At 36.4% G+C, this 256,981-nt stretch overlaps 4 protein-coding genes and 1 long non-coding RNA gene across 20 annotated transcripts; 3 read left to right on the forward strand and 2 right to left on the reverse strand.

Annotated features, from left to right (window-relative positions):
• Nucleotides 1-24,011: 24,011 nt before the first annotated feature.
• On the forward strand, nucleotides 24,012-44,157 carry CCNC (cyclin C). 2 transcript variants are annotated; one of them, XM_020998297.2, is made up of 12 exons: nucleotides 24,012-24,302; nucleotides 27,288-27,394; nucleotides 29,499-29,583; nucleotides 29,809-29,878; nucleotides 31,301-31,352; nucleotides 33,347-33,402; nucleotides 34,467-34,502; nucleotides 35,200-35,291; nucleotides 36,116-36,183; nucleotides 39,453-39,532; nucleotides 40,477-40,595; nucleotides 42,899-44,157. In XM_020998297.2, the coding sequence occupies exons 1-12, from the start codon at nucleotides 24,271-24,273 to the stop codon at nucleotides 42,951-42,953; spliced, it is 852 nt and encodes a 283-aa protein (XP_020853956.1). In that variant the 5' UTR covers nucleotides 24,012-24,270; the 3' UTR covers nucleotides 42,954-44,157. The 2 variants fall into 2 exon arrangements, with proteins under 2 accessions (XP_020853956.1, XP_020853952.1); XM_020998293.2 differs by lacking the exon at nucleotides 27,288-27,394 and having other exon boundaries at nucleotides 24,014-24,302.
• A 630-nt stretch (nucleotides 44,158-44,787) lies between these two features.
• Nucleotides 44,788-71,423, reverse strand: LOC110216490 (thiosulfate sulfurtransferase like domain containing 3). Of its 3 annotated transcripts, none has more exons than XR_002326790.2 (5): nucleotides 71,138-71,423; nucleotides 65,179-65,352; nucleotides 64,670-64,829; nucleotides 64,236-64,359; nucleotides 44,788-48,725 (listed from the first exon to the last, which is right to left on the reverse strand). XR_002326790.2 is itself a non-coding variant. In XM_020998330.2 (4 exons), the coding sequence occupies exons 1-4, from the start codon at nucleotides 71,265-71,267 to the stop codon at nucleotides 64,293-64,295; spliced, it is 531 nt and encodes a 176-aa protein (XP_020853989.1). In that variant the 5' UTR covers nucleotides 71,268-71,423; the 3' UTR covers nucleotides 63,697-64,292. The 3 variants fall into 3 exon arrangements, 1 of the variants encoding a protein (XP_020853989.1); XR_002326789.2 differs by lacking the exon at nucleotides 44,788-48,725 and adding an exon at nucleotides 52,553-59,519; XM_020998330.2 differs by lacking the exon at nucleotides 44,788-48,725 and having other exon boundaries at nucleotides 63,697-64,359.
• A 21,104-nt stretch (nucleotides 71,424-92,527) lies between these two features.
• USP45 (ubiquitin specific peptidase 45) lies at nucleotides 92,528-181,287 on the forward strand. 7 transcript variants are annotated; one of them, XR_013486972.1, is made up of 19 exons: nucleotides 92,528-92,613; nucleotides 105,951-106,060; nucleotides 106,436-106,605; nucleotides 107,395-107,498; nucleotides 108,256-108,356; nucleotides 125,885-126,033; nucleotides 126,678-126,773; nucleotides 129,196-129,326; nucleotides 152,107-152,194; nucleotides 158,381-158,462; nucleotides 160,251-160,342; nucleotides 161,932-161,988; nucleotides 162,264-162,407; nucleotides 166,544-167,234; nucleotides 170,306-170,403; nucleotides 172,388-172,474; nucleotides 173,332-173,485; nucleotides 175,161-178,671; nucleotides 180,637-181,287. XR_013486972.1 is itself a non-coding variant. In XM_020998301.2 (19 exons), the coding sequence occupies exons 2-19, from the start codon at nucleotides 105,961-105,963 to the stop codon at nucleotides 180,640-180,642; spliced, it is 2,433 nt and encodes an 810-aa protein (XP_020853960.1). In that variant the 5' UTR covers nucleotides 92,528-92,613; nucleotides 105,951-105,960; the 3' UTR covers nucleotides 180,643-181,287. The 7 variants fall into 7 exon arrangements, 5 of the variants coding, with proteins under 5 accessions (XP_020853960.1, XP_020853957.1, XP_020853958.1 ...); XM_020998301.2 differs by having other exon boundaries at nucleotides 175,161-175,243; XM_020998298.2 differs by lacking the exon at nucleotides 180,637-181,287 and having other exon boundaries at nucleotides 175,161-179,739.
• On the reverse strand, nucleotides 165,975-181,333 carry LOC110216477 (uncharacterized). The gene is made up of 3 exons (XR_013486973.1): nucleotides 181,257-181,333; nucleotides 167,457-167,566; nucleotides 165,975-166,033 (listed from the first exon to the last, which is right to left on the reverse strand). It is a non-coding gene; the product is annotated as an uncharacterized LOC110216477 (long non-coding RNA).
• Nucleotides 181,334-201,354: 20,021 nt separating this feature from the next.
• On the forward strand, nucleotides 201,355-239,921 carry PNISR (PNN interacting serine and arginine rich protein). Of its 7 annotated transcripts, none has more exons than XM_020998307.2 (13): nucleotides 201,359-202,127; nucleotides 216,708-216,786; nucleotides 218,585-218,695; nucleotides 225,182-225,370; nucleotides 226,993-227,216; nucleotides 229,002-229,170; nucleotides 232,444-232,634; nucleotides 234,208-234,345; nucleotides 234,944-235,043; nucleotides 235,715-235,768; nucleotides 236,927-237,097; nucleotides 238,245-239,334; nucleotides 239,579-239,921. In XM_020998307.2, the coding sequence occupies exons 3-13, from the start codon at nucleotides 218,608-218,610 to the stop codon at nucleotides 239,607-239,609; spliced, it is 2,445 nt and encodes an 814-aa protein (XP_020853966.1). In that variant the 5' UTR covers nucleotides 201,359-202,127; nucleotides 216,708-216,786; nucleotides 218,585-218,607; the 3' UTR covers nucleotides 239,610-239,921. The 7 variants fall into 7 exon arrangements, with proteins under 7 accessions (XP_020853968.1, XP_020853966.1, XP_020853963.1 ...); XM_020998304.2 differs by having other exon boundaries at nucleotides 201,360-202,127; nucleotides 218,581-218,695; XM_020998306.2 differs by lacking the exon at nucleotides 201,359-202,127 and adding an exon at nucleotides 202,617-202,635 and having other exon boundaries at nucleotides 218,581-218,695.
• Nucleotides 239,922-256,981: the final 17,060 nt, after the last annotated feature.

The following is a 256,981-nucleotide window of genomic DNA, read 5'->3' on the forward strand; positions in this document are numbered from 1 at the left end:
TTGGTCTGAGGATATGGTATGGCTAGGAGGTGGGTATAGATGTGTTCATAATGTAACTGTAAGAGTATGCCTCTGTATGGAAGACCCTTAGAAAGAAAATTCTTGTCAAAATACACTGCAAAATCCTTTCATGCTCAATGAAATCCATAAGAGAGTAATGAGAAGTCTATGGTAGAAGAATATGAAATGTCAGATAACTGATATTTATATATTTACTGTATGTATATGCATGAAGTATGGCACAATCCTCAAGACCACCCACAAGCAAGACCAATCCTGTCCCAACCAATAGTAATGGCAAAACTTCCTGAATTATAAAAGTAGAGCTGCCATCTCACCTTCTTATCAAAAGGGGAAGACACTTGCCTCAGGCCTTGGATGTTGGTGTCTAGTTTAGAGATATAACCTACAAAGGCCTGAGACATATACAGCTTTCTCAGATAAGTGAAGAATGTGAATCTTTGTGGTTATTCCTAAATAAGAAGAAATGTGCATAATCAAACAAAATAAGTCCCATATTGATCATGTAAAAATATATGTCTTATTCTGTATCATGAGTCTATCACCTTTCAGTCAGGCAGTGAATTAATATTCTTCATTGTCTGTCCTCTGGAATCACAGTTGGTCATTGTTCTGCTCAGAGTTTTTAAGTCTCAAAGTTGTTTGTTTTTACAATGTTGCTTTATTGTATAAATCATTCTCCCAGTTCTGTTTACTTCACAGTACATCAGTTCATACAAGTCTTCTCCAGTTTCTTTGAACCTGTCCTTTTTGTCATGTATGATGATATGACAACATTCCATTATGTTCATATATTATCTTTTTCAACCATTTTCCACTCTATGGGCACCCCACCTTAGTTTCCAGTTTTTTGTCACCACAAAAAGAGATACTTATAAATTTTTTGTGCATGAATCCTTTTCCTCTTTCTTTGATCTCTTTGGGGTATAGTCCTAGTAGAGAGGCATTGCTTCCTAATTGCCTAGGTACTATGAATTAGATTCTTGCCCTTCCTACTCCCCAAAAAAGAGATTAGAAATAAGATTCCTATTCCCTACTTCATCCTCTCAAACTTGTCCAAAAGCCTCCTCCTCCTAATATTACCATTTGACACTTTTTTTTCCGTGTCAGAATAAAGCAAAATAGACATCCTCTCTAATACAAAACCTTAAGTGTTAAACTATTGGATGATAGCTTCCTATTTGTTCTAGATCAAGTATAAATATCTCTGTTTGGTATTTAAAGCATTTTACAACCTGGTTCAGACTTGCTTTCTGACCTTAGCATATAATACTCCCTTTTAGAAACTCTATGGTCCAGACAAACTGACATTGTTGTTCACATAAAGCATACAGCACTCCAGCTCCAGTCCCTATGCCTCTGGACAGGCTGTCCCCTGGGCAAGTCACTTATTTAACACTGTTTGCTTCAGTTAAGTTGGATTGCACATGTATAACCTGTATCAGATGGCTTACCATCTCACAAAGAGAGAAGGAAAGGAAGGAAGGGATAGAATTTGGAACTCAAAACTTAAAAAAACTGGGGGGAAAATAAAATATTACTTTAAAAAAGAAAATTTTTTTAAAAGAGTGCAGAGAAGGATGAGTAGTCATCAAGGCTGTTGAAACCATATAATCAGAGGAATAGCTACATTCAGGCTGGAGAAGAGAAGCCAAAGTCAAGATATGGATACTCTTCAAGTATCAGAAGGCCAACACTTAGAGAACAAATCCAGGACATGGAGAAACAACAGAACTCTGCCCACAAACAATAGTCAATGCTAGTACCACAATTGGGCTTAGTACAGTATTGATGATACTAGGGTGACAGGGCACTGAAGATAACTTATCTGCTTCACCATTTTTTAAAATGTATAGCTTCCTAGATTTCCTATTTTTAAAAACTCTAATTTTATATGAGGAATAAGAAATACTAATTTTTGACTTTAGAATTTTGGGCCAGGTAAATCCAAAGGACAATTGAACTTTTAACTTTGTTCAGTGGCCACACATCATGATTATTAAAGTACCTAGAAGTAGGCAAATTAAATTACATTTCTCTTCTAGAAACAGGAAAAAACAATTTCTATGTTAAGATGAAAGCTGAGCAGTAATTAGAGTATTGTACAATAAAAACACTCTCTCTCATCTCCTCCCATGCCACTCCTCTTTGTAACCTATGATGAATAATATTCAAATATTCTTTCATTATTAAAATGGAAGGTATGAGAGAGGACACCGGGGAAAAAACTTAAATAAATTTCTGATTCTGGAAAACAAAAGAAGCCCCCCAAAAGAACACTTGAACCAAGTGTTATCATGTTTTATTAAAAGTTTCTGGGCAAGCACACTTAAATTTTTGAAATTCTAGTTGATGGTATTGGAGAAGAATTTTCTTTTCATAGAATAGGGAGAGATTCTTTCCTTTATTTACTTTGCAGTCGTTACATTTGCACAGACAAATTTCTGACGTCCAGAGTATAAAGGGACAGTATGGGCAGAATGGGCAAATCAGAGTTAAGAAAATGAAGTCATTTATTTAAGATTCTATACACTTAAGATAATGCTTGGCATTTTCCATTTAGGCAGACTAAAGACTCTCCATTCATTCTTACTTTCAGTGGCATGGCCCTTTGACTGGGAGGGTCTACATAAATTGTTATTTAAAAAAATAGTATTTCATTTTCCCCAATTACATGTGAAGACAGTTAGCAACTTCCATTTTTCATAAGATTGAGTTCCAGATTTTTCTCCCTCTTCTCTCCCCCCAAGACAGCAAGCAATCTGATATAGGTCATACTGTGCAATCATGTTAAAACTACTTCCACATTAGTCATGTTGTGAAAGAAGAATCAGAACAAAAGGAAAAAAACACAAGAATGAAAAATCAAAAAACGAAAATAGCATGTTTCAATCTGCATTCAGACTCCATAGTTCTTTCTCTAGATGTGGCTAGAATATTCCATCACGACTCTTGGAATTGTCTTGGATCATTGTATTGCTGAGAAGAGCTAAGACTATCAAAGCTGATCATCGCACAATGTTGTTACTATGTACAATGTTCTCCTCATTCTGCTTACTTCACTCAGTTCATGTAAGTCTTTCCAGGTCTTTCTGTAATCTGCCTTTTCATCATTTCTTTTTTTTTTTAATGTTTTATTTTACACTTACATACAAAATGGGAAAAGAAAAGAAAAAACATTGCCATGTACATAGCAGACCACAAGAGAAGATTCAATATAAAACAATAAATTTCCATTTCAAGAAAACCTATATGATAAATGCTACACATTGTTTTCAAAGGTGCACAGCTTTTCTTTGCTTCCTTGTTGGTTTTCCTTTGTTCTCTGCTGTGCACTTTTTGTTTTATTTTTTCCTATCCTTCCTCCCCCCACACCTACCCTAAAGAAGGCTATAATTAAGCATGGATATATATACATATGCATAGATATCTGTAAACATACACATATATGTAAGACCATACTATGCTTATTTCCTCCTATCATCTGTTTCTCTGAAGATGGATAGCATCTTCCTTCATAAATCCAAGTCTTTCTATGTTTTTCTAAATCAATCAGCTCACCATTTCCTACACCATGGCAATATTCCTTTCTGGATTCATATAGCATTTTCCTTCATATGATCTTTGAGGTTAATTTGGTTATTTATAATAAAATGACTCGGTTACTCTAAGTTGTTCTTAAAACAATACTGTTGTTACTGTATACAATGTTCTCTTGGTTCTGCTCATTTCACTTCTTTATTTCATGGAGAGATCCATGCTTTTCTAAAATTCTTGAGCTCATCATTTCTTGTAGCAGAGTAATATTCCATCATGAACATATACCACAATTTGTTTAGCCATTCCTCAACTGACAGGCATCCCCACAATTTCCAGCTCTTTGCCACCACACAGAGAGCTGCTATAAATATTTTAGAATATTTAGAATATTCTTTTCTATTTTCCCTAATCATCTTGGGGAACAGACCTAATAATGGAATTGATAGGTCAAAGAATACAGACAATCTAATAACTCTTTAAGCATAATTCCAAATCTCTCTCCAAAATGGTTGGATCAGTTCATAGATCCACCAACAATGAATCAAGGTCCCAATTTTTCCATATCCCCTCCAACATTTGTCACTTTCACTTTCTACCAATTTAGCCACTCTGATAGGTGTAAAATGATAGCTCAAGGTTGTTTTAATTTGCATTTCTCTAATCAATAATGATTTAGAGCATTTTTTCATACACCTATAAATTGCTTTGATTTCTTCATTGGAAAACTTTTGACCATTTATCAATTGAGGAATGACTCATTCTTATAGATTTGACCAACTTCTTTGTATATGTGAGATATGAGACCTTTATCTAAGGAACTACCTATAAAATTTTTACCCAGTTTTTGGCTTTCCTTCTGATCTTGGCTACATTTGTTTTATTTGTACAAAACCTTTTTAGTTTAATGTAATCAAAATTACCCATTTTACATATCACAACATTCTCTATCTCTTGTTTGTTCATAAATTGTTCACCTCTCTGTAAGTGATAGGTAATATATTCCATGTTCTACAAATTTTCTTTTAATATCTTCCTTCATATCTAGGTCATGTATCAATTTTGATCCTAACTTAGTAAATGGTGTAAGATATTGGTCTATGTCCAATTTCTGTCAGACTACTTTCCAGCTTTTCCAACAACTTTTACCAAATAATGAATTCTTATGCCAAAGACTTAAGTCTTTACACCTGTCAAACACTGGGTATCTATATTCATTTGCTGTTGTAGATTGTATGTCTACTCTTTTCCACTGATCTACCTTTCTACTTCTTAACCAGTACCAGATAGTTTAGCTAATGACTACCTTATAACATAGTTTAAGATATGGTACTGCTAAACCCCCTTCTTTTACATTTTTTTCCATTATACTCTTGACCTTTTGTTCTTCCAAATGAATTTTGTTATTATTTTTTCTAGCTCTGTAAAATAATTTTTTGGTAATTTAATTGGAATGGCATTGAATACATGGATTAACTTTGTTAAATTGTCATTTTTATTACAAAGGCCCTACCTAGCCATGAACAATTAATATTTCTCCATATATTTAGATCTGATTTTATTTGTATGCAAAGTTTTTTTATCATTTTGTTCACACACACACACACACACACGCACACACATATATATATATATCCTGGTTTTATTTCCTTAGGTATATTCCCAGGTGTTTTATATTATCCAGAGTTATTATAAATGGGGTACCTCTAGTTATCTCTTCCTGTAGGATCCTGTTGGTAATATACAGGAATGCTAATGATTTATGTGGGTTTATCTTATATCCTGCTACTTTGCTGAAATTATTAATTATTTCAATTAACTTTTTAGTTGAGTCTTTAGGATTTTCCAAGTATATCATCATACCATCTGCTAAAAGAATAGTTTTATTATCTCATTTTCTATTCTGATTCCTTCTATTTCTTTTTCTTCTCTTATTGCTATTACTAATATTTCCAATACAATATTGAATAATATTGGTGACAGTGAGCATCCTTATTTCACACCTAATCTTATTATTAGAAATAATGCTTGCTAATGGTTTTTTAGGTAAAAGTTTCTTACCAATTTAATGAAAAGTCAATTTATGCCTATACTTTCAAGTGTTTTTAATAAAATTAGTTTTGTACTTTGTCAAACACTTTTTCTGCATCTATTCATATTATCCTGATTTTTGTTACTTTTATTATTGATATAATCATGTATGCTAATAGTTTTCCTCATAAACCATCCTTACATTCCTGGTGTAAATCCTGCTTGGTCATAATGTATAAACTTTGTAATATATTGTTGTAATCTTTTAGCTAGTATTTTATTTAGGATTTTTGCATCCATATTCATTGATGAAATTGACCTATGATTTTCTTTCTCTGTTTTTGTTTTTCCTAGTTTAGGTATCAGTATCATATTTGTTTCATTAATGGAGTTTGGTAGGACCCCTTCTTTGTCTATTATTCCAAATAATTTATTTAATATTGGAACTAGTTGGTCTTTAAATGTGTGATAAAATTCACTTGTAAATCCATCTGGTCCTGATGGTTTTTTCTTGGGAAGCTCATTTATGGCCTGTTCAATTTTTTTTTTCTGAAATGGGTCTATTTAGATATTCTATTTCCTCTTCTGCTGATCTGGGCAGTTAGTATTTTTGTAAACATTCTTCCATTTCACTTAAGTTGTTGAATTTATTGCATATAATTGGACAAAATAAATCCTTATAATGCTTTGATTTCATATTCTTTATTGGTATATCCACCCTTTTCATTTTTGATACTAGTAATCTTTTTAAAAATGATATTAACCAATGGTTTATCTATTTTATTGATTTTTTCATAATACCAACTCCTAGTTTTATTTATTAACTCAATAGTTTTCTTACACTCAATTTTATTAACTTCACCTTCAATTTTTAGTATTTCCAAATTAGTGTTTAATTGGGAATTTTTAATTTATTCTTTTTCTAGTTCTTTTAATAGCATACCCAGTTCATTGGTCTACTTTTTCACATTTTTATTGATATAAGCACTTAGATATATAAATTTTCCTCTCATCACTGCTTTTGCTGTGTCCTATAGGTTTTGATATGTTGTTTCATTATTGTCATTTTCTTTAATAAAATTATTGATTGTTTCTATTATTTGTTCTTTAACCCATACATCTTTAAGATTAAGTTGTCTAGTCTCCAATTAGTTTTTTTTCTTCATTTCCATATTCTCTTATTAAATGTAATTTTTATTGCATTATGGTCTGTAAAAGAAGCATTTAATATTTCTACTTTTTGCTATAAAATTTTTGTGCCCTAATATATGGTCAATTTTTGTAAAGGTGCCATGTACCACTGAGAAAAAAAAGTGTATTCCATTCTATTTCCATTCAGTTCTCTCCAGATATCTATCACAACTAGTTTATCCAAAATTCTATTCATTTCTTTAACTTCTTTCTTATTTTTTTGTTAGATTTGTCTAGTTCTGAGAAGATAAGATTAAAGTCCCCCACTCTTATAGTACTATCTATTTCCACCTATAATTCATTCAACTTTTCTTTTAAAAATTTAGATGCTATGGTATTTGGCACATATAAGTTTAGTATTGATATTGCTTCATTATCTATGGTACCTTTTATTATAATGTTGTTTCCCTGCTTATCTCTTTTAATTAAATCTATTTTAACTTTGATTTTGTCTGATATCATGATTGCTACCCCTGCTTTTTTTGCATTGGCTGAGGTATAATACATTCTCCTTCAGCCCTTTATTTTTACTCTGTGTATATCTCTCATATTTAAATGTGTTTCTTATAAGCAGCATATTGTTAGATTCTGATTTTTAATCCATTCTGCTGTTTCCATTTTATGGGTGAATTCATCCCAGTAACATTCAAAGTTATAATTACTATTTGTGCATTTCCCTCCATCCTATTTTTCCTCACTATTGTCCTTCTCAGCCTCTCTTTTTACCCAACCTCTCCTCTAATTTACTTCTAACCACTCACCACTTTTCTGCTTTTTGTTATAAAAATTTTTGTGCCCTAATATATGGTCAATTTTTGTAAAGGTACCATGTACCACTTAGAAAATGGTGTATTCCTTTCTATTTCCATTCAATTCTCTCCATATATCTATCATAACTAGTTTATCTAAAATTCTATTCATTCCCTTAACTTTTCCTTATTTATTTTTTGGTTAGATTTATCTAGTTCTGAGAGGATAAGGTTAAAGTTACCCAATATTATAGTACTACTCTCCCTAATCCACGCCCTTTTAAACAATCTCCCCTATTGGGGCAGCTAGATGGCACAGTAGATAGAGCTCCGGCCTTGGAGTCAAGAGGACCTAAATTCAAATTTGACTTCAGACACTTGACATTTACTAGCTGTGTGACCCTCGGCAAATCACTTAACTCCATTGCCTAGCCAAAAAGAAAAAAGAAAAAAAGAAAAACAATCTCCCTTATCCTCTCCCCTTACCATCCTTTTCTTTGTTCTACCCACTCATCTAAGGATCCCTCCCTTTTCTTCTTCCCCCACCCTCCTAAATCTTTTATCTACACACCCTTCTGTAACACCTCTTATGCTTTTCCTTTGCTCTCTTATTTCTTTGCAAATTTAGAAGACTTTTATACCTTTCTAGATGTATATGTTGTCCCCTCTTTAAATCAGATATGATGAAAGTAGGGTTCCAGCACTACCAACCCTCCACCCTCATCCGATTCTTCTGTATCAGTTCTTCTACTCTCATTTGTATGAAATAATTGTTCTTTTTACCTTTTCCTACACAATTTTGCTTTTTATAATCACCACATCATACTCAGCTCTTCCCCAATTTCTTTCAAATTATCCAATTACTAATGAGAATCTTAAGCATACAGTTATTATTTCCACATATAAAAAGTAAACAGTTTGTCCTTATTGAATCCCTTATAATTGGTTTTTGATGTTTACCTTATATTTCTCCTGGATCTTGTATGTCAAATTTTCTATTAAATTCTGGTCTTTTTGCAACAAAATCCTAAAAGTCTGTCAATTCATTGAATATCTATTTTTTTTCATTCAGGATTATATTTACCTTTGCTGGGTAAGTTATTTTTTTTGGCCACAATCCCAGTTCTTTTGTTCTTCAATATTTAGTGTTCCAAGACCTGTGGTCTTTTATTGTAGCAGCTGTTATGTCTTATGTAATTCTAATTGTGGCTCTGCTGCATTTGAATTGTTTTTTTTTCTCTTGTTGTTCATAATATTTTCTCCTTAACCTGGGGGTTTTGGAATTTGGCTATGATATTCCTGCAGGTTTTCATCCTGGGATCTCTTTCAGGTGGTGATTGTTGGCTTTTTTCTATTTCTGCTTTTCCCTCTTGTTCTGAAACTTCAGGGCAAATTTCTTTATTTCTTGTATTTTTGTATTTGTATTTTGTATTTTCTTGCATTTCTTTTATGTTTCTTGTATTATTGTATCAAGATCCTTTTTTTTTTTTTGTAGCTTTCGGGTAGTCTGATTATTCTTATGTTTTCTCTTCCTGATCTGTTCTCCATATCAGTTGTTTTTCTTATGAGATATTTCACATTCTCTTCTATTTTTTTCATTCTTTTTATTTTTTTTTAATTTCTTGGTATCTTATAATGTTATTCACTTCCCCTTACCCAATTCTAGTTTTCAAGAAGTTGTTTTCTTCCTTAAGATTCTAGGTCTCCTTTTCCAGTTGGTTGGCTTTCTTTTCAGAATCTTCTTGATTTTCTTGAATTGTTCTTATATTTTTTCTAATTTTTCCTCAATCTCTCTTATTTGATTTTTAAAGTCCTTTTTAAATTTTTCGAAGACTCTTTTTGGGCAGGTGACCATTTAGCATTGTTCTTTGGGGTAGCAGAGGCTTTTTTTGCTTCAGTATCCTCCTCTGAAAATGAACCCCAGTCTTCTCTATTCCTGTAGTAGCTGTGTATGCTTGGGTTCTTTCTCCTTTGCTTATTCTTTTTTTTATTATTTTTAGCAGCTTGTTATTATAATCACTTCTTGTCCTGGGGTGAGGGGGATGGTGCCTCTTGCCTCAGGTCCTTCTTACTGTTATTTTTTGAGCTTTGTCCTGGTCCCAACCTCATCAATCCTTTCCCTCTCCAAGCCACAGCTAGGGCCCCCAGGTACATTATGCTGGAAATGCTCTTGCTCCCAAAGGACCCTCCAGTGGCTGTAACCTTCAATTCTCCTCTCTGGCTTGGAATTGAAATGAAGAATTCAGCTCCCCCATAAGTGCCCGCAGCCAACAATGTCCCCACCCCATTGTGTGTGCTGGTTCCTTCTCACTTTCGGCTGCAGTCCTGGATGAGTCTCACCAGCATAGCTGGGCCTGGCATCCCTCAGCAGCAGAGGGTCCTTCAATCTTCCCCTGCTCAGATGTCTGACCCCCCACACTGTCTGTAAGGTGAGAATTCCTGTAGCTGAGACTGAGGCTACCTCCCAACCTAGCTGCCCCCAGGGCTTGTCCTTTGTTGTTTCAACAGATACAGCCTGGAGGTATTTGCACTTCACTCAGGCTGAACCTCTGTCCCTGAGGTCTTTCCTCAGGTCTTCTCCAGTTGTTCTAGGAGGACCACTGCTCTGCTCCAACTCTTACATATTTTTTTTCCATTTATTTATTTATTGGCTAGGCAATGGGGTTAAGTGACTTGCCCAGGGGTCACTCAGCTGGTGTTACGTGTCTCAGGCCAGATTTGAACTTAGGTCCTCCTGAATCCAGGGCTGGTGCTATATCCACTGGGCCACCTAGCTGCCCCTCTTATTTGTTTTTGATACTCTACATTCACCCTGATGTGCTATTTTGTCTTGTTTGTGGAGGAAATCTGGAGAGCTTGGAATTATCTTACCTATTCTGTCATCCTCCCAGAATCCTTGACTCACTCATCATTTCTTATAGCACAATAGTATTCCATTACTTCATATACCACAACTTGTTCAGCCATTCCCCAATTTATGGGTAGCCTTTCAGTTTCGAATTCTTTGCCACCACAAAAATACCTGCTATAAATATTTTTGTACATGTAAGAGCTTTTCCCTTTTTTATGATCTCTTTGAAATACAGATCTAGTAGTGGTATTGCTGGATCAAAGGGTAATGCAGTTTCATAGCCCTTTGGGCATAATTCCAAATTGTTCTCCAGAATGGTTGGGTCAGTTCACAACTCCACCAACAATGCATTAGTGTCATTGGGGAAGAATTTAAAAGAGAAGGGGTGTTTATGTATTTTATGCAAAAGAATTACAATAAAGAACAACCCAAAGGGCAAAGGAAAGATGCTTGGAGGCTATAACTTATTGCTAGGTATAAAGTATTTAAACAAAAGAAGTACTGAGAAACCACATCACTAAGGATAGATTTGCTTGATGGGGAAAGAATCTGGGCTAGTCATATCGAAAAGGAAAAACAGCAAAGGAGGAGGGAAAGGAGGTCCTCTAGTTTACTAGATGGGAGATGGCTAGAAAAACTGGGAAGAAATTCTGCCAACTGAGAAAGTATACCAATGCCAGAGCTCCTCAGCTTCCATTATGAGTCCCCATCTAGCTGAGTACAAGAATTGTTCAATTTAGTCAAGTAAGTGTATGTATCCAGTGCATTGACTCAGCTCTAAGATTTAGACCACTCAAATCCAGTCATCTGGAATGTTAGTTTTAGAAGCAAGTCATTTGTTTAAAAAAAAAAGCATTAGTAGTTTTTGTTGATTTTTTTTGTCTTTGTTAAAAAATTGAAGAAGGGAAAGATATACTAGGAAATTAGAATAATGCAAAGACAAATGGTATCTATAACAATTTTTAAAGGAAAAAAAAACATCGATGCTGAATACTGAGACAGAAGGTGAACACCTTTGCAGGGGATGGCCCCGGTGCATCTCAGAGGTATTTGACTGGGTTAGGGAGGGGAAGCTTCAATAACAAGAAGTGTACTCTTCCCTCCCTAAATCCCCATTTTTTGGCTAAGACTTCCACTCTATGCTAAGGGTCTGTTTTCAGTTTTGACAAAAATCAGTGGAAAGGAAGTTCCTGGTAGTCTTTTTAAATTCCAGGGACCCTGAAGTTATCTCCATTACGCACCAAAAACAAACAAACAAACAAAAACCAAACCCTAAAAGCAGGAAGACCTACATAGGATTTTATTAAAATTCTTTTTTATGATTATCAGAAGGCTCAATCAACCAACCAGTATTTGTTAAGTACTAATTAAATAGCAGGCTCTGAGCTAGGCGACAGTCAGAAAAAAGTGAAATAGTCCCTGCTTTCAAGGAGTTTACAATCTGTGATAATGATAACAAAAACAAAATGATAAGTATTGTGTTCATATTTACTTCCTTGATCTGTACTTTCTACATCCAGCATACAGGAATAAACAAAGTTTCCATTCATTCTCATCATCTTCACACCCCTCCTCCATTTTACTACTCTAAATAGAATTTCATATTACTTCGTTGAGTGAAATATTTTTAAAGGAGACTTTAAAAGGGACAGACCATAAATTAAGACATTGAGGTTTATGTGAACAAATCTTACATTTCCCTGACAGTTTCCAGTTTCCTTCTCTGAGCCAGGCATAATTTCTGCTAGTTTTATAAATTACCATGCACAGCACTGGTATTTTTAATGCACCTCCTTAAAGAGAAAAATGCAGGGAAAAATCTATTTCATATATTAAATAATTCAGGATGAACCTGAAATAAAAGTGTGAAAAGTGCATTTTTGGGGGCAGCTAGGTGGTGCAGTGGATAGAGCACCAGCCCTGCAATCAGGACCACCTGAGTTCAAATCTGGCCTCAGACACCTAATGCTTACTAGCTGTGTGACTCTGGGCAAGTCACTTAACCCCAATTGCCTCACCAAAAAAAAAAAGGCATTTTTCTGTTTGGATATACAGCTGTAAATAGAATTGGAAAATCCTGGGATAGTATATGTTTGGGAATAGCCATGTGAGCAACTTAAAACTGGAATAAAATGTTTTCTAGCTATGAATACTAGAGTTATATTTGCACAGAATAATGTGTTGACTTCCCATAAATTTTCTGGGCAATGTAGGGAAGGTTATTTTCTAATCTAAGGCACAAGCCATCTAGCAGAAAATTTCAATTTATGAATCTGACAAAACACAGTTTTACCTATAGTAAAACTTCTTAGTTTTTAAGTTGCTCCATATTCTCCATGAACATTCCTCCAAGTAGTAAAGACCTGGTCCTAAGAAAGAGATGAATAACAAAGGGGAAGCTGTCATAACAACTTTATCAAATCTTTAATTTATTACTTTACAGAGCTCACAGAAATGATAAAAGATTCTAGAGATAAAATGCAACAATCACCATTTTGACAGTTTCTAATATTGATTTCTAATGTCATGTTTTTAAATATTGATCTCACTGTAGCTCGTTGTAACACTACTCAATCATCCAGCCTTTATCTTTCTCTAATCCTCTGTGAGACATCGCACTGGCAGAGGTGTGCTAAATCAGGACAAAAGAGAAAAACCAGAGGATCAAAGTCTAGTCGTGAAGTTTTATGATTATTCCAATGAGTTTTTAGCAATACAGTAAGGCACATTGTTTCTCCTTTGGTTGCCCGCTACTGGATGGCAGCACACCTTGAAATAAATCACAGTTGATGGGACAAGTGAACAACTCAAATAATCTTAGCAGTAATACACCAGTCTTTGAACCCTTATCTGTCTCCCCTCTGAGTTTGCTGCTGAGCATTCCAGTATCCCTGTTGTAGTGGCTTAATGCTAATAAAATGATCATCACAATTCATCATATTGCTTTAATTAGGGACTATTGGTTAAAGTCACAGAAAGCATTGGGTTTTGGAAATTCACTGATTGTGGTGTCAACTTTTTCTGTGGGGTGGGAAGGTTGGAAATTTTCTTGTTTATTGCCATTCTTGGCAGAATCTTGTAAACAGATTATGGCTCTTCAAATACATTTTATCTTCTTTGTCGTTTGAGTGAGGTCTGGATTTGTAGGTAAGTCACTTCACCCTTGAGCTTCAGTTTCCTCGTGTTAAATAAAAGGTTTGGATTAGATAGCCTTTTGGGGTTCCAGCTCTAAATATTAAGTAAGAGAACTTCCTGCAATTCAACATGAGAGTCATTTCCTTGCTGACTCCATCAGTTATGTCTTTCTACTGTAACCTAGTTCTGAGCAGATTTGGTAAAGACATATTCCTTGGAATCTTGTAATACATAGGGTTCAAGAATGAGCATCTACCTCTATAAATAGAGACCATGGCAAAGAGTGCTCTTCCATCCCCCAAAAGTTGCCTTGGAAGTTTCTGTAGTCTTAGATGAGCATTTCTATAGCCAAAGAATACATAACAATTGCCAGGAACTACAGAATAAGCATTTGCTAATAATGAATATAAAATAGCTGTGTTTTCCTAATTTTAGTTATTTCTTTCTGACTTACAAGGAGTTTAAGTCAGCCTTATGAGGTAGACAAGGACCAAATAAGCTGGCTATGTTACCTATGGAGAAATGGAAGCCTGAATTGAGTTTGTGACTTCTCCTTTGTCCCACAAGAAGAGAATGGCAGAATTTAGCTTTCTTGAAAGTATCCTATGGTAAATAGCTCTCTTGAAAGTATTATATGGTAAATCATACAATCATAGATCTAAGAACTGGAAGTTTTCCAGAGATTATCTGGCAGATAAAATATTATTATCTCCATCTTGCCAAAGAAATTAAAAAGACTTTTTAAGGGCAAAGGATAAGTGACACAGTCAGGGCTAGATCCCAAGTTGCCTGCCTCCCAGGACAGTACACTCAATAGTACATGGCACAGAAGGGTCTTCCCCAATAATCGGGTTCCTTGGGAGGCACAGCACATCAGACTCTAGCATGACTGCCCACAGAGGAGTCCCACCAGATCCAGGCCTCTGAGACAGTCAGCTATAGCAGGCCTGTTGATCAGGAAGTCACCTGAAGCCTGAAGCCTGGAGTGGGGAATGAAGGGGAAGATGGCTGAGTGGAAAGGATGCCTGGCGTGCAAGTTATGGGGAAGCTCCTGGTGCAGTCTCCACACAGCTGTTCCTGGTCCCTAGGGTGGGAGGAAGCAAATCTGAATGTTCTTCTCTGTACTAAATCCCAATGTGGGAGCCCACCAATGCATGCACATGAGTGTGTGCACACACATAACATTCCCTCTTCATACAGGATAGCTTCCATGGAAGTTATACATTCTAATACATAAGCACAGGCAGAGATACAACTAAACCCAAAAGATTATATACACAGACACAGCTCCACAAGCAATCCCCTCTTATTCCAGATAGTCCTTAGATACTAGGAATAGAAATGGGTTCTGGCTCCCTCGTTTTTATGGACTCAGTCTGTATTCCTGGGGACTATTCCCAAATGAATTTTACCATAAAGGGAATTGTAAAACAACAACCAGTACCTCTTCAATCCTATCCTTAACATATGGAAACATGATTGCAACAAAACATGACTGAAGACCAGAGAAGAGAGAGGAAGAAAAACAAGTGAGGAGAAAGAAGGGAGAGGAAGAAAAAAAGAAGGGAAAGAGGAAAGAGGCTTCTATCAGGCTGGAAACTGATATTATTTCAATAGAACTCATTGTCTCTTTTAAATATCCAGTTTTCAGAGAACCAATTATGAAGACATTAAGCAGGTTTGGCTTACATAATCAATCAATAAACATTAAGAAAGCACTTAATTATTTCCAGGAACTAAGCTAAGCATCAGGGAGACAAAGAAAAAGGAAAAACAGTCCCTGCTACCAAGGAGATTACATTCTAATGGGGGAGATAACATATGTAAACGGGCATATACAAAATACATACACTGTAGGTAAAAGTAACTTTGGAGGAAAATATACTAGCAGTTTTGGGAACCAGGACAGTCCTGCTTAGAAGAGGTTGAATTGAATTGAGTTGAATTTTTAAGGAAGCCAGGGATTCTCAGAGATGGAGGGAGGGAGAGTATTCCAGTCATGGGGAACAGCCAGTCCAAAGGCCCGAGAAAGTAGATAGAACAATTAGGTTGGTCCGCAGAGTGAGTATAGGGGAAAAATATGTTGAAAGACTAGAAAGATAAGGAAGTGCCAGGTTGTGAAGAGCTTTAAATGCCAAACAGAGGAATCTTTGTTTGATCCTGGAGGTAACAAGGACCCATTTAAATTTATTGAGAAGGGGGAGTGACATGATCAGACCTACACCATAGAAAAATCACTTTGGCAGCTATGTGGATAGTGGAGGATAGTGGAGTAGGGAGATACTTGAGGCAGCAAGTCTAATTAGTTAAGAAGTGGTAAGGGCTTGTAGTAGGGTAGTAGTTATCAGAACAGAAAGAAAGGGACATCTGCGAGAAATATTATAGAGAAAGAAATTACTTTACTAATAGAAATATTCATAAAGAAAAGGCAAGGTTCTTTCTATTCTATGTTGCAAGGAAAATTGAAGCATGTCTCTATGGGATTGAGAAGGCTGAAAAAGCCTTCAGAAACAATCTAAGAAAAGCTGAATTCTCTGTGGGGAATTCCTGCATCCTGTGGACAGTAACTCTCAAACTCTTTGAAGTGATAGAGCCCTTGATCTTATTTTTTTCAAAACTTTGTTGATATCTTTTGGTTTCACGTTACCTACATTTCCCAATGTATACCTCCTCCCAGAAAGCCATCTCTTATAACAAAGGATAAAAAAGAAAGGGAAGAAAGCAATTCAGCAAAACTAATATATCAAAAAGTCTGATACCATATACAGTTTGCCACACCCAAGCTCCCTAAACTCTGCAAAGAAGCAGTGGGAAATGTCTTCTCATACGTCTTCTTTGGAGTCAAAACTGGTTATTACAGCAATAGCATTAATATGCTCCTTGTTCAGTCATTTTTTTCAGTCATGTCTAACTCCCCATTTGGGATTTTCTTAGCAAAGATACTGGAGTGGTTTGCCATTTCCTTCTCCAGCTCATTTTAAGATGAGCAACTGAGGCAAACAGGGTTAAGTGACTTGCCCAGGGTCATACAGCTAGTAAGTTTCGGAGGCCAGGTTTAAACTCACAAAGATGAATCTTGCTGATTCCAGGCTCAGCTCTATTCACTGGACCACCTAAGTGTAGGATTTTTAAATTTGCAAAGTGCTTTACATGTTACCTCTTTTTCTCATGATCTTTATAACCCTTTAGGTTAGGTGCTATTATTATCCCCATTTTCAGATGAAGAAACTGAAGCTGAGAGGTTCACATAGCTGGTAAGTGTCTAAGGCAGGATTTGAATCCAGGTCTTCATGACTCCAGCTCCACTGGTTTATCCATTATACCACTTAGCTGCTTTTCAATTGCAGGCTAGTTTCATTTTTGTTGTTTTCACTTATATTGTTACAGTCTTTCTATGCATCATTTTTGTTATTTTGTTTACTTTATTTTTTATCAGTTCATGTCTTCCCATGCATCTCTATATTTATCATATTAATCATTTTATAGCACAGTAATATTCTATTACATTCAAATACCACAGCTTATTTAGCCATTCTCTAATTGATGGGAATCTATTTGTGTTCAGTTCTTTGCTAATACAAAAAGTGACACTAAATATCTTGGAGCCTTTTTTGTTCTCATTGACCTACCTCTTTGGGTTGTATGCCTAACAAAAGAATCTCTAGGTCAAAGGGTATGAACATTTTAGTCAGTTTCTTAGTGTGATTCCAAATTGCTTTTCAGAATGACTGGACTTCACAACTCCATCAACAGTGTATTAATGATTTAGGGCATTCTTTACTAGCATTTATTAAGCACCTACCACGTGCCAGGCCACTATGTTAAGCACTAGGGATGCAAATAAAGGCAAAAAAAAAAAGTCTCTGCTCTCAAGAAGCTTACAATCTAAGGTGGTAGACAGCAAAGAAACAACTATGTACAAACAAGATATATACAGGATGAATTGAGAGCAGTCTCAGAGATAAGACATTAAGATTAAGGAGGACTGAGAAGGGCTTCTTGCAGAAGGTAAGACTTTAGCTGAGACTTGAAGGAAGCCAAAGAAGCTAGAAGGCAGAGACAAAGAGGAAGAACATTCCAGGCATGGGGGACAGCCAGTGAAAATGTTTGAAAATGTTATGTTTGAGGAAAAAGGAAGGAGGTCAAAGTTATTGAATTGATGAGTACTTGGTGGTGAGAAAGATAGGAAGGGGAGCAGCTAGGTGGAGCAGTGGATAGAGCTCTTAGAGTCAGGAGGACCTGAGTTCAAATCCGGCTTCAGACACTTGACACTTACTAGGCTGTGTGACCCTGGGCAAGTCACTTAACCCTGATTCACACACACACACACACACACACACACACACACACACACACACACACACACACAAAGATAGGAAGGGGCAAGGTTACAAAGGGCTTTAAAATCCAAATAGAGCATTTTATGTTTGATCCTAGTGGTATCAGTTTATTAAAAGAGAGGTGACATGGCCAGACTGGTGCTTAAGGAAGATTAACCAAACAACTGATACATTAAAGTGTGAGGAGACTTGAGGAAGGAAGACCAATGACTAAGTTATTGCAGTAGTCTAGACATGAGATGACAAGGGCCTATAACCAGGGTGTTTGCAGTGTCAGAGCAGAGAAAGGGGCATATATAAGAGATGTCACAAGGGTAGAAACAACAAATTTTGACAACTAATTGGATGTGATTCAAAGAGAGAGAAAGAGAGAGAGAGTAGATGACACCTATGTTTTGAGCCTGGGTGACTGCATGTTCTCAACATTAATAAGGAAGTCAGGGGCAGCTAAGTACAGTAGCTAGAGGACTGGAGTTGAAATCAGGAAGACTCATCTTCCTGGGTTAAAATATGGCCTCAGACACTTACTAGCTGTGTGACCCTGGGCAAATCACTTAACCCTGTTTTGCCTCAGATCCTTATCTGTAAAATGAACTGGAGAAGCTGAACAAGCTATGGTATATGAATGTAAAGGAATACTATGTGCAATAAGAAATGACGAACAGGCAAATTTCAGAAAATCCTGGAAAGACTTGTACAAACTGATGCAAAGTGAAATGAGCAGAATCAGGAAAACATTGTACACAGTACCAGCAACATTGTGTGATGATTAACTATGAATGATTCAGCTCTTCTCAGCAACACAATGATTCTAGACAAGTACAAAGGACTCGCTAAGAAAAATGCTATCCATATCCAGATAAAGAACTGATGGACTCTGAATGCAAATTGAGGCATTATTTTTTCACTTACTTTATTCTTTCTCAAGATTTTTTCCTTTTGATCTGTTTCTTCTTTCACAACTGTGACTAATACAGAAATATTTTTTATACGATGGCACATGTATAAACTATACCGAACTGTCTACCATTTTCATAAGAAGTGAGGGGAAAGAGGGAGGGAAGGAGAAAAATTTGGAACTCAAAATCTTGTAAAAATGAATACTAAAAATTTTCTTGACATGTAACTGGGGGAAAAATACTATTAAACTTTTTTTTAAAATAAGCTGGAGAAAGAAATGGCAAACCACTCCAGTATCTTTGCCACCCAAATGAGGTCACAAAGAGTCAGACATGATTGAAATGACTGTACTACTATAAAAACATTTTTTAAAGGAAGTTAGGAATAGGTGAGAGTTTGAGGAGAAAGATAATGAATTCAGTTTTGATCAAGCCAAGTTTAAATGTCTATAGCACATCCAGTTCAAGATATATATAAAACAGTTATTAAGAGATGCAAGACTAGAGGTGAACAGAGAGGTTAGAGCTAAATATTAGATCTGAGAATCATTAGCATTTGTTGTGTCCAATTCTTGGAGATCCCATGGTAAACGGATTGCCTGGCTGAATTGAAGTCCCAGTTCAGATTAGGTAGCATAACCCTAGAGTGGACCAAGTCAGCAAGGGGCCCCAATTTCATCATGGTGTCTGATTTTCTGTAGCTTCCTTCAGCAGCCCCCGAGTAGGAACAAAGGCGGTAGATTGTGAGAATAATCTTACCCTGGGGTTTGTCAGGGCAAGATTTTAGATAGGATAACAGGTGTGAGATTCAAGAGGATAGTATAGAGTTGAACTGGTTGGCCAAGGGGTCAAGATAGGGAAAGGAACAGAATGTTGCCAGTGCAGGGGTGATGGCCTGGAAAAGAACTGAGGGGGTAGAGGGATTTGAGGTTGCAGTATTCACAAAGAACAGGGTTTAGAGTTGTAAGTCGTTGGGATGACTATTGGAATGACTATAAATAATTTCAGAGTTCATACACATTACTTATGGATGATGGCAAAATCAAGATTATGACCATCTCTGTGTATAGTGGGAGTAGGGGTATAGAGGAGTAGGTCATGGGAAATGAGTAGGTTGAAGAGCAGGTTTTGAAGGAGTATCAATATGTATGTTGAAGTCTCCTAGTTTGAGCTCAGAAGTTGGGGAACAGAAAGACTGTGAACCGAACAGAACTCATTAAAGAAGTAAGGAGAAGGTCCTGGAGATCTTTAGACAATAGCTATTAGAATCTTGATTGTGTGATAATCATGGTTTGAATGAATCTCAAAGGAGGCAAGGTTATCAAGTGATGGTGGTAGAGGGAGAAGCTGGAAGTGACAGCGGGAAAGAAGAAGTAATCCAAACTCCCCAATTATAACTAGTGAATCAGGGAGTATAAGTAAAAACTTCAGTTAGTGCTAGAGAAGGTAGCCAGGGAAGTTGTGTCATCAGGAAGAAGCCAGGTCTCATCAACTACAACAAGATACAAACAAGAAAAGAATAGGTTTAAGATGAAATCTAATTGGTTACCCATGAAGCAGGCATTCCAGAGATTACAATAAAAGGGTTGGGAAACTTTAGAGTAAGAGGTTTGGGGTATAGGGAAAGTTTGAGGGGGATGTGAATAAGGTAGTGGGTCAGTGGGGGATGAAGAATGATGTTTATACAATGATAACTTGAGATTCAGAATCACTGGGATGGAGTAAGTATGACAGGGTAAAAGTAAGCTATCATTTTAGGTTACCATTGTTCACAGGGGGTCAGACTCAGGTACAATTGTCCCAGAGCATCAAGTAGCTGTGTGGGACTGAAAAGGGAACACGGTAAGGAAGGGCATTAAGGATGGCAAGGCAAGGCAAGGCCTCTGGAGTTGTAAGTAGTCGGAGGTGCCTGGAGCAATAGCTTTTTCTTTTTAGAATTGTTGTCCCATCACTTGACCACTTAATTGGCTTCTGGCCTTAAACCTTTTGTTAGTTTTCTACATTTCTTGACTATTTAGACCCTTATTAGAAATATGTGATATAAAAATGAATTCTTTACTTTAAATAAAATTTCAATGGAACACTTGCTGTAAAATCTTTTAAGATAATTTAATGCCTCTTGGCTGATTGTTTAAAATATATTTAAGATTCATTTTATTATCAATCTAATAACAGCATAAAACAACTCAGTGAAAAGAATGTAATTGTCCACTATCAGTAAATGTTTTAAAACTGAGGAGTAGGGGTAGAAATCAGATAAAGTAGTTTACCTTGTAAGATATTCAATAATCTTAATTTTTTTAAATTTATATAGACCAGTATTTGGGAAAGTTGCTTTGATTCATTATATTTTCACTTTAAAAATCTGAGTTTAGTTCTCAAATTGTAAATTTGCCAGAACCACAGAACTACTTTTAAAACTTTTGATACCATAACATACACTGTGATTGAGGATCACTAGACATATCCCTAAACTGGAGATAGCTTACTCATGTTTTTTTTTTCTATATTTGGGATTTGGTACTCAAACTAAGTGCCTGGATAACAGTTTCATCTTCAGAATCTTGCTTATTTCTTCACATTTCCTAATTTTATTCAATAATTTCTAACAGCCAACCGAACAAAAAAATTATATAGTGGCATTATTTTATTATTTACATTCATTTTGCTGAGACAGCCCAACAACTAATTAATTGATTGTGCACCCAACAAACATTACTGAGCAACTTCAGAGATGTGCTCAATGAACCAGAGGGTTTATGTTGTGAAGTATACAGTAAAGTTGAAGTCAAGTCAGTCAATAAGCATTATTAGGATGAATAGGCATGGTGGGATCATATCCTGAAGAATATCAGCACCAATGATAGAATAAGATCTTCTACCTTCATTAAACATTTCTGAAGGGGAAACAAAAGATACATTTAAAATCCAGTATTTCCCAAGAAGCCAATCAGAACCTTCAAAGTTAAGAATCTGAGATTCCAAAATGTGTTCAGCTTGTAATAACTGCAGATATTCTGCTTGTCAAATGTCCTTTCAGTGCTTAATAACTAAATGAGAAGGAATTAAAAGGAATGATCACGTGCTCAATGGTCAATTAGACATTCATGGCAGTCTATCAAGATTAGGAGGTGAGAATTGTGAGGTCTTAGGCAAAACTGGGAGAAATAGGAGCAATGTGATCTTGATTCTTCATCTTTTCCCTTTTTAATCAAATTTAATTAAACAAATATTTATTAAGTGCTTAGGGTTGTAAGACACTATAATAGGCAATGGGGAACAAAGTACTCAAAGAGGTGTCAAATAACTTACAATCCAATAATAGGGGCCATTTTAGATCAAGAATAAGCCAACTTTTTATCAAGTGATGGATTTCTTTTATTGTTGTTCAGTCATGACCCCATTTAGGATTTTCTTGGCAAAGATACTAGAGTGGTTTGCCATTTCCTTCTCTAGCTCATTTTACAGATGAGGAAACTAAGGGTTAAAGTGACTTGCCCAGGGTCACACAGCTAGTAAGTCTCTGAGGCTAGAGGTGAATTCAGGTCTTCCTAACTTCAGGCTTTATCCACCATACCACCTAGCTGCCCAACAGATTTCTACTAAGCCTCAATGATTCTACACAAAAGCTTTCTTTGGAACTCACAGAAAAACAGAAAAGTTTGTTATCTGTCATCATAATTCTTTCTGAGTCACAGACAAGTAGGACAGCTTACATGTTGAACTCATTATATATGAAACATATTTATATTTTATAAATGTTATTATATAAAAGAAAAGCAAACTGCATATAAGAAATCCACAGTTTCATATATAATTCTCTTCTCTTACACTATGATTAGGGAAATGTTCATTTTATTTGGTGTCTGTTAAGTTTAGAAGAAAACATTTTTTTCCTTTGGGAAAATTTTGGTCTCCCTGTCTCAGGTTTCTCATCACTCTGTTCTAGTCTCTGCTGCTCAGATGCTGAAATCAATTTCCTAAAGCACAGGTCTGACCACCTCACCCTCTCCTACCTACTCAATAAACCCTAATGACTTCTAATTGCCTCCAAGTTCTGTGGAACTGAGTTTAGGAAATGCTCCTATAGGGACCTCTGCCCTCCCTTCACCTATCAGAAGGTATTCTCTGAACAATATGGACCTATCAAGAGAGTGTAGGTCCTTGTGTCAAAAAAAAGCTGAGGCATAATATAGTATTAAATTATGTCACTGATAGCAGGAATGTAGGATGTCAGATACTGAAGACATTAAAAAGGCTTCCTACTAAAGAACAGCATTAAAAAAAAAAGACAATCTGTTGACTTTAATTGAATTAAGAACAATAAGCCTGGCACTGATAGGCTGACACATTTTAAAAGTAGCAGAGAGAATTCAAAAGACACCATGTGTGTTTCTTCCTCTGTCCAACTACTTTGGAAACTGAAGAAGTAAAATCAGAAAGTCATTGTATTAATTCAAAATTACATTTTGTTGTCTCAAAAATCATAAGTCTAAGAACTTATGTTTAACCAAACACAGACTGTCCCTCTCCAGTGCAATTATAACTAAAACGATTATCAGGGGCATTTCATTCATGGCTTTCTCCAAACTTGCCAGTGACATTGTATTTACCAAATCCAATATTTTGGGGTGTTTCTGGGGTGAGGGTAGGAATGTTCTATTACATGACCTCCAAGGTCCCTTCCAAGTTTAAATCCATTAACTGTCCTAATAACAAGCATGGAAGGGGGATTGGGGTGGAAGAGGATAAGAGTCGTTATGCTATCTTTCTCTTTTTTTTTTTTTTTGGCTAGGCAATGGGGTTAAGTGATTTGCTCAGGGTCACACACTGGATTTGAACTCAGGGCCAATGCTCTATCCACTGCGTCACCTAGCTGCCCCCACGCTATCTTGCTCTTGTGTGCCACTATGTACAAGGACGCCCTCCCTTTCCCCTACTCTGGCCCTGTGAAATGCTGTTTCAAAGCAGCAGGTCCACGGCACCCAAACCCTCCTTCGCTTCGCTCCGCATGTCTCCACTGCTCATGCCTTTGGTACCGCTCCACATGCACGTCAAGGAGGTGAGCAACGCGCAAGCGCACACGCGAAAGTGAGCGCAAGGGCGGGGAAGGAGGTGAAAGAGAGACCCAGTATGGGGACGCCTGCGCAGTGGCTGCTAGCTTCCCCGGCTCCAGATCGGCGGTCCCTTGCAAGCTTCCCGCGAGACCTGCCCTCACGGCTCGGCCCACGAGAGCTCCGGCACCTTCTCCGCCGGCCCCGCCCCCTCCTCTCTCCCTCTTTGGCTCTCGCTCCAGTGTCGCCCGGCCGGACCGGAACTTGTGTCTGTGGGAACGGCTTTGTGCGGCGGTGTGTTGCCGGGCGGCCCCGAGGAGGACGGGTGCTCTCGGCTTCCTTTCGCTCCCGCCGCCGCCGCCGCCGCGGAGCCGAGCGGAGCGGGGCCGGCTGGCCGAGCGCTGGCGGGGTCTATGGTCGCTCGGTCGCCTGGTGCTCTTCACCTCGGGGAAGCCGCTCTCCATGGCAGGGAACTTCTGGCAGAGTTCCCACTAGTAAGTGGACCCCTTTTCCCCATCCCCTGACGGGCTCTGTTCCGCGCCGGGAACGGGCCTGCGACTCCTCCCGCCCGCCGGACCCCCAGCCTTGTCCGCGTTCCTCGGGGCAGGGGCTGGAGCGGGAGGGGGGCACTTCGGGGCAGAGCTTTCCTTCGTCCTGTGCCTTTCTGCTTGCACCCCCTGGCCCTGGATGAGGACGGGCGGAGGTGGCTGCACCCAGACCGGGGGGGGGCGGGGTGAACGTGTGGGGGCAGGAAAGGTGAAGGAGCGGCGGGGAGGGCGGGCGGAGGAGGAGTCCGGCCCAGGGTGGGGGGGCGGAGGGTTCAGCGATCAGCGCAGGTCTTGTTGGGGAGAGGGGAGGAGTGATGGGACCGTCAGATGGGGTGCGTGGCCCAGCCGGCCGAGGGATTCCTCCTCGGGATTGAAGCGCGGCCTTTTGTCATCCGTCTGCCCTCCCGAGGAATACTAAGTGGTCTTGAGGAGGGTCTGCTTGTTCCTGCTCTCTCAGTAGTTCCTTCATGAAAACTATTACCGAGACAACTGCTTCCTGCGACACCTACATCGCCTGCACTTTTGTGCTGTGATCTTTTGTCTCCCTAGATGCCGGGGGGCATCTTTGCGTAGCCCTTTGCTATTTACAAAGGGATTTACATATATTATCTCTTGTGTCCCACAACGGGCCTGGGAGGGGAGAAGAATTGCTTCTTCTAATGGGCCGGTATTGAGAGGCCGCTTAGTGCAGAGGATAAGAGGGCAAGCTTTGAAATCTGGAAGACCTGGGTTCAGGTCCTGCCTTTGGGCAAACTAGCTGTGTGAAAAATAGTTTCTCAGTGACCCCAGGCAATTTTCAAAGCTTACAAAATAATAGCATATCTTTGGAGGGAGTTTCCACACCAGGAGTTCCATAGATGATTATTTCATGTTGATTAATCACACACGCAGTCCCCACCTAAGTGGCTAGAATTATCCCTTTAGATAGATGAGGGTGCTTCAGCTAAGACTTTAAGTAACTTGCCTAAGGCCGAATATCCAGGATATGACAGCAAGAATTTAAAAACCAGCTCTTATATATGGTTAAGTATCCTTTTCTCAAGGATCTCTGTAATTATGGTGTTCTAGGCAGACCGGCCCATCTGTATATATATACTTTTACATAAACATATACACACATATACCAGCCTATATACATTTAGACATTTATATATGGATACATTCCTTACTGTTTGTTTCTTCTGCCCTTTTTGTCAGTGATGAAAAGAATACAATTATAATCAAGTAGATAATTATGAGAAAGGGAATGGGAGAAGCAATTTTTCCTTCTCTGTAAGTTAGAAAACCGAATTTGGATGGACAAAAATTATCTAAGTCTCCAAAAATATGACTATATCTCACTAGTTTTTAATGTTAGAGTTGATGTACTTATTCATCACTTTAACTTCAATCACAGAGAGCATTACTCACAGCTCTTCCCTCTAGTTTGGCCCCTGAATCATAAAAAATTGAACTGGAATTTTGGAAAACTTGTTTGCAAAAAAATATGTTTTTCTTTTTCACATAAAGCCATTCTGTGTCAGTGAACGTACTACAGAATCTCTGAGTCTGATTAAGTAACTTTGAAATTGCATCATCTTTTGTTCACTGAAATATTTTCCTAAGGAATGAATAAACATTTTCAAGGTTATAGGTTGTAGAGAAGTGAGGTCTTCTAGATAGACTTAGGCTTTTTTGTTTGTTTTTCCTTAGATCAACTTTGAAGAGCTAGTTGGTACAGTCTACAATAAAGCAATGTCAGTCGCCAGAGAAAAGCAGTCCTCTTGCAAATATTAGTAGTGTATGAAAGACATGAAGGAATAAGTTGGTTTTTTGTTTGTCTTTTAATGGAAAGTTACTGCTTGTCTCAAACGCAGAGCTTGCAAAGTTGTTGGGGCAGCTAGGTGGCACAGTGGATAGAGTGCAGGGACTAGAGTCAGGAAAGCCTCAGATGCTAGCTGTATGACCCTGGGCAAGTCACTTAACCCTGTTTGCCTCAGTTTTCTCATCTATAAAATGAGCTGGAGAAGAAAATGGCAAACCACTCTAGTACCTTTGCCAAGAAAACCTCAGAGGGGTCCCAGAGAGTCAGATGGGACTGAACAAAAGACATGAAGGAATAAGTGGTAGATTTTTTTTAATGGAAAATGACTACTAATTTCAGATGCAGAACTTGCAAAGTAGCTATTAAAAAATAGTGGTGCTGTATTTGACAAGTTAACAAAAGAAAAATAGTTTAGATGTTTATATTTCTATGAGCTATATTTCATAATGAAAATAAATCAAGCAGAATATACAGTGTTGTAAATTCTTTTAAAATGTGTTAAAGGTTTGTTACATATCAAGCTACAACTCTTAAGGCATTGTCAGTTTCATTTATATATATAGTTGTAATCATATCCCTCCCAGAAGCCCAGCTTTTTGATTGAAAGACAGTGTGGTAGATTTGAAGTCAGAGGTCTTGAATTCAAATCCAGGTTCCACTACTTGTTACTTGTGTGGTCTTGTATAAGTCACTTAATATGGGTGGTCTCAGTTTCCTCATTTATAATATGAGAAGATTGGACATAATAACTTCTGAGGTTCCTTTCAGCTGCTATGATGAGTGCTAAAAAAAAAACTTTTTTTCCATCAGTATGATGAGAATCTTTAAAAGGGGATGAGGGTTGGAGGATTGGGAACAGGATTTAATCATACTAGAATTAAACATAAGTTAGCTGAGGAAATAGGGTAAGGTGAAGATTAGCAAGAATAGATAACATTTGCCATATTGATCAGAATGTTTTGAAATGTCTGAATTTTAAAACATTTGAGAAAAATATTTTCTCCCAAGAATGCTTCTTCCACACAAAGTGTGCTTCAGAAAATACTGGCAGCCTGTTTAACTTCAAAATGTTATTTTGACTGCCTTAGTAGATGTTCAGTAGCACATTGTAGTGTCTTATTTTTTAGTTTACAATGGATTTTGGATAAACAAGATCTGTTGAAGGAACGCCAGAAGGACTTAAAGTTTCTCTCAGAAGAAGAGTATTGGAAACTGCAGATATTTTTTACAAATGGTAAAGAATTATTTTATTTTCAGTTTTGTCTAAATAATAAAGCTGATCATATCTGAATTAATATTTCCTTACATAACCATTTCAAGCCATACTTACAATTTTTATTTATGTTTTTATAACATATGTTTATGGTACTTTTCTTAGTTTTAAAGTTTTCTAAATTGAGATTTGTTTGGTTTTGTAACCAGTACTTCAAAGATAATTTCTAAGGTATAAACCTTGTGGGGCAGTTCTAACCTGTGGGTGTCTGTTAGAGGAATCTTGTCTGTCATATTTGTAGTATACCTAGACTCCTAAACATAGACAGCAAAGTGGAGTTGTTCCTATGTGAAAGCTTTCCAAAAGAGTTTAAATACATTAAAACTAATGCTATGTTGTGCCTGTGTAGTATATGCTAAAAGTCTGCTGGGTTGATTTGAAAGCTTTTAAAAAGAATTGCCACATAATATCAAAAGATTTGTCTCCACGATCCTTAGCTGTGGCATTTCACGTACAATACTAGATGGGGAGCTTTAATTTTATCTCTACAATGCAAAATATAAGTCTTTGGTGTTCTGTGGTCAGTACCTGTAATTGTCGTGATCCAACCAAAGCTGCTACCTTCTTATCCTTTACTGATTACAAGAAAAGAGACAACTGGTGACCTTTAGAATAGATAAACTAGATAATCTCAGCTTTGGCTCTCTACTTTCCTCTTAACTGCTATAATGAAGGATGTGAGTAAGTCAAGAGCCATATTTGAGCTCTAGATTTGCTATTTCAAAGGTACCAATTCTAACTGCAAATTACCTCTAATCCTTTTTTTCTTTAAAAAAAAAAAGGTAAGGGATGAGGAAAACTGCAAACGTGGGCCAAAAAAAAAAAAAGGAGTTAACAAAAAAAAAAGGAGTGTCAGAAAGGATTCTGGCCTGGTTCTTAGACTCTTGACTGCTTCCACTTTGCCTACCTACTTCTTGCCTCTGAGTTTTCATGCAGAACACCTCTGGGGCTTTATACCAGTCGGTACCTCTTAACACAGTCACAGGTAATGCAAGTGAATGTAAAACACTGTTTGGGGACTCAGACAAGGTAGGTCAGTCATTTGGGCTGGCCTTACTAGCAAGCTTCCTCTTCTAGAATAGCAGTACATCTCAGATTCTTTAATCTTTCCAGAATATATAATGTCACTTGCATTTTTTTTACTTGCTTTTTCCTTGTTTCCCCCCTTCCCCCCAGGGCAGTTGGGGTTAAGTGACTTGCCCAGGGCACACAGCTAGTAAGTAAGTGTCAGGTGTTTGAGGCCGCATTTGAACTCAGGTCCTCTGACTCCAGGACTGGTTCCCTGTCTACTGCACCACCTAGCTGCCCCTCTTTATCTTCTTGACTAATGCATAAATACACATATGTACATAAATGTGTCTATTACTTAGAGGCTTCATAAGAGCTACCAGGGTGTTTTGTTGACTAGCTGAAAAATACAATTTCTAGAACACCACTATGTGAGTTTTTTAAAAAACAAATATCACATAATTATTTTCATTGATTTTAACTTAAAACGATTTCTTCACAGTGGTTTCTTCTGTTTTTCTTATAATGTAGAGGTTGCAGTGAAGTCAGGAGACCTGGGTTCAAATTCTGGATCCAACCCTTAGGTATATGACTTGGGCAAATCACTAACCCTCTCTAAGACTCAGTTTACTTATCTGTAAAATGAGGATAACAGTGTTTACACACCTCCCTCACAGTTCTAAGAAGTACCTTATAAACTTTGAAGTTAAATAAAGTTGTTATTTATTATATTTAGAATTGTGAATGCAATTTGAAAACATTAAATTCCCCCAAAACTCTGTAAGTTGTTTTCATTGTAAAAGATAAGCAAGCCAACGTATTTTGAGGATGATTGATTTGCCTAGTTTATATAAGTTGTTGAGTTTAATATAGAACTTTTATGTACTACTGTGATCACTATTACTCTACTTTGGTGTAAGCAGAGCTCTCTAGGAAGCATAAGCATTCTCTTTGTACTGAAAATGATTATAGCTATGACAAAACCTCTTTTGTCATTTTTTAAATGTGCTTTGTCATTACCATGTTATAATTGTTTTTTTTTAATTTTTTCTTAAAGTTATTCAAGCATTAGGTGAGCATCTTAAATTAAGACAGCAAGTTATTGCCACTGCTACAGTCTATTTCAAAAGGTTCTATGCCAGGTAGGACTATTTATTTTGTTTCTGTGGTGATAGAACTTTTTTTTTTACAAAGATTAATAAGGATTTTTTTAATCATTAGTATCTAATGCTATTGAACTTTAATATAAAATAATTTTACATTTCTGAAATAAGTCCCTTGGTTTTTTTTTTCCTAGCATAGTCTGGTTAGTTTTATAGTACTTGTGCTTTTCTATGAATAATGTATCTCTCTGATTGACATTTTAGATATTCCTTGAAAAGTATAGATCCTGTATTAATGGCACCTACATGCGTATTTTTGGCATCCAAAGTAGAGGTAGGAATATTTTAATTTTATGTTAGTAAATCATTTTAAATATAACAAAATATTCTGAGTTTTGTAGCTTTTTGGATGGGTTTGCTAATTTAGGGAGAAGCTGTGTGAAATATATCTCTTATTTACTTTGTAGTCCTTTGACATAGTTATTTAGTGAAAAAGAAAAGACATTATTTGCCAGGTCTTCAGAACTTACTAACATGGAACTTTACTTCCAACATGTGAAAGACCATGATGGAATTTTTTTCATAACTCTGTACTATATCATACTATCACTTGAGGATTTTCATTTATATTTATCAAACATCTTTTGTTATATGACTTTTTTGTGACCATTTGTATTATTTTATATTGATAATTCAGCTATAATTATAGTATTTTAGATTTAATCATAGAAGTCTTTATGGATGTATATTCATATTACAGTGAGTATGACAGAAAGATTAAGTTGGTCCTTTTTTCTACTCCTTCTTCAGATAATTGCTTGAAATGTAGGACTACTATGTCCAGTTTCTGATACTTGTGTACTCTTCTGTGAATTAGAATGATCATATCTTTCTATCTTGTCCTGTTCTGCTAGAGTCAAGTATACTGGCCATTATATTCAGTAAATTATCTAAGAAGTGTACTGTGTGGTCACTGTGTGATTATTAGAGCTTCACGATGTTCATTTGAGAAAAGAGTGTGATGATATATGTAGTATGGATTGATGAAGTAGCATTGAGGTATTTAGGCTGTAGTTGAATCTGGATTATATATTTAGTTTGATTCTTAAATCATTTAAAGAATATGACACTTTAATATAAAATGCATTTTATACAGCATCAAAAAGAAATGGGAATCAAAATCTACCCAGTGACAGCTCTGGAAATGGAACCTGGCTTAACTTGGACAAGGCACTTTTATATGTTTATCTGTTCGAAGAGGATAATGACTGTAAAAATCATTTGAGATTGAATATATAAAATACTCTTTAAAGTCTTATTAAATAATACTTAAGTAACTTGATCCCATTTCAATTGTATAGGAGACATATTTAATATTTATTTCAACCAAGAAAAGATAAATTGTTTTCATAGAAATTGAGGTAGATTAGCCTTGCTGTTTGTTAAAACAACATTGCAATGATTTGTAAAAAAAAAAAAAGCATGGTTTTCATCCTAATTTGTATCTTTAATTATTATTAAATATTGTATAGTTTTTCTTTGTATTATATTTAACTCACTGTGAGTACAGATGTGAATGCCATGTGAATGTTCATGATAACCACTTCAAAGCCTAAAATAGGAAAAATAAATAAGAATAGTATATTTACATCTGGTAGGAAAATGAAAAAATAGTCTGTATCAGACCTCTAAAATACTCATGTACTGATCACTTTGACTAAGTACATGGTCTCCTTAACTCTTTTTTTTCTTAAAGGAATTTGGAGTAGTTTCAAATACAAGGTTGATTTCTGCTGCTACTTCTGTATGTAAGTACAAAAAAAAATCTGCCAAGAAGCTACTTCTCAAGAAAGACTTAGAGGATCTAATCATTCTTCATTTTATGGGGCACTGTCACACATTAAGGTTTGGAGATATTAATGAGTTACTGTAAGTCTCCTGCATTTACAAAGAAGTATTTTTGGTTTTAGCTATTCATAACTTTTAAAAATTTAGTGGATTTTTTTTTAACTCTTTAGGGTTGTATCAGTGACAATACTTTGGGTAGAAGTGGATGAGATAAAAAATGAGTCAGAATTTTAGGTTCAGCAAAAATCAATTCAGAGAAACTGTATTTAACTGAAATGAATTTTATTATCTCCTATTGTCTAACCAGGTTGCATTTTTCTTTAAGGATACAGTATACTATTTTTACTTACTAATTATTTTGCCTATAACTTTTTGGTCAGCGGTCAAATGGTCTGCTGCTTTGCTCTCCACAGGGAGAAACAAAAAGGATCCTTTTTTGAAGCCCCACTAGTCAGATTTTAGGATCATTTCTTTACCTTCAAAATCTGTTTAAGAAAGAGTTTTGTTTGATTTAACCTCCAAAAAACATTATCCTGAGTGACATTAATAGAGGTAATAGTAACCATCTTGATGGACATAACAGTCCCTCTTTCCTCTACCTGAGTCAGACCGCGTCTAATGTATCCTGGGCACATTTTAGAAAGAACAGTGACATGGAGTTTGTCCTGAGGAAGGCAGCCAGGATAGTAATGGGACTATTTACTAAGTCATCTGAGAATCATTTTAAGAAACTGATGGTGTTTAGCCTACAGAAGGCTTAAAAGGGAGTTTATAGCACCTACTTCTAAGGGTTGCTGTGAGAATCAAATGAAATATTTGTAAAGCATGTAGCACAGTGCCTGCAGCACACATGATAGGTACTACATAAATGGTAGCTGTTATATATATATAATAATGTAATTATTATTATCAGATACTGTAGAAGAAAGCTTAGATTTGTTCTGCCTGTCTCTGACGGGCAGAACTAGGACCAGTGGATGGAAGTTATAAGACTGATTTTTATTTCATCATTAGGCAGATGATGAGCTACTTAGTTTAGCAGCAGAATTGTCAGACGATTGCTTGGCTCTTCAACATGTGTTTCATATGTTATCAAAGCATTGAATGATCATCTGGAAAAATCCTATTTTAAAAATATTAATGTAGAGCACTTTGGCTATGAAATCAGTAATGTTCGTATTTCTAATACCAAAAACTGAAGTTATAAAATTTTTGAGTAGCATTATTGAAGAAGATTGGGGGATTTTATAATAAGATATTATATTTACAAGGAGAAATACTACTTTTACTTTATAACTTAATGGCAAAATGATATAGTGTGCATTTCCCAGTCTCATTTCCCATACCCAAACAAGGGGTCTGAATCTCTAATGTTGAGGATTTTGCCCAAAAGAAATATTCAGTAATGATTGATGACCAATAGGAAGGTTATAGTTATCAGTAAATATATAAAAATTCAGAATATTTTTATTCATTCTGATAAGTCATCGGATACTCAAATTTTAGAATTCTAGAGCTCAAAGATCATCTAGTTTGATTCCACTATTTCACAAATGAAAGAACTGTGACCCAGAGAGTTTAAGCCATTTGCCTAAGATCCATTACAATAATTATATGAAATAATCTCAATTTACCATGAATTTCAAGCAGAATGTTACATGAGGAAGCTCTGTAAAAGTTGCTACCATGATCCAAAAAGAGAATATCATAAATTTGAAGGAAATGATCACTTGGAGTCTAAATTAAGTCTCTGAATTTTGTGAAGTCTATATTATTTATGAATTTGCATGAAATAGAAATTGAGTTTAATTCTCCTCCCAGGCATATGGTAGACTGGACCATTTAGCTCTTTTTGCTCTGAAATGCCTCTCCACATTCCACATTAAAGAACTTTTGGTTCAATATTTATTTAATACTATCCCAGTTTAAGTTGGTGTTTGTTTGTTTTCTGCAGTAAAAACTAGATTTTCATATGCCTTTCCAAAGGAATTCCCTTATAGGATGAACCATGTAAGTATACTATATAAAATAAGACCACATATCAGAATCATATTGAAACCACTAGTATTGGAATAACTTATCTTTCTCATAGAAAGAACAATTATAAGAAGTGTAAAACTATAGAAATTAAAATTATAGAAGTCTGAGTTTAAGCTGGAGAGTTTCTACATATAAAAAAATTTCATGACAGTAGTTAGCTTTGTGAATACTTTCATAATTTTTTTCTATATCCATTGTCTTAATACAGTGGATTACTATGAATTTGTCTTTCTAGCCATCTTTTTAGCTCTTGAGCAAGATTTCATGCATCTGTAGATTTCATGTGCCTCTTCATGGCATGGATCTGAGCCTAAGTTCTTTAAAGTTATGTAATTAGAGTATAAGCTCTTGCATGTCCTGCTGAGCTTGAAAAGTTTTTGAGTACACACCTACCAATGGAATGTGTATCTGTTACCAAAAGTAAACCTAGCTAAATTTGAAGATACATATCACCACAAAATTAGTAGCCATCAGGTGATAGATTTTTTTGGCTGCAGCAACTCATAAAGATTGTCTTCCCTGGATGTGTAAAGGGCTGTGATTTGCATTAGTGGAGGAAATGCCTATACTGATGAAATCATGGATGTTTGGGGGTTAAGTTATTACCTGGTTCCTTTTCATTTCATTTTTAGTATTTCCTTTTACAGTTTTGTAGTGTAACATTTGAAATATTGCTAATTGTTGATTCATAATAATGAGTTAGCTTAAAGACTGTAGCATTTCAGGATACCCTGAGCACACATGTTATTGGAAATATCTGAATTCCTGCATATAACATATTTTTAAAGTATAAAACCAAAATACCTATAGGACAGACATATTTCATAAGAAAGCATTTCATGAAGACTGAAATAACTTTCTGAGCATAATCAGAAAGGTCATATTAAAGTAATATTTTATTTCTTCTCATTTTCTTTCAGTATCATGCAATAAAATACAATATGTCCATTTGCTCTTACTAAAGATGAAGTAGACATGTTTTATCTAATTTATAATCTTGTGAAAATTTGATAAAATCCTATTTTTTTAAACAGATATTAGAATGTGAATTCTACCTTTTAGAACTAATGGTAAGTGCTTATATTTTTCCCCTAGTAACAAAAGAATTGAAAGTTAAGTTTTAAAAACCAAAGTGTTAGGGAATCTGAATTTTAAGAAGTACATGCAGGCGACTTTTTATAAAGCCCCCAAACGATTTGTGATAGCAAAGGTAGTTATGAGTGGCCTGCTAGCACCGAAATCCACAACATCTCTGGAGACTACAAAATGCTCTCGATTTGTATTTTTTAGATGAGCTAGGAAAACTTTTTGTACTATTGTCATTGATAGTAAAAGAATGAAAAGCAAACCAGTGAAGACATTAAACCACTGAAATTATTTGCACAATTTTGGGTATGTGTGTGGTGTCATTTAAAGATAGATTATGTCTTGGCAGAATTCTGTTCCTCCAGTTGGGAATTGTGGCTTAATAGGCTAATAAGAGGTTTTAGTGTGTTGCAGATGTGACACTTTGAGTCTCTAAGGGAATGGATGCTGACTGACTGCCAACCGATTTACCAAGGTATATTCCAGAGAGAGTACTACCTTCACTATTTAAGCAGAGCTTAGGGCTGACATACTCTTTATTTTTAGACTAAAAGGGAAGCAAACATGACTTAGAGGAATCCCAAATTCATTTTTAAAAATTTAGGATTCAAGTGGGTTTTAGTATGTTTCTGTGTTGTAATAAATCTGACTATACATACACATTTTTCAAACTGTTTCTAGGATTGTTGCTTGATAGTGTATCATCCTTATAGACCTTTGCTCCAGTATGTGCAGGACATGGGCCAAGAAGACATGTTGCTTCCCCTTGCATGGTAATTAGAACAGAAGTTCAATAGTGTAACATATGATTAGATAGGAAGGTTAACAACTTATATGAAGATTTCATGTTTTGTTTGTTTTTTTTACGAAGCTAGCAAAATATTCTTATATGGGTGAAATTCATAAGTACTTGTTTAATTACAATATATTATAGCTGTTGAGTTGAACTTCACTAGTATTTAAATAGTATACATACTAAAAAGAGAAATCATTTTAATTACTTAATGTTAATATGTTAATTGTTCTTATTAAATATGTAACTACCTTTTCACACTATAAAACAAAAATTGCCTGTAAGATAATCAGAACATTTTTAGAGTTATATTCAAAACATATTCAAGTTTGTTCCTGTTAAATATATAACTACCTTTTCAACACTATAAAATGAAAATTGCCTGTAAGATAATCAGAACATTTTTAGAGTTATATCCAAAACATATTCAAGTATACTGTGTAATAATTATTTGTAAATATCCATTTTATTTCATGTTTTTGAAAATTTGAAAACTACACGTGTGTGTGTGTGTGTAGATACACACACACACACATATATAGTAGGTTTTTCAATTCTTTTTTTTATTAAAAAAAAAACCTTTTACCAGGACCTAAATTCAGTCACTATAAAAGCACCGCTGAAGTGACTTTTTGTTTACTTATCTCTATAGCTCCAATGTCCATCTTCTGTCTGAAGCTTCATTTAGACAAGACACTTAGTTTTGTATAGGAAAATGAAAATAAAGTCCTCCTTGAAAGGAAATGTACAAACCATATGTTGTGTTTCTCTTTTCAGTAATAACTATGATTTATGTTTGTATAGGAGGATAGTCAATGATACCTACAGAACAGATCTTTGCCTGCTGTATCCTCCTTTTATGATAGCTTTAGGTATGTAAGAGTAGACCTAAGTTTATTGCTTTATTTTGTGGTGAACCCATTTATATGACAAATTTCACATATTGAAATGTAAATCATTCATCCTTATGATTACTCACTCATGTTTACCTTTTAATGTTTCTCTTTATTCCCATGTTTGCATTTTAGAGTTTCTATTCAGTCTGCTCAGTTTCTTTTCATCAGGAATGCTTGAAAGACGTCTATTTCATTTAAGATCAGTTTTTTCTGCTATACTCAAGTTTTTTGCCTTTTGGAATATTGTGCTTTTCACTTCTTTATAGTGGTAGCTACTGAATCATATGTGGTTTTGGCTGTGAACTCTTCTGTTTGCTTGCAAAAAAACTTTTTAGACCTAGAATCTTTGGGTTTCTGGCTGTGGTATTCCTGGGAGTCTGTATTGTGTCAGAAGGTGATCAGTAAGTCTATTTGCAATTTGCCCTCTAATTCTAAGATATTTGAGGAGTTTTCTTTTGTGATTTCTTAAAATGTGTCGTCTAGGTGTTTTTTTGTTCATTTCATTTTTTGTCATGACTTTCAGGGAGTCTTGTTATTAAATTCTCTCTCTTTGATCTGTTTTGCAGGCCAGTTTTTTTTAATTTTTTTCACTCTTTTGACTTTATTTTAATATTTCTTGTTGTCTCATGGAATCATTAAGATTTCTTCATTGTTCCTTCTAGGAATTATGGTTGATCTTGTGGCCAACCTGTGTTTTTGTTTGAGACTTTAATCTCCTCTTCTGAGTTTGAGTCTTGGGCATCCCTGGCATCATAATAGTTCTTTTTCTTTATCTTTGCCCATTAAGCTAGTACAGTCAGCCATTGTTGCTGATTTAATGGAACATCAGGGGGCTGAATCTGTGATCCTGGATACTCTGGGAGACTTTGTGGTGCCTGCCTGGGCCTGAAGCTAAGTCCAAGATCAGCTGTGGCCAACCCATACTGTAGGCCTAGCTCAGAGCTCTGGGTACTGAGTCCATGATCTGGCCCACCCCTGTCCAGCAGTTCCTGCCTGTTCACTTGCTTGTAGGTTGAATTTGTGATCTGAGGCTGGAAAGATGACCCCTTGGAATTTCTCCTTTGATTTTTAAGGACTGAACAGTTTGGTGTTCTTAGATTGTTGCTGGAGTAGTTGCAGAGGGAGCTGGACTATATTGCTTCCTCTTAGTTTGTCATCTTGGCTCAGTCTTCTGTGAATTTTTTAAAAAATATTTCAATGACTCTCTTTTTAATAACCCATCACTGTCTTCCTCTCTCCAATCTCACCTTCCTCAAAAAATGGGGAGGGTGGGGCCAAGGAGAAAAACATAACACTTGTTACAAAACAAATTCCCACCTTGGCTTTGTCCAAATATGTATGTTTCATTCTACATCTTGAGTTCATCATGTCTTCAGAAAGTGGGCAGCGTGCTTTGTCATCACTCCTCTTAAATCGTGGTTAGTCATTGCATTGATCAGAGTTCTTTGTTTTTCTTTACAATGTTGTAATTATATAAACTTTTCTCCTGATTCTGCTCACTTCACTCTGTATCATTTCATACAAGTCTAATCTATGTTTCTTTGTAACTGTCCCTTCATTTCTTAGAATGCAATAAAATTCAGTTATATTTATATACCATGGCGTGTTTAGTCATTCCCTGGTTGACAAGTGTCTCCTTATTTTTCAGTTCCTTGCTACGACAAAAAGAGTTGCTATAAATTTTTTTTGATTAAGTCCTTTTTTTAAAAAAATCTTTGATCTCTTTAGGAAAATATAAGCCTAGTAATAGTATCACTGGGTCAAAGAGTATGCACAAGTTAACTTTTGAAGCATAATTCCAAATTGGTTTCCAGGGTGGTGGGACCATTTCACAGCTTGAGGAATAATACATTAGTGTGTCTGGTTCCCCTTCAACAATTGGTTGGGGTTTTTTTATCCATTAAGTTTTAAACCTTTGATCAAAGTTGATACCTTTCACAGGACAAGCTCCTTAAGCCAAATATGGTTCAAGATAACATTGTTCCATTTAGTGAACTACTCCCCAAATTTGAGCTGAGGAATGTCTTCCTATTCTCAACCATTCTAGCCTTTCTTCCCTTTCCTTTGTTCATCTGTACATTAAACAATGAATGAATCAACTTGTTACCTAGGTCTCTGTCTCCCTTGATTATGGCTTCCGGAGGTAATTGGTGGTGCAGTGAAGGGAGAGCATTGGGTGTTGAGTCTGTCTAGACCTAAGTTCAGATCCCAGCCTCAAGTCACTTACTAGCTATGTGATGCTAGGCAAGTCACTTAATCTCTGTTTGCCTTAGTTTCCTCATCTGTAAATAGGGATAATCATAGTACCTACCTCCCCAAATTGTTATGAGGATCAAATATGAGATATTTGTTTAAAAAAAAAACCAGTATAGTACCAAATGATTATTCCCTTCCCTTTTACTGTGTTTATTTTGTGGTTAGATTTATCTAGTTCAGAGAGGGGGAGGTTAAGGTATAGTTTTGCTGTCTATTTCTTCCTGTAACTTGATGCCGTACGACTTGGTGCATATATGTTTGTCCTTTCTTTTTACTCTGGCAGGCATCTGGGCCCCACCAGACCAGGGATTTGTTCTTTAAGGTGCTGAGATCAGAGCATCAAGATTTAGCCATAACTATAACCAGCCCTAGACAAAATTATGAAGTCAGTAAAGTTTGTCTTTGAGTCCTCCTATCTCCACTTAGGCTAACTTTAATTTTATTTGTTACAACACTGAACTCTTCATGCATAGTTAGTGTTTATGATGCTTATGTAGAAAGGTTTTTTGTTTTGTTTTGTTTTGCTGTTTTTTTACAACTTAGAAGAAATTAAAAGGAACGGTTTTTGCTGATTACTACATCCAAAACAGGTTGCAAGATTAATTTCCTGAGTACTAGACTAAAACCATTCCTTAGGCAAGTCAGCCTCTGAGTACAATAATAACTGACTGCCAACTGTACTACATTGCTCTGGGATGGCGAGGTTCCTTATATCCCATTTCATTTTTCAGTCTTCCTCTTGTGACAGAGACACCATGGATAGTGTCATGGACAGAGTGATGAAGAGCAAGAGTTTGCTACTCTTTTGCTACTCCCTTAGGTCTGTTTATATCTGTTTAGAAGGGGAGATAGGACTCATATTTGTTCATTTATTTTAGAGAGATATTATTAGAAAGTATAAGTGAAAATAACCTCATCTGTATTTGTAAGACCATGTGTTTTTGTGTGTGCAGTTTTTATAAAAAACCTTTCCCCCCCCTCTTTTCCAGCTTGCCTACATGTAGCCTGTGTTGTACAACAGAAAGATGCTCGACAGTGGTTTGCAGAGCTTTCTGTTGATATGGAGAAGGTATTCTTTAGTGTTCCCTCCCCTGTTTGCTGACTTGAGCTTTTTAAGATTAATGTTTTATTTGCTTAACATATTGAGCCATTATCTTTTTGAAATTGCTTCAGTAAGAATATTACTAATTAAAAGCTTTAGCACACATCAAAAAATTGTTGATTCTGTAATGTAGTTATTGCCCTTTTTGGTTGAGGGCTAATTGGTGGGGTACTAGTATTTCTGGTTGGAGACTATTTTGCCTTGTATCTATTCATATTCTGTGTGTACACATAAATATATATATATATATATATACACACATACATACATATATATACACATACATACATATATATACACACATATACATATATTCTTGAATATTTTATATTTATGCATGAATGAATGATACTTCCCAAATAACTGCTATATTTAAATTGTATCCTGTTCCCCTTTTAGACCTACTCCATTAGAAATTTCGATAGGAAGCAAAACCTAAGGAATTTATAAGGCTGTGTTAAGGATTAGAATCGTTCAAGCAAGAATGACAACTAATGTAAAGCTTCAGGTTGATGAACTTTGAGAGTGATTAAGAAATAAAGTTAGAGCCTGCTTGGTTATTTCTCTGTTTTCCATTTAAGTGGTTTGAGATTAGAAGGACTACAGTAAAAAAAAGTACAGTGCCTTTTCTGTAGATTTAGTACTTAAATAGATGGAGGTGGCAAGAAATAAATGCTGTAGTATATTCTTGGAGGAAAGGAGTAACCTGTCAACAGTACGATTAAAAGAACCCTTTCAAGTGTATTAAGGTTTGCTGACCATCATTCTAACATTTCATCTCAGTAAGAGGTATATTGCATTTTTTACTATGTTCTGACAAAGGCACAGGTTGTGTGTTCTATGTTCTCTTTACACAATATAAATATATGCTGTAGCTACTGAGTAATCTATCTTGGAATTTTTTTTTCCAGATTTTGGAAATAATCAGGGTTATTTTAAAATTGTATGAACAATGGAAGAATTTTGATGAAAGAAAAGAGATGGCAACAATCCTTAGTAAGATGCCTAAACCAAAACCACCTCCAAACAGGTATGTTGTGGAATTTAATTGCTGGTTTCATTTTATATGATCTGTTACACACGACATTATAATTAAATTATACTGAACAGTTGTGTTTTTTTTTTTATTTTAAAATTTTCCCCATACAAGTGACTAGTAAGAATTGCTTTTTTTAAAAAATCATTCGATTTATATTTATCAAATATACTAATAATTTTCTTATCTTTAAATCTCACTATAGATAGGATAGTGATATTGTAGATGACCTTCAAGATATGGCTATCCAGTATATATCATTTTGAATTTAACAGGAACTTAAAATCTAGCAGTTAATATGATCTACCTAAATTTTAGATTTGAAGAATTTGTTAGTAGTCTATGATATATTGGATCTATACCATCTTGTCCCTACACATCCTAGCCAAAACAGATTTGCTGTTGTTCTCTTCATATGCTTTCCAGTATCATGCCTTTGCTCATTTTCCTATGCCTGGAATGCAATTCTACCTATCTCTCTTGAATTCCAATCCAGCCTTTCAAGCCCAATTGAAAAATAACCTTCTTTGGGAAGCTTTCTGAATTTTGTGTCAGTTATGATCTGCACCTTGTATTTCACATAACAATTTGCTTACATAATTCTAATGTACTTATGTATTATTTTATACTATAATTATATGTATGTGTAGCATGTCCTCTGCTGAGAATATATATTACATGAAGTCAGCAACCAGTCTTGTGTCTGCTTTGCACAGTGCTACCTAGTAGGTGCTTAAAAACTAAATTGAATTGTAAATATCCTGCTATGCTAGGAAAAAATAACTTTAAAGACAAGGGCACCACTTTTTTCCACATCACTTAATGCATTTCTGAATTTGAGATAATGATAGTCTTGGATACACATGCCTGATACTTTTTTGGAGTGACAGTAACCTTACTGGCATACCATTCTAAAAGTCACAGGGCTACAGAGAGTTTTTCAAAGCCTAACCTGCTTCAAATGTTATTAAATTACAAGTCTTAGTTGAATACAAATATTTTCCCCCTGCTTTTGAAACATAATGTGACCAAATTAGTTTTGCCAAAAACATTGTTCATCCTTAAGAGTATCCCTTGCTATCTAGTAAATCCAAGTGATTTATCTGAAACTGAGGACAGACTACCTCCCTAAAACTGTGATGGTTTGACTTAGCCTGTAATTAAAGACATATCATTTTCAAAGGCATAAATCGTAAAGAACCTCCACCTGTGGCCATGCCAGGAAATGACTGGGCAGATAATCCTGCAGTTAGAGATTCCTAATAACAATGCATCATTAATGTGATGATGAAATAAAAATGATCAGTTAAATGGAATCTTGAAGATGACTTGGCTAGGTGTGTTTGAAGTATTTCTGGCTGTCCACCAAATAAAACAGATTCAATAAAGCATTGTCATTCCTTACAAAAGGCTTGGAGTACATTACAAATGGTGTTGTAGGTCAGTTGGTGTAGTCCCAGGAAAAAAGACTGTGTAAATAAGGAACCAATACAGAATAGGTAAGGTCAAACAGCAGAAGAAAAGTAAAGAAATTACATATTCTTTGTGTCAGTTAACCAGAAACCAATTAAATGATATCTTTTTATATTACATGACAGTTTTGCAAGTCCTTACTGTTAATCTCAAATATGAATGTTAAAAATTTTAGGAAGGGTTAAATCATACAGCTGTCTAAAACAGAAGTCATCAAATAGCTACCGATTAGGTTCATTGATTACAAAAATTATTTGATATTCCACCAATAATAGGGCCTTTTAATCATCAAGATGGTGATGAGCAAGATAAGGCAGTTACAACTTCTGCCACAGTTTCTGATATTTGCAATGTTTTGTTTTGACTTTTGGGGGAAAAAATGTTGAATTTTCAGTATGTTCTTTTTCTTGTAATTTATAAAAATTTTACCTCATTATTAAATATGATTTGATTATGTCTCCAGACTGATACATTTGTCTGTAGAAACTCATGTCTTGTTTTTTGTAATGGTAGTTTGTGGGTAAAGATTTGATACACAGAAATGAACTTTAAAGAAAACTTTTTCCAGAGAGATCTATTCCACATTTGATGGATACCTAACATGGTGAAATAAAAAATTAATTTTCATTTCTTGATCTGACCATAATTTGTATTGTAGATAAAAACCTGAGACCAAAAATTGGCTGCCTGAATTTTAAATAATTCTGCATAAAATTGTCTTATAGGGTTATAGCAACAATAGTTTTTAAAAAAACTAATAAATGGATTTATCAAGCTGTTTTACTTCTAATTTTTTTAATGTCTGTTTCTCTCTACTTGAACAGTGAAGGAGAACAGGGTCCAAATGGAAGTCAGAATTCTAGCTACAGCCAGTCTTAAAACATTCCGAAGACCTTCAGAGTGGACTATTTGGAATAAGATGATGTGTTTTTGCTGTGCTAAAGAAATGAACAGGTTTCAATAATGTCTTCAGTGGAACACAAATGAGAATGAATAGCTTGTTTCTGTCAAGCATTTTGGGAATTGTTTTTATTTTTGCAAAATAGTTTAAATAGCTTTCTTTCAAGTTTTTCGTTCACTTTGGCTCTAGAAAAAATTAAGACCCTTTTGAATGCAGACATTTTTGTAAGTTAAAGTGCAAACAGGTAGCTACAAATAGATATTTCAAATTGAATAGCTGTTTCGAGAGGGTATCCTTGTTTGCCTTTAGATGAAAATTACAGTTAATAAATGGGGGATTAAGGGAGGGAAAGCTTAAAGTAACCAGGAAACATGGTGTAATTTAAGAATCTTTTTAGTCTTTAAAAGAAGGTTGTACATCAACTATTCAATACCTGAGAATTTTCTTCTTAAATTATTTAAAACAATTCTTAAAGAATGAAATCCATTAAATCCTGATTTTGCTAGTTTCATTGACGTTTTCAGGGAAAAAATTAAGTACCTATACATATAAGACATACTTTATTCAGTAGTTTCTTGCCATGGGAAATAGTTGCCCAGCTTTGCAGAAAGGTGCAATATGTACAGTGTACTTTCACAATTTTTAATGTTATGTGATTTCCTTAACCATTTTGAATGCTGGGAAAAGTTTTTTTTAAATCTATATGTAAATTATTTGCAAGTAATAATGTAATCAGGTATTTTGGAAATAATAGTTGAGAAAACCTACCATAATCTGGACAAAATTTATAAAAGTTCATTTTATCTTTATGTGGGAAGTTAATTCATTTTATCTAAAAAGGCATCTACTTTTAGGTTTTGTTTTTTGTTTTTCACTGAGGATTTAAATTACTTACAATAGGTTTTCCTGAGCCAGGAACACAATCAGGTTTCAAGTCAGTTTGATACTGGCCTTTATTAATTCTAAGCTAAGTGTAAGACTTCAGAGAAAGTGTTGTCAGTGAGACTACTGACTATGGAACTCAATAATAATTTTCTTCAGACTTGAAGGAGGGTGGTATATAGGACGTTAATGTACAACTTAAGGATTTTAACATTTTATAAACAGTTTATGGTCAATGGATTATAAAATTAAATGTTGACTTCCTAGTATAAATTTGCAACAATAAAAGCAAGTCCTTCAGCTGCTTTGTGAGTGTTGAATTTTATATTCTTTGTAGATCTACCTGTGTTCCTTCCTTTTAGATTTATTAAATTATTGTTATTGTTGTTGTTTAGTTATATCTGACTCTTCATGACACCATGGACCATAGCACAACAGACCCTACTATCCTCCACTATCTCTTGAAGTCTGTCCAAGTTCTTGTTTGTTGTTTCCATGACACTTATCAATCCATCTTGTCCTCTGCTGTCCCCTTTTCCTTTCAATCTTTCCCAACACTGGGGTCTTTGCCAATGAGTCCCATTTTCTCATTATGTGGCTAAAGTATTTAAGCTTTATTAATAATTATTAAATTATGGTCTCATATTAACAGAACAGGAAATAGAGGACTTAACTCTGCCTTAGAGAAAGCCATAAATAAACTCCCAGAGGGAAAAAGACCCACAAGCAAATCTTTTAATAACAATTCCTGTCCTAAATTGTTTGAAAAAATAGGAAATGAAAAGGTCCTACCAAATTCCTTCTGTTACACAGATATGGTCTTGATACCTAAACTAACAGAGAAAGAAAATTATAAACCAATATCCCTAATGAATATTGATGCAAAGATTTAAAATAAAATATGACAAGATTATGATAACATCACAAAGATTAAATTATGACCAGGCTGAATTTATACCAGAACACAGAGTTGATTCATTATTAGAAAAACTAAGCATAATTGACCATATTAATAACCACAAAAGCCATTATTATATCAATAGATGCAGAAAAAACTTTTGACAAGATATAACACCCAGTCCTGTTAAAAAAAAACATTAGAAAGCATAGGAATAAACATCTTTTCTCAAGGTGATAAGTATTATCTATTTAAAACAAAGAGCTAGCATTATCTGTAATAGGGATAAAGTGGAGGCCTTTCAAGTAAGATAAAGGGGAAAGCAAGAATGCACATTATCACTATCGTTATTCAATATGCTAGAAATGCTAGCTGTAGTAATAAATTGCGGGAATAAATATAAGCAAAGGAAACAATCACTTTCTGCAAATAATACAATTTATTTAAAGAATCCTAGGGAGTCAACTAAAAGAACTAATTGAAACAATTCAGGTTGCAGGGTATAAAAAAACATCCACACAAATAATCCGTTTCAGTTACCAAAAAAATCTAGCAGGAAGAGATAGAAACTCCATTTAAAGTAACCATAGATGGTATAAAATGCTTGGGAGTCTGCTTGATCAGACACACAAACTATATAAATTACAATACGCCCTAAATAATTGGAGAGAGATTAATTGCTCATAGGTAGGCTAAGCCAATATAATACCACCCAAATTTGCTTATTCAGTGCTATGCCAATCAAACTACCAAAGCTCTTAGAACAAAAACAGTTTATTCACCTGGAAGAACAGAAGGTCAATATCAAGGGAATAAATAAAAATTGAAAAAAAAGGGAGACTTAATAGTACCATATCTGCACTACAAAGCCATAATCATTGGTACTGGGTAAGAGAGTGAAGTTTATCAGTGGAAGAAATTAGTTGCACAATATACAGAAGCAAATAAGCACAGTGCCTAGAATGTGATAAAGATCCCAGCTATTGGGTCAAGAACCCTTTATTCAATAAAACCTTGGGATATTTAGAAAGCTGTCTCGCAGAAACTTGGTATTAACCAGCATCTCACATATACAAAGACAAACGCCAAATGGGAATGTACCTTAGACATAAAAGAGGGACGACATAAACAAATTGGAGAAGCATGGAAGAAAATTACCTGTTAGATCTAAGGATGGGATGAGTTCATGACCAAACAAAAGAAAGGTTGATAGTAGGTAAAATAGGCAATTTTGATATATAAAGTTTGTGTACAAGTAAAATAATTCAGCTAAAATTGGAAGAGAAGCAGGAAATGGGGGAGGGGAAAATTTTGCACCAAGTTTCTCTGATTAAGGTCTTATTTCTAAGATGTGTATGGAATGGATTCAAATCTATAAGGATAAGAGCTATTCCCTAATCAATAAATGGCTAGAGGATGTGACTAGGCAGTTTTCAGAAGAAGAAATACAATCTATGAATAACTGTATATTTTTAAAAATACTCTAAATTACTAATGATTAGAGAAATGCAGATTAACTCAGAGGTACACTACCTAACTCAAAAGACTGGCAAAGTTGACAAAGAAAATGATAAATGTAGGAAGAGCTAGAAATAAATTGATTTATTAATACACTATTGGTGGAACTGGTCCAGCCATTCTGGAAAGCAAAATTAAATTGTGCTTACCCTTTAACTCAGCAATATTGTTACTAGATCTATAGCCTAAAGAGGTCAAAAAAGAAAAGGATGCACATACAAAAATATATTAATGTTTTTGTGATGGCAAAAAAAAAAGGGAAACATTTCCCATTAATTGGGGAGTGGCTGAACAAGTTAAGGTATATAAAAATGATGTAATCCTACTATGCTGTAAGAAATGAAGATGAAAATGGTTTCAGAGAAACCAAGGAAGACTTGTATGAACTGATATAAAGTGAAGTGAGCAGAATCAGAAGAATAATTTCTACAGCAACAACAGTATTATAAGGACAAGAACTTTGAAAGACTTGGAAATTCTGATCATGACAATGACCAACCACAATTCCAGACAACTCATGATAAGGTAGGGACTCAAAATACAGATTGAGGCTTTTTTTCCCCCAGAAGGTGGGGTGGCATCGTCAGTGCAGGAATTTATTTTGCTTGACTGTATGTGTTTATAATTGTTTTTTTAGGCGGGGGGGCAGGAACAGGAGCGGATAGTTGGGAGAGAGAGAATTTGGACTTGAAAGTAAAACTGAATTTTTTTTAAAAAGTTTTAAATCAAATTACAGTCATACACAGTACACCAAAGTGATAGTTATTTCAGATAGCTTTTTTAATCTTCACTTCCTTGTGAAGGAAACTTCAGACAAGGCAGTTTTAGAAAAAGCCTCAAATAAAGGCAATGGGCATATTAACTTGTGGGACAGGTAGACTACAGTACTACCAGCTATACATATTTGAAGTCTTGTCATGCAGAAGGATTAAATTAGCTCCATATGGCAATACTCTGACTAGACTAAGAAGACCAGGGGTGAGTAATGGGGGGAAGAAGGATAAGGAAAGCAGATTTTGACAGTATAAGGAATAACATCCTAATAAGCGGGGCCATCCAAAGATGAATTAGCCAGCCTTGGGAAATCACAAGCTCCAACACTAGAGATATGCAAGCAAATAATGAATACAAGAATATTGTATATGGGATTCATGCTACCAGTAGGAATTGGACTAGCTGGATCTCTAAAATCCCTTTCAAATTGTGAAATACTGTGATTCCATGAATTTTTTTTCTGATGTTTAAAAACAATCCAGAATATTGACTAATGATAAAATAGTCACAATACAGTAGTGCAAATGTACTTAGATATTTTTAAGCACAAATTTCCATGTGTATAATGCCTTATTAACAATCATTTATTTACACCAGAAACTTTTCAGCATACAAAAAGCCTGTGATAAAATTCCAATTTCTCATTTATTAAGTAATCTTTTTACTCACATATAAAAGAACAGAACACTAAATTTCTTTTTTCTGTTCATTCAACAAAGGTCAAGAGCTCTGTTCCAGGCATTATGCTAAGTGCTAAGCATACAAAACCAAAATATTTTTCTGTCTTCAAGAGACATATTCTATTGGAGGGAAACTAGACATATGTAAATAAATACAAAACAAAATAAAACAAATAATAATAAATAATAAAATAATATGGAGAGGCAGGAATACTTCTAACAGTGGGGGTGGTACACTTGATTCAAGTTTGAAGAAAGTCTGGGACTCCCAAACTGCCGGAGTGGATGCATTCTAGGAATGGGAGACAGCAAGAAGAAAGAATGTTGTATATAGGCAACACCAAGTGTGTGAAGGAGAGTAACATGCAGTAAGCCTGGAAAGAGCCTGGAGCCAGGCTGTGAAAGGTTTTTAAATGCCGAACAAGAGTTTTTATTATCCTAAAGAAACTGGGGAGGCATGGGAGTTTCTAGAGGAGGGGAGTGACATGGCCACACCTGATATCAGTTTGGTTACTAAAGAGAGACTGGAGGCAAGGAGACCAATTAGGAAACTATTACAGTAGCCTAGGCCAGAAGGATTAGAGGTCTAACAAGTGATGTTGTAGTGAGAATAGAGAGGAGGGGACAAATGTGGCATGTAGAACCAACATAATCTGGCAACCGGATATTTATGGGGGTGGGGGGTCAGGGAAGGAGAGTGAAGAATTGAAAAGGACTGCATGTTCTCAAACCTTGGTCACTAGTATAATGGTGCCTTTGACGGAAATGTTGGAATTAGGAAGAATGATTGGTCCGTTTTAAACAGAAGCTGTTGGTAGGATGTGCAATTGTAAAAATCCAACAGATAATTAAGAAAGATTAATTTTTCATTTATCTTTACAAATCTCACAAATCTGTTGGTCTTACCTCTTATCCATTCTTTCTGTGATGCTGTCAACTTTCTATGTACAGACGAATTATTAAAAAGATTGCATTTCTTCAGAGTCAAAGAAGTCTCACTAAAGACATAAGAATTAAAACACTATAATAAACAGTAAATAGTACTAAATATATAGTGCAAAATTGCTGAGACTGTCACTTGCTTTGCTAAAGGCATATATCCTGTTTTGAACCAATCAGATGCAAAAAATAAGATTCTAAGAAATGAAAAAATGCAATCATTTCCCCCCCTAGATTTGATCATATGCAATCTGCTGCAACAAGTCCCTTTCAGCTTTATCTCATAGGGATGTAAGAAATCAAAATAAGGTTGGTTTATTATAGTGGGAAAATTTTGTAAATAATAAATATAGTGACTGTACCTATTTTTTTCTGGCACCCCATTCCCTATTCTCCCATTTAATCAGCCTCAACTCTCATTATCTATATCTCCACAATACCTCACCATCCCAGAGGAGTATGAACACCTTAGGAATTCATCATCATCCAAAATGTTTTACCTGCATGATCTTCATTCGAGCACTAGCCCTGAAGACAGGAGAACCGAGGTCAAATCTGGCTTCAGACATTTACTAGCTGTGTGACCCTGGGCAAGTCACTTACCCCTGTTTGCCTCAGTTTCCTCATCAGTAAAATGAACTGGAGAAGGGAATGGCAAACCATTCCAGTACCTTGGCTAAGAAAACCCCAAATGGGATCGTGGAGAATCAGATACAACTGAAAAGACTCAACAACAAACTTCACCTCCATCTTCCTTCTAGATGGCACACTGGATAGAGAGCACTAGGTCTGGAGTTAGGAAAATGTGAGTTCAAATCTGGCCTCAAACATTTACCAGTTGTGTGACCCTGGACAAGTCACCTAACCTCTTTATGATTCAGTTTCCTCAACTGTAAAATGGGGATAATACCACCACCTACCTCTCAAGGTTCCTGTGTGGATCAAATAAAATATTTGTAAGGCACTTAACATGGTACCTAACAAAAAGTAGGTGCTTAATAAATGCCTGTTTTCTTCTTTCCTTCCTTTTTTCTTTTCTTCTTTCCTTCCCCAGGTCCCTCATATTAGCTCTCCCTCATAACTGGAAAGCATGTCATACTCATTTCCATCTCTTAGAATGCTGCTTCTTTCAAGATTCAGGTGTTATCTCCTATGCAAATCCTTTCCTCAAACAACAAACCTATATTAAACACATTAAATGTCAAGCATTGTGCTAAATACTGGGGGATACAAAGAGCAAAAACAGCTTAACTTCTACTGGAGGAAACAGTATATATAAATCAGAGCATGCAAGATAAAGAATATCTGGAAGGTAACCTCAGAGGGGATGGCAGTAGAAGTTAGGGAGGCCAGGAAAAGCCTCCTTGAGGAGATAGCACTGAAATTGTCTTAACAGAAGCCAGAGATTTGAAGAGTCAGAGTTGAAACAGGGGGAACATGAGTAACAGCCAGGCATGGAGTCTGAAGATGAAGAGTTATGTTCAAGAATAGAGTACATAGAGGAGAGTAGAATGGGAAAAGATTGGAAAGGTAGGAGAGGCCAGATTTTGAAGAGTTTTAAATGCCAAAATATTATATTTGATCCTGGAAGTAACAGGGAGCCTTGGTCAGATCTACATTTTTAGGAAGAAAATTTTGGTAGATGAATAGGATGGATTGGAAGAAGACATTGGAGTAAGGAAGACCAATTATAAGCCTATTGCAATAACCCAGGAAAGAGATGATTTTGGCTTTATGCGTTGATACATGGGGTCATATGCAAGAGATATCATGGAGAAAAAAATTGCATATATAGAGTGAACAAAAGAGAGTTGAGAATGGCATTAAGGTTTTGAACTTAGATGATGGTAATGCCCTTGATTGTAACAGAAGTCAGAAAAGAGGAAAGTTGGGGGTGAAGGGGAGTATGCTGAGTTCTGTTTTAGACATAGTGAATTTAAGATCACAATAGGATGTCACATTCAAAATGCCAGGTAGACATTTGGTGATATGGAACTAGAGACCACAAGAGAGACAAAGGCTGAATATATAGATCTGGAAATCATCTGCATAGAGATAGTAATTAAACATATGGGAAATTATAAGATCAAGTGAGTGTATAGAGAGATAAGAGAAAAGAGAATCAAAGGCAGAGGCTTGGGGGACTCCCACAGTGAGTGAGCATGATATGAATGAATATTCCACAAAGGAGACTTGAGGAGTGGTCAGATAGGGAGGATGAGAACCAAAGGAGGGCAATTATGAAAACCTAGAGAGAAAGTACCCAGGAGGAGAAGGTGCTCCACATCAAAGGCTGCAGAAAGGTCCAGAAGGATGAGGGCTGAGAAGAGGCTATTAAGATTTAGCAACTAAAACATCATGAATAATTTTGGATAGAATGGTATTGGTTGAACAAGAAGGTCAGAAATCATACTGCAGAGAGTTTAGAAGCAAGTGAGAAAACAGAAAAAGTGGAGCAACCAATTATATATGCCTTTTGAAATTAAAATTTTTTTTCAATCAGCAAAAAGCCTCCTCTCCCTCCCTCCCCTGAGCAACTCTTCCTCAACCACCTCCCAATTGAGAATGAAAAACAAAACCTGTCATAAATATGTGTAATCAATAAAATTTCTGCATTGGCCATGTTCAAAAGAAAATAGCTATCAATATAATTATGTGTGTGCATGTGTGTGTCTCATTCTGTACTCTGAACCTTTCACCTCTCTATCAGAAATTGGGTAACATGCTTCATCAATAGTCTTCTGAAATCATGGGTGGTCATTATACTGATCAGAATTCCTAATTCTTTTAGAGTTGTGTACTTTTTGCCATATTTTTTATCATTGTATAAGTTGTTCTCTTGATTCTGTCCATTCCATTGTGCAACAGTTCAAACAAATCTCAGGTTTCTCTGAAGCATCCCCTTCATAATGTCTTACATTAAAATAGTATTCCATCACATTTACATATCATAACTTCTTTAGCTATTCCCTAATTTATAGACACTCCCTCAGATTCCCATTGTTTGTCACCTCATAGAGCTATAAGTATTTTCCCTCCAACTCCCTCTTTCTTCCTCTCTCTTTTCTGTCTAATGAAGCTCCCTTTATGACCTCTGATGATGATAAAATTCAGAGGAGACATATGTATCATCTCCTCATATTAGAGTATAAGTTGTTTATCCTAGTTTTGTCCCTCACAATTGTACATTTTTGTTAATCTTTTTTGGCTTTTCTTTTCTACTGCATTAGAAGTTTGAAGTTTCTATGCCATTCTGATTTTTTCATCAAGAACGCTTGTAAATCCTTTATTTCATTAAACATCCATTTTTCTCCTGTAACATTGTGCTCAGTTTTGAGGGGTAAGTTACTCTTGCCTATAAGCCTGTGTCTTTTCCCTTTTGGAATATTGTGTTCCAAGCTTTCCAGTCTTTCAAAGTGGTGACTGCTAAATATTTTATTATCTTTTTCATTGGTATTTGAAATTTTTTCCCCCTTAGGGAATCAGGGTTAAGTGACTTGCCTAGGGTCACACAGCTAGCAATTGTCAAGTGTCTGAGGCCGGATTTGAACTCAGGTCTTCCTGACTCCAAGGCAGGAACTCTATCCACTGCACCATATAGCTGCCTTTTGAAATCTTTTCTTTTTTCCTTTTTTTTTTTTGTCCCAGAAGCTCTGAATTCTAGCTATAATATTCCTGGGAGTTTTCATTCTGAGGTGTTTTTTTTTTCAGGTAACTGGTGGATTTTTTTTTAATTCCTACTTTTCTCTTTGGTTCTAAAAGATTGTTGTGCACAACTAGTTCACTTGGCTATAGAGCCTACCTAGGGCCTAGTATTTCCCAATCACCTGATGAATCAAGACCAGCTTGATTTTCTATCTCGAATGCGCATTGATGAGGCGGGAGGCAGGATGGAAGCAACTCTTTATTTTTAGCAAAGCACTTACTTATATAGTAAAATAACAGGAACTCTTTCTCAAGTTACAATGATGTATAGCCCATGCTGTGCTCAAGGACAGTGCATGCACGTCCTGTGCACTTATCTGACTCCAATCCCAGAATAGACTGCTAATGACCATACAATAACTAGGGGAGTTAAAGATTGTTAAAGATCCATACAATGGAGCACCGAACCAGGCGACCTTTGCTCAAAGATCAGCACCAGAGAGGGGCCTTCACCCATCAGTGAGACCTCTTGAACAGCCTGTGGCCCTCTACATCCGTATAGATCCCTAACAAAAGATCTAGGCAATTATCTTCCATGATTTCTTAAAATATGTTGCCTACGTAATTGTTTTGGTAATGGCTTTCAGGTAGCCCAATGATTTCTGTGTTTTCTCCTCAATATGTTTTCCATGTCAGATGTTTTTGCTATGAAATACCTTGCACTCTCTTTTTTTTTTCAGTCTTTTGACTTTGTTTTATATTTCTTGTTGCCTCATAGACTCATTGGCTTCTGTATGTTCCAATCTAATTTTCAGGGAGTTTGTTTCTTGGGCAAGTTTTTGTACTTCTTGTACCAAGCTGTTAATTCTCTAATTCTTTCTTCCATAGCTCTAATTTCTTTCCCAATTTTTGCTTTTAGCACTTCCATTTATAACCCCTAGATGCTTAAAAAACATTCTTGCTTTATCTATTTTTGGAATTCTAGTTGAATTTGTGGCCACAGTGTTCTTCTCTGAGGCTTTTCTTGTAGAAGTTTTAGAGTCATTATCTTCTGGGTTTGTACCTTGAGTATCCTTGTTACATAACTTCTTATGGTGGAATTTTTTTCTTTGGTCACTCTTCCAGTCTTCTTCCTAATTTCAGAATTGATGTTAGGACTAGGTTCTATGAACTTCTAAAGGAAAAGTCTGGGCTAGTCCTGTTGCTTCTTTCTTGGAATATTGAGTGTCATTTTATTCTAGGATCTCAGGGACAGCTCCAACTGGAGACCTGCAAGTTATTGGTGCTCCCAAAATCATCTTATCCATGAAAAAAATCTGATTGCTACCCCTCCTGGTCTGAGCTCTACAAGTTCCTGGCCTAGGTTTTTGCATAAGAAATAGTAAATTGCTACTGGATTCATCCCCTATCAGCCAGATGGGAAGCTCTCCTGGTCCAGTGACAAAACTATAGGTTTGCCTGGACTGAAGTCTTCTGTAGTCTTCAGACTGTGCTAGAAGATAGAACTGGGGCCCTGCTCTCCTCCTGGGATTTCAGCTACATCTCCGCTGCTTGCTTCAGAACTTGCTCCTCTTACTACACTGCCTATGGCCATCAACTGGTCCCTATCCTGGGTTAATGGTCCCTTCCCCTGGATCTCTGACATGGCATTGAGTAGCAGGTGATAAAGATGCCAATTGGATGTAATTTGTATTGCATTATGGTTTTTTAAAAAAGATGCATTTAATATTTCTGCCTTTCTGCATTGGTGTATGAGGATTTTATGCCCTAATACTTGGTCAATTTTTGTGAACATTCCATGCACTGTCAAGAAATTGGTATACTTCTTTCTATTCCTATTCCATATTCACCAGAGGTCTATCATATCTAACTTTTCTAAAATTCTATTTATCTCCTTAATTTCTTCCTTGTTTATCTTATTTGATTTATCTAGGTCTGAGAGGAGTAAACTGAGGTTCCCCTTAATATAGTTTTACTGTCTATTTTTTCCTGTAACACATTGAACTTTTCCTTCAAGAATTTAGGTGCTATGCCATTTGGTGTATATTGTTAATACTGTTATTACTTCATCATCAGTACTTTTAAGCTAAATAGTTTCCCTGAGCATCTCCTTTAACTAGGTCTTTTTGATTTTGCTTTGTCTGAGATCATGACTGCTATACTTTTTTACTTCAACTGAAACATAATAGATTCTGCTCTATTATTTTAACTCAGTGTGCATCTTTCTCTTTCAAGTGTGTGTCTTGTAAATAACATATTGTTTGATTCTGGTTTCTAATCTATTCTATATTCTTTTATTTTATGGGTGAATTTATCCTATTCACAGTTATGACTGTGAAATGAGTATTTTGCTCCACCCAATTCTCTCATAGTTATCCTTCTCTTTGTTACTTCTCACCAAGAATGTTTTGTTTTTGATCACTGCCTTCCCTAATGTAGCCTTCCCCCTCATTCCGCCCCCCAAATTCTTTTCCAGCCTACCTTCCTGTTTTGTAACATGAATTTCTGTACCCAACTGTGTGTGACTATAGTCTTCCCTCCTTGAACCAGTTGAGATGAGATGTGTTGCCCACTCCCACCCTTATCTTCCCCTCCATTGTATAAACTCCTCCTTGTGTGCTCCATTTATGAGGTAATTTTCCCTGTTTTCCTCTTCTTTTCCTAGTCCTCCAGTGTAGTTCTCACCTCTCCATTCTTCTTTTGAGATCATTCCAACATAATAAATTCATACTTATGCCCTCTAAGTGTACTCCCTCTAACAGCCCTAGTGATGATAAAATTCTGAGGTGTTACCTTCATCATCTTCCCATATCAGGATGTAAAGTTTAAGCTTGTTTTATATCTTATGATTTCTCACTTGTATTTACTTTTTTATGCTTCTCTTGAGTCTTGTGTTTGAATGCCAAATTTTATATTTATCTCTGGGCTTTTCATTAGGAATGATTTAAAGTTCTCTATTTCGTTAAATAAACATTTCCCCCACTGTAGGATTACACTCAGTTTTGTTGAATATCCTCTTCTTGGTTATAATCCTAGGTCCTTTGCCTTCTGGAATATCATATTCTAAACCCTATGCTCCTTTAAAGTTATAGCTTCTAAACCTTGCGATCCTGACTGCAGCTCCACGGTATTTGAATTATTTCTTTCTGACTGCTTGCAATATTTTCTCCTTTGCCTAGTAGTTCTGGATTTTAGCTATAATGTTTCTGAGAATTTTCATTTTTTAAAAAAAATTTCCATATTAGTAATGTCGTGAAAGAAGAAACAGGACAAAAAGAAAAAAACAAAGTGAAAATACTATGCTTTGATCTGCATTCAGACTCCATCAGTTCTTCAGTTAGATATGGACAGCATTCTCCATCATAAGTCTTTTGGAATTGTCTTGGATCATTGTATTGCTGAGAACTAAGTCAATCATAGTTGATCATTACACAATGTTACTGTTAGAGTGTACAATGTTCTTCTGGTTCTGCTCACTTCATTCAGCATCAGGTCATGTAAGGCTTTCCAGGTTTTTCTCAAATCCACTAGTTTATCATTTCTTATAGCACAATATATTCCATTACATTCATATACCACAACTTGTTTAGCTATTCCCCAATTGATGAACATCCCCTCAATTTCCAATTCTTTGCCACCACAAAAAGAACTGCTGTAAATATTTTTATACATGTGGGTCCTTTTCCCTTTTTTATGATCTCTTTGGTGTATAAACCTAGTAGTGGTATTGCTGGATCAAAGGATATGCCCTTTGGGCATAGTTCCCAAATGCTCTCCAAAATGGTCGGATCAGTTCACAACTCCAACAGTGCATTAATGTCCCAATTTTTCTCCATCCCCTCCAACATTTATCATTTCCCTTAGCCAATCTGATAAGTGTGAGGTGGTACCTCAGAGTTGTTTTAATTTGCATTGCTTTAAACAATAGTAATTTAAAGCATTTCTTCATACAACTAATAGTTTTAATTTTTTCATCTGAAAACTGCCTTGGATCATTTATCAATTGGGGAATGACTCATATTCTTATAAATTGGATATTCAGTCTTTTAATGTAGAAGCTGCTAAATCTTTTGTTATCCTGACTGCAGCTCCACAGTATTTAATCCCCCCCCCCAACTGCTTATATTTCTTGACCCAGGAGCTTCAAAACTTAGCTATACTGTTCCTATGAGTTTTCATCTTGGGGTCTAGTGAGGCGTTTCTATTTCTATTTTACCCTCTAGTTCTAAAACTTCAGGGCAATTTTCCTTAATAATTTCATAAAAGTATATAACGTCTAGCCTCTTTTTTGATCATAACTTTTAGTTAGTCTACCAATTCTTATATTATCTCTTTTCAATCTGTTTTCCAGGTCAGTTGTTTTTAATGAGATTTTTTACATTTTTTTTCATTCTTTTGATTTTATTATTTCTTGGTGTATTATGAAGTCAATGGCTTCCCCTTGCCCAATTCTAATTTTTAATTTCTTCTGTCAATTTTTGGATCTCTTTTTCCAATTGGTTGGCTTTCTTTTCATAATTTTCTTAATAACATTTTTTTCTAATTTTTCTTCAACTTCTCTTATTTGATTTTTAAAGTCCTTTTTAAGCTCTTCCAAGACTCTTTTTAGGCTTATGACCAATTTACATTTTTCTTTGAAGTTGAAGTAGCTGTTTTGACTTCACTGTCTTTCTGAGTTTAAACCTAGATCTTCTCTATCACCACAGTAGCTATCTATGGTCAGGTTCTTTCTCTTTTGCTTGTTCATTTTTAAAAGCAGCTTATTTCTTGGCTGTTAACTTTATGTTAGAGTGGGGCTCTAGTCATGAGGTATGGAAGATAATGTCTCAAGCTTCAGGATTTTTGTGCTATTGTCTTCTGAGCTTTACCTGGGGGCCTGACCTCAGGTACTCCTCTCCATCCCTGAGCCACAACCAGGGCCCCCAGCAATGCTATCACCACAAATGGTCTTAACTCCCTGAAACCCCTCCTATGGCTACAAGCTTCAGCTCACCCCTCTGCCCTAGAACCCAAACCAGAGACTCCACTCTCCTGGGAGTGACCACAGCCAGCAACTCTCCAGTACAGGGGAGAAGGGACTGGTGCCCCTCCCCTTGTGACCACACTCACCAGCATGTTCTGGCTTCTCCTCACACAGCTATAGCCTGGGACCACATCTGGTTAGCACATCAGAGCCCTGTCACTGGAGGGCCCTGCAATCTTCCCCTCATCAGTCCTCTCTCTTCCCCACCCCAACACTGTCCCTGGGTAAAAGTTTCTGAAGCAGAAGCTGCCCTTGAGGTTTGTTTGTGGATTCAACGGGATCTGCACTTCAATCAACCCAAACCAAACCAAACCTGGAGGGTCAGGTCTTTCCATTGTCATTCTCTACGGAATTTGTGTTTTGATCTTCCATGTCTCCCTAGTAACTTTCTATGATCACGTTCTTTTGTTGTTGTTGTTGCTTGCTAATTTTTCCATCCTATTTCTTGACTTTTAACTTTATGTTGAAGTTGGGCTCTGTTCTCTGGGTGGAGGGGGAACTAACCAAAGCTTAAGATTTTTTGTTCTGTTGTTTTCAGAGCTAGTTCAATGGGGTCTGTAAGTTTTCAGTTCTTCTGAAGTGCTTTGATCTAAAGAGAGGTGTGGTCACTGCTCTCTTGGCCTATACTCTGGTCTGTGAGTAACAACAAAAGCATTGTCTTCTGCCCTGGAACTATGACTAGAGTCCCCACTCTCTGGCAGCTGGAAGCTCAGCATTCAGTCTGGCATTCTTTATCATTTGCTGTAGGGAAAGATGTGAAGGATCTAAAGCAAAACTGCTAACTCTTACTCTGTCATCTTGACTCTGCCTCCCAAAGAGGCCAAATGGCATTTGTTCCCACCTTGCCCAATGAGGCACACATTTGGACAGACTCCTTCCCCAATGTCCATAGACCTCTGCATTTCTCTCTATGCCAGCCTGGGCTCACGATTTGTTCTTGGATTTCCCAAACAGGATTTAGTCTGGTGCATTTTCTAGAGCCATCTGGAGGAATTTTAAAGGGGAAGCTCTGCTGTGGTCCTTGTTACTCTATCATCTTGGTTCTGCCTCCTGTCTATACCTTTTTCAAACAATTTAGCTAAGGAGAAGAGAGATATAGGACAACAGCTGTGGGCATGGTTAAGATCTAGGAAAAGTTTTTTAAGGATGGAGGAGATTAGAGTGTGTTTAGGCAGCAGAAGATGAAGTAGATAGGGAAAGATCAAAGATTAGATAGAGTGGGGAATCCACTAGAGGCAATCTACTAGAGAAGACAGAAGGGGACAGGATCAAGAATACTTGAAGAGGGGTTGGCCCTGGCAAGCAGAAGAGCCACATATGATTCTGAGACTGGAGTGAAGAAGGAGATACTGTGGGTTAACGTCTAAGGAATGTGAGATGAGAAGGTGAGAAGGAGCTCTTGGTGAATGGCCTCAATTTGGGGGGGGGAGGGGAAGGGGGTAAAGCATAAGGTGTGGACCTCAGCAGAGAGGCTAAAGGAAATGGCATAGGAGGCTTGAGAAGAAACGAACAGGTCTAGAACAGCTCCTGTTATAAATGAGATAGAAAATCAATTAGAGAATAGTGTGATTACCTTGCTATAGTGAGCACCCAGTTAAGACTAGCTAGCTTAATTTTATAATAGACTCAATCAACAACGTTTCATGATGCCTTCAATTCCATTTAATAGTACATGAGTAGAATAGTACATGGGTAGGTAGACTTAGGAAATAATCCAGGGCTGAAGTTTGGAAAAGAAGGATTGGTGATATGACAAGACAGCACAGGATTCAAGCGTAAAGGATAGTAGAGAGTTGAACTGTTTCACCAACAGATCAAGATTTGCAAAGGTGGAGAGTATAGTCAGAGCAGGATGAAAGCCTGATAAAGTATCAAGAAGTTTGGGGATTTGAAGTCACAGTGAAGACAAAGAATAGGTTTAGGAGAAATGAGGCACAGAGATGGAAAGTTAAAAGATTATGATCAAATAGAGGAAATTCAAAGTTCTTGAAGACAGAAGTGGAATATTTGTGAATGATGGTAATATGAAGGATACAAAATCATATCTGTGAGGCTGAAATGGAGTAGGTCATGGAAGTTGAATAGACTGAGGAACCAAGAAATTAGGGAAGTTGAGGAGACATCAAGTGTTAGATGATAAATTTTGAGCGAATCCATCTCAAAGGAGAAGCTGCTGAGTGAGATTCTGGAAATAAGAGGAAAATGTGAAAATTTCAATAAGGAACATGGAATATTACAACTCCACCACCTCTACCAAGGAATAAAGTTAAGGTGCAACCAGTAATGGAAAAGGATGCAGTGTAGAGGGAGCCAGAACTCAGTGAATGCCAAAACACAAAAGGAATTTTAAAAAATAAGAAGTTTAGATGAAAGCAAAATTATTAATTATGGATCAGGAAGACCTGAATGGAACATTCAGTAGTTAAGCTTGAGGGAGATAGACAGATGAAGTTGGGGAGAGAAGTTTGTTCTTTGACAGCTGTGGGTTTAGTATCACTGGGATAAGGAGGTAGAGGACAGCAGGCTAATGAAGATGGGCGCAAGCAAAGGAACAATGAAGTCAGCAGTGTACACAGACTATTAGAAGATTCAAGGTCAATGACTTGTATTGGCACAACACTTAACTTGCCCCACCTGCCCTGCTGCTGTGAATTGAAGTGAGCCTGATGGTGATTCACCCTAGATTCCTAGAACAATTGGGAAACTTCTTAAATAAGGAGCTGAGAAGTGTTTTGTTGCAGTCCAGAATTCCCTCACACCAGGTCCTACCACACTTTTTCAAAAAGGGAGATAGTTTGATCCCTCCCAGAGCTATTTATGCTTTCCTCCCTACTCAACTACCTTATAACATCTGTGTACATATTGTTTAACACTGCCTCCTACTTTACAGAGAAATATATAGTCTGTGAGCTCCTTTAACTCTTCTTTTCCACATCTCAAAAATCTCTGTATTTTCATTTACCCTGTTTAGTTCAACTTTCAGAGGATGAGAAAGCACTTCTTACCAAGGCAAATCTTTTTTATTTTCCCCTTGATACCATCTCTTATTTTCCCCCAGAGCGTATTCTACTGATCATTCACTCTTCTAAATCAGTTCTTTCTTTGTGGCCTACAAACATGCTTGGGTCTCTTCAATCCTTAAAAAATTTTAACTTGGTCTAACTTTCCTTTATCTCTTTTTCTTTTCACTGCTAAATTCCTAAGAAAGCGGTCTATGCTTGGTGCCTTCTCACCAACCTACTCACTCTCTGAACCCTCAAAATCTAGCTTCTGTCCTCACCATTCTATTAAAACTACTCTTTGAAAAGGTAACAAATGGTAATTAGTAAATTTCCTACCAGAAAAACTGGTGACCTTTTCAATCATCCTTGCTCTTTGCAAGCTTTTGACAATAATGTTGACTATCTCCTCTTCCTGATTATTCTTTTCTCCTTTGCCTTTCATGATATTGCCCCCTAGTTTCTGACAGCTCTCCCCAGTCTCTTTTGCTGTGTCACCATCTATCTCCCACCACCTAAATTTTAATTTCCCCAAAACCTCTTGTCTTAGGTCCTCTTTTCTTCTCTCCACACTCTCCCCCCGGGTGATGTCATTCATCTTCATGCTTCAGTTATCTCTGCAAAGATGACTCAAATCAAACCTGAATCCCTCTCCTGAACTCCAGTTCTGCTGTATCTCCAACTACCTTTACTTGGCTATGCTACTAACATCTTAAAATTCAACTCAGTGAATCTACAGCAACCCATACACCTCTAAACCTCCCTATTTCTGTCATTATGCCACCATTTCCCAGATCTGAAACCCATGTCATCTCTGACTTTTCTCTCTTACAAATACCATATCTAGTCAAGTATCAAGTTCTGTCAATTCTACTATATTTCCCACATCCATTCCTTTCTCTCTATTCCCACTGCCACTGCCTTGGTTCGAACCCACATCATCACGCACCTGGGCTACTGTAAATTTACAGATTATCTTCCTGTCTTGGGACTCCCCCTTGTAATTCATTCTTCATGCAGCTGCCCAAAATATACAGTATTAGTTTCCCGCTCAAAAACTTTCAGTAGCTCTTTATTACCTAACACAAAATTAGAATTCCTTAGCCTTGCTCCAACCTACTATCCAGGCTAATTCATATTAGCTCAGGAACTCAATATATCAGCCAAAATGGACTATTAGATATTCTCCCAACCTGACAGACCCTCTTCCAAGCTGTACCCTACATACACCTCTAAGGGACTCCCTCCTCATTTCTGTCATTCATAATACTTCTCTCCCTTCAAAGTTTAACTCCTCAACGTAGGCTTCTCTCATTTCCTCAGCTGACAGTTTTCTATCCTTATTCAAATGTTTCTAAAGTACATTGTCTGGGCATCTCTTTTGCTTCTATCACTTCCTGCCTTCTATTATACCTATCTGTACCTGCAAAATACACTCTAATAGACTAGAATTTTCTCAGGAGAGGAGATTTCCCATCTGGCTGATCTCCTGGACTTTATTAATGTCTATCTCCCTTAATTCATCTTCCTGCAAGTTTGAATCAACTCTGACCCTTCCTTCCTTCGCACTGGAGAGAAAAGAGTGGAGTACCTCCCAATCCTTTCTTTAAGGAAGGGGCCTAGTGCAGCCGTCTCATCAATTCCTACCCAGCTCCACTAGGTCTTTATCATTTCCTCACCCTTCCCAATCTTCAGTTTATTTTTATGTGTCTTCTCCAATTAGATTGTGAATTCCTTGCGGGCAGGAACTATGTTTTGCCTTTCTTTGTGTGCCCATTGCTTAGTATGTAGTGCCTGGCACATAGCAGGCACTTAATAAAGGTTGATTGGCTGACTGACTGGATTGATGATTGTTTTTTGCATCTTCAGCACTGGAGCAGTGCCTCATATATAACAAGGGCTTAATAAATACATGTTGAACTGAATTCAAATTTTTCAAAAATTCAAAAACAAAATTTGATTCTCAATAATCTCTCTATTAAATAAAGAAGTCATAGATGTTTCATCCAAGTATATAGATGCTCACTGTAAGGCAGCCACTGGGGGTTAATTCCCTTCTTCTTCCATCTCCAGTCCTCTCACAATGACTACCCCATCCTGAACCCTTTCCTCATCAGTGCAACCTTGGGCTTACTACTGCCAACAGTAATTGAAGGGGCACTGGTGCCCAAGGGACACTGGCCCCACAGACCTTTTATACCCCCATGCAGCAATAGCAGCAGCAACAGCACAACCACTCGGGCCAGTGTTGAGCCTACAAGACTGGGTACTGGAGCAAGGCCCAAGTAAAGACAGCTGAGCTATGGCCTATAGAGGCTGCTACTAAACAGCTGGCTGAGGGAAGGGTTGAAGAAGCCCAAGGAGGTCTTGGGAGAGGAAGGAAGTATAAAAAACATATCTGGCTTTTTGGGCTTAGCCTCTCTGGAAGCAGGTTGTTTCTACTCTAAATAAAACCTCCTACCCTTTTCTGTAATCTTCCATACCTGAAAACTTTCATTCCCTATGCCCAGACAGCTAAAGCCTCGATGACCAATCCCTAGTATCTCCCAATCTGTGATGTCAGAGATGGTAACCCAACCAAGCAATACAAAGAAAGAACCTGCCCCCTTCAAATAAAACCCATGGCCCTCTCTGCATGGCCCACTCTGCAATCTCTATGGTTAAGGTCCTGATATGGAGTACAGTTTGGCATACTACTCCCATGTGTCCTTCCCTTGATGCCCCTGACCCCCTGTTCCCAGCCCAAGGTAATAGTAATAGTGGCTAGCATTTACATAGCACTTTAAAATTTGTAAAACACTTTACAAATATCATCTCAATTTATCCTCATAACAACCCTAGAAAGTAGTTGCAATTATTATTATCCCCATTTTACAGATGAGGAAACTGAGGCAAACAGAGGTCAACTTAACTGCCTATGGGAAGACAGTTTGCAAGTATCTAAGGCTGGATTGAATTCAGGGCTTCCTGACTCCAAATCCAGAATCTATCCACTGTACCACCCAGCTGCTTTTAAGCCTTCTTTTGCATGAGATTTAAAAAAAAATATGCAGAAATAAAGGCTTTCAGCTTTAAGCATTTACTAGCCAGGGGTGGGGAACCTATAGCCTCAAAGCCACATGTAGTCTTCTAGGTCCTTGGGTGTGGCCTTTTGACTTTTTTACAGAATAAATCTTTTTATTCAGGGGATTTGTTCTGTGAAATTTAGATTTAGTCAAAGAGCCACCCTTGAGGACACAGAAGGCCACAGGTGGTCTGGAGGCCACAGATTCTCCACCCCTGTAACTAGTCTGTCTGATTCTTTGGGAGAAAACTCATGAAGTCTCCAGATAACTGCAATGAGTGAGACATGTCCAAATTAGGTCTCTTTGCCACACAGAGATTATACAGAGGTTTATTACTCTTAATAATTTATCACAAAATTCAGTGCAAAATTCCATGGATATGAAACAGTTGCTTTCAATATTTTAAATTTCCATTTCAGAATAACTGATTCATTATATTAACCTTTTCTCTGTATGTTGCTCTTTTGACAAATGACCTTAAAGCTGAAGTAGAAAGTTTACTTCTTTATTAATTCTCTTTTTTTCCTCTTCAAAAAGTTCAAATTCAGTTTTGAAAAGGACAATATTTGCTATAAGTTCTTAAAATGTACAAGTAGACTAGTTTTACTACTACACATCTGTAATTCATTATGTCTTTCATACATTATCTCAGCTGATCTTCATAACAACCCTAAAAAATTAAATATTATTATACCCATTTTATAGACCAAGGTGTTGGATCAGAGAAGGTAAAGTGAGTTCTCCCAAGTTACACAACTATAACTAGAAGACCCAAATCTTTTGACTACTATGCCTTTTTTTTTAACTATATTCTGTTGCCTCTATAACATAATTTACCTTAAAAATAAATAGTTTTCAAAACAGTTAATTGGGATTTCAAAATTCATTGTCATGTCATTTTTTCTTCTCTGGATATTCATAGCTTTCCCACTCTTTCCAACCTCCAGGATAGTGCCGAGCACTGAAAATAGACATGAAACAATTAGTACTATCAATATTGTTATTAAAAAATAATACCAGTGAGAGAGAAATGACATATAACTATTTACCACTTACCTTTTACATCACAAAGAGTAATAGGCTTTTAACTTGTGGTAAATTATACTTATATGATGAAATGATAACTGAATAAATTAAAAAGTAAATCTTTACCCATAATACGTTGCTAAAATAATTAATTATAGGAAAGCTAAAAAGTATGTAAATCTCAGTTGAAAATGACTTCATCAGAAAATCTGAATTGAGTCAGCTCTGCTGCATTATCTGCTTACCTTTTGTAACCTAATGATAAGGCAGTATTTAGAGCTTTCTTGCTTCTCACTCCTCCTAGACAAGAAAACACCAGGGTGTCAGACTTAGAAGGCATATCTTGATTGTACTTCTTTTTAAAGTCCTCTGAATCCATTTGTAGAGCTTGATCTATTTCACCCACTGAAAGAAAACATTTAAAAATTCAAAATGAGTTATACGGATAATTGTGAAATGTGAAAATGTCATACAGAATGTCTGCAAGGTCTTAGTGCAGTTTAAAGGTTAAAAACTGCACTAAGGGGGGCAGCTAGGTGGCACAGTGGATAAGAGCACCAGCCCTGAAGTCAGGAGGACCTAAGTTCAAATCCGGCCTCAGACCAAACATGACACTTACTAGCTGTGTGACCCTGGGCAAGTCACTTAACCCCCATTGCCTGAAAAACAACAACAAAAAAAAACTGCACTAAGACTTTTAGAACACCCTGGTATTAAGTATATTATAATTAATTTTAAGGAAGGCAACACTTACATGGTATATTGAGAAACCCTGGAATTTTTCCATATTCTAGAATTTCCCATGGCTCCCTAACATCAATCAACAAATTGGATTTGGAATGTAGCAAATTTTTCAGTTCTTTGTAGGTGACACTCTGAGAAGCAGCAGTACAGAAATTATGGTGGACTTCTTCTGATGATCTCAACGCTAAAAAAAATTCCCAAAATGCAAGTTATTCCAGAATCTTAGGCACTGTGGTAATGATATCATTAAAAGGAGAATCTGACTATAAGAAAAGAATCAATGGCTTTTCAGCTAACTAAAGGGAAAGGGATTCCTTATAATATATGGTGTAAAGTAAAATATTCATCTATAAAAAGTCTTTGGTTGGGATGCATCTCAGACCAGTAACTTTTTAAGTTTAGGGTACTCTAACTGAAGGAATTGTTTGAATTGAGGCAGATCAGAAACTTGTCCTTAATTTATAATCTTAGGACCAGGAACTCCAGTTCAGACCTGGTTCATTTGCTAATGGACTTTGGAGCAGAGTCACACTCAAAGAATGCGGGAGGCAAACGGCCAGTGGATTTGGTGCCCCCGAATAGCACCCTAGCACAAGTATTCTCCCAGAAAGAAGGGCCTCTGTGTTTGATGCAGATTTGCCGACTACGCATTAGAAGTGCTTTGGAATCAAACAGCATCATAGAATAAGTGAACTACTCCTTCCCGAGGAGCTGAAATTATTTCTCTTACACATCTCAACCTGTTCTTGTTTCCATAAATAAGAGGCCAACACATTAGCATATTAAAATCATCCCTCTTTAAAAAAAAAAAGAAGAAGAAGAAGAAGAAAAGTGTGGGGCTGACTAGTGGCATTGTTATTTTTGTGCCTTGTATTTCCAGAATAAAGTCGGATTATGTTGGAAAAAAAATATCTGTGATCTTAGAAATCTGCCCAAGGTCAACTTGCCCATGGTCACAAAGCCAATATATAACAGAGACAGGACTTGTCCCCAACTTTTCCTGGCTTTGAGGGCAACCCTTTATTCATTACACCATGCTGCCTCTATAATAAAAATGGTAAGGTAAATTTTAATTGGGTATTGATATAATAAGTAATCCCATCCAGAATGGGCTCATTTTCCCCTTGAACATAACTTTGGTTCTTAATATTGCTATTATGAGTCTAGTGGAATATTAAAACTATGAAATGATGAAAATTAAAATGGTAAACATAATCACCACTTTCAAAAGGCGAAATTTTCTATCTCCTTAAAATTAGACCTCTAGGGGCAGCTAGGAGGCGCAGTGGATAGGGCACCAGCCCTGAAGTCAGGAGGACCTGAGTTCAAATTCGGCTTCAGACCAAACACTTGACACACACTAATTGTGTGACCCCAGGCAAGTGACTTAACCCCAATTGCCCAAAAGTGAATGAATGAATAAATAGACCTCTAAATCCATAGGACAGTTCCTCAAACACTTATTCCAGTTTTCTTCTAAACAAACCACAGGACTAAATCTTTACACCTTATTTTAAAGTATAGTAGGAGAAATCCTAATCCCACACCCATGTAAATTAGGCTGGTTTTTCCTTTAAAAGTACTGAAACTTTTCATAAGAGTTGATTGGCTCAAGGGACTAAAGGTTTAATCTGTTGATATCACTTCCTGGTGGCTTGAATACAAAAACATCCATGAGGGACTCTAGCCTCACTCTAAGACTTGGCTGGAAGACCACCATCAGAAACTCAACAGGCAGGGGAGTTTCAGTCAACTGAATCATCCCGAAGTGTCTCTGACATATATCCTTGTTGAATATCTTTCCCTAGGAGCATCTCATTTCATTTCCAATATGGACACTAAACTACAAAGGGACTGGCTGGAGTAAGGTGAGTCAGAACAAGTGAGTTTTAGGCACAAAGATTATCCCTATTTATCACTGCCACAGCACTTAAATTCCAAAGCCTCTGATCCCTATCTGTAAAATGGGGGTAATAACACCTACATATACAATTCTCAAAGAGCTGTCCGGCTCAAACTAAATAATGTTATGATGTGCAGATCCAGGGAAATAAATGTATATGAAGCACTTTGTAAAACTTAAAGTGCTACATAAATATGAAATGCTATTATTACCTCATGAAGAAATATTAAGAAACTTTTTGCAGCCTTCATTTAGGCTCTCAGCAGGCTTTGAGTCCAGAAAGGAAATGTCTTGAGCCTCATCAGTAAACCTAGAGACTGATCCCTGGTTGAGGTGGGCTCTTTAAAGCCTAGTATCATTAACAGTCATGTGAGAATCAGTAGGCAGAAATGTTCTTTTGAGGGGCTGCTAGGTGGCGAAGTGGATAGAGCACCAGCGCTGAAGTCAGGAGTACCTGAGTTCAAATCTGGTCTCAGACCAAACACTTGACACTTACTCGCTGTGTGACCCTGGGCAAGTCACTTAACCCCAATTGTCTAAAAAGAAAAAGAAAAAAAAAAGAAATGTTCTTTTGACAGAAAGAAGCTATCATTTCAAATAATATAAAATAGGGCTATGCTCCCTTCCTTTTAACTTATATTTAAATATAACTAGCAACTGCCATCAGATGAATTGGATACATACCCTCTAAGCCTCAAGCAGGAAGATAAGCTGAAGACTAAGTTTTATTATCTAGAACTAAGAGCAAGTTCTTTAAAAACAGCTAAATTTAGTTTCCCACCCACTAATGAAATCACTGATCCAAGAAAAAAACAAAACAAATAAAAAAATATGTTTGTTGGTTAATTATTGTCAGCAGCAGTAACTTAGGACTAAAATGTACCTCTATTTCATTTGGTCCTCTCAACAACCTGTGTGTTATGGAGAGTGGCTATCATTATTTCTAAGTTCCCTTTTTTAATCTATGGTTCTATTTTTAAATTATGCTTCCTCTCTCCCCCCTCCCCTTTCAATACTAGAAAGTGGCTAGTTCAATGCAAGGAAAGTTTTAGAAGTCATTCTGGGTAAAGTGAGTCTTGGAAACAACTAAGATTTAAAACTATTATGATCTTCTAGTAATGTCATTTGTTATCAAAGAGTCCTGCTGTCATGTATAGCACTGAAAGGCTGATTGGTCTCTTGTGGAAAGGAATTCCTAATCTTAAATGTTTTACCTTTCCATAAGGTAGGCTCTTGTGACTAAAAAAGAAAGCCCACTATGCAAATGCCCCCTCTAGGTCAGTATGACTTGATCCTCCAATATTCTTATTATTTGATGACTGAGGAGGTAAGGTTAGGGAATAGAACAGAAAAGCATTAACTGCTTATTATGTGCCAAGCACTAGGTAAACAAATATAAAAACAAGATAGCTCATATTCAAACGGGAAGAGACAACACACAAAGAAGGGCTCATTTCATGTTCAGTTCATAGCAGAAAGGCCTGATAGTACTAGGTTCTAGTGGGGAAAGTATCAGGACAGATGACAAGGCCCCAGGATACTACTTCCAGATGAATCAGGAGATCTAGGAGTCAGCACCCAGCTGATAGTGGACATCCTATACGTGGAGAGAATTGGGCAATGAGGCAACAAACGTTGGATTATAATCTCCTAACATGTGCTTTTAGTTGTAGAATTATGTTCATGATTCAATTCAAGGTTATAACCTCTATGATGTTCTGGGAAAATATCTGTCTTACAGGCAGAGTGATTTGAAAAATTAAAAGATGTGATACTGGCTCTGGTCTCTGTGAGCCAAAGTGAAATACAAGAATCTAGTGAAGTTTTCTAAAATCAAGACCCCCACCTTAGTGTATATTTATTTTCTATAGGAAGATTCATTTTAATTAAAATTATTCCATAATTTCTTATGAATCATGTGGCTATAAAGAACCAGCCATGCTGAATCTGCACTTGCCATACAGTTCATCATTTTAAAAAAACATATGAAATTAAAACAAAAATATATTTCATAAGTTTCAAAGTTCAAGTAGAAGCTAACATTCTCCTCATATTATTTTTTTCATAACACAACACTGATTGTGCTTTGATCTGTATACTCTACCTGAACAAATCAATGGGACTCACAGAGCTTAAGTATTCACATTTGCTGATGTTTGCTGCCTAGCATTAATGTTAGTTGAAAGAAGATTGGTCTCTTTTTAAAAACAGAATAATGTTGAAAATTCATTTGTGTAATTTCAATATAATAGCTAATATTTATATAGCACTCACTATGGCACTGTGCTAAGTGCTTTACAAAGGTTCTCATTTGATCTTCACAGCAACCCCAGAAGACAGGTGTTACTAATTATCCCCATTTTGCAGATGAGGAAACTGAAGCTGGCCCAGGTTAAGTGACTTGCCCAGAATCACACAGCTAGTAAAATCTGAGACAGAATTAGAGCCCAGCCCTCTAACCACTGTGCCCCTAGCTGCCAATATTATAACGAGAACTAATTAAGCATCTAAAAAGCTTTAGGAGCAATTAGTAGGATAGTATTTTCTTTTCAGAATAGATGTGATACTTCATTGATATAAGGAACTCTAATGATGAAGAATGCCCTGTCTTTGCAAATCAGCATCTGCTCTGCAACTTACAGTCATGGAACTAATGCATGTCAGAGATAAGCCATGAATCCAGGACCCACCCAATTCCTAGGTCAGTTCTTGATCCACTATGCCATGCTGCTTCCAGGATAGCATATATGGAATAGTTAATCAATCAACAAGTACCTATTAATCACCTACTTACGTGCTAAGCACTGTGCTTCCTGGAGGAAGAACAGAGTTCAAATCCAACCTCAGATATTTGCTGGCTATGTGACCCCGGGGAAGTATATCTAAAATAAATAAATACCAGATAATTTGGGGAGGGAGGGGCAATCAGGAAAGACTTCACTTAAAGAGGGTGGCCCTGACCTGAGTTTTAGAGGGAATGATGAATTCTAAAAGGCAGAGATAAAGTTTCAAATTCTAGGCCTAGGAGATGGGATTCTCCAGCAGTTAATCATTTTGACAAAAACCAGTTCAGACTCAACTTGTCCTTTCAGTATAGCTTGATTTATTCACCAAAGCCCTTATAACAACAAAAAAATCTCCTTCCTCTTTCTCCCCAAATAAACTCTTCTTTCCTCTCCACCCCAATCTTAAACATTGATATTTGGCAAGTGAAAACATGAAAAATTGCTTTCCCAAAGCACATACCCAAGAAAATTCTGCCTAGTTAGGCAGGTAAAATTTAAAAGATTCTGGCATGCAATCAAACACTGCACTGGTACAGAAAAATACAGGATCTGGGTTTGGAGAATCCAGGTTCCTATCCCAAATCTGCTGCTTACTACTTACATGAACTGGGATACTTCACATTAATTTCTCTGTTTCCTCATCTGTAAAATGAAAGAGGCTGGTCTATATAGTCTTTCTAGCTCTAAATCTATAATCCAATAACCAATAATTACAGACCCATAAGATCATGAGAGACTGGTATACCAGTGCTTCTGGCAACATTGGAAAAAGGATACTCAAGTGTCACTGTATTTACATCCGGTAGTCCAAGTCAACCAAAAATTCAACGAAGAAAAGATAGGACTCGACCTGGAGCCAGGTTATCTTAAACTGGGGAGATAGAAAGTACCTAAAACAGAGCCCCCCAGCTCTGCCGATGGCATGCTCAAATGTAACTTAGTCAAAAAAGGGAGTCAGTTTGCTATGAGTTGAGGCCAAGGCCATGACCAATGGCGAAGGTAATTTCTTCGGCGCCCAGAATTTACTCTGTATGCACTAACGACAAGCTGAGGCCTCCAGTATTTTATTTATCCTTTTCCACTCTCCTCCATGCGCATCCCTGGAGAGACCCCCGATCCCGGGGATTCCGCCCACTTGGCTAGAGACACAAAGAAAGTTCAGGGTCTCTTCCTGTTTTCGAAGCCAACCTCACCGCCTCGCCAGGGTCTCGACTTTGTGGGTCCACCCTCTCGTCCTCAGCTTTTACCGTCCCGAATAGGCGCATGAAGCGTGTACTCACCCTTCCAGGCGGCCGCTGATCTGGGGGCTGTCCCTTGCCCCAGAAAACAGCGAGCAGAGGCTCCCCAAACTCTCGAGCCCCAGGCAGCCCTGACCGCGCTCCTCAACTGCAGCAGCGCTCTCGGGGACATGGCTATGGCCCGTCTCCTCCGCGCGGCTCACACCGTCCACCCCCGCGCGCTCTCCCGGCTCTGCCTGGTCTCCTCGGCCCAGAGTATCTCTAAACCGAGCAGCTTCAGCAGGCATGCTCAGCTGACCTACCCGGCTCAGCTCACGCTTTAAGAGGCGGTGCCACGGCCCCATCCCCACCCTCTCTCTCCACTCAGCGCTTACCGCCCAGGGCCCCGCCCAGGCTCCGCCCGGGGGCGAGGCTGGGTGTCTTCCTAGTTATTTCATTTTACTGATGCTTGGTTTTGTTTTGTTTTGTTTTTTTAATAGTATAGATTCCTTGAGCTAGAGCCGAAAGCATCCTCAGAGGCCATCTAATCCAAATTTCCTGTTTACAGATCAGGAAACTGAGGCCCAAGGTAGTTGAGTGATTTGCCCTAGGTAATACAAATGGGAAGCAAAAAAGGTGGGATTCAAACCCAGGTCCTCAGACTCCAAAATCAGTGTTATTTTATTTGTTATTTTATACTTGCATAAATCAATTGACAGGAACATTTCCATATGCAAAGAACAACAGGAAAGAGATTGTACATATGAAACTACAAATTCTCCATTGGATCATTTTTTTTGCATAGGGTTGTTGATAGTTCACTTTCTCCACTTGAACACTGCCTGTATCTATCCTTTGACCATTTATCAACTGGGGAATGGCTTTTGTTCTTATGTATTTGAATCAATTTTCTACATTTATATTAAGGCTATAACAACTTTACCAGAGAAGGTTTAACTGTTTCACTTCTAATTTTGTCTGTATTAATTTGATTTGTGCATAAACTTTTCCATTTTATTTATTCAAAACTGTCCATTTTGTTTCCTGTGATCTTTTCTAACTTCTATTTGGTCAAGAACTCTTTTTCCTGTCCATAGTTGTGAAAAGTATCTCTCTGCGCTTAAATTTGTATGACTCTTTATATCCAGCCATATGTATCCATTGGGAGTTTACTGTGTTGCATGATGTGAGATGTTCTAAACCTATTTTCTATCGGACTGCTTTCCAATTTTCCCGGCATTTTTTTAAATAATGAGTCCTTACCACCTATATTTAGGGTCCTTGGTTGTTTGGTTTTTTAACATTCTGCTGCTGTACCTCTTTTTGTAGTGGCAAAGAACTAGAAACTTAAGGGAGTGCCTGTCAACTGGGGAATAGTTAAACAAATAATGGTATATGGATGTAATAAAACACTATTGTGGTCTAAGAAATGATGAAGGGGACTGTTTCAGAGAAACTTGGGGAAACTTGCATGAATTGATGGGATGTGAAGTGACTATAACCAGGAAAACAACAGCTGCAATGCTTCCAATACGTATTATTCCAAGCAAACTTCAGGTTTCTGTCAAGGTAAAATGTCATATTTATTGCAATATCTTCTGGTACAGTAGTAGTTTGGGACTGGTCCACATTAGCCTCATTCCCTACTGCCATGGCTTCTACCCCTGAGGTCTAGTGTTCAGACTGGACCAACTTTCTGAAGGCTTTGCCAACCCGGAAGCCTGTGAGAAAACTGGCAGAGGCTGAGCAGCTACTCAAGGCCATGGATGCTGCCACTATTTATGTATTTCTTAACCATTTAACATATACAAAACTATGCTACCATTTTATAGAAAGGTCCCTATCTTTTTTTGTGTGTGTCGCTGATGAAGTTTCAATCATTTTGTCCTGACTCTATTTTCCCCATAAGCTGTGGGTTTTGTTGCCTGATTTTTGCATAGCACAGTGCTTTTCATTATAGGAGAACTGCCTATTTGTTAGAAAGTTTGTATTGATAGAAGGGTTTTGTCAGAGGTGGGAGGGAGGGAAAATAAATTTTTATTAATTGAAAAAAATTAAATAAAAACCATTGCTGCTATGTTCATTTGCTTCTGTATCTTGTGTACCTAATCTATTCTCCTGATCAACTTTTTTAAAAATTTTTTTAAGAAGGACCAAATAGTTTTGATAATTACTGCTTTGTAGTATAATTGGAAACCTGGTACCATAGGGCCAATTTCCTTCCCTCTTTTTTTTCTTTTTTTGATTATTTTCAAGGGTGTGCTGAAGCTAGTTCCAATAGGCTTGTGAGAGCCAAATGTTAAATATTCAGTATGAGCACATATGCCTCAGAAATCAGTAAAACTAGAAATCAGGGCTCGATTTGTTGTTTTCTTGATTGTCTAGCCTTACAAAAGTGATGGCAAAGCTATTAATAATGCACATTAAGCTCAAAACTGTATGTTAAGATTTTTTTTTTCAGAAAGCCAGCTGTCAAACATTTACCAGCATACCCCTGCTTATTTTCTCTCCCATTCCCCACCCAGTAGCAAATAAAAACAAATTTCTTATAACAGGTATGCATAGTCAAGCAAAACAAATTCCCTCAATAGCTGTATACAAAATTATATATTTCTTATTGTGTATCCTTAATCTATCACCTTCACTTCTCTGTAATAAATAGCATTATTGTGTTCCAGAATCATTAATGGTCATTGTACTGATCTAGTTCATACAGCTTTCAAAGTTATTTGTTTTTATAGTTTTGTTATTGTATAAATTGTTCTGGTTATGCTCATTCGATTCCCCATCAGTTTATAAAAGTCTTCATAATTGTTAGTTTTTATAATGATATTATAGTATAAATTGTTTTTGTTGTATTCACTTCACTCTGTATCAGTCCATTCTACATCTCTTTGAGATCATCTATTTTTTCATTTCTTATAGCACTATTAGTATTCCATCACATTCACATATCAAGGGGCAGCTAGGTGGTGCAGTGGGTAGAGCAACGGCCCTGGATTCAGGAGGACCTGAGTTCAAATCTGACCTCAGACACATAACACTTACTAGCTGTGTGACCCTGGGCAAGTCACTCAACCCCATTGCCTAGCAAAAACAAAACAAACAAAAAACATTCACATATCAATCAAGACTTATTTAGCCATTCCTCTTAGCCATAAAAAAACAACTCCAAACTTCTACTAACTAGAGAAATGCAAATTAAAGCAATTCTGGGATTCTCCCTCATACCTATCAGTGTAGCAAAGATGACAAAAAATGAAAATTACAGTGTTGGAGAGACTGTGGGAAAACTGGTATGTTGATGCACTATTGGTGCACCTGTGGATGGGTAAAATCATTCTGGAAAACAATGTGGAATGCTACATAAAAAGTAACTAAATAGAGGGTGTTCTTTGACCCACCATAGCTATACCACTGCTAGTTCTATATCCAAAAGGAATCCAAGAAAGAGGAAAAGTCTTTTATGTACAAAAATATTTATAGCCACTCTTTTTGTAATGGCAAAAAATTGAAAACTATTCATATGTGCATATATACACATACATACAAGGGTATCTAAAAGTCTTACTGCAGTTTTAAGTTTTAATAGCTTGAGAGCTTAAAATGGCACTAAAACTTTTGGGATACCCTGCATAACATATATACATTATGTATGTGTGTGTAAACATGTGTATGTGTAAGTATATATACACATATCTATTTTTTTTCTGCTTCTTGGGGAGGCAATTGGGGTTAAGTGACTTGCCTACGGTCACACAGCTAGTAAGTGTCAAGTATCTGAGGCTGGATTTGAACTCAGGTCCTCCTGACTCCAAGGCCAGAGCTCTATCCACTGTGCCACCTAGCTGTCCCTACACATATCTATTAAGTCTTTATGTCTGTTCTGTGTTTGCCTACTTGGTCTAGAAAAGAAACAAAAATTTCGTCAACACTTGGATTACCTTTATGATAAACCTGTCAGAAGCTTTTAATCTACAAGCTGGCACATCAACTGGTAGAAATGCTCACAAAATTTCCATTTTGTAAACTTACCCAGAATTAAGTTCTATGATGAAACCTGTGGTAGTCAATAACAGATAATAGGTCTTATAGATTAGGCCAGTGGTGTCAAATAGAAACACAGCCACTAATCTATACCGAATGATCCTCGTGGACCACATATTGACTTATTTTTAAAATGTAATGTTATCTGTGTTTTATTGTATTTTTTTAAAAAACATTGTTAAATATTTCCAATACATTTTAATCAGGTTCAGGTCAAGGGTCATGTGTTTGACACCTCTGGTCTAGTCCATGATAGTAACAGCAACTTACATTCGTGTGTACTTTAAGGTTTACAAAGCACATTCCTTACAACAATTCTCTAAAGTAGATAGGGTTTTCAAAATTGTATTATTATGTTTCAAAGTTTGTATTATTATACCTATATTTCAGATGAGGCAACTAAATTTCAGAAAAGTGAATCAATTTTACCAGGAGCACACAGTTAGAAATTGTCAGAGCCAGGATTCAAATCTATATGGACTCTAATCTTGAAGGACCATGTTCTTTCTATTTATACCATATCCCCTATTAAATTATCTCATATTTGTGTAGTGCTGAGAGATTTAAGAAATAAGCAAGGCTCCTGGAAGGATGACAAAAATAATTCGTCTTGGAAAATAGATTGCTATGAATTTAGGAGGAATGTTTGTTCCTTATCCCATAATAAGTAACTTTTATAAAGTTTACTATTTCTTTGCTTATCTTAAAATTCTTCCTAACCTAGTTCCCAAATTTGCTGAAGAATTGCTTTGTGAGTTGGTGTCAACAGAAACACGTTAAATAGCTTTTATTTAACTACATTTCCACAGCAATAATTTTTTAAATTAATATTTTTTTCCACAATTTCTGTATTGTATCATCAATCATGCATTTTATTTACTAGTTTTATGTCCAGTTAAACATTTAAAAAATTAAAGAATTTATTAATTACCTGGAGCTTGGCTGCACTCTGTAATTCATCTCAGTTTGCTTTAACTTTGCTCTCAGCTTTCATCACATGCTTTGGGATCTTTTATTTTCAAATGATATCACTCAGCTCCATCCATGGGTTATGCACTTACTCCTGGGTAAAATGTATACAAATAATAGTAACACTAGTTACCTACAATTCAGGCTTAGAGCTCCAGTTTCTAATATTTTGATTCTGAAAATGAGATGAAATCCAAAGACTAATTTTATTGCAAGATTGGTTAAAGAATGTAAAATACTCACTTGCTTTGATTGAGGAAATTTAGCCCCGCAAAAAAAGGGAGGGGCGGGGCTAAATTAATGAAAGAATTAAAAAACCAAAACCAAAACCACATCTCTATCACATTAATCTCATAAGAAATTAACAAAACATTTTCTAATCAGTAACTACTGAATTGTAAATGCTTTTCTAATTATGTTAGTATTATGGAGTTGTTTAACTGAAGGAGAAAAACTAACACCTCCCAGTCTCTGATCCTCACCCTCCTGTGGTTTGGACAAAGATCTCTCAGCTTCTTCCCAGAGAGATACCCATAGGAGTGACTCCCTTAGTCAACACTTCCATGCTGACCCTGGGTCGGGGATGGGATGTTTTCCTTGAACCTGCCTTAAAACAACAAAAGGAAAGGAGTTGTCCTAGTCCATAGCTCCGAGAGAACCGATGCCGATGGTCTACGTAGCTCTAAGGGAATGGATGCCAATTCTTTAACCTCCACCCACCAGATTACTACGACCCAATTTTGTACCTGGGTTCCATTTTGGTCCAGATTATTTTAATCTTTTCTCTGCTTTGGGTGAGTTATATTATCTATCAATCAAAATCTCTGGCTCGTCTTGAGTCTCCAGTTGGTAACTCCAGCAATTGGAAAGAGAATCTCCTTCTCCCTCTTTTTGTTGCAGGGTAACTTTAGCCTCCATCTCCACCATTTGTTTTTTTTAATCCTACCCTGCTCCCATGAACACACACAAGCATACACACATAGACACAGCCTTAGAGAAACTGGTTTGTTTTTTAGAACACATAGCCAAGACTGACTTTTTTTTTTAAGAGAAAAGGAATGGGGTTTAAGTTCAGTGAGAGTGCTTAATTGAAGACACAGAAAAGCAAATAGAAGCAGCCATCATTATCCCTTGGCTTCTGGTGATCTCTCATTGCTTAGCTATAGTCTTTTCCCTTTGTAACATAGTAGCTTTGACTCCTATTGCCTAAAAGCCAGGCTTGTTATATTTCATCCCTCCTCCCAGGATTCTCTGGTACCCCCACCAATTGTGTCTCCCTAATTTTAGATGTCTAAGCATCCCAATTCCATTTAGCCATTTAACAGATTTGCTTTTATAAAGGAATATTTTCATTAGCAAAATACAAACATATTCCCCCCTATTTCTTACATATTCCATGCTCCTGTAATTTTCTCCTTTTATTTCACTCAAACACCAAGTGTATGGAGGAGGGACACAATGATCTCCACAATATAGGCGGTAAGGCAAAACTTAGAGTGTCTTGGTCTCCCTTCACTTCTCACTTTCTGCCACCTGCACCAGGGGATTTGCTGAAGCTGCTCAGGCAATGATTTCTTTTTCTAGTTTCAGAGTGATCAGGATTCTATTGAGATCCCTGGGTTAAAGGATCCAAGGTATAGTTGGGCTGCTGAGGTTATTGCAGTTGTGGCCACAGATGGTGCTCTCTGTTTTGTCCCCATCCACAAAAAAACCCCTTACTTGTTACTTCCATCCCAGATAACTATAATCCTAGATCACTTCTGTCCCTTTCGGATAAGCTCCTTAAAAAGACCATCTCCAGTGGTGCCTCCTCTTTCTCTCTTCTCACTCTCTTACTATCCAGTTTCCAACTTATTCCACCAAAACTGCTCTCTCCAAAGTTATTAAAAATCTCTTAATTGCCAAATCCAATGGCCTTTTCTTAGCTCTTGTTCTTCTCTCTTAATTTATCTCTTTAACACTGTTAATCACTCACTTTTCTCTTTTCTCTAGATTTCCTTTCTCCTGGTTCTACTCCTACTCACTTGACTGCTTCTTCTGTGTCTCCTTTGATGGATCCTCATCCAGATCATGCCTTCTAACTATAGGTGCCTCACAGGGTTCTGTCCAGGGCCCTCTTCTCTTCACCCTCTATATTACTTCACTTAATGATGTCATCAGTTCCCATGGATTTAATTATCATCTCTATGCTGATGACTTTTCAAATCTACCTATCCTGTCCTAACCTTTGCTGACCTCCAATTTTACATCAACTGCCTTTCTGATATCTTGAACTGGATGTCCAACAGACATCTTAAATTCAATATGTCCGAAACAGAACTTATCTTTCTCCCTAAAACCTCCCCCCTTTTCCTTTCCCTGTTACTGTCATGGGCAACAACACCTTCCCAGGGATAGGGAACCTGTAGCCTCAAGGCCACATATGACTCTCTATGTCCTCAAGTGGGGCCCTTTGACTGAACTCAAACTTCACAGAACAAATCCCCTTAATAAAAGGATTTGTTCTGTAAAACTTGGACTCAGTCAAAAGGCTACACTCAAGAACCTAGGACACATGTGGCCTTGAAGCTGCAGGTTCCCCACCCCTGTCAGGCTTGTAACCTGTAATCCTTGACTCTTCACTAACTCTCACCTTCAATATCCAATCTGTTGGCAAGGCTTGTTGATTTCACCTTTGCAATAGCTTTCAAATATGTCCCCTTCCGGTACAGGGCCTCATCACCTCCCACCTGGACTACCGCAACAAGCCTGCTGCTAGGTCTGTCTGCATAAAGTCTCTTCCTACTCCAAACTATCCTCATTTCAGTCACCAAAGTGATTTTCCTAAAGTGTAGGTCTGACCAAATCACCTCCACCCCCACCCCACTTTAATAAATTCCTGTGGCCTCTTTTTTCTCCAGGATCAAGTATAAAATGCTGTGGCATTCAAAGCTCTTTATAACCTAGTCTTCTCCTACTTTTCCAATTTTCTTACAGTTTACTCCTCACCAAGTACTCTTTGATCCAGTGGCATTGGCCCACTTGCCTTTCATGAACAAGGCACTCTATCTCTCTTTGCTTCGGGCATTTTCTATGGCCCCATGCCTGGAATGCTTTCCCTCTCCATCTCTGCCTACTAGCTCCCTTGATTTTCTTCCCAAATAGAAGTCACAAATACAATCTCATCTTCTATAGCCTTTCCCAACCCCTCTAAATTCTAGTACCTGCCCTTTTTTAATTACTTCCTATTTATAATACATATAGCTCGTTTGTACATATTTGTTTTCTTGTTGTCTCCTCCATTAGGTTGTGAGCTCCTTGATGCACAGGGATTGTCTTTTGCTTCTTTTTCTTTCTCCAGAGCTTAGCACGGTGCCTGGCACATAACAGGTACTTAATAAATGTTTATTGAATAACTGATTTCTTTTCTTCAATCCCACAAATAGCCAGTTTGTCCTCTTTATACCAAGTGAGTCCTTTGCTATAATAGCTGTACTTCTGACTCTCTATCAAAGTCTTTGCTTTCTGATGCACCTTCTCTGCACCCAGACATATAATTCCCTGGGAAATTGACTCCTGGGAATTTCTTCATGAGCAATGTTCTCTAGGTCCTAAACATCATGAAAATGAAGTCCTAGGGACTTCTCATTAGTCATACAAACTATAACACCAACAGAAAATAATTCAGAACTAGAATTCCTGTAAGAAGTTGAACTTGTTAAGAAAAACACAACTATTTTCAATAAAGTATTCAAAACAACATGCTATTAACTACATAGATACCTCTTTGCAAAACAACTCAAATATAGTGATTCAGGTTGGAGTGAAGTCAATAAATATTCTATAGAAGGTTAAAAATCTAACAGAAGAATTCATAAAATGTACTACTCTAATCCTTAAACCTATCACAGTCCTCTGCAGTTGTGAAATTCTCAGACTCTCATTTAATATTGGGTGATCTGGGGCTCATGGAGAGTTCTTCAATGCATCAAAGTCTAGAAAAGGATTTAGGAGAAAGTTCCTACAAATTTTAGAGTCAACAGGACATCAAGACAATGTAGCTTAACTGCAGAAGTTTATTTTATTTATTTACTTATTTATTTATTTGTTTGTTTGTTTTTAGGCAATTGGGGTTAAGTGACTTACGCAGGGTCACACAGCTAGTAAGTGTCAAGTGTTTAGTCTGAGGCTGGGTTTGAACTCAGGTCCTCCTGACTTCAGGGCCGGTGCTCTATCCACTGCGCCACCTAGCTGCCCCCAGAAGTTTATTTTTAAAGACATTGGATGGAGTGTTTAAGATTTACTGGAAGTATCCATGAACATTTAAATAGCTGATAAAATTCATAACTGATAGATGAATGTATGCATCACAGTCTTATTTAAACCTGGCAAAAAAACCCCACAAAAAACAATCTCAAAGTAACAGCTGACACATAGCATTCTATAGATGTTTTAGAGCTAACAACTATTTGATTTTATTGACCTTTTTTTTAATCCTAATCTTTCTTGACCTCTCTGTAGCATCTGTCAGTATTGATCACCTTCTTCTAGATACTCTCTCCTCTCTAAGTTTTTGTAACTCTGCTCTCTTAATTCTCCTGTTATCTGTCCAATCACTCTTTCTTTCTTTTTTCTTTTCTTTTCTTTTTCCAATCACCCTTTCTTGATCTCCTTTGTTGATTCTTCATTCTGTTACACCCTTTAACCCAAGGCTCTGCCCTGGGCCCCCATTTCCTTTTTACTCAATACTACTTATTTGATGAACTCATCAGCTCCCATTGGTTCAATTATCATGGCTATGCAGATGATTCCTGGATTTATAGATAGCCCTAGTGACTTAGGCCTAGTCTCTTTGCTGAGCTACAGTCACACATCTCCAACTATTTCTTGGACATCTCAACCTGTCTTGCAGGCATCTCAAACTTGACATGTCCAAAACAAAACCTATTATCTTTCCCTCCAAACATTCCACCTTTCTAAACTTCCTTGTTGCTGTTAAGGGCACCACTCCCCTCACGGTCAACCCAAGCCCAAAACCTCAGTGTCAATCTCAAGTGCTCCCTCTCACTTGGTCTACATTGCCAAAATTTACCCTTTATAACATCTCTTGTATATCTCCCCTTCTTTTCAGTCATACAGGCACAGCCTTAGTTTAGGCGCTCATAATGTCAAACCTAAACTACTGCAATAGCCTTCAGACTGCTCTCTCTCTCTCTCTCCTCTCTCTCTCTCTCTCTCTCTCTCTCGCTCTCTCTCTCTCTCTCTCTCTCTCTCTCTCTCTCTTCTCGCTCTCTCTCTCTCTCTCTTGTTTCTCTCCACTCAAATACATCCTCCACTCATGTGCCAAGGTGATTTTTCTAAAGAGTAGGTTTGACTATGTCTGCCTCTTGCTCAACGAGCGTTGGTCATTCCCTATTACCAGCAGGATCAAATATGAACTCTTCTGTTCAGTGCTTAAAACTCTTTATAACCTGGCCCCTTCCTAATCTTTCTAGCCTTCCACTATACTCGCCTGCATGCACTCTATGTTCCAGTTACAGTAGCCTATTTGCAATTGTGTGAAAGTGGCATTCCATCTCCTCAACTTTACCTTTAGTTTTCCTGACTTCTTTAAGACTCAGGTCCAATCCCACTTTCTATAGAAGGACCTTCCTTATTTCTGCCCCATCTCTCTCGAGCTACTAATGCTTCCCCTTTTCATATTACCTTTATATATTCTGTATATGTCTCATATGTACTTGGATGTTTACATATTGTCTCTCCTACTAGAACGTGTTCTATGTGAAGGCAGGGATTATTATTTTTTTCTTTGTATCTCCAGGGCTTAGCTTAGTGCCTGGACATATTAAGTACTTAACAAATACTGTTAACTAACTGACTGAATTGCTGTTATGTTTCCTATAATGTCTGGTATCTGTAGTTCTACCTCTTTTTATGTGTATAAGGGTATGGTTTTACTTCTTAGAATTGTGTAACTACAAGTGCTAACTTGTAGCGTCTATGCTGAGGAATATGAATGAATCAGTATTTCACACTGATATAGATATAGATATATACTATGTATATTATATATAATATAGTCTCTCTATATACTGTGGAAGTACTCCTGAGGTTAATATGTCTGTCTTCTGTGAGACCAGGAATACTGGACAGAGCAAGTCTGTTTGCTGAAAGAAACCAATCTGGAACCTGCAGTGAGCTCATTCCCATATGCCTTTGCTGGCTGGTGTTTGATGACTAACCTTGCTGAGCTGTACCTGTCTCTGCCCCCCAAACTGGCCCAAACCAGCCTTGTGGTCAACTGTTCCTGCAAAACACCCTGCTTCTACAACTACTTGTTCCTGAGAAGATTGTCCATTCTTTTTTCCAACCCCTCCCTGAACCTCCCCTTTGTGGTTTTCAAGCATAAATCTCCTCTGCCTCTCCTGGGCTGTAGGCTCTTTTGTGCCTTGTACGGGGGGCCTCAGCACTAGTTTCTGATTCCTCCTAATAAAACTTTTCTGCTTTCAGTGCAGCTTGGACTCTGCAATTTGAGAGGTGGGCTTTACCTGGTTGACAATACATATATGTCGTAGGAGTTGGAGTATGCATGGAATGGGCCTATAAGTGCTATCTCCAGTAGCATGCACTAGCACTCCATTGGAAACTCACAAGGCAGCCTCCAAAACTGGACACATCCATCTCAATATTCCTGTGTGGTCATCTATATTTAAATATTTTTTGTGAGGCAATTGGGGTTAAGTGACTTGCCCAGAGTCTCACAGCTAGTGAGTGTTATGTGCCTGAGGCCAGATTTGAACTCAGGTCCTCCTGACTTCAGGGCCACTGCTCTATCCACCACATAGCTGCCCCGGTCATCTATATTTAGGAAAGAAATACAAAGCAGAAGAGATAGTTTGTCAAGATCCAATCTCAAGCTCACCTGAGCAAGATGTGCTTTAGCTGCTATGTATTCAGGACCTTCATAGCCCCTCCTCCAGGCAGGACAAGAAGAAAAGAGAGTGGTAGATGGTTAGTTATTTAAAACGCCACTAAGCCATTTGCTCTTACTGCTCAGTAGCCAGTAAGGGGATTGCTTCATCATCTCAAAGCACAGAACCCTTCAGCATTGCACATATACACCAATCCCTGCTGCCTCTCTCTGTTATATGTATATATCCCACTAACACACTATTGGTAATGCTGTGAATTGGTCAGCCATTCTGGGAAGCAATTTGGAACTGTTTCGAAAGTCATTAAACTATGCATACATGCCCTCTGATCTAGTGACAATATTATTAGGCCTACACTCCTGAAGAAATAAAAGAAAATTAAAAGGACTCATATGAACAAAACATGGGAGTAGCACTTTTTGGAGTGGCAAAGAATTTGAAACAAACTGAAAATGGCTGAACAAATTATGGTAAATTAATGTAATAGAATACAATATATTATAATGATAGGAATTACTATTTTGCTATTATGTTAATAATCAATTATTAAATTTGGATTCAGACCTTTTTTTTATTTCCTCATTTGGGGCCCGGTCCCTACAGGTCAGTCAGGTCTCTGAAGAACATGGCTGATTGATGAGATTACTCTTAACCCCTAGGTAACATGCTCTTCAGTCTTGGACTGGACCCTACCCATCCAGGATGGGGTGAGATGATAGTATAAACAGAAAGTAGTCTGGGTGCCTTCTTGCCCCAAGGAGAACAGTCCAGTCCTTGTAATCTTCCATTAGGGTGACCCAGCTCATGAAGGAGAACACCAACCACAGAGTGGTTTGGGTGGAAATGGATTCCCCTGTCCAGATTGCTGGAAGTGGCTGAGTCTCATGATCAAACCAAGTTCTCAGCAGAAGCTGAAGATACCTAGCCCACAACCTCATTAAATATCCACCAATTAGGATTGATTTTCACTTGTTAGGGGCATTCTCTTTTACAAAGGTATTTCTAGCATTTAGTGTCTCTACTGGGAGTCTTTTGTTAGGCACTGATCATCAATTTATTAATTATTAGCTAGCCTAATTAATAAATTATTAATTACCCAGAAAATCTGTCTCTTGGGTTTTTTATTCATCACAGTAAGAAATGATGAGGAATATAATTTCAGAGACACCTGGAAACACTTGTAGAACTGATGAAAAGTGAAGTGAGTAGAATCAGAAAAACTCATACACTTACAATAATATTGTAAAGACAAACTCTGAAAGATATAAGAATTCCAATTGATGTAAAGACCAACCAGAATTCCAGAGGACTGATGATAAAGCAAGTTACCCACCTCCTGACAGAGAGGTGATGGAATCAAGATGCAGAATAAGTCAAACTTTTTAAATTGGGAAACAGTCTCTTAAAAAAAAAGAAATTGAAGGAGAAGTCCTTAGCAAAGGTGAGGGTAGTACATGACATGAGAGTAAAGAAGAAATGAGAGTAGTGGCTGGGTTATCTTGAAAGGCTTTTTGGAAGAGGTGGGTCTTGAACTGGATTTTTTAAAAATTTTATTAATTTATTTTGATTTATCAACAATCACTTCCATATGCTTTTGAGTTGAAAATTTTTCTCCCCCTTCCTCCCCCCCCACCCTCCCCAAGATGGTGCACAATCTGATATAGGCTTTACATTTACATACCCATTAAACATATTTTCACATTAGTGAAGTAGAAAGATGAAACAAAACTCAACAGAAGGTAAAAATAAGTGATAGTAATTCGACTTCCATAGTTCTTTCTTTGGATGTGGACAGCATTTTCCATCCTGAGGCCTCTGCAGATGTCTTAGATCCTTGTAATGCTAAGAAGGGCTCAGTTTAACAATCTTAGTCATTGCATAACGTGGCTGTTATTGTGTACAAAGTCCTCTTGGTTCTGCTCACTTCACTCAGCATCAAACCATATAAGTCTTCCCAGGTTTTTCTGAAGTCAGCCTGTTCATCATTTCTTATAGCACAATAGTATTCCATTACATTCATATACCACAACTTGCTCAGCCATTCCCCAGTTGATGGGCATCCTCTCAATGTCCAATTCTTTGCCAAAAAGAGCTGCTATGAATATTTTTGTACATGTGGGTCCTTTTCCCATTTGTTTGATCTCTTTGGGATATAGCCCTAGAACTGCTATTGCTGGATCAAAGGGTATGCACATTTTTGTAGCCCTTTGGGCATAGCTGAACTGGACTTTTGAAGGCAGTGTAGGACTTATATAAACAGAGCAGAAAAAGAAGGGCATTCTAATATCCTAATTTAATTTATAGTGTATTATTGGTGGCTTATAATTTGACCAAGGTATCAGAATTTAGAGTAGAAAAAGAAAGCAGGCAATTTTAAACTCTTGTTTCAACTTTGAGGGGCAAGAAGAGAAAGATTTAGATAAAGAAAAATTTTCTTATCTATAAATGCTATCTAAAAGTCAAATGTAGGGGCAGCCAGGCAGCGCAGTGGATAGAGCACCAGCCCTGGAATCAGGAGGTCCTGAATTCAAATCCGACTTCAGACACATAACACTTACTAGCTGTGTGACTCTGAGCAAGTCACTTAATCCTGTGTGCTACAGTTACCCAAAAATAACACTCAGAGATTTTTTTAGGTATAAAGTGAAAGATTTATTATGTTCTTGCGAGAAGCGGGCGTCTGCTTTGTCCAGCAGTCCAAGTGAAGCGAGGTGGGGGTGAGGCACAAAGGTCAGAACAAAGGTTATATAGTCCTATGGCATAGACACCCACCCACCACTGGCTGTAAATTCCCATTGGACAGGAATTTCAGCCTTACAATCTAAAACGCGAAAATCTACCCCACAAACAAGGAATCTCATTACAATACTACCAATCCTAGCTATTTTATCCTTATTTAGCATTACCCATTACCTAATACTAATGTAACAGTACAGATCACGTGTTTTTCTAGGAACTTGAAACTTGGGCCTATTCAGGCCAGCATAAGCAACCTTGAGTTTGTAACAGTCTACAAAACTGTTACACTCAGTCCATCTGAGAGATCTCACACTGTTTACATTGTCTCACTCAGTCCCTCCACTTTTATCTTACTGAGATCTCTTCAAAATTTTGTAACATCATCTCACACACTTTATCTAACTCTCCTTCATTCCTATCAGGATCCTCTTTGTCCTGATGCTGCAATAGGTACCCAACCCTGTCCCTGCAAAAGCAACATTCTAGTATTATCGAGGCAGTAGTAATCATTTTAGCAATGCTATCTTTTACTTATTTAGTAACTAATTGAATTATACAAGGTATGCATATAGGAAGTAAAATAATCCCACTAAAAGCTATTAGCACAAACCACAGGAGTTGTTTCCAACTACCCCCAAACCAGGACCACCAAGTGGTGTTAAAGGGAGTTGACCATGTTTGAACCGGGACATGGGCCAATTTTCTAATTTCTTTGTTAATATTTTTGACTGCCTGTCCTACATCATCTAGTTTTATACAACATGTTGACAAATTCATTTCCCACATACACCTCCTTCTTCAGCTAACAAATAATCCAATACTAGTCTATGTTGCAGAATAGCCTCCTGGCTCTGCTCGGCATAAGTTGCAAGTAAATCAGTAGTTTTGGTAGTCTGATTAGTTATAATTTCTACAACAGCCTGTAACCTAATTAATCTATTTAATAAATAAATCGGGGTCCTGTATCCCCAACTTCCATCTTGTGCCCAGGTTGCTGGTCCATTCTTTTATTATCCTTTCCGGGGGCCAACCATCCCCCCAACCGTTAGCATTTCCTGTAGATGCTATTGATGAATCATTGACCTCCGATCTCTTTCAAGGTCATCATATAGTTGTATCCCTAACTGCTTCCCTTCTTGTCCTGGTAAGAAAAAGAATTTAGGTCTCACTAATCCAATATAACAATTTCCAGTCCAATCTGTTGGAAGGTGTGTATAAGCAGTTAAACCACATATCCAATAATGGCCTTTTAAAGCTGGTTGTTTTTTACTGAAAATTCGACTCACATTTCCTCTTGATGGATAATATTGAATATCCCTGTCTCCCAATGGTCCCCTCTTTATAAATACATTTCCATAGCTGTTTATTTTTTCCCAATTACAATCTTCTGCCCCTGATCTGAATTAGTACGATCCTCCTTGCTCCAAAATTTCCTAAAATATCCAGACCATGTTTGATTTCTCCATGCCCAATCATAATAAGGAAGCCTCAGTTTCCCATTAATACTATTTTCATCTTTATATAGATTTAGTTGCTCTAAGTCACCAATTTCCTGAGAAAGATTACAGCTTAAACAAGGATTCCCTCCTGCCAATACATATCTGCAGGTTGTGTGGTAATGAGTACCAATAAGGTACCTTGCACTCTTACATGATATCCATGTTCCATTAGTGCATTTAATATGAGTGGCATTCCATTTACTTTGATATAGGGAACAGTCAACTTCAAAGTAACCAATCTGGCAGGAATAAGTACACCCACATGTACTCATCCCCAATTGCTTTCCCCTACCCTTTTTGCATAAGTTGTATAAATTGATTCTCTTGTGGAAACAGTACAGGGATAGGTACAGCAGTAACAGTCACTTATAAGAAATCAAAGAAGTTTAAGGATCATGATAAGGGCCCGTAGGAGGCAGTCTCCTTCGTAGATATAGTTTGAGGTCCTCTCATTTTTCAGCAGTCCATTCAGATGAAGGAGGCACCACTGGTCCTTTTACTCTGGTGTGATGGGTCCAACCCTGCTCCTGGGTACGAACTGCAGTATCAGACATTAAAAGTATCTGAAAGGGCCCATCCCAATTCGGGGTTAATTTTTCATCTTTCCAAGATTGAACATATACCCAATCACCTACTTGTAGTTTATCAACAGGAAACCCTAGAGGGGGAGTTTGAGCAATTAGTCCCTTTAAAATTCAAAGAGTCTTTTCCTATACAGCTGTCTGGCAGGGGATATCGTCAATGAAGTCCTCTGGTCCTTAGTGTTTGTTCCAGCCATCTCCAGCACAGCATCTCAGCATCTTGTCTTCTTGTAGGAACCAGCTTTCTGTCCATTCTCCTGCAAAAGTCACCTTAGCACAATTTTAAATTACCATTTCTAATCCTTATAATCCTGATCATTTTACAAACTCAAAATTGGAACCATGGTCAATTGTCATGTTTAAGAAATTCACCTCAGAACCCAGTGTCTTATACTTTACATTAATCCATTATTAATTTCCTCACCAGGAGGATGAGATTTCACTAAGGGGTTAATAACAGGCTCTAGTACATGCATAAATATATTAAATAATCAATTTTAACACAGTATATATATATAATATATATATAAAATCTTAAATGTATTAAATAATCAATTTTAACACAGTACATATATATATAAATCTTAAATATATTAAATAATCAATTTTAACACAGTATATATATAATCTTAAACTTTTAGTCATGCCATGTTTCTTTGATGGCATTTACAAAATAAACCTAATTGTCTCCATACCATTACCAAGAATTAAAGGACCCTAACTCATATAGGAACACACAGGAAAACTAGTCCCAGTTCTATAGTAATCTAAGATGTTCCATAATCAATTACTTTCACAACTTTGTTACTGTACTTACAAAATCTTCTGATTATAGAAACTTACTACAGAAGGAAAAAGAACAGGGACATGTGACGTATCGAATATAACAAGATAAAATATCCTTAACTTTGTTTAAATTCAGATCGAGTCGCAGTTCTCCAATCACGCAGTATCTGTTTCTCCTCATCACCAGACTCAGGAATAGTCAGGTGGGAAACATTCCTTTCCAAAGGAACACAATGGGAAAACTGAGCCAGCAGGATCCCATCCTAGATTGAGGCTAAGATTGTCCCCTTGGCTTTTTCCCAAATGAGTCACATTTACCTCCACCTGTTACCAGTACAGAATCACATTCACTGGCATCTCTCTCTGAGATACTGATTTTAATGCAGACAACTATATCCAAATTCAAACACAAAACAAAATTAGTTATAGTCCCAAGAGCCTTTTACTTCAAACAGCAAGTCTCACTAATCACAGCTTAAAGCCAGATACAGTTAATTTTGCTCTCATAGAGTTGCAATAAGCAATAAAAATTTACCAGGACTCACATACATAGGAGATTTCACTTAAGTCTTTCCTTTTCAAATTTAAACTTGTCCTGGTGTAAAAGCCAATCATTAAAAAATAATTTCTATACACTTGCAAATTCTCAGCAAGCTAAGTTCATTGTCTAGGAACTGCATAATCCTAACAAGTTCTTTTCTCATGGTTTCCAGACACCTTGGCAAGTTTACAAAATAATGAGAATTGTGGGGGCCTTCAGAGAGGGCTGATACTGGTGCCCTTGAATGGGCAGAACCAACCCAATAAGGCTCTACACTATCTCCTTCTTTCCACATACAGTAATTAATTAACCCTTTTAGGTTTTAGCATGAAAATAGTAACCCCAAATAGTTAACAATCTCACAAATTTCATAAATGATAGCAAAACAATTTTAACTAAAAATTCCCTTTAAAATAAAAACAAAATTTGGAAATTTTATACTTTCTTAAATTACAATATTTAAAAGGAAATGTTACAAAACAAGATCATATAGAATGCCCCAATAGCCAAATACATTCCTTTTTCTCTTTTCTCTGATTCCACAATTAATTTAACATACTACTACACAGCTTTCTTTTTGAATTTCTGAAGGGAGATATTGAATAGGGCTCCCCCTCCCTCTCTCTCTTACCAAATGGCTTTTACAACTTTAGTATGCATTCTAAACAATTCACTTGTCTCACACAATTTTCCACTATATTTTTTTTAGATTCTTTCAATTTACTTTAATAACATTCAAATTATGAAAAGCCACTTGACATAACAATACCAAAGTTTAACAGTTTGCAGATTCTTACATTTTCCCAATTTATCTTAATACCAAACAATGTAATAAATTATGAACATCACATTTCATTCAGCACAGCCTCTGGCTGCCCATAAATTACCTTGTGTTCCTGTTCTGGTACACAAAAACTTTTCTCTTTTATATAAGGCAGGGAATGGTTAAAGACTTATTTTAGCCTGCCTCCCTTTGATCTGAGCACTTTCCTTTCCTCCTTATCTCTCTCTCTTCCATCCACCTTAGGAAAAGAATATTTTCCAACAACTCTTCAAGAGTTTCCAAACCTTTTTACTTTCCAAATCTCTATTCCCACTGTGCAAATAAATTATACCTTCCTTAAGCTTCCTACACATACTCCTCTCTCCTACATGTTTAAACCTTCTTGTCTTCCTTCTACCTAATTATCCCTCTGATGGACTTTGATTAAAGTCCCTTTAAAACTGCACATACCTTATTTCTTTCTAATTCTGACCTGACACTTTGAGGATCCTCCTCAACTTGCTTTTTACCAATCACATAACCTAAATAATACAGTATTATTATTATTATTATTATTCTTGGGAAGCCGAAAGTGAAGGCCCCTGAGGGGGTATTGCATTGGGGAGTGGAAGAGCTGACAATGGACCCCACCCCTCCTGAGACACTACATCCCCTCCCCTTATTATCCTCTTTCTTCTTAGACTTATTTTCACACAAAAATATCCTGCTCCCTGGAAGCCATAAACCAGCATATGTCATTTCCTCGGGGTCCACAGGATCCTTTTCATTCACAAATAAATTTAATTTCTGGCACACCCAGTCTTTGACCGAACCATAATAGGGCCAAATCGTGCCACCTCCAATATCCTTATTACCCCAAACAAAACAACAGTATCTAATCATTTTTCTTTTTTTATCTTTCCCTTTATATTTTGGCAACTCATTCCAATTATTTAACTTATTTCCCAAGGCACTATTTGACGGTATACTTTTAATTTCAATCGCTGCGGAGGGCAGCTTGGACTGAGCCTGCCCATTTCAATATTGATGGAACCCCTGGTTCCTACGTCCAATCACAGGGGAGTCGCCTCCACCTCTCAGTCACCCAAGAGCCTTCCTATCCTGGGCACCCCTTCCAGGGTGCTTACCTTGGGCCATGTGCACACAAGTTACCTGACTGCTCTGTCCACACCGATGGTCGGGATTTGCCACGGAGTCCTCTCCTTTTATTTTCACTATACACCTAGTCTCTCTGCTTCCGGTCACTTCACCTGGTGGAAGGGTAAGAAATCCCAAGCTGCATGGGCTGCCTAAAATAGAGGCAGGGCGCCCCGCCCCAAGAGGCCCAGGACTCTGTCCTTCCACCTGGTCATGTTTTCCCGGCCAACGCACCAAATATTGTGTGCTACAGTTACCCAGAAATAACACTCAGAGATTTTCTTGGTATAAAGTGAAAGATTTATTACGTTCTCTCGAGAACCGGGCATCTGCTTCCTCCAGCAGTCCCAGCCAAGGGAGGCCAGGCACAAAGGTCAGAACAAAGGTTATATAGTCCTATGGCATAGACACCCACCCACCACTGGCTGTAAATTCCCATTGGACAGGAATTTCAGCCTTACAATCTAAAACGCGAAAATCTACCCCACAAACAAGGAATCTCATTACAATACTACCAATCCTAGCTATTTTATCCTTATTTAGCATTACCCATTACCTAATACTAATGTAACAGTACAGATCATGTGTTTTTCTAGGAACTTGAAACTTGGGCCTATTCAGGCTAGCGTAACCAACCCTGAGTTTGTAACAGTCTACAAAACTGTTACACTCAGTTCATCCGAGAGATCTCACACTGTTTACATTGTCTCAATCCCAATTGCCTTGCCAAAATAAAAAATAAAAAAAAGTTGAATGTGATGCTTCGGGAAGTTCTGAGATGCCCATCATTGAAGGGTTTTCGATCAAGGCTGACTTGTATATATTCAAAATTAAATTCAAGTCATTGAAATGCCAAGTATACGGTTGCAGGATTCTCGTAGTATCAATTGGACTCTTAGAACCTCTAGTTTCCTTCAAAACTCAGCTCAAGCCTCACCTTCCACATGAAGCCTTTCATGATCTCTCTGCTGGTAGTGCCTTTCCTTCAAGTTATCTTGTATTTATTGTGTATGTATATATACACGTTCCACCCTCCCTCTCTCCTCTTCCTCCTGCTCCTCAAGTGTGTTCCAAGTAGGGGGAGCAACAATAGCTTGGACAAAGGCACGGAGGCTGGAGATGGAATGCCAAATTCCGGGAACAGCCTAGTCCAGTTTTGTTGGACTATAGAGAGCGTGAAGTGGAGTAGTGGAAAAAGGGGCCCCCAGAGAGGTAGGCCAGAGCCAGATTGTGAACTGAACAGCTCCATCCACCACGAAGATTAAAGCGATTCTGTAAAGGTTCCGTTCTCTGGGGCTGAACATACCCTTCCCTCCTCGGCTTCCGTTGGGTCCCCAAGAGCCCAGAGAGATTCGCCCTTAGGAGTGGCTGGGGCAGGGGCGGGGCAAGCCGTATCTCCTCCCCCTCTCCATTATGCCCCACCCCCCGGCCAATCCAAACCCGGCATGGCGACGCCGACGTCGTCCCGGTCTCGTGTTCCGAGGGAGCAGTGGCGGCCGCGGCGGTTTGAAGGGCTCTGAGCTGCAGCGGGCACGGCCAGCTCTGGTAAGTTCGTTACGCGGTCACTGAGTGTCCAGGCCTCGGACCCCGACCCTTTCCCGGTCTCAAGTTGGCCTCCTTTGGGGCTGGTGCATGGGGCCGGGAGAAAGAAACAGGGCATGGCGGGCTAGCCGGGGAGAGAGGGCCCCGGGCCCAGCCGCTGCCTACCCGCCTCCGACTGCTACGGGGTCACGGTCCAACGACGTCGGCGCGGCCACCGGACGAGGCGGGACCGCGCCGCCCACGGGGATGGGAGACGAGGCCTCTTGACAGCCCGGCTGCCGGTTTGCCTAGGAAGAGGCCGCGGGCCGTTGAACTCTACCCTCCGCGGGGGCCGTCCTGCCAAGGGTCAGGGGCGGGCGGCCGGAACTGCCAGAGTTGGAGGCTTCCCTTGTCTTCCTACATAATGTATAGAGCAAGGATTCCTTATTCTGGGGTCCTAAGAGGCGTCCATGGAAAGATTTCAAGGACTCTTTGAGCTTTTAGTGGAAAATATATTTATATATATACCAGTGTCTAATTGAAATGTAGTTTTTCCTTCTACGAACGAAAACTACAAAACTACGGTAGTATCAAGACTACGTCAGAATGTCAAAGGGATGCATGACATAAAAATATTAACCCCCTTGTCACAGTGGAAGACCCATATTACAAGTGTCTTTTAGTTTTGCTTTTTATGAATTCTTGTAAGAAACACATGTAAGCAAGCAATCTGCTCAGGCTGGCTTTTTTTTTTTATTTGTTGGTGTGGAAGCTGAGGATCTATTGGTTGTCTGTTTGGGAAAATCTAATTAAGAAAGTTAGAAGTAAAGAGTAAGTGAAAAATTCAGGTATCGAAATTATAGGTAAAAACTAACTGGATGCATGTATTCAGAACTTTAATAAAAACTTGTTAAGTGTTTAGCCTAAAGGGCAAACTGGGAGGAAAAAAAAAGCTATGTGGGAATCATAAGCCTTTTCTTAATAAATAAGTTGTGACTGGCTGAAATTTTTATTCACATTGCTTAACTGGAAGATTACAGTGGAGCAATAATTCTACATGATCTATTTAAATTTCAGCAGCACACTTGTTCTTGGATGTTTGGATCCCCTTGCAGATAAAGTGTAGTAATCTCCTCTAATTCTTGTCAGCCTTTTAATTTTGCTGTTCTTCATGGATCTGTCCTCATCTCTCTTCTCTTTTCTCTCTGCTCTTTCTCTGTTGTAATCATAATCCATCTTTTTCAACTCTTACCTCTACACAAATGACTTTGAAAATCTCTATCCCTGTCCATGCATGTCTTCTGAGCGTCAGACCTATATATTATGTTAACCTGCAAGGCATTATCACCTGAATGTCTCATGGGTTCTCCAAATGCAACAGATTTAAAACAGAATTATTAACTTTTCCACAAAATTTCTGACTAAACTTTTGTTTGTACCACTACTCATCTGGTAATTCAGTTTTGGAAGCTTTCCTTAATTTCATCTTTGAGTTTTCCCTTTCTCCACATTCATTCATTCATTTGGTTGTCAAGTTAAGTCCTTTCAGTTCTACCACTGACCTATCCTGGAATCTGTAGCCTGTTCCCACTGGTAGCATTGTAATATATCTTATTAACAATTGCCTTTTGCCATTTCATTCTAACAAGTCTTTCTACCCTGCCCCCCCAAAACAAATAAAAACCCTCTTTCACACCACTGCCAGATTAATCTTCCTTATGCATAGAACTGGTCATAAGGCTCTCTTTAGTGGCTCCTTTCTACTCAACTATTTCAAAGGGACATAATTTGGAGCTAGAAGGGATTTTAGATCCTATCTAGACCAATCCCTTCAATTTTACTGAGACCCTAACTGGTAAAGTCACTTACAGAGGTAGTAAATGCAAAGCTAGGTTTCAAGCTCAGGTTGTCTGTCTCTACATGCAACAATCTTCCCTATGTACCACACTGCTTCTTTTAAGTCCTGATGCTTAAGCTTAGGATTCTGGCCCATCTATATTCTGGTGCTTTACTGAATGTCTTGTCTTATTAGTGTTACCTTAAGCTACTCTCTTCCAAGGACTATCCCTCATGACTGAAATGTGCTCTTGCCTCTTAGAATCTTTATCTTTTTTTCAAGTTTCAGCTCAGGTCTATCTTCTCTGAGAAATTATTCTTGAACTTCCTAGTTGTTAGTGTTACATTGTATTTATTAACTGCAAATACTGGATCCTTCTAGGAGAATATGAACTCTTTGCAGGATGTTTCTCACTTATGCTTGTTGAACTAGGTTGTTCACTATACAGACAGTTTTCACTTTAGGTAAGTGGACCTTTCTGAAGAGCTCTTTATAAAGATATTTGTATTTAATGCCGGTTTGCACAGACACAGGAAATAAAGGGAGGCAAGAAGGCAGTTGCCCCCTGGAGGGAAGGGGCCAGCACAAGGTTCATTGACATATCCAGCAGGGACAGAGAAGGAAGAGCAGCCGGAAGAAGAATAGAGAGGGTGAGGGTGACAGCCATATGGGGGCCTGCCTGAACAGGGAGGAAGAAGGGAGTGGGAGGGAGACATGTAGGGGTTGGACCTGGACACAGAAGAGGAGAGGACAGATGTGGTACCCTAGTATGTGCAGACAAGATAGACAGGTGGGTGGAGTAGGGCAGAGGTCTCTCTCATCATTGGGGGTAGTGGTGGTCTCTCAGCCTCTGGTCTTCTGCTTTGACTTGGAGGATTTGGGGGTATTTTTTTAAAAGTTTTTTATAGTTAAAAAATATTAATCCATTTAAAATAACAATAATAAACCCATTATATGTTAACAAAACATTTTTGTGAAAAATAACTTTTCCCCCAAAAAATGAGAGTAGTAGCATTATTTGCATATTTTTGCCAATCTGGGTAGTATCTGGCTTAATAGAATATAGCTAGATTTTCATAGCTAATGTATCTCTTCTATGTTTAATCTGTTGTGATTTGTTTTACTTAAAATATATGAAAAAAAATCTAGCCTCACACATATGTACTTGGAAAAGAGAGGAGTATGTTAATAAGCAAATAACATCTTAGTATTATTGCAAAAATAGTTTTAGACTCACAGACCTATTGAAAGGTCTTGGGAAACCCCAAGGGTTCTCAGACCCCACTTCAAGGACCATTGCTGTGTTCACCCTTGATTTCTCAGTCTCTTCTAGGTCTCTTCTCTGCCTTCAAATATGTATGCCCCTCTGTGATAATACAATGAGGATCATAAGGATCAACATCTTTACTACATTAAAAAAATAATAATAGTAAGCTTTAAGGGTTTTTTTTTGGGGGGGAAGCCTTGGCCAACCAAGCCAAGCAGCAGGATCAGAGAAGAAGAGGAAGGGAGGGAGACAGAGACACATAGAGAAAGAGAGAACAAAGTTATCTTAGGGGTTTTTTTTAGGCAGTTGGGGTTAAGTGACTTGCCCAGCATCACACAGCTAGTGAGTGTTGAGTGGTTTGGTCTGAGGCCAGATTTGGACTCAGGTCCTCCTGACTTCAGGGCTGGTGCTCTATCCTCTTCGCCACCTAGCTGCCCATATTAGGTGTTTTTCTGGAATGCAGATTTCAGATTCTTTTCCTAAAATTGGATTTGTATAATGCGAATTTATGTAAAGTGGTAATTGTCTATGTGTGCTATACTCTTACCAGCCAGACAACCTTGTTCTTTCACTGTGCTGTTCTGCCTATGTACCTTTTCTCATACTTTTCCTGAACGCAGCTCTTCTATACCTTATCTTCATCTCTGACATTCCCTGGGTCAATAATAATTCCTCTTTTCTTGGTCCTTTCATAACATTTGTTCAGTACCTTACTGGTATGTTTTTGTGTCATTTCACATAATGATCATGCTGTCACCCATAAATGTGCCACCTTCATGTTCAGGAATTCCCAAATCCACTTATCTGACCACAGTCTGTTGGCTTTTCATCTCTCCCTCTGCCTTCCCTTACAAGACCCTGCTTTTTTTGTTCACACTGTGACCTTCTATCTCTGGAGCCTTCAGTCCTTTCCCAGGCCATTACCCCTGTGCTAGCCTGTCTCTTCTTTTCCCCATCTTGACCCCTTAGTGAACCAATTAAACACTACACCCTTCTCTAGAGTCCTTGGCTACTTAATCACATTGTCACTTGTTCTCTGCCAAGCCTTATCCTTGGATTGTTCTCATCCTCTTCTCCTACACACATGCTGTTGGATGAAGGTGGAGAAAATCACACAACTGTTCTGAGATCATTACAAATTTATGTTATGAAACCTCAAGGTGGGCCCTCTCTGCTTATCAACTAACTCTATACTTTGACCCTTCTAAACCTTTTCATTCCTCCTTAAACCTTGCATGTCTCCTCCTTCCCCCACTCTCTTAGGTGAGAACCTTGACTCATATTATACAGAAAAGACTAAGACCATTCTTCCTGAGTTCCCCTTTTTCTTCCTAATGTATCATTCATATGCTTTCTGCCACTATCTTCTTCACCCTTGTGTCATATGACGAGGTGGTCTTACTCTTACTGAGGCTCTGCCTGCACAGGAGATCTCATTCCATCCTAATGCCTCTAACAGATTGCTGTCTCTATCATCCCCAGTCTGTCACTTATTTTCAATATCTCCCTGTCTCTTGGCTGCTAACCTACTGCCTACAAACATATTTATGTCTTCTATTCTGGAAAAAACCCTCACCTGATTCTTCCATCCCCAATAACTATCATCCTACATCTCCTCTTTCCTTTTTAGCTAAACTCCTTGAAAAGGTTATCCACAATTGGTGCCTCCACTTTGTCTTCTCTTACTCTCCTTTTAACCCCTTAAAATCCATTTTCCAACCTTATCATTTCACTGAAGCTGTTCTCTCCATCATTACCAGTGATCTCTCCCTCTTTTGGGGGGGCATTTGGTGTTAAGTGACTTGCTCAAGATCACATACAACTAGTAAATATCTGAGACTGGATTTGAACTTAGGTCCTCCTGACTCCAGGGCCAGTGCTCTATCTACTGCTTCATCCAGATGCCAATCCAGTGATTTCTTAATTGCCAAATCCAATGGCCCTTTCTCATTCTTCTTGATCTCTCTATAGACTTTGACAATGTTGATCACCCATTTCTTCATGATACTCTCTTCTCTCTTGGTTTTGGGACACCGATCTCTCTCCTGTTTGACCACTCCTTTGCTGGATTTTGATCCAGATCACACACTCTAACTGTAGGTGTTCCACAGGATTCTGTTCTGTGTCATCTCTTACATACTATTCACTGACTCATCAGCTCCCGTGGTGGGTTTAATTATCATCTCTATGCTGATGATTCTCATATCTACCTATCTTGCCTGACCTCCAGGTTGCATCTCCAACTGCCTTTCAAACATCTTAAACTCAGTGTGTCCAGAATGGAATTTATTATGTTTTTCCCTAAACTCTTCCTTCTCCTACCTTCCCTATTATTATAGAGGGCAGCACCATCCTTCTAGTCCCCCAAGCTCACAAACTAGTTATTATCTTACCATCTCTCATTCCCAATATCTAATCTCTTGCCAACTCCCCTGGATTTCAACTTTGCAACATGTACTGTTTCCTCTTTCCTCCCTTGACCCTATCTTGACTCTGGTGCTGGCCCACATCACCGCATACTTGGACTATCGCAATAATCTTCAAGTGAGTCTATTTGTGTAAAATCTTTCCCTACTCCAATCTATCCTCCTTTCTGCCACCAAAGTGATTTTCCTAAAGTACAATCTGGCCATTTCACCCCTCCTACTCATTAAATTCCAGTGGCTCCCTATTACCTCCAGAATCAAATACACAATGCTCTGTTTGGCATTCAAAACCCTCATGACCTAGCTCCCTCCTAGCTTTCCAGTCTTCCTACACCTTATTCGTCACCATGTACTCTTGAATCCAGTGACACTGGCTTCCTCACTGTTCCATAAACAAGTATTAATAGGAAGATGACAGGGAAAGAGAAAATTGTTGAAGCGTTAACAAGGGAAGCAATTATTATTGTTAATACTTAGTAATTTTAGCTATCCAGAATGTTGCTTAAAAACTCAAATCTGAAATTTATGCTTCTGAAGAGCAAATAGAGAATTCACTAAATCCATGAGCTAAAAGTTCATTTACTATATTAATTGAAGCAACCCAGTGGTCCTTGCTCAAAAACCTACTTTCAAGACAGTTGTAACAAGCTTAGTTATCTGGCCTCTTAGTTCTCAGGTTAAAGGTAGCACATTAAAAAGGAAGGGGAAGTGCAGTGAGATGGAGACACACTGACAGCAATAAGAAAGGACATTCTTGACAGTGAGGGAGAAGACAGTAAGTTGCACACAACACAAAAGAACAAAATAGTCAAGACTTTTAGTGATATGGGTGAAACAATTCTATACAACTAAAAAGCATGAAGCCACTTCTATATTAGAGGACAGTGCAGTATTTAAGTACATAATGAGAGTCAGCATGATGTATTGTGTTTTTTAAAAAATTTATTTATTTTTAGTTGTCAACACTCACTTCCGCAAGATTTTGAGTTCTATATTTTCTTCCCACCTCGTCCCTCCCCCCACCCCAAGATGGCCTACATTCTGAATACCCCTTCTCCTAATCTTCCCTCCCTTCTATCTCCACCCCTTTTTTTAACCTCTTCCCCTTCAATTTTCCTGTAGGGCAGGATAGATTTCTATACCCCATTTCCTATATATCTTATTTCCCAGTTACATGTGAAAATAATTTTTTTTAACATTTGTTTTTAAAACTTTGGGTTCCAAATTTTCTCTCTTCCTCCCTCCCCACCCAACTTCATGGAGAAAGCAGGCAAGTAGATATAGGTTATACATGTGTAGTGATGCAAAACACTTCCATAGTAGTCATGTTGTGAAAAACTAGCTATATTTCCCTTCATGCTATTCCACCCCCATTTATTCTATTCTCTCTGTTGACCCTGTCCCTCCTCAGAAGTGTTTGCTTCTGATTACCCCCTCCCCCAATCTGCTCTCCCTTCTATCATTCTCCCCTCCCATCCCCTTCCCCCCTATTTTCCTGTAGGGTAAAATAGATTTCCATACCCAATTGAGTGTGTATGTTATTTCCTCCTTAAGCCAAATCCAATGAGAATAAGATTCACTCATTCCCTCCCATCTTCTCGCGTTTCCCCTCCACTGTAAAAGCCTTCTCTTGTCCGTTTTCTGTGAGATAATTTGCCCCATTCTACCTCTCCCTTTCCCCTTCTCCCAGTATAATCTTCTCTCACCCCTTAATTTTATTCTCCAGATATCACCACTTCATCTTCAACTCACCCTCTGCCCTTTGTTTATCCATCTATCTATCTATCTACATATACATACATACATACATACATATATAATTTTTCCCTCCAACTACCCTAATACTAACAAAGGTCTCATGAGTTACAAATATCAGTCTTTCCATGCAAGAATGTAAACAGTTCACCTTAATAAGTCCTTATGATTTTCTTTCCCTGTTTACCTCTTCATGTTCTCCGAGTCTTGTATTTGAAAGTCAGATTTTCTATTCAGCTTTGGTCTTTTCATCAAGAATGCTTGATGAAAGTCCTCTATTTCATTGAATATCCATTTTTTCCTCCTGAAGGATTATACTCGATTTTGCTGGGTAGGTGATTCTTGGTTGTAATGCTATCTCCTTTACCCTCCGGAATATTATATTCCATGCCCTGTGGTCCCTTAATATAGAAGCTGCTAAATCTTGTGTTATCCTGATTGTGTTTCCACAGTACTTGAATTGTTTCTTTCTGGCAGCTTGTAATATTTTCTTCTTGACCTGGGAACTCTGGAATTTGGCTACAATATTCCTAGGAGTTTTCCTTTGGGGATCTCTTTCAGGAGGTGATCAGTGGATTCTTTCAATCTATGTTGCCCTCTGGTTCTAAAATATCAGGGCAGTTTTCCTTGATAATTTCTTGAAAGGTGATGTCTAGGCTTTTTTTTGATCATGGCTTTCAGAGAGTCCAATAATTCTTAAAATCTCTCTCCTGGATCTATTTTCCAGGTCAGTTGTTTTTCTAATGAGATATTTCACAGTATTTTCTATTTTTTTCATTCTTTTGGTTTTGTTTTACAGTGTCTTGATTTCTCATAAAGTCACTAGCTTTCAATTGTACCATCTTAATTTTTAATAAAGTATTTTCTTCAGTTAAGTTTTTGGACTTCCTTTTCTACTTGACCAATTTTGCTTTTTAAGGCATTCTTCTCTTCATTGGCTTTTTGGACCTCTTTTGCCATTTGGGTTAGGCTATTTTTTAAGGTGTTATTTTCTTCAGTATTTTTTGGAGGTCTCCTTTAGCAAGCTGTTGGCTTGTTTTTCATAATTTTCTTACATCATTCTCATTTCTCTTCCCAGCTTTTCCTCTACTTCTCTTACTTGCTTCTCAGAATCCCTTTTGAGCGCTTCCATGGCCTGGGATCAATTCATATTTTTCTTGGAGGCTTTGGATGTAGGAGCTTTGACTTCGTTGTCTTCTTCTGATTGTATGTTTTGATCTTCTTTGTCACCAAAGAAAGATTCTATGGTCTGACTTTTTTTTTTTTGCGAGCTTTACTCATGATCCCAGCCAGTAACTTGAGTTATAAACTCTTTGTTAAGGTAGGGATCTGCTTCCCAGTGTGGAGGGTGTACCATCCCAAGCTTCAAGGACTTTGTGCGGCTGTTTTCAGAGATACTTCTAGGGACTTGTAAGTTTTTAGTTCTTCCAAGGTGATATGATAAGGGGCAAGGTGTTTACTCCTTTCCTGGCCTGTGCTCTAGTCTACGAGTGACCACAAGCACTCTTTTCTGCCTTGGAACTGCAAGGAGGATTAGCTCTTCACCACCATTACAAGCTCCACCACACCAGCACTGCTTCTTGCTCCAGGACCGCCACTGAGTGACGGTAGATCTAAGCCCGGGCAAAGCAAGAGAATCCTGCCTCAGCACCAGCAAATAAATCCCTGCAAATCCCCCTCTGATCAGCCACTCGATTCCACCTCAGTCTGTGGGCCAGAAGCTCTAGAAGCAGCCGCAGCCCCAGGGCCGCTCTTGAAGACTGGGATTGCGACTGAGCTTCTCTCTCAGTCACATTCTTTTCTTACTGATCTTCTAAGTTGTCTTTGGCATTCATGGATTGAGAAGTCTGGAAACTGCCACAGCTGCCCATGATTCAGTCCTCTTAAGGTCTGTTCCAGATTTGCTGAGGCCTGTTTTGCCTGTGTGCCCATACCCAATTGTGTATCTCTCCCCCGCCAGCCACAATAGACCTTTCCAGTCAACCATCCAGGTTGTCTTATACTAGAAATTTGTTTTCCTCTGTCTTTTTTGTGGGTTCTTCTGCTTTAGAATTTGTTTAGAGGCATTTTTTTACAGGTATTTGGAGGGGTTTGGGGGAGAGCTCAAGCAAGTCGCTGCTTTTACTCCACCATCTTGGCTCCTCTGATGTATTGGTTTTTAAATCAATGTGGGACCTCAGGGATGAATTTCTTTTTGAGTTTGACACCACTGTCTTAGAGCACAATAGTATTCCATCACATTTATATACCATAACTTATTCCTCCATTATTATTTATGAGCACCCTTTCAGATTTCCATTCTTTGCCTCAAAAAGATCTATCCTTAGTGTTTGTTTTGCTTAGGACAAATCCTTTCTTTAATCTACCCTCCGTCTTACTTTCCCTTTCTCTTTCCATCCTATTTCTCATTGAATAAAATATATTTCTTTACCCAACTCTTTATGTATTTTGTATTCTTATTTCCTTTGACCAGCTCAGATGACAGTGAAGTTTAAGTGTCAGCCACCTCTACAAATCTCCTCTTCTTTGTGTAGATGTCTACTTGTACACCCTGATTAAGTGAGAGAAATTTCCCTAACCTTCCTTTCCTCCCTTCCCATTGTATTCCTCCTTCCCCCCTAAAGATCATAAAGCTATAACAGAACCACTCCCAAATCTTGTTTAATTAGACTCTCTATGTCCCCTGATGATAATAAGATTTAGAAGGGACTCAATCATCTCCCTATATTTGAATGTAAACAGTTTATCCTTTAGTCTTTTAACATTGTTCGTTGTTGTTTACCTTTTCATGTTTCTTTATTTCTGTGTTTAATTTCTGTGTCAAAGTTTCTACACAGCTCTGGTGTTCTGGAATGTGTGGAGTCTTCTATTTCATTAAAGGTCCATCTTGCCCCTATAACATTATACTCGGTTTTGCTGGCTAAATTATTCTTGCCTGTAAGTCTGTTTCCTCTGCCTTTTGGAATATTATGTTCTCTCTCTGCATTTTTATGGTGGAGGCTGCTGAGTTTTCTGTGATCCTGACTGTGTGTGGCTCTTTGGTGCTTGAATTAATTTTTTGTGGCTACTTGGCAGTATCTTTTCTTTGATCTTGAAATTATGGATTTTGACTCTGATGTTCCTAAGAGTTTTAATTTGGGGATTTCTTTAAGGAGATAACCAGTGAATCTTTTCTGTTTCTACATTGTTTTCTGGATCTAAGAGATAAGACTTCTTAAAATGTAATGTCTAAACTCTTGTTTTGGTCATGGCCTCCAATGATTCTTAAATATTTGCTCCTCAGTCTGTTTATTTGGTTAGTTTTATGTTTTGTTTTGTGTTTTTGTTTTTACTATATAATACATTACATTTTCTTTTTTTCAGTCTTTTGACTTTATTTTTAATATTTCTTGTTTCATGGAGTCGTTGGCTTCTGTCTGTACCATTCTAGCTTTCAGGAAATTTGTTTCATGGGCAAAGTTTTGTACCTGTTTTACAAAATCCACGAGCCAAAAGTTTTACTGTCTTCATAGAAACAACCCAGTGTTCCTTGCTCAGAAACCTACTTTCAAGTCAGAATAAAACTGCTCCTAGGCCCTCTTTTTTGTCTTATTTAAATCTCTTTATGATTCTTGAAGACTTTCGGGTACTAAGGGGATATTTGTTTCTTCTCTTATTAGAATGTCTACACTTCATTCCCTTCTAGTTGCTTTAATGTGTTTTTCTTTCTGTGATTTCTCTTAACTGCTGTTTGCATTTCTAAGCTTCTATTCCTTTCTGATCTTTTCTTCAGGAATGCTCCATTTATTCCTCTGTAGAATTGGTAAGTTATTCTTTATTATTATCTGGGTAAGTTATTCTTCAGTATAAGTCTTTTTTCTCCCCCTTTTGATGATCACATTCCAGCATCTGTGGTCCTTACTTGGTAGCTGTCAAATCTTTTGTGATCCTGACCATGCTGTGGTTCCTTGGTACTTGAATTCTTTCTGTATTTTTTCTTTGACCTGAAAACTATGGATTTTGACTATGGATTTTGGGGATTTTAATTTTGAGGTTTCTTTGAGGAGGTTGCTGGTGGAATTTTTACATTTTCACTTAGTCCTTTGCTTTGATAGATTTAGGGTATTTCATTTATGATATCTTGAAATATAGTTCTGAGGTTCTCTTCATGGTAGCTGTGGACTTATTCTTTTTTATTAGGCTTGTGTTCTGGATATTCCTAGTTACATAAAATTTCTTGATTATTGGTGTCTTCTGCATATTTATAATTGCAGCTTTTCATCCTGAATTATAACTTTTTGGTTTTAACTGTGCCTGTATACTTCAGTGGAATAGTGGGCTATTTGGTCCTGATGATCATTGTCTGGGGTCTTATTGCTGGCCCTATCAGCAGAAAGTGTTGGAAGCTGCCAGGCTCACCTATATCTTTCCAGAACTGTGCTAAGCTCTTTGAGGCTATTAGGGCAACTCATATCAGCTTGCTACAAACTTTTGAGAGTTCCCAAGTTCAGGCTGAGGGCCAGAACTTTACCGAAGCCTAACAGTCCTAGGACTTTTTACCTAGTGTTTTACAATCTCTTCCCACTCCCTGTCCTCTGCAGGGTAGTGCTTGACCGCTTTGGAGCTTCCTACTGGAGCACTTAAGTCTGTCTGAGCTAGGGCTGAGGCCTACCAGCAATGAGCTTGCCTCCCAGGCTCTTCTGACTGGACCCCTTCCTTAGTTGACTGAAGTCCTAGGTGTCCTCTTTTGCCAGTACTGAACTGGGTAAAAGTATTTATTATAGTTTATTTCTTTTATTTCTTAATCTATATTTGGTCTGGTGTTAATTTTATTTTTTCTGGAATGTATGTATATACATTAGGCTATTCTCCACTCATCTTGACAGGAAATCAGGACAATTAAAAATAAAGACATTTCTGAATGGTAAAAGCAAAACATTTGTACCCTCTTAATAAAAAATGAAGACTAATGGGGATGGGAAACCTGTGTCCTCAAAGCTGCATGTAGCCCTCTACGTCCTCAAGTGTGGCCCTTTGACTCCAAACTTCACAGAACAAATCCCCTTAATAAAAGGATATGTTTTATAAATCTTGGACTCAGTCAAAAGGCTGCACCCAAGGACCTAGAAGGCCACATGTGGCTTCCAGGCTGCAGGTTCCCACCCCTGCTAGCATCTCTGAGATTTTTGATACCATAGAATTTGTGTTTTATAATTATAAATTGCCATCTATTTGGGAGATTGCTGTGGCCAAAAAGATTACCTTTTAGTGTCCATCCTTTTGGGAATATGCCTCCTTATATTTTGCTGTGCTGACACAAGCTTTGGCAGTAGAGTTTACCACAATGTGGTGTCAAAGGAGATTTTTTATGGAGATTGATGATAAGTAGCTGTTAATGTCTATAAGCCTGATTTTCTAATAGTGAAAGGATTATAATATATATTTAGGAACTATAAAATGAAGCAATGTAGAAGAAAAATTAATATAGGATATAAAGGAATGACATGTCTTTACATGAGTAATCAGAATTATAGATGAAAAATAATTTACATGGCTCATATTTGGTTTTATGTCATGGTGATACAGTTTTTAAAAATAAAATAAATCCAAACTTTTAATATGCTAGAAGATGCCAGACATAAAACACTTTGATCAAAAAGATATAAGAACTATTTGTGGGTGATTTTCAGGAAGTTTTAAGATGTTCTGAGGAGTTTTTAAAGTCTCTAAAATTCTAACTTTTTTACAGCTTTCGTTTTAGAAAAGTGGAATTAAAACAAAATAGCCTGTAAACCCCTTATCTGCAGAGTGGAATATGTCAAGTTTGGGCATGCATATAGATAACATTTTGAAGACTTTCATGGCTATAGACGTTTAAGATATGCATTTTCCCCCTCAATTAGAGTAGAGTATCTAACCTCTCAATATTGGTTACAGAAAATACTTAATTTGTAGAGTCAAGCCCCATTGAGGCCTGACTCTGATGCCTGATAGGATATTAATCTTATTTATACATCTCAAAATTTTTAACTCCTTTTTATAGATGAGAAGAAATGTTGAATGTGGAGTAACTTACTTTTTTTCCTCCCCTCCTCAGCAAGTAACAGATGCGGGTGAAAGATCCATCTAGGGCTGTTTCCGAAAAAACCAGAAGAAACAGAAAGCCTAATACCCCTCTGGATGAAGACTCTTCAGATGACATTGCTGGTAAATTATAACATTTGTGACCAAAAGAAGATTTTGAGGGAAGGAGGAAAATATTACTCATGTTTAATGCTTTTAAAGCTAAAAAATTAAATTGTGATGGATGGTTAATATTTGCACTGTTCTCTCCTGCCCCATACTGAAACCAGTAGATTTGTTATACAGAATTCTTTGCAATGAGATTTTAAATATATGTTTTGAATGGGGAAAAAAGATATTTCATTGTTTCAATCATTAAATCTTAGCAAATACAATCTAGATATTTTAATCAACTTTGGTTGTTGTGGAGATTTTATTTTTTAAAAATTACTCAAAGGTCTGCTTTTGGAAAAATGTTTTTTAATATTCACATCTAGTAAATAATGAGTTTCTTTTTAGCAGGCTTAACTTGTCAGCATGTAAGTCAAGCTGTTAGTGTCCACCATGTGAAGAGAGCAGTAGCTCAGAATTTGTGGTCAGTTTGTTCAGAATGTTTAAAGGAAAGAAGTTTTTGTGATGGAGCATCAGTAAAACCTGATATTTGGTTGTGCCTCAGGTGTGGTTTTCAGGTGAGAAAAATGTTACATATATAAGAAGTTAATAATTTGAAAAGATAAACATGTGTCATTTAGGGCATGTCACTAGTTTTATACAACTTAAGCTATGTTTAATGTTTACATAGACAAAAGGCTCTCAGAATAAATTCTTTGGGTCTAGAAAAACATTTTGCAATGTGAAATGGAAAATGTGATTTTTAAAAGCTTACCCATGGGTGAGGAAGTATTCTTATGATTATGTTAATACCATCATAGAGAGTCCATTCCTAGGATTGGATCTGGAGCAGTAGAAGAAGGCTTTATTTGTTTCTCTAGAGGAAATCTTTCTCTTAGATTTGTTTATTCAACTTAATTTACCCCCCGGTAGCTGCATCAGCTTTTTCCAATTCGTTCTCTTAAATACTGATCTCTAAAAATGTATCATTTGGCATCTGTTTACTTCCACTGTATTTACCTTTGTGATAAGACTTCACAGTTAAGGAGTTTATAGGAGATGAATTTTGGAACATAAGTTCTAAGTCACTGGCCATTTACATTCGGAGATTTTAATTGGGCTGAAGATCAAATGAGATAATATTTGTAAAGCACTTAGCACAGTGCTTGGCACATAGTAGACACTTAATGCAAAAAACCAGTCTTTAGATAAGAAGTAAAGTTGATAAGAAATTTTTTGAAGCAGTTTCCTACTTTATAAAAGAAAAATAATTATCTCACTTAAATTTACATCTGATAGAAAGTAAAATTGATTTGAAATCAAGGCTCTTAATCCACATAATAAAGTGGAATTCTTTTGATCTTTAGGGATGTAGTCAAAACTCAGAAGGCCAGCATTCTTTGAAACACTTCCAGACTTCCCGCACTGAACCCCACTGTATCATTATCAATCTTAGCACATGGGTTATATGGTAAGTAAAGTTTATTGAGTACTTTTATTAGGCCTGAAAGAAAATAATGAGCCTTATATTGGTTTATAGAATGAGCTTGCATTGCTATAGGACCATAGGATTTAGAATTACAAGGGACTTTAGAGGTCATCTAGTCCAGTCACTCTCCCATTTTAAAGGTGAGAGAAGTGAGGCCTAGAAAGGTTGAGGTTATACTGGAGTAAGTACTGGAGCCAGGAATTGTTATTGTATGTTCTGACTTCGAATCCACTAATCTTTCCACTATTCCACAACCACTCAGTAGGTGCCTTTGCTTTGAATACTAAAGTTAGATCAGGATAATAATAATAATAATAATTGATACTTGTGGTTTACAAAGAACTTTACATCTGTTTTTAGTTTTGATCTCCTCAGCAACCAACCAACCCCTGTGAGCTATTTCCATTTTACAAATTAAAAAACTGAAGCACAGAGAAAGTGATTTTCCCATAGTCAGATAGGTAGAAATGGTCGATCCATAATTAGATCCAGTGCCTCCTAACTAAAGTTAGTGCTTTTTCTCCCATATCACTACTAGGATTGAACATCTGAGAACCTAATCAATTTATCAATTCACTTTGAAAGATTTTAAAATGAATTTTCATTTGAAAAAGATATTTCATTTCACATCTACTTTCATCTTCAAACTGTATAGATGAAAAATAATTTTGCTACCATCAGCTGTTCAAAAATATTGAGGTATTTTTATCGGCTTCATTTAAATTTTATATTTTTTCAGGTGTTATGAATGTGATGAAGAATTATCAGCACATCGTAATAAAAAAGTTTTGGCTCAAATAGTTGATTTTCTACAGAAGCAGGTTTCTAAAACAGAAGCAAGTAAGTTATGAATTATCACAGGGACTTGTGATATAGTAATATGTTTGGTAATTCACACATATAAATGACACCTTGGACACGATTTATGAATAATAATAATAATAATAAAAAGATTGAACACAGGCATATCCCACGTAATGTAATTGTTATTGTTTCAGTTTCATTCAACAATGTTTATTTAAGAGTCATTCCCAGGAACTCTACAAGATATTAGTTTCACAAAAAACAACATTAGGGCACCAGTGTTATACAGAAAGTTCCACAGTAGTATTATAAATAGAGATGTATTCCTAAATGACTAAAATTTAAATTATAAAAGCTCAAGATGAGCACCTGACAGAGACCTGAATCTGGAGTACAGACACTGGGAAAGAGCCGAGTAGACCAGAGCTGACTAGGGTAGTGTTGTGTTGGGCTAAGGAGGGTTGCTTTTGGCTCATTAGAGTGGCCGGGCTGAATTGTGTGAATTATGCTAAAGCTTCTGTCTTGGAAAGTGAATAACTTTTGTTATTTGTACCTCAGATGGATTAGCTAAATAATATGTATTTTTTAAAAATCAAGTGTGGTTTTTTTTTGGGGGGGGCAGTTGAGGGCAAGTGACTTGCCCAGGGTCACACAGCTAGTAAGTGTCAAGTGTTTGGTCTGAGGCAGGATTTGAACTCAGGTCCTCCTGACTTCAGGGCTGGTGCTCTATCCACTACACCACCTAGCTGCCCCTAAAATCAAGTTCTTTATTTGTGTGAAGACAGTTTTATGAATGTATTTTTTTTTACTGAATACATTTTTATTGATATCGTTTGTTTTTATATCACGTTTCCCAGAATATTCCAGCATCCCCGTCTTGATAAATTATTCTTTATAATGAAGAATAAAAGGGGGAGAAAGTTGAACAAAATTAGTTAGTATATTAAAAAAGTATTAAAGTCATACACAGTGGTCCCCTACCACTGCAAAGAAGTAGGAGCATATGCCTTTGTATTTTGAATCCTTGTAAATGTATTTATATATCTTGAGTATTCCTTGGTAAATTGATTCTTAGGACCCTGATTTTTTTTTTAAACATATCACTCCCAAATTTTCTCAGTGACTTCTACTGTTGCTTTAAAAAAAAGTTGTACTACTAATGCCTCATATTTTTTTTCTACACCACAGTTATTTCACTATATCCCTTATTCTCCATCCTTATAGAGTTCTCCCTTGTTTAAAAGAAACAGTCAAGTTGTCTTTTTCATTTATTGTTTGTAGTCCTCATTACTCCCATACAGAGAATAGAAAGCTGATCATCTGTCCTCATCATTTGTCATTGCATTTAGTCAGAGGATAATCAAATACAAGTATTTCTGTTGTGATATATTTCAAGGAATCTTGTGTTATTTTAACATAACCAAGTTAACACCATTATAAAATGAAATTAGGTGTGTATTTGACAGCTACAAAATATTGAAAGTAGGAAGTTATATTCCTTACATTGAATTGCTCTACAAAAGTGAAAATATATATTGAAAAAAGCTTAGGAACCTTTAAAGGTACTGTTTTGCTCTACATAGTAAAATGTTTGTTTTAGTCAATCAGCCAATAGTCACATTAGGATCTTATATCTCTTCCTCTGTCAGACAGTTTTGTCCATGTAAAACTCATTCTACTACAGAGTGTAATTTTAAAACTTGCCTACTGTCTTCATACTGACCTTCATAAAAGATGTTCTTGATGCAGATTATTCCCATGAAGATTTTGAAGAGATTGGAAAGTAGACCAGTAGTTAGTGATATTTTCTCATTCACCTTTGAAAAAAAGTAGTAAAGTCTAAGGTTTTCCAAATGTTGGAATCCTCCCCTTTTTTACTAATTTCTAATCTGTACCCTACTGTAGTTATGCCAGACTCAAAAAGAAATGGATTCCGCAGGCCACATGCTGACTTAGCCACAAATTTACATTATCTTTTTCCTACTTACATTTTAATGTGATTCAAGCTGCACTCAGTAGTTGTATATCTTGACCCTAATGTAATGTCTTGAAGTTTCACTATAACATTCAGCTAATAAGATTTAAGTCAAGGGTACACAAGAGAGGTCTATGCTGGAAGTGGTGCTATTTTGAGAGTGCTATAACTTGATTCTACAGTTGGCTGAATGAGGTGGAACTTCAGAATAATGTAGTAGGGTTTGGTTAGTATGTATTAAAAATGCCATAAACGTTATGTAGGTGTATGCCTCTGGGCATGAATATTGTCACTGCTATACATTCCTAAAGTGTAGTTTCACCTTATTTCTTGTATATGTAAGGATAGAGATAGGACCTGTGATTTCATTGATAAAGCATCATAGATTTATGGATTTAGACTTAGAGAGTACCTTATGGAAGAGAACCACTGTATGAGGAAATTCTCTTTGCCACTGCAGGTCAGTACTTCATCAGCAACTTATAGCCTTGGAGTTGCCTAAAGCACTGAAAGAGTAGCTAATAAAAGTTAGCAGTGTTTATGGAAGTTTTAAAGAATACAGAGAACAAATGTGATGTAACATTGATCTGCTTAATCTAGGTGATGATAGAGCCTATAAAATGATACTATAAAAAAGTGGCCACATTTTCTATAGTTGGCTAGGAGCTGATTTTTAAAAATGGGTTTTTTGTCATTGCTTTTTTCTTTTTTGGGGGGGGCAATTGGGGTTAAGTGACTTGCCCAGGATCACACAACTGGCAAATGTCAGGTTTTTGGTCTGAAGCTGGATATGAACTCAGGTCTTCCTGACTTCAGGGCTGGCACTGTATCTACTGTGCCACCTAGCTGCCCCTGTTGTTGCCTTTTTAAAAACACTAGTTATTTCTCTTTAGTTCATCTCCTTCTACCCGCTACTAAATCTTTTGTAACAACAGCACTTTTGAGTCCTTTACACCTTAGGTGTGGCCTGTCAGGCTGTGTGGGTAGCATCACAATTCCTTGGAATTGTAGTTAATTGTTACTTGATCAGAGTTCCTAATTCTTTTGAAGTTGTTTGCCTTTTTACCTTATTGTTGTCATTGTATAAATTGTTCTTCTGTTTCTGTTCACTTCACACAAGTCTTCCCATGTTTCTCTGAAGCCCTCTCCATTTCATTTCTTCTTTCTTTCTTTCTTTCTTTTTCTTTCTTTCTTTCTTTCTTTCTTTCTTTCTTTCTTTCTTTCTTTCTTTCTTTCTTTCTTTCTTTCTTTCTCTTTCTCCTTCCTTCCTTCTTCCTTCCTTCCACTTAATAGCATTTTATTTTTTCCAATTACATGTAAAACAATTTCCTGCGTTCACTTTGATAACATGTTGAGTTCTAATTTTTTCTCCATTCCCCCCCACCCTCCTACCCAAGATAGCAAGCAATCTGATATGTTACATATATGCAATCATTAATCATATATCCACATTAGTCATGTTGTGAAAGAAGAATCAGAACAAAAGGGAAAACCACAAGAAGGAAAAAAAAAGTAAAAATAGTATGCTCTGATCAGCATCCATAGTTCTTTCTCTGGACGTGGATTGCATTTTCTCTCATGAGTCTTTTGGAATTGTCTTGGATCATTGTATTGCTGAGAAGAGTTAAGTCCATCACAGTTGATCATTGCACAGTGTTGCTGTTACTGTGTTCTCCTGATTCTGCTTACTTGATTTAGCATTGGTTCATGTAAGCCTTTCCAGGTTTTTCTGACATCTGCCTGCTCATCACTTCTTACAGCACAATAGGATTCCATCACAAGGTAAATACCATGCCATTCCCCAATTTATTGACACCCCTTCAGATTTCCATTTTTTTGCCTTCTCAAAAAGCCCTATAAATGTTTTTGTATATTTTTGTTAGTTTGTTTTACTTAAGGCTAATCCCTCCCTTAAATCTGCCATCCTTTTAATTCTCCTTTCTCCCTTCTTTCTTATTTGCCAGTGGAATGAAATGTGTTTATGTACATGTGTGTATGCATGGGCACATGTGTTCCTTCCTTTGACTAATTCAAATAAGAGTGAGGTTGATGTGTCAGCCACCCTTACCCTTTCTTCGTTTGTAGAGATGTTTACTTGCTCACCCTGATTATGTGAGATAATTTTCCCTAACATTCTTTTCCTTCTCCCCTCCCCCATTCTAGTGTATTCCTCTTCCAGTCTCTTCTATTGTTCTTTTGAAGGTCATCAAGACATAGCAAAAACCATTCCTACCCTCATCTACTTAGACTCCCTCTCTGACTTCTGATGCTATTGATAGGGTTCAGAGGGGACACAAGTGTCATGGATGTCAAGTATTGCAACTTCAGAGTTCCTTTATCATTGTTCATTTGTGTTTGTTGTTTTATGTTTCTCTTCACTCCACTGGAAACTTCAGAGTTTCTATGCAACTCAGGTCTTTTTGTAAGAAATACTTAGAGAAATGTTTTTTATCATTTAAAAATCCATCTCTCCCTCCCCCCACATTATACTTAGTTTTGCTGGGTAAGTTATTCTTCCCTTTAAGCCTATATTTTTTGTGTTATGGAATATTATAGTCCAAGTTCTCTGCTCCTTTATAGTAGTGGCTGCTAAATTGTGTGTGATCCCAGAAAGCCATCCAATAGGATAAACAATATTTTTCAAGAAGAGAAAAAAATCAGCAAAACTGATGGATTCTGCAAAAGAGTCTGAAAATATGTTCAATATTTGTGAACCCAGCTCTGCAAAGGGGTGGGATAGGGATGCTTCTCATATCTCTTATTTAGAGCCATGCTTATTTTTTATAATTTTGTAAGGTATTTAGTTTTGATTGTCATATAGTTGCTCTTTTTGCATTATTGTTTGTTGGTCAGTCTTTTTTCAGTCATGTTTGACTCTGTGACCCCATTTGGAGTTTTTCTTGGCAAAAATAATGGAGTGGTTTGCCATTTCCTTCTCCAGTTCATTTTACAGATTAGGAAACTGAGGCAAACAGGGTTCATGACTTACCCTGAGTCACATAACTAGCTAAGTGTCTGAGGTTAGATTTGAACTCAGGAAGATGAGTCAGGCTGCTCTTTCAGTTTGTAGTCACTGTATATATGGTATTTTTTTGTTTCCAGTTACAATACTATGCATCAGATTATGTACATTTTCCCATGTTTCTTTGTATTTGTTGTTTCATAGCACAGTAACATTTCATTATATTCATGTGCCACAATTTATTTAGCCAGGTTAATGTCAAACACATGATTAATGTGTTCTGATACTTGTTTCTGCAGATCTTCAGCAGTTTTCTATCTTTCGACAGTCTACAGACAAAGGAGCAGATTTAATTTCTTCTTAAGTTGTTTTTCTTGAATTATTTGAGCCATTTTTGCTGAAGCTTGAAGAACAAATTCTTTTCCAATGGTGTGTGACTTTTCTTTTTTCAGTTTAAAGTTAGAAACTTCAAAATATGCTTCTAAACATTGTCATTAAGTTTAGTGCTATTTTGTAAAATACTGGATTGAGCATTGCATGGCTTTACTGTCACTGAAAAATGTGTACCAGTTTGTCTTCATGTTCTGGGACCTTTGTTATTAAAGGTCTTGGTAATCATGATGGCTTCATGTTATCATTAGCTAATAATATCTTAGGGCACATGAATCAGCATCAGCAGTAGTCTGTAAACCCATATTTCAAATCTTCTTGATAATGCCATGGGGTTTTTTTGGCCAATTTGTTGGAGCTTAGTGGGTCCTAATTTTTTCTTTGTAGTACAATTGATAAAGAATTCATACTAGGAGCAAGAGAAGTATCAGTTTGCCATTATCTTATTGTTCACTTATAATTTCATTATTATTATTATTGTTATTGTTTTTGTCATTTGTAATTCAGTTTCTTTTCAGGGATTTTCCAAAACCACTCATCCATTTTGGGAAATTTAGTTTAATTACATCTAGATAACATCTACAAATCTACTTAATTGGGCACATGTAAATTAAAATGTCATAACATGCTGCAACTGAATGAGTTCTCAACCCCTCTGAGCTGTGGAATTCCCAGTCTTTCCCAAGAAAACTTTGTATACTATACGTGATTTGAGTAAAGGCAACACAATTATAAGTCTGTATATTAAATATTAGTAAAGCTTAGTTTATTTCTTTTTTCCAAAAAAGTATAAGTAGATTTAATATATTCTCCCCTTATCCCAATGGATCATCTGATGCACCCTAGAGGATAGGCACTCACTACTTGAGAGACCACTGACATTGAGTGTGACATGCATTTGACTGGACACAACCCGTAGAACTTGTCCATAACAAGAATTCACCTACAGTATATCTTATATATCTTGTACCTTAGTGGGAGAACTCACTGCTCACAGTGGCTCATTCTTCTTTTGGATAGCCCTTGTTGTTTAAAAGTTTTTCATTGCAACAACAGAGAGAGCTAGATTGCATTTGGAAAGTTGTGCAATACTTCCAGTGACCCCAACCTACAATATTTCCTGAAACAAAATCCCATCTATTTAATACCAGTATTTTTCAGGTAATGTTACATGGCTGTGAATCATGGAATTCCACAGTCTCTTTCTTTTGTTTGAAATATCAAAGTGCATATCAATGCATGAAAACAAAATGGTAAGATTATTCTGTTCAGCAGCAAAAATTTCTGTATCTTAGCAAATTGCTTCCAAAATGACAAGATAGTGGCACTTACTTCGTATTTGGGGTGGGCATGTTAAGGTATTTGCACTTGATCTAAGTGTACACGTCACCATATTGACAATTCTTATAAGTTCATCTTTTACTTTCTCCAATATCTCATCTTTGAGTTTTACCTGATATTATTGCTAGTTTTCATTTGAATCCACAGAGAGATGGAGACACCATTTTCCTTTTGATCCTGAATATCTTAGGGGGTAATATGATGAAAAGGCTACTGATAACTTTTGAACTCAAAAAATAATGGAGAGGCATAAGGTAAACTAGGCCACAACATATTTTGAATGAAGAATTATATATATATGAAGTGAAAGAGGTAGTCTGGTAATATAGTGGGAATGAGGGATAATAATAGATGCACAGTTTGTGTTCTATGTTGGTACCTACATACTGTAATGAGCATATTGTTGACTGCCTCCCCATCCCCCATGGAATATTTATAGGAAGACGTGGAATGATGAAGGGGCATGAATGTGTTGAGATCTGAGATCTTTCCCTACTGGAAAGAGTGCCCACTTTTGCCCAGTCATGTAACCATTGAGGTAACAAAGTACAAAATGAAAAGAATCTGAATTACTAGTTTATGGTTTTGTGGAGCTTGCAGTTTGAAATGGTATAAGAACCTAAGGAGATAATTATGTGATTTCCAGGTTACATGTCCATCCTTATCTTTTTTTACTCTCCAAGATGATAACATTGTAGCCAGAGTGACCACCATTACTGTCCCAAAGATTATAGACTAATTCCTACTGCTCTACTTTTGTTAATTATTTTCTTTCTGCCTGGCATGTCCTCCTCTGTCTTGTCTTTGTAAATCCTACCAGTGAAGATTAAACTTGAGCCTTCTTTATGGATTATAACAGACTTCTGTCAGGGATAGCAGCAGGGACTATGCTGTTCTTCCTTCATAGAACTTTAGTAATAAGCCAATATTTCAATATTGGCATTTAATAACATCTTACCTTGTGTTATTTTTTAACTACTTTATGTGTATATGTCATCTTTCCATTATGATTGTAAGATTTTCAAGGGCAGGATCTGTGTCTAATACTTCTGTTACTTACATAATGCCAAGCATGTAGTAGGTACTCAATAATTACTTGCTGTAAAATTCAAGTACTCTTATTACTAAAGACATAGATATTCTTTGTAGAGTGTGAGTGATAAACATTGTTTTAACACGTTTGTATATAAAAGATAACCTTTTTGAAAACAATCTTGAAGTAGGAAGTCTTCAATGATTTCAAGTAACTTCCATTGCTATATATTTTAATATTCATCAGTGGAAAATCAAGAAATCAAAGAATTTGAGAGTTGAGTCCAACACATGGTCTAAAAAAAGTAAGAGTTCATTATAGGGGTCAGTGTTTTTTACAGCATGTATATTCTCTTAGTTTGTGTAGTTAATGACTTCTGGGAGCTCTTGTGGCCATTGTAGTGTAAAGCATCTCCAAAGTTAATTAGGCTAGACCTCAGATGACAGACATATAGTCTGTCATCTGGCCTATACTCAAAGTCTTCCTTCCTATAGGACCTGACAAATCTTGTATTCCACCAGGGTTGCCTTTGAAAACCCAAGGTCACCTCCACACTGTGGTGATGTACTATAGTAATACTTAATGGAGTATCAGCAATGTGGTGCTATAAAAATATGACTCTTTGTAATAGCAGTGTAGTGTTATAAACTTCTGAGTAGGAATGCCTAGGTTTTCTGACTCCTACTTTTACCCACTCTGTCATATCTCCCCTATTACCACCCAACATCATACCCTTTTCAGTAGTGGGAAAAAAAACTTCTCTGAATCCAAATTTCTACCACCAGGAACTCCAGTAGAGTGCAGCTTAGTAGTTTTCTTTAAAATAATTTTCTCATTCTTATAAATTTTTTTTGAAGTTCATGAATCCCATTGATTTTATTTTCAAGCTTTTCAGTCGTTTGTGGTAGTGACACAGATTCAGATTAAGAGTAATACAAAATTATGCATAAGTAGTAGATGAGTGGTATGCTCAAACTTCCATGTGAATTCCAGAAAATAAAACATTTTTAACTTCTAGGGAAGACTTTCTAGAGGCTTGTTGTTTGAGTGGGAGTTTTTCATACTGTGAGATAAAAGGGGGAAAATAAAATGTTACTGTCTTTATTTAACAGATAAGGAGACAGTACCTAGAAAAAAAATTTCCTAAGATCATGCACCAGCAAATGAATGAATTATACAAGATTACTAAACATTTAATATGTGGCAAGCATTGTGATAAGTTCTGGGGACATAAATCAAATAGAAAAATAAGATAGTCTTTGTTTCAAGAAGTTCACACTCTAATTGGGGAACAAAATAGGAATTTCGTCTTCACAGGTGAAGTTCAAATGATACATTGGTGGTTCTGATGACAAGGCTGCAAGCTTAAATTAATAGGTGTCTTTTAGTTTTAGTACTTTGGATTGGAAGCAGTAATTTTATTGGTTGAGGAAATCCCCTCTGCCAGTGCAAATTAGTGTGTGTCAGAAGAAGGACTTGAACCCAGTTTTCTGACCCTGAGGTCAGCTCTGCTGTTATGTTATGCTTCCTTTCGTCTCTTTAATACTAATTAAATCTGAATTTAAAATAGATGATAGGCAAAAACTTACATGATGATTTTGTTAGGGTTTTTTGATAGTTTTTTCTAAATTGCAATGTTGCTAAATTTCTTTTTTTTTTACTCTAATTTATGGAATAAAAATCATTTCTATAACAGTACAATAAAAAAGATGATTGTACATGAAACTTCAAATCTACTAGGCACAACTTGCTGTTCCTTTCAAATACACAACAGAATTATCATGTAAATTTTCCCCCTTCCCTCACCCTGGAGATGGCTACCATTAGATATAAATATGTATGTGTGTGATCAGATATAAATTAGATATAAATTTGTATGTGTGTAAAATTATCCTATACATCTATTTATCAGTTCTTTCTCTGGATGCTGACAGTGCCTTCTTCATATGTCTTTTATAATTAATTTTGGTATGTTAAATTTCTTTTTACAAATATATTGGTCATAAGAGAAGAAAACATAATGACAACTTGAATTATTCCTTAGTAATTCCTAGCAATATTTAATATTTAATACTGGCTTTTCACTATTTAAAAAAAATAAACCCTTAGGGTTTTTTGGTTTTGTTTTTGTTTTTGGCTTCAGAATTAGCCTCAGAATAAATGGAGTACTAGTTATTACTTATTAGTTATTACTAGTCAGTTTTTATGATGAAAAAATGTTACTTGTGTGTCTTCCAGTATTAATGATAGTAGCCCTCAAAAATGCATAATAAAGTTTATAGGCATGTATCTGTTATCACCCTTTGTGTTAAATTGCATACTTTCAAAACAAGTATTTTAAGGCATGATGGTTGATAAAATTAGTGGATTTTTAGAAAAAGCAAAAATGAAGTGTTTGTTATTTGGTGCTAGTGTGATAGGAGAGCGTGGCAACAAGGTCCCTGCTTCTTACTCAGTTTCTCATAAAGACTCAATTTCTCTTAGGCTGAAAATATGTACAAATTACATTAGTACTACATGACTGATTTAGGTAATTGCATTAAGCAATTGAGATGAGCCCCGATGCTGGGTTCCCAAAAGAATGCTTGCAGCTGTGTGGATTTCACATCTGATCCTAGAATTTGTTGTACCCAGCATTATCTTTTAAAGAAAAAAAATCTAACTAGGGAGATATGTGGAATGTACACAAAAAATAAAATTCTTTCTTGGGAAAAGTCACTTGGAAATTTCTATGAAAAGAAAGATGAGAAAATAATGTTTATATTATACTCAAATCATATTCTTATCAGGGTGACATTCAAATGTCATTTTGGCTCCTCTGTGAGCATCTCATGAACTTTATGCTAGGGAATTGGGGTGAGGTAATCATGTTTTCATATCATGTTATTTTCTAGTAAGTAAATAGGTACTAACTTTACTTTTTGGCTCTTGCATTTTTAAAAATGCAAATAAACCTTTAACTATAACAAGATGATCTGAAGTTTGCTATCTTGAATTTAAATATAATTTAGAGAAACTCATTTGTTTACTACACTAGTGTCCTAGAGGGGTACCTTATTGTTGACAATTTTTGTTTAGATAAAATGAATTTTAGACATGCTCTGTATTTCTGTATTTAGAAGAAACTGAGTGAGCCTGTTTTGTGCAAAATGAGATCATAAATTTAAAGCTATAAGACATTCCGAAAGTTAGCTGGCCAACCCCCTTCTTTGAAGAGGAAGAAATTGAAGTCCACAGAGGTAAGGAGATTTGCATAAGGTCACTGATGGAAGAATCAGCAGGGCCGATATTTGAAACTTGGCCTTCTCACTACAAATCCACTGTTCCTTCCATTGCATCATCCTGTTTCTTACTGTTTACTCATTCTAAAGTGATTTCTGGGCAATTAAGTGTATGTGTGTGTGGGCAAAGGGAATTTGCCCTACCTTTAAAATGATAAAGAGCTGTTGTTAATTGAATGTGGTGACATCATGTAAAGTGTGATAGATTGCTTTGTGAATAGCCTTAGCTAAACTAAGCCAGAGACACAGTGGTTCAGAAAATAATTCCAGGTGCTATTCAGGTACTTGAGACAGTTTGATACCCTTATAGTACTGAGATTTTTACAATGTATATAGTAAAAGCATTTTACAGTGGTCTGACCTTCATCTGACTAAACTTTTTTAGTCCTAATTAGTTCAAAGTCCAGTGTCTATATACTTTTTTTTTTAGCCTGGAAGATAAAACTGTGGGTTTAAAGGTTAACTACAGAAATACTATACGCTGAAAAAGTAAAAGTCAAGAAATTATGTATACCTATATCATTTTCCTAATTACAGATATAATAGTTGATATTGGCATTTTATATAGCATTTCACATGCATTTTCCATAAATATAAAAATTTATATTAAAAAAAAATTTGAAAAAATAAATTCTTGCTGATTTGATAGTACTTTTTTTTAGGGTTCAGGCGACTTAAATATATCATCTATAAAATGAGGAGCTTAAACTAGATAACCTCAGAAGTCCCTTCCACCTACAGACCTGTAATGCTGTCTACCACTTCTTAACTGTAGTTAAGAATCTTAAAATTTTGAGAAGTATTTTTAGAAGAGTATTTTGAGGGGATGCCTGTCAACTGGGGAGTGGCTAAACAAGTTGTGGTATATGGTTGTGATGGAATACTACTATGCTGTAAGAGATGATGAACTGGTTGATTTTAGAAAAATGTGGAAAAGACTTGAATGAAATCCTTTGACACCATTCCTATTTTTGGTTTGAAATACAAAAGCCCAAAATATATGTCTTTTTTTTATAGATATAGCTGTCTCTATAAAGATATAAATATACATATATATACATCATACACAAATAAAATGAGAAATAAGTATTTATGTTACTTATATTCTTGAATAGTACTAAGATAATATACTTACATTCAGTTTAATTATAGGATTGTAAAAATTTATCAATCTTCAAAATACTCTTAAAAAGTTTTTTTATTTGTTTTGAATTTAAATCAACAAAAAATATTTCCATGTACAAAGAACAGCATAAAAAGAAAATTCAATATAAAACCATGAATTTCCATTTCACGCTGTTGACTTTTTTGGGAAAAACTATATAAATACATACTATACATTGTTTTTCAAAGTTACTCTGCTTTTCTGTGCTTCCTTCTAAGTTTTCTTTTGTTCTCTGCTGTGTACTTTTTATTTTTTTACTCCCTCTCTCCCCCCCCCACCCTACAGAAGGCTATGCTTGGACGCAAATATGTATATTCATGTGTGTCTACATATGTGTGTGTGTGTATGTGTGTGTGTGTATATATGTATGTATGTGTGTATATATATATATATATATATATATATATATATATATATATATATATGTAAAATCATACTATACATACTTCTGTTTATCCATTCATTCTCTGGATGTGGATAGCCTCTTCCTTCATAGGTCCTTTGTAGTTGATTTGAGTATTTATGATACTTACAATTACTTAAGTCATTCAGAGTTGTTCTTAGAACAATACTGGTGTTAACTATGTACCACATTCTTTTGGTTCTGCTCATTTCACTCTTTCATTATTTCATTCAAGTCTTTTCCATGTTTTTCTAAAATCAACCACAATGTTCCATTTTAAGAGGTATAGTAAAGATATTAGATAAAGCCCAAAATATATGTCCATATTTTTATAGATATATAGATATAGCTGTCTCTATAAAGATATTTTGAAGATTGATAAATTTTTACAATCCTATTATCATTTACAATAAAAAGTAACCACTAACCATTCTCATTAAAGCAAACCATAACTTTTTTATTGTAAAAAATCTAATATCATAACTATACCTTTTAAAATGGAAGATTATTTAATTCTTCAATTTAAATAGTCACAGCAACAATTTTTCCATTTCTGGCATTTTTCAAGCTATCAGCAGTGTAATTTAAAAGAAATTACTGTCCTGCTCAACCATACTCAGTTTTTATCTTTAGTTTCTTTGCACCATTGCTATTTTACAATAATAAAGTTACGGTTTGCTTCAATGAGAACTAGGGTTAGGGTTAGGGTTACTTTTTATTGTAAATGATAATGACATTATAAGTAATTGTGTTTTTTATTAAACAAAACCTGCTTTAAAGCTGCCTCAGCTATGTTCTGATAAACTGATAATTTTTATGCCAAAATCATAAAAATTGATATGTATCTAAATATTGCATAAAGTGGTATAGAGACTGGTTGAATAGCTTTTCAGATGTTCAAACAGCATAGTTGGTTTCTACCCAGGAGACTTTTAAGACTCAACATTATCCATTTGAAGGCTTGTAGTTCTATACTCTCTGTTATATATTAGTTGCTATTGCTTCAGTTGTAAAACATAAGCCTTAGAGTGTGAATAGTATGATGCTGTGTAATATAATTTATTTGAAAAATTTGGCAAATACTTGTAGATTTCTTAAGTGAAGTCATTTTTGTAGGTACTCGAGCAGTTTTATTTTGAAAATATAAAGCTACTAAGAATCCTTTTTAAAATATGTCACTTATAAAAATATAATTCATTCACAAAAAAAAAGCTTTACAGTGTGTGGTATGTGATATCAAATAAAAAATAAAATTTCAAATCTTACAGCTTAATTGGGCTTGTATATTTTCTCATCCTAAATATGAAATTAAGCAAATAGATTCTTGTTACTTGTGTGAAGCTCCTACTTAACCATAAAATAAAATGCTCTTATTGAGTTTGCCCTGAAGATAAGGTCCACTGTGGCAGTGCTGTCCATATATGGTGGCTATGCATGGAGAGCCAGGTGGTGCTGCAAAGCATTGAACAGTGAAGCGTGCACTTATCTAGGTTTGACATTTGTCATCCCATACTGCTAAAGGGAAAGGAAAAATCTGCTTTTCCATATGTTTATGCTTTTTTTTTGCCTGCAGTTTTGTCCAGATGGTCTGGTGAACATTGTTTATGTTAAGATGTTATCCCAGATGTTTTTGAACACTCATATGTACACAAGTATAGTACACTAATCCACAAATTATTTGCATATTTTAACTTTAAAGATTTTTTTTGTGGATGACATGGAAAGTTGACAGAACTTTCTTCTTGAAAAGTTCCTAAAGTGAATAATAGCATATCCCCACTACCACTCAGCTACTTTATTGCTGTCAATTTAAAATTATGTATTTGGTGATATTTAAATTGTTAGGTTGTGGTAGTACAGTATAAAAATATCAGCTAAGGGACATAATTGCAAATAACTTTGTGCTTATGAAAAGTTTATTTTTATTATCAATATGCAGATTAAAGTATTTGATCTTTACTTGGAAAATATGCTGTTCAGGTGTTTTGTGTTTTTAGTTATTTCCACATGTGTCAGTAGAGAAAGTTTTTTTAAGTGTCAAAACGTATAGACAACTTCTTAATCAGTACATTTTGTTTCAGTTTCTGTATTAGGAAATACATATTATTCGGCAACAGTTCATTCAGTGAGGTATTAAAAACGTGAGAGATAGGAAAGCATACTTCTAACTGCTAGCAGTTAGATAAAACTAAGCATAATGTCATAAAAATTAAACCACGAAACACTTATTGGACAGACACTTGTAACAAATGCTAGCCACCTACCAAAGCAGAAAAAAAAATTTTCTGTGCAAAGGCTGTGAGAGAAAAAAATCTAACTTTGTATAAGATGAATGGGTTGGGCTAGATGACTACTGGTGTCTTCCAACACTTTCAGACCTCAAATTATTTTTATGAAGCAGTAATATCATTATTTGGTACTATTTTAAAGCAGAAAAAGAGATCAGTGAAACAGATTAGACAAGAAAGGTTCTACTATATGCCAAGCACTGTGCTAAGTTCTGTGGATACAGAAAGAGAAAAATGACAATCTCTGCTGTCCAGGTGCTTACAGTCTAACTGGAGAAACAACAAAGCAATATATAAAAACAAGCTGTATACAGGGTAAATAGGAAATAATTAAGAGAAGGCAGTCATTAGAATTCTGAGAGAAGAATTAAGGAAAGGCTTTTCTCTCTCTCTCTCTTTTTTTTTTTTTGGTTAGGCAATTGGGGTTAAGTGACTTGCCCAGGGTCACACAGCTAGTAAGTGTCAACTGTTTGGTCTGAGGCTGGATTTGAACTTGGGGCCTCCTGGCTTGAGGGCCGGTGCTCTATCCACAGTGCCACCTAGAAGCCCCGAAAGGCTTCTGTGGAAGATGGAATTTTAGTTGAAACTTAAATCTGGGAAGCCAGTAGGCAGACATGGGGAGGGAGAACATTCCAGGCCTGGATGATGGCCAGACAAAATGCCTGGATCAGAGAGACATGGAGTGTTTTATTCATGAAACAGCAAGGCAGCCCATGCTGCTGGATTAAAGGATACATGGCAAGGAGTAAGGCATAAGAAGACTGGATAGATAGGAAGGGGCTAGATTATGAAGGGCTTTGAATGCGAAACAGGATTTTGTCATTGATCATGGAGGTGATAGGGAACCAATGGAATTTCTTGACAAGGGGGGTGATGTGATGGGATCTGCATTTTAGGAAAATCACTTTAGGAAAATCTAAATGGAGGATGGATTAGTGTGGGGAGAGACTTGAAGCAGACAAATCCAACTAGCTGGCTATTGGCAGTAGCCAGGCATGAGGTGATGAGGAAAGTCTGTACCACAGTGGGCAGTGTCAGAGGAGAGAAGGGGTATGTTCAAAAGATGTTGCAAAGGTAAATTTAACGGACTTTGGCAACAGATTGGATATAGAGGGTGAGAGATAGTGAGGAGAGGAGAGTGACTTCTGGGTTGCTAACCTGTGGAACTGGAAGGATGGTGTTGCCCTTGACAGTAATAGAGAAGATAGAGAGGAAAGGGTTTAGGGAAAAAGATAATGAGTTCCATTTTGGACGTGTTGATTTTAAGGTGTCTATTGGATATCAAGTTCGTGATGTCTAAAGGCAGTTGGAAATGTGAGACTGGAGGTCAGCAGAAAAATTGGGGCAAGATAGGTAGATTTGAGGCTTATTGGAGTAGAGATGGTAATTAAATCAGTAGGAGCTAATGAGATCATCAAGTGAAGTACTATTGAGGGAGAAGAGAAGAGGGCCCAGAACAGAACCCTATGGGACACCTATGTTTGGTGGTCTGGAGGATTTGGAGGAAATACAGCAAAGGAGACAGAGAAGGAGTGGTTGGATAGGTAGAAGAACCAATAGAGTGATGTCTCAAAAACCTAGAGAGAAGAGAGGATTGAGAGAGAGTGATCAATAATATCTAAGGCTGCAGAGAGGTCAAAGATAATAAGGATTGAGAAAAAGCCATTGGATTTGGCAACTAAGAGATCATTGGTAAGTTTGGAGAGACCAATTCCATTGGAATGATGAAGTTGGAAGCCAGGTTGTAAGGGTTCAGAAGAGAGTGAGAGGAGAGAAAGCAGAGAGGAAATAGTAGCAGAAGGCATATAAGTAATATGAGATGGTTTGGAAGAAGGAGCTCACAGCAAATTGCCTCAGATTTCAAGAAACTTGTTTATAATTTTTCAAACAATTGGACTTTTTCTGTGTTCTTGGTCTTGGCCAATTTGGAAATGTGTTTTTGGAATCACAAGCTGTCTTTCAACAAAATGGCCATTACAATAAAATTTACATTCCCCTTTTGGGGAATAGCTAGACTAATTATGGTATGTGGATATGATTGAATATTATTGTGCCATAAGAAAGCACAAAATGGACCCTTCAGAGGGAACTGGGTAGATCTCTGTGAGCTGATACATAAGTGAGCAGAACTAGGAAAATAACTTAAATATTGACAACATAGAAAAAAAGCAACTTTCAAAGACTTTACATCTTTGATCCTTGCATGGATCTACCCGAGTCCACACATTTGCATTTATGCAAAATGACATGCATTTTTAGACATGGCCAATGTGGGAATTTGTTTTGTTGGACTATGTATATTAAGGGGGTGGTGGTGTTCTTTTTCTTTTTTAAAAATTTTCATTGCGGGGGGCAGTGAGGGAAGAGAGAATAAATACTTATAAAAATACAGTTTTAAAAAATAGTAAGTTTAATTCTAGATATTGCAGAAGGATAGATAGGAAAAAAGTGTACCAGTCAACCAGTGAATCAGAAAGCATTAAGCTAATCAAATTAACAATCGTTAAGTGCCAGGCACTGTGCTAAAGTACCATATAGTTTTACCCTTGTTATGTACAGTCTTATGTAGTTTCCTTCATGTGAGTTTATTTTTTCATAGATTTATCACCATGCCCCAAAACAGATTTATTTAGCTTCCTTTTCATGAGCTCCATATTCAAGTTAATAATTTTCTAATTTGATTACACACATCTTAAATAATTTGTGGGGTTTGTTTATACTTGTAGGTTCATTTTCCAAAGTAATAAGGCTTTGTGAAGAAAAATGTGAAACAGGTGAAATATGGAAAGGAAAATGCCAAAACAGCAGTTTACCAGCTTCTGTGAAAGGAATTAATAACTTGGGGAACACTTGTTTTTTTAATGCTGTCATGCAGGTAAGATACAAACATTAAGAATTATAATTTTTTAATTTGATTTTAAATACTTTAGAATTGTTTTAATTCTTGATTGCCTTTGGGAAATGGTCTATTCATGAAATGGGAAAGGAAAAGTAACTAAGCCTAACCATTAGCCACAACAAAATTAATATTTATCATAAATGTATGTTAACAGGTACAAGCGTTTCACATAAGAGTAGCCATGACTACTGCCATTTTAAACTTTTGAAGCATGTCAATTCTATTTTTAGTTCCATCTTAATAGAGCCTTTCTTGAATAAATGAATTTTGTTGTTAGTATGGTAATGACATGTTACTTCAATGTTCTTTGCTCAGATATATCCCGAGAGAAAATTTTTTACGTGAAGAACATTATATAAATTGCCATAGACATAAAGATGTAATAGAATCCTTGAAATTTTTTTTTCCACATGGGGTTTTTTAATGCACTGAATATTTAAATGTGGAAAAATGTTATTGGAGTTTTGTTACTTTTTCTGGTTATTGCTAAAATAATACTTTTTGTTCAGCCAGTTACCTAGGCAGTAGTTCTCAGTCAAAATTAAAAATGAAGAAATCATGTTCTATAAGTTAGTGACATGTTTGTTAAGGAAGAAGGCTTTAATTCTGTTTTCTTTTAGAACTTGGCACAGACTCACATGCTCAATGAACTGATGTATGAGGTCAAGGAAAAGGGGACAAAGTTAAAAATTTTTCATACTTCAGACCCTCAGTTGGTAAGTAAATGCATCTGTATAAATTGTAATTGTGCAAGAATGAGCCACCTTCAAAATTCCATACCTGGGATAGGAGACAATGGCTATACATTGTTTTAAATTAAAAAAACAAATCAGTTTGAGCTTAAAACACATTTTTTGTTGTTGGAAAAAAAGATTTTTGTAAAACAAACAAAATACAAAGTTTTGTGAAAGCATGTCCAATTTGGGATGTTAAAACTCAAACGTATGAAATTAGAAAATAACATCTTATGTATGGGTAACATACGTGTGTGTGTGTGTGTGTGTGTACGTACACACATGTAAATAGTACGACATTCTTTTAAACAAAACATTGCATAACTTACAAATGAGTGTTGTTCTTGACAGTATCATCACCTTGGAAAAGCAGTGCATCTCTTTTAATGTAATATATACACAGTTTGGCCTTGGCCTTACATGATATCCTGTCTAAGATCCTATTCTTAGTTTTGAAAAGAAATGTTTCTTTCTCTGTACAATTCTACTCCCCTCCATTTTCCCTTCCTCCACAACCTCTCTAAGTATAGTGCTTTTTAATGTTAGGCTAATCCTTTTCTAGGCTTTTCTGACACCAGATAAGCACAACATCTCAGGTTAATGTCACCTAGGACACTATGATAAATACTTGAAAATTTACTTTTTCTTTGCAAATAAAAGTAATTTTCAAAAATTGTACAGTAAATCTAGATGTGAATATATGTGTGATTCAGCAATGGATTGCTCTTTCCATGCCCTACTGTTTGAGCTGTAGGAGATTCAGAGCAAATTACTAGCTGTGTGACCCTAGGCAAATCACTTAATCCTGTTTGCCTCAGTTTCCTTATCTGTAAAATGAGGTGGAGAAGGAAATGGAAAACCACTCCAGTATCTTTGCCAAGAAAATCCCAAATGGGGTCATGAAGAGTCAGGCATAACTGAAATGACTGAACAACAACAAAAAACCTGTTATCACTGTTCTTTGAAATGAAGTTTATATTCCACTATTTTACTTCTGTGGAAGTATAGTCTCTCTCTTCCCCCTAACTCCCCAGTCTTGCCTTCCATTTAAATAACCCTTATTGAAAGTGGCATGCTTAATTTTGCTTTCAAATTTATGGGTTAAGGGGTTTTCCTCCATGGACTTCTGAAGTTTTTATATGTATAGAGGAATGAGCTATGACCTATATATTAGAATTTGTTTTTAAGAATCGTAGAAGTTGGGGCAGCTAGGTGGCACAGTGGATAGAGCACCGGCCCTGGATTCAGGAGGACCTGAGTTCAAATCCGGCCTCAGACACATAACACTTATTAGCTGTGTGACCCTGGGCAAGTCACTTAACCCCATTTGCCTAGACCAAAAATAAATCATAGAAGTAAGGGCAGCTAGGTGGCACAGTGGACAGATAGAGCAGTGGCCCTGAAGTTAGGAGGACCTGAGTTCAAATCCGGCCTCAGACACATAACACTTATTAGCTGTGTGACCCTGGGCAAGTCACTTAACCCCATTTGCCTAGACCAAAAATAAATCATAGAAGTAAGGGCAGCTAGGTGGCACAGTGGACAGATAGAGCAGTGGCCCTGAAGTTAGGAGGACCTGAGTTCAAATTCGGCCTCAGACCAAACACTTTAGCTGTGTGACCCTGGGCAAGTTACTTAACCCCAATGGCCTTTAAAAAAAATAGTCTTAGAAGTAGCTGTCAATTTATATTGTTATCACTCAGGCAGAAAGCCTTTTTGATATATAAGAACTATAAAGAAGCATAACTTGCCCTTTCTGATATTACCCTAGCAGTAGATTTTTTGATACTTAACTGTACATTGATAATGCTATTAGTAATCATAATTGCCTGAAGCCATGTGGTTACATTTTAAAAGTCACGTTAACAAATTGCACCAATTTTTTTTCTTGCTTTCCCCTTCCTATCTACTCCACACTTTAATACCCCAAATGATACCTGGCTTTGGAACAAGTTCAGCCTATACTAGAAGAAATTAGCTGAGGTCAGTTGTTTTTCAGTTGTGTCCAACTCTTCGTGACTCCATTTGGGGTTTTCTTGGAAAAGATACTGGAGTGTTTTGCTGTTTCCTTTTCCATCTCATTTTACAGATGAGGAAATTGAGGCAAACAGGGTCAAGTGACTTGCCGAGTCACACAGCTAGTAGTAAGTGTGTGAGGCCAGATTTGAACTCAGGAAGATGAATCTTTCTGATTCACGCCTGGCATTCTATGCACTCTGCCACCTTGCTGAGAAAATTTATTCATCAATAAATATGGTGTTCCAAAAGTCTTAGTACAGTTTTACAAATGTGTGGTTTAAGTTAAACCAAACAGCTTAAACAAAACAGTGTAACTTTGTTTTTTTTAGTATGTTCGTTATTAAATATTTGTATTACTGATAGAAAATTAAATTTCTTATTACAGGATCCACTAGTGGTGAACCTGTCAAGTCCTGGAACTCTGACTTCTGCTATGTTTCTGTTCCTTCACAGCATGAAGGAACCTGGAAAAGGACCACTTTCTCCTAAAATTCTCTTTAACCAGCTTTGTCAGAAGTAGGTACAATTACCTTTAAAATAAATATTTGTCTGGTTCCAAAAAGAAATGCTCTCAAGAGAGCACTCAAGTTATTTAATTCGAGTGACTCCTTCATACAGTAATGGTGCTGTTAATACATAGTGTGTTCAGGGCTTTAAAGTTATGGAATCATAGCATTTTAGAGCTAGAAGGGACCATAAATATAATCTAATTTGGCTCCTTCATATTATAGATAAGGAAACTGAGACACAAAGGAATACATTAAAATAACTCCTATGACTTTAAGAATACAAATCACTTACAGTACCCTGTTTGAACTTTCCTAGTAATCATTTCGCTTTTTAGAATAGAAATGATTAAAACATGAAATTGGATTAATTACATAAATACACAAAAATTTTAAAATTTTAGACCCAAACTAATTTTGGTATGAAGTTATATTTAATTTATTACAAATCAAGTTAATTTGACACTTTTAAATGGATTTGGATTTTTTGGATTTTGTCAGTCTTATTCTTTTTGACATATCTGGCCCCTTTTGACATTGTTGATCGTCTTCTTCTCCTTTATACTGTCTCTTCTCTAGATTTTTATTAGCCTGCTCTCTTCTGTCTCTTCTCTTACCTGACTGACCAATCCTCTGTTTCCTATATTGGATCTCACTCCAGGTTACATCTGCTCTTAAGTGGGTATCTTCCAATGCTCTGACCTGGTCACTCTTCTCCCTCTATATGTGCTTTCTTACTTGGTGACCTTATCAAATTCCCATGGGTTTAATTATCATTTCTATGCAAATGATTCCCAGTTCTATATCCAGTCTTAACCTTCCTGAGTTTCAGTCTTATATCACCACTGATCCTTTGGAAATCAAACTGGATCGCCAATAAAGGTTTCAAACTCAACAGATCAAAAACCGATCTCATATTTGTCCTCAAACCTTCCCCTCTTCTAAATTTTCCTGTTGAGAGAAACGTTGCCTTTCTAATCATATTTTAGAGTCTTAGAATCTAAGTGTCATCCTCAGCTTCTCACTCACACTACTCCCAAAAGTCTTTTCTAAATTCACAACTTCTCATATACATCCCCTTCTTTTCACTCATGTAGAAGCCGTGCTGGTGCAGGACCTGAAACATAAGAAAAAACTCAGAAATTTCATTACAAATAATTACAAAAATGCATAAAATGTCCAGTGATCAACCTACCAAAGCACATAAAAGACTCATAGATTCAATTACAAAGTGCTTCTTAAATAAATAAAGAACAACTTAAAATAGCGGGAGGAATAATCAGTGCTCCTGGGTAGGGTACTGGCTGTTTGCTGCCAACTGTAGGTGAGTGGCCTGTAGTCTGGAAAACACAAATCTGACAGAAGAGACTGCAGGGACTAGATTTAGGGCCCAACTTTAAGAGAATAAAATATCCTTAGCTCTGTTTGGATTCAGATAATTCAGTTTTCCAACCATGCAGTATCAAATCCACCTCATAGCCAGACTTGGGAATAGCCAGGTGGGTAACATTCCCTTTCAAAGGAACATAATGGGGAAACTGAGCCAGGAGGATCCCATCTTAGACTTGTTATAAAGAAGACCCCAGACTCAATTCCAAAGACTGGTGTCTCAAAGACTTTTTATTAAAGAGGTTGAAGTGGGTCCTTTCGATTCTCAGGAGAAGCAGGCATACCTACTTGGAAGGGGAGAGTGCGCTGAGTACAGAAGCAAGAGCAAGCTTTATAGTTAGTAATTGCCCTAACTCTTCCCTTCTGGATCAGGATTGGTCCTAAGCCTTCTAGGTTACAATCTTTCTTATATGCCCTGTTCATATATTATATATACATGGGATCCCCACTCCTTAACATACATTTTTTGCCTAGAATTGTGTTGTCACTCCCCCCCGGATGGAGAAGTTAGCCTGTCTGTGCTGATTTCTTATCTACTTATGTGGAAACTTAACTCTTTTATTTCTCACAGACTGAGGCTAAAATTGTCCTCTTAGCTCTTCCCAGTGCTGACTTCCCACCAGTATCACATTCTTTGAGTAACTTGTGGCATTTCTCTCACATGGTGAATTATTGATTTTCAATGGATTATGACCCATCAGACAACTCAAAATAAAATCCTATGAACTTTTACCCCAAACAGCAAGTTTCACTAATCACAGTTTAGGAAAAACTTTTCCAGGATTTACATCTCAAGTTTAAATTTGTCCTGGTATAAAAAACCAACCGTTAGAGATTATTCCTATATAATTGCAAATTCTTAGCAAGACAAAACCCAAACAAGCTTTTTGGCAAGTTTACACATTAAAAAAATAACCAGCAATAGCCAAATTATTTTAGCAGTAACCAAATTATGAAAAGTTGCTTGACATACCTTTGACAAAAGTTACAAAAGGTACAAAAAGTTCACCAATTAGAAACTTGAAACAAATCCACTACCAATCAGGTGACTTCAATTTTGCTAAATTCATTTCCAGATTACTTTACACGGAGAATCAACATCTCATCATTAATAGTTAAAACTACAAATTTAAAAGAGCATGCTTTCCCAAGTTCGGAAGCTAGCTTCTTTACCTTGAGCAGGATGTGCTGACCCTGGGTGATACTTCCAGGCAAAGGTTGCCGTAGGGCCCAAGGCCATTGCCAGGGAGGCCCACACTGTAGCTGCTGCCCCCTCCTTCCTTTCCCAAGTGGGGGAGGGCTGAATCAAAGATGAGGGATAAAGGGTGAAATTCTCTTCTCCTGTGAGAGGGGTTAATAGATACCCTCTTGACTCGAGGGAAGGGAGTGGGAGAAAGGAGTGACCAGGGTTGTAAGGAGGAGTTAAAAACTCCTTAATAATCAATCACAAAACCTCCAGAATTTGTCGAGATAGTTTTAGCTGTTCTAACTTTTCCCTGTAACCTCCATGAAGGAGGATTCAGGGGTGTAGAGGGAAGGGAGTAAGTAAGCCTCAGGGAACTAAAAAGCAACTGCAGTTTTCCCCAATTCCCTAGTGCCAAGAGAATTGACAGAATTGGGCACATACTTGCGGATAGGACATCTGTCCTTGTCCTCTGTACTGCAGAAGGTGTACCCAGGTCCATGGCCTTGAACTGATCCTGTGGACCGAGAGCCTGAGAGTGTCAGGCCAAGTGCAAGACAGCCTCATAACTGTCTGCCCAAAAGGCACTTCCAAGCCTTGGTGCTTGGAGAGTAACCCCAACTGCAAAGCAAGAAAGGAGGTGGGGCAGGGTAGGCTTATGTACCTTCCAGTCTTGGGTAGAGAAGAACTTGGGGTTAGGCAGTGTCCCCATATGGGCCACCACTGGGACCCTAAAATCACAGCATGCGAGTCCTGTAAGAAAGATTTCAACCCAACCTTGCTTTCAGCCAAAAATAAGGTTTATTAAAGATCTGCCATATTAGCCAGACTCTTAAGGAATCTGAGCATCTGTGGACTATTGGCTAGATTGTAAAAATCTGAGCAGTGGCTAGATTATAGGAATCAGAGCCAGGAGCTATACTCTTAGCCAAACAAGAGGTAGAAGCAATTAAAAAAAAGATAAATAACTTGATTTCATGTTACTAAAAAGCCTCTATATAGACAAAATTAATGCACCTGGGAGAAGAGAAGTGGTTGAATGGAAAAAAAATTTTTGGTATCAAATTTCTCTAATAAGAATTCAATATCTATATATGTGTGTATATGTGTGACTAAAAATAGCCATCCCCAAAAGATATGAACAAACTTCTCAAAAGAAGAATTGCAAAGTATTCACAGTCACAAGAAAGAATGCTCCAAGTCACTCATAACAACAGAAATGCAAAACAAAACAACCCTGAGGTTTTACCTCATACTCTGCAAATTGGAAAAAAATGATTAAAAAATGGCAATGGTCAATGTTGGAGGGGTTGTAGAATAATAAGAATGTTCTTGGTGGAGCTCTGATTTGCTTCAACCATTTTGGAAAACAATTTGGAATTAAAATGTCCATACTCTTTGAGTCTGAATCTGAGTTACTGGGCTTATACCCCTAGGAAGTCATCATTAAGAAAGGCTCCATACGCCTCAAACTTTTTATAACAGCACTTTTTATAATAACAAAGAATTGGAAGCATAGTAGATCCCCATCAGTTTGGTAATAGCTAAAAGCAAATTGTGGTACATGCATGTGATGGAATATTACTGTGTTGTAAGAAAAGATGTGTGTGATGAATACCAAGAAAACATACATAGTATAATTTAAATGAAAAAGATGAAAAATGAATGTAATGAAATTATAACAATCAAGCAGGACTGGAATGGAGAGATATTTGAAGACACTCCCAATCCACCCCTTTGTGGAAGTGGAGGGTCCACAAGTGTTTCATATTGCATGTGTTTTGGGACTTCTTCAGTATATCAATCAGTTTTTGCTGATTTTTAATTTTCCTTTTAAAAAAATAGTATTGTATGGGATGGTTCTTTAGGAGGGGGAGTAGGAAGGATACTTGGGATAACTGTGATAATATAAGAAACAGAAGAAATCAACAAAAGCTTATTTTTTAAAAAACTAAAGCAGTGCTCCAGTGTATTTCCAGACAAATCTCCTATTCCTCTTGATTCCTCTTAACTTTTCACATTTGAATTTTGCTATTTCATTAATTTTAAGAGAAAAATCTGGAATACCAGGTAGTACCTGGTTTTATAAGTGGGAACCCATGCAAGGGCTCTTCAAATGCCTTAGTACTTCCTACCTTTCCATTCTTCTTATATCTTATTCCTTCCCTGCTATCCAATGACACTGGCCTCCTTGGTGTTTCTCACATATAACACTCCATTTCCTGTCTCCAGACATTTTCACTAGCTATCCCCAGTGCCTGGAACACTCTGCTTTCTCATCTCCATTTTCTGACTTCCTGGCATCCTTTAAGTCCTAGCTAAAATCCCACCTTCTGTAAGATGTCTTTCCTGATCCCTCTTAATGCTAGTGCCTTCCTTCTCTGATTATCTCCAGTTTAGCCTTTACAGATCTTATTTGTATGTTGTTGTGTACTTGTCTCTCCTATTAGACTGTGAGCTCATTGAGAGTTTGCTTTTTGAAGTATCTGCAGCACTTAGTATAGTACCAGGCACATAGTAGACACTTAATAAATGCTTGCTGACTACCTGTACTTCTTCCATCGTGTGCTTGGCTTTTCTATTATTTGTGCGCTTTTATGAAAAGAGGTAGGGTAAGCAACATAGGAAGAAGAGCTCTTGGCTACGAGAGCTTCCATCCATCACTTAAAGCAATACAGCTGTGCTCTTTTCTTCTTTGAATCTTCTGTATAATTCTCTTCCTCTAAACCATCGGTTAATCCAATTCAAGTTGGAGGCTATGATATTGACCTGCTATTTCTGCCTCCCGATCCTCCACCCTCCTACTCACACATATGTGTGTGTGTGTGTATATATGTGTGTGTGTGTGTGTGTATACATATATGAGATTTTTTTTAATTTTAATTTTTAATTAATTAATTTATTTTTAGTTTTCCACATTCCCTTCCATAATGGAATGTGGAGTTTTCAATTTTCTCCTCTTCCCCCTCCTGAAGACAGCATGCAATTTGATATAGGCTCTACATATACATTCGTATGTTTAATAGTCATGTTGTAAAGAAGTATTAGAACCAATGGGAGGAACCACGAGAAAGAAGAAACAAAACAACAGAAAGAAAAAAGATCAAATAGTATGTTTCAATCTACATTCCGACTCCGTAGTTCTTTCTCTGCATGTGGATAGCATTTTCCATCATGAGTCTTTTGGAGTTGTCTTAGATCCTTACATTGTTGAAAAGAGCCAAGTCTGTGAAAGTTAGTTATCACACAGTGTGACTGTTACTACATACAGTGTTCTGGTTCTGTTCACTTTACTCAGCATCAGTTTATGTAAGTCACGTTTTTCTGAAGTTTTTCTGTTCATCATTTCTTATAGCACAGTAGTATTCATATACCACAACTTGTTCAGCCATTCCCCAATTGATAGGCCTCTTCTCAATTTCCAGTTCTTTGCCACCACAAAAATAGCTGCTATAAATATTTTTGTACACGTGGGTCTTTTCCCATTTTTATGATCTCTTTGGGGTATAGACCTAGAAGAGGTATTGCTGGGACAAAAGGTATGCACAGTTTTATAGCCCTTTGGGCATAGTTCCAAATTGCTCTCCAGAATGGTTGGATCAGTTTACAACCCCGCCAACAATTCATTAGTGTTCCAAGTTTCCTACATCTTCTCCAACATTTATCATTTTCCTGTTTTGTCATGTTAGCCAATCTGATAGGTGTGATGTGGTACCTCAGAGTTGTTTTGATTTGCATTTGTCTAATCAGTAGTGATATAGAGCATTTTTTCATGTGACTGTAGATGGCTTTAATTTCTTCATCTGAAAACTGCCTGTTCATGTCCTTTGACCATTTATTAATTGAGGCCATGTATATATTTTTTAAAATTTTGTTGAAAGATTGGTATTATGGAGAATAGATGATGAAATACACTTCCTTCATATTTGAAGTGAAAGGTTGGTGATTTCAGATAGCAGAATGTTACATGCCCTGCTTTTTAGATAATTACATCTGTTATTTTTGCTTAATTATTTTTTTTAACAATGGAATAATTCTTTAGGGCATAAAGTGTGTCTGGTATAAAAAAGAAAAACAAAAAATTTTTTAAAAAAGAAGTAGACCATATTTTATCCTTTATATTCCACAGATACTTGGTACACTGTAGGAAGCAACTTGGTGTGAAATGAGTGGAAGATTTAGATTTGAATTCCAGCCCTACCACTTAATAGCTGTATGAGCTGGATCATTTATTTACTTCAGTATCCTCATTTGAAAAATGGAGGTAGTAATACCTGTATTGTCTGATTAACATGGTTGATATGATCATCAAGTGAAATGATGTATAGAAAATAGATTTTGTCAGTTTTAAAGCATTATATAAATGTAAACTTTTATTATTATATAGTCAATAAATTAGTAGGTATTTGAATGAAAGAGCAGAAAAATTGCTTTTAAATATGTATATATGTATTTTATTTTTGCACGTGAAAGAGTGCCTATACCAATCAAAACTTGGGGCTTCTCATGTAATCGCAGCTTACATTTTAATAACTTATAAAGTTGTAAGGTTATAACAAGCTGTAGCAATATTTGCTAGGTAATAAATGCTGTAGCTATTTTGTTTGTTGTGGAGGAATGGGTATTTTTAACCTACATTTTTTTGTTTGTTTTTGTTTTGGTGAGGCAATTGGGGTTAAGTGACTTGCCCAGGGTTGTAAGTGTCAAGTGTCTGAGGCTGGATTTGAACTCAGGTCCTCCTGACTCCAAGGCCAGAGCTCTATCCACTGTGCCACCTAGCTGTCCCTTTACCTACATTTTCTGTCAGAGAATCCACAAGCAATAGGAAGTCAAAATTGCATTATTTTCTTGGATCGTGATAGTATACTTATTTACTTAGGTGAAAAGAAGTTCTCGTCTCTAGCTCAAATGGTGTCATAGATGCAAAAAAAGGACATCATAGAGTATCTCACTGAGTATAAGAACCGTTGTTACCTTGAATTCTTCATGGAGTAGAAATTAGGTGATTTTTACAGTATAGAACTGTTAGTTTCCTCAACAATCTTGAACATTCATTATTTCATTATTTTTTATAATAATAAAAATGGAAAAGAATCATTGTAAATGTTTAACAACCATTTCAAACACAGTAAGACCACTTGATTTTTATATTTCTTGCTATCTATAGAATTTCTTTGTTTGAATTTCTGAATCAGCCAAAACTAAGCATGGCAAATACTTTGAAAGAAAAAAGGACAAATAGAAAGCAGCATTTGAAATAGTAAGCAGTAGTATATACTTAATTAATAACTAGACAAAGTAGTTCATATCTCTTCCCCATAAGCTTAAACCATTATAGTGTTGTATTTTATACAGGATGCCCCAGAAGTCTCACTGCCATTTTAAGCTACTAAAGCTATGTAAGTTACTAAAGCTTAAAACTGCACTGAGACTTTTGAGGTACCCTGTGTGTGACATCAGTAGCACAATCAGTGTCATCCCAATAACCTATTTTTGTCCTATAGGTAGCACTTCTTTTTTGACATGTTTCTGAAGTCCCTCTTTGTAGCATATGCTGAATTACATATATGGGCAAGAAATATAAAGAAACTTTTTGAAAGAAAAAAAGAGTGAGTCTACTCATAGCAACTGTTTGTTGTCTGGTACTAATTCATCCACTGTTAATTTTGTTAGTATTGCAGCTGTCAGGCGTTTGTTGGGCCATATTGTAAACATAGCTACAGGGTCCTTCTGGTTTTTTTCCACTGTTCTGGATATTAAGACCACAGACTTTTGGCTTACATGGCAACTTTATGACTGATCAAATTTTCTGTACTAAGAGAATACATGTTTATTTTATTACACTTGATTGACTTTTACTTTATATGAGGGACAGTTAGAGTTGTCATTAAGCATTTATTAAGTGCTTACTATATTCCGGGCACTGTGCTAAGAGCTACCAGAGGTGGGGAACCTGAGGCCTCAAGGCCACGTGTGGCCTTCTAGGTCTTTGGGTGTGGCCTTTTCACTGAGTCCAAGTTTTACCCAACAGATCCTTTTATTAAGGGGATTTGTTCTGTGAAGTTTGGATTCAGTCAGAGGGCCACACTTGGGGACCTAGTGTGTTACATATGGCCTTGAGGCCACAGGTTCCCCACCCCTAGAACAGCATAACACCATCAGAGATATGAAGTTAGAAGGAACCTTAGAGTCTGTCCAGTCCAATCCCTACAGTTTACAGGTGAAGAAACTGAGGCCCATAGAGATTAAATTAATTGCTAGATGAAATCACACAGCTAATGAGTGTCAGGGCTGGGTTTCATATTCAGGTCCTGTAGCTCCAAGTTCACCAGACTTTCCATCTCTATTCTTAGTATCTGGTGAGTGGAGATATATTAACTTGAAGCACAGCATTATGAGTACAGCCTAAAGAATGTTGTTGGCTTAGAAAGAGAGTGAGTAAATGTTTACTTAAGGCCCAAGTCATGCAGAACATTAAGTGATGTAGTATGGAGGCTTACAAAAAAGTAAGACTTAAGTCTTGTTCTGTGGAGAACTGGTACATAAAAGAGGGAAACTGAACTAATTTTTGAAGGAAGGATATAAGTAAAATTATATGTTTAGTCTCACAATATTATTAGCCTATAGAAAATCAAAAAGAAGAAATAGAACTTAATATAGCTCATATACAGGGGAAGGTCTAATCTAAGAAGGGTAAGTTCTTAAGTTATAACAGTAACAATTGTATCACTTAAATCAGGTTGTGAAAGAAAGGATAAGAAAACACCTATCCATTTATAGTTAAAGTTATAACTTAACCCAGTATGTGGTAAGGTAGTAATATATCGTCAATATTTTGTAGTTGCTGCTTTATCTCATTAGTGTAGCTTTCTCTCTGATTATACAAATCATAACTCATCAATACCTCATTTGCCATCTGTGCCCATGTCTTTCCATAAATTTTCATAGAAAATCTGTCCAGTGTCTGTCTTTCATCCCATGGATCCCAGAGCAACATTTGGACTTTCTGTTTGTTATCCTTCAGCATAGCTTCATGACCAGTACATCTCCTTTTCTAATGACACATTTATTGGATGATCCTTATGCTACATCTTACTTTGAGTTGTTATTGGAAATATGCTGCAGTTTGCTTAGTCTTACCATGTATCTCTTCAGTACCCTTTACTTCACCTATAATTTTGATTTGTCAGAGGCTTATAGGGTTATGGGTGAGGAGCTGGAAGGGTCATCAGAGATCATATGAAGAAGTGCTCTAACTCACTTTTGATTAGAGAAATGCAAATAAAAGAACTCTGAGGTACCACCTCACACCTATCAGATTGCTAATTTGACAAAAAAAAAAGGAAAATGATAAATGTTGGAGAGGATGTGGGAAGATTGGGACACTAATGTACTATTGGTAAAGTTTTGAATTGATCCAGCCATTCTGGAGAACAATTTGGAACTATGCTCAAAAGGCAACCAAATTGTGCATACCCTTTGATCTAACAGTACCACTACTAGGCCTGTATCCCAAAGAGATCATAAAAAAGGGAAAAGGACCTACATGTGCAAAAATATTTACAGCAGCCCTTGTCATGGTGGTGAAATACTGGAAATTGAGGGGATGCCTATAAATTGGAGAGTAGCTGAACAAGTGGTATGTGAATGTAATGAAATACTATTGTGCAATAAGAAATGATGAACAGACAGATTTAAGAAAAACATGGAAAGATTTGTGCAAACTGATGCAAAGTGAAATGAACAGAACGAGGAAAACTTTGTACATAGTATCAGCCACATTGTGTGATGATCAACTATGAATGACTTAACTCTTCTCAGCAACACAATGATCCAAGACAATACACAGGACCCATGATGGAAAATGCTATGTACATCCAGATAAAGACCTTATGGACTCTGAATGCAGATCAAAGCATACTTTTTTCACTTAGTTCTTTTTTGTGGGTTTTTTTTCCTTTTGATCTATTTCTTCTTTCACAACTGTGACTAATATGGAATTGTGTTTTACATGATAGCACATGCATAACCTATATCAAATTGCCTGCCATTTTAGGAAGAGAGGAGAGGAAGGAGGGAGAAAAATTTGGAAACTCATCTTGTAAAAGTGAATGCTAAAAAATTGTCTTGATATGTATTTGGCGAAAAAATTAAATGCTATTAGAAGGCCATTACAATAATCCAGGCAAGAATTGATAGGTCAGTAGATGTGAAGGATTTGACAACTGATTCAGTATGGAGTGAGGAGACCAGGATCATACAGGTATTTTGAAACTGAGAGAGTGGAAGGATGAGGGGTATATTCATCAGACATAGGAAAGTCTGGAAACAGTGTATTTGGAAGGAAAGGTGAGTTTTGAATATATTGGATTTAAGATGTCTCCAGGACATCTAGTTTGAAATGGCAATTGGTAATATAGGACAAAACCCTATGGGAGAGACAAATGCTGATGCATTCGCATCATCTTCATAGCGATGATAATTAAACCCATGGGAGCTGATGAAGTTACCAATAAAGTATATAGAAAGAGAAAAGAAGAAGGACTAAGAACCTTGGGGAAAACCCACAGTTAGAAGGTATTGTATGGATAATCAGCAAACAGAGGAAACTGAAAAGAAGTGGTCAAACAAGTACTGGAAAGAGTAGTGTTACAAAAACACAGTAGTTTCCGAGAAGAGAGGCTTGGTCCCCAGTGTCGTGTAGGTAAGAAGGATGAGAACTGAGAAATAATAAGAGATAATCAAATTGGGCTATTAAAAGATCATTCGTAACTGAGGAGGACATTTTCTGTTGAGTGATGAAGTTAGAAGCCAGATTTCAAAAGGTTGAGGAGTAAGTGAGGGTAGAGGAAGTGGAGGCAGCAAGTGTAAACATGTTCTTCAAGGTCTTGACTAAGAAAGGAATGAGAGATCTGTTGGACACTAGCTTGAGAGGATGATTGGTTCTATGGAAGGGTTGTTTTCTTTTTTTTCCTTTTTTTTTTTTAGATGGAGGGAACTTGGCCATTTTTGAGGGCATTAGGGAGGGAGAGGTTGAAGATTTGAGAGAGTTAGGGGAGATGATTGAAGGTGGAATCTGCTAGAGAAGATGGGAGGGGATGAATTCAAATGTACTTATAAGGAGGTTGATCTTGGCAAGGACAAGGGACTCCTCTTTGGCAAAGATTTGGCAAAGATTATTCTGCATAAGAAAGGCATAGAAACTAGGAAATGCACACACCAAAAAACTCTTAGCTTCAGAGGTCAAAAGGTTGAGATTGAGAAGGATGAATTGAGCTGCATGAGAAGTTCTACAGAATGCCAAATGTTTGTTTTACTGTCTTAGAAATACCATTATAAATGAAATCCATACGCTTATTTTTACTGTATCTAAAGTTATTGCTTACAGCTGTTGAACTGAACAAATCTTAAACAAACTTCAGTCCTTCAAGAATGATTCAGTGAGCCGTGTTATGTATGTACTAGACCCTGCACAAGGTGCTGGGCAAAAAAAAAAATGAAACATTTCCCTGTGTTCTACTAGGAGAAAACAACATTTATATAGAGAAGTAAATGCAGATATATATAAAGTTGTTTTCAGGGGCATGGTATTAGCAACTGGTAACTGATTTGCTAATTTGATAGCAACTGGTTGCTAACAGGAACAGGGGAAGAATAGATTTAGGTGGTATTTCTTTTAACAGTTTTCAAGGAAACAAAGAATACCGAAAGGCAACAGTGAGGTACAAGTGCATTACAGCCATTTTCAAGGCATGAAGATGATAGTCGGAATGTTGGATGAAGTGTGGTGTGTGAGGAATAGCAAGAAGACTAGTTTGGTGAACTGTGGATTGCCTGAGGGGGAGTAATTAATGGGAAAGTGTTTGAAAGATCTATTGGGTCCAAGTTGTAAAGGGTTTTAAAAGCTAAACAGAGGAAGTAATATTTTATCCTAGAGGTAATAAGGAGCCAGTGAAGTAGCATATTGAGTGGGGAATTTACATTGTCAAACCTACACTTTAGAAGCATTACCTTGACAGCTTTGTAGAAGATGAATTGGAATAGAGAGAGAGAGTTGAGGGAGGGGAGTCCAAATAAGAGGCCACACCTATAAAGATCTGGGGTGGTGGCTCTGTGAGTACAGAGAATATGAAGGTTTTTGTGAAGGTAAAAGACCTGACAACTGATTAAATATTTAATATTTAGGTGAAGGAGAGTGAAAATTGGAGTACGACAGTGTAATTGCAGATCTAGGCAATTAGATGGGTTGTGGTGCCCTCAACAGAAATAAGGAAATTAAGGATTCTGGGTTTGAGGGTGGAAATCAGTTTTGTACTTGTTGAATTTTAGATGCCTACAAGACATTCAGTCTGAAATATTTAATAAGCAGTTAGAGAAGTACAACTAGAGTTAAGGAGAAAGACTAGAACTGGATGTAAAGATTTGAAGGTCATCTGCATAGGTTCACTTATCAGTCAACAAGAATTTAAGTGACTGCTTTTTTGTCAGGCACTAAGCTAGATGCTGGAGGTACAAAGAACAAAAAAAAAGAAACCATTTTACTCTTAAGGATCTTATATTCTATCAAGGGAGACAGTATGTACATATGTAAGTATTTACAGAGTAAACACAAGGTAATTATAGAGGGAGGACACTAATAATTGGCTTCAAGAAAAATTTCATATAGAAGGTGGTGTTTGAGTTTCATTTTGGAGAATGGAGTCCGTGAGGCAGAAATGAGAAGTGATTGCATTCTGGACATGAGGGAAGACTAGAGAGAAAGACTGGAGATAAATTGTCTGAGGAACACAGGGAAGGCCATTTTCCAGAAGGAGTTTGTCCAGTGAAGCTAGAAAGATGTTGGGGCCACATTGTATAAGACTTTAAAAGCTAAACAGCAGAAGAATTTCTGTTTTATCCTAGAGTTAAGAGAAAGTCACTGGAATTGATTGAGTAGAGGAAAGACCTGGTCAGATCTGTATTTAAGGAAAACCAATTAATTAATAAGCTTTTATTAAGCACTGTGTTCCAGGCATTGTATTAAGTGCTGGGGATACCAAAAAAAGGGCAAAAAAAATAGTTCTTTACTTTCAGATGCGTGAGATAAGATAATCTTAGAGGGAAAGGTACTAGAAGCTGGAGGGACCTGGAAAGTCCTGCTCTGAGGAGGGTGGCATTAGATTTGAATCTTGAAGGAAGCAATGGATTCTAAAAGGCAAAGGTGAAGAGTGAGAACATTCTAGACTTGCAGGACAGCAAATGCAAAGGCATGGAGACAGGAGATAGTTTCATGTGTAAAGAAAAAAGCAAGTAGGCCAGGGAGACCAGACAGCAGTGAATGGAAAGGAGAAAAGTATAAGAATATTAAATATGTAGGAAGGAGCCAGGTTGTGGAGCAAAGTTAAATGCCAACAAATCAGCATTTATATGAATCTGAAGGAAGTAGGGAATCATTAGTATTTAACTAGTAGATGGTGTGACATGGTCAGAACTATGTCTTAGGAAAAATCACTTTGGCAGCTCTTTGGGTGGATAGATTAGGAGTAGGAAAAGATTTGAGATAGAGAGACCAGTGAGAAGGCTCATAAACTGGAGATGATAAAGTCCTGATCTAGAGTGGCTGCTACAAAAGTGGGGAGAAGGGAATGTACACACAAGAGATATTGCACAAGTAGAAATGTCACTTTCTAAATACAAAACAAAACTACTTTGTCTACAATATTTTAATAGTTTATAAAGCAAAGTTTTGTCACTTGTAAAATGCTACATAAATGTGAGTGATGGCTTTTTTTTTTGAAATGTGATATTCCATGTACTTCAGAGAAATTCTCATACAATACCAAAGCACTGTTACCAAAAAATTGAGGGCAGCTCTCTTATTTATAAAAGTAATCCTAGTGAGCTTTCATTCCTAACTACGTTCTTCCCACTCTTTCCCCATTTCTCACCTCCCCCCGAAAAACAAAAACACTGTAGTTTTATTTGGAAAGCAAAGCAATATCAAGGAAAAATAGCAATTATAAAAATAAAGAAAAATTAGATCATATTGATCATACAAATCTGACAGCTAAAAGATGTGCTTGTCTTATCTAAAATATGCTTCTGGCAAAAGTGGAGGACCCTAAGATGGTAAATTATGTTGACCATTCACATATGTGATGACATATGGAAGTTAGTCCTAATATACAGAAACCTGTTGTATGGTGCCAGCAATGAAGTATGAGAGCAGGTTGAATTTTGTAATGGGCACAAGAAGATAACAGCTAAAAAATGTTCAAATCATGATATAAAAAGATAATCTAATTCCTTGGATTTTCTTTCTTTCTTTTTTTTTAAATGTCACCTTTCATTTTTATCTCACCTTAATTTCTAAACCAAGAATAAAAGAAAGTGGAAAAAGCAATGCAGCAAAACCATACAACACATCAGCCAAGTCTTAGTCCTTGATTCTCTGGGTTATTATAATTACAGTATTCACTTTGTTGTTATCTTCTCTTTGTATTTACAATGGTTTAGTCAATCAACAGGCATTTTTTTTTAGGCATTTAATAAATGTTTATTCTCTTTCCTGAATTCAATGGGAAAGACAAACATGTACAAAACTACATATATGCAAAGTAAATACAAAAGGAGATAAAGCACTAACATCTGAAGGATCAGTAAAGGCTTTATGAAAAAGGTGGCACATGGGCTGGGTCTTAAAGGATGCAAAGGGTTTTTTTTATCTTTTTTAAAAAATTTTTATTTTTTAAATTTTTTTTTCCATATGCTTTTGAGTTGAAAATTTTTCTCCCTTTTTCTCCCCCCCACCCTCCCCAAGACAGTGCACAATCTGACATAGGCTTTACATTTACATACCCATTAAACATATTTTCACATTAGTGAAGTTGTAAGTAAAAATTAAAACCAATAGGAGGAACCATCAGAAAGATGGAACAAAACTCAACAGAAGGTAAAAATAAGTGAGAGCGATTCGACTTCCATAGTTCTTTCTTTGGATGTGGACAGTATTTTCCATCCCGAGGCCTCTGGAGATGTCTTAGAGCCTCGTAATACTGAGAAGGGTTCAGTTTAACATTCTTAGTCATTGCATAACATGGCTGCTATTGTGTACAAAGTCCTTGGTTCTGCTTACTTCACTCAGCATCAGACCATATAAGTCTTCCCAGGTTTTTCTGAAGTCAGCCTTCAACAGGCATTTTTTTTAATTGCCTATTATGTGCCAGGCACTGTGCTAAGCCCTAGGCATACAAAGAAAGGCAGAAAACAGCCCCTGCTCTCAAGGAACCCACCATCTAATGGGGGAAGACAACATACAAATGACTAGAAACAAGATACATAAATTGAAGATAATCTCAAAGGGAAGACACTAAGATTAAGGGGGATTAGAAATGGCTTTTTGAAGAAAGTGCAACTTATAGCTGAGACTTGAAGGCAGCCACAATGAAGGAGAGAGTTCTAGGTGTGAGAGACAGCCAGTGAAAATGCCTGGAGTCAGGAGGTGGTGTTGTATGCAAGGAACAGCAAGGAGGCCAGTGGTGTCACTAGATCACAGAGTACATGGGAGTGAGTTACGGATTAAAAAGACTGGTAGGTTAGGAAAGGCTTTATAAGCTAAACAGGATTTTATATTTAATCCTGGAGGCAAAAGGGAGCCAGTAGAGTTTATTATTTATTTATTTATTGTGTGTTATGTATTATTATTATTATCATTTATTATTATTATTATTATTTAGTATAGCATGGTTAAACCTGTACTTTAGGAAGATCATTTTGACAGCGTATGAGGAGGGACTTGAGATAGGAAGAACGGGGAGCAGCCTACTGCAATAAGTCAGGTATCCTACACCAAGGGTGGTAGCATTGTCAGAGGAGAGAATGGGACATATACAACAGATATTGTTAGAAAGATAGAAACAATGAGACATGGCATTTGGTTGGGGGAGGGAGGAGTAAAAGAGAATGAGGAGTTAAGCATGACATCTAGGTAGGGAGCCTGAATGACTAGAAGGATGACAATACCTTTGACATTGTATATAGTCACTACATATTTTCTAACAGGGCAGTAATATCCCATTATATTTATATACAGAATTTATTTGGTCATTTACCACTTGATGAGTATCTACTTTGTTTCCAATTCTTTACTACTACAAGTTACTATGACGATTTTGACATATATGGGACCTTTTCTGTTTGTTTACCTCCTTGGAGTATGTATATTGGAATGGGATCTTTAGTCAAAGTATATATATATTTTATAGTCACTTTTTAAGAATAATTCCAGGGGCGGAGCCAAGATGGTGGAGTGAAAGCAGCAACTTGCTTGAGCTCTCCCCCAAACCCCTCCAAAAACCTATAAAAATTGGCTCTAAGCAAATTCTAAGGCAGCAGAACCCACAAAAAGACAGAGTGAAACAAATTTCCAGCCCAAGACAACCTGCATGATTGATCAGAAAGGTATATTGCACCAGACTGGGAGCAGAGCAAAGCGCGGTGTGGGCATGCAGGTCGCAGCAAACCTGGAGTAGGCCTCAGAGGACTGAATTGCGGGCAGCTGCAGCAGTTTCCACATTCCTTAATCCAGGAATGCCAAAGACAACTTAGCAAGTCAGTGGGAAAAGTCTGTTTCTTCGGTGCTGAGAGAGGAAGATGGGGTCTCAGCTTCAGTTCCCTGAGAACTCAGCCCGGGGGTGGGCAGCTGCTTCCTAAGCTTCCCGCCCACAGACTGAGGGGGAATTGAGTGGCTGATCAGAGGGGTATTGCAGGGATCTCTCTGCTGGTGCTGAGGCAAGAATCTCTTGCTTTACCTGTGCTTGGATCTGGGTCACAGTTCTGGAAGGGGGTCCTCAGGTGAGGAGGAGTGCTGGCACTGTGGAGCTTGTAGTGGCTGTGGACAGGAAACCTTCTTCACAGTTCCAGGACAGAAAGGAGTGCTTATGGTCACTAATAGACCATAGCACAGGCCAGGAAAAGAGTAAACACCTTGCCCCATATCATACCACCTTGCAAGAACTGAAAATTTACAAGTTCCTATAAGTGTCTCTGAAAACAGCTGTATAAATCCCCAAAGCTTGGGACAGTACATTCTCCACATTGGAAGCAGACTCTTACCTTAACAAAGAGTTTAAAACTCAAGTAATTGGCCGGGATCATGAGCAAGCAGCGCAAAAAGAGTCAGACTATATTATCTTACTTTGGTGACAAAGAAGATCAAAATATACAACTAGAAGAAGACAACAAAGTCAGAGCTCCTACATCCAAAGCCTCCAATAAAAATATGAATTAGTCCCAGGCCTTGGAAGAGCTCAAAAAGGATTTTGAGAAGCAAGTAAGAGAAGTAGAGGAAAAACTGGGAAGAGAAATGAGAGTGATGCAAGAAAATCATGAAAAACAAGTCAACAGCTTGCTAAAGGAGACCCAAAAAATACTGAAGAAAATAACACTTAAAAAATAGTCTAACCGAAATGGCAAAAGAGGTCCAAAAAGCCAATGAGGAGAAGAATGCCCTAAAAAGAAAAATGGTCCAAAAGCTTACTGAAGAAAATACTTCCTTAAAAATTAGAATAGAACGATTGGAAGCTAGTGACTTTATGAGAAATCAAGACACTGTAAAACAAATCCAAAAGAATGAAAAATTAGAAAACAATGTGAAATATCTCATTGGAAAAACAACTGACCTGGAAAATAGATCCAGGAGAGAGAATTTAAAAATTATTGGACTATCTGAAAGCCATGATCAAAAAAGAGCCTAGACATCGTCTTTCAAGAAATTATCAAGGAAAACTGCCCTGATATAGTAGAACCAGAGGGCAAAATAGAAATTGAAAGAATACACTGATCTCCTCCTGAAAGAGATCCCCAAAGGAAAACTCCTAGGAATATTGTAGCCAAATTCCAGAGTTCCCAGGTCAAGGAGAAAATATTACAAGCTGCCAGAAGGAAACAATTCAAGTACTGTGGAAACACAATCAGGATAACACAAGATTTAGCAGCTTCTACATTAAAGGACCACAGGACATGGAATATAATATTCCAGAAGGCAAAGGAGATAGGATTACAACCAAGAATCACCTACCCACCAAAACTGAGTATAATCCTTCAGGGGAAAAAATGGTCATTCAGTGAAATAAGGGACTTTCAAGCATTCTTGATGAAAAGACCAGAGCTGAATAGAAAATTTGACTTTCAAATACAACTCAAGTGGAACATGAAGAGGTAAACAGGAAAGAGAAATCATAAGAGACTTATTAAGGTTGAACTGTTTACATTCCTGCATGGAAAGATGATATTTATAACTCATAAGACCTTTGTCAGTATTAGGGTAATTGGAGGAAAAAAAATTATATGTATGTATGGATAGATAGATAGATAGATGGATGGTACAGGGTGAGTTGAAGATTAAGGGGTCATATCTGGAGAATAAAATTAAGGAATGAGAGAGGATTATATTCAGAGAAGAAGAAAGAGAGAGGTAGAATGGGGTAAATTATCTCACAAAAAAAACAGAAAAGAAAATGCTCTTACAGTGGGGGAGTAGGGGAAGGTGAGAGAGGATGAGTGAATCTTATTCTCATAGGATTTGGCTTAAGGAGAGAATAACATACACATTCAATTGGGTATGGAAATCTGTCTTACCCTACAGGAAAATAGGGGGAGAAGGGGACAAGAGAGCAGGGGATGATAGAGAGGGCAGATTGGGAAAGGGGTAATCAGAAGCAAGTACTTCTGAGGAGGGGCAGGGTCAAAAGAAAGAATAGAATAAATGGGAGGGCAGGATAGGATTAAGGGAAATAGAGTTAGTTTTTCACAACATGTCTACTATGGAAGTGTTTTGCATAACTGCACATGTATAACCTATATTGAGTTGCTTGCCTTTTCAATGAGGGTGGTTGGGGAGGGAGGAAGGGAGAAAATTTGAAACCTAAAGTTTTAAAAACATATGTTTAAAAAGAAAATGTTTTCACATGCTACTGGGAAATAAGAAATACAGGAAATGGGGTACAGAAGTCTGTCCTGCCCTACAGGAAAATAGAAGGGGAAGGGGATAAGAGATGGGGGGAAGAGATAGAAGAGACGACAGACTAGGGGAAGGGATATTCAAAATGCATGCCATCTTGGGGTATGGGGAGGGGTGAGATGGGGTGAAAATTTGAAACCCAAATCTTGTGGAAGTAAATATTGAAAACTGAAAATAAATAAATTTATATTAAAAAAAGAAAAAGAAAAAATAATTAAAAAAAAAAAGTAATTCCAAATTATTTTCCAGAATGGCTAGACCATTTCACAAATTAACCAGTATTATGGTGTAACTAGTTTATGTCTGTCTGTTTGTCTTAAAACTTTCAAGTCTTTTGTCATCTTTTCCAGTATGTTAGATTTCAGGTAAAACCTGGATTGTTTTGATTAAATGAAGGTGGAGAAATCACCTCACCATTTGAACTGGATCCTCTACAAATTTTTGTTATATAACCTCAGTTGGACCCAGGGTTGCTAGACAAGCCCACTATATCTTCCTTATCAACTCACTATCCTATTCTCCACAGCCATTCTTCCAAACCTTTTCATCCTTCCTCAAACCTACCATGATTCCCCTTCCCCCATTTCTCTCAGCTGAGAACCTTGCCTCATATTTTACAGAAGAATTGAGACTACTTGCCATGAACTCCCTCTTCTCCCCTTTTCCTCATCTTTTGCCACACAGGTGCCTTCTGCCACTTTCTCTATCTCACATAATGAAGTGGCCTTACTCCTCACCAAGACTAACCCTTCTGTTGTTCAATTGATTCTATTCCATCCCAGCTCTTCCAATAGACTGATTCCTTTGTTATCCCCACTTTTTCACTTATTTTCAATATTTCTCTCTACTGGGCTGAAGGAGGCAGTGGTCAAAAGCAAAGTACTGGTGATGAGGGGAAGGGAGAGAGGAGAAAGAAAAGCATAAATGGGGAAAAAAGGATGGAGAAAAAGAGATAGTAATCATAACTGTGAAAGCTGAATTGCTATCTTTTTTTTTCTCTTGAGTTTTGTTTCCTCTTTCTGATGGTTCCTCCTATTGGTTTAATTTTTACTTACAACTTCACTAGTGTGAAAATACGTTTAATAGGAATGTAAATGTATAGCCTATATCAGATTGTGCACTGTTTTGGAGAGGGAGAGGTGGGGAGGAAGGGGGAGGAAAAATTTTAAACTTTGAAAAGCGTATGGAAGAAATTGTTGATAAATCAAAATAAATTAATAAAATATGCAAAAAAAAATTCTACTGGCTCATTTCCTATTGCCTACACACATACCCATGTCTTTCTTATCCTGAAAAAACCCTCACTTGACCCTTCTGACCATTCCGTCATCTTGTATCTCTTCTGCATTTTGTAGCTAAACTCGAAAAGGTTGTCTGTGATGTGTGCCTCTGCTTTCTCTCTTTTCACTCTCTTAACTTCTTAAAATCTAGCTTCCAACCCTACCATTCCACTGAATCTACTTTCTCCAAAGTTACCAATGATCTCTTGCCAAATCCAATGGTCTTTTCTTGGTTTTCATTCTTCTTGACCTCTCTGCAGCGTTTGACACGTTTAATCACTCTTTCCTCCTAGATTCTCTTTCTCATCTCTCTCTCTCTCTCTCTCTCTCTCTCTCTCGCTCTCGCTCTCGCTCTCGCTCTCTCCTCTCCTGATTTTCCTCCTACCTGTCTGACTGCTGCTCCTCTGTCTCCTTTACTGGGTCTTCCTGGTGTATCACACCTTCTAACTATAGGTGTCCCACAAGGTTCTGTCCTGGGTTCCCTTCTCTTCTTCCTCTATACTACTTCACTTAGTGATCTCATAAGCTCTCGTGGATTTAATTATCTCTAATACCTGGAATGTTCTCCTTCCTGCACTCTTGACTACTGACCTATCTGACTTTAAGTTCCAACTAAAATCCTGCTTTTGATAGGAAGTCTTCCCCAGTACCTTTCCTCCATTATTTCCTATCTATCCTGTATCTATATATTTGTGTGCATGTTAACTCACCCATTAGAGTGTAAGCTCCTTGAGGAAGGCACTTTTTTTTGCCTCTTTTTGTATCCCCAACACTTTGCATAGTGCCAGGCATTATATAGTAGATGCTTAATAAATGTTTGATTAACTGATTGTCTTCCCCTATTAAAATGTAAGGACCTTGAGGACAGGGACTGTTTTTTTTTTACTTATATTTGTATTCCCAGCATTAGAACAGTACTTGGCACATAGCAAATGCTTAATCAATGCTTGTTGACGACTTACTTTTTAAACTTAAAAAATAGAAACCTTCAGAATTAGTTTCTTAAAGGGCAGCCAGGTGGCGCAGTGGATAGAGCACTGGCCCTGGAGTCAGGAGTACCTGAGTTCAAATGCAGCCTCAAACACTTGACATTTACGAGCTTTGTGACCCTGGGAAAGTCTTTTAACCCCAATTGTATCACGAAAAAAAGAAAAAAGAATGAACTTCTCAAAACATACAGTTGTTCCGATATTTCAGACTCTAGAACTAGATAATCTTTTTTAAGTCTAGATGGGCAAATAATTCCAGGTATGACATCAAGAATTTCAAGTACTTATGCAAATTCTTTATTATTGCAACTGTATAATCAATGTCTGTGGCTTTAATTCCTGATTTGTCTTGGGAAACAATTAACTTTTTACATTTTAACAGTGTAGCCTCTTGAAAATATTGTCCTCTGAGGACATGCTATCAGACTGCTTTTTAGATCCTTTTGTTAACTTCAGTAAGCTACAGCACCTTCCTAGACAAATCATGTTACAGGGAGGTCATCCAGTGTATTAGTAGTTTTAAAGGAAATGTTTTTCATTGTACAAGAGATAATTTGGAAACTTTCCATTCAGCAAACATCTATTAAGACCTATTGATCAGAGCACTAGGTGCTGGAAAAGGAACATAGCTTAAATAAACTACTATCTTTGCCCTTTTGAAGTCTATAGTATAGTAAGCACATTATCATAGTTCTCTCTAGGTACTATAAAATTGAATATTATCTATTTTTTGTAAATGTGTCCTAATGGTTTCTTATTTATTGTAGTATTCATATGTCTCATATCTACCTTTATATGAAAAGTTTGAGTCAGTATGTGAAAATTGTTATATTTCTTGAAGCCTTTATTTTGTGGTACCGTTATTTTTAAAACATTTTTATATAATACAAAGTTTTGTGCATCATTGTTCTTTCTCTTTTCCCTACCCTCTTTTTTTTTTTAAATCACAGGGCTCCACGATTTAAAAGTTTCCAACAGCAAGATAGTCAGGAACTTCTCCATTATTTACTGGATGCAATGAGGATAGAAGAAACAAAGGTGAAGTTTCTTATGGTTATTATTTTAAACATATATTATATATATATATATTTTTTTAAATATCAGTATGCTTATTTTCCGTAGTGTAGATAGTGACCTACAGAGATATAGTATCATTATAGAATTTAATTTCAAAAGAGCTCAAGTTTATAAATGTTCTTTTAATTTTCTCCATCAAGATCATTTTTCCTTTGGCCATAAGCAGTCCATTGATCTCTCATAACTTCAGTATTAAAAGAAACTACATTTCAGTCATTTTTTTCTGTTTGTTCATATAGAATGAAATTTTTACAAAATAGCCATAAGAACTAATACTCTTTTTAAGCTAAAAAGTAATGTGCTATAAAGTAGCCATATCCTTCAAAGAAAAAAATCAGTATACCTTAAGCCTAACAGTCTTCCATTTTTACTATTGCAAACTGAAATAGTGCAGCTCTGTATCTTTATTATTCTCAATTTTTTCTTCCTGCCCAACTTCCATTAGAGGAAAACCAGGTAGGATTAGAATTTTCTAACAGTTTTCACATGTACTTCATGAGATTGTCCCAACCAGTGTTAATTTATTTTATATATTATATTTGTTATTAATATATTTTAGCTAAATATTTTAGCTATTTTAATGAAATTACAAAATCCTGCTGTGACATCATTTAGCCATTTATAAGATTCTGCCTGTGTTACTATGTACAACTTGTCTAGTTTACCTGTTTCTGTTGGTGGTGTCAAGGCAGCTAGCTAGCACAGTTAATAGATCCCAGTCTTGGAGTCAGGAGGACTCATCTTTATGAGTTCAAATCTGGCTTCAGATGTTTAGCTATGTGTCCCTGGGCTTACTTCTGTTTCAGTTTCCTCATCTGTAAAATGAGCTTAAGAAGGAAATGGCAAATCACTCCAGTATCTTTTCCAAGAAAACCCCAAATGGGGTTACAAAAAATCAAACTGAAACAATTGAACAGCAACAACACAACATTAATGGTGTCATATCCTCCCCAGTTAATCAGACTCAAAACTTTGGAGTGCCCTAGCATTCCAAACATACTGGACTACTGGCTATTTTGTGGTTTCATTCTGCCCCCCCCTTCAACACACACATCCTACACTTAACACAGGACTTGCTACACAGAAACAAACTCACCTCACATTTATGCATATTAAAATCCTTTTCTTCAAGGTTTAGCACAGGTGCTAGTTCCTCCACGAAGCCTGCCCTGATTTTACCTTAGTGAAAAGTACTCTCTACTTATTCTTAATATGCATTGTTTTGTATTTCTCCTTAGCATTTATCACATTCTGCTTTGTATTGTACTATATTTTCTTATCTCTCTTCTATCTTTCCTCATTAGATCATAAACTGCTTGAGGATAGACTTTGATATTTTTATTTCTATTAACTAGCTCACTTGCACATAGTTTAGGTACTTTTGGTTGAATTGAATGATGTAGAAGAGGATTGCTATTTGAATTGTTCAATACCTTACTTTACTCTTATTTAAATGGGTTAATTATATGAATTTAGTTGGTTGGATGTTAACCATTTATTTGAATGTTCTGATAAACTAAGAGATTTAGTGATTATACTATGCATTTTCTGTTCCTAACAAAAAAAATCCTCATTGAGATTTCTGTTATTTAATATGCTTTGGCATGTTAAACTATAGTTGTTACAGAAATGGTAACATAACTAGTGAGTGGATAAACAATAGATTTGGAGTCAAGGCCCTGACCCATGCAAAGTACTAGCAGAGTGACCTTGGACAAGTCACTTAACCTCTTTGTGCTTCTGTGTTCTTATTTATAAAATAGGGTAAGTATAATTCTTACCTCATAATGTTGATGTGAGGGAAATGCTTTGAAAACTTTTAAGATGTTGCATAAACATGAGTCATTATGTGAGAGGTAGCATAATATAGTAGGAAGGGTATTAAATTTGAAGCCAGAAAAACTGGGTTCAAATCCAAGTTCTAGAGCACATGTTATCCGAACCTCAGTTACTTCTACCAAATGGAGATAATAACACCTGTAGTAAGCTATCTTGTTTGTTGTTATGAGGCTCAAATAAGGTAATTCATGTAACATACTTTTGCAAACCTTAAAGCACTTAAAGTATAAGCCTCAGCTGCTACTACTATTATTATTCACATATTTCAGAGTGAAATGTGCAGCAGTAAATAGTTCTTTAAGTTGATTCTTACTGTGTTTTCCAAATATGTACTATTTTTTTCTTTTGCAGCCAGCTTACAATCCTAATGAATGTATTAGATTTTTAAACTGGACTAACTGTGGCTTGTGTAGACCTTTATTATTTTTAGTATTTATTATACAGAAGTTAGCAACCAGCAATTTTTAAAACTTATCTGACAAAGCATGAAGTCTGTCACAGGGTAAAATCACTAACTATAATACTGTGCTATATTCTGTAATTATTGTAACTGTAGAATTGGAGAAAGGATAACTGAATGAGAAATTGTGAAAGTCACATACTAGATAGTCAAAGTAATGTGAAGCCTACTTCCCCATAGATAATGAATTGTCAGTTAAAATAAAACTAATTAAGACAGACTGACAGAAGGAACTGTTGTCCTTAGTTTTATAAGTGCACATTTACTGTCTGTTGTCAGGCACCTTAATCCAACTTAAATTATAATAGCTGGTTTACTTTTAATTTTTAATGCCCATTTATGATAAAAATATAGATATATAGATGCTTATTTTTTACCATTTGTGCTACCAGGTTAATGAAATTTGGTCCTATCTCCTTCTGCAATTAAACAATTTGTAATGGTGCACATATGAATGGGTGTGTGTGTGTGTGTGTGTGTGTGTGTGTGTGTTGTGTGACTTTATCACCTCACACAGCTCAGCAAGATTACTACGAAAAGCTCTTTTTTCTTAATTTAGATAGTGTGACAAAATTAGAGTGTCAAGTCTGAGGACCTATTCAGCCTTGTGAGCAATGACAGTTGTGCCAGTCAGATACAGTGAGTACCCAAGCAGTAGCAGCATTGTCTAGCCTGGGAACTCCACAGCTGTTAATCGTGCTATTGTTGTAGAGTGTCACTACCATGTGTTTTTTGATTGAAAAAAGCCTACAGCAATATGTCTGCCACCAGAATCCTTTAGAAATAATTACAGCTACTGACCTTCTTTCAGGCTATTTTCATAAAATCTTTTCTAGTGAATGTAAAGTTTAGGAGAGTAATCCTGTTGAATACAAAGTTAAAGTGAATGCTCCTGCATTGTAGAAACAGTTTTTTGGAGAACAGTTGCGCAGAACGATCTAATCGTGTTCATGTAGAGCCTATAAGCTGTATAATTGAGAGAAATCATTTGTGGCTTTAAAAGTGACTCTATGAAAATTAGAATAGATTAGAATGTATTGAAGTTTATTGAAAAATATCATCTACTGCAATTATTTTTTAATGTTTTCTTATATTTGAAATTGTTAGGGTTTCATGTTAAAATTTTTCTTTCAATAATATTTTCCAATTTTCTTTGTTTTGGATCATAGATGTAATTTCTTTACTATCATTGCTTTCAACATTTTCTCAATATTTCAATTTTTTCTGAAAATATATATTATTATAAATGAGGAATATTTTTAAATTAGGAATTGTCAGTTACTCAATTGAAATTATAATTAGCAGTTATTCTGGTGCTTGAGAGACTGTTTAAATACAGGGCTTTAAAGTAGTTTGGATCCTGCTGCTGATTAATGTGTTACAGTTGTTAGGAATACTCTGACCAAAGGCTGTGTCTTTTTTTAAACTAACTTTCAAAGTTAGGATTGTTTATAGGTCTATGAACATTTTTATAACATTCAGCTTAGTGAATTACCTATTGATTAGAGTTTTTTGTGTATTATTGGTTTTTAAGGATCAAGGCTAGGGAGCATTAGGGAGTTCATAAGTTAAGTCACAAGCTCAAGGGATGAACACATTATTTAATTTGAAATTGTTTCAAACCTTTCATTATTTTTATTTTTACTTAGCTAAATACCTTGATCAGCTTATAAGATCTTAACTAGTTCATGATAATTTAGATAATGGACAGGCTGAAAAATTAATGAGTAGTTTGAATTGTAAAAAATATTTTTAATTTTTTAAAACACACAATATTCCAAATTAAATTATTGTGAATTTCAAATTTAAACAGCCCATATTAGTGAGGTTTTTAGTGTTGCGTTTTTTGAGGGTTTTTTTAGGTTTTTAGTGTTTTGAAAATTTCTTTGACATAAAGACTTTCCCAGGTAGTATAATAATAAATATTTAGAATTATGAATAAATAAGCTAAAAATAGTCATAATCTTCAAGATACTTCCTTAGGAAACTAGTAACTGAGATTTATGTGAGATCTGTTGTTGGCCATTGATAGCAATTCATAAATGAAACTCAATTTCACAATAAAAAGAAATCCTTCAATATATTGAATAGCTACTGTATGAGAAAACATGGGCCAGGATGAAGAGGGCTAGTTGTGAATTGCTAGCTACTGCATTCATTAGTGGAGGAGAATAGGTTAGAAAAGCATTTATTAAGGACCTACTGCTAAATGCAGGGGATGCAAATGTAAGTAAGCAAAACAGCCTTTCCTTCAAAGAGCTTACTAATTATAATAGGGGAAACAACACATAAAGGAAAGTGGTAGTTAGGAGCATAGAAGCATGGTGGCTCAGATATGAGCTACAAATGATGAATGCTGATACATCAAAAACCCAGAGTGCCAGGGAGGGAGGTTGTAGTGCCTGTAGTAGGTGAAGGTTGGAGACTGGCTAGGGAGTATCAAGATGAGTCTGGATCCAGGCTAGATAATGTAACAGAAATGAACCAGTCAGACCAGGATTCTGGGGCAGGAACTTGGAGTGTCAGGGCAGAGATGGAATTACTAAACTGATTAAATTAAAATGATTTTCAAGTTTAAAAGTAATTTTGAATTTCACAAATCTTATATTTCACACCAAGTCAAACTCTGCCAGTATTTTCACATCCTAGGAACTAGCAGAACTATCACTATGTACCTGGTGGGACTGCTGGGCTTTGATGCAAGTGCCAACTTGAAAAAGGATCATAGACCAACAGAGCACTTAAGGGGACAGGCTAACACTGGGAGGGAGATGATGGGAAGAGATGTGAGAGTCTTACGGAGCTCATTCAGCCAGGGAGGTTCTTGGTCAGTTTAAGAGCTCCTTTGTCCACAGGCCAGCCAAGTGCCTCATCCCAAGAATTTCTCAGGAAGCTGAAGTGCTCTACCTCACCTGCTTGAAATAAGGACTTTCTTCCCACATGGACACTGTCACCTGAGTTCCTAGAAACCCCTTTAGAGCTTCATCTCTACCTATAGCTTGAACAGAGTTTTAATACTTGAAATTGATATGAGTGTGGAAAATATGACATGTGTAGAAATTTAAGCATTATTGTTTGATAGCCAGCAGTGGCTTTAATTAAGTAGATAGTATATTTCAACACCAACAAATGATTATTCATGATTGTTAAGTGTACACTAAACCCTGATTAGTGAAACTTTTAATTGTTCTTTCTTGATGTAGACAGTTGATATGCTGGTCTTTGCTTGCGCTAATCAGCATAATAGTGTGAAGATTGTTTGAGAAGCGTTTGTATAGCTAGGAATTGAAGTAAAAAATTATAAAATAACTTGTCTCAAACTTAATTGTTTAAATTTTTTTCATCATCTATGTGTATTACTTTCTGTGGCCATGGTTGAAGAATGATAAATCACTTTGAAATAATGAGCCCAGAACTTTTAAATTAAGAAGAGAATGAGCTCCTTGTTTTTGGAACTACATTGACATTCTTAAACCTCAAGGTTTACAAAATGGCATTTTGGGGTCTGAAGAAATGAATACACCTTTAGAAATTGGGGTTCATGGAATTTAGAGCTAAAGATTCACTTTCGAGATCATAACTTAACCCTTCTGTTTTGCAGAAAAGGAAATTGAGGGCTCAAGAGGTTATGACTTACTTTTTGAGACACCTTTTACTGTAGGTGGGTAAAAGGTTGGCGAGAGTACAGATTTCTTGACAGATTTGACATACAATGATGCTTCTGTGGAAAGATAGATTTTTATTCAGAAAAATAAACTCTGTAGTATAACAAACTAAACTGTATCTATTTCAAGAAATTCAAGCCTTATTTTTTTTCTCTTAAAATACTTACTGGACTTGTTTTACAGAGAATACAAACTGGCATACTAAAAGCATTTAATAATCCAACTACTAAAACTGCAGATGAGGAAACTAGAAAAAAAATCAAAGGTATGTTGACACTTTTACTGTCACATTTATATGATCTGTAGCTTTAACTTAAGAACAATTAGTGCATTCTTCAGAATTTCTTTTTTTACATTTTCTTTTAAAGTGATTATTGTAAAAACTAAATCTCTATACTAACTGAATTTTTGTGTTAGAGTAGTGCCATCTAGTGTATGAATAGAATAACTCAGACTGATTTTTCTCTTAACCCCATTTTTAACTGAAACTTTTTTTGTGTTCTCAAGCAGAATTTTTTTCTGTAATATTTCATGTTGTACCTTTATGAACCCGTATCATCATCTTCCTCACATATGAAATTTAATGATGATTAATTTCACAAGTTTTGAGGAAATTTTTCAAGTAATTTGATTTAGATGGTAGTTTATGAATCACCCACTGTTAGTAACTTGGATGTTCTCCAAACATTTATTATTTCTTTCTTCAGCATTAGTTTGTTTGCTAAATAAAATGACTTGTTTTTCAAATTCAATTTAGATCATTGTCATTTCCCTTATATTAAAGATTTGTTATAGTAGGCCTAATTTTATTAACTTTAGTATATATTTGAGAGGAAGTATAGTATAATGAATGCAGTACTGTCAAACTCAAATAGAAAGGGGTCCTTGCAAGTTGCATATTGACTTAAAAACCACAAATTAACATTATCTCTGTTTTATTTTTATTTATTTTATTAAATATTTCCCAATTATATTTTAATCTGGTTCAGGGTACACTGGAGAGTTGGGTCACTTCTTTGCAACCTTTCCAGTTTAAAGCCTCTGTTGTAGTAGACAGAGAGGGGCTATCCTCATAGTTGGGACTACCTGAGTTCACTTTCTGCCACTGAGTACTGGCTATGTGATCCTTTGGCATATCAGTTAATCTCCCAGTGCTCTTAACAACTTTGTAAGACTAGAAGTTCAGGAAAGTTGCTAATCTGTATCCTTGGAAGGAATCTACACACCAGGAATCGCCTACACTAATGAAATTGCAGATCTAGACAAAGTCTATCTCTCTGCCAACCCATTTTTTTGTATATCTTTCTCTGTATATCTGTTTCTCTTTATCTGGCTTTGTCAGTTCATTTCTAGTGTCTGTCTCTTTGTATTTCTCTGTATGTATGTCTACATAAATAATTTATACATGTGACATCTGTTTTTATATAAGTTTCTCATGTAGCAAACATAAATTTTCTTCATCTTCCTTAGAGTTTCTTCCTTTTCTAAAGCATTATCCCAAAAGAAGTTTATTTTCATGATATGACATTGTTTTAAAGGTTTATGTGAAATATGACAGGTGTGGGTCCTGGAAGAGTAGAGAGATAGGTAGAGAAATATGCCTGTTATAATTTTTTAAAATGTGTATTCCTAGATTGCTAAGTAAATACAAAATAGTAACTGTCAATTGCATATTTTAGTGCCTAATAAAATAGTAATTGTGCTTGAGCATTTTACTGCTTAAACTGGTAAATAGAGAAGAAATTCAGAAAGTTTGGGAATAGCAGTTACATCTAAATTGTGATTAAGGCTACTATTTATTTTCAGCAAATAGGTTTAGTTAAATACAGCTGATAACTTTTCATCTGTTGTAACTAACCCTTCAGAGGTTTAGGATTCTCTCAAAATTGAGGGGAGGGAGCAAATATGGGAGAAGGAAGGGTATCGTATATATATTTAGTATATAAAGTAAATACCTACACTGTTCTGATTATGTTTGAATGAAATCAAATGTCTTATTTTTATTATTGATGTTACATATGTTTTCAAATTTAAAAAAGCACTATTTTTGCAGCATATGGAAGAGAGGGAGTGAAGATGAACTTCATAGATAGGATCTTTGTTGGTGAATTGACTAGCACAGTCATGTGTGAGGAATGTGAAAATGTAGGTATTTTGGAATGCAATTCAATGTGGAATAATAGATCACAATTACATATTGTTTTTATGGTTGTTTTGTTTTTAAGTGTAACTTGGCAAAATGTATTAATGAAGAATTACTTCATAATAGCTTAGTCCCATATAAAATGTGATACTCAAGGGCAGCTAGGTGGCATAGTAGATAGAGCATTAGCCCAGAAGTCAGAAGGACCTGAGTTCAAATTTGTCCTCAGACACTTATTATCTGTGTGACTCTGGGCAAGACACTTAGCCCTAATTGCCACCTAAATAAATAAATAAATACTTATAGTGAATGTTGAAAACTGTCTTTACGTGTAATTGGAAAAAATAAAATACTATTAAGTGGGAAGAAATAAAATGTGATACTCTCCTTTCCTAGATGCTTGTTTTCTAGAGCATGAATGTAGAAATCATTTTAGATCCATGTAGACACTTGCTTTTTCCCCACTGTGCTTTTTTTTAATATGTTATTTCTATTTGATCCTGAAAACAAACCTGTAAGGGTTAAGGAAAGCAGATACTGTTACTCATATTAACTTACTTGTTATATTGGGGTGGGAAGAATATTGCATGAAAAACAGGTCTGGTACTATTATAATAACCTAAAACAAAATATTAACTTAAAATATTAATATTAAGACAAAATATTAATTTAAAATATAATTTACTGATATTTTCCTTCCATTGAAGTATAGAATTCTATTGACCAACAAGCACTTATAAAAGATACAAAAAGAAGATCCAGCTTACTGATTTTTTTTCGTTGAATTCTGTTATTGGATTTGGTATTCATTTTCATTTCAAATGCCATACTTAGTGGGTTTTTTGTCTGGAAAATTCTGATTAAATCATCCCACAGGCTTCCTATTTTACTTGATAATTCTTATTTTAATATCTGGAACCTATTGATAAAGTATTTTATTGCCATTGTGGAATTTTGAAAAGTTAGAGGGTTGAATTGGTACAGGTTTATAATGACAGAATAGGCCAAAAATGTTGGCACATTTCCCGTGTTCTTTCTGTACTCACTTTTTAAAAAGTATTATGTATTATATCATATTCTGTTATATCATATCATATCCTATCGCCTTTAAGTCTAATATGTGTCATCATGGCATCATTCTAATTTTTTAAGAATATATTTTATGAATATTCTTGAGTAAGAAAAGACAATTTTTCTTAAATAACTATTTTTGCTATGTTTTCTTTTATCTGAAATACATTTCTCTCTTTGCAACACTTTTGCTCAAGCACACTTTGAATTTTCCCAGATAATCAGTTTTTATTAAATATTATTTCCTTTCAGATAACTTCAAATATCATTAAAATGTTATAGTATCATATATTTAAACTCTTTACATCATTTGAAAAAGCTTTTTTACATTGTTACTGATTCAATATTCTGAACTGTTTACATACAAAGAAATTGTTTTAAATTTTCCTTAGTTTCTGGAGTTTTGATGACATAATTTTATAAGTTGTATTTCTTTAAAAACAAAAATCTCAATAATTGTTAAAGAATTTTACTGTATTTATACTTTAGTTAGTCTTCTCTTGCTTTTCTTTTCTCAAAGATCTCAGCCATGAAAGAGCCGTTCATTGATCTTTCGCTTCCTATAATAGAAGAAAGGGTAAGAAAAAAGAAAATTATTAAAGATTTTCTGAGTAATATTTTAGTTATTCAAATGCCTAAAGGAAATAATAATAAAATGGAAGACATTTTTAAAAATTTAATATCTATCTAATAACTAAGGATTTAAAAAAATCCACTATGCTTGTTACTTAAGTTATTGGTGTTGATATGTAGGAGAAGAGATAATTTTATGTTTCAAGTGAGTATAAAAACAAAATGGGTATTTTTAAAAGTTATTTGCTATAGAGTTTGTTTATATGTCGATCTACCTAGGTGTCAAAACCTGTTTCATTGGGAAGAATGAATAAATGTAAGAGTTTACAAGAGGCAGACCTAGATCAGTACAACTGTACTACTGCTACTACAATGAATAATCATCTAAAAAGTACTAGGAAACACTCCTTAACTAAAGATAAGGTAAGCTAAGATTATATGCATTTAGCATGCAGATTTATTTTTTGTTCATTTAAAACCTGCACAAATAAGGTATTTAACATTGTTATTTTTAAAAAAATTTTAGTATGCATGCATATTACTTGATTTTATTTACTCATAATTTCATGGTACTATACAAAGCAGGGCTAAATAAAAATGGGACACGCAGCATTGTGCTTCATGCCAGTTCTTTGGTAATAATAAAGCATTTTGTTCTGTGCAGGCTTCAGGAAGGCCTGGGTCTTGCCTTTGTCTTATATTGCCTGTATGACCCTGGGCAAGTCACTTAGCTTCTCAGTCCACTCAAGCATCTCTTTAAGATGAGCAATTACCAATGGTCTTGTATTGTTGAAAGGAGTTTGCAGACCAAGGAGTTCCCTACACTGATGAAATCTTGAGTCCTCCCTCTCTCCACTTCTGTTGGATCTAATTTGCATGGACCGAAAAGTTGTCCTTTTTCTTAAATTAAAAAAAAACACCTTTAATAAGTCACCTTCTTACTGAAATGGTTATTGACATTTTATAGTAGGTGAAATATAGTGAATGGAGTACTAATTAAGAAAAGTTCTATGTGCCTTTAGATATGTTAAACAGTTACTACGTATAAGTTAATATCCTGATAACTAGTGTGATTTCTTAGCCTCCAAGGTGTACTCATGATTAAATTACAGTTGATGTAGTGTTGGCTAAAATAAACAGTAGTACTTAGTGAATATGAAATTTTATAGAAATTAAACCAATATAAGGAAAACAAGCTTCCATGTTCTGAGCCTTCTGTGGCCTAAGGGCTTGTAAAACACAGTTCTAATCTCCTAATGTGATTCATATCAATTTTAGCACAATATAGTCTGATTCTGTAATACATGGAAACTACCTCAGGATCAAAAATGTTTTTTCTAGATAATGATTTCATTATTAATTGGCCTTTGGAGGCACCAAAGCAAAATAAGCTGCTTGCTTATTCTTTTTGAATAAGTTTTGATTGATATCCTTTCTTTTTTACATCATCATAGTTATCCTCAATATCCCTCTTCATCCCTGAGAGCCATCTCATGTGCTTGCTTATTTTTAATAATTCTAAAAATAAACTTCTTATAGTATTATCTTTATGAAACAAAAAATTGAACGGAACATTTTAATCAGTATTTTGTGTTTATAGATGTTATTTTTGCAATATTGATCAGTTGATTATGGTTTTGGCATATTATTATTAATATGTCTCCTATTATAAAAACTCAGCAGGTATTTGTACTTTTAATCTGTATATGTATACATATGTTTTAAAATATGTCTAACCAGGTTAAAGTACAAAGTTAACGCATTTAATTAAAGTTCATGTAAATAGAAGAAATAGATTCTTTTTTTGGCTCTGGAGTCAGAGGATTGAGATTCAGATACTACCTTTTTTGTTTACTACTTGTGACCTCAGACAAGTCATTTAATTATTCTAGGCTTCAGTTTCTTCACCTGTAAAATTGAGAGAGTAGAGTTGGACAGTGAGTAGCCTTTGAGGTCCCTTCTAGCACCTGATCTATCACTGTGTGATAGAAAAACAAAAAGCAAATAAGATAACATAAAGAGATCATTCTTAGTTAAATCAACAAAGATAAAACACAATTCTAATAAAACCTCACAAAGTTAAAAGAAAGGGAAAAGACTAATTTCTGAATGATTACCTCTTAACCCAAATTAAGAAAATTGACTAGAACTTAACCAGGAATAAGGAAGTAAAGCAGAACTAAGCAAATGTATATAACCCAATGGAAAATCTTCCCTACAGAAACTCAGAAATCTGATTAAATTACTTCATCCCATAAGAATTTTAGTTTTTCTGTTTTTTACTGTAGCTTACTGAATTGGAATTAGTTAAGATTTTACTGCTTGCCTCCCATATGAGGGATTGTGTTCTGAGTCTCAGTGCCTCTCCTTCAATGTGGAAGGCAATAGGAAGGTAAAGTGGCCTAGTGGATAGAGTGCTTGGATTCACATCCCACCTCTGACCCATACTTCCTTCCTATGTGTCTCAGGGTGAGTCTCTTAAGTTCTCTGTGCCACAGGTAACTCTAATACTCATTTAGTTGCAGATCAGTTGTCATTTTGCATTGGTAGAGGGAGTTACCTCACATGGAATTTCCTGTACTAATGAAATCCCAAGTCTAGACCAGAAAAAGAAAATTTATAAAATCACATTTTTATCTTCTAGTGTACTTAGTAGTCTGTCATCACATATGATAATAGTTGACATAAAATTAGCTATTACACAGTAACAGATTTGAAATTAGATAGCGAAGAAGTATCCATTAATCTTTGGGGAATCTGTTCTAGAAAGGCAGACTCAGACCACTTGCATTTCTTTTCCTGGTCACTAACTTTATCAAGATATTTCTGCAAGAATGTCTGGCAGAATTATAAACTATCATTAATATTTTAAGGGATATTTAATTTATTTTAAATTAATCATTTAAGTATGCGTCATTATTTTAATTGACCAACAACTATTTCTTCCAATGCTATATTTACAAATTATGTAGTTCTGATAAAAAAATATTTTTATTATTTCTGGACTGATAGTTGATGATACTTTGTCTGCAGTGCCTAAAACAACCACTTGAAAGTAGGCAAAGAAATAAATTACTTGTTGGCTTTTTTCTTTTTAGTTAAACTTAATAGATTTTGAATAATTATTGATTTCAGACATCTTAGTTAATTACTTGCCAAGAGCCTTTTTCTTTCCCTTGCAACTTAAAAAATTAACAAATAGGACAAATAATTTTCACGGTAATAGATTTTTTTCACTTTTTTTTACTGGTAAATTGTGCTACAACTTTCCTTTTAAAACCCTACAAAATCTAACATGAAGAATGATAAGGAATCATCAAAAAAGAAATAAATGAGGCAGCTAGGTGGCTCAGTGGATAGAGCACCGGCCCTGAAGTCAGAAGGACCTGAGTTCAAATCTGGCCTCAGACCAAATACTTGACATTTACTAGCTGTGTGACCCTGGGCAAGTCACTTAACTTCAATTGCCTTTAAAAAAAAGGAAAGAAATAAACAGCAATAAATGAAGCCAAGCCAGAAATGTAAATGCGTGGAGAAGGAGGAAGAGGACAGGGTAGAAAAAAGCAAGCAGGCAGCTGATGGAAAGAAAGGAAGAAGTACTGCTGTGATGGAAAATAAATGTAAAAATAGTAAGGGAAACCATTTGAATGCAAAATTTTTATTGGAAAATGGTGTAAGGCAAAAACTTATTAGCACAGGACAACAGAAAAATAAACAAATCGGGGTCTAGTTTGAACATTTACCACAACTGTAGGGTTTCTTCCCATTCATTTTCCCCTTTTCATGACAAAAAGTAATCCTTCACATCAGTTTATTATTACTATGTTTAGTCTATTGAAAAGTCTTTCTAAGATGTATCTGCTAACTAGAAGGCATAAACTTAAAGAGAAATTGAACAATTATGAGTGCAGCATTATAGTGGAAGAAGCACTTCACTGAAATATCCAAGTTAAAATGATTTGTTCAGTTTGTAGATTTTCTTCATCCTTTCTTTCATTGTGAGTTTTGGTTTTTTTTGTATATATCTCATACATAGTCATAGAGTAGACCTGAAAAAGGAGGAAAAAAGTCATTTTGGCTAGTTAAAGCTTTTGGTTAAATTAATTTTGGATTTTGAGGTAGATTTTGCTGCTTTTATCCCTGTCACTCACTGCCACAATAAACATAATTGTTTTTCATATTCTGGGCCACTTTAGTAATTCAGCAAAACTTGGACAGATAATAGACTCCTCCCTGAATTCTGTTAGGTAGTCAACATTACGTAATTGCAAGATTTGTGATGTACTTTTTCGTTTATAATTTTGGATTGGAATTAATTGTTGTATACCAACATTTTGTGACTAATGCTTGGTAAGTTCTTATCTATCTTAAAATAATAATATGGATCTTCTAAAATATCAAGGAATTCAAATTTAGAAATTTCATTTGCAGCAAATGGTATATGTTGGAGAATAATAAGATGTTAGCAGATAATTTTAGAAAGTTTAACTAGTACTGGAACCTAATTTTTAAGTCCATTTTTTCCTTTCTTTCTCTGAAAACATCATATCAATTTATAGAATCAGCTAAATTATGAAAGAAGACTTGTAAGAAAATCATCATCTGGGGAAGAAGAGAAAATTCCTGTTATCATGCAACAGAAAAATGGAAACCTTGAAATAAATGGGAATTCTTCAATTTTGTCCATAGGAGACACAAGTAGGGTGTCTGAGACTACAGCAAATGCAAGTCAGACTGATGGAAGTGAGAAGGAAGTCAGCCATTCTGAAAGCAGCGCTGATGCTGACAGTGAGGCTTCAGAATGTGAAAGTGCTTCAAAGCAAACCATTTCTGTTAGACCCAGTAGTTTATCTTTTTTGCATGAAGGTATTCCTCCCCATTCATCAGTAGTCCCTGAAATTCCATTTGCAATTGCCAATGAGAGTGGTAAGGAAATGATCACTGAAGCCACTGCCAAACTCAGCTTAAGTGACACTGTAACTAGAGGTACAGGGCTTAACAATGAACATCAGCCATTAAAATTTTCAAGCAATTCATTATGTTCAGTGGAGAAGTATACGTTATCTTATGGCCCCCAGAATGCTTTCCAAACCCTTTCTCAGAGCTATACAACTTCTTCCAAAGAATGTTCAATTCAGTCCTGTCTCTACCAGTTTACATCTGTGGAGTTACTAATGGGAAATAACAAGCTTTTATGTGAGAATTGTACCGAAAAGAAACAGATGTACCAAAAGAAAATCAATTCTACAGGTAAAGTCTTGGGCTGATTATTTACTAACATTATTGTCTCATCCCTGTATTAGATAATAAACTCCTTGAAGGAAAGAACTCTATAGTTTTTTTTTTATATAAGTGATCACCTTAAGGTGCCTCCCAAATCTCATCAAGACAACTAATATGGTATAGTGAATGGAAAAAGCACTGCATTTGGAATTAGAAGACCCAGGCTTAAAACCTGGCTCAGCCACTTACTGTCTTGTTGACAAGCAATTTTCTGTCTTTGGGCTTCATTGTTCTCATCTGCAAAATGAAGATGTGGCACTGGATGACCTTCTACTTCTAAATCCTGTGGTCTTATGACCCTATAAGATATAAACCATCATAAGATAAGGTTTAAGTTCATAAATCACAACAAATCTTAAAAGTACAAGTCAAATTAAGTAATAACCAGATGTTTTAGTGATCATTGAGAAAAGATTGAATAAGAGGATTTGAAAATTAAGAATATGTAGTGTACTTTCATCACTGAGCAAGGGAAAAAGAATTCTGATTCTATATAATTGACAGTAATTATATTTTTAGACAGAAATGCCTGTCTAAATTTTCTGATTGGACCTGCTGATTTCCTAATTGGATCAGCTCACCAAGAATTTGGAGGTGCCCCATGCAGACAGCAGTATATTATTGATAAGAGGATAAGTGACTGGCAGAATAGGATAACTGGAATTGGTCATTCGTCTAAATAAATCTCTTAGGAGTTTGGTTAACATGAAGCATTCTTTGTAGAGTCTAAGCATCCTTGTCTGAATTGATAAAAAAAATTTATAAACTTGGATTATTAAGTATCAGACTCCAATGTATAGCTGCTCTAGTGAAGTCTGAGTTGAAATGTACACTGCATTTACTCATATATCACAATATCCTTTAAACATTTGTGTTTATAAAACTTGAACACAAAAATGAATTTCTAGTACGATTTCCTTATGATTTCTCTGTTGACAAACCTTACCAGGTCCTGTCCATCCATTTTGGAAGATATGGGTCTTTTGTTTTACAAATTTTAGTAGATACCTACTGTGTAATATGCAGAAATCTCAACAAGGAACACTTTCAATTCACATTTTTTTTTAATTTTCAAATTTTTTCCCAATTACGTGTAAACATTTTTAACATTAATTTTCAATTTTGAGTTCCAATTCTGACTCTTCCTCCCTTACCTTCCCCCCTCAATGAGAAAGCAAGCAATTTGATATAGGTTATATATGTGCAGTCATGCAAAACATTTCTGTATTAGTTGTGTTGTAAAAGAAAACACAGACCAAAAGAAAAAGAAAGAAAGCAAAGAAAAAGATATGCTTCTATCTCCATTTAGACTTCATCAGTTCTTTCTCTAGAGGTGGATAACATTTTTATCATGAGTCTTTTGAAATTGTCTTGGATTGTTGTACTGCTGAGAATAGCTAAATCGTTCACAGTTGATCATCATATGATATTGCTGTTACTGTATACAATGTTCTCCTGGTTCTGCTCACTTCATTTTGCATCAGCTCATGTAAGTCTTTACAGGTTTTTCTGAAAGCAAGATACACTTCTTAATATTTTTCATAAACATGCATTTTTAAAGTACCAAATATGTGCCAGGTACTGTGCTAAGTGCTAGGATATATAAGTATTTTGAAGCCAGAAAATTCTGTGTAGCATACCGTTAACATTTAGGTTGTTTATGATAAATCAAGCTGTATGTGTTAACAATTGAATATTCCAAGATCTCCAGTGGACATAAAGAGCACAGTCTTTAAATGTTGACAAGAGTGCACAGCTCACTTGTGATGCTAGGTCATACTAGATAAGTGGTTGGTAAACTGTGGCTCAAGAACCAAATTCACCACCACCAATTTTTGTAGGGGCTATGAGCTTAGAGTATATCATATATTTTAAAATACAATGGGTGCAACTGGGTGGATAGAGTAGATGGAGTACTGGCCCTGGAGTCAGGAGGACCTGAGTTTAAGTATGGCCTCAGACACTTAACACCTAAAAGCTGTGTGACCCTGGACAAGTCACTTACCCTGATTGCTGCCTCCTGCCCCCCAAAAAATACAATGAAACTTTGTTTTCAGAATAAAAGGATTTTAAATAAAGGACTAAATTTAAATAAAGGCCTTAGGCTATAGTTTGCTGACCCTGGTATTAGATGTTTGGATTTAGCATAGGATCTTTTGCTCTTTGTACTTGATCCCTCTACGAGGTACTCTAGGACTTTAAGACTGTAGGCATGGTTAAATTTTCCCAGGCTCTTTTGGGCGCTAGAATGAACTGACATTGATTTGAAGTTTTGTACAAATGTGTCTAGTTTCATATTGAAGAGCACAGAAAAGGTGGAATTTTCAAGAGACAATGGAGTTTTATTTGTTCAGTAAGAAATACTACATTTCTGAAAATGTGGTAGAGTGATATTTTTGGTATTTCAAGATAGTATTAAGTATTGCATTGTTATAAGAGAAATTTAAAGGTGAATATATATAAATCAAGTTTATAAAATGTTACGTAAATAAAGTTTTCATCACTTGAGTCACAATGAAACTTTGCAGATGTCTGTAGAACTTGATTTCAAGTGTTTGTTGCTGATTCTACTTAATTCTTTTCTTACATTTGTATTTTTCTAACTTTTTTATTTATCAATTTTATTTTGATATTGCTCATTTCAGAAGCAGCAGTACTCTTATAGTTCCTTCCCATACAAAAGTTAAGTGAAGTTATGTAATTCAGCAATTTTTATTGACAATACTTTACTTTCTTGAGTTCATCATTTTTTAAAAGAAAGTAAGTGTGTTTTAACCCCAGTTAATCTGGGACTAAGATAGGCTGATGTATTTGACCAGAATTTGGTTGTCTTTTAGTGTTTTCTTAATTTACATTTTGGTCATTATGAATCATGCTCTTTTGTTTCTTATAGTTGTATTTGTATAGATCTTTTCAGTCCATATTTAAAATTTTTAATAATTTATCTCACTATATAGCCAGTGCAGTAGTGAATAATTATATATTATATGGTTTAATACAATTTTACAGATACATTCTAAAAATTATATTTCATGTAGAAAAGAAGCCGGAAGGTGTGTATACCAATGCCAGGAAACAGTTGCTCATTTCTGCTGTTCCAGCCATTCTTATTCTGCATCTTAAAAGATTCCATCAGGTAAAAAAGTCCACATCAATGCAATTAGTTCTACTGCAGATATAAACATTAAACTGAAAAGTAGCTTATGATCATAACCTAGACTTTATACCATCCACCAAGCATTTTGAGTCTTCCTTATTGCACTTTAATAGTGGCATTTGTCTTGTGTATCCTACAGATTATAAATTCTATAAAGGTAGTTCATTCTTATTATCTCTCCCATGATATCTAGCACAGTGCTCTGAAAAAAATAAATATTTGCAATCAGATGAATGAAATGGTAAATTTTCAACATTTTTTAGTGGAACCTCATATCCCATGGTATACTACTAGAGATTCTACAATAAAAACAATGGAATCATACATACTTAAGTGACAGAGAATGTTTAACTTTTTTATAATAAAAATTTGTTTTAAAATATTTTTAGATAATTTTTTTTGTTAAAAATAGTTTACTTTTTAAAATTCACATGTAAAAGCCTCTCGTCCTTTCCCCCACAAACCCCAAGTACAAATCAAAAAAAATTGAAGTTCCGTATTAACTATGAGAAATGGTTAACAGGAATAGCTGAGGACAAAAGCTGTCTTTGAAAACATAAGTCAGAAATAAAGAAAACATCTGTCTTGAGCTCTTGTTATAATTTAGTGCTTTTCTGTTTAAAAAAAAAATACCTAGAGGCAAATTCTGGGTCCCAATATTGTTTTTTCCCCCTAGGGCCTTCTAGTGGAAGCCTAATGTAAAAAACAAGGTAGAGGCCATTGCATAGGCCCATCCTTATTTCTTTTAGGTCCTGATTATAATTGGCACATAACTTTACTAATTCTTGGCACTTTCTTAATTGATAAATCTTTTTAGAGTCTTTTTCCCTATTTATAGTAAGCAGACATTAAATAATTAGAGAATTTTGCAGCTAAAAAGGAGACTTTTTAATAAATCATCTTGTTAAGTATCCCAGCTATTTTACAGAAGAGGAAACTTAGGTGTTTATAAACTTGCCCAAGGTCACACATGTAAACTAGAATCCTGGGTCTCCTGATTAAAATTCCAATGTTCTTTTTACTACATAACAGTATGTTTTTAAATTTTTTTAAGTGATGTAATTACATGCTTATTCATACTCATTTTTTTAAAAAACTACCACTAATCTGCAGAAATATCTTTGCCATAGCACCTTCAAATATAGGCATTAAGTTAGTTGAGTGCCAGTTCTAGAATGTTTATCACCTTAAATTTTTTACTTTTCTGTTTTTTGGTCTGGCTCTCTAATTTCATCGTAGGGAGCTCCCAGTAAAGAAACTCCTATGCTAATGTATAACAACTGCACAACCTGGAGTCTTGAGAATTGCCTGGGGAACTAGACATTAAAGGCTTGCTCATGGTCACTGAGCCAGTTGTCAGAGTTGTAACTAGAACCTTTCTTTTCAACATTGAGAACCAGGCCTTTATCCACTTCTCCGTGTCACCTTTATATATTTTTTAAAATCTATGGGAAATGAGTTTTGTATAATTTTACTTTTTTTCCATCTTTTGGGTTTTGTGTAATAAAGTGCTATGCTTGAGGTCGGCAATAAGCATTTATTAAGTCCTTACAACATGCCAGCCACTGTACTTAGCTGGGAGAATACGAATATTAGCAAAAGGGTAGTACATGCCCTCAAGGAGCTTTCATTCTAAGGGGGATGACCACACATAAAAGGGAGCTGAAAAGTGGGACAGTAGAGGGAGTTAGTTACCAATGTAGGAGAACAGAGGAGACAGAATCAGAACAGCTGGGAGGGTAATGAAACATGCCTGGCCTGTGCCTGTCTCCAGAATGGTAGCTCTAGAAGGAACTCACCAGTGGGAGAAGGGGGCCAGCCTGCAGAGGAATGGTTCAAAAGAAGACCCCAGATGCTGAGGGAATTTGTAAAGTAAAAAAGCAACTAAGTTGAGGTAGCAAAGTGTGCAAAATCAAATGAATTCTATAGATTTCAACATTTTTTTACACTTTTTTTCTTGAAGGCTGGTTTGAGTCTGCGAAAAGTAAACAGACACGTGGATTTCCCACTTGTGCTAGATTTAGCACCCTTTTGTTCTGTTACCTGCAAGGTAGAGTATGTAATGAATTGTTTTCATTTATGGTAATAGCTATAAAGTATAATCTATATAATGTATTTGTATATTTTTTAAAATATATTCGTTCCCTGAAGCAGATACACAGCTATTTAATTAAACCAACGTATCAGGAATATTGTATTCACTGTTATCCCTTCTTTTGTCTTTGGGTAATTATTTTACATAATATATAAATATTCACAACATCTCTGAAAGCAAGGGACATTGGTAAAGATCCATGAGCAATCAAGCCATCCAGTTTATTGTTGAAACAAGTTTTTGACCTTCTTTTCTTTGTATCATATGATGATCTTAAAACCTTCAGAGTAGTAAGTCAGTCCACAAAAGGTATTTTAAAAAATGGACTTGAATTTAATGATCCTTTCTCCTAAGGTGTTTCGTGTAGCTTTAATACTTAGGTGCATTAATGATTGCCTATAAAGTTTTTTTCCACAGACAGGAAGAGGAATTATTTCAGGGAGATGGGATTGTCTATTGAGTGAAATACTGTTAAGAATGTTGATCTAATCTTAGTATAGTTCTTTGTACTTACTTCCTGAAAGGGAAGTTTTTTGTTTTTTTTATTTCTATTAGATAATAAAATAGCCTAAAGACTTAGGATTTTCCAGACAATAAATTTAATGCTCTAACCTTGGGTTTCTTGCCAATTCTAAATAAGTAGATTTTGTCCCTATTTTCCATGTGCTGAAGTTCTGCAATGGCCAAATTTTATAATAACTATGTTTAGTGGCTTAATATGAATTTAATTAATAACCTTTAGAATTTCCCTCAGCATCCTTTACTCCTACAAAATACTAATTTGGAATTTTTTTTTGTTTTTTGAAAAAAAGAATGTAACCAGTGGAGAGAGAGTTCTCTATGGTCTTTATGGAATAGTGGAACATAGTGGCTCAATGAGAGGAGGCCATTACACAGCTTATGTGAAAGTCAGAACAACTTCCAAGAAATCATTGGACCATGTTGTTGGAAATAAAAATATCCACGGTATGTCATACTTCATTGCTTCTTTCATCTTTTGATATTAAAATTACTGCTTCATATGTGTACCAAATAAATTGAAATTTAATTTCTTCATTTTACTACCAAGTAAAAATTGCTCTTCTAGTTCAGTATTTTTTTTCCCCTATAGGCAGTTGGGGTTAAGTGACTTGCCCAGGGTCACACAGCTAGTAAGTGTCAAGTGTTTGGTCTGAGGCCGGATTTGTATTCGGGTCCTTCTGACTTCAGGGCTGATGTCCTATCCACTGCACCACCTCGCTGCAGCCTGAAAATTACTTTTCTAAAGAGGTAAAATTGTAGCCTAGATGATCTTTCATTAGAAATAATGGACAGTGCCCTTCTACTTGAAATTTCTTGGTAATTAGAGGAATATTTCTTGGACTGAAATAATATTGGACTTGATGACACAAATCTTTTAAGAGTATATAAGGGGCAGCTTGGTGGCACAGTGGATAGAGCTCCAGCCTTGGAGTCAGGAGGACTTAAGTTCAAATCCAACCTCAGACACTTCATACTAGCTGTGTGACCCTGGGCAAGTCACTTAATCCCAATTGCCTCACCAAAAGAGAGAGAGAGAGAGAGAGAGAGAGTATGTAATATGTCTATCTTATTACATAGATAACCATCTTATTACCTTTACCATAATGTTTTGAAAAAGTACCACTTGAGGGGCAGCTAGGTGGTGCAGTGGATAGAGCACTGGCCTTGGAGTCAGGAGGACCTGAGTTCAAATGTGGCCTCAGACACATAACACTCATTAGCTGTGTGACTCTGGGCAAGTCACTTAACCCCAGCTGTCTTACCAAAAAAAAAAAAGTGCCATTTGGAAGATGCTTTTCCCAGGAAGGAACTTACTTATATGCAACAACATCTAGCAATATATAGAGACAGGTAGTGGTGCACAGAGCTGTTACCTAGTTATGTTACAGTAATCAAAATAAAACACCTTTGGTAAGAATGAAAAAAAGATAAAGTTAAATATTAGGAAAAGTTTCTTGACTTGGTAAGGGAAATTGTAGCATCACCTTCTTTAGAAATTTTAAGAAAGAGAAGATGGACTTCTATTTCAATAATAGTCTAAGCAAGAACATAAGTGAAAGTAAAGGGATATCTCCAAACTAATGGTTTTAGACTATAGCCTGTTGGATTAGAAACAAAAGGATCTCAAATTATTAAAGCCCTAAAACATTTATGTCATACTTAGAATTCAATGTTTCTATTTCTTTGGTCAACTTTGAAGTTTAAAAGCTTTAGTAAATGTGTAAAATAACATAACATCCAGTTATAATTTCCAGAAGACAGGACAATAGCTTATATACTACTCCTTACAATGATGTATTCCTATTGTAAACTTCACAGTTTTTTTAAATTAAGTGCTATAAACAAGAACACTTCAGATATTAGAGTAGAGGTCAAATACTGGTAGTTTAAAATGTTTAGTGCACTTTAAAATCGTGTTTTTCTTAAGGTTGTGTGTTTTTACTAAAATTATCAAGGCAACATATCCATTTTCCCTACTTCTCCTACAGTAAAAAAAGACCCTAAACCCCTTCTTTATGGATGTCTTAGTTCAGAATTAGAATTATTCTTTGAGCTAACTGCCACAATTTAAAAAAAAAGAATTTAAACATTTTTAATGTTATTTATTTTTGTATTATAGGTTTAAAAGAAACAACAGGAGCATCAGCAGGACAGTGGGTGCATGTTAGTGATACTCATGTGCAAATGGTTCCAGAATCCAGAGTAATTAATGCGCAGGCTTACCTTCTTTTTTATGAAAGGATATTATAGTGATCATGTTCATAATTGTGAAAAAGTTAATGATTATTTAGACCACCGTTATTTAAATGCTGCAGGGGTAAACTGAATATATAGTGTGCCTTTATTATGTTTTTTCTTTCATATAATTTATTGGATCCCATCTTTTAAAAAGCTTTTCAGTTATTCTCTTTTCAAACAAGTTTTATTTCCTCAAAACTTTTAATATTCCATTTCCTTAAATCAAATGCATAATACCTGTTTTTTCTAAGGGTATGTCAAAAAATATATAATTCATGTCTTTGGATCTGCAGCCCTTGAGTTCTGGGTGGTGTAATTAAATGGTATTAGAATTTATCTCATCATTGTATAGATTTAGACTTTTGCAAGTTACTACCCCTAAAACATAACTACTAACAGTAAAACCTAACATAACACAATATAACATGAAGTTAGATGCATTCTGTTTTGCTAAATCTTCTATATGGTTTAAACTTTTTTTAGTAGTAGGTTTATTAATAAGTAATTGGCTTACTGCTTTGTATTTTGAGAACTAAAGGTATAAAAAAAATTGGGCAAGTTTATGTTCTCAGCCAACACGTAATAGACTTCAAAGAATATCCTACACATGGATCACAGAGTAAAATATTATATGTAGGCAACTTGTAATGGGTTCCCAGTAGATAGTTGTCAGTTCATTTAGTACCATGGGAAATTGCTAGATTACATTTTAAAGTTATCAGAATTGTATTCTTTATAATATTCTCTTGAAAGAAATTATAAAACTTTGTAGTCTTATATTTTAGTAAATATTGACTTTAGCTTTTGGGAGAAAAGTTCCAAGGTCACAGTTCCTTTATGTACTCAGCATATCATATACATTCAGGTTGGGTTAATTTTAATTTAATTAAATATAATGTTAGCTTTTCAGATTGTTTCTTATATACAAGTATTTTGGGAATAGTTTTTTCTTTGACCTTGTGACTACTGTGAAAACATTGCTTTTTTAAAATAAATACAAATAATAGCTTTGTCAGAAAATGAAAGTACAAGTAAAACTAAATCTATTTATTGTATTCTTGACCTGAAAAGTATTAAAATTACTTCTCAGGGTTAGATTATTTTTTTAAAGGTACTCAGGGTACTTTTCCCCCCCAGCGATAGAAATATTGCATACAATTTTATTTATTACAATGAGCCTATAATCAGCATTTTTAACTATAAAAGTTTGATTTCACAATGTCACTTTTAAAAATTCGATGAATAGGATTATTATCGAAGAAAATAGTTTGTCACAAAAAAATACTCACATGGGACATGACAACTCAAGCAGACTAAGGTGATGTTTTCTTTTACGTTCCCATTGTATACCACCACTTTAATGGTATGTCATTGACCCCAGTTATATAACTTCAGGGTACCCTAGTCAAATGCATAGGAATTAATAGCTGTCATTATCCAGGGAGTTTGGTAAATGTTTGTCTTCCAGTGCATTCTCTTTAGGAAATGTTAGGAAATGTTGGGAAATATGAGTAAAAAAGTGGCTGTGCATTGATTGAACGCTGCTACCTTGTTAGACCACAACCTTCTGACACAAAAATATGAAGTAGACCTCTTAATAATTTATTGACTACTAAAGTTTGTGATTTAAGCTTTTAATAGAATAGAAATATGGGGCTTGAATAGTACACACTTTTAACAATTTTTTTGTAAAGCATCAACATTCACATTTCAGTTGCATCTTTATAGTCTAAATTTTTAGTCATTTGAGAGAGATATACATGCTAAGATTTTGGGAAAAATCTGAATGTATAATCTGGAAAAGCTAAGCTTTTTTTAATTATCAAAATTATGATCTAATAGGATACATCCTAATCCAAGGAGATGCTAAGAAAGTGTAGTTTAATTATTAGTAAGCTATCTGTTTGCTAATCTAGCTATTTCTTTTTGATGATGTTAAGTATCAGTTATCTGTTTCTAAACCTACCAGGCCATTACTAGTAATTGCACACTTCTCAAAGACAAAGGACTAAAGAATTTCTGTTGAAAAGCTCTTTCCTATTGTATTAGGTTGAATTTTTTTAAAGGAAAGGAGAGCCAGCGTTTCCTTACTTTATATGTGCTTACTTAAACAAATGGAGCTTGAGATAGTAATGCATTTTCTCAGGAAAGTCTAAAATTAAGGGAAGTAAAGAATTCTTCCCAGCCAGATAAAGCAAAGTAAGTAATAGAATAAAAAAATTTCAGCTCCTACTTAGCATTAATGATTAATTCATGAAACAGCTTCTTAAGCATTGATTTGATTACTATTGCATAAGTTTTATAATCATAGAATTTTAGAGCTAAAGAAAGCTTTAGTGATCTGATCCAGGGGTTGCCAGGGCCACCATAGATCTTTACTTTTATGCAGCTTTTAACAGGCAAAAGCCTTAACTATTAGAAACCATGGATTGCTGACCCAAAACTGTCAGAGCTTTCATATTCCAAGGTTGGAAGCATAGGGTCCTAAAAGGAGGGGTTACCGCATCTGGAGGTAGTCTCCTCATTTAGGCTCTCATTCAGCATAGGAGCAATGTAGGTGAAGCCTGTTTTTTTGCCTACTACCTGTGATTCCTCCTGTTTTATACCTCATTCCTTCAGAGCCAGGTTCTATCTGCCGTTCGACAGCTACTTTAAGAAATTTGTACAAATATGCTAACAGGAAGAAGTTTTAGGAGTTCTCCAATGCCCGTCTTCCATTTTAAAATGTGTAAACTGCACATAAAGTTGATGTAAAAAAATCTTTGACATTATTGTTTTTAAAGAATTATTTTCTAAAAAATAACAAAAATGGCTCTTTTCTGTTAAAAGGTTATTGATTCCTAATGTAGTCTACTGTACTTATTTTACAGATGAAGAAACTGAAATTAGAAGATTAACTGATTTTAATTGATTTGTTCTGGTTACTGTTGCTATTTGGTTACTGGTTACTATTTGTTTGGGTTACTATTCTCATAGTGGCAGAGCTGGAACCAGAACCTAATTCTCATGACTTGAATTCCCAGTGGTCTTTCCACTCACCCCTGCTGCATGTTTATCAGTGTATTCTGGGTTTGACATTTTACCTCACTGTTCTGAAAGCTGCACTTGCTTTTTTATAATTCACTTAGCAAATATTTTAATATGCAAAAGCCAGAGTGGGTTTTATTTATTACTTCAGAAATAACATGGAAGAATGGTGGTTCACTTTTAATTTCCTTAGCTTTTATACTAATTATGAAATCTTTAGTCTTGAAATTTCTTCTCAGGTGACCTTGAGTTTAGGAGCTCTCTTTTCTTATTATGCAGAGTCCAGAATATTCATCTTCTGAAAAGAAAAGACACTGTTTGACTAAGAATATAATATGCTGGTAATGGCTTTTGCTGTAGAGAAAGTATGTATTCTACTTATCATACATAGTACATTTTCAAATATAGTTTTTGTTTCAAATGTTGTCAAAGTTTATTCAGTACAGTCTTATTAATGGAAAGATGCATACCTTCAGGGATACTTAAGTGAGAGGCCATTATGATAAGGAAATTTTTAAAAAAAAGGCAGATCAAGTAACTGGCAATTTTATAGATACCTAATTCAACTGCCATGGTCTAAAATTCTGCCCTTAGCTGAATGAACGCTTCAGTAGCTGAGATTTAGTTTATAATATATGTTTAACTATACTTTTTTCCCTATTTTTTTTTGTATTTCAGTGGTAAAATTATGGCTCTGGAGTACATGTATATGCTAGAAAAGGCAGTATTGCTTAATCAAGATTTTACCATTTAAAATAAAGCTTAAGACATGCTTTCTTCAGACTTTATTTTTTTTAGATGACTAGAAAGGGTGGTGGAGAGTTAGGAGATGAATGATGATAAAACCATCCACAGAAAGAGTTAGTTTTCTGTGAATTTGGATTTGCAAACAACTATTTGGTTGTGTATTTAATAGTTTGCATCCTATCTGTGATTATTGACATCAGGACTCAAATACATATTTGCTGAATATAGCTTAATATGAGAAGTAAAAATTTTGCCAATGTCTAATATTTTTACTATCATTAAAAGTGTTCTGCCTATTTCTAAGTCCTTTTTATGCAAATTATTTCTTCTGCATGATCTCTTGTAGAATAAGCTTAGCAGAATTTATATTTTATGTGCAATAAAACTGAGCCTTCAGTTTAATACTTAGTGCATTATCAAATTGATTGTATTTTTAGTTATTTGAAAGGTTTATTGTTAATGTAAAGTTGCCAAGAGGAAATGTATTTATAGTACAATAGACAGATGAGATGAGAATATATTTTTAATTTTCAAAAATATTTTAGATTATTAATTCATATCTTTTATTATACCTGTAATTTAAAACATTCTGCAATGTTTTATAAAAGATAATCATGCATCTAGTTTAACATGTTGATTTTATTGGGGGAAACATGTACATTCTTAATAAATATTGGTTTATTTGATGTATGTGTTAAGACTGATATAATTGGCTTTGCAAAGAAGATTGTCGACAACATTTTTGGCTACCAGTGTTTCATATTTGTTAGTAAGGATGCTTTTACTACTTTGATGGATCCCTGATTTCATCATTGTGGATATTTTCTTCTCTGCTATGATCACAAACTCTTCACATCTTATTCCTCATTATGTGTAATTCTAGGTCCTATCTTTAAATAAATCCTTTGTAGTGGTATCTATCCAGGGCAACATCATGGGCCTTCTACTTATCCTATTTTTTTTCCCCCCTTCAGCACCCATGGGAATACTTAGCTGGCTCTTGAAATAATCTCCATTTTTAGATTTTTCACAAAGTGTTTAATTGTTTCATAAAACCTTAGAGCTAGAAGAAGCTTTAGGGGTCTTTCGGTTCAGTTTCCCACTTGGTACAAGTACCCCCTCTACCACATCCCTAACTAATGATCATCTAGTGTTCGTCTTTATAATATAAAACATTCACCTTTTAGATAGCCGGTTCCATTTTTAATAGCTGTAATTGTGATGAGTTCTAGTTAACTGTTACTGTTACCTCCTTTCAACTTGACATTATGTTTCTAATATTGCTATATAAAAATGCATGAATTTTTCATGTTTGTCATCCGTTAAAATTAGCAGTTGCTTCACACAAATTGTTAAGCCAAGTCTTTCCTATCCTATATTGGTGCAATTAATTTTTTAAGCCTCAATTTTCTTCCCCAATTGTGATTGTCTATCCTATGTTAGACATTTTATAGCAAGGGACAGAGTTTCACAAGACACAGCTAATTGGTTTTTCACCTTATTTTTATCTGTATTAGATATCATCATCTTAGTTTCAGCCCATCACTACTATATGTACTATTCATTCTACTTCTTGCTTTTAGCAATGATTACATAGAAGAAAGGCCAGTAATCCAAAGAGTGATTTGGAGGATTTTGAAATTGTAAAGAAGGCCAGAGACTGAATGTGAGAAAAGAAGTTCGGCAGGACCTGAGAAATCAAGGGAGAATGACTGATACAAAAAGGATTCATGGAGAGAAACCTGAGAAGGAGGTGAAAGACTAGAGCTGAAAGGATAAAGAGAGAGTCTGAAGAAGAACCTGAGGAGGAGAAGAGCAGAAGGACTTCTGGCAGATGGAGGGCTCAAGAACATAGTTGTTAGGTCAAGTGTTCAATCTATGACTGAGACTTAAAGGGATTTGAGCAGAAGAATAAAAATAATCCATTTATGCAAAGCAACAGACCTTTTAACATACAAGAGAAGGCATGTGGCTTAAAATGAGACAACCAAGGCTTGAAGATTAAGTGAATAAAGCCTTTATTAAGACTTAATGTGTGCAAAGTACTGGGGATGTAAATATAAAAGTAGAACAGCCCCTATTCTCAAGAAGCTCACATTCTAATGAGAGGGGAAACACTTATGGAAGGGTTCAGCATGTAATACATGTTAGATGGAAAGGTCCCATGGTCTTTAGGGTGCAGCAATAAAGCAGATGGTAATACCTCTTTGATGTCATTTCCACTGATAAAACTATAGCAGTTTCTGATGTTGAATTATTTGACAGTTTCAAGGATTTTTGATGGCAAGAATTTTCTTTTCTGGGTCCTCGATAAATGACACTGTTGCAGTAGCAAAGTTGCCAGGCTCTCTCTCCACAGGGGTTGCTTCACAGAGTGATGGCTGAGGCCTCAATACGGAAAGTTTGTTTTTCTCAAGGCTTTTGGGTTCAGAATCCTGAGTTGTCTCTGTCAAGATCTGAGGGAAGATAGTGATAAAGGTAGTGATAGTGGTCTGGCATATGCTGCCTCCTGCCACTCCCTCAAGGTGCCTCACTGCTTCCTCAGCTGGCTGTTTTGACTGCCCTGTGAGTGGCAGTTAATTGGCAGTTGGTGGGAATGGCTAACCCCTTCTCCACAGTTGGAATTTGAAAAGGGGAAAAGATCCTGGTCACCAGTGAGATGAGGATATACACAGAATCCAGAGGGAGCAGGGATAGATAGTCTGGTGCCTTGACTACAGTGAAGGCTGTGGCAGAAAGGGGGAAAGCAATCGATGTTTCTTTGAAAGGCACTCTCCTTACATGACACCAGGGTTATAATAGGCTCAATTTTCTTCCCCAATTGTGATTGTCAGTCCTACGTTAGACATTTTATAGCAAGGGACAGAGTTTCACAAGACAGAGCTAATTGGTTTTTCACCTCATATTGTAGCCATTGAGGCTCCAGTTAGTAAAGTTTTGCAAGAGTGTCTAGCAAAGCGTTCTTAGCAAATTCCAGAGTGAGTGAGTGCAGAGGGTCACAGACATAAGGAGGCATGTCTAAAGCAGAGAAAGCTTGTCCCAAAAACTACATTGAAAATGTAAAGAGAAAAGAGCTTGCATTCAAGATTTATGTGCTAAAAAGACTAGCCATGTATCAGGGTAGAAGAGGTGATAAAGAAAATTGACAAGTCTTAGAGTTATAATCATCCACAAGGCCTAGCTAATCTCCAAGAAAAATATCAGGAATGACAAGAACTTGGTTTCTCACTTCCAATAAACAATAAAAATAGGTAGAATTTTGCAATAACTAATCCTAAGTATAATGTTTGTGAGGTTTTTAAAATTTTGAATTCCAAATTCTTTGCCTCACTGTAGCCCCTCCCCCACCCATTGAGAAAACAGTGATACCCATTATACATATGAAGTTGTGCAAAAATGTTTGTATTTCTATCTCAATCAAATACTACTGATGTTTAAGGTGCAAACTAGTATCCCTCCTAGAAAAAGGGAGTATGGAATTATCCAGAATAATAAAATATAAAAGCTCTTTAGTGTGAAAATAAAGAACAAGGAGCCAAAGTAGTAGAGGTGAATCAAGTTATATGTCAGGAAATTGGAGAATGGGAAAAAATGTCACAGAGAAAGAGCACCGAAAACGTGGAACCAAAAAATGTCTTCTCCAAGGAAAACATCCCAACATTTGTCAAAAGTAGATGATTACTACCCACATTTGTTGATTCACATGAATGCAGATGAAACTTCAAGGAGGAACCTAGAAAGCATTGTCAAAGATGAGGAAGTCTTGGGCAAAAATTTTAGACTTTAAGTCATAGGTGATAGTTTCATCACTGCTGCCTGTCAAAAGACAAAGGATTCAGAAGAGGAAAGCAGATTTGAGATGTGAACCTCTGCTTAAACACTGTTTCAAGATTTTGATTTTTGGACCACAGGCTAAAATATTCAAATGACAGCCTCCTGGACAGGAATTGATTACTCCTAACAAAGGCTACTAAGAATTTGTCATGGCGTCTTGAAAAAATAATCAAAAAGTCTTTAAATAGAGAGGAAGGGGAAAGGAGAATACTTCCTATGTATATCCACCAAATTAGATATATGAAGTAGATATAATGTGGGAAGAAATAGCAGTTATAATACTCAGAAGTTAAGCAGTCAAAATCCAAAAAAAGGAATCATTCAACCCATGGTCTCAGAAGTCTACAAATTCACAAAGCATGGGTACCAAACAAGAAGTAGTAGTCCTGCCACCAGAACGTAAATTTAGATCCATGACTACAAAAGAGCAAAAGAGAAGCTTTAGGTGAAGTTCAGTGGAGCCAGTAATGTTTTTATCATTAGAGTATCCTGCAGACTACATGAATAGGAAGTAGAAATAGTTAAGTTCAGGAAACATCAATCTGAACTAGAGGCATCCTCCCAATCACCTAGGCTTGTGACCTAGGTGTCATTTTTGATTCCTCATTCACTATCCTCCACCCCCATAGCCAATGTGTTGCCAACGCCTGTCATTTCTACCTTCACAACATAGCTCTCAAACTGTCTGCCTTCTCTTGTACAACGCTATCACCACCCTTGTCCACAAGGAGTGGGGAACCTGCCGCCTCAAGGCCTTGAAAAATCTCATTTGTTCTGTGAAGTTTAGATTCAATTAAAGGGCCACACTTCAGGCCCTAGAGGGCCACATGTGGCCTTGAGGTTGCAGGTTCCCCACCCCTGGTCCAGACCTCATCACTTCACACCTGGGCTATTCCAACAGCCTGTTGATTGGTCTCCCTGTCACATGGTCTCTCCCCATTCCAATCCATCTTCCACTCAGCTTAAATCTTCACAGAGTTTAAGTTTGACCTGTCGTCCCCCTACTCAATCAACTTCAGTTGTTTTTCAGTCATGTTTAATTCTTCATGACCCCATTTGAGGTTTTCTTGGCAGAGGTACTTAAGTGGTTTGCCATTTTCTTCTCCACTCATATTTACAGATGAGGAAATTGAGTTAAGTGAATTGCCCAGGGTCACACAGATAGTAAGTGTCTGAAGCCAGATTTGAACTCGGGAAGAAGTCTTCCTGACTGCAGGCCCAGCATTCTATCCATTGCACCATTTCATTGGCTTTTTATTGCCTCCAGGATCAAATATAAAATCATATGTTTGGTTTTTGAAGCTCTCAATAAGCTGGCCCACTTTCTAACTTTTCAGTCTTAGTCCTTACACCCCACCTTCCACCACATAGTCTGGTACCCAGTGACATTGGCCTTATTGTTCTTCACATTAGAGGTACTTCAGTCTCCAGACTCTGGACATTTTCATTGGCTGTCCCCTATGCCTGGAACTCTACCTCATCTCAGGCTTCTGGTTTCCCTGACTTCAAATCTGTGCTAAAATCTACAAGAAGCCTTTCACAGTCCTCCTTAACGCTAGTGTCTTTCCTCTGTTATTTCCAATTTGTCTTGGATATAGCTTTTTTGTACATGGTTTCCATATTTTCTCATCCATTAGACTGTAAGGTACTTAAGAGCAAGGGCTGTTTTATCTTTCTTTATGTTCCCAGTGCTTAACACAGTACTGGCACATTGTAGATTCTTAATAAATATTTATTGACTAATATAGTTGTAAAAGAGGATTTAACTTTCCAGCAGTCTACTGGAGGGAGCCTTCTGCCCCAGCAGAAATGTCTTGATTTGTTTAATTCATAAACCTTCAAAAACTGGCAGAAGACACAAGCCCAAATGCTTCCATTTAAGTACCATACATATCAAAGTCCAACAAGCCCCTCCTCCTAAGGTTGCACTTCAGTTTCACTCCTTTTACCAAGACGGGCTCCTGTTGCAAGTTCTAGTTGAAAGAATTCATTTATGAATCTATGTCTAGTCCACATGACTCATTAGGAACCCTAACCCCAAGGATGTCTTACACTTTTTCTAGTACAAGAAATGACCCATTGAGAAACATTTCTGTGTTAACAGGTTTTAAGTGGAGGTGGGTCTATTTCTAATACTTGTTTCCACGAAGCTAGAGGGTGTCAGTTGCCAACAATTCTAAGCAGTTTAGAACTGTGAACTCCTATAACTGTGGGCTGCACTAGACAGCTTTTAAACACTAAAATTCTTGGATTATATAAAATCCTTTCGAATATGGATTCACTGAATAAGCATTATTAAGCATGTGAAAAGGGTCAGGGACATTGGTAAATACTTGGAAAACAAAATCAAAACAGTCCCGGGAGGGGGGGCGGTGTTTAGGGTGGGAGGTGATAACATTCTCTTGGGGGAAACTGGTTATTTCCAGTGGGAGGGCACTAGCAACTGGGTAACACTTGAGCTGAGATTTGAAAATAGGGATGTTGGGAGGCGTATTAGGAGGGAGTGCATTGCAGACACATGGCCTACGAAAAAGCATTAATAAAATAGGATGTCTTTTATATAAGAACACCTGATAGGCCAATTTACCTTGAGCACAAGTGTGAAGGAGAGTGTAGTAAGCCTAGAAAAATAGGTTGGAGGGTAATGGTGAAAGGCTTTAAATAGCTGGATGAATGAGAAAAAACACTAAATACCAAGCACTGTGCTAGGGGGCATAAAAAAGGGAAAGTCCCTACCTTCAAGAATCTTATGTTCTGTAGTCAACGAGCTATATTTTGTTTTAGAAAGTTCCAGAGATGGTGAATGGAGACATAGGACAGTAGACCTGCTATTCCCTTAGCAAAGGCTAAGCAGTTCAACGTTGATTATACTTCAAGAATAAATGGGGAGAGTCAAGGAGAAGGTGGAGGGTACCAACATGGCAGCCAGCAAGGAGATGACTGGGGAGTGAAGAAGGCCTAGATGTGGGTGAGTAAGGCAACCCACAGTGAGGACATAAGATTTCCATGGTAGGAATTCCATGGATAAAAGGGTTCCAAGTCTTCCAAGGCTTGACTTCTGGTCCAGGTGGTATGATAGCAGATGAAATCAATATTTTGTCCTAGAAATAAAAGGGAGGCCTAGGAGCTTCATGAACAGGGAAGTAACATAGTTAGATCTATGCTTTAGGAATATCAGTTTGGGAATGATTAATTGGCAAAATAATTAGGGTACAGTGTGCAGAGGGAATGAAGACACAGTTCAAGTGCAAAACCTGGAAGCATTTTTTGGGCAAGTGCAGCATATGCATGGAGAACAGCAAGAACATAGTCTGCTGCTCTAAAGATTGGGGGTTTAGAGAGTGGTTTATATGGTTTTACAAAAAAGGGAGGCAGGAGAATAGGAATAGAGCACCTATAACCGGGGTGTTTGTCAAGCTCCAGCCATTTGGGGCCAGTATGAACCAGTTTGAACTGGCCCCATGGTTGCTGGCACAGCAGAGTTCATCTGGTATGTCAAACTTGAGCAACACCCATTCTGCCTCCTGATTGGTTGATTTTGATTCCCAGATTATTTCAGCCTTTCCTGGATAATAATAAGCTCAAACAAATCAAATTGATTAGTGAACTCATTATTCATTCCATTTCTACAGGAGCTATGTGGAGGATATATTGGAGATGGGAGAGACTAGCAGCAGGGAACCCAAATAGGAGCCTGTTAGGGAATCTCAAGATGACAAGATGGACGATCTTAAAAGAAAAAAAGAAAAGCACTACATATAGAGTAACTAAAGCTGAATCAACAAAGTTAGGGATTCCTACAGATGATGAAAACCTTATGAAATAACATCAGAGGACTTAAATGTTTAAGAGATTACACTCAGCATCCACACCCTCCAATCCTCTCCATAAGCCAAGCACAAATTACATCTCACAAGCTAATGCTTCAGGGACAAATTATGGGGTTTCTTATTTGGTTCCTTTCTAGCAATAATGGACTAAATCTCCTGTTTCCCTCCTCCCCACAAGAGATGGAAGGCATAGATTCTGACTATCCAAAGAAAGGATAAATTCAACAGGGCAGGAGAAAAAGCTTATCTGTCCAAATAAAAGACTGGAAACCTGGATCAGCCAATTCTTGCCCCCAGAAGTTTACTCTAGGCAGGGACACTGGTCACATTCTTGTGTTCCCCAAAAATGGAAGAGGAAGATATCAATGAAAAAGGGAAATCAACATTAAGCACCTACTATATACCAAGAACTGTGCCAAGCACTAGAAATACAAAAAGAGACAAAAGACCCCCACCCACAAGGAGTTCACGATCTGATAGGGTAGACAACATGCAAACAAATCTATACAAACAAGCTATATACAGGATAAATGAGATATATTTAACACAGGGAAGGTACTAGAATTAAGAGGGATTAGGAAAGGCTTATTGTAAAAGATGAGATTTTAGTTGGGATTTCAAGGAAGCCAGTAGGTGGAATTGAGGGAGAGCATTCCAGACATGAGATAGTCAGAGAAAATGTCCAGAACTGAGAAATGGAATGTCTTCTGCATGGAACAGCAAGGAGGCCAGTACCATTGGATAGAAGAGTATGTGGCGGTGAGTGCAGTGTAAAGACTAAAGGTAGGAGGAGATTAGGCTTTGAATGCTTTTTGATATTTGAGGTGATAAAAGTCACTGTAGTTTATGGGTAAAGGGGAAGGAATGATCAGATCTGCACTTTAGAAAAATGACCTAAGTGGGTGAATGGAGGTTGGATTCAAATGGGGAGAGACTTGAGGCAGACAGACCATCAACAGGCTATTGCAATAATCTAGGCATGAGGTGATAATCCCCTTATCAGAGAGGAGGCAGTGTAAACCAGAAAAAAAGTGACTGGCAGTACAAGAGAAAGGCTAGAAGACCAAAAATCCAAGGGAAAAAAATAAATGCCTTGGTTGAAAGCAGAAAAACCTATAACAAAGCTTATAAAGACTGAAGAAAAAATGAATAAATGCCCAAAACACAAAACAAAAATACTGTATTATGAATAAAAATGAACCAACATTTTCCAGTCAAACAAAAAAAGTTATACCTTTCTACCCAAAAATCATGCACAATAGCAAAAACAATAATTTGAAGGAGAAAATCTTTAAAAGAAGAAATTAGATTGAAAATCAGATTTCTCAATATAGAATTAAGAAATATAAATATCAATGCACATAATGTAAGGATAGCTAGGTAGCACACCTGTCCTGGGCCTGGAGTTAAGAAGTCTCATCTTCCTGAGTTCAAATCTGGCCTCACTAGCTGTTGACCCTAGGCAGGTCACTTAACCCTGTTTGCTTCACTTCCTCATCTGTAAAATGAGTTGGAGAAGAAATGGCAAACTCCAGCATCTTTTCCAAGAAAACCCCAAATGGGATCATGAAGAGTTGGATGTGACTGAAAAGTCCAAACAGCAAAATAAGAAATGCATAATTTAGTACTCAAGATGGAAAATCTCTCAAGCAGTAGAGATACAGAGGGAAAACAACAAATTTGGAATATAAAAATACAGAAATGGAAGAAAATTTTGCAGAAGAAAAACAAAGGCAACAACTTTAAAAGAAAATGGAAAATAATTAACAATGATTAATGTTTCTAGGCTCTCTCCCAACCTGAACTCACAAATTCAGTGGATGACTACTTCTCCCCTAAAAGACTTGGAGTTTCTAGTATTATAGCTCTTGAGCCCCCACTAACATACTCCTCATTAACAATAAGAATCAGTTGACCTCTGTTAGCTTTTACCAATGCGATTTACTGAGAAAGTATGCCACGAACAGTTACAAAAACATTCTTCCCAAAACCCAGAGAACACCCTCCTCCCCCCACCCCACTTCTACCCCACATAAGGTTGCTATGGAGAGTGGGCTCAAAACTCAAACTGAAAAATACAAAGATAGAAACTTGTAGAGAACATGTGGCAAACTGGTAGCTCACTGATCACGGTGTCTAACAGTTTTCCCTTTGTAGATGTGTTCCCTTTTGGAGTATCTCTCTGCTAGGCTCAGAGGACAAATGTCTTTCTGGAGTCCATAGCTAATGCTTCTCTGCATCACTAAAGGCCAGAGTCCATGAAATGCTGCCATCCTGGGGTGATTGTCTACATATGCAGGCACTTTCTCTCTTGTTGGTTATTGATATCACTTCTAGTAGATGCTAATATTTTTGTGTATTGAGACTTCTGATGATTCTGATAGATAACCTTAACCTACACTGTCATTTGGGCCCTCCCTCCTCAGAATATGTATCGACATAGATCAGGAAAGAATAAATACAAAGGAGATGTCAAGTGCTCATTGATACATAGTGGGTTCCCCACTCTCTCTACAAATTAGATTTGGGAGCCTGCAGAATTCAGACCAGATCAGCTATCAGACTTCAGCTTAGATTAGACCATTTGAGGTGTGCTAAAATTTTGCAGCTCTGTGGCCTGAGTTACCATTGAGATCCTTCAAAAACAAAGCACTCAATACCCAGAGGAAGCAGCAGTAGAATCCCAGAGAATACAGACCAGAAGCAAACAATGCCTGGCAGTATACAAAGTATATAAAGCCTGGCCATACCACAAATCTCAGTTCAGAAAATAAGACTGGAAGAATGAATTAACAATGAAAGACAATCACAAAAAAGTGACTTTAGGGAACTAGGGACCCAAGGTGGAAACCCAGAAGAGAATAACTCCACAGCTTCTATAAGCAAAGACAAAGAATCTTTGAGTTTGGCCACAAGGTCAAATAGAATTCTTGAGCAAAATTAAGTATAAGTTTAAAAATCATATTACAAATGTGAAATATGAACACTAGAGGAAAGAATTTAAAAATAAAAATACTAGAGGAAAGACTTGGAAGGGGAATTAACAGCTTAGTATAAAAGATACAAAACCTTACTCTAGTAACAGAAATCCTGAAAATTAGAATGAGCCAAAAAGAAGTTAATGACTCCATGAAATAATAAAAAACTATTAAAACAAAGTTTTAAAAAATAAAGACAAAGGGCTGGAAGTGGTTTTGTTATGTTTCTGATGGTCTTGAAAGGCAGGAGGGAAAACAAAATAGAGAAGAAAGGGAGGGGAGATACTACTAGCTCAAGCAATGTGGACGCACAGGTAAAACATTAAGGAAGGGATGGGGCCAGCACTTGAACCACGTTTTCATCTAAACAGGTTAAAGGACACATACTTTGATGCTGAAATACATTCAACTCAATAGGGAAACAGCAGGGAATAGGGAGAGGGTAGCCTTAGGGAGGGATTTAGCAAAACAAACAAACAAAAACCCACCACAAAAACCACAAAAATCTCCAATATTGGATGATGTATCATGTTGTGGAGATTTGAAGATGGTAGTGGGAAAAGGTCAAAAGGATTTTAGAGTCTAGGTGAGGAGTATAGGCATAAACTAGGAGACTACAGATCATTAGTGCTGAGCACACTCCTGTCACCACCTTCATCTTTGTAAAGAGTGGGTGGGGGTAGGGCAAAGGAAGAATAAAATATAAAAGAACAGGTTTCTTCCTTTTTGCAGGGGAGGGTTACACACACATAGACATGCATGCATTCCTGCACCCACACGTGCTTGGGCAGCCAAGCATACAACACGCACACACACACACACACACACACATACACACACTATTCCACTGTGTGCTGGACTCCTTACCTGGCCTCTTTCTGACTGCAGTGTAGGGGGAGACACCGTTCTATCTTGCTTCCTCTGCCAGTCTCCTGTCCTGGCCTGACCTGGCCTGCTGTCAGGGGAAAGTAGAAAAATGCCATTGCATCTGCTCCTGCACAGGTCTCCTTTCTTGAGCTGACTAATACCCCGAGAGATCATCACCTTGAGATCAAAACCCTGGGATGTTGATAACCTGCCTGAATTCATTCCTTAATGATTAATAAACTTTCATCTGGTAATACCCTCCCCAACCCAGGCATTCTGAATCTCTGGTTGTAATTATTCAAAACTTATTCTCTACCCCCATATGTTGCTATGTTATTCCTACCCCTCTCAGCCCAACTCACTCTAATGTCCCACTCTAATACTACCCACCCCTAGCTCTCTGAAATACTGGCTCCATAGGTAATAAACTTCCTTTCATACTTCTTCTGTCTTCTGAAATCTCACTGAGACTTGGCTCCCTCCTAATGACAGAGTCTCCCTAGCCACCTTTTCCATCACTAGTTGCACTTCATTCATTCTCCTGTTCCTCCAACCTTTCTCACTGGTCAAAGTTAGGAAATTGACATACCCCTTGCTCCCCACTGATATTTTTGGTGTGTGGTTGTTCTTTCAATTTACCTAGTTATTTTGTGTATTCTTTTCTTGCTTTGCTTACTTTGCTTCTGCATCAATTCATGTAGGTCTTTCCATGCTTCTCTGCATTTGTCACACACATAATTTCCTGCAACACAGTAATATTCCATTACATTCACGTACTGTGATTTGTTTCTCCATTCTCCAGGTGATGGGCATCTATTTGTTGTTTCAAATTCTTTGCTATCACAAAAAGTACTGTTATAAATATTTTGATGTATATGGAGACTTTTTCTTATTCATAGATTCCTTGGGGTATAAGCTTAGCAATGGGGTCTTTGATTCAAAAGGCTTGGACATGACTGCTGCTTTTCAATATAGTTTGAGGTCTGGAAATTCTATTCTCCCTCCATCTTTATTTCTTTTCATCATTTCCTTTTATATTCTTGAACTTTAGTTTTTTCCAAATGAATTTTGTTATTATTTTGTCAAGTTCCATAAAGTATCCCCTTGGTAATTGTATTGATATAACATTAAAAGTGTAAATGATTTTTGGAAGTATTACAATTCTTATAGTATTGGCACAGCCTACTCATGAGCAATGTATATTCCCACAGCTGTTTAAATTGTTCTCTTTAAGGAGCACTTTGTATTGAATCTATATAAGACTTTTGTGTGCTTTGTTAGCTTGATCCCCAGGTATTTAATGTATTTTGTAGTTAGAATTTTCCTTTCTAGTTTTGCTTCTTGGGTTTTGTTACGTTATATAGAAATGTTGTTGATTTTTGAGAGTTTATTTTATAGCCTGAAACTTTGCTGAAGTTATCAATCAGCAAAGATTCCTTAAGATATTCCAAATATACTATCATATCATCAGCAAATAGGGATAGTTTTATATTCTCTTTACCTATTTGTATGTCTTTAATTTCTTTCTCTAGTAACTATATCAAATAATAGTGAGGAAAAAGGGCATCCTTGCTTCACTCTCATATTTATTGGAAAAAATTCCATTGTATTCCTATTGCATATGTTTGCTTTTGGTTTTAGATAGGATGGGTTTTTTTTGTGGCATTAAAAAAATGTCCCTCCATGACTATACTTTGGAGGGTTTTTAGCATCAAAGAGTGCTGCATTTTGTCAAAGATTTTTTTCTGCATCTATTAAGATGTTTGCGATGTTTTGGGTTTTAATATGATTAATTACATCAATTGTTTTTCTAACATTGAACCATCCTTGCATTCCTGGTATAAATCCCACTTGGTCATAATGAATGATTCCTTGGATAAATTGCTGTAGTATGGTTGATAATATTTCATTTAAAATTTTTTGAGTTGATATTTATTAATGATATTAGCCTATAGTTTTCTGTCTGTAGTTTTATCTTTCCTTTTTCCTATTTTAGATGCTGGGACTATATTTCATAAAAAGATTCTGGTAGGGTGTTTTGTCAATTTTTTCAAAATGATTTATGAAATATTGATACTAATTGTTCTTCAAAAGTTTGACAGAATTCTCCTGTGATAGAATTCTAAAAGTTTGATAGACTTCTTCAGGATCAGTTTTTCTTTGATAATTCCTTTATAGCTAGATCTATTTTCTTTCCTGAGATTGGGTTATTTAAGATCTCTATCTGGCCTTCTGATGGATATTCTCTATTTTTTGAAGTTATTTCTCTATTTCCTTTGTTTGCTCAGTTTTGTCACCCTGTAACTGTGCATAATATTCTGATTATTCTTTTTCTTCCTTCTGGGTTTCTTTGTGATTTCATCTTGATCATTATCTGTTTTATTGATTTGATTTTCTCCCCTCTTTTAATCATATATCTACATTAATAAAATAGAAAAATAGAGGACTAATGAACTGAATATATCCTTTAAAAATTAGAAAGCCAACAATAAACAAGTAAAAAATAAGCACAAAAAAAGGAGAATTAAAAATTAGAGGTGAAATAGATAAATTAGAAACAAAAAAACCCATAGAAAGGATAAATAAAACTAAAAAATTAGTTCTTTAAAAGGACCTATAAAATTGATAAACTTTAGTTAATTTGTCTAAAAAAAATCAATGTACATACTTTAATTAAAATATACTTTATTGCTAAAACATGCTAATCATCCTTTGAGCCTTGAACTAGTTGTAATCTTTTTGCTGGTGGAGGGTCTTGCCTTGATGTTGATGGTTGCTGATTGATCAGGGTGGTGGTTACTAAAGGTTGGAGTGGCTGTGGCAATTTCTTAAAATAAGACAACAATGAAGTTTGCTGTATCAGTTGACTCTTCCTTTCACTTGAATACGTGGAGGCCACTGTAGGGTAATTAATTGGCCCGATTTCAATATTATTGTATCTCAGGGAATAAGGAGGCCAGAGGAGAGGGAAAGAGACAGGAACTGCCAGTTGGTGGAGCAGTCAGCATATGATATTTATCGATTAAGCTCACTGTCTTATATGGGTGCAGTTTGTGGTGTCCCCAAAACAATTACAACAGTAATATCAAAGATCACAGATCACCATAACAGATATAATAATAATGAAAAAGTTTGAAATATTGCAAGAGTTACCAAAATGTGACACTGAGAAATGATGTGAGCATATGCTATTGGGAAAATGGCACTGATAGATTTGTTTAGTACAGGGCTGCCACAAACCTTCCTTCAACTGATAAAAAACTGCATTATCTGTGAAGTGCAATGAAGCAAAGTGCAATAGAGCACCAGGCCTGAAATCATCTTCCTGAGTTCAAATTTGGCCTCAGATATTTACTAGCTGTGTGACCCTGGGCAAGTCATTTAAACCTGCTTGCCTCAGTTTCCTCATCTGTAAAATGGGCTGGAAAAGGAATCTAGCATCTTTGCAAAGAAAATGCCAAATGGGGCCACAAAGAGTCAGACATGACTGAAAACAACTGAACTACAACTTTGCTGTATTACTTTTCTGGCCCATTTTGAAGATGTCATAAGCCTTTAACTCTAGTTTATCCATCACTTTATTCAATTCCATATTTTCCGTTTTGTTTATCTTTCTCTTAGACTTATCTGAAACTAAAAGTATATTAAAGTCTCCTATCATTATTGTGTTATTATTTATGTTTTCCTGTAGCTTGGCTAATGTATCCTTTATGAATTTGGATGCTAAGGCATTTAGAGTGTATGTTTATTACTGACATTGGTTTGTTATCTACGGTTCCTTTCAGTATAATGTAGTTTCTTCATTTTTTTTTTATATTTTAAAATTGTTTTTGCTTTGTCAAATAGCATGATTGCAACTCCTGGCTTTTAGAATCACCTGATGCATAGTACATTTTTTCTTCATCCTCCCAGTTTTATTTTATAAATGTGTTTCTTGGGGTTTTTTTATATAAATTTATTTATTTTTAGTTTTCAAGATTTACTTCCATAAGATTTTGAATTTCCAATTTTCACCCCGTCTTACCCCTCCCCCCACCCCAAGATGGCATGCATTCTGAATACCCCTTCCCCAAGTCTGCTTTCCCTTCTATCTCCCCCCCACCCTTCTTTTATCCCCTTCCCCTTCTATTTTCCTATAGTGCAGGATAGATTTCTGTACCTCATTTCCTGTATTTCTTATTTCCCAGTTGCATGTGGAAACATTTTTTTTAAACATGTGTTTTTAAAACTTTGGGTTCCAAATTTTCTCCCTTCCTCCCACCCCACCCACCCTCATTGAAAAGGCAAGCAAGTCAATACAGACCATACATGTGCAGTTATGCAAAACACTTCCATAGTAGACATGTTGTAAAAAACTAACTCTATTTCCCTTAATTCTATCCTGCACCCCCCATTTATTCTATTCTTTCTTTTGACCCTGTCCCTCCTCAGAAGTACTTCCTTCTGATTACCCCTTTCCCAATCTGCCCTTCTCTCTATCATCCCCCTGCTCTCTTGTCCCCTTCCTCCCCTGTTTTCCTGTAGGGTAAGACAGATTTCCATACCCAATTGAGTGCGTATGTTATTCCCTCCTTGAGCCAAATTCTATGAGAATTTGATTCCCTCAATTCCTCTCACCTTCCCCTGTTTCCCCTCCACTGTAATAAATGTGTTTCTTGTAAGCAACAGATTGTAGGGTTTTTTTTTTTATCCATTTCATCATTTTTTTGTTTTATTGCATCGTTTAATCCATTCACATTTAAAGTTATGACAATTATGTACATATTCTCCTCAATTTAATAGTGTTTTTTTAAGTTATGATTTTTCCCCTTTTCCTGTAAATATGTTCCTTCAGTTACTTTACCTTTTCCTTCTTTCTTTCTTTTTCTTCCTTCCTTCCTTCCTTCCTTCCTTCCTTCCTTCCTTCCTTCCTTCCTTCCTTCCTTCCTTCCTTCCTTTCTTTTTAAAGATGGCTCTTTTCTCAATGGCTCTCTTTCCCTCACCCAGATCCCATCCTCCTACTAGTTACCACTTTCCTTTTAGGGTTGTATTTATTAATACTTTTCTCTTTCCTGCTTTTATCTTGTTATTTAATTCTTCTCCCTCTTTGCCCCCCTCTCAATACAGTAGATTTCCCTTTCTTCTTCTTTCTTCCCCTTCAACTAGTCCTGTTCATTAGTTGTTTAAAATTCTTTTTGCACCCCTTTTCAGAGAGACTTTCTCTCACTTTCTTCATTATTCACCTTTTCTTTCTGTCTATTCTATACTCTTATTCTCTGGTTCCTGACCTCTCTAATTATCTAAGGGTCCCTCAGGGACCCTCTTTTCTTCTACCTCTGTACTACTTCAGCTGGTGATCTCATCAGCTCCCCTGGATTTAATTACCATGTCTACGCTGATGATTCTCAAATCTGTCTCCTGATCTTCAATCTCCAATCTCTGTTTTTCAACATCTTGAACTAGATGTCCAGTAGACATCTTAAACTCAATATGTCCAAAATAGTACTCATTATATTTCCCCCTATAAATGTAGAGGGCAACATTTTCTTTCCATTCCTCCAAACTCACAACCTAAGAGTCATCTTCATCTCCTCACTGTCTCTAACCCTTATATCCAATCTGTTGCCAAGACATTTCAATTTCACTTTTGCAACATCTCTCAACTACACCTCCTTCTCTGACACTGCCACCACTCTGGTGAATGCCTTCCATCACCTACACTATTTCTTTAAGCTCAGGTCTGATCATGTCAGCTTCCCTACTCAATAAACTCCAGTGGCTTCCTCCAGGAGCAAATACAAAATGCTATTTGGTATTCAAATCCCTTCATAACCTAGCCTCCTCCTAGCTCTTTAGTCTTCTTACATCTTACTCCCCAACGTACTCTACAATCTAGTGACACCAGCTTCTTGGTTGTCCCACCAACAAGACACTCTATCTCTCAGCTCCAGACATTTTCTCTAGCTGTCCCCCATGCCTGGAATGCTTTCCCTTCTCTGCTCCAATTACTGCACTCCCTGGCTCCCTTTAATTCCCAACTAAAATCCCATCTTCTACAGGAAGACTTCCCCAACCCTTCTTAATGCCAGTGCAATCCTTTTGTTAATTATTTCCTATTTATCCTGTATATAACTCACTTTGTATATATTTATTTGCATTTTGTCTCCCTTATTAGATTGTAAACTCTTTGAGGTAAGGGACTGTCTTTTGCCTCTTTATATCCCCAGTACTTAGCACAGTGCCTGGCACATAGTAGGCCCTTAATAATGTTTATTGATTGATTGGTATCAAAATTTCCAAGGTATCCATTCTAGGCATCCCCTTTAGACAGTCTCTGCCACCGCCTTGTAGAGCTTGCCGTTAGGATTTCCCCTTTATTAAGCCTTACTTTCAGAACAGCGCCAATTATTACAGATATCAGAGAGGACACTGCTCCATTGTAGGACACAACCCCTCTCCACCCTCCTTCCTCCATGTTGAATAAAGTTTTCTCACAAGACAGCAATTGGACTAGACCCATAATTGAACAGAAAGGGAACTAGGCAAGATCCATAATTGAGTCACAAGATGGAGTCAATGTGGTTCACTCAACTCCCTCACCTTTCCCAACTTTCATTTACCCTCCCACTTTGTAATATAGTTCCCCACAAAACAAACATTGATTCACCTGTACTTAGGGTATCACCAGTTTCTGTCCATGATGCCTCAGACCTGCTTCTATACTGTTACCTTCACCTGACTTCAACCTCCCACCCTGCCTCTTTGTACAAATAATGAAAAAAAGTCTCAACTAGTCTCTCTGTTAATACTCTGATACTGTTGCTGTTGTCAGGATTCCCATGCCAAGACCACTCCTCTTTTTACTATTAGGAGATACCCTGTTTTCCAGAGGTAAGGCAAGCAAGCTATGCCCTGAACTTGGCATAACAAAAATCCTTTGTGCTCACCCTCTGGATGAATTTAGCCATAGTAAAATCCCAGAATTGTTTCACACCAGCATCAGGTGATCTCTGAGCTTGGACAAGCCTCTAGTACCTGTGTTCTGGTCATGAAGTCCTAGGAATCAAACTTGTCTCATTGTTACTGTTACCTCTTATTGCCAGGGCTGTAGCTCACTGTGTAGCCAGTAGTATATATATACTGAGATTCGCCTGCACTAAAGCAGGTCTTCTACTGGGGTGGGAGTGCGGGGGCATAGGGAAGGGCTGGCACATATGTGTTCTTCCAACAGAATAAAGAAAGCTTTTTGCTTATAACCACTGTCAGGTCTTTGGTTTTATTTTGTTTTATTTTTAGAGTTAACTGTGGTTTTCATAATGAGTTAACAGTTGTAGAGCTGCTGTGGCTCTTTGGTCCTTTGGTCAGGGGTGATACTGTCCTTGGGTGCCATATTCCTTCACCTCTTCTACATTTCTGTTGCCTGGGTTGTCTGAGCAAATAATCTCTTCAGACCTGGTTTTCTTTCTGAGAATGTTTAAAATACCTCCACTATTGAATGTCCATCTATTTTTTATTTACGGTTAAGGTCAGATATGCAGGGTGAGTCATCCTGGGCTGCATATGGAACGCCATTGCTCTTTTAGATACATTATTCCATTCCTTCCTGCATTTTATGGTGGGCCCAAAATAGTCTTGTTATTCAAATTTCCTTTCCTTTATATTTCAAGTTCTTTTTCCTGTTTATTCGCAGAACTTGTTTTTGAATTTAATTGTTACATTTAACCCCTATGTATCCTGAGTTTTCAGCCTCACGTTCTTATGAGTTTTTATTCTATAAATTCTTTCAATTGATATTTCATTTTCAATGTTCAGAAGTTCTGGGCAGTTCTCTTCTATCATTTTCTACATTATGGTGTAAAGTATGTGTTTGTTTGTCCTGTTTTGTTTTTCTGAGAGACGTTTGGTTCTTAGTTTGTGTTTATGCATCCTCTTTCAAGATCAGTATGTTTTGCTTGCATAGTGAGTATATTTTCTTTTAATGGTATTGCTATTTGCTTCTCTTCTTCTAGATTATCTTTACTTCAATGCATCTGCATTCCCAATCTATTGTTCTCACTTTTGTTCCTTTGATTTGAATTACCACTGCAAATTCTAGGTTTTCTATTCTGCCCATTTTTTTACTGTATAGGCTACAAATTCTGCTGTTATAATTCTCATTTCTCTTTCAATTCCTCAGGAATAGCCTGTTGTGGTTCCATGTTCTCTTCAAATTCCACAAGGTTCTCTGTCTCATCAAGTATTTGATCATTTGCCTTTGTTTTGCAATATTTATTCAAAGATGCTTGGACTTGGTTACTAGTTCTGGATGCCATATTTCTTTCTGCTGTTAATGTTTTCTCTGTTGATTTTTCTGTTTATATTCAAGGACTTTGAGTTTTCTTCTTGAAATCTTTGGTAATTTCAGTTTCTTTCCCCTTCTTTCCTCCCATTTTTCGTTGTGTGACTCTCTTCTCTCTGATGGTGGTTTCCTTGGGGGCTAGATCTCAAAGTACCTCAGCTTCCTCCCACACGGGGCAATTCACAGTTCATCAGCCTAGGTCACAACTCCAAATGACTTTTGAGGGGACAGAACTGGCCCTGGCAGGATCTTGAGCTCTTTCCCTCAGGCTTAGTGGAGTGTTCCTCTAGGAGGTGGAAATAGGGAGAGAGAGCATTCCAGGAACTGAAAGACAAGTAAAGAAAATGCCTGGAGCAGAGAGATGGAGTATCTCGTTCATGGAACTGCAAGGATGTCAGTGTAACTGGATTGAAGAATATATGATGGAAAGAAGACTAGGAGCTAGGTTATTGAAAGTTTTTGAAAATCAATGGAGGGCTTTGTATTTGCTCTTGAAGGAGATGGGGAGCCACTGGAGTTTACTTAGTAGGGGATGACATGGTTAGGCCTTCAATTTAAGAAAAGTTCACTTTTTTGCTGAATGGAGGATGGACTGGAGTAGGGAGAGACTTGAGGGAGGCAGACCTGTCAGCAGGCTATTGTAATAGTTCAGGCATGAAGTAATGAGGGCCTTCACCAGAATGGTGGCAGTGTCAGAGGAGAGAAAGGGATAGATTTGAGAGATGTTGTGAAGGTGAAATTGACAGGTCTTGACAAATGTTTGGATATAGAGGGTGAGAGATAGTGAGGTGTCAGGGATGACATTTAGGTTGCCAGCCTTAGGGACTGGAAGGATGGTATTGCCCTTCACAATAATACAGAAGGTAGGAGAGGTGAGGGTTTAGAGGAAAAGATCATGAATTCAGTTTTGGACATGTTGAGTTTAAGATGTCTACTGGATGTTCTGTTTGAGATGTCTGAAAGGCAAATGGAGATGTGGGATTGGAGCTCAGCAGAAAGATTAGGGTAGGACAGGTAGATTTGAGAATCATCAGCATGAAGATGGTAATTAAATCCATGAGAGCTGATGAGATCACCAAGTAAAGAAGTATAGAGGGAAAAGTGAGTCCAGGACAGCATCCACTGGGACACCTATAGTTAGAGGGCATGGTAAAGTGCAGGGGTTTTGATGTGCCCTGTTTTTGACCTGGACCAGTTTGCTTCTCCTTAAGCAGGCTCCTTGCTCCCAAATCCAATTTTGGATTTAGTATAGATCGGGATTATTTTAATTCTAATATAGTTTAGAACTCCCAGGCTTAAGCAATCACTAGCCTCTGACTCTCTAGTAATAGGACTCATAGATATGTGTCACCAGGTTTCCCCCACCCCACCTCCAACTGGCTTGTAATGTTTTTACCTAATGCTCTGTTAGAATCTCCAAAAATCTAATTCATGCCTCATTTCACATTGAGATTATTATTTTCTTCTTTATTTCACATAATTAAAAAAAACCTCTTACATTATAGATTAGAATATCTTCAGTACAAGAAGAAGGAATTGAAAAATACATTTTTAGGGGCAGCTAGGTGGTGCAGTGGATAGAGCACTCCCCCCCCAAAGTCAGGAGGACCTGAGTTCAAATCTGGCCTCAGACCAAATGCTTGACACTTACTAGCTGTGTGACCCAGGACAAGGCACTTAATCCCAATTGCCTAAAAAAAAAATACATTTTTAGGAGTAGATGTACCACTCAGGTAGGTTTGGCTGTTTCAGATACGGTACATTCCATACTTCTTCACTATTTTGATTGTGAAGGGATGTCACTTTTCAGAGTACAGTATATTATAAAGATTAAAATATTCTTGCCAAGGAATATAAGCAATCTCCAACTGGAGTAATGAATTGTTTAGTTCTTTCCCTTCAGATACTTGTGGTTCTCCCAAAGTTTTTTTCTTTTGAATTCCAGATATTCAGCGAACAAATCCAAAATATACTAGAGGCAGCTTTTTTTCCTCTTTGCAGTGAACCGAACTACACTTGGTATTGTAGATTTAGAGACAGGCTCTTAAAGATCATCTAATGCCCCTCTCATTTTACAAAAGAGTAGCTGAGGTTAAGAGAAGTTAAGTGACTTGTTCAAAGTCACACAGAGTTGGGATTCACATCCAAATTCTCTAATTCCACATCCAGTTTTTTCCACTCTTCCAGACTGCCTTTGCTAGGGGGTACAGAACAAGGAGCTTCCCAAATTGAGCGCTGCGCAGGAAGCCAAGCAGCTCAAATTAAAGTACTATGTAGTCAAACCACTCTTATTTACTAATTACCAAGCCCACTGCGTTTAAAGGATCCAACCCCAGTTTGCGGCTGGTGGCAAGGCGCCGCAGTAACTGGACTGACTCGGCTAGACGCTTCCCCCTTTCTCACGGGGCTCTCTCGCTAGGTGGCAGCAGAGCTGAGCGTGCTTCAGGTGGGCGCTGACAACACCCGGTTAGGGTTAACTAGGGTCATCGGGCAGCAGCCAAAACCCTAGCGCTTCTCGCTTCTGGGGCTGGGCTTTCGCCAGGGCCAAGAGCCAGCGGAGGACGGTGCCACTGAGCGTTCTACAGGAAAGTTGTTCGTGGCAAGTCCACGTGGGAATGTGTCTCCCCTCTACTCCTCAGCCTCCTCGCTCGGATCTTCCTGGGGAGCCCGCTCGTGAGGTATGTTTGACCCACGCCGCGTGTAGTTCAAGAACCGTAAAGGCGGCTGCCTCAGGGCCAAGCCTGGGGTCCAGAAACAACTGTAGAGCAGCTTACTAACTTCCTCCCTCCCCTCCCCTCCCCCTGCCGAAGGAGACTCGCCATAGCAACTCCTCCCCGCTTCCCGCCCTCAGTCGGAAGCACACAAGCATTTCACCGGTTGCCCACACTAAAGATGGGAGAGGGGGCCTGTATGAAATGGAGCGTCTGTTAAGGGCCGTGGCGAAGACATCCAGAGGAGGTACGTCCTCAGGCATCCCGACTTAGTGATGTAAATGACGAAAAAGAGGGCGACAGAACGCAAGCATCCAGCGCGACTGCCAACGGGGCAAACCGAGACCGAGTCACGTGTCTTCAGGCCCGGCGGGTTTAACATGGCTAGTGTGACGGACCGGATGTTGTCAACATTTGCTTCCGGGTGACAGCGCTCTGGCGCCATCTTGTCTTGTTCGAGAAGAAGTGGAAGGAGTGAAGGGGGTGGAGAAGACGCCGTAGCGACAGCATCGGCGGTGTGTCCCGGAGCCGGAGTGGGTAAGTTATAGAGAACAACAGTTCTCACACTGGGACTCGCTAGGCCGCTGCCTCCCAATACGGGCCTCGTGGAGCAAGCAGCGTGGCGTTATAAACGGGTTGGTTGTGTGCGTCGCGTGCGGCGGCCGCCAAATGCTTCCCTCCCCATCCCCCTCGTCCCCCAGGAGGTGACTGTGGTAGCAGTTAGGCCTAATTGTAACCGCAGCGCCCTCTGCGACGGGGATGCATCCCCGCCGGCAGGACTACTACCTCATCTGTCGGGGCAAGTCCCTCAGATGAGAGGAGGATAATTGTCAGGTTCCGGGCTGGCCGTTGCGCACTGCGCGTGCGCGCTCTGAAAACACCCTGGTGAGGAGGATGGGGCGGGGGGGTGGGCGGAGAAGGAGACTCGGCGGCGGCGTACACGCATGTGCATAGTTTAAGACCCTGGAGCGCTTTTTGCAGTTCTTACTGGAAAGGTGCCTGTCCAACATTCCGGAGAAACGTTCTATTGTAATCAGGTCTCAAGGTACTATTTGTGTTTCATGGGTTGTTATCCTATTTTCTCTGTTACACCGTAAGCTTTTAGGTGTCAGAAACTTAGATGTAATGTTGTTTCCTTTGTCCACGTGGTGTTTTTTTTTCTTTCTGTAACTCTGCTCTCTGGAGGCCTTCAGTATATGCTGACCAGCATATTGTATAAGCTGACACTTGGTTTTTGGCATTCTAATAAAAATGATTATTACATTAACTTAAGCTCCCCCCCAAAAAAAAACCAGAATCCATACAAAACCATTTCAGCCGAGCACAGACCATTTAATGATAATAGAACTAATGGCTAGCATTTATGTATCGTTTTAAGGTTTGCATGGCACTTTACAATTATCTCATTTTGTCATCAGAACAATCCTGGTAGGTGTTGTTATTTTTCCCATGTTACAGATATAGAAACTGAGATTGAGAAGTTAAGTGACTTGCTTAGGATCACACAGCTAGTAAATATTTGAGGCCAGATTTGGAAGAACTGATTCAAATCCATTAGCTATCTACTGCACCATCTTGAAGCAATAAATCAATCAATCAATCAATCAATCAGTCTGCTATTATCCAGTATTTAGAATAGTAAATTGTGGAGTTTGTTGAGGGAGGAGATACTATAATCATGCTTTAAAAAATAAGCTGTAATCCAAAGCTCTTGAAACTCTATCTTCACTTTTTTATTAATTATTCTATTTGCTATATATTTGTCATTGTTACAGTTCAGTTCATATTTAAACTATTCTGACACTTAGTGAAGAGTAAACTTGTCACCACATTTCAAGCTGCTATTACCCATTTTATTTACTAGGCAAACGAATTGGGCAAGTTAATCACTCCTATGTTAAGGGCCAACCAGCACAGAATTAGAATTTTTTTGTATTTTATTAAAATAGTTATTTTGTTCAATTACTTTTCCTATGAAATGGCACAAGTTAAAGAAGTTGTGTATTGGGCCTGTGAGATTTAGTACTCATTTTTTGGGGGGTGAAGTTTGATGTGAGAAGCATTACACTTTGTCTCAGAGTATCATGAGACAAGCGGCACAACGAAGAGACCGCCAGCTCTGGGAGTCAGAGGACCTGAGTTTAAATCACTGTCTTAAGTGAAGACTACCTATGAGATCTTGCAGAAGACATTTAAACTTCTTGTGCCTCAGTTTTCTTTTTCATAAAATGAACTAGATGAGCCCTGAGGTTCCTTTTAATTTTATGAAATCTGGTGTTAGGTACTAAGGTTTAAATTTATTTGATAAGTCACTTATTAACCTATTATGGTTACAGGGTACTACACTTCTTTTATTTAATTGATTATGACAACAGCCCTATAAGAATAGAGCAAGTCTTTCATTACAGGTAATGAAACTGAGGCTCAGAAATGTTGAGACTTTCACAAAGTCCTATAGCTAATAAGTGATAGAGCCAAGACTAAAATTGGCTGCCTTCTGCTTCTATATTACTGTGATGTGAACTTCATGCTTCTCATGTCTCACTGCAGTTAGAGTTTATTTTTTATGTGGAACTTTTTCTTGGTCTTACTTTCTCTTTATAGTAGAAGGCAAACACTAGTACTGTTTTATCAGTCAAGGATGTATGGGCTTCCTGTTGGGATATCTAATTAGGATTTTCCTCTTTTCCTCCTCAAAGTTAGATTAAATCATTGCCTTTGTTTATATTTTGCTAATGGTAATGATAGACAAATCAGTAAATTTAGGGTTCCCTAACTAAATGTTGATCTACTGTAACTGTAGCCTAAAGAGAAAATGAAATGAGATCATCTTACTGATTGTGAAAAAGGTTGTCTTTACTTCTGAAGCTCTATATTGTGATAGATTGTGTGCCTCATTGTATATCATCTGTTGTTGCTCTTGGTAATTAATTTTCCTGTTCCACTGAAGATAGTATTTTCCCAAATTCCACAAGTTTCTCAGGAAAAATGGTCACTTACTGTCAGCTCATCTAATCAGAGTAGGATGACTTCTGTCAGAAAAATTCTGGCCTTGGCCATTTAAGTTTTTTGAAGCTAGATTGACCTTTATACCTATGGGAGTGAAGCTAAAATAATGGAAAGTTATTGAGAATTCATTTTCATCTGCCTAAAATTAAAGTAGCTGTTTATAATTTTATGGAGGAAACAAAGTACCATTTGAATGTAATTGTTACATGGCCCCAGAGAACAAATTTGAGAACACACCTCCCTCACTCCTTTGCAGAGATGTGATTCATTTTACTGAATTCTCTCTGTCATTCTCTCTAATTCTCCAACATAAAGGATAGCTCTCTGGGAGCACAAGGGATTCAGGGCAAAATTTAGTCAATGTAAAAATATTCAAAAGGCAGTAATTACCATGGAAATTAAAATATTTACTTGGTAACAGTGGATCGACAAATTTTTGGTGTGCCTAATGTAGTTAAGATATTGTCTTAGTTATAGTGGGTGATACCAGGACATGTAAGACATGATCCTTACCCTCAAAAAGCTTAAAATGTGTTGGAGGCATGAAATATGAAAAATTAGAGAAAATGGTGAGTTAGTAGTTCAGACCAACATTATAAGAAATGACACAAAATAGTGCATGATATGCCAGATGAATGGATCACAAACTAGTGATTGACCCTTCACTTTAAAACAAAAAGAAAAAGTTTTGTAGAACCCTTACAATAAAATTAGTTAAAAATGACTTTTGGTAATATTACTAATGGTATCACTTAAAGGAATAGGTGCTATTGACTCTTAGAATTCCTTTGACTTGTTTGGAAACAAAATAACAGTAACAGTTATATAGTGCTTACTATGTGCTAAATGCTTTACAAATATTATCTCATTTGATCCTCACAACAACCCTGTGAGGTGGGTACTGTTATCCCAATTTATGGATGAAGAAACTGAGGCACACTGAGATTAAATGACCTGTGCAGGGTCACACAGCTAATTGAGAACTGGATTTGAATTCCTGACTTCAGTCCTGGTACTCTTCACTGTGCCACCTACCTACCCTTGTCTGGAAATATGAGGATCCTTTTATCTCTTTCAAACTCTGACTTAACATTTTCTATTAATCTTTCATACTCTGACTTAAATTTTCTATTCATTTAGTGGAACACAAAACAGGGCCTAAGAATCATGTTTGATTTCTTTCCCAACCACACTTTTAACCTGGCCCCATTAGGAGATAGGAATGGATGGGTAGATGTGGTTTGTGGAACTGAATTGGAAGAGATCAGTTACATTGGTTTTAGGGCAGGGCTTCTGAACTTTCTGAACGGACCTTTTTGACAATTTTTTGAAGCCTGTGGACTCCTTAGATTAATGTTTTAAATAATTGAAGGAATATTAAATGTCATTTAGAGGTTAGTGAAAATAAAGAAGTAATTTTTTTCTTATCTATCCAAGTTCAAGGCATCCTCTGAAATTTATCCAGAGTCACCAAGGGGTCTCTGGACCTAAATTAAGAACTTTTTTTTTCCAGATCTACTGCTGTAAGGGACTGATAACAGTGGAGATATGAAAGTCTAAGAGGATTTCTTCATTTCATATTTACTCTCTGATTATGTGGAGTGCCTTTTAATTATTTTAATCGTATTGTGTAAACTGACAACCTCTGAGATACAGGATTTCATAGAAGACCCCCTCCCCAATTTCTGAATAGAACATAGTATTTTAAATCTATACCGTTGTGGAAAATCTGAGATGGATGATTGCTAATGCTAATGAGACCAGCCAAGATGGTGGAGAATTGGGAAGTACAGCCCAGCTCTCACCACAACCACTAAACAGAAATCTAGAAAACACACAAGCCTTGAGTTCTGATTTAGAAATCCAAGAAAAAAATTACAGTGAGTTATTTTTCCAGCCCAGGATGGCATAGGGTGGGAGACAGAAGGTTTTTTGACATTGGGGTGGGGACTTAGCCCAGAGTACTGCATTACCACGCAGAGGAATGAGGTAATTAAGTGAGTCATAATCGTTTTGCTGATGGAGGGTCTTACCTCCATGTTGATAGCTGCTAACTAATCAGGATAGTGGTTGCTGAAGGTTGGAGTGGCTGTGGCAATTTCTTAAAATAAGACAGCAATAAAATTTGCTATATCAGTTGATTCTCCTTTCACTTGAACACTTAGAGGCCATTGTGTGGTTATTAATTGGCCTGATTTCCGTATTATTGTGTCTTGGGTTATAGGGATGCCAGAGGAGAGGAAAAGATATAGGAACTGCCAGGTGGTGGAGCAGTCAGTATACAACATTTATGGATTAAATTTAAGGTCTTATAAATGGGCACAGTTTGTGGGGCCTCAAAACAGCTACGACAGTAACATTAAAAATCACTGAGCACAGATTACCATAACAAATATAATAATAATGAACAAGTATGAAGTATGCTGAGAATTACCAAAATGTGACAGAGAGACATGATATGAGCATATGGTGTTGATAGACTTGCTCAGTATAGGGTTGCCACAGACCTTCAGTTTGTAAAAATTGCAATATCTATGAAGTACAATAAAGTGAAGTGCAATAAAATGAGGTATACCTGGATAGGGAACTGATTAAATTTATAAGAACATGGTCAAAGGATTTGACCAGCAGTTTTCAGAAGAAAATATCCAAGCTATCTCAATAGTTGTGTGAAAAAAAAATGTTCCAAATCACTAATAATTAGAGAAATGCTAATTAAATCGGCTGAGTTTTCGATTCACACAAATCACATAGAAATGGAAGTTAATCCTCTCTGAGGCAACAAGTAATATTAAAAACAAAGTCAAAAGAATAAAAAAGAGAGAGAGAATATGTATCAAAAGCAACTGACTGGGATGAAGGGAGGGATAATTTAAGAATTGTTGGACTAGCCATGACTGAAAAAAAGAGCATAGGTATTATTACATTTCAAGAAACTATGAAGAAAACTGCCCAGCTGGTTTGGAACCAGAAGGCAGATTGAAAATAGAATCCACTGTTCACCTCCTGAAAGAAATATCCAAAAGAAAACTTCTGAGAACATTTTATCAAAGAAAAAGTACTGCAAGCATGCAGAAAGAATTCAAGTACCAAGGAACTACACAGTCAGGATTGCACAAGATTTATCAGCTATCACTTTGAAGGAGTAGAGAACTTGGAATGTGATAGTCCAGAGGAGAGATTATATAACAGCTTGCAACCAAGAATAGTTTAGCAGTTTCAATTGAATCTTTTTTTTATTTGCTAAAAAAATCCTCCCCCCCCAATAGCATTTTATTTTTTCCATTTACATGTAAAGATCTGATATAGGCTATACATGTACAGTCATATTAAACGTATTTCTACATTGCTCATGTTGTGAAAGAAGAATCAGAACAAAGGGGAAAAACCACAGGAAATTTAAAAAACTAGCAAAAAAAGAGAAAATAGTATGCTTTGATCCGCATTCAGACTCCATAGTTCTTTCTCTGCCTGTGGATAGCATTTCCCATCATGAGTCTTTTGGAATTGTCTTAGATCATTGTATTGCTGAGAAGAGCTAAGACTATCAAAGTTGATCATCGCATAGTGTTGCTGTTATTTTGTACAATGTTCTCCTGGTTCTGCTCATGTCACACAGCCTCAGTTCATGTAAGTCTAGGTTTTTCTGAAGTCTGCCTGCTCATCATTTCTTATAGAACAATAGTATTCCATTACATCATATACCATAACTTGTTCAGCCATTCCCCAGTTGATGGGCATTCCCTCAGTTTCCTGTTATTGGCCACCACAAAAACAGCTGCTGTAAATATTGTTGTACATGTGGGTCCTTTTCCCTTTTTTAAGATCTCTTTATGATACAGACCTAGTGGTGATGCTGGATCAAAGGGTATGCACAGTTTTACAGCCCTTTGAGCATAAGAAACAATTTAATCTTAATGAAATGAAGAACACTTCCAAGTATTCCTGATTTAAAAAAAAAAAAGACCAGAGCTGAGTAACAACATTGAAATAGACATACAAGAGTCAATAGAAGTATAAAAAGAGAAATCAGAGTGAGAAGTTATATGGTACTAAACTAGGATGAACTGTTTATATTCTAATCTGGGGAGATATGTCCCCTCAGAAACTTATCATCATAAATGGTCATAGAGGGAGACACAGGGCCCCGAAGTAATGTTATTATGTTCAGATGATCTTAAAAGAAGAATAGAAAGGGAGGGGAAAGGAATATAGTAGGGGAAGAGGATAGGGAGGATGTGGGAAATTATTTCTCATAATTTGAATGTGCAAGTAGGATACCATGCAGACAAGGAGGAAGAGTGGGCTACACGTAAACCTTTCTTTTATTTAAATTGTTCAGTGAAAGGAAGAGTAGACACAGCTAGATGCAGAAATATATTTCACTTGATGGGGAAACAGAAAAAGTTGAAGGGAGAGGGAGAAGTAAGAGAGAGAAGATTAAGGAGAAGTCCTAAGTAAAATAAACTCAACTATGGAGGATGGATCTTGAAAGGGGGTTTCAAAGGAAAGAAGCAAAGCATTAAAATAGGCTCTGGGTAAGAAAAAAAGATGAGACAACAGGAGAGCAGAATCAGAGCATCAGCCTAGAACACTGGTGTTGAGCACACTCCTCTTACCAGCTCTTTATAAAAAGGAGTGACGAAGAGAAGGACAAGTTTAAGAGAATGAGATGAAGCGAGAGACACAATTAACAATCATAAACAGGAATGGGATGAATTAATTCACCCAGAAATGGAATTGGTTAGCATACTGGATTAGAAAGTAGAATCTAACAATATATTGTTTACAAAAAACACACTTAAAACCAAGATTCACTGAGTTGAAATAAAGGCCTGGGGCAAAATCTGTTATGCTTCAGCTGAAGGATGAAAGGCAAGGATAGCAGTCATGATTTCAGGACAAAGCAACAGCAACATTGTGTTTAATTAAAAGAGATGATCAGGGAACTACATTTTGCTGCAGGTACCTTAGACATTTGGGCCACTATGTGCCACAGTGGGTAGAGACTCATCTTCCTTAGTTCAAATCTGGCCTCAGATACTATTAACTAGGTGACCTTTGAGCAAATCACTTAACCCTGTTTACCTCAAGGGGAAAAAAAAAAGAACATTAAAGCTAACGAAAGGTTAGATAAATCCAACAAACATCCCCCCCACACACACAATTTAAGGACCTCTAAAGGATTTTTTAAAAAATAGATATGATAAACTCAGATTATTGAATGGAACTAGAAACAAGTATACATATCTGTAAACTGTGCATGGCATCATTACAAAAACTGATCATGTCTAAGGGCATTGAACACCTCACAAACAGAAAAATAAGTATAAACCACATCTTTTACATACAACAATGTAATAAAAATGCTATTCAATAAAGGACCACTGAAGAAACAAATTAATTGGAGACTAATTTAATCCTGTAGATTGGGTGAGCCAAAGAACAAATCACAGAAACAGTAATTTAAGAGATAATGGCAAGAAACCAATTTTGGGAGGATGCCACTAAAGTAGTCCTAAGGGGGAAAATGTATATCTCTAAACATTTTCATTAACAAAAGAGAGAGAACAAATCAGTTAATTGGGCATGCAACTAAAAAAGCCCTAGAAAACCAACAAATTAAAACATTATAATTAAACATTAAAAGAGGAATTCTTAAAGTCAAGGAAGAAATTAACAAAATTAAAAGCATACAAACCATTTAATATGTAAAATTAGAGGCTGGGGTTTTTTTTGGGGGGGTCAAGGAGAATAATAGTAGTAATAGTTAACATTTATATAGTACTTATGTGCTTAACACTTTATACTTGTTATCTCATTTGATCCTCACAACAACCTTTGGGAGGTAAGCACTGCTATTATTATCCCTTTTTTACAGATAGGGAAACTGAGGCAAACAGAAGTTAAGTGACTTGCCCAGGATTACACGGCTAGTAAATGTCTGAGGTCAAATTGTCCAATCTCCAAAAAAGAAATTGAACAAGCCATAAATGAGCTCTTAAAAGAAAAAAAAATGACTTAGGACATAGATAGATATGTGAGTGACTTCTATCAAATAGTTAAAGAATGATCAATTATAATGTTATAAAAACTGTTGGAAAAATTGGGGGGGGGGTTCCTACCAATTTTTTTCTGTGATACAAATAATGGTCTTGATACCTAAACCAGGGAGAGTGAAAACAGAGCAAGAATTTCCTAGACTAATATTCCTAAAGAATCTTGATGCAAAAATTTATATAAAGTATTATTGAGGAGATTTCAGCAACATATATCACAGAGATTATACACAGTGACCAGAGATTTATGCCAGGAATGTAGAGTTAGTTCAATATTAGGAAAATTATAAGCATCATTTACCATTTTAATAACATGAACAACAAAAGATAGGATCATATGAATATGTACAGAAAACCTTTTGACAAGATACAGCACCCATACCTATTAAGAATACTGGAAAGCATAAGAATAAACAGATCTTTCCTCAATATAAGATATATTAATATAAAATATGAGTTAACATCTATAATGGCAATAAGCTAGAGGCTTTTCCAATAAGTTGGTTTAAAGCAAGGCTGTCCAATTATCCCCATTGTTATTTGATATTATGCTAGCTATAGCAATAAGAGAAACAGGTAAAGAGCAAACATAATTATCTGTTTTTGTAGATGATAATTTAAATAGACAACCCTAGAGTCAACTAAAAATTAATTGAAACCACTAACTTCATCAAAGTCACAAGGTATAAAATAAATTCATGTAAGTCATCTGCATTACTTTATATTACCAATTAAACATAGAGAATTCTGTTTCAAATAACTACAGAATATATAAAATTCTTGGAAATCTCTCAGCCGAGATACACCCAGGAACCATATAACTACAACTACAAGACGCTCTTTGCTACACAAATAAAGACAGCCCTAAATAAATGGCTTTTTATTTATTTGTTTGTTTGTTTTCATAGGCAAGCCAAAAAATATAATAAAAAAGTTATTTACTTATTGCCATGCTAATTAAACTATTAAAGGATTGCTTTCTAGGGCTTGAAAAAAAATTGACAACAGTATTCATCTTGACTAGAGGAACAAGAGGTCTAGAATCTCTAGAGAAGTAATGAAAAAAAGTGAGAAAGAAGTTATCCTAGCAATACTGACTCTTAAACTATAATATGAAACAGTAGTCATCAAAACAATTTGGTATTGGTTAAGAAATTTAAGTTGATCAGTGGGACAGATTCCGTATAACCCAGTGTTTGATAAATACAAAAATCTCAAATATTTGAGGGTAAGGTATCCCTTTTTGAGAAACACATCTGGGAAAACTGGAAAACAGTCTGACAGAAATTAGATGTAGGCTAACCTCTTCCAGTGCATACCAAGATAAGTTCCAAATGAGTACATGACTAAGACATAAAGGGTGACATCATAAACAAATTATAAGAGCTAGAAAAAACTATTTGTCAGATCTATGGATGGGGAAGAGTTCGTAATAGAACAAGGCATAGAGAGAATCACAAAAGGTAAAATGGATAATTTTGATTATATAAAATTAAAAAGCTTTTTCATAACAAAACCAATGCAGCTAAAATGAGAAGAGAAGCAGGTTAATGGGAAAGTCTTTGCATCATCGTTTTTCTGATAAGTGTTTCATTTCTAAGATATATAGGGAACTGATTCAGATTTATTAGAATAAGAGCTATGCCCCAGTTATGCCCCAGTTGATACATGGTTGAAGGATTTGCCAGGCAGTTTTCAGAGTAAGATATCTCAACTATTAATAGTCATATGAAAAAAAAATACTCCAAGTCACTAATAGAGAAATGGTAATGAAAACAGCTCTACCTCAAACAAAGTACATTGGCAAAGTTGACAAAAGAAAAGGAAAATGACAAATGCTGAAGGGGTTTTGGGAAAATATACATACATTAATGCAGGGTGGTGATATAGCCATTTTAGAAATCAGTTTGGAACTGTGCCTCAAAAGTTACTAAATTCTATATGCCCATTGACCCAGCATTATCACTGACTCAATACCCCAAAGAGATCAACAGAAGTGGAAAGAATATGATATGTTAAAGAAAAAAATATCAGCTTTTTGTGGTAGCACAAAACTAGAAATTAATGACATATTCATCATTTGAGAAAGACTGAACATCTTATGGTATATGAATATGATGGCATACTATTGTACTGTAAGAAATGATGAAGGGGGACAATATCAGAGAAACCTGGAAATACACATTTGTAGTGATTGCAGAGTGAAGTTGGAGCAGAATCAGGAGAGCAATTTATACAGTAACGACAGTATTCTAAAGGCAAGCAACTTTGTACCACTTAAAAACTCTGATCTAATTAATTAGTGAGCAACCATGATTCCAGAGGACCCATGGTGATTCATGCTGCTTTCCCTGATAGGGAAATGGTGGACTAAGGCAGATTGACTTTTTTTTTTTTTGGACATGACCACAGTGAAACTTTGTTTTCCTTGACTCTAAATATTTGTTACAAAGGTTTCATTTTTCCTTTTCAATGTCAGGGAGAGGTGAGAGGAAGAGAAGATGAATTTTTATTAATCACAAAAAAAATAAAATTAGAAAACAGTCTTGATGACTATACAGGATTTCTTAAAAAGCTTCACTCAGTTTTAAATTTGGAGACTTTTTGGGAAGCCCTATACTTGTATTACATCATGGGCGGAAAGTACTTTGTAAACCAAAAGGTACTTTATTAATGTGAGTTATTTTTATAATAATGAGTGAAAGTCCAAGACTCTGAGAGAATGGGAACTAGTTACAGAATTAAGGTCACAATCTGGATTCCATTTAGAATAGTCTGACTTCCTTTATTTAGCTCATAGTCTTTTGACTATTTTAGGCTTAAGGAGAATTGGAAGAAAGGAATATTGACTCAGTAGTCATAAAAGTTGTGCCTTAGAAACTTAAGTCTAAGAGGTATCAGAGGAGAACATAATAAATGTTATTAAATACTACCAAGAGATTGAGTAGAATGATTATTGAAAAGGTTTTTTTTTCTACGTGAACCATAAATGTCATTGGCAACTAGTTAACAGTGGAATGAATGAATGTAGCATTTATTAAGCACTTATGTGCAAAGCACGGTGCTAAATGCTGGTGATACAAATAGAAAATTGTTCTCAAGGAGCTTCCATTCTAATCCAAGAGAAAACACATATGGAAGACAAGTCAGATAGAAAAGTCACGTGGGTAATTGGTGTACTGGGCAGGACACACTTTGAAATTTAATTTGAATTACTAACATTTTCTCACTTTCTTAAGTCTAGCCAATCAATAAAACAATAATGGTGGGGCAGCTAGGTAGCGCAGTGGATAGAGCACCGGCCCTGAAGTCAGGAGGACCTGAGTTCAAATCGGGCCTCAGACCAAACTCTTGACACTTAACTAGCTGTGTAACTCTGGGCAAGTCACTTAACCGTAATTACCTAAAAAAACCAATAATGGTTTGTAGCATTTGCTGATTTCAGATGCATAAATGCTCACACTGAAAATTTAACAAGTTAGTGGGAGCCAGTGTCAGTCTATCCCAACCATGTTTTTTTAGGGTGCAGCAACAAAGCATATTTCCGTTGAAGGTATCTATTGGTTTCTAATGTTGAAACATTTTTCAGCATTAAGGACTTTGAATACAAGAACTTTCTTTTGTGTAGGAGCGGTGTAGGTTGCCAGCTTTCATTTCCACAGGAGTTGCTTGGTAGGATGATTACTGAGGCCTCTGTGCTGGAAGCATTGTTATTCCCAAGGCTGTAAGAGTCCTAGGTTATTAGGGTGCTGAGCTTGTCCCCATCAGGGTCTGAGGGGAGATAGTAATCAAGGTAGTAGTGTTGATTTGATCTGCCTGGCACATGTTGCCTTCTGTTTTTTCTCTCAGGGTACCTTACTGCTGGATTGCCTACTGTATGAGTTGACTAACAGTTGGTGGGGATGGCAAGCCCCTTCTCCATAGGAGTTGTTTCAACAGGTGATGGTTATAAGTACTGGGCTTGAAGCAGAAATGGAAGTAGGGGTTTGGAATGAGGTGCTGGCCCTCCCAGAGCTCCTGTGCCTGTATGTCCTGTGCATTTGGTCAGCAGGTATTGGTGGTGAGAGCCATGCATAGCTGTGGGGTGCTGGAATCAGGTCTGGTGGTTTTGGGTGGGGTAGTCACTGCTCTTGAGTCCAAGGCTCTTGAGTTCAAGGTTCAGGGCTTTCCCCATTTGAGTTTGAGGGGAAATGATGATCAGTATTGTTACGAATGGTGGTATTTTGGCTTGCCTGGCACATGCTGCCTTCTGTCTCTCCCTCAGGGTATTTTGCTGCTTTTGGAACTGGAATGAAAGGAATAGAAATTAGATTATGGTGAGTTAAAGGAGGAGATCTTAAAATATTTGAAGTAGCACTTAGAGAAAATGGTCAGTAGCAAAAGTAGGATTGCTGGATTATTAATTTATTTTTTGTAATTAATAGAAAACTAGTCTTTCACTCTCTTACTACTTGAAAAAAGAAAAATTGAAACCCTTGTAATGTGCATAATGAGACAAAACAAATTTCTCCATTAGCCATGTCAAAAAAATAGATATTTTAATCTATACCCCAAGGCATTCACCTCTCTGACAGCATGCTTTAACTTTATTCTGTGTTGGTTCATATAAGTATTCCCAGATTTTTCTGAAATTATCCCTTGCATCATTTTTTACAGATAATTTGTTCAACCATTCATCACTTATTGGTCATTCTGTTAATTTGCAGTTCTTTGCCACTACAAAAAGATGCTATAAATATTTTTACATGTGAGTTTTTAATCTTTTATTTCTTTGGTATATAGGCTTAGCAATGTATCACTGGGTCAAAAGGTATTGCCTTTTGGGACATACTTGCAAATTGCTTACCAGAATGACTATGCCATTTTCACAGCTCTACCAGTAGTGCATTGTGTGTCTATTTTTCCATAGCCCCTCCAACATTTTTCATTTTCTTTTCTTTTTTTAAATTTGCCAGTATGATGAGTACAAAATAGAAGGCCAGAGTTGCTTTAATTTGGATTTCTCTTATTAATGATTTGGAGCATTTTTTCATATGGCCATTGTTAGTAGATTCGTTATAAAGGAAATTAAACATAGTACCAGCTTTTTAGGATTTTATTTAAGAAACATTACGCTGATTTGTTTATACACTTAGGACTGTGGAAAAAGATGGCTGATAAAGTATTATTTCTCCTTTCTATCCAGTTCGGTGGGGGTAAAGGGAGTGATAATTTAGTTTTCAATTTTATTATTTATTTTTAGTGTTCTTTTAAGAAAAGTTTTGAGTTCTAAATTCTCTCCCTTCCATTTCTCCCTTAGTCATTGAGAAGGCAAGTAATGTGACATATCAGTTATACTTGTGAAATCATGCAGAACATATTTCCATATTTTTCATGTTGCAAAAAAAAAAAGGCAAGAAAAAAGTTTAAAAAAATACTTCAATCTGCACTGAAACTCCCATCAGTTCTTTCTCTGGAGGTTGTTTATCCAGTTCTTAGAAACACCCTGTCAGAACAAGTGAGATAAGTGGAACGAGATTGAATAAGCAAATCAATCAATTAACATATATTTATTAGTTGCCTCTTTTCAAGTAGGGGCTGTTTCATCATACCTTTTGGATCATACATGAAACAAAGTTAATCCATTTATAGGGCCTGAGGCTGTTTACTCAAGGTTTATCATATTTTATGTGCAGCCTTACCCATTTAACTTGTGCTAAAATAGTAAAATACTAAGTCTCTTTTTAAAAAGATGATTTTCTTGTCTAATGGTGATGTACTCCTTAAATTATGTGAGTTTGTTCTTTGATTGTAATAATTAGAAGTATATTTTGAATCATGAGAATGTGGAAAAATTTGACCTTTTAATTTTTGATCTATTCCTTTTACTTACCTAATGTTTACTTACATACTAGTTAAAATTTTTTTTCTCTTCTCCCACCCCACCCCCAAAATTCAGGTAAAAAAAAATTTTTTTTGTGGTTATTTTGCCAGATTTTTTGGAGGTTACATTTGTTGAATTTGTTTGAGTAATGGGAAAACAATTGTTTGCTATTTTTTTAAATTTCAGGATGAAAATAAACTTGCTGCTATGATCCTTACACATCTGTGAAGCAGCCTGAGTTTTAACAGGAAGGCAAACATTTAAGGTCAGTATTAATAGCTGATTTTGTATTTGTATTTGTACTAAATGTTACTTTTCACTTCTCAATGTTACAAAACCAGCTTTACTTTTTAAAGGTATAAGTAAAATTTCTACCTTGGCTAATAATAAGGAGCTCTGATTTCTATAGCACTTTGCATATATTATTATTTACTTCATGTTTACTATGTATATATTATTTATTTTACTACTCTCTGTGTTACATATATATGTGTGTATGTGTGTGTATTTATAGGCAACTAAATGGTACAGTGAATAGAGTGCTGGCCTAGGAGTCAGAAAGACTCATCTTCCTGAGTTCAAATCTGGCCTTAGTGTGCAACCCATTAGTTTCCTCATCTGTAAAATAACCTGGAAGAAGAAACAGCAAACCACTGCAGTATCTTTGCTTAGAAAACCCCAAATGAGGTCATGAAGAGTTGGGCTTGACTGAACAACAGCAACAACCCTGTGTGTGCACGTGTTTTGTGTGTGTGTGTGTGTGTGTGTGTGTGTGAAAGAGAAAGAAAGAGAGAGAGAGAAGGGGGGGGAGTACAATAGGTATTATATCCATTCAGATGAAACCGAAACTAGCTGAGTTTGTGATTTGTCCATAGTCATATAAACTATGGTAACCAACAGGGGTGGGATCGTGGATAAGCCAAAGCTACTTTTAGCAGCCTAATCCTTAGCTTGATGTAATCAACCAGTTAAAGAATATCCATGGGTGCTATTGGTGGGCCTGAGGCATAAGTAGGTGAGAAGAAAAGAGTAGAAAAGTGAGAAAATAAAAGGAAGATGAAGAAAAAGAAAAGATGTCTAGAGATTGGGGGCACCATAATAAATTGGTTTCTATAAAAGAGGAAATATGGCATCATGGAAAGAGAGTTATCCTTAGAATCAGAAAGATCTGGGTTCAATTACTGAGCCTGTTAGGGCCATAGGCAACCTTATGGGCATAAACTACAAAGTAAATGTTGATCTGCATTGATAGAGTAAAGTTCTTCATCTCAGGTTTGCTGTACCAATGAAATTACTGGCCTGGTTTTAAAAAAAAAAGAATTGGTCACTACTTAGTGTCTACTCTTACTAGGGTCTCTGGTATCTTAGTAGAATGCTCTGTTGGCACTACAAAACAGACATTTTAGTCACCAATGATAGGAGATAAAAGTAATAATAATTTGAAGTATATTCTTTGGCACAAATTGGAGATCAGGAATCTGCTGCTGGAAACAGTGTTAGTTCTGTTACTGTTGCAGAGAAGGGGAGAAAATGTTTTTATGTTGATAGTGAGCAAGAAACTTTCACTTCCCTGGGCTAACTATTTTTACTTCACCTCTGTCCTTGCTTTCGAAATCTATTATGATAGGAAGGGATAAATGAATTATAGTGGGGGATGGAAGAAATGTTTGAAGAATGATGTAGAGGGTTGGATTTATGAGACTTAGGGAAGTCTTGGTATGAAAAAATTTTGAAAATAATGTTTGTTGTAAATGTTAAAACTGATTTATTCTTGTTAGATATTCATGAAAGCATATTGAATCAAATTTAAGTTGTCTCTCACTCTCTCTCTCTCTTTCTCTGTAAGGTTATTAATCATTAAAATTGTAACATAGCATTACCATGAACATTTCCTTTTCACCTTTTAGGTTGAAAATTCCAGTTGCCTCTGGCAACCTGTTGATCAGAATTTAGAACTTTGATCACATAGTGTATCATGTAATGATTCTAGACGTGTTAAGCTCAGTATTTTTCTATTTAAAATTAAATAACTTTTGCTTTTGTATTTGATTCATTGAAGATAGAAAATAAAATTTGTAAAGCAAAAATGTGGGACCAAGGAGGACAGCCTTGGCAACAGTGGCCTTTGAATCAACAACAGTGGATGCAGTCATTTCAGCACCAGCAGGATCCAAGTAAGGAAAAAATTGAACTTTATTTTTAAGAGATAGTAGGAAGGAGGGAAATGCCTATCTGAATTTTAGTATTTATCATTATAATACTTTTTGATAAACATAGAGCCCAATACATGCACATATGCTTATGATTTTTGTGAGCTTAAGCTTTGTTCCCACTTTCATGTAACACCTCTTCATATATTTAAGGAAAACTAACCTCCCCTTTAAATCCTTATTTTCCAGGCTAAATACCCCTAGTTCCTTCAGCAGATCCTCTTATGACATGATCCTGAGTCCTTTTTCATCTTTATTGCTCTCCTCTGGCTGTTCACCATCTAAACCATTTCCTTCCTAAAATGTGTTACCCAGAAATGTGATCTGATTAATAATCCTAGGTCCTTTGCCTTCATAATGCAGCCTAAACTTACATTAGCAATTTTTGTTGACATGATTGACTTGTATTGAGCTTATACTCCACTAAAACCCCTGCATCTTTTTCACGGTACTGTTGCCAAGCTATTCCTCCTTCATTTTGTACTTTTAAAGGTTCTATTTTAACCCAAGGATAAGACTACAGTTATTCCTATTAAATTTCATCTTTAATATCTGTCAAGAACTTCTTGAGTCCTAATTGATCCAATGTGCTACCTATTTCTTCTAGCTTTGTAGTCAGCTGCAACTTTGACAAGCATATATTCTATGCCTTGATACATGTTAAATAGCAGTGTGGCCAAACATGGATCCTTGAAGCAATCTCCTGGAGACCTTCTTCAAAGTTTTCATCAAACTCTGAATGACTAGACCTAGTGTCTGGCCATTCATCTATTTCTGAATCTACACATACTATCATCTAACCCCTATTTCTGTTTTTTCCCCTATACCATAAGTGGGTGTCAGATATTTTATTAACATCTAGATAAACTATAGTTGCAGACCAAGAACCTCACCAAAAGAGGAAAATAAGATTAGTCTAGAATGACCTGTTTTTGATGTCCCTGTTCTGGCTCTTTGTGATCACTTCTTCGTTTTGTACATGTTCACTACTCAGCCTTTAAGGTATATTCTAGAATTTTTCCTGGAGTCAAAGTTAAGCTCATTATCTTTTTTTTTTTAAAGCTCATTATCTTAAAGTTTGCAGCCAATAGTTGGTTCCCTTTTTTGGAACTCAGGACATTTGCCCTTTTTCTCTATTGTAGTGTTTCTTGTGGTTTTTATAGCCTTCCAAAGATTAACGACAGTGCCTGAACTATCACATTTGCTTGCACTTTCTCTACCCAAGAATGTAGTTAGTGTATATGTCATGTGACTTGAACTCATTGTATTCTCTTACTACCTCCTCAATTACCTTGGCTTTAAGTTCTTTTGGCTATTTTTGTTCTTTTTTACTTCAAAGATCATTCTCTAAGGCATAAAAAGTAAAAGTAAAATAGTTGAGGCTGTCCTCTGTTATGTTATCATTGTCCCATCTACCTTGAGCAGTGGTCCCATCTCTTCTTCATTCTTTCCTCTTTACCCAATGTGCCTTTAAAAAATAAAACCCAAACCTTTTTGGTTATTCTTAGTTTTTCTTGCTGGCCCTAGCTAATTCTGAACATTCATATTTTTGACACTGGTTATTATAACACCATACCATGGTTTTGTTCTGATGAGTTCTTTTTGCATTCCTGTTGGTTTCTTTTCCTCCTTATTGGAATTATTTTTATTTATAGCTTCAGTATTTTATTTGGAACAAATCTGATTGCCATATTCCTTATATTTTCTTGAAAATCCCCATGATTGTTTGTATCAGATTCTGTTCCAGACATATCTTGGTATCTTCTAGGCTGCTGACTTCCTTCTTTAGTATTTTAATCTGTGAGCTCTTCTTATTCTTCATTTCTATGCATTTTTTTCCTCTAAAATGTGTGGTGTATCTTAAGATTTGTGAAGCTTCCCATACAAATTCTGTCAGAAATTTTGTCTGCAGAGTTTTCAATTCTACCTTTGGCACCTTACTTCTTGGCGAGAATCTGATCCAGAATAGAAATTCTCCCTGTTAATTGTTCTATTCTTTGAAGAATGAATTAGCATTAAGGCAGGCCAGTAAATTATTAACTGCTCTAATTTTTGCATAAAGTTCTGGCAGATAGGTGAACAGTGGTAATTGAAGATTGATTTTTGTATCAGTGCTTTTTATTTGAAATAATTTTACAGTATATTAGTTCACTTTCCTGTCTTTGTAAAATAAGAATATATTGAACATCATTTTTCTTTTACTTAGGACCTTGTAGTGCCTTAGGATAATAATTTTTATAAAGGTCATTTCTTTTTGTACAATACATCAGAAGCAGCAAAAAATAGTATAGGGCATTAAACTGAGTGTTCTATTTTTTTCTTTTCAAATTAAGTTTTTATGTCATTATTTTTGTTGTACAATATTTGGGGATATGGAGGAACTACATCATTTCACCACCACTCCCCCAACCCTCCCTACCCTTCTGGCTATTCTCAAAATAGAGTTTAGAGAATTATATTTTAAGGATTCTGGTTACTTGAGGTTTGGTTCATTGGGATTTTAAACATCAGTATTTGACAAGAGTTACTAAGAATTTGAAGTCATTTTTGTCATGCCTTTGACACAAAACATGATATAAGTGCATTTTTCTTTTTTATTTTTGTCTGAATAGAACTATTGTTAATTTTTAAAGTAATCTAAGTAAGTGAAAAGAGATAATTTGAAAGTATAGCCACATGCGAATTATAAATGAAATTGTGCCATGTAGTTGTAAAATAGAGTGGTATAGTCATAACTTTTTCCTCTGCTAACATCATCTCAGCATTTGCTAAGCTGCTTTTAGTTAAAGTAAGGAAGTGTTGAAAGTGTGACATGCTGAATACAGATTGAAGCATACTTTTTTTACTTTATCTTTCTTGAGTTTTTTTTTGTCATGTCATGACTAATATCGAAATATGTTTTGCGTGAATACACACGTGTAACCTATATAGAATTGCTTGCCTTCCCTATGAAGGGGGTGGGGAAGGAGGAGGGGAGAGAATTTGGAGCTCAACTGTTTTAAAAACAGATGTTAAAAATTGTTTTTATATTTAATTGGGGAAAATAAAATACTAAACAAACAAAAAGAGAGAAAAAAGTTCTCTTCAATAGAAGAAACAAACTTACTGAATAAATAATGATGATGTAAAAAGGTATGACATCACTATTAATTAAACAAAAATTATTATATTTTTTAATACACGTAATAAACACATTTTAAAGTGTCTACCCTGGGCAGAATCCTGAGCTATATGCGGGAATAGGTACAACATTTAGATAAACCTCATTGAACTTTTAGTCTGTTGGAGGCATAAGAATGGGGGCTAGACCTATAATTTCATTGGTAGAAGGAGATCTCAATGAGCAACTTCCTCTACCAGTGTAGGTACCTTTTTTGTAATTTAGAGTCATGACTTTGAGGTAGTCTAATGATTCTTGAATCATTTCTCCTTGATCAGTTTGCCATGTCAGTTTTTGACACGGGCTACCTTAATATTTTCTTCTATTTTTTTTTTCAGACTTTTGACTTTAATATTTGTTGTTGTTTCTTGGTGTCATTAATTTTTTTGGTTCATTCTAATTTTCAAGAAGTCTGTTTCTTGTATAAAGTTCAACTTCTGTCTGACTCAGTTACCTAGTCTGTAAAATGGAGTTATAAAAACACCACCTAAATCTCAGGTTTGTTGTGAGGATAAAATGAGGTAATATCATGTTTGTAAAGAACTTTACAAACTTTAAAGCACTATATAGATGATAGCTATTATTCTGTTGTTGATAATAGTGATAGTAATCTGGTGCTAAGCTGTTAATTCTCTTTCCCAGACTTTCTTTTATAGCTCACATTTCTTTTCAGATTTTTTCCTCTGATACTCTCATTTACAAAATCATTTTAAACTTTAAAAAAAAAAGCAAACAATACCACCTTCTTTTGTTTCTTCCAAGAATTCTAATTGAAATCATGTCCAAAGCATTCTCTTCTGGATTTGCATTTTGTGTGTCCCTGTCACATGATAACTCTTTATGCTGGGAGTTCTTTTTTGTTGTTATTTACTCATTCAACCTTACTTTTCATATTGGGACTTTATGTTAGAGCTAAGCTTTGCACACTTCTAGAGAGAAAAATCTCAATACTTGGCTCTGTTTTATATTCTCTTGGGTCTTGCTGATGTTTTCTCTAGGTGTTAAGCATTGTGTTCTTCATGGATCTCACAAACACATCAGACTGGGGATGGACTTAGAAGTTTTCATTGTGTTCAGAGCTGTCTGATCACTGCCTTTCTGGACAGGGTTTTATAGGCTGTTGGTTTGGGTCTGTGTAACATATCAGTGGACTTGTTACTGGTTGAAGCTCTACAGGACTGGGTCATCTAGCTGGAAGGCTCTGAAGGTTCAGAGCAACAGAACTGCAGGCTTCCTCTTGGTCTTCTCTCCTTGCCTTGGTTTATTCTTCTGTAAGTTTCAGAGTAAGCTAGGGAACTGGGTTCAAGACCCCACTGTAGGGTTAGGGCCACACAGAAGCACATGATGCCTGCCAACATCTGTTCTTGTTCATTTCTCAGAACCCAGCTTCAGACTCATGCCCAGGTCCATGCTTCACTCCTCATTGGATTTGTGACCCAGGTATAGTAATAGACATGTCAGTTGCCACCTGTCTCTACTCCCTGACCTGCACATAGGGCACACTGTTCAGTGTCATCATGTTGGAAGGCTCTTTGTGGTGCTCTATCATGGCTAGATCAGGACTGACAAAAATGACTCATTATGGGTTTTTTCCCCCTTTGGATTTCCTATCAGAACTTGGTCTGGTGCTTTTTTAGGTCTTTTAGAATAATTGTGGGGTTTTTTTTGGGGGGGGGGTGACTCCAGAGTGCTGAACTATACTGTTTCCTCCTACTCGAACATCCTGGCTGATGTCTTTGCAACTTTTGGCCTTAGCTGCGTACAGCACTGAATTAGTGACATCCTCAGACGTCCCCATAGCCAGTATGTGTTAGAGGGAGATCTGGAATTCAGATTTTCCTGGTTCAGCAGTCAGCTTTATCTAGTACTATGCTACCTCTTGGTAAGAGAATAAGACCAAAAAAACAAAGCAAAACAGATAACTAAAACATATAATATGTCATAAATTTATCGGAGTTGCACAAATAAGGGCTTGTGAACAGGAAGCAGAAAGTGGGTTTCCCAGAATCTTTTACTAGATTGTGAAATAAAATCTAATGGTATGTTCCAGTGAAATAATAGATATAAAATTGTTAAGTTTAAAGTACTTTGCTTATATAATATAAGTTAGGTGGCATAGTGGATGAGAGTACTTGACTTGGAATCAGGAAGACCTGAGTTCAAATTCCACTTAAGACATTTGCTAGATGTGTGAGATGCTGGGCAAGTCAGTTAACCCTCTCTCAACCTCAGTTTCCTCATCTGTGAAATGAGAATAGCACCTACCTTACAGGATTGTTGAGGTTCAAATGAGATAATACATATAGCACTTTGCAAATCTTAAAGCACTATATAAATGCTAACTTATTAGTACAATATTGCAATGACTTCAAAGAGAAAAAGAAAGGGATGTTAGTCTGAAGAAGTAGGGGAAATGGGTTTCTAAAAATTTTCTGGCTCCAAATGCAAAAGAAAGTCTATTCTTCCACATGGCCTCTAGACAGAGTTTGTTTCTTAATCAGGCATCTAATGGAAAGTGATTAAACTTTGATTATTGGAGAAGAGACTAGAATACCATTAGATGAGGGATGAAGAAAGGGTCCAGTATAAGCCTATGAACAGAAAGAAGACATGAGCAAGTAACTTACTAAATGAGACCAGCCTCTCTGGACTAGAGAGGCAACAGATGTAGAGAACCAGGAGAATTGACATGTGAGTAAGATTATTTTGGCAATGGAATGGATGGTGAGCAAGGAGAGGTTTAGAGATGATCTTATTTAGTCTGAGGTCCAAAAAGAGGTCAGTAAGTTCTTTTAGAGAAAGAATTCACTAGATATGGTGTCTTAATATGAGGGTAAAGAAGAGAAAGGAACAAAAATGTTTTTCTAATTTGTTAAACCTTCTGTATTGGGAAGGAATGATGCCACCAGTGATAATAGGGAAATTGATATATGAAATGAATTAGAAAAGTGAGAAAGTACTAAGATTACAAAATAATATATATAAGTGCTTTTGATTAAATATGGAAAAATTTTCTGATATTTAAACATTGAAAAGGGCTATCCAGAGAGGTTGTGGATTCTCTGAAAAGGTGGAAAAATAAAACAAGATTATTTGTCTTGCCAAAAGGTTCTAGGAGTTGATTTGATTATATTGCAAAATATTTGGAGATCCTAATGTTACCTATATAAACTTTCTAGGCAAGAAGTAACTTGAGAGCAATGATTTTTCTTTTAACAGAATGGATATAGGTAGTAGTGGAGAGATGGCATTATACTCAGAATCTTAAAAGATTGTTCTAATAATTTTAGGTCAGATCGATTGGGCTGCATTAGCTCAAGCATGGATTGCCCAGCGAGAAGCCTCAGGACAGCAAAGTGTGGTGGAGCAGCCTCCTGGAATAATGCCAAATGGACAAGACATGTCAGCAATAGAATCTGGTCCGAACAACCATGGGAATTTTCAAGGGGATACAAATTTTAACCGAATGTGGCAACCAGGTTTGTTCTTTTTATAAAAATGGGGATTTTCCCCTGTAATTTAGTGTCAGATTTTATTTTTAAGATATAAAAGTAGGATTAAAATAATTTATTTAGCTTATTTTATGACTTCTTGAAAATGAAGGTTTCCTTTAAAAGAATTCACTTCAGTTTGATTTGGCCTATACATTTTATGGTTGAAGTTATTCTGTACTCAGGCTGCTTAGTATGTGGCATTCAGAATTTGATTCTTTTCTTGATTCTTCATTCCTAGGCTGACAGGGGCTGGGAACACTGGAAACCTCACTTGCCATCTAGGGAAGAGAGCACTTAGTGCCTCTCTGTTTCAACCTCTGGCCTTTACAGAAGCAACACTGGCAGAGCAAAACATGTCCAGTCTCTAGTTAAAGAAAAATGGTGTCACTGTAATGACCATAAAAGAGAAATTTGCTTTGTCAAATATCCTGTTGCCCCTATTTTCCACACACCATTTTCTTCCCTCTTTTCAGATAGTGATACCCTTCCATGCTTTGTTTATGTTTTTTTTTTTAAACTTATTTATGTGATTTGGATTGCTTGATAACAGTTCACCATTTTTATTTTAATGGTTTGTATAGTCATTATTTTCATTAGTGATTTTCATTAATACAGAGTAAATCCTCCAGATTCAGTTCCGTTAATGATCAAATCATTTGCCCTTTTTATGTTGGGTGAACAAGCTTTTTGCTTGAAAGACTGCATATCTTATAGGATGTTACATTCCCCCCTCCCTCCCACCCCCCAAAATAGCATCATACATAAACACCCCAATCTGATGCCATATGGTGGTTTCAGTTTGTCTTATTCAATTATAGTCTTGAATCCATACCAGTTTCCTTCCAGGTTTAAAAATGTTTTGGCTTCAAGTCTAAACTTTTAAAATGATGCAGCCTGTGACTTCCCTCCCCTCAAACCCCCAATTCTAACAGTGATTTACTTTGGACCCTTGACGGGTAACTGTGTGCCTCAGTTTTTCCATAAGTACATTGGGGATGTTTGTCTCCTCCCCCTACCTCACAGGGATGTTGTGAGGATAAAATGTTTTTCATGGAAGAATTTATACAAATTTATGATATTTTTCATGATGCTATTGCTGAACAAAAAACTGATTAGGAAATTCAGCCAAAAATTGTTTCAGATTTGATCATTACATTCAAGAGAATATTTAGACAGGCATTTGATTTTCGTTTGTATAAGTTGAGCATTTGGGTGGGTTGAAGTTTTTAATCTGTTCAGATTATGTATTAAGGCCTAGAGAATAAATTTATCTGGAATTTTAAGGTATTTTTATTGGATATATATTAAAAGATAGTTCTTTTTTTTCTCAGTCACATATATCTCTATATACCTATATAAATATATACATACATGCAAACTTGGATGTGTGTATGTATGTGCGCGCGCATGTGTGTTTTGTGTGTGTGTGTGTGTGTGTGTGTGTGTGTTTGGTAATATGTGAAAAAAATTGACCAAGAAGTCATAAAGCGTCTTCTTAAAGAGCTCTGATAAAAATTTTACTTTCTTGAGATCTTTTTTAAAAAGAAGCATTTGTTGATATTTTTATAACGCCCTCTTGAATGTTTTTATGCCTAAATCCTAAATAGAATGGGGAATGCATCACCAACCCCCACACCCCCCTCCAGATCAGCCATGGATGCCACCAACACCAGGCCCAATGGACATTGTTCCTCCTTCTGAAGACAGCAACAGTCAGGACAGTGGGGAATTTGCCCCTGACAACAGGCATATATTTAACCAGAACAATCACAACTTTGGTGGACCACCCGATAATTTTGCAGTGGGGCCAGTGAACCAGTTTGACTATCAGGTGAAAGATATTTTGTTACTTTAATTTAGTAGATGTGAACATAATCCATTCTTTGGAAGTATCCCATCAAGAATACCTAAGATGTGTGTTTCACTTTTCAGTCCTGTACAGATAAGAACTGTTTGTTTTTTTATGAATAGTGTTATTTTTTATTATTAAAGTATTAGAAATTTCTTTTCAGAAGATATTTGATTTCCTAAGTTAACATTTTAATGATGCAAAGGCCCTTCATAGAATAAAACTTTGAGAAATTGGAAAAAAATGTTAAAAGTGCGATAACTACATGATGTTTTGTCTTAAATTTTTATTTTCAGAGTGGCATATTAAGTATTAAATAAAGTTTAGAAAATGCACAGTAGTTGAATACCTTATTTATTTAAAATAGATTATATACTTAAGACACGCATAGCATACATGAAGAACATAGATCATCATCCTAAATGCATTCATAGTGTTATATAGGATTGCAACAGCTTTTCTAGAATCATCATTGTGGTTTTTTTTTTCCTCATCTTGTTATGATGTAATGAATTGTAAATATCCTTTGTAGCATCCAATTCATAACCAGGGACATAGAACTCTATGGAGGGTAGTAATATTAGTCTGTTGGGATTCTCTTTACCTTTCCCTCCACTTTATTTGGATCTACTCTTAAATTTTAGTGCTAGGTGTCATATCAAGATAAATAATTCAGGAAAAGTTAAATGTAGAAATGGGGCAATTAATATTTTAAAGAGAAATAAAAATTCACAAGCTGAATTAGAAACTTAATAATGAACAAGACTATAAATAACAGTTTGGTTAAGACAGTAAGCATTTGTCAGTTATGTGTTCCAAATTGGTATCTAGTTACAACATTGTTTCATAAGAGTATTAGCAGTAAAACCTGAACATTTAGCCACATTTATTCTGTATGGTCCCATGCTTTGTAAAACAGAGCTACATGATCACTCAGCTTAGGAGCCTAGTGACCACAGTAAATTTGCATATGAGGTTGCCAGTTCAATACCTACTTGACATTTTAAAGAAGTTTTTTTTCCCTCTATTGATCTTGCCTTTTCTCATTAAATCACTGAGCAAGTATCCTGTAACAAGGGACATGTGTAAATGAGACATGGGGAGCATAGGCAGCACAAACTAAAAATACCAGATTTAGCATCAGGGAATCTGGGGTTCAAATCCTTGCTCTGCTACTTATTACTTGTGTGGTCTTTGGCAAGTCACTTAACCTCTCAGGACCTCAGTTCCTCATCCATAAATTGAAGAAGTTAAATTAAGTGATCTCAGAGGTCCTGGCCAGCTCTAAATCTTTAGTGGTGGTAATGATTCTAAACATAAATCCCTTGACTAACTGTCAACTGTTTAAAGTTCACCAGCAATAGAAAACTATTATGAGGAGATTATTGTCTGTTTACTCTTTAAAGTGAATAGGTCTTTCATTATTTGATGGTAGAAGATGTTTAGCATCCAAATGGTTTCGAAATCATCTCTCACGACATAGGAAAGAGTCATATATTTCTTTCCTGGCATTTTATAAGAAAAATAGTGTATCAATTTATATTGTAAAGGTTCTTTGCAGTTAGATGGGCAGAACACTTCTTACCTTTCTTAAGAAAAGCAAGCTTAGGCTCTAGAGGCTACAGAAAAGTCGGTGGACACTAGTACCTTGGAATTCATGGATTTGCTGCACGCATGGATTTCTACTGTCCCAGTTCATAACACGTGTGTGTCCCAGAGAATGTATAGTATTAATGTGAAGAAAAATAAACTGCAATACTCTTTCAGCATGGGGCTGCTTTTGGTCCACCACAAGGTGGATTTCATCCTCCTTATTGGCAACCAGGACCACCAGGACCTCCAGCACCTCCCCAGAGTCGAAGAGAGAGGCCATCATTCAGGGATCGCCAGCGTTCACCCATAGCATTACCTGTGAAGCAGGAACCTCCACAAATTGGTAGATATTAACTTTATTTAGTGCACTATAATCAGCCTGATTTCCTCCTCGTGTGAAGTATGAGTTCTGTTGAGTTTTGCTCTGGATATCATATAAAAGTTTTGCCTAATTTTTATTTTTAAGCTTTGCTTTTAGTGGGTCTCCTTTCCCCCACCCCCGTTTCTCAAGTACTTTATTGGCAGCATGGCAGAGTGGATTGAAAACTGACCTCAGAACTAGGAATCACCTAGGCTAAAGTCTTGCCTCTGAAAACTAACTGGCTGTGTGACCCTTGGCAAGTCACTCAACCTCTCACTGTTCTGATCATAAGTTGTGAAGAACTGTTCGGCATTAGTAGAGGGAGTTTTCTTATCCAGGGAGTTCCTTACACCAGTGAAATAAAGGTCTTTTCCTGTCCTTATCCCACTATCTCAAAACCATTTATCATCCCTCAGCTTCTCTTCCAGAGGGTGACACTCCTCACCAACACCAGCCCCTCTACTTATACCTTTGAGCTCATTCCATCTTGTCTTTCTTGCCCCTGTAAATCACCCTTACTCTCTTGCTTTCTCTTTCTAATCTTTAATCTCTGTTAACTGATTCTTTCCCTTCTGTCTTTTCTCTCTCCCCTCCTCCCCTTTCTCTCCTCCCTTCCAAACTCCTAGAAAGATATCTGTATTCCTTTTCTCTGCTTCCTCTCCTCTCACTTCTCAGTATCTTGCAGCTTTATCACTCAACTGAAACTACTCTCCAAATTTACCAGTGATCTCTTAATTTGCCAAATCATCTTTTCTCAGTCCTTATCCTTCAGGACCTTTATACAGCTTTTGAACACCACTGACCACTTTCCTCTATTCGAGTTTTCTGAATCCTGATTTTTCTTACTTCTTTTCCTACCTGCCTGACTGCTCTTTCTTAGTCTTATTTGCTAGGTTCATTGTGTCTTGTTTCTCAACTCTGAATGTACATTAGTGCTTTGTCCTATGTACATACTCTGTGTTTTTATCAACTCCCATATGTATACACATACTCATTAAACCAATATAGCCTTAAACATCTCAAACTCAACATTTCTAAAACAGAACTTGTTATTTCCCCTGCTTCCCCCAACCTGTCCTTATTCCTAACTTACCTCTTTAGAAAGAATCACTCTCGTTGGAACCTAGGTTTGAAACCTCAGAGTCACCTTCAAATTTTCACTTTGTCTCACTACATATATGCGTTCACTTGCCAAGTCATAGACATTTTGTCTCTTCAATCACATCTATCCCCTTCTGTCTATTCATACAGCCACTACTCTAGTTCAGGTCCTTATCATTCCTCTTCTCGACTATTGAAATAGCCTCTTAATTAATGTCTTTGTCTCAAGTGTCTCCTGTCTCCAACCCATATTCTACACAGCTGTTGGTGTGATATTCCTAAAGAACTCGGGCTTATTCATGTTACTTCCTTACTCAGAAAGCTCTAATAGCTGCCACTATCCGGTGGCCTCTAGAATAGAGTATATACTCTCCTGTTTTCATTTTAAAGCCCTTCTTAGTCTGACTCCAACCTACCAAGGCTAGTGGTACATTACTTTACTATGACATTTCCATCTTCTATGTCTGCACCTTTGTATAGGCTGGCCCTATGACTAGAATATAAGATTATGATGTGACCCTGTTGAACTTCACATTTTATAATCCGTAAGAATCCTGCAAAGATAAATTCAAATACCATTTTTTACTTGAAGCTTTCCTTCAATCACCTCCAGCTGAAAATGCCTTTCCTCCCATCCTTTTATTTAATTCGTATATATTTTGTACTTTACTTACATTTGTATATGTTTCCCTTGATACACTTTAAGCTCCTTGAGGGCAAAGCCTGTTCTTTCTTTCTTTCTTTCTTTCTTTCTTTCTTTCTTTCTTTCTTTCTTTCTTTCTTTCTTTCTTTCTTTCTTTCTTTCTTTCTTTCTTTCTTTCTTTCTTTCTTCTTTCTTTTTCTTTCTTTCTTTCTTTCTTTCTTTCTTTCTTTCTTTCTTTCTTTCTTTCTTTCTTTCTTTCATCTTAGTATCCTTAGTATAACTAATGCCTGGCTTATTGGTTGATTAATTTAGCATGCATCATATACTAGCAAATGAAGCCGCAAAGAATAATGAAGTTGACAGTATTCTATTTTAAAGCTAAAATAATTTAAATGAAACAAATCCCTAAAAAATCTAGACTACCTTCATCGTGGTCAAGTTTCAATGTAAAACAGTTATAAAACATCTTAATATGTTGCTAGTGTTGGGTGTTTATCATGCAAATAACTGAAAAAATATTAACTGAAAGCTTATAAACCGATATTGTCTACACAGGTGATGAATATTTACATTGAATTAATACAGTAACCTAGTATTTCAAATAATAATTTGCATTTGGGCAGCAAAACAAGTGAATTTAATGCTACCAAAAGTTAGTCTGCTTTTAACGTAGTAGACATTTGAGGACTATTCATCTTTAAAATGTTAACTTTATTATGTGACCCATGCATTCCTTTATTTTGTTTTTAAATGTTTCTTGATGCCCCTCTTTTTATATCACTGTCATTTTCCAGTGATTAAGCATCCCCTCCCCCCTAATAATTGGAACAAATAAGTATAACCAAACAAAAGAAATCAACCCATTGGTTTTGTCAGAAAATGTCTCCTTTTGTACTTAGAGTTCGGCACATTTCTACCAAGAGGCAGGAAGCACACTTCACCATTAGTACTTTGAAGTATAGTTGCACACTGTATTGATCAGATCGCTGAAGTATTTCAGTGGTATTTTATATTATGGTTGAGGCATGTATTCTTCTTTCTTTATTGACTTCAGGACTTCTATTCCTTAAGCAATTGTCAAGTACTTAATGTGTACAGAGTATTGTGGTATTCCCTGGGACACGTAAGGAATTTAGTTAAAACATCATCCTTGCCCTGATGGAGCTTATAGTCTAGTACATTTCTCCATGAATAGCTACTGAGCCTATTCTTATCTTAACTTAAAATTCTTAAATAATTAAAATAAAATGTGTCATTTTAGGAAAAAATATAAAATGTCCTATAAAGCTTTTTTATTATTGTTTTTGCTCTGTCTTAACAAAGATAGTTTATCACAAGAATTCCAGTACAACAAAAATCTGTTTCATTTAGTTATTTTTCCTTTTTTTTTTTCTGGAGACTGGTTGGGGGGGCATATAAAGAAGGGAAGGAATCAACCCCAAAAGTGAGCTCAGAAATTTGGAGTTTTATTTCAGTTGATAGAAATGTAAAAATTTTCCCATGTGATGCAGATGCAGTAAAACGCAGAACTCTTCCAGCTTGGATTCGTGAAGGTCTTGAAAAGATGGAACGTGAAAAACAAAAGAAATTGGAAAAAGAGAGAATGGAACAACAACGTTCACAATTATCCAAAAAAGAAAAGAAATCAACTGAAGAAGCTGAAGGAGGAGACGGTCCTCGTTTGCCTCAGAGAAGCAAATTTGTAAGTAAAATCTGACTTTTAGTTAAATGAAGGAATAGTTTCACAACCCCTGCACCACAAAAATCTTGTTTCATTTTTATACTTTAATATATTAAAAACAAACTAGTCAGTTAGGGAAATGTATTTAGTACATATCACAGAATCATAAATACATGATTAAGCATTTCTTAATTGTTTGTACCAGGCATTGAAGGTGAATGTTCAAAAGTCTGTTGCCCTCAAGAAATCTGACTGTGGGTGTAGAAACTGAAGTAAAAGGGTTAAGGGGTAGGAATAGAGTACCTGAAGCAGAGTGAGGGCCAGGTAAAGGGAGTTTTGGTCAGGGGATATTATAGGGACCTTAAGTATAGTTGGGAGCAGGCAAGCTTGTTGTGTTTTTCCTGGTACATTGATTTAACTTCTGTTCCCAGGTGCTATAAGGGGGAAGTGAGGAAGGGGCAGTAGAATATATGTGAGACAGAGGGGCAGTAAAGTATATGTATCCAAGGTAGATGGCAAGATGGATAGGTTCCAGTGAATGGCTGCCTTCCTGCCTGTGAATGTGAGGCATGGTCTGGGAATAATGTAATAAAGATGAGTTTTCACTTACTGACTCAGTAATCAGGGCTCATCCCCAGAGCAGAGCGTCAAAGCTGAGTGGTTAACTTGTTATCCTAGGGGTTGAAACTTGGTCTCTGAGTCTGGAGAGTTGCAGCTTCTAATGGTAAGGCGGTGGAGGCTGGGATGAGCTGGGGTGAGATGGAGTGGCAAGACAATATCATCACTCTTCATAAGTTCATTCTGTTGTTTTGTATCTAACACAGTGCCTAGTAAAATAGCTGGTTCAGTACTTATTGACTAATTTAATTTTGGAATTAAAGAAAGTGAAAGAAAAAGGACATTTCAATTCAGAAAGATTGCTTTAATTAGGATGTTAGAAATGTCTGATAAACATGTCTTAATGCTGTAGTATAACTGTAAACAATGAAAATAAGTCATCTCATGTTACTTGAAAAAATTTATTAGCCTGTCATGTGATATTTGGGATGAGATATTGTTGCTAATATATTATCCTATTAAAGTCTCTGCCGTGTAATCAATCACCCTTCATTCCACTTAAAAAATGTTGTAGGTAAGAGTTGAAGTAGTGACCTAGAGCCAGAGAGATTTCTCAGTTATCATAATGTTTGTATTCTGTGATGAAAATTTTCTACTCTGGTGGTGGACTTTAATTATTGGTAGCAGTCTGTCTGAGAAGTAATACACTTCTTACCCATTTACTAGTGATATACCAAAAGAAAAAAAAAAAGGTCCTAATAAACTAAAAAAGGTTTTAGGCTTAGAATGTGACTGTCCCCTTACATCTACCCAAAGATCCCGTAGTGTCCAAGGCAAGATGACTCTGGAGAGAGGGTGAGGCTTAATGACTGCATAGCTGTGACTCATTTAAATCCAATTCACTTGCAAGTCAAGATATCAGCCTCCTGATGTCATTGGTTGCTTGTTCTGCTATTTGGGATGAGTTTGATGATCTATAGGTAGATGATTTTACATTATAAATTAATTTAGCATACATGTACTATTTATTTTATAGGATAGTGATGAAGATGATGATGATGTTGAAAATATTGAGGCAGCAAGCAGTGGAAAAATTACTAGAAGCCCATCTCCAGTTCCTCAAGAGGAGCACAGTGAACCAGAGATGACAGAAGAAGAGAAGGAATATCAAATGGTATAGATAATGTTTTTTCTTTCCATTTACTTGGGGTTTTATTTATAAGAATATATCTACTGTTGTTGGTTGTAAGTTAGGTATCTACTAAATACTTTTATCATGGCACTTTATTAAAAAGCCAAATTGTGACATTTGCTGTGATAAAATTTGTGTTCTAGAATTTTAACATTGAGAAGTAAAGACTCAGTCCCCTATTTAAATATATTAAAATGTAAATCTATACACTTGAATTTCTTGGGTGTAATATTTTATTAATTTTTTTAAGAAAAACACAGGGGCAGCTAGGTAACGCAGTGGATAGAGCTCCAGCCTTGGAGTCAGGAGGACCTGAGTTCAAATGCGGCCTCAGACACTTGACACTTACTAGCTGTGTGACCCTGGGCAAGTCACTTGACCCCGATGGCCTCACAAAAAACAAACAAGCCAAAAACAAAAAAAACCAAACAAACCATAGTTGGAAGTGATAGGGTTTTTTTTTCCCCCCAGTTTGACTGATCTGGCTCTTTGGGAAGTTAATGGAATATGTTGTATGTTCAGTGACTTTCTTAATAAAAGCTATCAACAAATTGCATGCTGCCTAATATTTTTCCTACAGATGTTGTTGACAAAAATGCTGTTGACAGAAATTCTCTTAGATGTCACAGATGAAGAAATTTATTACGTGGCCAAAGATGCACACCGGAAAGCAACAAAAGGTATATGTGGGATGTTTTTTTGTTGTTGTTTTTACTATCCTATGTTTGGATATTCTATTCTTGCATGGGTTTTTTTTGAAGAGTTTAAATTTTTAGCCACTCTATATACATAGAACAAACCCCTTAAATATTTTGGTCTCATCTAAAATATTAGGGCACAAATTAGCAATCACATAATGTTGTCCTGTGCAGTGTATTGTGAAAAATTTCAGCCGTTCAGTTTCTTTCACGTAACTCTTTTTTTGTTTAGCTATGATGGTACTGATATAGACGTGTTACTAATATTACTTTGTATTGAACTGATGAGATGAATTGTGCATCAGTGCTTTGTTTTCACTGTTTATAAGTTACTATAGCCATATGACAGTTAATTTTCCTCTGTATTTTTGAGTATTATTAAATTAAAATTATGAAAAATTTAAAGGACAAAACACAGAAAAAGACCTATGAGACCCTTCCCCTTTCTAACCTAATATAGTTCACATTTAAATTCTAAATTCAAAGCCAAACCTGCTCAAACTAGTTTTAAATGAATGTTATGTTTTTAATGTTTCTTCTCTCCCCAAAAAGCAGCAATAGTAGTAGATTTAACAATACCATAGAATCTCATGACTATGAAATCGTGGCTATTTGTGTTAACATGTTGTTCCTGTTGTTGATGTGATACAAAGCTCCTGCAAAACAGCTGGCACAGTCCAGTGCACTGGCTTCCCTCACTGGACTTGGTAAGTATTTTCCATATTTTTGAGAGGGGGCTTAATGGGGAAATCACACTTATCTTGCCTTTCTACATATTCTATTTTGAAGTTGTTATAAAAGTAGGTTTTAGGATTTATAATAGCTTAAAAGGTTTGTTTACTTTTCTTTAGGCTGCTGTTTTTAATTTCTAGAGCATAAATTCACACTTGGAAAAGAACATTAGCTTGATTGGATAAGTCATAACAATAGGAGCGAATTGTAATAGAGAAGAATTCCTTCTTGTATTAATTGCTCCTAGGTTGACCTAGTTCCTTTTTAAGTTTTAATTAAGGCATTGTAATATACATACATATATGTGCACATGAAATATGCATATACATGTATGCATATATAGTTACATTCAAAACTGATACATACAAGCACTACTGATTTTCTTTTGAGTACTGTCATATTTAGAGTGCACAAAATCAGTTTCTGATATATGGTAGGAAAAAAAGCACCCATCTTCCCATCATAATCTAACTAGTGATGTGTTAATAATTTGCTATTTGCATGATATGTGACTGTGGCCATAAAACCTTTAAATTGCTATTTCAAATATCCTCACTTTAAATTGATCGTCATAAAGATTGAGAGAAATGGGCAGAAACAAATACCCTTGTCATGATGATGATTACTTGGATCATTTCAGGGTGGGGAGTAGTTTTAGCACAATACTATTGAGAAAGTCTAGTGGTATCCAAATTTTTTAAAAGCTTAGCTTGATATCTGGGACTTCACAGTTTTATACAACACAAGAATTATCCCATAAGTATTTTTAGGCTTAGCATCCTGGTCTTCTTGTGGTATATGAGTTAGCTTAAGTTTTGGTGAGGCAAAATTATTGCCCTATCAAAGATTTGCCATAATTTCAAAGAATTATTGATATCATTATGACCTTGCCTGGTTGTTGAGAACTAGATGAAATCTTCCAGAAGAATAGGTAAGATAAAATACTGAGTAGCCATTTGACTCAGGGCTTTGTGGATGACAGTGACATGTCTGCTCCTCCCCACCCCGAATAAACATCTTCTTCCAAGAAAAAAGTAGTGAAAAAGAGGAATAAACTTTCCTTTTGGCCCCTCAGATTTTTTTAAAGTAAGATATAATCTTTCCTTGTGATAGACTGGGCTTTATGCACGCAGGTGGACTGGGTGGTTATGGATCAGGAGACAGTGAAGATGAGAGGAGTGACAGAGGCTCTGAGTCATCTGATACTGATGATGAGGAATTACGACACCGAATCAGGCAAAAACAGGAAGCATTTTGGAGAAAAGAGAGAGAACAGCAACTGTTGCATGATAAACAGGTGGAAGGTATGTGTTTTTTACTTTAATCTATTAGGTATTAAACACTTTTGATGAAGTAGTCATTTAAAAAAAGGATGGATTTGAGGTTACTTTTTTTTTTAATAATATTAGTATGCAGTTTACTTAAAAAGTGTTTCCATTATATTGCAAGTTTTTAAATTCCACAAAGTTGAGGTAAAATAAAATATTTTAAAATTTGGATATATTTCCTGTTCCATTTCTTCATTTCTCCTCCCCTTAAAATTTTTTTAAAATATTCTCATTCTCTTAGATAATTGACTTTTTGAGAGTAAGGTACCCTTTGGCTTGTATTACTAAATATCTTCTTTCATGTTCAGCTGGCATTTAAGTATATTTGATAATTTGTACGTTTTTATTTGGGAATGTAAAGTTAAATTCCTATTAAATAATTTCAATTGTGTGGTGATTTCTTAATAAAATAATTCTATTTACTGTAATGTCATTTCATTGGTTTCACTTTGGTGTTAGATCATAGCCACCAATGTGTATAAGTTGAACTTATGTGGGATGGGTGTCAGTTGAGGTTGATAGAACTCTGATGAGTCTTAATAATTGCAGTGGATCTCTTAATTTCAATGTCTATGCTATTTTTTCATTTTTGTTCAAATTCACTAGTTAAAAATATATATTTTTTCAAACCAAAGTGGGGGACATATTTTGACAAACAAGATTATTGACCAGTTATTGCAGTGCCTTGTTGGAGAAAGAGAGTATCATTTTTGCTACAAGTATCAAATTTAAAGCTTGATTTTGCAAGTTTCATTCTGTTAAAGAGATTTTCAGGGATCTTCTGTTGTGGGAAAATATAAAATTTTAGAAAATTTTGAAAAAACTTTTTACAGGAAGTATCCAGTTTGATCTGCTTATTTTCTGCATTTAATAGAACTGTTAAGGTTTAGCAGCTACATGACTTTTTATTGCTAATTTATTAGTGAATACATTACTTTAATTGTTTGATTATACCAAGGGAGGATATTTTCTCCCAAAATGGCCACAGACACATATGTTCCATCCTTTTCTAACTGTATGAAATGGTATTTTAAATAACTGAAAAATAGTCTTGTATGAAATTGTTTTCTCATTTTCTGTCCAGTCCATTATTCTTAGCAAGACTTTTGGGTTTCTTTTTCAGAAGAAAAGCAACAAAATGAAAGGGTTACAAAAGAAATGAATGAATTCATCCATAAAGAGCAAAATAGCAGTTTATCACTACTAGAAGCAAGAGAAGCAGATGGTGATATGGTTAATGAAAAGAAAAGGATGCCAAATGAAACTACACCAAATTTAGAACCAAAAAAAGATCATAAAGAAAAAGAGAGATTAGGAAGGAGTCAGTCAGGAAGTTCTAGTAGTGGTAGTACTAGCAGCAATAGTAGAAGCAGCAGTAGCAGCAGCAGTGTATCTAGTTCATCATACAGTTCTAGCTCAGGTAGTAGCCGAAGTTCTTCACGTTCATCTTCTCCTAAAAGGAAGAAGAGACATAGTCATAGCAGATCTCCACTGCATAAACCTAGGCGCAGCAGGAGTAGAAGTTACTCTCGAAGAGTTAAAGGAGAGAGTAATAGATCTAGGGAAAAGGTGAGAGATCGGAGGAGATCTAGTAGAAATAGTATAGAGAGAGACAGAAGAAGAAATAGGACTCCTTCCCGAGAGAGACGTAGAACTAGAAGTCGTTCAAGAGATAGGCGAGCCAATCGTGCTACTCGTAGTAGAAGTCGAGAGAGACGTAAAGCTGATGACCAGCGTGGTAATCTTAGTGGGAGCAGTCATAAGCATAAAGGTGATGGTAAAGATCAGGAGCGGAAAAAAGAGAGGAGTAGAAGTTTAGATAAAGATAGGAAAAAGAAAGAAAAAGAAAGGGAGAGAGAACAGGATAGAAGAAAAGAGAAGCAAAAAAGGGAAGAAAAAGATAATAAGTCTAGTAGCCAAGATGACAGGTTAAAAAGAAAAAGAGAAAGTGAAAGAACATTCTCTCGAAGTGATTCAATATCTATTAAAATCTTAAGACAGGATTCTAGACAGGAGAGTAAGAAAAGTTCTACCAAAGATAGTAAAAAACATTCAGGCTCTGATTCTAGTGCAAGGAGCAGTTCTGAATCTCCGGGAAGTAGTAAAGAAAAGAAGGCTAAGAAGCCTAAACATAGTCGGTCGCGATCCATGGAGAAATCTCAAAGGTCTGGTAAGAAGGCAAGCCGCAAACACAAGTCTAAGTCCCGATCAAGGTAGTATACTTTTTAAAGTTTTTTGTCTGAATTTATTTTTAATTTGACTGAATTTGTTCAAAGTTGAAAGTGTCCTTTCTCTCTCTCTTTTAAATGAACTCAGTTTGGTACTTGATATAATGATCATAGACTTAAAGTAACTTTAGAAAACCTATATACTTTTATTTATTTATTTTAAATTGCAGATTCTTTAGTCTTAAATGAATTTTATCTTTAAATTTTGTTTTTTCCCTTTATTTTTCAGATCACCATCCCCTCCCCGTCGTAAGCGCTGAGGAATGATGTGGCATGATGCCATGATGTTGTTAAAAAATTCCATGAGTTTTAAGGGCTTGTCTCATTATAGAGGCACATTGTGGCTGTGTAGGTGAAAACAGAATCTTTTTTTTTTAATCTGTAAATAGGTGTATTTTTTCCAAATGCTGCTCCAAGTTACTTAATAGGATTTCTTTGTATTACTTTTTTTTTCAAAATAGTGCTTAATAAGAATATAAAACATACCATTCTCTCTTTCAGCTGTAATGTTCTTAAAATTACTATTGAATGTACTGTGATGTCAATAAAGCTCTTTAGTTCATTTTTGTTAACTTCTTGCACCTTAATTTTATGATTTTTAACTAAGAAAAGTACTTTTATAAAAAGGCAGCTGGATTTTTGTATAATAGGTTTTAAAGGTAATCCCCAAAATGGTTTTAACCTTATAGTTTGTCAAAGTTTGTAAATTGTATCCATGGACTTGTCAAAATCCACCATTGAGGGTGTGAGAGAGGGCCAGAAATAGACCTATATTTTTCTCTATGGAAGTATTTAATAGCTTTCTAAGCTTTTCCTCCTATTTTGGATTTTCCAGTAAAATATTCTCTGTGTATAAAGTATGGATCACTCTGTAAAATGAAATTTGCTTAAATCAATCAAGCCAATGCACAGTAAGATTATTCGCAATGAACTGATCGTGTTTGACACTAATATTCAGCTCTGGAACTATACTATGAAACCACCCACTTCTATTTTAGAAGTATATTCTGAATATGGGTAATTATAGAAATGAGATTCAATTCAATTTGTGGTGCTTTTATTAATATTTTTGAAGTGTATAACCTCAGATACATTGAGAGATACTCTGTAATACAGACACACATCAGTTGCATAGCATCAAAACTGTCAGTTTCCTAAGAATTGTGATTAGTGGTATGGATCTAACAATTAAACTGATTGTAGGCTGGTGGATAGAACAAAAATATGGAGGCATTCTAATTTAGTGCCCAATCGCTTCCAGGATATTATGTGGCAGTAACTAAGTTATTCTGTGACTTTAAACATTTTAGTTTTCTTTAAAAGAAAATCATGTGAGCTACAGGACACAGAGTATAAATTTTAAAATGTTTCTTCAACTGTAGTGCATTTTAAGAATAATGCCACATTTTTGCCAAGGTTAGTGTTTTCTCCGAATTAAAGATAGATATGTATAGTCTGCACTTGTACATCTACATAGGTTCATAAATTTTTGGCAATTATGCATTTATCTAAAAGTTTACAAATGACTGAATAAATGCATGTTTATCAAAATGACTTTTACAATTCATTTAGTTCTGATATTTATGAAGTTGAAAATTCGTGGAATAACTTCAAAACAGTTCAGAATTATATGTGGTTAGTCACATCAGGCATCAAAATAAAGGTAAATGTGCAATATGATGTTTCTAGTTAGATTGGTTGACGCATTGTACATATCTTTAGAATCATCTGATTAATTTGTAATAGCTCAGTTGTATAAGGCTTTTGTATCTAAAAATGCTTTTCCAGAACAAACTTCCAGTGAAAATTTATTTTCAGAATAAATTCTACAGGGAAACTCAGCTGGCACATTTTTGGCTACAGCTATAGCCAAAACTAATATTTAAAATTTTATATACTTAAACATTTTGAAAGTTTCTCACCACCTATAACTGTGGAAATTGTTTCTTTAGCACAATCATAATGTGTGTGACTGTCAGTAAATACAGCAATATTATAATGATATATTTGAGTTTGATGTTTTCTAAATTTCTGTGGATAATTTGCTAAGTTTCATCATTGCATTGGCATGTAACGGTTTGTTCATCTTAACATGTAAGCAACCAGCTGTCATAAAATAGGGTATCCATGACTGTGCAAGTGCTAAAAAGTATTCCTAGTTAATTGGAATTCATTGTTATATCATTTTGAAAAGAAACTTTTGGCAAAATGGAGTTCATCCATAAATTAAGACAGAATTAAATGCTTGGAATGGTCATTGGACTAGTCATGAAATGACTAATGAATGCCATCGAAGGAGTACTTTTTTCCCCCCAAAATCTTTCAATATCTTAATAGCATTTGCACCTTTTCACGAATTACAATACATGTGATTTGGGTATGGTGGTCATAAGGTTTGTTTTAGGTTCATAACCACAAATAGAAGATGGTGTGGAATCTCACCAGTGTAAACATTTTCTACCACTGAAATTGCCTTTTAGGTGGTCAATTCATGAATATAGTACTGAATTGTAAGGATTTATTAACATTAGGAGTTTGAGGAAAGACCTGAGTCAAAACTCTGACCAAACATCAACACTGTAATAGGGGTGACTAAAACAGTTAACATTCCTTTTTGTAAACTTGGATCTTTAAGCTACCAACTAGGAATATAGGGAATGTTCTCAATATTCTCTCTAATTTTTAAGTTAAAATGCATTTATTGCTAACCTCTAGACATGTAAGAAATAAAGATAGGCAAAAGAGCATTTTATTTGGACTGAGGAAACGTGGTTTCTAATCTGGATTTTAAGCTGATGGTGGAGGAGTTGAATTTAAAAATGGGTAAAGTTTTAGCCTAAATTTTTTTATTCTTTGAATGAAAATGGATTTTATTGTCCAAAATACATATTACTACATTAATAAGTAAAAACTTCTGTCTGCATTAAACACTGAATTATAATTTATGACATTTCTATTGTAAAGGCAATCATTTAAGACTCCAGGTGTCATTCTTTGAGATTTGCAATAAAAATGTAAAAGGTTTGTTCGGCTAGATCATAATTGCTACAAGGATATTTAAATATGGAGAAATTCTATATCAGGGTAATTTAGTTAATATGTAATTTTACAAATTTAAACTAAACACAGCAGCTAATACTGTTTCAGTTGATAACATTAATTCATTTGAAGGCATAAAACTTCATGCTTCTAGAGAGCAACTTCTGATCAAATTGCATGTCCTTAATTAGGTAAAAGAAGAATTCATAAAATTGAACTGTTTAAAATATGAATCTAATTGACTTTTGCGCATTCTCTTGAGAAGAAAATTGAATGTAACCATGAGCACTTGCTTACTTGTGAAAGTCTCAGACTGAATAAACAGCACAGTGATGTCTACCAACATATATTACTTTACATTCACATTTAAGTACTATTGGGAAAGCCTAATTAATGGCTTTCAGTATTCAGTCATTTAAGAATATCATTTAAGAAAATGCCTGTCTTCCTGAGATTAGGATCTTGTCGAACACATTGACATGTCAAATCGGCTGTTGTTAGGTATAATTAATGTTTTTGTTTAGCAACATTGGAGCAGGTCCTCATAATTATTTTTCTTGATTCATGATTTTCATCATTGATAGTATATTTGTAGCCTATTTGTATTCACCAGGAGATTTCCATTGCAGAGTGGTTCACCCACAGTTTTATTTTTCGGAGACTGGTGTCTCATGATTTGTAACCTTATAATACCATTGGGGAAAGGATTTTTTTTTTTTAGGTAAAGGAGCAGTTTTGGAGTGTTTGAAGTACTACATAATATTTCAAATGCAGTTCAACCCATTCTCCTTCCTTTTTAATTTGTTTTTTGTAATGCCTATCAAAGACATTTGTTCTGATAGACTAACCTACATGGGAAAGCCATCTAGCTCATATCATAGTCTGAATAGGAGACATCCTTAGTCCATCCTTAGTTTTAGCCATATGAATTAGGAGACTCTTCTTTTTGAGTTGGTCATAAACTTCAATGAGGAGTGCCCAATGTTCAGATTTCATTGAGTTTATTCTGGGGTTTGATGCCATCAATTCAACATTACCAGCAAATAGCATCTGAAGGACCTCACCGTCTGTGTGGAATCCTTCCATTTGGATTGCAGGATATTCTCTTTGACAGTTGAATACTCTAGCAAGCTCTTCCTGTTTTATATCTTGTTATAAGTAGATACTCAGGGATTATCGAATCATGTTCTCTGTAGTTGCATCACTTAAGTATATATAAGACATCTGATTATATGTCTTTGAGGCTTTCTTTTGTTCTTCCAAGTCAAATGCCTTTTCCTGGTCAAAAAATAGTGGAATCCTATATGCGTTGGCGTCAAATATGAGACTATAGATTTGTGTTGTGCTGTAGAAAATCAGTTTGATGCATGTGTGGTGGAACCTCAGAATTGCTTTAATTTTCATTTTTTTAAATGTTGGTGATGTGGAGCATTTTTTTCATGTGGTTATTGATAGTTTGTAAACTATGTCTATATTATTGCACTGATCTATCAGTCTAATTCTCAGAATAGAAACAATATTACATTGGCATGACCTATTCTTGTTGAGGCATATTGGATGTTTGGGAAGGCTACTTTCTTTCTAGATGTGTACTAATTATCACCTTAATGGTATGATTTAGGATTTTGTCAAGCATTTAAATTGAAGTTGCAAACTCAAATTTCTTTTAAATTTTAATTAATTTATTTATTTTAGTTTTTAGGCAGTTGGGGTTAAGTGACTTGCCCAGGGTCACACAGCTAGTAAGTGCCAAGTGTTTGGTCTGAGGCTAGATTTGACCTCAGGTCCTCCTGACTTCAGGGCTGGTGCTCTATCCGCTGTGCCACCTAGCTGCCCCCACAAACTCAAATTTTTGAAAATGGGACTTTTCTTTTTTCCCCCCCAAGTTTCGCAGCATTTCTCTCATTCTATATAGTATTCCAGAGATCACTGATAGTGGTACAGCAGTTATTTCTGCCAGTTCACTAAGCTGGTGACTGATTTGTTAGCTTTTTTTCCATCTCTTGTACTCCCAGTTTCAACTGTAAATGATGACATGATCTCAAAAGGATCTTGTGTCTTGGTTTCTGCACATTTGTTTTCCACTCCATTGTTTTTTATATTACAAGGTAATGACTACTCAGAATCTTATTTCCTGTATAATGTTTTATAAATGAGTTTATATTTTAATGTAGTGTTTCCCAGTTATCACATTTACTTGGCAAAGAGGTTGTGTTTGCTGGCTGAGGTAGTTTCTGTACTCTCTTGCCTTCTCATTGTGGCAGGGTATGTTTGTTTTTGGTCAGGGTTGAATGATTTATGGGAAGCTCCTAGTTTGGAAACACCCTCCATTTATGCATATCCAACATATCCACAACTTAGCATGTTTAGAAAGTTGCCTGGGAGTTTAAATTACTTGGTCGTGGTGATACAGCTAATATGTGTCAGAGATAAGACTTTAACCTAGGTCTAACTGACTTTAAGGCTGAACCTCTGTTAACTAAGCTATGTTTTCTATTGATACTTGCTTTGCATCAGTTAAATTATAAAAAGTATTGATAAGACATCAGTGTCTTTTTCTTTATCCTTTTTCCATTTGGGGGAATCAACAACTTGTTTTAGTACATCAAGTTGAAGGTGTTACAGTTTCCTATGGTGTCATCATCTTGTCTCTTGCCTTCTTTTTTTTTTTAATTTGCTGTTTTGACCTTGATGTAATTTTGATTTGATCTGAGTGCATACAAACGGCTGATTCAGAAATGACTTCCAAATTGATAACCACTTTTTTCTTGTCATATTTCATTATTTTTTAATGTTGTGTGATGTCCATGTCATTGTGTTCCAAACTTCTCCTTAAACACAGTATTTGTGATATAGGTAGTTGGTGTCTGTTTTTACGAGCCTCTTTTGTTTATTAATCTGAAACCATGTTTTCTGACTTTTTTTTTTCACTATTCTTTCTTAAGCTTAATTTTGTATTGAAATCACTTAGTACGAATGCTATATGGCATGTGTTTATTCTGTTTAGAGGGTTTTACTTAATTTATGGAATTTCTCCATTCTATTCACATATGTGGCTGCATGGATGTTGGCTGCAATCTTTTTTGCTTATGCATATCACAAGTGCTTCAAGGTGAGCAGAAGCAGAGTAGTATAGTGGAAAGAGCCCTGTATTTGGAGTTAGAGTCAAATCCTGACCTCCTGGGTTTTCCACTTGGTACATGACCTTGGGCAAGTAACTTTATCTGAGCCTGAGTTTCTTCATTAACTAATATCCCATTCAATGATATATCTCATTGCCTTTGGAATCATAAGAAAACCAACTTTACCCACTCTTCTTGGTTCTCCAAAAAGGAATTATGATCCATCCTTCCCTCTACTTGTAATTTCCTTGTTTTCTGCCTTCATTTATAGTGAAAATACCAATATTGATATAGTTCAGGTCTTCCAGTAAATATATTGACCCAGTTTTTGGACAAAGAACATCACACAGTAGTGGTAGGAATTAAAATTAATATTTATAAATGTTCCAAAGTGGCTTCTTTTAGCACTCAGGCATTTCTGTTCACTGTAATAGAGTTCATTATACCTAGCTAGGCTGGACCACAGAATCAGGCACAGTTGGTTGTGATTGCTATACTTATTTCTTTTCAAGTTTGATAGACTCTGCCAGAGCTTAGACTCTATTGACCTTGCCTCTAAGAATACAAAGTACCCTGCATGCCATAATGAGGCATCAGAACAGGACTTTGCTTCTTTGCTGCCTAGCCAAAAAAAAAAATTGGGAATATCAGAATCTCAGAGTTAAGAAAGACCTCAAAGCTCATCTAGTCCAACCAGTACTTGAATAAGAAAACCTGTAACAAAATAAGTCATTCAGTATTAAACACCTCTAGAGAAGGGGAATCCATTATCTTCTGAGATAACCTCAGAATATAGCCACTTGTACAACTTTAATTAGGATATTCTTCCTTATATTAAGCCTAGATTTATGCAATTCCAGCCCTTGTTCCTCATTACGCTGTATAGGGCCAAGCAGAACAAATCTAATCTCTTCACACAGCTCTTCAGATGTGTACTTTAGCTGATCTTAATATGTCATGGTACTAAGATCCTTAATCAGCTTGGTCTCCATCCTCTGGACACTCCAGCTCATGAATGTTCTTCCTAAAATTTGGTAACCAGAATTGAACTTAATACTCTAGATATGATTTGGTCAGGAATTGTGCAGTGGGACTAATATCCTTAGGCCTAGATACACTATTGCCTGTCAATGCAACCTGAAATTGCATTGACCTTTTGACTGCTATTTGGTACTATGAAGTTAAATTTTTTTAACCTAAGATGTTAAACATTTATCCATAGTAATGATATTGCCAAGGGCAACACCAGTTTAGAATATATACTTATCTTGGAAATTTTATGGAGGATGATGGAAGATAGTGAGTAGATTCCTCCTAAAACAACAGGAAGCAATAGAAGAAAAAACAAGTTTCCAGAGCACTTGGAGGGACCCAGTTAATTCAGACTTATCTAAAAACACTGAAAAGATTTGTTAAGATTTCTATGATGAACTCTCCTTTGTCAATGACAGCAGAAGCACGTTTGGCTTCTATCACAGTTCCCTATTTGCTATATGAAAACGTATGAATTATGCTTCAGAAAATAAAAAAAAAATTTGAATAGACCACGTTGAACAGTGGAAGGATCAGTACTGACAGCAATCATTTTGAGAGGTCAAGTTTAAAGATATTTTGGGAGGTGGGAGAATACTAACCACTTGGTTTAGTTATGAACTAAAAGCAATACAAGTATCAGTCCACATTTCTACTTTTCTGTCACTTGAAATCTTTAAAAGTAATTTACAAAAAGGCAAACTTGAGGGTCTGTGAAAGAAACAGGAATGGTTTTGGAAACGATTTTCTACGGGAGCCCAGTCATGTAATTGTCTGAAACATGCAGAGAATACGAGATCCTATGCCTATTGAGCGTAAAGACATTTGATTCAGTGAAGTAAAGTGATATCTTGAAGACTGTCAACATAATATCCCATGCATATATATACACTAATCACATGAAATCACTTTCAAATCACTTTGAAAGATGTAACAACAGCAAAAATTTGGTTTCACAACTGATTATTAATGTTAATTGAAGCATAAGATTGGGAAATAATTATTCACTGAAAGTCTGTGATGTCATAGAAGAAGTTTCACATGGTCCTAATGGGAGAGGGATACCCTACAGATGGTAAGGTCCTCCAGATGCGCATTCTGGCTGACTGACTGTACAGCATAGCCTACTAATGAGATCTGTACGTGCTCAAAAGAGTGCCACATAAACTTGGCAAAGACAAGAGCTCATCCATGGAGGGGCTGCGGAAAACAGCTATATACCCTGATTCACTGCGGAAAACAGCTATATACCCTGATTCACTGCTGGAGGATGCTGTGAATTGGTGATTTTAGAAAGTGATTTAAAAGTATGGCAAGAAAGTCACTAAAATGACTATACCTTTTGTTCTGAGGTCATTCTACAGCACTTCGCAAGGAGGTCAAAGTTCCCATAGAACAAAATACAGTATTGGTAGTGGCAAGGAACAAGAACCAAATAAATGCACATCAACTGGGCAATACCTAAACAAGTTGTAGTACATAAATAATGTGAAATACAGAGAAGTGCATGGGAAGACATGGGCCAATACTGTGTGAAATAAGCAGACCAGGAAAACAATGTAAATACGAAGAACAAAAAATGAAATAATGCTATGACACATTGACCAACTTTAACCCTGAAGAAAAGATAAAGTGTACTTACCTCCCTTTGTTGTCGAAGTGGGGTACTGTGAGTATAGAATATCATATAACTGTCAGATTGGAATATGTTAGATTTTTCTCAGCTGTTAAAATCGTTTAAAACTGATTCAAGGTGGGACAGGTAAGTGCTGTAGTGGATAGAGCAGTGGCCCTGGAGTTGGGAGAACCAGAGTTTAAATCTGGCCTCGGACACAGCTGTATGATCCTGGGCAGGTCACTTAACCTTGATTGTCTCCTAAAAGAAAGGGGGAGAAAAAGCCAATTCAAAAGGATGCATGTGTGGAGAGAGTGGGGGAAAAGGATGCATTTGGAAATGAAGTTAACATAAAAAAAATTTATTGGCCAAACAGAAGAGAAAAACAGATAAAGTGCCTGTAATGAGTCCAGAATTGCACATTGCAGATTAGATTGCAGTTGGGAAATTGTTTCTCTTAGGAATAAAGGCCTTCTTCTAATGATACATATATGGCTTTGAGTCGTGGAACTGTTGCCTCTGAAAAATTGAGAAGGTGCAGGGAGTAAGGAGAACAGAAGAAAACAAGCATTTATTAAGTGTCTACTGTGTGCCAGGCACCGTACTAAGCTATTACTTTAACACTGTAGCTTACTCATAGCCACTGAGCACCTCTCCGCTGTCCTTTGGGTATATAGTGAATATGACATTATCAGTGAAAAATTATACAGATGTTTGTATCAGAGAAATCTTAGGAAAGGAGGTAGGCCAGTCACAGCATCTTAGAATTATGAAGATTCTCAGAGGGAACCTAATCCAACCAGTACTTGGACGAAAGTCCTCTATAGCACACCTGACAGTTGATCATTAACCCTTTCTTGTACTGAAGAAAAACTTGCTATCTCCTTATAAGCCTATTATACTTCTAGATCTGTTCAAGCTATTTGAATATTACCTTTGTTTTTCCATGTCAAATGAAGAACATTTTTAAAGAGACCCGCTGGTTATACAGTATATGTATGTATGCAACATGCATTTTCCTGAACAGTCAATAAGCACCTCAGAAAAGCTCCTTGATCTCAAGAAGCTCAGTCTAATGTTCATAGACCTAGGGCCCTAAATTGAAGATTTTATTATCTATTGTATTATTAGCTTCAGTTTTGGAGGTATCAGTATCTAAACTGATAAAACTTCATATGAGATCCAAGTAGGTAGCTCAAACAGTTACTTTTCCAATTGGCTAGTTACAACCCATTGACTGTCCAGTCAAATTAAAATGTTACAGCTGGAAAGGACCTAGAATTCATAGGATCACAGTTCTAAAGCTGGAAGGGACTTTAGAAGTCATCTAACACAATCCCATTATTTCGTAGATGAAGAAACAGGCCCAGGGTGATGTAGTGATTTAACTGACCCTTGTCACATAGCTAGTAGTAACAGAATCTTGATCTAATTCCCCAGTCAAATGACCTTATAATACCATAATGGACAGGCCTGATTTGATTATTGTTTTGAATTTAATTTATAAAGTGAGGAGCCCTTATTTTACCTAGAAACTTAAATACCTAAAAATAAAGGGTCTATGATTTTGCTGATTTAAAGACAATGATTTATTACAGTTATCTGTTCCATATTGTGACTTTCCCCATCATGGTTGTGGTATGTCATGAGTCAGCATAAGAAACTAAATGGGGAGTTTTGCAAAAGCCACAGATGACACAGAAAAAGTTTAGAAACTCTGAAATGCATAAAATAATGTGTTTAGTATTGTATATCAACCCAAATTTTGCGATAAAGTATTGTAAACACCCCATAAAAGGAGAAGAAAAAATTCAGACTAATCTGGTATAAAGGGAGGCCAAAAATTTTTATGTGGATTTTCATGTGAGCACTGCACCCCTCACTCCTGCAATGTGGAAGAGGTAACTGGAGCCTCTTCATTTTTCTAGGTTAGTACTAAGATGATAGCCTCATTTGATGGGCTCAGTCTGGGAACCAGGATTTGTGCTCTGCTAGCATAGCCTTTGAGAACTCAGCCATATTTCCATATGATGAAGTATCCTGGTAAGATTATATTTTTTCAAGCTGTAAGAGAATTAGAAGATAATCTAGTTCAATCTGTCATTTTACACTGGACCCAGTGAAGTTAAGTGACTTGCCCGATGTTACATGGGATTTCACGGTCAATTTTAACCCATAGTTTCATCCTATTTCCCTGTTTATTCTCTATTTTTATTCTGTCTCTCTGTTTTGCTTCTGACTACTATGCTTTTAATTCACCCTCTCCCTTTTATCAGTCCTCCCCTTCTCTTATCCCCTTACACTCCTCTTTTCCTGTAGGTGAGATAGATTTCTATATCCAACTAAGTATGTACATTATTCTCCCTTTGGGCCAATTCCAATGACAGTAAAGTTCAAACATTGCCCCTCCCCTCATCTTCCCCCTCTGTTGTAAAAGCTCTTCCTTCATGCTTCTTTTATGTGAGATAACTTCCCCCATTCTTCCTCTCTCTTCCCTCTTTTCCCAGTGATCCCTCTTTCTCATCTCTTAATTTTATTTTTTTGAAATCATCCCATCAAAGCCAACTCACACCTGTGCTCTCTGTCCACGTGTATTCTTTCTAACTGCTATAATAATGGTAAAGTTCTTATGAGTTACAATGATCATCTTGCCCAATAGGAATGTAAAAATTTTAATCTTATTCTCTTTAGTCTTATATTTGAATGTTAAATTTTCTGTTGAGCTCTGCTCTTTTTCAGGAATGCTTAAAGGCCTGAAGTCCTTTATTTCATTAAATATCAATTTTTTCCCCTTTTAAGGGTTATACTCAGTTTTGCTGGATAGGTTATTCTTGGTTGTAATCCTAGCTCCTTTGTCTCTGGAATATTATATTCTAAGCCCTCTGATCCTTTAACGCTGAAGCTGCTAAAACTTGTGTCATCCTGACTATGCTTTATAGTATTTGAATTTTTTTTTTCTGGATGCTTGCAATGTTTTCTCCTTGACCTGGGAGCACTGGAATTTGACTATGATATTGCTGGGTGTTTTCATTTTGGAATCTCTTTTAGGAGGTAATCAGCAGGCTCTTTCTTTCTTTCTTTCTTTCTTTCTTTCTTTCTTTCTTTCTTTCTCTCTTTCTCTCTCTTTCCTTCTTTCTTTCTTTCTTTCCTTCTTTCTTTCTTTCTTTCTTTCTTTCTTTCTTTCTTTCTTTCTTTCTTTCTTTCTTTCTTTCTTTCTTTCTTTCTTTCTTTCTTTCTTTCTTTCTTTCTTTCTTTCTTTCTTTTTCTTTCTTGGTTAAGTGACTTGCCCAGAGTCACACAGCTAGTGTTATGTGTCTGAGGCCAGATTTGAATTCAGGTCCTCCTGACTCCAGGGCCAGTGCTCTATCCACAGCACCACCTAGCTGCCTCTCAGACTCTTTCAATTTATATTTTACCCTGTAGTTCTAGGATATTAGGACAGTTTTCCTTGATAATTTCTTGACATATGATTTCTAGGCTCTTTTTCTGGTCATGGCTTTCAGGTAGTCCAGTAATTCTTAAATTATCTCTCCTTGTCTATTTTCCAGGTCAGTTGTTTTTCTGATTAGATATTTCACATTTTCTTCTATTTTTTTTAATTCCTTTTTTTTTTTGGAGGAGGGTTGTTTTGTTTCTTGATGTTTCATGGAGTGATTAGGTTTCACTTGCCCAATAGCAATTTTTAAGGAATGATTTTTTTTTTCAGTGAGCTTTTGTACCTCTTTTTCCATTTGGTCATTTCTGCTTCTTAAGGAGTTCTTCTCTTCAGTGGATTTTTGTGCATCTTTTACTATTTGGCCAATTCCATTTTTTAAGATGTTATTTTGTTTAGCATTTTTTGTTCCTCCTTTGTTACCAAGCTGTTGACTCTCTTTTCCTAATTTTCTTGCATCACTGTCATTTATTTTCCTAATTTTTTCTCTACCTCTGTTATTTGATTTTCAAAATTCTTTTTGAGCTCTTCCAAGAATTCTTGTTAGGCTTATGTCCAATTCATATATTTGTGTTTTTTTTCTTGTAGGCTTTGCTTATAGCTACTTTGACATTATTGTCTTCTTAGTTTGTGTCTTGATCTTCCTTGTCACCACAGCAACTTGTTATAGCCAAGTTCTATTTTTATTGTTTGCTCATTTCTTTAGCCTATTATTTGACTTTTAACTTTATGTTGAAGTTGACCTCTGCTTCTGGGTTGGAGAGCATACTGTCCCATGCTTCAGGCCTTTCATGCTGTTGATTTTATACTTAGCTCCGGGAGTCTGTAGGTTTTCAGTGCTTACAAGGTGGTATAATCTAAGGAAAGGTGTGGTTGCTGCTCTCCTAGCCTGTGCTCTGGTCTTTATCCAGGAAGGAACATTGTTCCCCTATAGCCACCAATGCTAGAACTGTTCCTGGCCCTGGGATTGTGACCAGGTCCCCCACTTTTCTGTAGCCACAATTGCTAGTTCTTCCTTTTGTTCAATATTGCATAGGAACCTGGAATATAAGTTCCATGAATCAAGTTAAGCTGCATTTGGTAATACAGGAGATGGAAAGATAAGGAAAATCATCAGACTGTATAGGTATGACCTAAAAGCATCCCTTTTGAATATGAAGGGAAAGTGATGAATACATTTAAGGGATTAAACATGGCAGGTAGAATGCCTGAAGAACTATGGATAGAGGTTCACAATACTGTACAGAAGGCAGCAATAAAAAAAAATTTCAAAGAAAAAGAAGAGCAAGAAAGCAAAATGGAGGTCTGATGAGGCTTTACAAATAGCTGAGGAAAAGTAAAGGGAAACTAGAAAGGGAAGGATATACCCAACTGAATGCAGAATTCCAGAGGATAGCAAGGAGAGAAAAGGTTTTCTTAAGTGAGCAATGCAAAGACATAGAACACAATAGAATGGGAAAGATGAGATCTCATCAAGAAAATTAGAGACATCAAGGGAACATTTCATGCAAAGATGGGCAGATAAAAGATAAAAAAGGTAGTGATTTAACAGAAGTAGAAGAGATTAAGAACTGGTAAGAATACATAAAATAACTATATAAGAAAGAACATCACTGATAACCATAATGGTGTAGTTACTGATCTAGAACCAGACATCCTGGAGAATGAAGTCAAATAGGCCTTAGAAATCACTACTAACAATAAAGGTAAGGGAAGTGATGGAATTCCAGCTAAGTTATTTTATACCCTAAAAGATAATGCTGTTAGAATGCTACACTCAATATGCCAGCAAATTTGGAAAACTCAGCAGTGGCTACTGGATTGGAAAAGATCAGTATACATCCCAATCTTAAAGAGGGGCAATGCCAAACAATGTTCAAATTACTGAAGAGTTGCACTCATTTCATATGCCAACAAATATTTGCTTAAGATTCTGTAAGCTAGGTTTCAGTATGAGAATTACCAGAAAACCAGACTGGCTTTAGAAGAGGCAGAGGACCTAGATTTCCAACATTCGCTGGATTATGGAGAAAACAAGGGAATTCCAGAAAAGCATCTATTTCTGTTTCATTGACTACACTAAAGCCTTTGTGTGGATCATAAAAAAATGTGGCAAGTCCTCATGGAGATGGGAGTACCAGGTCATCTTACTTGTCTCCTGAGTAACTTATATGCAGGCCAAGAAGCAGTGGTTAGAACCAAACATGGAACAACTGATTGGTTTAAGATTAGAAAAGGAGGATGACAAGGCTGTATTTTGTCATTTTATTTAACTTATATGCAGAGTACAGGTCTTTGGTATTCAAGAGTCCCTCTTTTATTAATAACATGCTAGCCTTATTAATAAAATTCTCTACCTCTCTCCACCTCCTCCCCCAGCCATTAAGAAGGCAAGAAATAAGATACTCATTATACACATGAAGAGAAGTCTGCATCTGCATTTAATCTGCATTAAATTTTTTAAATGGCATGCCAACTTAACCATGTTTGCCTCAAAAAAAGTTATGAATAAATTTTTCTTTGGAGAGTCCATTGTTTAACACTTATGAGCACACCCCTCTGCCCCACTCTACCCAGAGAGCTGGAGGCAATCTCTAGTTGTCCTGATCTCTATCTTGCTACAGGACCCAGATGGCTCCAGAGGAGAAAGTGAGGTTGGTGACTCTGCACAGCCCTCCCTCACTTAAATCTAAATCACTTGAAGTCATGGCATCACCTTCCTGATGTCATGGTCCTCTTTGAGAATGAAGGACAAATAAACAACAATGCAGAGTACATCATGTGAAATATCAGGCTGGATGAATCAAAAGCTGAAATTAAGATTGCCAAGAGAAATATCAACAATCTCAGATATGCAGATGATACCACTCTGATAGCAGAAAATGAAGAGGAATTAACCCTCTTGATGAAAGTGAAAGAAGTGAGTGTAAACACTTAACATAAAAAAAAAAACAACCCAAGATCTTGGCAACTGGTCCCATCACTTCCTGGCACATAGAGGGAGAAGAAATGTAAGCAGTGTCCAATTTTATATTCTTAGGCTTAAAGATTATTGCAGATGGCAATTGCAGCCATGAAATTTAAAGACACTTGCTCCTTGGAAGAAAAGCTATGGCAAATCTGGACAGCATACTAAAAAGAGAGACATTGGCTTACTGACAAAGTTTTGTATAGTCAAAGCTATGGTCTTTCCAGGAGCAATGTATGGCTGTGAGAGCTAGACTGTTAGGAAAGCTAAGTGTCATAGAATCAGTGCTTTAAATTGTGGTGCTAGAGAAGACTTTTGATAGTACCTTGGACAGCAAGGAAATCAAATCAATCAATACTTAAATTAATTTGGGCTATTCACTGGCATGTCATATATTGAAGCTGAAGCTTAAATATTTTGGCCACATAATGAGATGAAATGACTTGTTAGGAAAGACCCTAATGTTGGGAAAGATTGAAGGCAAAAGGAAAAGGAGATGGTAGAGGATGAGATAGATGAGTATCAAGGAAACAACTTATATGAACTTGCAGAGTTTGGGAGATAATGGGGGACAGAAGGGCCCTGTGTGCTATCGTTCATGCGGTCATGAAGAGTCAGACCACTGAATAACAACCCTCTGTCTTGGAATTGAGACAAAGGTCTCTACTCTCTGTGAATGACCACAAGCACTCCTCTCCATCCTGGAACAGTGACCAGTGTCACTCCTCCCCTGTGGCTGCAAGTGCTATTACTCAACCTCACCTTGCACTATGTATGAACAATACAACAGTCCTGAACCCAGCATCAGCAAAAGGTATGCTGCAATCTCCTTCCAAATGGTTGTCCAACCCTGCCACCATCAGTTGGCTGAGAGCTCTTGAAACTGCTGCTGCCACCAGTGCAAACACCTCCAAGGTCCCCTGCTGTGGTGTGGCATACCCTTCACAGTCTTCACTATGTTCCAGGCTTGACCCCATCTTCCATGAGACAGGCCTTTCCTGCCTCTAAGTTGTCTTGGATTGGAAAATTGTTTCACCTGACTCTTTGTTGCTTCTGCCCCTCCAGAATTCTATTTGAGGCATTATTTTAGAATTGTTTGGAGAGGAAGTTGGGAGAGCTCAGCTAAGTGCTTCTCTGCTTTGCCATCTTGACTCTTCTCCTTCAGGTACTTAATCGTTCTCTGGAGTTCATCTTAACCTGACTTTGTGAAGTCGTCTCAATTTAAAATTCTGGATTTAGAATCAGAGGACCTAGATCTGAATTCCAACTCTGCAATTTACTACTTTTGTGACCTTGAGCAAGTCATGACCTTATTTGGGCCTCAGTTTCCGTATCTGTAAAATCAATCAATCAACATTTATTAACTGCCTACTAGGTGCGAGGGATTGTGCAAAAGACAGTCCCTACCCCCAAGTTTAGAATCTAAGGAGAGGACATGTCATGCAAACAAATACAAATAAAGCAAGCTGTACACAGGATAAGTTGGAAATTATTAATGGAGGTAATGCATAAGAATTAAGAGTAATTGGGAAGCCTTCAATAAAAGATAGAATTTTAGTTGGGACTTAAAGGAAGCCAGAGGTCAGTAAGCAGAGCAGAGGAGGGAGAATATTCCAGGCATGGGGTCAGCCAGAGAAAATGCCTAGAGCCTAGAGGAGTGTCTTCTTGGTAGAACAACCAGGAGGCCAAAGTCACTGGGTCAAAGAATATGGGGAGAATGGTATAAGGCAATTGGATAGGTAGGAGGGGGCTAGATTATGAAGGGCCTTGAATGTCAAACACAGCATTTTGTATTTGATCCTGGGAACAATAGGGAGCCACTGGAGTAGGGAGGGTAACATGGAAAGACCTATGCTTTAGGAAGATCATTTTAGTGGCTGAATGGAGGATTGACTGGAGTGGAGAAAGACTTGAGGCAGACTATTGCAGTAGTCTGGGTGTGAGGAGATGAAGACCTGCATCAGGGTGATGGCAGTGTCAGAAGAAAGAAAGGGTCATATTAGAAAGAGATTACAAAAGTGAAATCTATAGGCCTTGGTAACAGATTGGATATGGGGTGGGGTTAGAGATAGTGAAGAATCCAGGATGACACCTAGGGTGTAAGTCTAAGGAACTGGGATGATGGGGCTGCCCTCTACAGTAAAAGGGAAGGTAGGAGGTTGGGAGGATTTAGTGGGAAAGAGGATTGATTATGTCTGTTCCCCTCCAAATCATAGTCTATGATCCTATGATTTTAAGGAATGACTCTGGAAGTGTTGCAGTCTAAGGGTGCTGGGAACCCCAAAATTCAAGGGTAGAAATTGTGGGTCATGCCTTGAAAGAATTCAATTCAAACGATTATAGCCAGAGACAAGGTTTATTAAAACACCAATTGAGGTGGGCAAAATTTTAAGAATTCATGCTATTGGCTAGATTTTGAGAAC

The sequence above is a fragment of the Phascolarctos cinereus genome, unplaced genomic scaffold (assembly GCF_003287225.1).
Source record: "Phascolarctos cinereus isolate Bilbo 61053 unplaced genomic scaffold, phaCin_HiC Scaffold_5;HRSCAF=322, whole genome shotgun sequence".
NCBI classification, from domain to species: domain Eukaryota; kingdom Metazoa; phylum Chordata; class Mammalia; order Diprotodontia; family Phascolarctidae; genus Phascolarctos; species Phascolarctos cinereus.

What these genes read in the sequence shown, in the direction of transcription:
- CCNC (XM_020998297.2), top strand. Translation starts at nt 24,271, where the DNA reads ATGGCAGGGAACTTCTGGCAGAGTTCCCACTA. An exon ending in TTTCTGTTGATATGGAGAAG is followed by an intron (nt 39,533 to 40,476) that starts GTATTCTTTAGT and finishes TTTTTTTTCCAG; the next exon opens with ATTTTGGAAATAATCAGGGT. An exon ending in CCAAAACCACCTCCAAACAG is followed by an intron (nt 40,596 to 42,898) that starts GTATGTTGTGGA and finishes CTACTTGAACAG; the next exon opens with TGAAGGAGAACAGGGTCCAA.
- PNISR (XM_020998307.2), top strand. Translation starts at nt 218,608, where the DNA reads ATGTGGGACCAAGGAGGACAGCCTTGGCAACAGTGGCCTTTGAATCAA. An exon ending in TCAGCACCAGCAGGATCCAA is followed by an intron (nt 218,696 to 225,181) that starts GTAAGGAAAAAA and finishes TAATAATTTTAG; the next exon opens with GTCAGATCGATTGGGCTGCA. An exon ending in TAACCGAATGTGGCAACCAG is followed by an intron (nt 225,371 to 226,992) that starts GTTTGTTCTTTT and finishes AATCCTAAATAG; the next exon opens with AATGGGGAATGCATCACCAA.
- USP45 (XM_020998298.2), top strand. Translation starts at nt 105,961, where the DNA reads ATGCGGGTGAAAGATCCATCTAGGGCTGTTTCCGAAAAAACCAGAAGA. An exon ending in CTCTTCAGATGACATTGCTG is followed by an intron (nt 106,061 to 106,435) that starts GTAAATTATAAC and finishes GTTTCTTTTTAG; the next exon opens with CAGGCTTAACTTGTCAGCAT. An exon ending in ATACTTCAGACCCTCAGTTG is followed by an intron (nt 126,774 to 129,195) that starts GTAAGTAAATGC and finishes TTCTTATTACAG; the next exon opens with GATCCACTAGTGGTGAACCT.
- LOC110216490 (XM_020998330.2), bottom strand. Translation starts at nt 71,267, where the DNA reads ATGTCCCCGAGAGCGCTGCTGCAGTTGAGGAGCGCGGTCAGGGCTGCC. An exon ending in AGGGTTTCTCAATATACCAT is followed by an intron (nt 64,830 to 65,178) that starts GTAAGTGTTGCC and finishes GTTTTCTTTCAG; the next exon opens with TGGGTGAAATAGATCAAGCT. An exon ending in TTATCATTAGGTTACAAAAG is followed by an intron (nt 64,360 to 64,669) that starts GTAAGCAGATAA and finishes GTCTATTTTCAG; the next exon opens with TGCTCGGCACTATCCTGGAG.